Below are 258,505 nucleotides of genomic sequence, written 5' to 3'. Positions count from 1 at the left end.
CACCGCCATGCCAGACAAGACTCGTGTGTGTGTGTGTGTGTGTGTGTGTGTGTGTGTGTGTAACCATGACTTAGTTTCCAATAATTTTCTCCACTCTTTAGTGACCTTTGAGAACTCAGGCTTTTTGTTTTGGTTTGGTTTTGATTTGGTTTGGTTTGAAGGCATTTATTGTAGAAAGGCAGAGAGAGGGAGAGAGTAGAGAAGTAGAGAGCAGCCATGGCCACATGGAGAGAGGGGGGAAGGGAAGGCAGAGTGGGGGTAGCAAAGGAGCATGAGTAAGAGGGAGAGGATAAAAGGAGAACTCAGGCTTTTTTACAGGAACCAAAAGCGTATGAGAGCTGTCTAGGGGTCAACCTGTCCTGCTTCCTTGTTCATGCATCCGTTTTCCTTAAATGCATAGGTGGGTCTTCAGGTTCAGTTTACTATATAATTTGCTTGTCACTCAGCCAAGACCACATTGCCTTAAGTACTGTATGACTGTATCTTTTTTCATCTTCAAAGTCAACTCAACTGTTCCTGAGTCCTGTCTCCAGGATCATCTTGTCCAGTGTAATGAAAGTACAGTCTCTGCTGTCACTGTGACTGTAACTGCTTTGGTCTATAGAGTAGTTTGAGAATTAGCAGGTTTTTAAAGTTTGTTCGTGTAAGACATGAAATGTCTGTCTGTTTGTTTACAGCTTTTACTGCCCCTCCAATATTATTTCAGTTTCCTTGTTAGTGGTCTTGTATATCTTTTGTTAGCTTACATATAGGTAAATTTGGTTTTACTTTGACTTTTTTGTTCATTTTTCCCTTTCTCTCTGAGAATGCTATTATTAGGTGCTTATGTCCAGCAGCTTTTTTGAAAGTCAGTTCTATAGCTTGTCCATAGATTTTTGTTGGAATCTTAACTACAAACAGAATAGTTGTCTATTCCTTCCTTTAGCTGCGTGTACGCCTGTCTGACTTGCCACATTTGGCTTCGACTAGTGTACAGTGCCAGGTCAGAGGCAGTGATGACATTTCAAGAGTCTAATTACCCAGTCCTCAGTGGACCTCGAGAGTGGGTGAGACAGAGACAGAGAAGTTCAAATCCTCAGGTAGAAAAATGAATCAATGTTTACTCTGAGCCGCCATTGCTCCCTCTGTACTAAGTAGACCTCTGGCCACAGGACATTACAGCGTCTGTGGAACCAACACGCAGCTTAGACTGTTTCTGAATTGTAAGCATTTTTGTCCCCCAGGAGATAACTTGCCAGAAGAAACTTGGCACACCTGGGAAAGGGCTCTTTGGACACCGAGCAGGAAGACAATCAAGGGTTGCTATAAACACTACTGTCGGTCATCAGCTCAATGTCAGCGATGCCCAGACTCAGAGCCCCTGGCCTGTGTGGTGTTGGATCTCATAAACTCAACATGTTGACCTTGCTTGTTGGAAAAGTTTAGCTTTTGTCCACTGTAACTTTGCCCTTCCTCTTCAAAGTTCAGTCTACTGTATCTGGAAAGCAATAACCTGCACTAACACCACAAGAGTATTTTCAGACCCTGAGCCATGATATGTTAAGGTATTTGGTGAGTGCCAGCAAGTGAAGAGCTGGAATTGAGGCAGATCAAAGTCCAGAAAAGCGAGTAAGTCACCTTCTGTCACTCATGTATCCAAGGTGTTCATTCTATTCAACCTGAGCTAAAAGCTAAATACATCAACCTAAAGCACATTGAATGAGAGCCTTCTAAACGAGCAAGGAAGGTGCAAACACACCTTCCTCTCTAATCCTTATAGTAAGTCTAGAAAAACTGTCCTGCTTGTGGGACAGAATTGGCAAACATACCCCCCCCCCAAAAAAAAAGAAAAAGAAAAAAATATCCTCCTTGAAAAAACCCCAAGCAATACAAAAAGCTGTCGGATGGAAGCTGCCTTCCCCACCTGCCAGACTGTCCCCTCTCCACCCCACCCCATAGTTAATAAAACCATTATCCTTGAATCAGTTCCTAGAATCATTTATTTCTGACTCAAGCTCTGGCAACATCTTTACCTCTTTCGATCAAATGTCTAACTTCAGACCCTCACATACATTCTAGCACACTAAAGCATGCAAAAATTACTGCCGTCTCAAAAGTCGAGAAGTGATACAGATTTGCCTATTTGTTTTAATCGTAGGGTATCAGAAGCAGCATCCTAAAGTGGCATCAAAGGGCCGCCTTGTATGAAACAGGTTACATAAATCGTCTTTGAAAGCTGACTAAACAGGCTGGCATTTTCCACTTTCCTATAACAGATAAGTAGCTCCAGATGGTGGATTCCTCAGCCTATGCGTCTATCAGATGAGACAGGAAACTGTCTGTATTTAACCATTTGGGGCCTATAAGATGGTAATTTCATGTGCCTTTTCCTGGTACTTTTCTTAAAAGCAAGTCAAACATCACAAATTATTTCAGGTCTTTAAAAAGCAATCAGTAGGCCAGGCGTGGTGGCGCACGCCTTTAATCCCAGCACTCGGGAAGCAGAGGCAGGTGGATTTCTGAGTTCGAGGCCAGCCTGGTTTACAAAGTGAGTTCTAGGACAGCCAGGGCTATACAGAGAAACCCTGTCTTGCAACAACCAAAAAAAAAAAAAAAAAAAAAAAAAAAAAAGGCAATCAGTATCGGGAAAGGTTGGTCACATAATCATAAGTCCTCTGGGTTTGAGAAAAGTAAACATATTTTTCTGGTGGTGATGAAAGCTTTTAATATGTTGACATTAGAAACTAGAAGTAGCTGTGCATGGTGGTGGAGACAGGTGGATTTCTGTGAGTTCCAGGTCAGTCTGGTCTATGAAAGAAGTCCAAGACAGCCGGGACTATTACAGAGAAACCTGTCAAGAGAGGGTGTGGAGAGGGAGGGAGGGAGGGAGGGAGGGAAGGAGGGAGGGAGGGAGGAAGAAAGAGGGAGGAGAAGAAGCTAAAAGTGGTTCATCTTTTAAAGATATATTTACTTTCATTCATATGTATGTATGAGCCTGGTTGAGTTTATGTGCATCATATGAGTAGCATCCACAAAGGTCACAAGAGGATATCATAACCCTTAAAACTGGAGTTACAAATGGTTATGAGCCACTGTGTGCTGAGAACCAAAACTGGGTTGCCTTCAAGAGCAGCAAGAGCTCTTACCCACTAAACCATCTGCAGGCCCTGACGGTGGTAGCTCACTTCTGTCCTTCAATTTTAAAATACTCCGTTTTTCTCACCTATTTTTCCTTCCTACCCCATCTCCATTCTTCCCTCTTTGAGTTTGTTCACATAAGTGCCATCTGTCCTATGGTGGTTCTCATTTGATTCCCTGAGTTGAAATCTACAGTTGGAATTAAGCAGCTATGGAAGAGAAACCCTGGGAAGAAGTGGAGCAGGAAGCGACAGCCACGTGTCGCCAACTAGATAAAAGTTTCATTGGTGGAAACTTGTGATACATCTATGGCTTCACAGTCAAACGTAGTTGGGAAACATTAAATGGAAAGTTCCAGAAGTTTCATGCCAATCTACGTGCACTGTCTGCCCAGTAGTCATTTAATAACTGCCGTGGGTTTTTTGTCTTTTTTTCCTCGTATCTCATGTTCATGTGAAACTTGTTTCACTGTAGAGGCCCCAAAATGGGAAAGTAATGACTAGCAGTTCAGATAAGCCAGCAAGGTAAAGGATGGAAAGAAACAAGATGGCAGTGTCACTGAGCTCCACAGTAAGAGCTTGCTTTTGAAATTGTGAAAAAAAAATGTGCAAACTTTGGTACCAAGCAAATCCGAAAAAGTTGTAGCCATTGTGCCAAGATACCAGAAGCAATACAGGTCTTTCCAGTAGTAACTGAATATTAATCCCAGCACTTGAGAGGCAGGTGGACCTCTGTAAGTTTGAGGCCAGCCTGATCTAACTAGTGAGTTCCAGGACAGCCAGGGCTACATAAAGAAATCTTGGAGAGAGATTAGGGGGTGGGAGGGTGATAAAGAGAGAGATGGAAAGACCAGCCAGATAGATTAGAAAACAGAATCCCTCTTTTCGCTGCCTTCAAATAAATAAATAAATAAATAAATAAATAAAAACCCTTACCAGCGGAGAAAAACACTATCTCAGGGTAAAAGGATAAAAGAAGGTATTCTAAGCCACTGGGACTAGGAAGCAAGCAGGTATAGCTTGTTTGCTTCTAATATCTGACAAAATAAACTTTAAAACTGGTCAGAACAAAATGAGGGCACTTTATACTTATCAAGGTAACAATCCAACAAGAGAAAATTATAATTCTAAACATGTGTGCACCAAATACTGGCTCATTCAATTTCATAAAAGCAAGAACTATTAAATCACAGATTAATCCCAAAATAGTGACTTTGATACCCTCCCTTCATCATTACACAGAGCAGCTGAACCCCCAACCCAAAAAAGAATAAACATTGGAATTGTGGAAAGCCGTGCAGCGAGCAATCGCCATTATAAGATGGCGCTGGCTTCCACTGTGCCTAACTAGTAAACAAGCCTTGTGCACAAGTGCGAGAGTAAACTCACGCCTAGTCACTGCCCATCTCGGGGCGTAGTAATGAGGTGATGGGTGAGCAACAAATCAGGAGCTGACACACCACATCAGGTGCTGAAACGCCACGCTGAGGGTTATATAAGCAGCACCATTTTCCGGGGTCTGGGTCTTCCCTCCTTAAGAAGCAATAAAGCTTGCCGCAGAAGAATCCGAAGAATCCGGTGGTCCGAGTGTGTTCTTGCCAGCGAGAATGATAGCTCGGGACAGGAATTAAAGACACCATAGATCAAATATGGACCTAACATGGATGGTACACTCACCCAAATTCTAAAGAATACACATCACAGCCTCAGCAGCCCTCAGAACCTCTCAATAGAACACATTCAAGGGCATGAGGTAAGTAAGTCTCAGTAAATATATGGAAACCGAAGCATCATCCTGTATTCTATCTGCCCACAGTGGGATAAAGCTGGAAGAAATAACAGCAAGAAACGCAACAGAAGTCAGACAGACTCTCGGAGGTTAAGCAACACCATTACATGATGAAGAAAGAAGACCCGAATTAATATGTGGAAAGGGAGACATAGCAGGCAGGCAGGACATTCCGGGTCACAAAGTCACACTTTCAAATTGTATACTTCACCAAATGGGAAAATCTAAAAGACACGCATGAATTTCTAGAGGCATGTGACCTCCAAAGTTCAACCAGGATGATTAAGTAATTTAGGTATACCTTTTGCAAGCATCGAGATAGAAGTCATTTAAAATCTCCTAACTAAAAAAAAGCCCAGGGACAGATAGAATCAACACAGAATTCCACCTTCAAAGAACTAACATTATTAGTGCTTATCAGATAGGACAGGAACACTTTCTAACTATTTTTCAAAGCCAGTATTACCCTGATACCCAAACCAAATAAATCCTCAGCAAAACGGAGAGGGGAAGGGAGAGGATTACAGACTAATCTCCATGGTGAAAACAGATATAAAAATAACAAAGTACAAACCAAAATGTAAGTCTGAGAATGCAGGGATGGTTCGACATCCCATAAGTCAATAAATGTAGTGCTCACATTAATGGAATCAAGGACAAAAACTATGTTGTCAACCTCAATGCCAAAAAGGTCTTTGACAAAATTCAACATCAAAAATTCCAGAAACATACCTTGACATAATAAAGGCTGTCTATGACAAACATAGCCACCACTGTGTTAATAGAGAAATCTGCAAAGCGTTCCAACTAAGATCAGGAAGAGACAAAGCTGTCCACTCTTCAAATATTCAGCACCCGGAGCCCTAGCCAGCTGCAAGAGGAGGAGATAAAGGGAATTTGATTCAGAAAGAAAGAAGTCAAAGAGTCCCTATTTTCAAAAGATAAGATGTCAACACTTTCCACAAAGTGGCAGATTGACAGGTTCAAATGTAACGTACTCAATCAGTAGACTTTCTATATACAAAGACAAACATACTGAGAAAGAAACCATTCACAAGAGTAAAACAACAGAACTCATAACCTATCCGAGGAAGTGAACTATTTATACAAAGAAAACACTGAAGAAAACAATTAAGAACATGGAGAAACTCCCCCCCACCACCACCATGCTCATGGACTGGCAGAAAATAACAATCCTACCAAAAGCAATCTACAGAGTCTATGCAATTCCCACTAAAATTCCAATGCAGTTTTTCACAGAAATTGGAAAAAAAATCTTAAAATTTACATGGAAGCTTGAAAGATTCCATAGCTAAAAACATTCTGGACAATAAAAATATTGCTGGAGGTATCACTAGTCGTCGTTTCCATGAAACCACAAAACCATGGTAAGTAAAAACTGCATGGCTCTGCTAAAAACATCTACATATCACCAGCAGGCCCCTGTGAGTTCAAAGCCAGCCTGGTCTACACAGGGCAATCCAGGCCAGGAAGAGTTACACAATAAGACCCCATCTCACAAAAAAAAAAAAACTAGAAATAGACCTGGCAAATGATACATCTCCTGGGGATGCTATTATCAGTACTGTGTCCTTCTGCAGAGAGATTGGTGCATCAGTGGTCACTGCTTCTCTGTTCACAGTAGCTAGGATATGGAAGCAGCTAGGTATCTATCAACTGACAAATAGGTAATGAAAATGTGCTACATATACACAGTGGGATTTTATTCAGCTGTGAGAAAAACTGAACTCGTGAACTTTGCAGGTAAAGGATGATGCTAGAAAGAAAGTTGTACTCCTTGGGGTAACCCAGCCTCAGGAGGACAAATGCTATGAGCTGGGTCTCATGTGGATCCTAGCTGTCGGTCCTCAGCAGAGAAGAGCCTTCTGACAGCAGGCACATAGTGTTTAATTCAGAGACTCCAACAGGCCAAAGCGCAGAGACTATAAATGAGATGTCTGTAACGCACACACACATACACACACACACACACACACACACACACACACACACATGGAATTTCCACCTGCATTAGAATGGGGGGTGCTGCTTAAGACTTGGAATGCCACCCTGGTTCAACCAATGTGGGAGCTGTGGCCAGCCTAGCTCTCAGTTCATGTCAAGTGGCCTCCTCGGCTGAATTATCTCCGACACAGCCTGATCATCAAAGCCCAGCTCATCAACCAGTTAGGCTCCGAAACCAACATCCGTGGTAAGCCGCTACAGAAGAAACACAAACAAGTCAGAAGCTATTTTTTGTGCCTGGAACCAGTCTGAGATGCTAATGTGAAAACAGGACCCTTTGCCTTCAGATGTGGAAGAAACGCTTGGACTGGCCGCAGGGCTTTGAAGGTCGAGTCAGTGACCCTCTGCCAGGCGTGGTTCTCTGGGGGCCATGTGTTACGGCTTATGTAACCTAAGTCATGTTCAGCCACACAAGCATGAGGTTTTAATTTCCATTCATGTCCAAAAGACAAATAACTGCACTTGTGTGATCACGTCTGCCTGGAACTTTTTTTTAGTTCAGAACCAGTCCAGAGTGTAGCTGCTGTAATTTGAATTGAAGCCTGAATCCAGCCTGATCTGCAACTTCAAATGAGGTGATAGGGCTGCACCTGGGACGTATACCATCTACACAGTTCCTTGAATGTATACACGGGTCTGTGTGCCCATTTCGGGACTGCACATACACGGGTGTCTTCTCCACTTCTGTACTTTCTTTTTATTTATTTATCTATCTATTTGCCTTTGCCTGCTGAGACGACTTGCTAAGCCTGTGTCTCTTGCTAACCCTGGGGCTCACTGATTGGCTGGACTGGCAGGCATCTAGCTGTCTCTACACCTGCAGCTCTGGGATGATATGGGTGTTGGGGACCTGAACTCAGGTCTTCAAGCTTGCATGACAGGCACTTTTCTGACTGAGCCATTTGCCCCTGTCCTTCCTTGATTGTCCTTAAATTAAAATGGCTTCCTTTGTGGCTGATATTCGATTTACACTGTTAGCTAAGATGGCCCCTGTGTGTCTTTATTTCTTCAGTCTGTTAACAGGAAGGCCACTTCTGTCTCATGTGGTTGGGAGCCTGTGACAGCTCAAGGCTTCTTCCTGCTTCTGAAGCCCCAGAAGGGGAAAAGGCAGTGAAGGAGACCCCAATGATGAGGGTGTTACATAATGTTTTACAGCAGTAGGGAGGCTTTTCCCAGGAACGGCAGCTCACACAAGTTTAGCTATCTGTTCCCGAAGGAGGTGAAGGGGTTTCCAGCTTCATGTAAATCGTGCGAGGTAGATATTCCCGAAAGTATCTAACCCAAAGAGACTCTTCTGTTTCCATTTTCTGAGCATCCTCTATTAGCATCTGTCCCTTTTCCATTCTGTGTACATGTGCGGCTACTTGATACAATTCTCTCCTTGGGGATCCATTCATATCAGTGGTTCTCAGCTTCAGTTTACAATCACCTGAGGGAGCTGTTCAAGTGCCCAGGTACACAGTGGACCACGAACATCAGATGTTGGGAGCCAGGATATTACCCGGGAATCGCTACCTTTTGCAAGTTCACTGTGGGACTCGAAGGCATATCTGGGAGGGGAATCCTCCATTGCTGGCCTCTAAACATTCATTCTATTGCTTCATGTAAGACATGATGTAAGGTTCTCACACTTCAGAAGGCGTTAGAAGCCCTGGATGCTGTTTGCTGCCTTCACACACAGGCTCTGATTTGGTAGTAGGTTTGGGGGTAGAGTCAACAGATTAATTTTCCTAACAAGTTGCTGTTACTGAGAAGGACACTTGGAGAAATGCTGGAGATCAGAAGTGAGCTGACAAGGGGCACACTAGAGTAGTCACCCTGCTGAGTGAATGTTAGTGGGGTACCATGGAGAAAGGCCCCACCCCAATCTACTCAACCAGGGACTTGACTATGGCAACAGATCTGAAGGCTGGGCGGGGGCAAATTGCCCCAGTAGTAATGAAAACCCAAGGGGAGGCTGGGACTGAGAAGCCCTGTGAGCCCCTGCTGAAGTTGTGTGGGTCACCTCATCTCCCTGATGCACCCTTCCAACTTAAAGGAGAGCAAAGCTTCCCTGTTTGCAACAACAGGTGTTCAGAAATCCTCTGGAACGACAGTGACTCCTGTAAGCTTGCCTCTCACAATACCTAAAGACTTTGAAGCAATAGGAGAAGTGTTTCTATTTGATAGCCTTGGGCACAGCCATGCCAACTCACCACTACCACTGGTTCCTCACCAAGCCAGGTGCTGTCACACCATACTAAGAACCAAGGCTCCATGACAGACAGAGGGAAGTTAGCCCTTGTGTAGAGGCTGGTCCTGCGGCACTAGGAGAAAAAGCTGGAAGGAGCCCAGGTCCTCCAGGACTCCCCATACTGCTAAGTGGGGCACGGAAGAGGAGCGTTTCTCGGCCTTTCAGGTGTTTTATTCTTTTTCTTTTTTTTTTTTTTTTAATATTGAAAATTTTAATGTAAAAAAGACTAAGTCAAATTTTTTTTTTTTTTTTGGTTTTTCGAGACAGGGTTTCTCTGTATAGCCCTGGCTGACCTGGAACTCACTCTTAAAGAATAAAGGCGTGCGCCACCACACCCAGCCTAAGTCAAATTTTTAAAGCAAACATGCCATAACAATATGGCGTCATTTCCATAATCAATGCCCATAAAATGGCATCAGTACAAAAAATCTAAGCAAAGACCGTAGAGTAGCAAGTAGAGTGCCAGGGAACGTTGGCTTCAAGAAGCTTTAACAGGTAAGAAAGGAGGAGCATAGGGCATAAGTGTAAGTATGCAATTCAAATGTACAAATTATAAAAATTCTCCATTCTTACATCTGGTTTCTTTTGAGTGGCAAAATTTTAGCCTAATTTTTTTTTTCCCCTCAACAAGCCAATTGGACAAACTCATTTACCCAAATTTACATGTAAGTAATGTAGAAAAACCGGAGACATTATTCAGATGAGTAAATTCTATTCGTTTTCATCATCTCTGTGATCAGGTTGCAAAGGACAAGCTTTTCTCTTTGCTTTTCCTAAGCCACTGGTTCCTGCTTCTTCAGGAGCCTGGTTTTCCTTTTTAGACTCTTTAGGGGACAGCCTGAAGAATTCCCCGATGCCTTTTTGCCACTTGGGAGTTGGGCGCACACAGACTGGGTTCCCCCCTGCATACTTATTTTCAGCTTTTCTCGACGAACTTGAAGAACTGGTGACAAAGGTGGAGGAGCCAAGCACCTTCCTAGGGGCTTGAGAAGCCACCGCTTTTCTGTAGGCTCCTGGGACGTAGTTCACACAGGAAGAGACAACTTTCACCGACACCCCAACTGCAGATGTCTCAATTAGAGAAGAACCCCTTCTTTTTCTAAAGAGGAAGAGAAAAGAAAACCAGGGAAAGGGAGGGGGGGTAAGTGAAGGGAGAGAGAGAGAGAGAGAGAGAGAGAGAGAGAGAGAGGGAGAGAGAGAGGGAGAGAGAGAGAGAGAGAGAGAAAGGCAAGAAAGAAAGGCAAGAAAGAAAGGGGAGGGAGGAGAGAGAAGAAAAGGAAGAAAAATGACAAGGCCATTTTAAAGACAGCTCAATGGGTAAGGAGACAGAGGTCAGAGGTCAGAGAGGACTGCTACAAAAAAAAAAATCAAAACAACAAGGATGACGAAAGTCTCTCCCAGCGACAACGGGAACCGCACACGTGAACTCACAGCTCCTGAGACAGCACACAGAAGACCAGCAACAAGATAGAGCCAATTAAGATCCAAGCGTGGAGAGGGGAGGAGCTCCAAAGCCTCGCCCCTAGTGAGGAGCTATGGGTAACAGGTGGCTACTGGGAGTGAGGAGAGCCAGATTTCTTTAGGTATCCAGTTCCTGGAATGAGGTACCCATGCTTCAGTAGATGTACCTACAGCCATGAGCACTCTGTGGACTCTAAGGAGGGGGTGAGGATAGGCAAGAAGGAGCAGGGAGAATGAATGACAGATGAAACTGGGGAGGGAATAGTTATAGTGAAGATGGAGGAGGAATTGGAGGAGAGGGGAATAGAGTTTGTCATGACCAAAACACATTATATTATTCACATATGAAATTCTCAATAATAAAAAAATCAACTAAAGGGAAAAATTACCATTTACAAATGTTGATGCAGGCAAGCTGGCTCAGGGGGTAAAAACACTTGCTTTGTCTGTCTGACATCCTGAGTTTGATTCCTAGACCCCTGTAAAGGTCAAGAGAAAGACCAACTCCGATAGTGAAATGGGAGGTGAAGACAGCAGACACAAGAGACCCTGCTATCTCAATAAAGTGTAAGGGGAGACCTAACTCCTGTCCTCTTGCTATCACGCCTGTCATGACATGTTTATCTATCCTCGCTCACACACATGCCCACACACAGTAGTAACTTTAATATACTTTAATAAATGCTGGTAAGGAATTATATGATTGCAAAAAAAAATAATAATAATTTGGAGCCAAGCAAGCAGAACGTGCCCACAGTCCCAGCATTTGAGTGGCTGGGGCCAGGCGGCAAGGATCATAAGTTCAAGGCTGGCTTTGGTTATATAGGGAGTTTGAAGCCAGCCAGCCTGGGCAACACAGCCATCCCCTGCCCAAAATCTCTCATGCAATTTCTATCTGTACATCCCAACTTATTAATTTTGCAAAGTATAACTAAGCAGTGTTAGTTATTGGACATAAAATAGGGGAAAGAAATATCTATTCCTTATGATCTGTTATTGATATTATGACTTATCTTTATGCCTATAGACAATCGAAGTGTCTCTCTGTTCACCCAAGAAGCCTTCTTTTGCAACATATTGAGACTATTACAGAGACCTACGGCTGGCCAAAATGCAAAGAACATGGGTCTGTGGAGAGTCCTGCCCCAAATGATTTGTGGAGGAAAAGGTGTGGGGGAAACTGTTTTTAGAGGGTGGGAAAGACCATAAGACACCGGCTAGGGCTGCTGCCCACTAGATAATGTCTTCTAGACAAAGAAGCTGTACCTATGGGATCCCAACAACATGGTCATACAAGCAAAGCCTGAATGATAATAACACCAGGGGGCATGCCAGTGTCGACAGGAAATTTTACCAGGTTCCATCAGGTTCCATCTCTAGATGAAGAACTACAAGTAATCAGTATCTGGAGGAAGGGAGAGTCAGTCTTCGCTAGGGATGAGGCTCCCTGATAGGTTACCCAACCCCTACATACCCATGTGGTTAATACATACATACATACATACATACATACATACAGATATACATATGTATGTGTGTATATATATGCATATATACACACACATATATATAAGCAACACTAAATGGACTCATCAGATTTATATGCATGTATGTGTATTCATATGTATATTTATGCAACAATAATTAAGCCATAAATTTGAGAGAAAGTTGGGGAACATGACAGGAGTTGGAAAGGGGAGAAGGGCTAGACATCGTTTAAGTACTTACACATGATACTACAAAAAAAGGGGGCTTTTTTGATTATAAAAAAAATCATGAGGGTTGGAGAGGAGGCTCAGGGGCTAACACTCACTGTTCTCCCAGAGGATGTTGGTTAACTTTCCAGCACCCACATGGTGACTCATAGCCATCTATAACTCCAGTCCCAGGAGATCATCAGATGCACTATTCTGGTCTCCTTAGGTACTAGGCATTCACATGTGCACAGACATACCTGGAAGAAAAACACTTATAATAAATAAATAAACAAACAGACAAATAGATGATCAATAGAAGATAGATATATGATAGATTGATAGATAGATAGATAGATAGATAGATAGATAGATAGATAGATAGATAGATAGACAGACACTTGGATGCATGTGTGGATAGATAAGAAGATTGGCAATAACTCAGCAAGTACATGTGCTTGCTACCAACCCTGACAGCCTGAGCCCCTCATGGGAGGAGAGGACTGCCTGCCACATGTTGTCTTCTGGCCCCTGCATGTGTACCATGGTGTGCATACCACACATAAATGAATAAAACAGAAATATTTCTGAAGAAGAAAAAAATGGGATCTTTGCAGAATATGAGAGTAGAATTTCCCAAACTAAACAGATACACTAGAATAGACAGCCTAGCCTGGCTGTCTCCTTTGCCCCTGGAGGGGTCTAGGGAGCCCTTCCCCAGGGCCTGTCTGTGGAGATTCAGCTAGAAAAGGAACTTGGAGGGCTGGAGAGATGGCTTAGTGGTTAAGAGCACTGACTACTCTTCCAGAGGTCCTGAGTTCAAATCCTATCAACCACATGGTGGCTCACAACCATCCGTAATGAGTTCTGATGCCTTCTTCTGGTGTGGCTGAAGACAGCTACAGTGTACTTACATATAATAAATAAATCTTTAACAGAGAGAGAGAGAGAGAGAGAGAAAGAGAGAGAGAGAGAGAGAGAGAGAGAGAGAGAAAGGGAACTTGGTGTTTACTTTGGTAAGTCAGACCAGGCCCTGCTGGTTTCTGAGTCATTTGAGAGATCAGGATGCTGCCTCTAAGGGTCAGTGAGGGGTCACAAGAACCCCAGGGCAACAGCCAGCCCCTATGCTCATTTGTTAACAGCTCAGCTTGTTCTTAAGCTGGATTCTCCCAAACGGTTAAAACCAGACTGTTTCCCTCTTCGCTTTTGTTTTGAAGTGCCTTAAAATAATTATGCTTTTCCCACCAAGTATTTACATTCTCTGTTCCAGGCTGAGTGGTCCCTCTCCCACAGCACACTAGGGCAGCGTGCTACCAGGGTATCCAGTAAATAGTTACCAAACAAAGCCAGGCCTGCTAAGAAATGGAGCTCTCCTTTGTACTCGTCCTTCCAGCTAGACAATGAGCTATGTAATCGCTGTTAAAAACTGTGACCCCTGAGCATCCCTGTAGGACTGACATAAAGCAGCCCCTCACCCCACTGCCAAGGACTTCTTTGCAACATCTTAATTATCCATTTGCTGGTTAGAACATCCATCTATATCAGTAGTTCTCCACCTTCCTAATGACGTAACCCTTTAATACAGTTCCCCATGTGGTAGTGACTCTCAACCATAAAATTATTTCACTGCTACTTCATAACTGTAATTTTGCTCCTGTTATTAACTGTAATATAAATGTCTGATAGGCTGGATATCTGGTGTGTGGGGTATCTGATATGTCACCCTTGTGAAAGGGTTATTCAACCCCCGAAGGGGTCTCAACCCACAAGTTGAGAACTGCTATTCTAAAAAGAAGCCTGCATCTTTTATTCTTAGGAAGCATACACTTAGAATGTCTAATAAAAACTAAGATGTGGAGGCTGGGACGATGGCTCTGTGGGTAAAGTGCTTGATGCACAAGTGTGAGGGCCTGAGTTTGAATCACCAACACCCACTCGAGAGAAAAAAAACGCAGTTGATTGATAATGTGAGTCTGAAACTCCAGCGCTGGGAGCAGACAGAAACAAGCGTATGAAGACACGTGAACCTGATCTCTGACCCCTACACTCACACAGGAGGATGCACATACATTCATGTGAACGAGCACATACACACACACACACACACACACATATGCACGTGCATGTGCACACATACACACACACACAATGTGCTGAATTCTGGCCCTATAGCAGATCTGGGGAATTTGAAGTTAGAGCCTTAACAGTCTTGGGGCCAAGAAGCAGCAAGCCAGGGAGTGGGCGTGGCTGAGCTCCTAGTAAGTGCCCAGTGCCTGAGATTGGCATAGTGAAAAAATAGGGAAAGAACAAGAGAGTTTGAAAGATAGGATAAGGTAGAAAGAATTCAGTAGAGAGCCACACAGTTTAAATAGATGTTTATTTAGCAGAACAAAGCAAGCTCTCCGAACAGAAGTTGGAGTGGGCTATGACACAGGGTGGGACACTGTGTTCTTTGTTGTGGGTTTTAAAGGAACTTTGATAAATTTTAATGAGCTGGATATCATATTCATGGGGTAAAGTGACTTTCTCCCCTTTTAAGTCATGGTAGACTAGATTCACTTGTAGAGAATCCCTTCCCATGATCCCCTAGAAAGGGCCACATAGCCTTAGTGTACATATACGGCAAAATACCCAGAGCAGGGACAAGTGATCTACAGCCTCAAGGCTGTTTAACCACTAAGAGTGTCCTGGCTGTCGGGAGATGCAGCCACCAAGACACAGCTGGGCTTTTCTTGATTAACTCAAATCAAACTCCTTGTTGAGACAACTCAGGGTCCCGTGTGGATCTCATGGTTATCAGGTGAGCAACCTGAGACTGTCCTGAAAGCTGAAAGCCAGGTTTTACAGCAGACTGGTGGGTTGCACAAACAGCAGGACCTGGGCTGTCCTCGGGACTGCCTTCCCAGCTCCACAGCTCAGATCCATCCTCTGCTCAAACTCACCGTGGTGAAGGTGACCAGTTTAACTCAGTATAGTCACTGAGGCTGGCCCTGGATCTAATCTTATTCATCTTAGGCACGGTATTTCCATTATTCCTTCCAATGGCGTTCTGAAGGTATTCTTTCCTCTTGTAATTCAAGAATTGTTACTCGGGGCTGGAGAGATGGCTTAACGGTCAAGAGTGCTGACTGTTCTTCTAGAGGTCCTGAGTTCAATTCCAAGCAACCACATGGTGGCTCACAACCATCTGTAATGGGATCTGATGCCCTCTTCTGGAGTGTCTGAAGACAGCTACAGTGTACTTACATATAATAAATAAGTCTTTAAAAAACAAAATGAATTGTTACTCTAAGGCTCAGAGAGGTTTAGGAATTCACCAATAGCCACCCAGCAGACAGGCAGAGCTAGGATTCGAACCCTAGTTTCTCAGATTCAGAGATCAGCGCCTTTCTCAGTTGTTACTTGTGTGCAACCCATGCCCGGTGCCACAAGGCCTGGGCAGGCAGAGCAAGCCAGAGTCATCACTTGAGTTTTAGTGCCCAGAGCTAGTAGCTCAGAAGTTCTTATGATAAATTACATAACACAAGAGACAACCCAGATGCTTCCTGTGCTGGGTACTTGTTAAGGATGCTTTCTCACTGAAAGACTATGTGTGTGCTGTCAACATGTCTGAGTACGTCTGTTTTTCTGTCTCTGCTGGGGTACTGCCTCTCTGTGGGCCTCCAACCATGCTGCATCTGCTCCCTGGCATTTGACAAGTTCACTGCCAACACAAAGCCCAGCGTGCACAGCACAAACATTCCCAGACTGCCTGAGTGTGCTGCCGCCCATGCTAGACAAAGACGTTCCAAGCATTCAGGTCCAGTGCTGTGGCCTCAAGAGTCCAGGGAAGCTGAAAGGAAGAGGGGAGATTTGAAGCTGGTGGTCAGGGCTTAGAACCACAGGAGAACTGTCTGCAGGAAGTAGAAGGGGGTAGTTGAAGCTTGGAAGAGTTTATACTGATGTGCCAGGGCGTGAATGTTAGCATTCTGTCTAAACTCCTCCCCACAGTTACCTGGCAACAGCTAGGTATGCTCCTCCCTACAGTTACCTGGCAACAGCCAGGGTGACCTGACCTACTCTAAAAGGGGCTGCTTGCCCCCTCCTCCCTCTCTTCATCTCTTGCCTCTGACTCTTGCTTCCCTCTTGCTTCTCTCTTGACCTCTTGGGCTCTTTTATTCCCCTTCCCTTCCCCCTCTCTTCCCGCAGCCATGGCTGGCCTCTTCTCTTCTCTTCTCTTCTCTTCTCTTCTCCTCTCTTCTCCTCTCTTCTCCTCTCTTCTCCTCTCTTCTCCTCTCTTCTCCTCTCTTCTCCTCTCTTCTCCTCTCTTCTCCTCTCTTCTCCTCTCTTCTCCTCTCTTCTCCTCTCTTCTCCTCTCTTCTCCTCTCTTCTCCTCTCTTCTCCTCTCTTCTCCTCTCTTCTCCTCTCTTCTCCTCTCTTCTCCTCTCTTCTCCTCTCTTCTCCTCTCTTCTCCTCTCTTCTCCTCTCTTCTCCTCTCTTCTCTCTTCTCCTCTCTTCTCTTCTCTCTCTTCTCTTCTTTCTTTTCTCTTCTTTTTCCTCTCTCTCTCTCTCTCTCTCTCTTTCTCTCTCTCTCTCTCCCTTTCTCCATCTCTACTACCCTCTTAACTCCCCTCCCCGTGTCCTGAAAAAACTATTCTATACAATTCCGTCGTGTGTCTGGTTCCTCAGGGGGAAGGGATGCCTTGGCATGGGCCTGCTGAGACACCCCTTTCCCCCACACCTCTGTAAAACATATCTACATCATATTCTCTCTCTCTTTATCTTTTTATGAATACATCAATAAAGTTGGGTAAAGAATTAGAGCCAAGGGGAGAAGTATGGGGGACTTTTGGTATAGCATTTGAAATTTAAATGAAGAAAATACCTATTTAAAAAAAGAAAGAAAGAAACAAACAAACAAAAAAGAATTAGAGCCAAGTTGCTTAGGACTTCAGTTGCCAGGATGAGGGACCAGAGAGAGGATGCTGAAGACCAAGCTAAAAGTGGCTGTGGACCAACAGAGAGATAATTGGCCTGTCCTGACATGAGATTTGGGCTAGAAGCATCTCAAACAGCTTTCCTCTCCCCTCATAACTGCTGGAAAGAAACTACAGGATCCCTACTGTGTCTATCTGTGTGTAACACTCACTTCCTCAAAGGACCGTTACCCAGCCCCTTAAGCAGTTGAGGCTACAGGTGGCATCGCCCATAATCTAAGCACACATGATCTAAAGGGCTGAAATTTCTTTGCCCTTGTGATCTGGGATCCAGAGGCAACATGATTGCTAGCCCTTGATATGGGCTACTCATCAACTACATGGTCTGGACTACTCCAGACTCTCTGGAACCTGAGAGAGGAGATCCCTGCTTTGGTTTGGGGACCCAGACTTTTCAAAACCCCTGCCATGTATCGATGCCATCAAGATCTCCCCTCATAAATCTGTTACCCACAAGAACAATTTGCTCCAACATTCCTCTTCAGCCGCTAAGCTTGAAAGCTTACAAGCAAGCAACATTTTGCAGGAAGAACCCACATGCCCAGGCAGGACTGCTCCTGTTAATTAGCCTGTCTGTTGGCAGGATGCTCTGGTCCTTACAGATTACACAGTGCCCTGTTTGGAGAAATAGTGGGACAGTCCCACCCCCATAATGCCAGTAGCCCCACGTTCAGCATCCATGTCACCAATGTCACCTCACTGGCCTGTTTCCTCATCTATAGAAAATGCACCATGTAAGACCGTTCCTCCTTCCAGAGGTACCTGTGAGGCCAAATGAGATAACAGACAGCTGCCCAAGGCCTAGTGCAGGAGCCCCACAGCAGAAGGCAGACACTAGCCTGAGACTTCGGCTTCTGTGTCAGCAGGAACTGACACCCACAGAGCTCTCAGCGTGTTTGGGGGGACCTGCCATGAGTAAACATGGCTACTCTGCTCTGACAGACAGCTGAAGGAGAAATCCAGCAAGTCTGAAGTGGGATCCATTCTTGGGGGAATTAAGGCGACGCGTTTCCAACAGAAGGGCGAGAAGCTGTTCCCCCTCTGACGGCAAAGCGTGACACATAGCTCCTTAAGGCTCTGACCTTGCTGTCACAGAACGTTCTTCGGCTACATTCATACCCTGGCACCCTGCATCCGTGCCGCCATGGAGGTTCAGGTGGGGATGTGGGGCACCATTGGATCCCTTCAGTAAGAATTAATAACTAGGAACACTAGAAGAACCCTCTCAAATGACCTGTCCTTCCATCCCCTGTGCCCTGGGCACAGCGAGCAGAAACTTTACCATTTCCACATGTGCCAGACAGCTGTGCATTTTAACATACACTGTGGTATCCAACCCTCACGCCCATCCCGTAAAAGAGGAATGGCTGTCCACATACTTATTCTAATGAGAAAATAGTGTCTTGGTTAGAGAACCTTGCCCAAGCGCGTGCATTTAGCCAGCACTTGGATGGAAAGTGGCATTTGGCATCTGTCCCCTTCACATGCCCCTCCTACAGCCCGTGGCAAGCCCACTCACTGCTATGCTTACGTGGCCTTCCAAGATCAGCATTTTCTTTTCCACAGTATGATTAAAGGGATATGGCTCCATATGGTGATTGGCTGTAATACTTACCTTTAACTATGTAATTGGGAGTCAATTTAAGCACTGCTCTAAATCAGCCTGGAACAGCATCATGTTTAGCGGCCAGTAGAGGAGTTAAATATGAGCAAAAGCTGTGGGTCAGAACATAGAAGGGTACAGCAGCGGTATTTTGTGCTTGTTGCTAAAGTATTATGGGATGGAGAGTCCAACGTTATGCAACACAGCACAACAAACCGCTTCTGCTTTAATTTTTTACAGTTAGGAATGTAAGTCAATGTCATTGGTGCTTTCCACGGTTGTGGATACCTTTGTTTACAATGCTATTTCAGTCACTGAGTATCCCTGTGGCTGATATGCTGCTCAATTAATGAACAGAGGGAGGGAGGGAGCGTCCTGTAGCAAACTCACCTTCTGAAGGGGGGAAGGCAGTGAATAGGAAAGGCTCAGTGTGTGCAAAGTCATTTCTCAGCACTGGGAACCATGGTAACCAAGGGGGATGGGATCACAGAGGTGATGTCCCCTGGCTAGTGCTTCGGGTCAAAGGAGTTCAGAGCATATCTATGCTGTGGTGCAGGTCTGGAGCCATGCCTGCGGTTAACAGGCACGTTTCAGAAAGCCCATGCAGTCAGCCCTTACAAGATTGACCAGGTTGCATGCAAGAGTCTTGGCTGACCAAACTCATGTCTTTGAACCAGTGGATGGTGGGGACGTATCTTTCCAAAACCGCTGTCTTGGACTCTCTTTCCAGTGTGTTCCAGACAGTTACTTAAAAACTGCTTGGGAGAGCTGGGCGGTGGTGGTGCACGCCTTTAATCCCAGCACTTGGGAGGCAGAGGCAGGGGGATTTCTGAGTTCGAGGCCAGCCTGGTCTACAAAGTGAGTTCCAGGACAGCCATGGCTATACAGAGAAACCCTGTCTCGAAAAACAAAACAAAACAAAACAACAACAACAAACAAAAACTGCTTGGGAAGCAGGAATCAGAGGAAAGGTATTGAAGGACGGTGTCACCCCCACATCAGCATCACTAGATCTTCTCCCTTCACCTCTCTAAGGTCTCCACAGGGTCTTCTATGCCTAGCCACTTTAACTCTTACCAGGTCACTGGTTTATACAACTCACACCTTATCTCTAGCTTTTAACTTTAATGTGTCTCTTAATCTCTCAGTAAACTTGGTGTCACCTAATCTTGATGGAGTAACGAATGAGATCTTCATCTCTGCATCGCCAAACCTCTATGGAGGTGGAGTGTGTCTGCAGGTGGTTGATCTCAGTCCTACTGTGAGGACTCCCCTCTCTCTCTACCTCATCCCCAAATGCTAAAGGTGCTGCCAACTGCCCATACAGGGAACAAATGCTATAGACTCCACAAGTAGGAAAAAGAAATTCGATTCTTCTTGGTGTGAAATAGAATGTGCAGCTGAGCTTGGCCCATACAATGAGCTCAGCTGTAGAGGTACCTCATTCTCCTGTCACTTGCGGTGACAGGGTCCTCTAGGTGACTTCACTATGGTCTTAATCAGTTGAGGCCACTAATACAAAATACCAGAGGCTGGTTACTTAAACAACAAAGGGAGTTCTCATGGCCCTAAGAGTTGCAAAGTCCAAGTTCAAGATACCAGCAGAGTCTATTCAGCCAAGGCTTGTAAGCGCCCATCTTCTCTGTGTCTTTACATAACATGGACAGAGAATTCTGGACACTTCTTTATCTAATAAGGACATCAGCTGTGGCCATGGAGAGGCCCCATCATTATAACTTCATCTAAACAAAGGCTCCACCTCCAGTGCCATTTGGGCTTCAGCAATTGAACTTGATGGGCCAGGCACTCAATAGCAACACTAGCTTCCCTCATGCCTAAGCTCTCTGCTAAGGGGAGGAAAGGTGAGAAGTTTGCAGAACTGTTTGGGGATACAACCCTAATGGCAGAATCAGAAGGGGGGTTCGTTTTTTTTTTTTTTTTTTGCTTTGTTTTTGTCAAGACATAATTTCTCTGTGTGTAGCCCTGGCTGTCCTAGAACTCACTCTGTAGACCAGGCTGGCCCTGATCCTGGCGCAGGATCCCTATACGGGGACAGTTTTATAAGGACTGTCCAGGGTCCTTTCAGGCCACAGTTATACATAAGACCAGACCTTTCCATCTCGCATCTGCTCTGCTGGACTCTGAAGTGCTGGCCTCCTCCAAAAAGGAAAATTAAAAACAAATTCTCCAGTGGGCTGCTAGTATTTCAGCCCAGCAAATTTTACTTTCCGTTAAAAGTCACCAGCTGTCATGTGCTCGGCTCTGAGTGGAAATTACTTGCTCTCAAAGAACCTTTTTTCAGCTGATGTCACTTGCGAGTTTTATTTTCTTCTAATGAAAAATGGGTTTGCATTAGTGTATCTGTAGTGTCAAGAAGCCCCTGGACACACGCCTGCCTGCCTGCCTTGATGATCCACCCTGCCCTGAGGGAAACTAATTGCTCTGGCAGTCAGTTTGGAAGACTGACACCGTGGTCAAGATAGGGCAAGGCAGGTCTGAGGGCAGGAGGATAATGGCCTGTCTCCTTTCAGTGAGAGCCCCGCAGAGCTTCTCCCTACCAAGGGAAAAAAACGTTTCTTTCAATAAACAATGCTTTTAAGTGCTGAGGGGGAGGTCTTGGAAAGGGGAGTGAATAGTTTAATGTGATTAACGACCTCCAAGGAGGCAGTTCTTCAGTGCCTCAGACACACGTGTCCACAAAGCCTACTGCTGAAGAGGCTAGATCCCCACCCAAGCTCTGCTCAAAACAGATCTCCTCTGCGGTCCCACTGAGCACGGGCAATCTCCTAGGGCCTCAGGTCTGTGGTGATTAGAATGCTGTCTTCATGACTCTCAGAAACAAAGCAAACCATGTGATAATTGGTCCTTCTCCCGAGAGGCTTAAACACAAGGACAGAGAAGATCAAAGCCAGCTTGAACTAGACTCCCCCACCAAAAATAAAATAAACCAAAGCGAGAGCGGTAAGACAAAATAAACTGCATTAGAACAACAGCAGAAAGACAAAACAAACCTCTAGGCTAAACCACGCTGGCACGGTGGCAGGGACTGGGAGCAGGTTGCTGACCAGAGCCTGGTGCTCCAGAAAGACCAACTGAGTTCCAGAGATGTGACAACAGACACTGACTCCCACACTGAGCCCCCAAGCCTAGAGCCTGCTTGTAAACTTGAAACAGTACTCAGAAAGGCTCTTGCCCCACTGGCCCCTCCATACACACAACCATTGCACACCCATCTCGTAGAGATTTTCATGGAAATGGTGGCCTTCAAACCCAGGCTATACACAAGCATCAGGCCGGCCCAGGCAAAAGCTCCCAGTCCCACCCCCCACTCCTCTCTCCAGCACGCAGCAAGGGCTTAGCCGTGTCCAAGATTTTGTGAATAATGTTTCTGACAGACACTACAGCCTTTTCCTCCTCCTGCGCGTGGAGAGCTCGGGCTGCCCCGAGGGAAGACTTTCCCCAGCCAAGCAGCTGGCTTCAGCTCTGGGAACACTAAATTCTGGCTGCATTTCTAGCCAGGCCTGGTTACTTTAGAATCCCTCCCCTCCCCGTCTTTTCAAGCGGGACCAGCCAAGGTATTCGTCATATTTCTGAGCTACCCTGCTGGTTGATTTATGTAGACACAGGGCAAAGGCCAGGAGTCAGGAGCTGGAGTGATCGGCTCTTCCATCACCCCAGGGGCCACCAAAAGGGTGACCCTCAGGATCAGACCTTCAGTCAGCTCAGCCTCCACAGCCTGGGGAGCAGAGACAAGCTCTCGGTTTCGTCCTGTATGTGAGACATCCATTAAAGAGAGGCTGCGTGTGCCTTTCACTGGGCTCCACCTAAAAAGCTTTTCTTAAAAAAAAAAAAAAAAAAAAAAATTCCAGCCTTCTCCTTACAGGACGCTGGATGCTGCCTTTTTGGCCAAAGAGACAACAAGTAACAGATGATGCTCTCGTGGACACACAAGGAGGCCAAACCCAAATGTTAATCATCTCCAAATATGCACGGCTCCCTCCAGCCTCCCTGACTCTCCTCAGAAGATCCGTGATTGGAGACCTCTCCCAGGGGCTGGGGACTGGCTGCAGATATTCAGGAACTCATCCAAAGGTCTAATTGCACTGACAGGGTAATTGCTGGGCGGTGTGTTTAATATGCCTGCGGGTGATTTTGACTGGCCGAAACTGGCTGTTGCTCTAAGTTCGACTCCGGCTTCAGCACTCCCAAAAGATCGACTGATTCTGTCATCCAAAATGGAAAAGAAAAAAGAAAGAGAGACTCTTTTTAATTCCGCTGCATATGAAAGTATGAGCTCATTGGAATATATTTGGAGTGAGACTTGGCAGTCTGTCTGTGTTTACAATTCCTGGACTCAGGGCTCTGGTGTGTATCAGAAACACTCTTGCCTCCTCACCTTCTCTACGAAGGTGAACCAGTTCCAAGAGTCTAAAGTCGCTTTCTCGGTAGGTAGTACCCAACACTGACTTGGTTAAGCAACTGACTGTGTCCTCAAGACCAATGGCCAACAAGAAGGCTGGAGTCTCTGGGTGTTCTGGTAACTGTGTGAACGCTAAAGGGGCTCCCCACGAGAGTCAGAGGCAGCCACTGGGCTGGAGCCGGCCCCGGAAGCTCCGATTTCACAATGCTCTTTCCTCAGACCCCATCTCTATTCCGTCTGATCCTAAACGGTCTATGGTCCCTGATTTACTATTCCTAATCTGGGATTCTTCCTGAGGCCTTCCAAAACAGTATGGAACCAACGTGGGCTGCCCGGACTCCCTTCTAGGCACCGTCCCGGCTCTATGGCACCCGTTCTCAGAACCACAGAGAAACTTTAAAGCACACTGATGCCTGGTATCCAGGCCTCAGAGATCCTATCTGAACTGAGCTGCGGTCCAGCCAAGTGGCAGAAGCCATACAAAGACTTAGGCTTTATTCCTTTTTTTTTTTTAATTACATTCACACTTTTTAAATGGGGAACACATTCACGAATACATTCACGGACTGTCTCTGAGTGACAGCATTAAGAGGGATTTTAATTCATTTGCAGATTCCCCTTTGTGCCCTCAATCTTCTCCAACAAAGCAAATGGCTATGAAGTAAGTTGTTAGTGAGTTTATGGAGGGATGGGGGTGTGAATTACTGCCCACTTAAAAGATGTTCATTGGGGCACCCAGAGCAGAACTCCACCTTCCTCTCCGGCCTGATCTTTGCCCAGAACCCTCAGTTCTGAAGATGGCAACCAACCCACGGGCCTTCTCCCACCTCCCTAAGTCCATTCATCCCATCTCTCAATCACAGCATTCGGCTTTTTAATACTCCCCACGGTCTCTCTGGCCGCCCCAGCCGGCACCCTCTCTCTGCTCTCCCAGTTTGCCTGCTCTGTTCCGTACTGGTGGAAGTGGCTCCTCCCCATCAAGTTGCCTGGACGCTAAGGCGTGGACAGGACCCCACACCAAGCACTGTGTTCATCTCTACACCCCAAACCTGTTCCTGTCACTCGCCTGCTTTAGAAAACTCCACTGGCATCTTCTCATCCCAGAGCAAGCTCCCAGCAACTGCAGGAATCAATCAAAGCTCTGACTCGGTCCCAGGCAGTCTCTGGCTGCACAGCCCCTCACCCTGCACTTTTTCCCGACAGAGGCCCTCAGGCGTGTCCCAGACTCTCTGCCTCTGGGCCTCAGCCTGGAGTACTCCTGATGTGGAATGCCATCTGCGTTACCTATTTTTCCCAGAATAGCCCCTGCCTTGCCAGAGTTCTCTGGACCCTCCTCCTCCAGTGCCTTCAACACCTGGCCCTCAACATCCGGTCTCCCAGATGCTTTTGCCTGTTGTTAACTCACATGGGTTGTTCTGCCCTGTCTGCCTGTTTGTCTGACCTCTGCTGTTTTACCTGCCAGTCAGGAACCTAAATTCTTGCACCATCCACACTGCCTGCCATTTTCCTGGCATTCAGTGATTGAGTTAAACAGTGAACCAATCATTTAGATTCCGTACATGTGTGCAGCTCTGTATAATACTCCCAAGTAGTTTGTATGTGTATTTGGGGTTGTACTATGTACACACACACACCCCACAATTTCTTTCAGAAGCATACCTGCACCATCTGCTTTCTCTGAGCTGGGAGTCAGGAGAGATGGTAGAGATTGTACAAAGTGGTGGCGCATGCCTTTAATCCTAGCACTTGGGAGGCAGAGGCAGGCGGATTTCTGAGTTCAAGGACAGCCTGGTCTACAAAGTGAGTTCCAGGACAGCCAGGGCTACACAGAGAAACCCTGTCTCGAAAACAAACAAAAACAAACAAAAATAAAAAATAAAAAACAAACAAACAAACAAAAAGTGATCAGGGGACCCTGCTGCCCTGGTCTCTCAGGGAATCCTGCTGCCCGGGTCTGGGGGCATGTGGGGAAAGATCAGCAGGCCGAAACCCTGAGCTCCCTTGGCTCAGCACACCAATTCCCTCAGGCTTGACTTAAGAGTGTGTGCTGGGCTATGGCCCACAAAGAAATGGGATTGTCAGCCCCTTCAAGTCCTATCTTTCTCGATTCTCAAACCAGGAGATATGGAGTAGAAGCCACGCCCTTCGAGGACCTGCTACTCTGGGCCATACAGTCATCTAAATTGTTGTTTCTAAAGAGGTCACAGACAGACTTGTAGGTTTTCAGCCTCTGCAGCCTCCAAAGAGACCAGAAACCCATTAATCCTTTCCACTTTAATTAAGCCTTGGAGGGGAGGGCAGCCAAGGGGGCAGAGTGGAACCAGCTGGAAATGCAAAGCCACTGCCTTCTGACTCCCCAGCCAGCGGATCCTCTTTGTCCTTAAATCTTTCATAAGGCAATGACTAAACCTGTGGCTCTTGTCTCTGCTGATCAAGCATGTCTTCGGTCAAATAGCAGGAAAAGGGATCCCTCCCTGGTTCATCTGTTGACCATTCTCATGTAATCCTTCCACTCAGTCTGACTTAACGATGACCCCCCCCCAGACTCCATACATATATATATATATATGTATATATATATATATATATATATATATATATATATATATATATATATATTTATATGATATATGATACATCCTTATCCCCCCTTTCCAGATCGTGTCGGGGTAGGGCTGTGAATTTTGAGGATTTACTGCCCACCCCACTCAGATTCTTCTACAAGCTCAATTCCTGGCAGACACTGCCATCCAAGAATCAGGAAGTCACAGTGGAGCTAAAATGGCTTTTGACTAGCACCTACAACATTGCCAGTTGCTGTGCCAAGAGCTGACCAGGTAAACAAACATTCAACATGGCTCCCTGACCAGACAGAAGCATTTGCAAGAGTGTGACCAGGGATTCAGAAAATATTGTTTCTAGTTGGAGAGCCAGCTGGCTTCTTAGAGAAGGTGGTGGCTCCAAGCTGAAACTTGAGAGTTAGGTCTGGACAAGACAGACTGCTGATTAGGTGAGGAGAAATGTAATCAAGGCAGGAAAGGTAGCCTAGGTGACAATGGCTTGCATGAAACCACCGATAGTTTACTGGTTTGGGCCCTGTGCTGGATAGTTTTATGTCAACTTGATACAAACTAAAGTCATCTAAAAAGGAGTGACCCTCAATTAAGAAAACACCTCCATAAGATCCAGCTGTAGACAAACCAGTAGGGCATTTTCTTAATTAGTGATCCCTGGGGAAAGCCCAGCCCATTGTAGGTGGTGCCATCCTTGGGCTGGTGGTCCTGGGTTCTATAAGAAAGTAGGCCGAGCAAACCAGTAAGCAGCACCCTTCCATGGCCTCTCCATCAGCTCCTGCCTCCAGGTTGGCACCCTGCTTGAGTTTCTGTTCTCGCTGCTTTTTGATGATGAACTGTTCTACGGAACTCTGAGTGAAGTAACCCTTTTCTTCCCACGTTGCTTTGGTCATGATATTTTATCATAGCAATAATAACCCTTGACTAAGACAGGCCCATAATAAGGAAGGGTCAATGTAATACTTAGCAGCTACAGTGGGGGTGGAGGAAGACAGGCTGCAGAGAGAAAAACCAGGCCAAGGGGATTCAGCCTGTTAGTAGCTGGTCTATGCTATGCTGGGTTTATCCTTCGGATGACAGAATGAAGGAAATGTCCCAGGAATGGCATCTCCTACTTTTGGTAAGGAACAATACTATATCTGTCTCTTGTCCATAGACAGTCCAAGTTAAACTGTGGGTTTTACAGTCAGATGAAAGATTGTTCTTTATAGTCACAGGAAGGCAGGATCATACCCCCCACTCTGAGAGATGTGTTTAAATTTCAGCTCCAGCACTTACAAGCTCTGTCACCAGCTCCATCAATCTCTGACTCTTACTTTCCACATGGAAGATGATTTTAAGGATAATTCCCTCAACTGGGAATGGGGGCACATGCCTGTAATCACCAGCACTCGGAAGGCAGGCAGAGGCGGGAAGATCACCATTCATTTGAAGCCAGACTGGTCTACATATCTAGGGGACTGTGAGCTGTCTCAGCACCCGCTCTGTTCAGCAGAAGTGGGAATAAGCTATGGCCAAGTGTGGTGCGTAAGTTTCTCGAGCCAGAACAAGGCTAATAGGAAGCCCAGAGTGAGCCTCGTAAACCACGGGCTGCTCTCGGCCCTGGCCTAGACCACTAAGGAGTTCCACATGAGCAGGTCTGTCCTGGGAGCCGAGCCTGGCTGTAAGGTGGATTCTTTCTACCTAGTCAACCACAGCAAAGTGGTTCCCAGGAAAGCCTTGGTCAACCAGCAGTGAATACCAGAGGCTCAGGAAACACACAGGCCTGTGGGCTTTCCAGGAACTGAAATCTTGGCCAAGCCCAGAAAACCTAAAACCTGAGAGGTAAGTGAGTCTGCTGATAATGCCAGTCCTAATCCAGAAGGCTAGGCTGCTTCTAGAATCTAGAATCTAGAGTATAGACCAATGTTTCTCAACCTGTGGGTCTCAATCCCTCTAAGAACCAACCAACTGTTTCAAAGGAGTTGCGTAAGACCATAAGAAAACACAGATATTTATATTACAATTCATAACAGTAGCAAAGTTGCAGTTATGAGGTAGCAATGAAAATAATTTTATGGTTGGGGGTCACCACAACGTGAGGAACTGTATTAAAGGGTCACAGTATTAGGAAGGTGGAGAACCACTGACCTAGATGAACAAGGCGGCTGAGTTCATTCATCACAAAACACTTTCCTGCTGGAGTTGGGGACAATGTCCTACAGCACTATTAGCAAGACCGACTGTGTTTTTAAGACATCATCAGTAAGAAAGTTTAACGGGTACTTAGAGTCTAAGGAAACAGGATTTATGGTGTGCTCTATTTGAGTAAGAACCCACATCAGGGAATAGTCTCCATCATCTTTCCCCCATCTCTTTATCTTCATCCAAGAAACTGAGACGGGAGGGGCAGGCCAAAGGCCCTGGGTCAGCATCGGTTTGAGGAAGGAGACAGTCTTGTTAAATCCTCCCAAGCAGCTGGCCTCACTGCTGCCCTAGAAATGACTCCTCCAGTTTCAACTTTTTGTTTAAGGAGCCATTTCTAGTCCTGCTGACAAGGGGGAAAGCAGCTCCATCCAGGGACAACAGCAGGGACAGCTGGTGGCTGAGGCTTCAGTCTGCAGTATTGACACCTAGGGCCTGGTGCACACTGCGGAGTTGTGCACCAACAGACATGACCACGGGCCAGAACTCCTGCCATATGGAGGGGAGGCTTCAGCGCTGGGGAGAAGGAAGTCCTCTTCAGTCCTTGTCAGCAGGCTCCCCTCAGCAGCCAATCGCATGGCCTCCCCACAGAAGTTTCTGCAGCTTTCCCTGACCTCTAGTTTGTGATGTTACCACCACTGACCTCGCGGCACTAAACCCCACCACTCCTCATCATTAAGCCATTTCCACCATCTTGATTTTGGGCTCCTGCTTTGAATCTGCTCCCTCCAACCTCAGCTGCTCTCCTCTTGCCCTGTGCATGCCTCTCAAAATCCCCCATTGTTAAAGCGCTTCCTGTGCCAGCCTGAAGACCTGAGTTCAATCCCCAGCACCGACATAAAGAACCTAACTATGGCGGTACAAGCTTGTAATTCCAATACAGGGAGGCAGAGGCTGGTGATCTCTGGGGTTCACTGGCCAGGCCCCTTAGCCTAATGAGTGAACCTCAAAGTCTGCCTCAAAATTCAAAGTGGGTGAACCCTGTAAAATGACCCTTGAGACTGAACTCTGGCCTCCACGTACATGTATGCACCCCTCCCCCATGAGTGTGTACATGTGTTTGCATGTGTGTGTGTGTGTGTGTGTGTGTGTGTGTGTGTGACTTGCAAGGGTTGTGGGGAAAGATTGTTTTATGTTTTGTTTTTGAGACAGAGCCTCACAATGTAGCCCTGTCTGGCCTGGAGCTTGCTATGTAGATCAGACTGGCATCAAGCATTTACCAATTCCCCTCCTTCTGCCCTAATAAGCATGCTGGGATCACAGGTAAACACAACCTCACTCCCAATTATCAGGTCTACCTGGCAGAATACTTTGACTCTCTACCAACTAACCTTCCTCTAAATATTCATGCACATAGTTAAGAAGATAAAGTTTTACTCCAAAAACTCAGTTATGCCTCTAAGTATGGACAGAGTCTAAACCACCCCGTGGCAGTAACGGTACAAGACATCAGAGATTCATGGTCATCACTGGAGGAATGACAAATGGCACAGCCATTTTGGAACATGGCTCGGATTTCTTGCAAAACTAAATGTACTTGTACAAAGGTCCCATCAGACACACTCCCGAGATTTGCCCAGATGGACTAAAAACTTCTATAGACCCCCAAATCTGACAAAGGACATTTATAGCCATTTGTACAGATTTATGCAAAACTGTCAAAACTTAGAAGCAGCCACCATACCCTTTAGGTAATGAGCAAACACCCACACCATGAGATATTATCCAGCACTGAATAGAAATCAAGACAGGAAATAGACACCAAGCCTTGAAACATGGGGGTCTGAATGGGAGTGACCCCCAGAGGCTCAGGTATTTGGATGCTTGTTTCCCAGTTGGTGGCCCTGTCTGAGAAGGATTAGGAGATGTGGACTTGTTGGAGGAAGTGTATCACTGGGAGTAGCTTTGAAGTTTCAAAAGCCCACACGATTAATTCTCTCTGCCTCATGCTTTCAGATCGAGATGTGATCTCTCATGTCCTGCTCCAGTGCCATGGAGCCCTGCCTGCCTGTTGTCATGGTTCCCAATATTATGGTCATGAACTCCAGCCCCCTGGAACCATAAGCCCTAAATAAATGACTTGTTGTACAGGTCATCGAATCTTATCAGCGCAATAGAAAAGTAGCACAATAGAAAAGTAGCTAAGGTAACATGGAGGACACTTACACGGATAGTCCTAAGAGAAAGACTCCAGCCTGAAAAGACTCCGTGCTTCAGGCTGCAGCTGTGTGTAACATTCAGGGAAAAGCAAAATGATTAGCAAAGTTAAAAAAGATTAGGGGGCTGGTGGATGGAAGGGACCAGTAGGGGACCTTTCTGAGCAGCGTCTTTAGGCACAGAAATCATTTTGTACAATACTATGTGAAGGACACATGTCATCAAACATTTGTCTTAATCTACAGAATGCACTCCAAGAATTCACCTCTGTGTGAACTATGGACTCTGGGGTGCCATTACGGTTGAGAATTGTGAGAGAGGTCATGAGTATATGATATTAGGGGCATTTAGAGCCACTATTCTGCTTAATTTTATTATGAACCTAAAACTGTTCTATTTAATTGCTGGGAAATCTTTATTTGTTCTGTTTGTTCTGTTAAAAGATAGAGTTTCAGTGCATACCTCAAACTAGTCTGGAACCCAGTACATAGACCAAGCTGGCTTTGAACTTGCGGCACGTCTGCCTCTGTGTGCTGGGACTACAGATGTGTGCTACCACCCAGATGCTCCTAAAAGTGTTCTACAATATAATCCATACCAGGCCTGGGGCGCATGACTATAACCTCCCGCTCAGGAGGTTTAGGCACAAGGATCAGAAGTTCATAGCCAGCCTGAGCTACATTGAGAGGTGGAAAAAAAGAGGGAGGGAAGGGAAATCTATTAAAAATGTCACATATTTAGTAAATCAAATTTTCACAAACATTTAACATTTATTGCAAATTAAACACCTCCACGCCTTTAATTAAATTTATAAATAGCTGTTTCTCTTAAAGAGTTGAAACATATTAAACATATAAACAAAAATACCATGATTCATCCCAAGCTGTTTAATACCCTTGTGCCAAAACCGACCATAAAACTCCTAAGGCTGTGTAGATTTCACTTTTTCTTATCCTAAATTCCACACCTTCCCAGGGTGCCAATTTTAACACCTTCCTAGGATTTCAGTGACTTCTACCAAATACTATTTTTTGCTTCTTAGGGATTTTTTAACAACCTTACCAGACCACAAGAAGAAAAAAGAGCCACCCTGGACTGTCAGGGCTGCACAAATCTGGGACTCTGGGCTACTGGTTCTATCTCGGTTGAGATCTGAAGCTAGGCTGCAGAGTCCATGGATCGTCCATCTGGGGAAGCTTCCCGTATGTAAGTAAACGACTTAACACCCCCGTCTTTAAGGGAGGAGTTGGTAGCCCTGACCATCCCCCATGAAATGAGGTTAGGAAAATCTGGTTTGTTACCAGCTCATACCCACTGCTCTGAGTTCAAGATGGACTTGGGGGCTGTTGGCATAATTACAGCGGAGTGTCTCCCTACTGGGGTAGACTCATAATTTACAGAGCTACTGTGAATTCTAATTGACTAAGGGAAGAGGCAGGACATCCATTTGGGTCACTTATAGCCCCCTGGAAATACATGGAGGCCTTTCTTTAGTCAGTCAGCAAACTCCCAATATTCCTTCATCTGTTTTCTCCTGCTTGCAGACAGAAATAAGCATCTATTCATAACGAAAGGTATATTTTAGGAAAAAATGTTTCTATGTTTCTATGAAATGTCCCATGTATCAAAGTCAGAACAAATGAATACACCTCATTATACCCACACTCCTTTTAACCAGTCCTCACTTCTCTATATAGAGTTTAGGTGTTTTAATGAGTCTACCATCTTTCTCTGGCTCAACCTATTCAACTGTTGAAGTTTGTCATGGAGCCTCTTGTTAGCTCCTCTGTCCTGCAAGACTGGCCCTGACATTTTCAAAAGGAAGGAAGGAAGGAAGAAAAGAAGAAAAGAAAGGAAGAAGAGGAAGGAAGAAGAGGAAAGGAAGGAAGGAGGGGAGGGAGGAAAGAAGGAAAGCTTTATATATTTTATTTGTTCCCACTAGTGTATATACATTTGCCTGCATGTCTTTATGTGTGCTGTGTGCATGAAGTCAGAAGATCCCCTGGAACAGGAGTTACAGATGGTTGTGAGCCACTATGCGGGTGCTGGAATAGAACCTGGCTCCTCTGCAAAAGCAACAGGTGCTCTTGCCACTCGGCCATCTCTCTGGTCCCATTCTAGAAAGGGTTTTAACCGCGGTAGTAAGAACACCTTCCAGGTTCATCCTATCCCACCACCACCACCCTAACACATACAATCAGTCATCCTACAAGGAGTCTTTCTGGGAGCTGGGAGATGGTTCAGTATTCAATGCTTGCTTTACATGACCATCTGAGTTCAGACCCCAGCACCCACGTAAAATGTGGCGTGAAAGTGTCGCTCCGGCACCAGGATGAGGAGGTGTAGAAACAGGCAGACCTTGAAGGTTCACTGGCCAGCCGGGCTAACTGAAGCAGCAAGTTCCAGGCTCAATGAGCTGTCTTGTGTGAACAATTAAGATGCAGAGTACTAGAGCGAGACACACCACATCTGCCATGGCCTTCACGCATGCATACATGGGCATACAAGCGTGCACACACAAACACATACATGTGCATTTACTACGCACCCCGTAAAAACCAAAGTTGGACATTCTGAATATATGTGACTATCTGTGAGCACATGGGAAGATGTGGAGATGGATACAACTAGGCTGGTGACAGATTCAAAAGGCTATTTGTCAAGGTCATGGCTTGTACTCTTATCAACAAACACACTGTAGCTTCTATCTGCTTTTCTTATCCATGAACCTTCAGGGACCTTTGGTGCTTTGTCTACACTGACCTATACAATGCCCCTTGTTTCCCATCCTTTGTCGTGTGGGAAAGGATCTCCCCCAGCCTACCTCCCAACCAGAGTATTACCACCTCTCAAAAGGACACGCCCTGCAAAGCTTTGGTTTCTAACTGTTCCCTCCAGCACACACTGAGAGGAAAAAGGGCCCACCTTGTTTTTAGAAAGTCTCCTGGTGCCTTAAGGACGGGCAGCGTGTATGCAGGAAGGTCATGGAAGTCCTTTGTGAGTCTCCTGAACAATAGCTTTGAACTCGGGAAGCAGCGGCAGAATTGGGGAGGAGGACTAGTCCTGGGGAGCACTTGGCGTTGGGATGACTGAGCCTCCTCAGCAGCCTGGTTTCTGTTCTCCCTGGTGTGTAATGGTCCTGGAAATTCTGATGTGCATGGGGCTAGGGAAAGTTTGCATTTGACCTGTTGAGTACGCGGCGTTTCCTTTCAGATGGAAGCATCTAGAGCCTGTTGTACGCATCAGTTAGCGTCTCTAACATGAACCACGGGCAGAGGACGCTTCCCAAGCTGGGCAGGTGGTGTGGGCTGCCTGCTGCCTGCTGCCTGCTGCCAGAGGCGCTTTCCAGAGGCTTCCAAGGCTTGGGCCGCTGGCTTATCCCACTCGGGAAGACTTGGAGATTCTTCTGTTTTCCTAATTCTCATTTCGTCTGAGTCACTGCCAGGTTTCCCTGATGTTTTTACTTAACACCAGAATTCCAACCAAAATTAGGCTGGGCCCAAGTAGGGGCTGACCACTTCTCCCTGCTGCCAGCCCTAGAGAGCAGGGAAAGGTGGTGGATACCTGGAGCCAAGGCTACAGAGGCTCTTGAGAAAGTCCTAGCCATTCCAGAAGATCGTCTCTACCCCTCCCCCCAGCTTTTTCTCTGGTAGACACTAGGGTCTTTAGACTGACAGCAGAGGCCAGCGAAAGAGGAAAGTTCTCAAAGAACGCCTCCTCTCCTGCCTCCCACAGTCCCCTAAGTGTCTGAGGGGGCAGAGTCTGGCCTTACCATCACCGCTCCTAGGAGTGAGCCTCACCTCAGCCAGTGACCAGCGCCATCCTCGAGGGGACCCTGCTGTGGTTCTTCTGGAGCAGCCGCAAAGGTCCGATCTCATCTGGGGTGACGCACTTGTGTCAGACAGCGAGGCTGTCTGTTTTCACTCAGAGTCTGGACACAGCAGCTTGGGTCTTGTTTGTTTACCTAATTTAGTGTTAAGTTATTTTTCTTTCTCCTTTCTTGATTGCAAGAAAGTGCCAAGTGCAATCAGGCTCTTCCACAACACCGTCGTTCCCTGTGCCGAGCCAAAGTCAGCCTGGAAAAAAGATCACTCCCCCAGGCTCAGGCTATGCCAAAGGCCCTCTCTGAGGTCTTATTCCTCGTGGTTCTGTACCATGGACCCCACCCACTGCGTTTGGGCTCCTGACACACTATGTCCCTTCCCATGTGCAGCTTGAGTTATACCATCTCTGTCTGGGTGTATTTCCCATGTCTCTATACTAACTGGGATCCCACCCAAATCTCAAAGCTGAGGTGAGCTGCCATGGTTTCTAGCCCACTGCAAGGGGTACTTCTCATCAATTCTCAAGACAGAAGGAAAATGTGACTCAGACCCTGCCTTCCAACATCTGCTTGCACAAATGGAGCCAGAAGATGTGCATTAAAGAGACAATTGCCTCACCATGAAGAAATGATGGACACCGGATGGGACACAGTTACTTTGATCAGAATTTTACACAATGTGACATGTATGTTGTGGGTTGGTCTGCTGCTGCTTGTATATATATGCTAAATTCTGTACCCCAAAATCTGGTTGCCCCCAAGATGAACAAACTCCCAGCCTTTGTTGTGCAAACCTTATTTTCCAGTTTAAAACTATTAGTTAAATAAAACTGGCAACAGCCAATCACCAGTGGGGGTAGAAGTGGAGTTTGAGTTTCTGGACTCAGAGTCACAAGTAGGGACCATGAGGAGAAGGAGAGAGGAGGGAGGAAGAAGAGGAGAAAGAGGGAGAGGTGGAGGAAGAAGAGGGGGAGAAAGAGGAAGAGACAGAACAGAGGTCTCCATCAGTCATGATGGAGCAGCAACACATGCTCGAGGGAAATGCCTCCCTAGGACACCAGACTGCTGAAGCAGAAATAACCCAAGAAGATTCAAACAGCAAGTATTTTGGGAGTACATTTGGGGAAGTAGCCAGTCTAGGGTTAGAGAATTAGATTAGAGGCAATCCTCCAGTAATTGCACAGACCTAATAAATAAATCATAGTTTGAGTCTCATTCACTTGAAGCTGGACGAGAGTAAGCATAATTTATATTAATTTACACATGGACACGTTTACTTTGATCGGAGATTCACATAATGAATTCACACGAGGAAACTTCACGCTACTCATACAATTTTTATGTACAATTTTATATATGTATGAAAATAAAAAGAGAACTTTGGGAGGGGAAAATAATCCTGAGGATATGAAGGAAATCCTCCAGTGAGAGGCCCTTGGCCCCTTCAGTTCTCCCAAGGACACATGCATGTCACCTCAGTGTCTTTCAAGCCAGGCTGGGCTATGAGTCCAAGTTGACCCCAGTGTGCTAGCTGCTTCCTTGGGTTGCCCAGAAATGAGAATTTTGCTGTGTTGTCTCCCTTGCTAGGTCAAGGTAACGAGTGCCTTGCTTGTTACCTTGAGTAGGCTCCTCATACTTTTTTTGGAAAGGACACAGGCTGGTGTAGCTCCCTGATTGTGTGATGTGTGGGTCCCAGGATGTCAGATACTGGGGGGTTGTTTGTAGCATCTCTAGGAGGATCCATGGCTTCCTGTGGCACTCAGCTCCGGACAGGAGGGATAGGAAGCAGGGCTGGAACAACTTGTCATAAGGAGACAGGAGGCATTGAGTGTCTGGGGAATCCTGCAGGAAGGCCAAGACAGGACAATGGTGTGACTACCTGATGTGCAGAAGCACACCACTGGGCTCACTGAGCTCTGAGGCCTCATGAGGCGCAGTAAGGAGAAGCCTTACCATCCAATGTCCCAGGTCCCTTCTTGAGCTCCAAGGATCCCTGGGCAGTGAACAAATTCTCAGGGAGTGTGTGGTGGTTTGAATACACTTGGCCCAAGGAGTTGCACTATTAGGAGGCATGGTCTTGTTGGCATGGGTGTGGACTTTTTGAAGGAAGTGTGTCACTGTGGGAGTGGACTTTGAAGCTCCACCAGGGCGGAGGAGACAGTCTCTTCCTGGCTTCCTTTGGATAAACATGTAGGACTCTCAGCTCCTCTAACGCCATGTCTACATGCATGCTGCTATGCTTCCTGCCATGATGATAATGGACTGAACCTTTGAGCTTGCAAGCCAGCCCTAATTAAATGTTGTCCTTATAAGAGTTGTCTTGGTCGGGCTGGTGAGATGGCTCAATGGGTAAGAGCACCCGACCGCTCTTCCGAAGGTCCGGAGTTAAAATCCCAGCAACCACATGGTGGCTCACAACCATCTGTAATGAGATTTGACTCCCTCTTCTGGAGTGTCCGAAGACAGCTATAGTGTATTTACATATAATAAAAAAAAAAGAAAGAAAAAAAGAAAAGAAATACTTAAGCCATTGTAAATATATGGGAGTATTTCTATAAAAAAAAAAAAAAAAAAGAGTTGTCTTGGTCATGGGGTCTCTTCAAAGCAATGGAAACCCTAAGACAGAGTGTGTGCATGTTGATCTTCTCCCATGGATTCCAGGCATCTTAGGAGTTTCATGGTGGTAGGTAGAGGCCCACAGAGGAGTGCTGCCCATCCTGTCATTGTGACGTTAACTGATCACACTTCAAACTCACGTGCATAGGAAGCTGGGTCCCCAGGACAAGACTCAAAGCCCCAAGCATGGCACCAAAGCATGACTGAGTCTTTTTTGTTCTTTCTAACAACATTTTTCTGCTGCCACCATCGATAGCTCTTCCTTTTTGCCTAGCCTGTGACTCTGCCTTTCTACCTGCCAATCACCCACACAGATACCTGGGACACATAGGACACAGCCTTCAAGCCTCAGCTTGGGCTTCACCAGCAAGCTTGGCCTTTTCTGTTTTGCTTCAATATGATGTACCCCTCTGCTGGTCCCAGTCGGAGTCCCTCAACCCGGGGGAGAATCAGAGTTCTGGTACTCAGGTGGGCAAGGAGTCGGCGAGTGACAGACACAAACACAAGAGAGTGCTGAATCTGAGTGTAATTTCACAAAGCAAGTATCAGATTTATATTACAGAAGAAAACAAGGAAGTTAGGTGATACATCAGCCAAGATACATTGAAGTCATCCAATGCATAATGACTCTTTAAACAAAACAGAGAAATGCATACATAAAGACTGGCAGGAACCAGGGAGTGGTTACAACTGAGATAAAAGTGGCCCCATCTAAAGTCAGCTATTCTAGGAGCCAGGTGTGAGGATTTCACACCCTAGTGACAATTCTAGTGTATTGTATAACCCTACACTGGGGTCCCTTAGTAAGCACCTAATTATGCTGTTCCTGTTCCACTGGGCCTTGTGAAAACTTGCACCAGGGGAGTTCCACTCTTGCTAACCTTCTCATGAATAATACAATACTCTAGTTTCTTCTTAAACCTTCTTCCTAGACCATTGTAAATTTCTGCATATGGGAGTGACTTGGCTGTTATTCTAAGTATCCATGGGGAACCTCCATTTATCAGAGGAGCCCATCAACTTTCTTCTATTATGTAATGTAGTCTGCCATACATGACTGTAATGAGAATTCTAAGTTTACTTTGTTGAACTTGCCCTGAAATTTCTAACTCTAATCCAGAAAACTGCTATTCCTGATTTCTTTCACTATCTCTCTATCAATACTGGAGGCATTTTGTTTGAATAAGTCAAATCATTCCTTGGGGGCACCTATAATAAAACAATACTGAAAGAAAGCACACAAAGCCCTCCAGCGACTATCTCAAGGACAAATCTGGACCACATCCCTTTTAGGGGACACCAAGGACCTCCAGGAGACAAGTTTCCGTGAAACTTTTTGCCTCAGGACTGTGGCCAAGCTTTTGGACTTGTCATGCAAACTCCACTGGAGTGGGTGTGGCACCCCTCACTGCCTGTGAGGTAACCCACCCTAGCAAGTACCAACAGCAAGTACACCACCTTCAATGCAGCACCCAGTACAGGCTGAGCAGACTGTGTGATGAGTGCTGGTGGGAAGCATGCATAGAGTAAATAAACTATAAAGAGAATACCATATGGCTGAGCTTTATCACTCTGAGGTACATAGCTGAGGAGGCCTGAGATAGCACACGACACCCACGTTTGCTTCAGCTCTAGTCACAGTAGCCAAGTTACAGAATCTGCCAAATGTCCATTATCAAATGAATGGGCAAAGAAAGTGTGATGTATACATACGGTGGAATTACTCAGCCATATGGAAGAATGAAATCATGTCATTCGCTGGAAGATGGGAGCAACTGAAGAGCATCATATTAAGTGAAATAAGCTAGACTTAGAGAGACAAATGTCATGTTTCCTCTCATTTGTGGGTTCTAGACTTTATAGAGACATAAGATCACATATGTAAGATCATATATGTTTATACACACACACACACACACCATGAAAACAAAAGACTATAAAGAAAAAAGATGGGTGTGTGTGTGCAAGGAGTAGAAAGGAGAGGGAAAGGGTGAATATATTTACAGAACCTACCACTCACTGTGCACAATGAATATGTACCAATTCAAACAATGCTTTTCACGTGAAGTAAACTGGGCAGTGGCCCACACATTTGGGAGGCTGGGGATAAAAGGTTCACTGCAAACCTGAGACCACAATGCTATGCAGCACTACAGTGAAATCCTGTCCAAAAGACGGGGCTGGAGCAACGGCTCAGTTGCCCTAGAGGACCAGTGTTCTGTCCTTATAACCCACATGGCAACTGTAACTCCAAGTCCAGTCGATTTGGCGCCCTCTTCTGGTCTCCAAGAGCACTGCATACATACACGGACAAACATTTCTGGCAGAAAACACCCATACACACAAAATAATGAAGTCTTCTTTAAAGCAAAATAAAGATAAAAAGTAAATTAAAGTAAGTTGAAGAGGAGGAGGAGGGACTTCCCCAGGATTCCTCAGCGTCAGAGTCAGCAGATGAGCAAGGCTTCCCGTCTTTGGCGTTTTCTGTGCTGCTACAATAGGGATGAGGACCCAGGCACAGGCCCCACAAAGCTGTCTGCCACTCGCTCTGTCTCAGGCAGGCAGGGCAAAGGCACTCAGCGTGCTTCACTACAGACAGTCCCATCGATGGAATTTAATGGAGTTTATTTAGCAAGACAGAAGTGATTCTGTGAAATGGGATAGCCTCAGAACCCAGGTAGGCTCTGAGGACTCCAGGCAACAGTGTCTTCTGTTAGGAAAACAGGAGGGAAACACAGAGTATGACTATAGGAAAACAGGAGGGAAACACAGAGTATGACTTATCTTGCTACAACTTAGCTAGGCAATCAGTTATCAGTTATGTCCGTTACACTCTCTCCTTTTCACTCCTTGTCCCCTCCATCCCCTTCCTTCACACATGTACCTTTTGTTTTCATGCCATACATACATGCATACATAATACATACATACGTGTACACACACACACACACACACACACACACACACACACACACGTAACATCTTAGCAATCTACAGTGCTTCCTGCAGCCACCCATAGCTTAATCATGGCTAAACTCCACTTGGCTTTCCCTGCTAGGCTTCGTGCCCCAGTAGCTGGTTCATTTCAGTGGCCTCTGGCCATTTAGTTCACAGAAGACACACATGGGGTCTCTACCCGAGCACTCATTTCACAAGTCAGGCACTGGGTTGGCCTGTTTAGTCAAGAGGTGGCAAAATCCCCCTCGGCTTTGTCAAGAGCTTGAGAGAGAGGCTGTTCTCCCTGACATTGGTCATCCATTCCCAGTGGTCCTTTGGAGAGATGGTCCCGGATTCTGAGGGTCTCGGAGCTCCTGTGGCACAGACAGTGATGATAAAGCATGAACTTGTAAGGCGTTAAAATCATAAGGCTAGAATGTTCTGGGCTGCACACCCTTCTAGGACCTGCCCTCTGGGGTTGCTATGCTTTTTTTTCTTCTTCTTGCGGTGATGGGCTCAAACCCAGGGCCTTGGACATGCTAGGCAAGTGTTCCATATCTGGGACACATTCCCAGCTCCTCTGTGTTTCTCGCCATGATTCACGGTGCCCTTTCCCTTGTGGTTCCCCTGGAACATTGTGAACTTGGAGAGAGTCTGCCTGGGTTTCCTTCCAATCCCACCAAAAAGACATTGGAAACAATGACGGTGCCTCTGACGAGCAGCACTGTACTTTGAGGTCCTTGATCATTTCTCATAGTCAGAAAGGAGTCATTAAATGTCCATTTTACAGGAGGGAAAATTAAGGCTGGAAAGACAGACGACTTGTTCTGAGACGCCCGGCTAATATGTGGTGTGACCGCAGACTCCATTCTTCCTCTGCTGGAGCACACCGACTCCCAGCCTGGGCCACATCTGGATGACCTCTGTCACTTCTCAGCCCTTCTCCCTTCTCTCTTGAGATCTCGTGTCCCTCCCCTTGCTGTTGTAACCTACTCTCCAGCCTGGACTGAGGCTGAGCTAGCTATGAGGCTGGCTGCTCCATGACATTAGGCATCCAGAAACAGAAGAGCAGTTGCCACAGGCCGTTGGCTTCTTAGGAAGTTGGTACCTGGAATGAGCCAAGAAAAATGTGATGGTTCATTTCTTCATCTACTGGAGTCTGCAAGGAAACAAGGCAGGAGTTGGCTCGCACCACACAGCCTGCCTAAGACCCCATCTCCTAAGGTTTCTCTGCCCAATATGGGAAGCCTTACTGGGCCGGAGAGGTGGCATGGTGTTTAAGAGCACTTGCCACTCTTGCAGAGGATTCAAATTCACTTCCCAACCATCCATAACTCCAATTCCAGGGCATCCAACACACACATATGGTACATATACATATGTGCAGGCAACACACACACATAAGACATTTACAAAGAGGGGACGTCTACTTCCCAGGAGCATCCTTCCTGATCCAAGTAGACAACCAGGAGAGAGTAACCTCAAGCCATGACATATTTGGCGTGAACTTTCTTGGAATGGGGCAGTAGTGTGTTACTTTTAATTTTATATGGCATGTTTATTGACATGGGTTTTACAATAACATTAAAAGAGCTTAGAGGGAAAAAGGCCAATGTGTAATCCTACCTGTTCCTCTTACACAACCATTTCCATGTCTCTCTGCCCCTTTATAATCTTCAGCTAGAAATACTTTTTTAAACTCAGTTCTAATCATAGTGTTTATAAGTAATTTTGTATTCTGTTTATTTTACTTAGAACTAGATTGTAAACACATTTCCACACTCCTGAGAGTTCATGCTGGTCCCTCCTGACATCTGTAATCTGTTTAATGCTTTGGTTTTGGGTTGTGTGTGTCTGAGTGTCTGTGTCTGTCTGTCTGTCTGTCTCTTTCTCTCTCTTAGCCTGGTGTGTCTGTGTGTGTGTGTGTGTGTGTGTGTGTGTGTGTACATATGCTTGAAGGACACAGTTGTTTTCTAATAACTGAAAATTGAAGTTCCTCTTGTAAATAATTGTGCTATGAACATCTTTGTGCAGATATTGTTCCTTTCCTGGAATTATCTTTTTGAGCAGGTCAGGCTCATAAGCACTGAGATTTAAGCATTGAATGAGACAGCTTCCACAATAGCAGTGGTGGCAGTCAGCCTTGTAGAGTGTCAGAGGCATTGTCTCATGAGACTTGACTGTGAGTAGGTACCACTGTCCCTTGTCACAGATGAATGGACGGAGGCTTAGATAGATGAGACCAGTAGTCTAGCTTGTGGATCTAGGACAAAGAATCTGAATCCAAATTTCCTGGTCCAGAAAACCGTTGGCTACATCCAGCCGCTGACAGCATTTCTTAAACTATGAAGTGCTCTATAAAAAGCCAGGCATTAAAATTATCATTACCTCCACCTCCTAGAGCTTGGCTCGAAGCCCTGTGTAGCAACACCTCAGATCCGCTACACTGCACACTCAGCCTTCATGAAGGGCCTTGTTGAGAACGATTGTGAGAACCCTGGGCGCAAGCAATCTCCGGTTTCTAACAAAACGTGAGTCTGATCAGACTCCACAGGCTGTCCCCCACCCTGTGTGTGCAAAGAGACAGCGAGGCCCTGCAAACTGTTCCAGTGTAGCCCTCCTTGAATAGGACACACCTGGGACAGACGGGAACGTCCAGCTTTTCTGACCTGGCACCTGAAGGCTTTAGGGTGCCTCTTTGGGCATGCTGATGATTATAGCTTTAGTATTACCCTGGAGTTTTGCTTGAGCAAGCATGAATTCCTGGTTTTAAAGTGTTGGGAGAGAGGAGATGATGAGGAGACAGGGGGAGGAATGTGGTGGGTGGGGCACGGGGAGAGAAGGATGCCTTCCTGGAAGGCAAATACTCCCCAAGAAACATTTCAATATATAAAAGGCTGAGAAACATATGGATTGAATTTTCCCAAAGAATACACATGGACTCAAAAATTTAAGGGTGAGGGTGGGGGTTGGGTTCTTGTTTGATGATTGGGTATTTTTTTCCCCCAAAGCACATTGTGGGGAATTTTACTGGCCGCCAAACAGCTTAAGACATCCGGAGATGTTAACCAGCCGTGGAATCAGTCATCCAGGTGACCCAGCTTGCTGTGTGCTGTGGGCTGTCGAGCCTGACTCTGGGACAGAGCACATTCTGTGTCCTCTCTGTCCCAGGACAGCACATGCAGTCACAGAGGATGTTTTCAAGGCCTGGCCCTACTACACACAATGGCACAGTGGCCTCCAGAGGCTGCCTGCCTGAGCTCACCACTGTGAGTTGCAGGCTGTCGATTAAAACGGAGTCCAGCCCAGACATTAACCTCCTTGATTCTTTGGATCACATGACCTCCTCACATGGAGAATGGGATTGGTCACAGCACCGATCTCCTAGGGTTGAGAGAATTAAATGAGTGAGAACTTGTCACATGTCCAGAGCTGCGCCTTGCAGACCTCTGAGTCCATGGCATTAATAGTGCTGGGGAGCCAGCGAGATGGCTCAGCAGATAGGTGCTCGACACGAAAGCCTGGGGACCTTACTTCACTCCCTGGACCCCGCACAGAGGTGAATGGAGAACACCAACTTCACAAGCTATCTCTGACCTCCACGGGCAGCACCCATGCCTGTGCACACACACAGTAATAAAAAATAACTTTAATAGGATTAGAAGCTAGGCATGGAGGTACACGCCTTTAATCCCAGCCCTTGAGAAGCAAAGGCACTCGGATCTCTGTGAGTTCAAGTCCAGTCTACGTAGTCAGTTGCAGGTCAGTCAGGGCTGCACAGAGAAACCCTGTCTCCAAAACCAAAAACGTCATGACTATGTATATGAAGTATATACATCAGGAATTACCTTGAGCGGCCGGGTGGTGGTGGCACAATCCAGCACTCAGGAGGCAGAAGCAGGGAGATCTCTAGTACTCCAAGGCATCCTGGTCTACATAACGAGCTCTTGGCCAGCCAGAGCTACATAGTGAGACCTTGACCAAGTAAACAAACAAGCAAACATGCATGAGATGATAATAAATACATAAGCATGGGATGAAGGCAGACCTGGGGGAACTGCCAATCAGGTTCTGCTCTGGAAGCCATAGCAAGTCACATGACCTGTGAGCTCTTCTCTTTCCCATTTCCCTGTAATAGTCCAAGCTATATTTCCACAAGCATGCCCCTGTGTAACCCAGCAAATTAATGCAAATGTCAAATGGGATAAAAACCACCCCACATACATCAATTTAGTTCCACCCTGATCCTTGCCGCCCATGACAGTTTCTTAACAACTGCTTTTTTTTCTGAACAAGAGCTTCCTTGAACCAGCCACAATCCCATCTGACCAGCTATCAACTGGACTTTTCTATTCCATCCTCAAGTTGGTAACAGTCATATTAGAGCCCTGAGTCCCCTTGAGTGTAAGAGCTCCTGTGTCCTCCAGTCTGATGGCCCTGCTATTACAGGAAAAGAGACTATCACCAAGGTTGGCATCTGTCTTTAGAATCTCTTCTCCCATCAAAACACACACACACACACACACACACACACACACACACACACACACACAGTTTAAAAGAACTTGGCTCAACATCTGCAGGACTCCTGGGATCTCCTCCCTCCCCCAAGCCTCCCAGAAGAGTGGGAGTTTGCGCACGTATTTTATTTTACGTCTATGAGTGCTTCGGCTGTGTGTCTATCTGTGCACTCCGAGATCAGAAGTGTATTGGATCCCCTATAGCTGGAGTTACTGATGATTATACTGCCATGTGGGTTCTGGGAATTGAACCTAAGTTGTCAGGAAAAGCAGCCAGGACTTTCAACCACTGAGCTATCTTTCCAGACCCAGCAAGGTCATTTCTTAAAACTTGAATGTAAGTGTCCTCTCGCTGAAATGTGCTGGTCTCAAGAAGGGTGAAAGAAACTAGCCTTATACACACACACACACACACACATGTATGTATGTATGAATGTATGTATGTATGTATGGATGGATGTACATACATTCTCTCCCACAGGAGCTTTCTTTCCAGAGAGAACCAATACAGAGGTACCTGCTCGACTATTGCTGGTGCTGGCTGAAAAAATACCAAGTGTTTTTAATGCCAAGAGACCCCCCAGAGCCAAAAATGGAAAATAAGTTAGAAATCAATCACAGTGGGAGGAAGCAAGGCCGGGCAGTGGTGAAGGGGTGGTTAGACCTGGGTGAATGGCTGTGTGGCAGGGTGGCTGTAACACAGGGTCTCATGGCCCATAATCCATAGAAAAAGAGAAAGCCTTCAAGGAGTCACTCTGGGTTTGGACAATAAAGGTGTCAGTCACAGCCGTAATATCCTGGTGTGGTGAGATCTCGAGTGAATACTGGAATCATCTGTAAAATAAGGGTGATCCCTTGTGTCCGTCTGGTTGAGAGAGTTAAGCTAGGATGTTTTCAAGGCCTGGCCCTACTGCACACAGCACAATGGCACAGTGGCTTCCAGAGGCTGCCTGCCTGAGCTCACCACTGTGAGTTGCAGGCTGTCGATTAAAACGGAGTCCAGCTCTGACATTAACCTCCTTGATTCTTTGGATCATGACCTCCTCAAGTGGACAATGGGATTGGTCACAGTTCTAAAGCTTACGACAGTGCCTGGCATGTAGCATCGTGCTGTCCCTTGTGGTGACTGATGGTTTTGTGGCCCCTGGGTTCTGGGAAGGAGACAGTCTTGGTAATAATTTAAATAGGATTTCTTGCCAAGCTGACAGTGTAGGAACTTGGATTCAGGCTGGAGGAAAAATAGAAAAATATGACCTTCCTTCCACATGTGAACCTGTGAGTCAAGAGTCTCCTCTGCTAAGCCAGCTGCTATTCCAGGAGCAACAGCATCTTAAAACTGTTAGGAGCAGATGGTCTCCGAGTGGACCCTGATATTTATTAACAGTTGTTTGTTTCCCCCAAGTAATAGATCTACCCTTCCATGTTCATCTTTCATATTAATCTTCCAAACAAAACTGTAGCCTCTGAAAGATGTTTACATGGAACCCCCCCAGCATCTGGGAACGGATGACTTCCTGGCACAGTGTGTGGATGAGAGTGCAGAAGCCAAGGTTGTCTTATTCTGGACTCTTCATATACATCCACGTGGACCACAAGGGGCCTGCAAAGCAGAAAGGGGGAGGCGGGCGTCAGAGCAGCAAGGGAAGGCCATGGCCCCACAGTCCTGCTCTTTATGATGAGGAAGGGGCTACTGATGAAGGAGGGCAGACTTGTTAGAAATGGCCAGGAGGCACACTGTCCCTGGGAGCCTGGATAAGCATCCTGGCCTGGCCTGCTGACCCTTCAACTTTAGCACAGTGAAACCCTGTGTGGGACTTCCGATCTCTAAAACTGTAAGAACAGAAATCTGTGTTGTCTAAAGTATCTCAGCCTATTAGTTATAAGAGCAATACAAAACAGATGACAATAACCTAGTGTTAACACTCACTGGAGGCAACCTGGTTTTACTCTCCTCAAGGGTTCTTTCCCTTCCCCCAGCCTGTACTTGTCCTGCCCCTCTGATGAGTGCCCTTTGCATTAGAACAGTGACACATTGGGTGAGAGTGGCCTGGTGGCTCTGTTCCTTTTAGCCATGTCCCGCTTCTGCACAGGGGTCATCAGCATTGTCCCCTGAGACCTTTCATAGTCTGAGTCTTGCCTACATTTTTCTGGATTTTCCAAAATCTTTCCCAAGGGGCAGGTACATTTGTGTGTGACTGACTGGTTAAAACCTAGAGCTGCCGAGGTCACCACAATGTGGTCTCTCCTAAGACATTGGTGGAAATACATGAAATGGTCTTTTCCAGATTTAAAAAACGAGACAAAGCAAAAACAAATAAACAGACACCTATCAGTAAATCTTGACCTTTGACCTAGGGCAAGGGAAGTATTCGGTAGGTAAAAGCAACGTGACTATGTCATCTGATAACCCAAGTTCAGAGCCCTCACACCCAAGTAAAAGCCAGACACTGTGACAGTGGTGTGTACCTGTTGTCCCAGCACTCATCCTAGGACACGTGAGATGGAGGCCAGTCCCCTGGAAGCTTGAGCTCTGACTCTCCTGGAGTATACAGTGCAAATGATATGGGAGACTGCCCCAAACAGGATGGTGAGCGAGCAAGGACCAACACCCAAGGCTGTCCTTGCTGTGGCATGAATGTGCTGTCACAAGCATGTAGACACTCAAGAATGTGTACACAGAGAGAGAGAGAGAGACAGAGAGACAGACAGAGAGACAGAGACAGAGAGACAGAGATAGAGACAGAGACAGAAGTCTTATTTAACTTAAGATGAAAGATGAGCTAAGAATAGCTAGAAGTTTGAAAAATACAACAGAAACAGAAAGAAAAAGAAGAGACATCATGGTGAAGGCAGACAAATAAGAAAATAGGAAATAATGAAGAATACGAGGGAGAAAATGGAGCCCTCCCGTGGCACACAGCTGGACGGGCAGGGAAAAATGCTGGGTTTCTGAGTTTATGCATCTTGTGAAGGCTTGGAGAGCCAGGCAGGAGCAGTATGTAGAGCAAAGTGTTCCACTTGTTCCTTCCTGGAAGAGCGTGGGCGCAGGCACAGGCACAGGGGCTGAACAAGGAGAAGGGTCAGGAAGAGAGTTCACAGCAGCCTGGTAAAACCATGACAGGGAACGGGGGGAAGAGGAGGTATTCACAATATGGAAGGGTTGGACATTAGGTGACAGTAAGTAGCAGAGGAGAAAGGAACAGAGAGAATGTGTGAGGGAAGACTGATTTTGTTGTTGTTGTTGTTGTTAGAATACACAGTTATGCCATTTTCTTCAATATAAAGAAACCAAGAAAGAGAGAGGACCAGGTGGCCAGAGATGCAGATGAAAGGGGCAACTTATCGAAGGGTTAAATCAGGCTTACAGTTCAAGGACTTACAGTCCATCATGGTAGAGAGGCACGTGGCAACAAGAGGCAAGTGTGGCTGCAGGAGCAGGAAGCTGAGCACTCACATCCTCACTACAAACTTAGAGAGGCTTTAACTTCAAAGCCCTCCCCGACTGCCGCACTGGCTAAAGCTCCCCAAACAGCACCACCAACTGGAGATGCAATGTTCAGAGGAGCACCAAACCTGGCTTGGTGGCCCACTGGGGACGTGGAGATGGAGATCACAGACGCCAGCCTTTCCCCCACAGCTGCATTTCTATTTCTCCCCTCGGTGTACAGAGGCTCCATACAGCCTTGCAACGCCCATCACGGTCTCCTTTCCTTTTTCATTGCTATAGACATTCGTGTAGGTATGGGGCTGTATTTTTCCGCTGGTTTTACCCTGGTTAGATGCTTGTTGACCATTTGTATATCCTCTCTGGAGCCATGTCTATTCAAGACCCAGATTTCAAATACCCAAATCCTCATGGCCTCACTGAACCCATAGGATTCCCATGGGTCTCTAAATGAAGAAGCTGAGGCAAAGCTGTCCCAGCTTCAGTGATGGGGATCAGTCTGCCTGATCCCCAAGTTCATACCCTCCTCCCAAACTTTCAAGTGCACAGGTGCTAACTCCAAAAAAATACCCATGGTGTGGGTACAATAATCTGGCTCCCAAGATGGGAATAAGGAAGAGGTTCCACCTGCATTTGGAGTGACAGACAGATGTACGAGACAATGAAGACCATGCTCTGAACCAGAATGGCCCATTGAGTGACCCTTTTTAGCTAGGCCTGTGTGTACCTCAGTAAAGGACCTATTTGGTGTGTTCAGCAGGTTCCCAGAATAGAGGTCATTCGGGTTTTATGCTCTGTGCTCCCTTGTACGCTAGGAATTCTTCCAACTTGGCCAAACACTGCTCCAGCTGCAGTTTCTAGGACAAACTCAGACAGACCCTGCCTCACCCAGGGTCACACAGATAGACCTGGGAGTCCATGGCCCGAGTAGCCAAACAGCTGCAAGAAACCCAGAGGTGAGGCAATTTTTCTATTAGACTGTCAGTTTCGTCAGAGACTTCTTCCAGAAAATGGCCCAAGGCTCAGTGCGTGCACGTGCACGCACACACACACACACACACACACAAATATGTCCTCGGACACCATTACAGGCTCACCTAGACTCTAAGAGGTGCAAAGAGAGGCTGGGAAGGAGTGGGAGCCAGGGGAAATAGTGCTGATTGTCTGAGGCTGGAGGAGAAATAAGGCACAGAGCTGCCCTCGGGCCTTGGCAGGCAGCCCTCACCTCTGGAAACGAAGCTCAAGTATTCCTTCTTCTCTTCTCCCGGGGCTTCCTGTTTCCTATTTGGTCTCTGGTTTCCAGGCAACAGTGAATACCCCCCAAACTCCTGACATACACGGGTCCTTCTCTCTGAAGCTTGCATCTCTAACGAGTTTCCCATCTGCCAGGTCTCCCAGGGCAGCCCATCCATTCTGCTGTCTCCGAAGGACAAAAGCAATCGAAGAAGCCTTGTGGTTTAGGGCTGTGCATGGTTCTCCTTTTGTAGGTTCCTCCAGTTTAATGACTATTCCTGCAAAGTCACTTTGGTCAGCTTGGGGGCCAGGAGTGGAGAGTTAGGGTTTCTGTTCTGATTTGGAAAAAGCACTGAATCTGGAAGGCGCTCCCAGCTCAGAAGCAAGGTGGAGGCTCACCCTACCGCCAAGCTGCTGGCTGGCAGCTTCTCTCCTAGAAGTGGGGAGAGAGATAGTTTTCTGGTTGTTTCTGGTAGATTTCAGGTGAGTCTGACACTGTCTTAGATGCCTGTGAACTCAGTGGGCCAGGGGGGCAGAGGGTAGTACAATATAAAACTGAAGGGAAGCAGAGATGTTGAACAACTGGCATTGATTTTTATAGTGTTATACAGTTATGCATAATTTCATAGTTTCCGAAGTTAAGAATTACTTAAAAGCATAAAATACAAACAACAGTGCAGCGAGTACTTTCCCTCAGAGACTCTGACTCTGAGGGCAACCTCCTGTATTTCCTTACCCATTCTTAAAACTTTAACTACACATTTTAAAAGGCTATTAATCTTGATCTAATTTTCATTTTAGACACTCTTTATTGACTGTCACCAGAAAAGGCGAAGATTCATCTCTTTTACATATATACTTTTCTGATCCCCAGACACATGCTCACATGTGTATACACACATACACACACACACACTTCCACTGGCCCACTTAACAATCAGCTGTTCGACAGTAGAGAGTGGAGAACGGTTTCAAACCACAGTTGGTGCCAATCTAATGTTTTGTAGCACAAAAGAGCAACAGAGTCTGACATGATTAGTTATGCATTTTAACAGACTACAACGTGTGTGTGTGTGTGTGTGTGTGTGTGAGAGAGAGAGAGAGAGAGAGAGAGAGAGAGAGAGAGAGAGAGAGAGAGAGAAGTGTGCAGTACATCTGTGGGTGTCGGCCTGTAGAGGCCAGAGGTCAATACCAGAAGTCTTCCTCAGTTAACCCCCACCTTATTTGACACAGGATCTCACTCAGAACCAGAGGTTGCTATTTCAGTTAGCCTGGCTATACAGCAAGTCCTAGGAATCCTCCTGTCTCCACCACTGGCTCTGGCAATGGGATTATAGGCGTACACTCTCCTGTCTGACTTGATTTTTCAAGTGCATGCTTAGGACGCCAGCCCAAGTCCCTGCACTTGGACAAGGCCATTATGGACTGAACCAGCTCCCAAACCAAAAATTAAAACATTTTAAAGTTAAAAATAGAAAAAAATTAAATATTCAGCATACACTGTATTAAAATAAGCCATGCCAAAATGCATATAATTACTACATATCAATCAAAAAGTAATGCCAAAAAATAATAACCAATATTTAGTACTTTTATTGTTTCTGGGCAAATACTACTCCATGTTAAATCCAGACTCATTTCCTTTCTTTAGAGTCCCCACCTCTACCCCATACCCGCCTTAGAGACTGCCTTTGTGGGACTAGAGAAATGACTCAGCGGTTAGATCGCGGTTATGATCGCTTGATGCTCTTCAAGAGGAACAGAGTTCAGGTCCCAGCACCTGTGGCAGGCAGCTCATAACTTCTTACAACTTCAGATCCAGGGGATCTGACCTCTCAGGACACCCCCAAACCTAGGGCAGAAGAGAGACACGGCCACATACGTATATGAAAAGTACAAATGAAGCTCAATTTAAAAGAATACCTGCTGTTGTTGTTTTGCTTTATTCTCCGTGTAGTTTATCATTCATCTCTCCCCATGCCACCTCCCCCCCCCCATGATGACTCAAACCACAGCGGGATGCTTTAATTTTTTTCTCCAAACATCGCTCTCTTCAGAGGATGATTTATTTTCTTTAATTGCTTCCATAAGACACCATTCAAAGCAACCGAAGGCATTGTGGAGAAATGAGACCCACAGCCAGGTATTAGCATCAAGAATACAGAAAGCTGGAGTTACAGTAGTTATGAGCTGCCTGGCAAGGGTTAAGTGGGGCTGCAGGACCAGGAAGCTGAGAGCTTACATACTTAGCTATAAACATAAGCAGAGAGGGCAAACTGAAACTTTGCAAGGCTTTAAGCTCAAAGCCCTCCTCCACCGATCCCAGCCCCACCGCTGCACCGGCTAAAGCTCCCCAAACAGCGCCACCAACTGGAGACGAGATGTTCAAATGCAGGACCGTGGAGCTAGCTCATTTCTTATTCAAACCACCGTAGCAAGCTCTCATCTCCTTGCTATGGAACCCGCTATGCTTCCTTTCAGTTCCTTTTTGATCCTAATTCTCTCTGCCTCGGCCTACACTTCATTTTGGTGGAGTTACTGTTTAGTACGGTCCTGTGCAAAAAGGCGAAGGGATCGATCACTCTGAAGGCACTGTTCCTCGTGCCCTGGTTTGTGTGCCGCCTTTGTCCTCATCCCTGCGCTTTGTATGTGACTTCTCCTTACCCAGCTCATCTCTGCGTTCTCGATGCTCTGACAACTCAAGATTAAGTACCTGGCTGTGGGCCTCATTTCTCCGCCATGCCTTTGGACCAGTGATTTATGAACGTGGCACTGAAATGCTTTCTAGTATGCTTAATTGATTATGTGCGCTCATTCTCTGGTCTTTCCCACTGAAACGCCTGCAGGATGACCTTTGACCTTTCTTTTTTTCCATTACTTTGATTTTTGTTTGTTTGTTTTTTGTTTTACTCCTAGGAGATTTCCACAATTGGTATTTACAGTCCCCAGTGGGATAAAACTGTTAGTAGTTTCCAAGACTGGCTTCTTATGCAGTTGTATCCATTTCTTTAAATGGCACCTTTCCCCTTTAAAAACACAAAACAAAACGAAATGCTGTGCCTTAAGCTGGACATGGTAACTCAAAAACAGATGGATATCTGTAAGTTAGAGACCAGCCCTAATCTACATAGTCAGACTCTCCCAAAACACCAAAAGAACAATAGAAAAAAACTAAAAAATTTTAAAAAGAAAGAAAAGAAAAGAAGGGAAAACTGGACTGTGATCTTTCTGGGCATCACTGTAATTATTTTAATGGTTCAGGGGTTTCTTTTGCTTGTTTTGGTTTGGGTTGGGTTGGGGTTTTTGGTGTCTTACATTCCCTTTGTTACCCAGAAAGTCCCTTTCTCTGTTTATTTTTGTTAGTTTTGGTGTCTTTCACACTGAAAGTTGTGTAGTTTGGCTTTAAAAATACAAAAATACAAAAGCTGGGGCAGGAGTGAGGGGACACTTACAACAAAATATAAAAACCTGTCTTCAGAAAAAAATTAAAGTATACAAGCTCCCTTTAAGGAGACAAAAGGTAAATTCATTGTTATAAAATGAAAATTTTCAACTAAAGATTATATTTTGCTGTACATTGTACTTTCTAGATGACATTTAAGATGCTCCACATACCCCAGAAATAATAAAGAAATTAGCTGGCATTAAACCTTGTTTTCACTATAAACATCGCATCACAGTTTTTCTGTTTTTGAATTGGTTACCATTTGTGAAACTGACATCTGTTTACTGAGAGAAGAGCCTGTTGCTGCTCTCGGAGTTTAGCTGGGTCGCTAGGATCCCTGACAATCAGATAATAACCACGGCCACCCAGAGTCAGTGGATCCCAAGTTCCTTGTCTCAAACCCAAGGAGAAGCAGGAACCACAGTTGAGCAGTAGGCATAGTGGACACAGATTTATTAAGGAAAAGTTGGTTTCAAGGTGACACAAACCTAGAGTCACCCAGGAAGAGGGAGGGACTCTCAACTGAAGGATTGCCGCCATCGGATTGACTTGTGGGAAATTTTTTTTTATTGAATATTTTCTTTATTTACATTTCAAATGTTTTTCCCTTTCCAGGTCTCCCCTTTGGAAACCCCCTATCCCATTCCCCCTCCCCCTGCCTCTATGAGAGTGCTTCCCACCTACCCACTCCTGTCCTCCCACCCTGGCATTCCCCTACACCGTGGCATCGAACACCCTCAGGCCCCAAGGGCCTCTCCTTGTGAGGAATTTTCTTAATTGCTATTTGATGTAAGAGGGCTCAGCCTAATGTGCCGAATCCATCCCTAAGCAGCCAGGTCTGGGCTGAATAAGAACACAGGCTGAGCAAGCCATAGGGCTAAGCCAGTAGCAGGTTCTTCCACGGCCTCTGCTTCAGTCCCTGCCTGAGTTTCCACCGTTGCCTCCCTTGAAAATGAACTGCAGCTTGTAAGTCACATAAACCCTTTCTCCCCCAAGCCCCACCCCGAGGTTGCTTTAGGTCAATGCTTTATCATAGCAGAAGAAAAACAAACCATTACAGACAGGAGCCTAGCATGGCTGCCCTATGAGAGGCCCAACAAGCAGCTGAAAGAGTCAGATGCAGATACTAGCACCCAACCAATGGACAGAGGCTGGGGACCTCAGTGGTTGAATTAGGGAAAGGCTGGAAGAAGCTGAGGAGGAGGGCAGTCACATAGGAAGACCAGCAGTCTCAACTAACCCGGACCTCCCCCACCCCACCCCCCCACCACCCCCCCGAGATCTCTCAGACACTGAGCCACCAACCAGGCAGCATACACCAGCTGATATGAGGCCCCAGACACATATACAGCAGAGGACTGCCGGGTCTGGACTCAGTCAGGGAAGATGCACCTAACTCTTGAAAGACTTGAGGTTGAGGGCCCAGGGAGTGGGGAGGTCTGGTGGGATGGGGTGGGGTGGGGTAGGGACATCCTCTTGGAGATGGGGGGGCATAGGAGGAGGAGAGCGGGAGAGGAATGGAATGAGGAACAGTCAGAGGGTGGACTGGGAGGGGGATAATGACTGGATGTAAAAAGAATTAAAGAATAATAATTATTATTATTATAATTAATTAATTAATTAACAACAACAACAACAACAAAAAAAACAACCCAGAATCCCAAGAGTGAAAATGAGAGGGGCTCCACAGATGGAAACCCCATGTTGCCCTGCCATGGGCTTTTATGGGTCTTGTGGCAGGAACTGGGAACTGAAGTCATCTTAATTAGAGCTGGCCATTTTTGAGTACACAGTGAACAGAACCAGTAAGGAGTGCATATGTCTTACCCATGCTCTCTTGACCCAATCAGAGTTACTTCATCCATGAGAGGGGACATATGTGCCATAAGACGAATTTATGATCCACATGGACCTTGCCTTTACTGTCCAACTGGGAGAGGGTATGCCTGAAAAACAGGCACATATATATGATATATATGAGACATCATACATATACATAAAATATAATATATTGCATTTCCCTGTGCACTGTACTTTCATATATGTGTGTGTGTGTGTGTGTGTGTGTGTGTGTGTGTGTGTGTGTGTATGGCTGTAAATATATCTATGGCTGGGGAGATGACTCAGCAGTTTAAAGTACTTGTTGCTCTTGCAGAGGACCCAGATTCAATTCCTAGCACCCAAATGGCAGCTCACAACCATCTATAACTCCAGACCTGGTGGATCTGACATCCTCTCATGGGTTCATTGGGCACCAGGCATATACATGGCACTCAAAAACATGCAGACAAAACACACATATAGATAAGATAATTTTAAACATATTTAAAAACCTAATAGACAGTATAACATTCACTGTAAGCCCAAAGCTATAAATAATATTAAATAAAAAATAATGATTTTTTTCCATAGGAATATGGAATTTAGAACCCAGTACATACTTACATGAATTCTACTTGCTCATGTATGTTGCAGCAGTGTGGTGACTGTTTTAAACTTGAAAAAAATTAGTAAAGTTTGGTTTTCTCGTTTGTTATGTTTTCCTCACGCTCTGGAGGCCCCAGGCTATCTAGGGTGTTGAGTGGGGCTTCTGTAAGCAGGGGACAGGGCATGGGGCCTACTGGGCTCTTATCCAGCATGAGCAGGCCTGATGCCTGCTTATTTTGTTGCCTGAATCTAATTTCAGTAGCAATAGGCCTTTTTTTCTCCGGTTGGCCAGTTTTCCACAGAGAAATCCTACAGAGAATAGCTCTCTTGGATGGTAACAGCCAAGATGAGAGGGAACCAGCGCCACGAAGCTGCCTTTGCTTAGCACAAGTTGTGGCAGGTGCATGCCTGCTCTGGGCGCAGGCGAGCAAGACCGGGCAACCCCTGCAGCTCCCCTGTCCATCATGGAGCACGAGGATGTACCGCGACTGAACCGCCAGATGTTCATGGTGGCCTCCGGCTCCAGAGATGCTTTGCAGTGTGTTGTTCTGCACCCTCGACTGCACCAGGACGAATGTCCTGTCTCTTCCACGGGAATGAGAAGAGGTGGCCCCTGTCCTCCTGGCCACCGCTTGCCCCTCTTCTCTGCTTGTCTTTACTGTCTGCTGAGGAAGCTGGCGCCCACCCCTTCAGTTTCCTCTCTCTCCACGCCATCTTCTTAGCAGCTGTTGATGTCTTCTGCTTGGTCCTTGGGAGTTCTTAAAATTTCTCAGATGGTGTTTGGGGAAGGAGGATACATGTTTAACATAGTCCGCTCAGCCCCAAGGTCTTGTTTCTCCTTTGTGAAGGCTAGCGTTGAGGCTGATGTCAGGCCCTGGACCCTTTTCAAGAGCCTCCCAAAGTGTTCATTTCTCTCCCCCCACCCCACACTCTATTTATTTAGCCAGTGTTTCTTTAGTGCCCAATCGTGTCCTCACAGTCCGTGGAAAACTCTATAAACATACCAGAGTCCGGCAAGATAACACTTCTAATTGGCAAATCCCAGAACTCAAATCCAGGTTTTAAAATCGGGTCTAGAACTCATTCTGTAAGAAAAATTATACTCTGAGGCAAGCCTCTCACCAGCTGGGAATCAAGAATTCCAAACCAAATAGCATTTGCTGTGACGGATACCAACACGGGGATGGTATTTCTTTTATACAGAGAGATTTTCCAATGACCATACTAAGATAGCTGTGAATCTCAACTAAAACCTAAGCCAGGTATGACTTTTGTCCTTTCGCCGCCGTAAAGCTAGGAATTTCGCAAGAAATCCCATTTAATTAAAAGACATGCCTTACCTCTCATGCGGAACCCTTGTGGCTCACAATTTTATCTTACTGGATTTTGATGCTAAGCAAGGGAACTTCGGAGCCACCCTGCAATCTCACCACAAAGGAGGGGGGAAGCAACTGAAGTGCCTTTCAGGAGCAGCGTGAGAGCCACCAAGACGGTACCTATAGCTGATAAGATGCTTCAGCTAGGTCCCACTTGCCCCTGAAGAGACACAGTCATGCTCTCTGCGGTGTCTTATTTCACAGACACTCCTCACCTGAGAAAGGCTGAGAAGATGGACTGCGCTGGGAGGAGGTGGGAACTGCCGGGGCCGGGGCATCATGGGTAATGAAAGCATCTATGTGGCCCTCTGTCCTGAGAGCTCTAGATGACCCTCGGAATCCTCTCGGATTTCCAGTTCCTTGTGATTTGACACTACCAATTCAAACTGCAGTATGCACTCGGGACCAGGATGTCCTCGGGAACAGTATTTTTCCAAGAGTCACTGAAGTGGACCAGCAAAGCCAGAGTCTTTACTGTATGAAATTGATCTGCTCAGTCTCTGATTCGGAATGGGACCTTCACGGGGGCTGCGTCAGGGCTTCTAAATCCCTCTCAGATGCCTCCCTTCTCTGGGAATAAGAAATCAGAGCTCCTGGGAAGTCTAAGAAATTCTGCCATCATACTATTATCAAAATACTTCTAATATTCTTTATAACCTTTGCTCATTAGTATATGTATGTATATGTATATATAAGTTTATATAATATATAATAAGTATTAAGTTTAGGATATTTATATGGAACTACCACCTATTAAGAAACACTCAGACACTGGAAAAGGGCAGTGAACACTAACCGGGAAATATTTAGATATTTCAGATCTCCAGCAAGGGGACCGGTGCTCCACAGAACTACAGTTTGGAGCTATGAATCTTGGAACTTTCTAAAACTACCTTCTTTTCCCTTCTGTGCAGGTGGGTACCTGTGCTGTGGCATGTGTGTGTGGAGGACAAGAGTCAGATCTCTCCTTCTACCATGTAGAGCCCCCAGATTAACTTGGGTCATCAGACTTGGTGGCTGTTGGCCTTTACCAGCTGAGCCATCTTACCAGCCTCTCAGATTTGGTTTTTGCTTTCAGACTTAGTTATTTCTTGGCACTTCACCAATGGACTTTAAAAAAAAAAAAAAAAACAGACAAACAAACACCCTCAAAACCATACAGATGCTAGGCAAAGTCTAGCACTGAGCTATATACTCAGTATGTTTGGTTGGTTGTTTGGTTGGTTGGGTTTTTTGTTGTTGTTGTTGTGTTTGGCTTTTTGTTTGTTTGCCTGTTTGTTTTTGAGACAAGATCTCACTTAGTAGCCCAGGCTGGCCCTAAACTCTCTTTCTCCCTGAAGTTGGCCTGTAAGTTACAGCTGTCTCCACTGTCAAAGCAGCTGGGATTGCAAGCCTGTACTATCAGACCCAGCCCACTCACAGGACTTGGGGACAGCTTAGACTGTAAATATAAGTTAATTACCATTTATTTCACTTCACCAATAGTTCATAGCACCTGAAGAGGTCACAAATACTCATAGCACCACAAGAGCTACAGTGAAAATGATTATACAGTGACCGTCTCTCTTCTGTGTACCTTGGTCATTGTTCCCCAAAGTGTCAACCTTAACCTTCACCTTGGGGTTGTCAGCCTTTTGTTGCTTCTAAGGATGGAATGTCAGCAGAGTCCTTAAACCCCCGGTGTTTCTGTGTTGATGGTCAAGCTTCAGTGCTCACTGGAAAATTAGAAACGCTTTTTCTCATTTTTCCCATTGATCTCTCTTAGGGGTCAAGAGTTGGAAGACATTCCTGCATGGAGATGCTAGTGGTGGGTGTCCTTTGTTTAACAGCTAAGCAAAGACCTTTGGCAAGCAGAGTAGCATCCAGTCTGGTCTTTATAGAGGGCTCCAGACTAACCAGGTCTCATAACAGGACCCTCTCTCAAAACTAAACCCAAGACCGAATAGCATCCAGGATGGAGCAGTCTCCTGCCCTCACAAGCTCACAGCCAATGAGGAGCCCTGAGGTAGCCCCAATGCTACCAGGGAGCTGCCCCCTCTCCCAGCCCTGCTCTGGGTTTTAGATACCGCATTCATCAAGCACCATCTATGTACCACGTCTGTGGGAGGGATTGGCAACACAGAGACACACAAGATGCAACCTCGAAAGGCATCAAAAGAGCAATGAAGGGCGCCGTCTGATGAGGGAGAGGGTAGCCACAACCCCAGTCTCTCTCCCATCTCTTCCTGCTACAATTTCAACCCCACCTCCAGGAATAAACACTGCTCTCCTCTGAAATGTGACCACAGTCTCTAGCCAGCCCTTGTTCGGAGATAATATGTGTCATCTTCCTGCACATGTGCTAGGGTCACTCTGTGGCACCCAAAGAAGCAGAAGGTGAGAGCAGATTAGATAACAGGGCTGTGTTCTGTTCTGCATCTATTTTGTGGCTGTTCAGTCTAGGGGCTGAGTCTAGAGACTGAGACTTGCTCTGTTTTCCCTTTGGAAGGAGAGGAAACTCCCTCCCCAGAGGCCCTAGGAGTTGGGCAGCAAAGAGCAAAGATGGCCGGTCAGCCTGGAAGAGGAAGGGGAGAGGAGAGGAGTGGTGGGTCTTGGGTGAAGGTAGACTTTACACAAAGGTAAGAAAGGGTACTTAAGCCTGAACACCTCACTTGCAAGGAGCCTCCAAAGTTTCCAGAAGGGAGACCCCCAAAACAATTGGTTTTGCACTTACAAAAGCTGTAAGAGTTAATATATTAGCCACTATAAATTCCTGTTCCATTCTGACATCCCTCAGTCACACCTCTTTAAGCTGAATGGAGACTGGAATGGTTGTAGACAGTTTTAGCCTCTGGCTAGAGAGAAACTGAGTTAAGAAGATGTTTATTTATGTGGTGTACAGTCATTTCTGTCAAACTAAAACCATGCCTGGCGGTACCTCCTTGCTTAAGTCAATATATAACAAGCTGCAACCTAATTTGGGTTGTTATCCCAAAGCTAATTTAGGGGTCCACTGAGTCCTGGTGGCAGCTTCAGTCAGTCACAGGTAGCCCCTGGATTGAATATGGCAAAATACTGAGAGGTAATCAAATACGTTTATTACATTACTTCTATTTCTTTTTATTCAATGCTATCTGAATATATTACAGACACAGTACTCTGATCTCCAGGTCTAGCTAAAGATAGAACCAGAAACAAACGCTAGTTAAAAATCTTCAAATTGACCTGGGTAATGGTGGCACGTACCTTTAGTCCCCACACTCCGGAGGCAGAGGCAGGCAGATCTCTGTGAGTTCGAGGCCAGCCTGGTCTACAGAGTGAGTTCCAGGGCAGCCAGGGCTACACAGAGAAACCCTGTCTTTAAACTGGTTGTGGTTTCATCTTGTGGCACTGTCTGGCAGCAGCCTCATCCAGTGTGTAACTGACGTCTGGGACTGTCCGGACTGGCTGCTGCTTACAATGTCAGTGCAGCATGGGTACGACTTTCCACACCAAGCACTGCATGTGGACAGGAAGTATGAGAGAACGAAGCTCAAAACTGTTCTGAGTCAGAAACCAGTTTGGGAGAAGTCTTTTCATCCAGCATGAATGTAAAAGCAGGGTCTGGCCTGCCAAGATCACATGTCTTCGATTTAATGATGCAGTGTACACAGTGAGCACTGCATTGTACATGGGTGAGCACTGTACACAGGTGAGCACTGTATACAGGTGAGCACTGCAGAGCACACGGTGAGCACTGCAGAGCACACGGTGAGCACTGCAGTGTACTTTTTATCCATTAGGGCTGACAGGACATAATGTGCCAAATCTCTCTTGAATTTGTAAGCAAACTCGAAAGCTACAGGTTTAAAAGCAATGTTGCATAAATTTAGATCAATCATTTTGTAAAAAGGCTATGCTAGCTAGTTATTCTTTTATCTTTTAAATAGAAAATGACATTGTTGGTATTGGAAGTGATTACCAAGGCCTTTTCATCCAAAATAAATGGAAAAACATTGCAGATGTGTACCAGCTTAAAAAATGCTAATTTCTGGGGGCAGGTGAGATGGCTCATCGGGTAAGAGCACTGACTGCTCTTCTGAAGGTCCTGAGTTGAAATCCCAGCAACCACATGGTGGCTCACAACCATCCTTAATCGAATCTGAAGCCCTCTTCTGGTGCATCTGAAGACAGCTACAGTGTACTTACTTATAATAATAAATAAATAAAAATCTTTTTAAGAAATGCTAATTTCTGGATTTTTACAATGTTTGTGGTATTTACCTTTAAAAATTCATAAACTGATGTGACATGGTTTTTCATTCTACAAGGTGTTTACTTGGTTTTTTGTTTTTTGGTTTTTTTTTTAAGATTTATTTACTTTGGTTTCACATGTATGAGTATTTTGCCTGTGTGTATATCAGTGCATCATGTGTGTGCAATGATGCCTGAGGAGGCCCTAGCACTGCAATTACTGGCAGTGGCCATGTGGGTGCTAAGAGCCAGACCCAGGTCCTTGGGAAACACAAGTGTCTAACCCACTACTCCAGCCCTCTGTTACTTTTCTTGCAGAGGCCTCTAAACTTCAAACTCTATAAAAATCTAGATCTGTGTCCAGCCCAGGTACTGTCCACCAACAGTCAGTCCTGGCCGTAGGAACTCCATTTGGCCCCTAGCCCACTCCCTCTCAAATTCTCTGCCTAGTCCTTATCTCCAGACCCTGGAAGCCATCTTCATCTAGAGGCTCAGAAGCCAGAAGGCACATGGGCCAGTGACACACTTATTTGATTGATAGGCCTCTAGGTGTTTCCCTTCCAAAAAGATGTGTGTGGCTAGGCACCTGGCTAGCCATTGGATTAGCACCGCTTGCCTTCTGGTATAGGGAAAGCCCAGAGCTAAGGTCTGCCTTAAGCCGGGACACCAGCAACACCCAAGGCTGAGTCCCCTGTAGTCACGGCTCAGTGGATAAAAACACTTCCCACCCACTATCCTGGGAAACCATGGAAAGGTGGAAGGAGGGAAACAACTGTCTTCCCACACGTGTGCACACACAGAGAGACATTAAATGTTAAAAAACGATCAAACAAGTCAGATGGTAGTGGAGCACACCAGAGACAGCACATCTCTGTGCGTTCAAGGCCAGCCTGGTCTACAGCGTGAATTCCAGGACAGCCAGGGCTACACAGAGAAACCCTGTCTCGAACTCCCCACTCCCCTAAAGAACCCAAAATAAAGCAAAACAAAAATCAAACAAACAGGACCAGCAAGAGTCTGTGGTAGACTAGGACCCCATGTATACTAGAGGGGCCTACAGCTGCATATTTCAGTCTTCCTCCCTATTATGACAGACCTCCTGCTTGCTCTGTGGCAGCCCAGGTGAGGGTGGACAGAGCTAGCCCATGCTGCACCTGTACTGCCCCTGTGGCTCAGCTCAGGAAAGCCATGTGATCCACCACACCACAAGCTGAAGACCCTCACCCTCACTATTGGTCCCTCTGACCTAAGGAAGCCACCTGTTCCCAGTCTCAGAGAGCATTTTGCAGTTATTTCAACTCTACAAAAAGACTTTAGAGAAAGCTTTGAGTCCCATTGCAGATCTCCTGGCCAGGCCTAAGAGGACACTGACCCCATGTGGCCATATGTAGAAGTGCAACGGGAGAGGGGGAAAATTTACTGTCTCCTCCGATAGTTTCAAGTCTGAGCAGGACCATGATTTCACGGACCACCTGAGCACATCTAGGAGGTGGGCAGCTGTGTTTGATGGACAGGTAGCTTCAAGATGTGCTCAAAGCACACAATGGATTTTGATAGGCTGAGAGGGAGCTGTGTATGTTTCTCACTCTTTAGGCCACCTTGAGAGGTATGTCCCGAACATAGAGTGTTAGTAATGTGGAATGGACACTTGGACGCACTCCTGGACCGTAGGTGTTGTCTGCGCCTGAGCAGAGGCAGAATGTCAGACAGCACACAAAGGGGGCAGAGAAGCCAGCTGCTGCTCACAAGGGTTTCTGTTAGGCCAAGCACTGAGTTGAGTGTTCTAGAGGTATGCGTTTCCACCCCCAATTCCGTGTTCTTTCCCTGACCACAAGCTGTCTAGAAGGAAGTAGCCTGAGTTCTACAATCAGGACTAGAAGGAGTCTGGAGAGATCTAAGCAGTTGTCTCACTCTGACTCCATTTAATTCTTGGTGCATTTTTGTCAGGCCCCGTCGTTCTGGGCATGTCTTCTCCAACATTGTGATTAAGTTTCTATAAGAAGATGCCATGCCTGGGACAGATAAGGAAAGAAATGTTCAGGAAATTGAAATAGCTATGTCTTAGATCACAGCCACTTGAGATATAAGAAGCCAAGCTAGGGGCTGAAAAATATCACAATAAAAGTACACACTGGACCTTGGCAAGCCATAGCTTCCAAAAATAAAAGCCAAATACCTAACCAGCTTCTGCCTTACTTCCTCAACACACCCTCCACACACAAATGCCCCATTCATCAGAGCCGTCACCTCAGCAAGGGAGATCAGGTTACCCCACACTCACACCGAGCCCCTGCTTCCGCAAGTGAAACTAGGTTACCCCTTTCCAATGACATCCCTGCTTAAAACTTTCTCTGGCATCAAAACAAAGACAAAACAATTTCTCTTACCTGAGGCTTCTTGCTTGTTTGCTCTGTTGTTGGTGGTGGTTTTTTTTTGTTTTGTTTTTTGTTTTTTGGGGTTTTGTTTTGTTTTGTTTTTTTTATTACGGTTAAGACACAATCTCATGTAGCCTGGGCAACCATGAGCTGTCTATCCTGCCTCAGCAGCTCAAATAGTGAAATTACGTTAGAACCTTGGCCTGTATCTTTAGGTCAGATCCCATGACAGGAATCAAGCCGTGCCTCCCTACAGCTCTCTGGGACAGAGTTGTTGTTGTTGTTGTTGTTGTTGTTGTTGTTGTTGTTGTTGTTGTTGTTGTTTTAACAATCTATGCTGCTTCTGACAGCCTTTAGTTTATAATACCTGGCTCTCTCACACTTTGCCACGTATGCTGTGTTGAACTAAATCACGTGATGTGAAACTTCTGCCATTTCTAAAAGGCTGTAAAAGTCAGAGTTCATCTTTGTTTTTTTTTCCTTGGGATTGGTCCAGAGAAGACTCCTCAGGGAGGTTGCTCAGGAACATACTCTAGTCTGCTTCTGAAGAGGCTTTGCCACTCCCCACCCCCACCATCCTTCTCCATGACAACTACCTCTCTCTCTCCCTCCATCCCTTTCTTCCCTCCCATATCTCTCATTTATTCTTGTTGTGCGTGGGGCCCTTGGAGGCCACAGGTGTCAGGTCCACCCAGGGCTGGAGTTACAGGTTAGGCGAGCCACCCAACATGGGTGCTGGGACCCAAACTCAGGTTCTTTGTGAGAGTTTTCTTGCTCTTAACCACTGAGCATCTCTCCCACTTCCTCTGTCTTACACTTTTTTTTTAAGATTTATTTATTTTGTGTATATGAGTACACTGTAGCTGTACAGTTGGTTGTGAGATGGTTGCTGGGAATTGAACTGAGGACCTCTGCTCACTCTGGCCCAAAGATTTGTTTATTGATTATATTTAAGTACACTTGTAGCTGTCCTCAGATACAGCAGAAGAGGGCATCTGATCTCATTACGGATGTTTATGAGCCACCATGTGGTTGCTGGGATTTGAACTCAGGACCTTTAGAACCTCCTCTTTCTTACTCTTAATGAAGCGAGCTTCTCTCCAGGCTTTAAAGGGAAGCCTCCCCTTCCCTCTAAGGCCCTGTCATGTTTAGCTCTCTATATATCATATTATTTCTTTCTAATGCTCCTTCTACCCAAGGCTGGGTCAAGGGCAGTTACATGTCAGCTTCCTTTGGTGACATCTGCTGCTGATCTTATTTCATCTCTATAAAGATGACAATGTGAGGCCCCCAAGCCCAGGTCTGAGACCATCTTAACTTTGCCCCTTGTCTCAGCCACATCATTCTCTGGTTTCTTCTGCTACAGGGATGCTGGAGCAAGCTCCCTGCCTACCTGACGTCGCAGGCCACAATGCGCACATAATTCTCAAGGGTTGTAGATGAAGCACAGGTCGGATGGGCTCTGGGTTCTGAGGTTCTAGCAAGATCCTAAACGATGCCAATTCTGAGAGTCCACGGCCACAGGTGAGCAACCAGATACCATCCTATGTTCTCTTCACACTTAACACCAACCCCATCTTTGCCCACTTTGTCCTGTCTCCCACCTGACTACTAAGGCCTCAGTTTCTGTTTCAGTTTTCCTGCCTCCTTTGGTTAGGCCTTAGCTGCTGGGAAAACTAACAGATATAGAGGACTGTCGTGATACCTGGGATTTGGTTTGTTTGTTTGTTTGTTTGTTTTTGTTTTTTGAGACAGGGTTTCTCTGTGTAGCCCTGGCTGTCCTGGAACTCACTTTGTAGACCAGGCTAGCCTCGAACTCAGAAATCCGTCTGCCTCTGCCTCCCGAGTGCTGGGATTAAAGGCATGAGCCACCACGCCTGGCTACTCCAGCCTTTATAGGCCTGACTTTCATCAAATTGTCCCAGGGAAGAAACCAACAGGCAGAGAAGAGCTAGCACAGAGAAAATCCTAAGCATAATTTTTGATTGAATAAAATTCCCAGTAAGCCATGATCCTGCAGCAGCAGGGGTCTGTGTTGATGTCCATGGGCCATGTTACCCTGGTCTGGGCTACTGCCTGGGGCCATGTTGATGTCTGAAGGCTGTGCAGAGCTGGACGATCCCCACCAGCTGTGGTGCTCAGAGATGGCCCTGTGCCTCTCCTGTTGCTCAGTGGTGAGGATTCAGGAGAGATGGTCCTGCCCCTCACCTGGGCAGCACAATAGAGCTTGCCCTAATGGTATGGGCACTGCCCCTTCCTGGCTACGGCACTTGGATGAACTGGACCAGCCCCTCAACAGGGCAGTGCTGAAGACCTGACCCTGGTGGCAAGGATGCAGGAGAGTTGTCCCTGGTAGTATGGGCACAGAAGAGCTGGCAGGCCAACCAACTTAGCTACCAGCCAGGCCCAGACTTTGAGCTGGTCCACCCCAGCATCTACCCCATCTATGAACTGCTGGAGTGTGTAAAGGGGCTAGTCCTGCTGAGCCAAAGCTGCAGGATCTGCATGACACGGGACAACAGCAGGCTATCTGAGAAGTCCCTGTGAGGATGCAGTATTAATGGTGTAGCAGATGCCAGAGACCTCAAACACACCAATGACTTACTGCAATAAACATTTGCATGTAAACCTCTTTGGGCAGAAGTGTGTACTGTGTGACATACTGTGGCTTCTGCCATGATATTTTATTTGTTTTCTTGTGTGGGGGAGGTTTGCAAGGGTAGACAGTGGATTTGAAGGGACGGGGAGATGAGTGGGATTGGGGTGCATGCTGTGAAATTTACAAATAATCAATAAGAAGTTTTTAAAAAATCCTACTAAGTCATCTTTGTTGGCAGAAAGGCGAATCATTTAATATATGTTAAAATAAAACAAAACATATGACTCCAGAAATCCTCAGCAAAGGCCACCGGGTTCCAGTAAAGACTCTGACTCTGGAGGGAGTAAGGGCCAGTGGTTAAGAGAAAAGCAAATTTAGACACTAGGCCTCTGTTTAAGGAGAAGGGTGAATGGGTGCATGATTTACACGTGTTAAAACACAAGGTCCAGGGGCTGGAGAGATGGCTCAGCAGTTAAGAGCATAGACTGCTCTTCCAGAGGTCCTGAGTTCAATTCCCAGCAACCACATGGTAGCTCACAACCATCTGTAATGAGATCTGACGCCCTCTTCTGGTGTGTCTGACAACGGCTACAGTGTACATACATATAATTCCCTGCCTGGTTCAGGCTCTCAATTCAATATGTAGCTCTCACCTCAAGAGGAATAAGAGATAGTTGATTCTGTAGCTAAATACGCTGTTGTGGTCCAGGAACGTGGATTCACATTGCCCAAATATCATATTTCAACATGGCAATGGTTTCATGGGGGTTTTTATGATTACAGAACAAAAAGATAGTCCCCAGTCACATTATTTTTAAAAATACATTGGTGGGAAGCTTACAGGTGGCTTACAGCAAAGCAGCTGGGTCTGTGCTATAGGTTGTAGACGTTCTTTAATGACATCCTTAGATTCGAAGCTGGTGGAAGCTAATGGTTAAGTCTGTCTGAGCATTCTGAAATGATTTATGTCGCTGTTAAATCCGACAACACTGGACAGAGAGAAGCTATTAAAGGGACAAACAACCCAAGATAACTTGGCTTCAGATCTGAACCATTCCAACTTTCCAAATGCTAACCGGTCAGTCAGCTTTGAGAGACCTTGGACACTTCAGTTCACATGAGCCTCAGCTTTCCTTGCCTGGAGCGCTGTCCCTACGGCTGCCTGGGGAGCTCCCAGTCTGTTTTCCCTGCTGTGCCTCACCCTTCACCTTCCCCAAGACGTTCCTTGCCTCTCTCTCTCCCCCATCCCCAGGGAAGGTACAGGGAACCCTGCATTGTCAAGCTCCTGCCACCTTCCCAAGCCTTCCCAGACATATCCTGGCAACTCCATGAGCATGGCCCTCTGCTCTTCCCTCCCACCACAGCCCGGGGAGCCTGGAGTCTCCTTCCCTCTGCTCTGTCTTCAGTACTGGTTTTCTCTGAGGTCCTACTCCAATGCGGCATCCTCTGAGAAGCCTTCCCTCACCATCCCACCCTCCTTCCATGGGTCCCAGCAGCAACTGTTTGTCTAATAAGCAGCCAGCATCCTTGTTAGAAACCAAGACAGTCAGTGATGGAGGACTCTTCAGGAGCTTCCATTGTCCTGGGGACAGGCTGCTGAGACCACAGAAATGCAGAAGCAGCCATGAGTGACAAGACAGGCACTAGGTGGTGGAGTGGGGGGGGGGTGTCACTGGGGCTGTCACTCTCCTGAGGGCAGGACTGCAGGACCACCATGCCCTTAATGCCCAGTTCATGCAGTGTTGGTCTAGAACCCAGAGTTTCAGGCTGGAGAGATGGCTCAGCGGTTAAGAGCACTGACTGCTCTTCCAGACATCCTGAGTTCAATTCTCAGCAACCATATGGTGGCTCACAACCATCTGTAATGGGATCCGATGCCCTCTTCTGGTGTGTCTGATGACAGTGAAAGTGTGAGTACACTTTCACTGTCATGAATCTTTAAAAATGAATCTTTAAATGAATCTTTAAAAAAAAAAACCACCCAGGGTTTCCCATGTGTTAGACAAATATTCTTTTTTTTGTTTGGTTTGGTTTGGTTTGGTTTGGTTTGGTTTTCCGAGACATGGTTTCTCTGTGTAGCCCTGGCTGTCCTGGAACTCACTCTGTAGACCAGGCTGGCCTCGAACTCAGAAATCCACCTGATCCTGCCTCCCAAGTGCTGGGATCAAAGGCGTGAGCCACCACGCCCGGCAACAAATATTTTTCTAACTAACTGAAGTACATCTTTAGCTCATACTGTGTGTGTGTGTGTGTGTGTGTGTGTGTGCGTGTGTGTTTTGTTTGTTGAGAAAATACTTTTTAATTAATATATTTTACAAATACACTGGAGAATCATGCAATGCTGCCTGCATTGGATAAAATTCTGGGCCACAGGCCTGCAGACTCCTTTATAACTGACCTGAGATAGCAGAACCTTTTATCTCCTCTTTATTGTATACTCTGACCCCTGCGTTATCTTTCAAAATAAAGCAACACCCTATCTTCTCTTCTGTATGACTTTCATTGTCACATGACTCCTGCTGGGTGAACCATTTTTTTCTTAGTTCTTGTTTGCCTTTCTTAACTGTGCCCACACCAGCAGCAGGAAGTGTTCAGCTGGCCCTTGATTCCCTTCACAGAGATGACATACGAATTTTTGGTTCCTGTAATGTCAGCAGAGTTGACCCAGGGAACTCCAGAATGTCACTCCAGGGGACCCACCCCATGTCCTTACTTCAACATCTTGAAGGCCTGGAAAGAGTCAGAAAGGAAGAAACGACAAGAGTCCCTAGTTATGAACTCCATACTTTGTATTCTTAATGGTGTCCTGGGTAGACTTACCAGATCTAGCAAATGAAAACACCACAGAGGATACTCTTATTTTAAAATACTGTCATCTGAAGTAGCCTACTACCAGGCTCCTACTGCCTTGTGAGTCCCAAGAACAAGGACCCAGAGCCTGTGACCTGCTCTCTGTAGGTGCTCAATAAACACAGAAGGGCTGTTAGAGTGTGTACTGGCTAGTTTTGTGTCAACTTGACACAGCTGGAGTTATCACAGAGAAAGGAGCTTCAGTTGAGGAAATGCCTCCATAAGATCCAACTGTAAGGCATTTTCTTAATTAGTGATCAAGGGGGAAAGGCCCCTTGTGGGTGGGACCATCTCTGGGCTGGTAGTCTTGGTTCTATAAGAGAGCAGGCTGAGCAAGCCAGTAAAGAACATCCCTCCATGGCTTCTGCATCAGCTCCTGCTTTCTGACCTGCTTGAGTTCCAGTCCTGACTTCCTTTGGTGATGAACAGCAACATGGAAGTGTAAGCCAAATAAACCCTTTCCTCCCCAACTTGCTTCTTGGTCATGATGTTTGTGCAGAAATAGAAACCCTGACTAAGACAGAGTAGCACTCTGGTACTGCAGTGTGGATGCCACACTTTGTATACACAACACCTACTGAGAGGATCCTGATATCTGTCACAGCTCTATATGTGTGTCACCTCTGACCCCACAGGATAAGAAAATAAGAGCAGAGGCTGGGGAAATGGCTGCATGGGCAAAATGCCAGCATGAGGACCTGAGTTCAGATCCCCCACACCAACCTAAAAAGCTTAGCATGGGGAACAGAGACAGGCAGATATCAGGACTCACTGGTCAGACTAGCCAATCGCTGAACTCCGTGTCCTGTGAGAGACTGTCTCAGAAACTAAGGTAGAGAGATACAGACGCCCAACATTAACCTCTGCCCTCTACACAAACACACAGGAACATGCCCCCCTCATACATAGCAGAAAAAGAAAAAGAGGAACATTTTAGTTGATGAGAGATGGAGTTATGTGGAAACTGGCATGTTCTCAGTCGTACACGCAGGACATAAATTAAAATGTCACTGGAGAGCACTTCCCTCTCTCTAAGAAGATGCCTCCTCCCAGACGCCCTGCCTGCCCCATTCCCACCTGGCAGGCTCTCCTAGCCTCTCCTCTGCTGGCACCGTGTAGCTGGGACCTGGGTGTTTGTTTCATGAGAGAGTGGCATAAAGGTTATAGCGAGACTGGATTTGGTGTCTAGCTCCTGCTGGTCTGGGGTCCTTGAAAGTTGGCATCAGCTCAGACACAAGTGACAAATGTTGGAGCAGCCACAGAGACCCAGGATCAGAGCTCCCATCTGAGCACCTCCCATAGCGGATGCTGGGGTTCACAACCACACCCCATATTGCTCTCCAGAGGGTGAGTAAGCCCTCAGGGCCCAGCCTCTTCCAGGACTGCAGATGGGGCCCTGGAGAGCACGAAGTTCAACCACCCCCAAATCCCATGAATAAACTCAGTCTTCACTCTGCTTCATGAAAGGAACTCTGTCCTGGACCGCCCTGGTCCCTGCAGCCCTCAACCTCAGAGGTTTGTGTTGCTGGAGGACCTTCTTTGAGCTCTGACAAGGACAAGGAAAGGCTCTGTAGGCAGTGTTTGACTTGTGGGTGGTTGTTTTTTTTTTTTTTTTTTTCTTTCATGGCTACAAACCATCGGCTGTTGAAAAATTTGAGTTTACTTGTGAATTGCCTGTCTGTGTTTGTGAGTGGAGGAAGGTAGGACTGAAAGGTTTCAAAACTGTTTTCAGTTTCTGTGTGAGTTTCTCCGGTGCTTAGCGTTTCATTGAGAATCCCATATTTATTTCTGTGCCATTACATCATTGTTTGGCGCATTTTATAACCTGAGGTGGAGAGAGCTGCCCTCCTTCTTGGCACTGGAGTCAGAGGATCACATCACATCACACCCAGCAGAATTTAGGACATGATCCTGAATGAGGTCCACTCAGCTCTGAAGAGGGACACAGAAACACTGTGTGTAACGGCGACGGAAATGAGTTCAAGGCGGAAATTCGCTTGTACATACTATTCCTTTGTACGCTAGAGAAACCTGTAATGGATTTCTTCCACAGATCAAAAACAAAATTAGATGTAAAATGCAACAAAGGGAAAAGAGAGGGCCAGTAAGATGGCTCAGTGGGTGAGGACGCAGACCTGAGGATCTGAGTTCAATCCCCGGATCCTCTCAACGGTGAGGAGAGAACAAAGTCCAGAAAATTGTGCTCTGGCCTCCAGACATGTGTCACGGCAGACATGCCCCCCACATACACATACGCACCTACATACACACACACATGCACACCCGCGTACACACACACCCCTACACAGACACACAGATATATACACACCTACACATATACCTACACTCATGTACACACACACACACTGACATATGACATTCTGAACATGTTGAAAATAACTAGCATTCCATTTCCTTGGTCCGCTGCTGCTTAGCTGGTCCTTTGAATGCGCTATCCTTGACAGCTGTGTGGGACACCAAAGCAAAGCAGATAATTCCAGTTGTTTATGAATTCTTTAGGAGCCCTTGGGAGTGAACTGTGCTGTATTTGTGACAAGCTGTGTCTGTGTTACTTCTGCAGGCTCCTGTAGGAGGACAATTCCATCTCTAGGCAAGTCTACCCATAACCTTTCTAAAATTAGCAACAGTACACAAATGTAATGAACCTAAATGTCCAATGAGAGGGCACACGTTAAATAAATTTCATCATATCCTCAGCATAAACTAGTAGAGACCTTCTAAAATGTGGTGGTAATGTAAAAAAAAAAACATTGTGACAAACTGGGCCTAGTAGTTCACACCTGTAACCCCAGAATTTTAGAGGCTGTGACTAAAGGACCTGAGCTTTCTGTGAGACTGTCTCAAAACACACACACACACACACACACACACACACACAGAGAGAGAGAGAGAGATCACAAAAGAATATATATGATTGATATGTTGTTAAATTAAACATCAAAAGTCGATTTTTAGGGGAGGGAATAGCTCAGTGGTAGAACACTTCCCTGGATTCTATCCCCAGCACTCCAAAGTAAAAATAAAGAGCAGATTTCAAAAGAATCCACACAGGAGTCCTGGGGAAGACAGCAGAACAAACACCTGTGTGTCCTTGGCTCTTCTCCAAGCCTCGTGTAGATAATAAAATGAGCCTTTATGTCTTTGTTTGCTCAGGGTGGCCCCAATCCTCCTGCCTCAGCTTCTCACATGCTGGGATTATAAACACGTGTTAACTATTTCCAACTTCAAAGGCTATTTGTAAAAGTGTATACCTGCAAAAATAGATAAAACTTTTTTTTTTAAAGTCTTTCTAGCACCAGGTATGGTGGCTATACCTGGAGTGACTGTACTTGAGAGGGAGAGTTAGGAAGATCACGAATTCAAAGCTAGCCTGGCCTACACGTGACCCAAGAGACATGTTTATCTCAAACAGAACAAAAAAAATATCAACTGTGGACATACATGGGTGAATGAGCCACACAGAGAGTCCCGGCATGCCGCTGGAGGTAGACCCCAGGTGAGGGTCGTGCACAGGTCCGTGTAGGGCCAGTCAGACGGCACCAAGAAAAAGGCTTGCTTAAAAAGGTGAAATTGGATGGGCATTGGTGGTGGTTCATGCCCTTAATCCCAGGGCTATGGTTGGGGAAGGCAGAGTTCCAAGCAGGTGGTCTGCATAGCAAGTTAAAAAACAAAACAAAACAAAACAAAACATAAAACAAAACAAAACAAACCGAAAATGGCAAAGTTGTTAAAATAATTGATGTTGTGTTTGTAAGAAGTTGCTACAGTCAATTGGCCCAGCTAATCAGATGAAAACAGTAAAAGCAGAGACTCTTTAAAAAACAAAGGGGTTGGCGAGATTGCTCAGTGGTTAAGAGCGCCGACTGCTCTTTTGAAGGTCCTGAGTTCAAATCCCAGCAACCACATGGTGGCTCACAACCATCCGTAACGAAATCTGATGCCCTCTTCTGGAGTATCTGAGGACAGCTACAGTGTACTTACATATAATAAATAAATAAATCTTTAAAAAACAAACAAACAGACAAACAAACAAAACCAACATGAGAGCCAGGCAGTGGTGGGGCACGCCTTTAATCCCAGCACTAGGGAGGCAGAGGCAGGCAGACTTCTGAGTTCGAGGCCAGCCTGGTCTACAGAGTGAGTTCCAGGACAGCCAGGGCTACACAGAGAAACCCTGTCTCGAAAAAAAAAAAAAAATACGAGAAAGAAACAATAACTAACGACTCTCTCTGAAACAAAATGAAAGCCCTGGAAGGTGAGCAGGAAAATACACATTAATTAAGGTTCAATCAGAAATGCCAGCCCTCCCCTGCCACCGGCCCAAGGCTGAGATGAACTCTTGGAAGAGGGCACAGTCCTGGTTCACTGAGCAACAAAGAAGTTGCGGTGGTGCTCAGATTGTTGAGCACACTGAAAATCCCAAAATGTCCTTAAAATCCACCCTCTGGGATGCCAGGGAAGACCATCGACGAAGAGTTGACTCAGCAGAGGACTGAGGAGGCGGGCACTGGAGAAGTGACAGGACAAACCTGCCACTAGAAAACTCAACGTGGGCCCACTGGCTGAGGCAAGCCCTCCAAAACTAAAGGTGGTCCGGGGTGGTGCCTCCCTAGCGCCCTCTACTGCCAAGATTTAACATGGTGCTTCTTAGCATAGCCTCTGGATCCATGGGCAATCTGCAGATTCAACAGTGTGGGACGGAAAGGTCAGTAGAGTTCTATGTATACAGAGCATACGCAGACTTTTTCTCGTCCTTATTCTGTAATCAACACAACTATCTACATATTAATATTTATATACATATTTATGTATTGTATTGCATGACACAAAATACACGTGTAGGTCATTTGCGAATAACCATATCCTTTTGTAAAAGGTATCTGAGCAGATTTTAGTCTCCAAAATCTAGTATGTCAGGGACAGAGGGTCGCACAATTGATGGCCTACAGACACCAAGAGCTGACTCTACTTCTAAGGCCCAACATTATTTTCACAGAGCTGCTAATAAAGAGTAGATTTGGAGCTAAGGGTCTATGAATAAAAATAGGTGGAAGATCTTCTAGGTAAGTAGATGAGGAGATACTACACATAATACCCTTGGCACAGGCCTTGTCGAACAAATGAGTTCAATTGGAGTCACTATAGCGAGTGATTCAGTCAAGGTCTCCCCTCTTTCTGCTTTTTTGGGGAGCTGAATGAGTTCTCAAAGAAGACAACTGTGGTTGATTGTTGGATTTTCTGGAAGACCACAGGAGTTTGCCTGTGATGTATACACATGGCAATTAGTACATGGTGGTCTGAAGGCTATATGCCAGCAGGGAAGAAGGTCGGATGAGACTGTCCATCAGCAGATGATAGTACAGTGATAGTCTGGAGAGAGTTAGCAAGCCTGGGTGAATGGCTGTAGTGATAAATGGAAATGAGCCAACTATGAGCCACTTCCCCTACCCCCAAATCACTCAGGCCCCACTACCACCATCATCAGCCATGGCAGGGAGTAACCCACCAGGCTTGAGAGGAGGCCTTAAAGGGCAATGACCTTCCCTCATGGAGTGCCTTATTAGTTGGGAAACTTGAAACTACGTATGACAGAAGCTCACTCCCAAAAGCCTAGACATCCAGAGTTAGGAGTCCTAGAATTTGTTGTTTAGTGTCTCCTAAGGATCCAGAAGTCAAAACCACGGAGATAATGTGTATGTTACCAGTGTGTGTCTAAATTGGCATCCCCACTTTGTAAAACTGTATCGACTCTCTGATGGCAAACAGAGGCATACCCAGAGACCCAGCAATTCCACTCCAAGGTATGTCCAGGCCCTCTTATAGCAGAAATCGCTCACAGCAGCACTGTTTTTAATAGCAAATTCGGACTCTATCTATGTGCCTGTCAAGAGTCAAAATGGGGCGGGCGTGGTGGCGTACACCTTTAATCCCAGCACTTGGGAGGCAGAGGCAGGTGGATTTCTGAGTTCGAGGCCAGCCTGGTCTACAGAGTGAGTTCCAGGACAGCCAGGGCTACACAGAAAAATCCTGTCTCGAAAAACCACCACCACCAACAACAACAAAGAGTAAAAATGGATAAATTACATCATGTTCTCCAAATAAAACTGTATTCAGCGTTGAGAATGAGTGATCTATAGTGATAGAAAATGTGGGTGAATCTCACAGACATATTAAAAGGAAGATCTCAGATGTAGAGGGTGCTGTGTGTTTAGGAAAGGGCGATGGCCATCAGAACCAACCAGGTTCTGACTGTACCAATAGTTCTCAACCTGTGGGTCTCGACCTCCCAGAGGGTCTCATGTCAGATATTCTGCACACCCGACATTTACATTATGATTCATAACAGTAGAAAAATTACAGTTATGAAGTAACAACAACATAATTTCATGGTTGTGGGTCAGCACAGCATGAGGACGAGGAACTGTATTAATGGGCTGCAGCATTGTAGGAAGGTTGAATTATCGTGGTTGAGAACCACTGGCTCTGTACAAAGCCCTAAAGCAGGAAAAGCTGTCTGCGATGTCAGATGTTAGGACAGAGGCTGCCCTCTGGCACAAGCAGTAAAGAGAAGATGCTAGTTCCACGAGGTTGTTTGATCTGTGACCATTCTGTATGCTTGCAGTTTCCTACGTATTTGCTACATTTCCCAAAACCAGAGTATGGGTGCTAGCTTTCCTCTGTGGCTCCTTGTTCAACGTTTGGTCTCACTTTCAGCTTTCTGCCCTCATGGTTACAAAGTTGCTGCCAAACTATGCACATAACCTATCCCCCCCCCCCCCCCCGCCCGCACTGCATCTAACAGCAGGAGTAGGATGGTTTAAGCTTGTCTTTCTCCTTTCTTATACAAGCTGTCTCTGCCATTCTCCCTGTGTACTTTATCAGTATTGAATAGACCCAGAGTGCCATCCAGCACTGTCAGTGGCCATCTCCACGAAACTCTTCCCATTAACTCCCATTCTCAATTCTCCCCAACTTCTGGTAACTCTGACGTTTGGGTGACTCTAGATTTTCATGTAAGTGTCATGCTTCTCATATTTATATATGTGTGTATATATATTTTAAGAAGGAGTTTGTCTGTGTACCTCTGGCTATTCTAGACCTAGCTCTGTAGACGAGGCTGGCCTCCAACCCACAGAGATCTGCCTGCCTCTGCTTCTGAGTGCTGGGATTAAATGCATGTGCCACCACCACCACCCAGCTATTCTTCTCTTTAGCAAAAAGGAAACCTTTCCTAGCTCTGATGGGGACCTTCCCTCGGGTGCCATGGGTTGGGATAGGTGAAAAGCATATGTTCTAACTAAATCATCTGTCTGGCACGTCCAGCTCCTAGCAGAGGCAACTCCACCAGGAGAAGTGATGACTCCAGTGTGGGAAAAAAATGATTATAACATTTCACAAGAAGAAATAAATTGAAATTCACATACATGTGCAAACTAAACAGCACACTCCTAAATAACCAGTGGGTGGAGACTAAATCTCCAGCAAAAGTGGAAGCTATTTTGTGATGAATTAAAACAAAATCACAAGATACCAAAATGTATAGGATGTAGCTAACATAGTGCACATTGGAGCCGTAAATGCCTATATTTAGAAAAGAATGAGCCAGATCAATATAAGGGAGAGGGATACACGGGTTGCTAGGGGAATCGGGAGGCGGGGTACTTAGCTTTTCAGCAAAGATGACGTTTTAAAGGATGAGTAAGGCTGGAGGAAAGTGGGAAGGGATTCCTAGCAGAATCAACAGCCTTAGAAAAAACACAGAGCCAGGAACTGGCGTGGAGTATGCTATGCTATATGGAGTTCATTTTTCTCACATGTAAACAGAGTACAACAGTGAGGAAAGCTGCAGGGCCAAGTGGGGCCCTTGAAGCTTCGTAGGCTCTGGTGAGAACTTTGGCCTTTGGTCTTCAGGTCATAAAAAGGATTGTAAATGATGTGGGATATGGGGGAGGTTTCCTTTTTGAAAAAGCTTTCTAGATGAAGTTTTCTATGGAGATTATCTGAGTTGCATGGAAGCGAGCTGGAGAGAGGAAGACCAGAGAGGAACAAGCATCATAGACAGGGGGTGTAAGCAGCATACATCCACTTCTCGCATCTGCCCCCTCAGAACCTCTGGAGGTTGAGAGATGCAAAGGGTAGGTGTTGGCAGACATGGGGCATCTCTGCTGGCCTGCCTCCTTGTTTGCAGATGCAGGCAGTCTTGCTAGGTTCTAGCAGAGAGCAGAGACAGACCACCCCTCTCTCATGCCTTCCTTTTAAGGGCTCCTTATTGCCCGAGCTTTTGTCCCCACCGGCAAGAACACACTCAGGACAACCGGAATCTTCTGCGGCAAAGCTTTTATTGCTTACTTATCAGGAGGGAAGACCCCAAACCGGGAAAATGGCGCTGCTTATATAGCCCGCAGCGTGACGTTTCAGCACCTGATGTGGCGTGACAGCTCCTGATTCGTTGCTCGCCCATCACCCCATTACTACTCCGCAGATGGGCAGTGACTAGGCGTGAGTTCACTCTTGCACTTGCACATAAGGCTTGTTTACTAGTTAGGCGCAGTGGAAGCCATTGCCATTTTATAATGGCGATTGCTCACGGCACGCACGCGATTGCTCGCAGCATGGCTCTCCACAGCTCCAATGTTATTCATGAGAGCTGTATAAGCATGACCTAACTGTTTCCCAAAGTAATGCCATGACATTAAGGTCTTACAGAGGATGGAGACCGGGGAGAGCCAGGGTGTGGCTCAGATACCTGAGAGCTGCTGCTGCTTGTGCGTTCTAGGACAGCTCTGAAGACCTACAATCAGGGAGTGCAAAAATTTTGAAATTCACATACATGCTCAGCCCAGCAGCCTGGTAGAGGGCAAGTCCAGTCTTTTCCTTTTCTGTTTATTCAGACTTCCCAAGCAGAGCAGGGAGATCCAGGTGGGAGGAGCCTAGCCACACTACAGAAAGTTACCTTCTCTGCTTGGGCCATTCCTTCAAAGGCTGAAAACATTTCCAAAGACAGACCCAGAAACAGTGCTTAACCAGACATCTGGGCGTTCTATGGTTCATCGAGTGGGCACAAATTGAACTAATGGCATAGTTAAGGAAGAAGAAAGTGGGGTTAACTTAGCAGTGGTGTGACTGGGGCAGGGAGGATCTGGATATAAAGAAATCTGGGCACTACCTTAAAAATGTGCGTGTGAGAGAGAGAGAGAGAGAGAGAGAGAAGAGGGTATACACACCACAGTGTGCATGTGGAGGTCAGAGGTTCTCTCCTTCCACTAAGTGACTCTTCCACTCGGTTACTAGGCTTAGCAACCAATGCCTTTCCTTGCAGAGCTACCTCCCTGGCCCTTGGGTACACTCTTAAGCTGTCCCCTCCCCACTTTTGTTAAGCATCATCATGAAAGAAGATCAGTTTAGTATTATCATTGCTGCCAGGGATTGGCTAATGTCAATGGAAATCCTTGCATACACCACTTACGTGTCCTCTGTCTCAGGGATCTCCCTGCCTCACCTCATCACCTCCCTTTCAACTACAGGATCCCTGACGGGTGCACCATGCTCGTCAGTGAGGTCATACTCCTTTACCTCTAAGCTTATCATCCCACTGGCCAAGCACCTCGGACTCGCTCCTTCTGGGCCACTTTCTTCTTCCACAAATATCTACCTCTAGGAGATGGTCACAACCTCTAGGAATAAGGGTCAGATTTTCACTCATATGTTTTATTTGCTCAATATTTAAATCTCTCTCTCATATCTATCTATCATATCTATCTGTATTAGTCAGGGTTCTCTAGAGTCACAGAACTTATGGATAGTCTCTAGATAGTAAAGGAATTTATTGATGACTTACAGTCGGCAGCTCAATTCCCAACAATTGTTCAGTCGCAGCTGTGAATGGAAGTCCAAGGATCTAGCAGTTACTCAGTCTCACGCAGCAAGCAGGCGAAGGAGCAAGAGCAAGAGCTAGGCTCCCTTCTTCCAATGTCCTTATATTGTCTCCAGCAGAAGGTGTAGCCCAGATTAAAGGTGTGTTCCACCACACCTTTAATCCCAGATGAAAGGCGTAGCCCAGATTAAAGGTGTGTTCCTTAAACTCGGAGATTCAATCTTCTGGAATCCATAGCCACTATGGATCAAGATCTTCAAACCAAGATCCAGATAAGGATCTTCAAGCCTCCAGATAAGGGTCACTGGTGAGCCTTCCAATTCCAGATTGTAGTTCATTCCAAATATTGTCAAGTTGACAACCAGGAATAGCCACTACACTATCTATCTATCTATCTATCTACCTACCTACCTACCTATCTACCTACCTACCTATCTACAGTCATATGCTACACAGTGGCGGTTGAATCTATGACAACCTCTATCTGCAGCTGGTATTCCATACATTATAATGAAGCTGAAAAATTCCTATTACCATCTTTGAGTAAGTCCATTCTCTGATGTTTGCACAGTGATATAATTTCCTGGTGATGAATTTGTCAGATTATATCTCATTGGGAAGCGGTACATGTCTGTTTGTATATGTGTGTGTGTGTGTGTGTCTACACTTAAATTTAGCCAGTGGCTTGAAGAAGAGGACAGTTTCTCTGGTCTGTCCTGTTTCCTGATATGTGTGACAGTCTTACCTTGGTCTACTTCCGCTCTATTGCCTTTGTGTCTGAAAACTCCAGGTGTTCGAAAGGTTGGGCTCACTGGAAGGAGCTGTGGGGATCTGGCCCACCTTAAAGAGGCAGCTGAACTGCACGGGGTGTTGTCTTCCTTCCCATCTTCTTCATCCTTGTCTGCTCTGCAGGCTGTCTTTCTCTAAAGAGAAATGATTGGCTTTTTGTAGAAGGTCTTCCAAAAACCAATCCACTTGCCCTGAAAACAGAACTCAACCACCCATAATTAGCTTGAACTATATATAAAATCATCAGTTCAACTTGTCTTTGTCCTATAATGATGTCAATCTTTACACAGACCAGCGTAGGACATGACCCTGGCTTAGTCGTTAGTAAAACAATGATTGTCAGCTTTGGTTTTGAGGTAGAGTAAACTTGAAAAAAAAATCCTTCTAGGATCCGACCCATGATAATTAAATCCCAATCTTCAAGCCTGGGGGCAGGTGGAAAGATGGGTCAACTGCCTATGCAGCCTGTAAAGAATTGTAGCTCTAAAACATTCCAGAGGGCTCATAAGAGAGGCTCAAAGAACATCTGCTAGACCCTGTTACTGTTCATGGAAGATGCTTTCTGGTTCTGAGGAAGCATGAAGACCCAGAACTTCCATGTAACTGCTGCAATTACGTCATCATGCAGTAAAATGTGAGGCGAGTGGACTGTGCCACCAGACAGAAGAACTGGTAAGGCTGAGCAGGTTCAAAACCTCAGGGAATCTCAGAATTGAGAACTAAAGGTGTTGAACCAGCTCCAGGCTAAGCTCTACCTGTCCTGGAACAGGTAACCACGACACCCCATTGAGAGGGCCATGACAATCAGCCACAGAGGGACAACACCTGAAGTCCTACCCCATGCAAATAGAGCATCTGTAACATCTCAGACAGAACCAATGGGAAGCATCTACCCCTGGGTCCCACCCTACCCCCCAAATGTTTATAAAGTCCCTATCCACATGAAATAAAGTGCACAAGGTATTTCACCAAGCATCATCTGAGAGTGTCTGGATTTTTGTTTGTTTGTTTTGTGTTTTGTTTTTTGAGTTTTGTGTTTTGTTTTTTTGAGCTGCAGCATTCTGGGGAAGAGTTTTCTCTCTTGAAGCATTCATTGCTGGACCTAGGGTCAGTCCAGCAGGCCAAGCTCATGCCCCAGCTACTAGGTACCATTAGCATCCATGCTGCAACTGTAGCAGGAGACCCCAGCTACCTGCCCTGAACAGACTTCCCTCTGGAGAGCTGTAAAACTTTGGCTGTACCGGCTAAACCAAAGCCTCTCAGAACCTTTCATTCTGGCTGGGCCAGAGATCCTTGGATTGCATTCTGTCTCCCCTGAGCAGCTTGTGGACAGTGCTCAGGCACCTCAGCAGCAAGACAGACAGACAGACAGCCCAACGGTAAATTGAGTTCATAAAAACATAAGAGTTCAAGTGGGGTATAATGGTGCAGCCCTTTAACCCAAGCAGGCAGAGGCACGCAGATCTAACTCTTGTGAGTTTGAGGGCAGCCTGGTCTACATGGTGAGTTCCAAGTCAGCCGGGGCTACATAGTGAGACCCTGTTTCAAAAGCAGAAGCAAAGACGAAGACCTTCTCTGTGAGGAGTGGGTGTGGCAGCAGTCCCAAAGGCGCCAGGGACTGCAGCTAAGTCGTATGATTTGCACCTGACTTCCTCATATAAGCCACAAACATCTTGAGAGCTGCGCAGGTGTACCAGGATACTGGTGAATCCATTTTGATGGAGATACGCCCCTGCTGCCCTGATTAGCTGAAGCTGCGTGCCTGGTGAGGTGGCGTGGCCTGTTATGCGTGGATGGGAACTGAGAGTATAAAAGAGTGAGAGGCCCAGGGTTCGGGGGAGATATAAACAAGGGAGATATAAACAAGAAGAAACAGGACTGAATAAACGTGTGCAGAAGGATCCTGTTGCAGCATCGTTCTTCCTGGCCAGTTGGGTGCACGCAAGACTTCTCAGCTTCCTCCACGTAGACAGAGCAGATACTAAATACTCAGAGCATGTGCTGCTATCCTGGCCATATTACCAAGTGGCTGCCTTAGAGAATTGGAGATTGGAATTTGTAGAATTATCTCTGCTCAAACTGCAGAAGAACCATATACGACACTAGAGAGAGCCACAGCAAAATGGAAAATGTTCAAAGATGTGGCCCTGGACATTTACTGAGGAGGGCATACCACAATATAGTATGCAACTTTGGTCATTAAACTGCTGTTGTCACACAGGGCAATTAAGGGAATCACAGCTGTGACAGTTGTGCTCCTCAGTGTCCCCCTAGCCAGAAGACTTTCTGATTCTTTGTCCTTTTTTTTTTTTAATATGCAGACTTTAAAAATAGACCCAGATAGATTTTACAGCGAGAGAAAACGGTCCATACTGTCTTGGGAGTGATGATAATACTTTAAAATTCAGGTATGATAATGTTGACTCAACTCTAGAAATGCACGAAAAGATAGTGAATCATAAGCTTTAAACTAGTGAATTATGGGCTGTATGCTATATCTCAATAAAGCAGCTCTTTAAAAAGTATTACAAGGGTAGAAAAAAATAACAGGAGGATTTCTACCAGTCTCAGAGCACACGGCCTGAATGTCTCAGGAAAGAAGCTATGTGTGTGTAGGCGGTGCATACTGCTGCCCCGGGGCATGAGTGGTTTGCTCAGATAGTATTGGCAGAAGGGTTAGTCGGGCACTCTAAGAGGGCTGGGGTTGACTCTGCAGAGCTGAAAGCAAAATGAAAGAAAGCCGACTGCTCTATTGGGAAGGAAAGGTAGAAGCTACTGTCCATGAGCACTTCCTACAGAGAGCAGACGTTCCAAAGGCAGCTGAGAGCTAGCTCTGTGTGTGTGTGTGTGTGTGTGTGTGTGTGTGTGTGTGTGTGCACTTCATCACTATCTCAACTTACCACTCTCTCCCTGGGCTCTAAGGAGGAGTTTTCTGAGGGCCCTCCTTAGCTTGTTTGATGTAGAAGTCATTTAATCAGTTTCGGGGGCATCCATCATGGTGGGTGTATTAAGTAGGTTCAAAGAAACAGAGCGGGTAGCCTTTGCGTGTGCAGGAGCTGGGAGGAAGTGCTCTCCTAATACCTCGAGTTTGCTAGAGGCCTGGGACTTGACAAATGGACTGAGGCTTGGAAGTTCTGAGGCAGTTCTCAGAAAATGATTAAAAGGGTGTAGGGAGCGAGGGTAGGCACCTGGCCACATGGCACCTGCCATTCTCACACTTCTCTTTCAAGGGGCATGGCTACATACCCATGTTCCATGCTGGCGGTACAACACTGTCTTTGGCATTAAACAACTTTGTACCCGTGAGAACAGTATCCTGCAAAGCCTTAATAAACCATGCCACTAGAGAGGGCCACCCGAAGCCCCGGGCTCCCAGGAGGCACAGCTGGGAAGCCCAGGGAAGACCTCAAATGGTATGGAGAGCTATTCAGCAGTCATTCCCAAGGCTGGGTGAAGGAGGATTCTCACTGGCAGGGAGAGCGAAGCTGGTGAGCCTTGTGGAGGGGAATTTAAGGTTTGCATGAGAGAGGTGTGCTGGGGCTGTAAATGCCAAGCAGGGAGGCTCCTGCCACAGGCTAGCTTCTGGTAGAGTTCCATGCTTGGGCTCATTGCTAATGTTCCCCTGATGAGGGCGGTTCCCACTGCTCTTCGTGGGAGGGGGGACAGCCAGTCTCTTACTCTGGATTCAATTCCATGAGCTGCCGCACATGCTCCTGGAAAAGGTGCTCCATTACATAAAGTCACAGTCTGTGGCTTTAAGAACAGTGAAGTTTGGGGGCAGAGGAGAGAAAGGTCGTGAGAAGATTAGCTTGATACTTAAAACCACAGCACATCCCATGACTTGGGACAGTAATACAACCCTTCCAGTACTCTGACTTCTAGAAGGAACTCATTGAGCCGGCAAGCTTCTGTGGGATGGGGCCCTCTTCATCTCCAAACAGTCGAAGTTTAGTCTGATGCCTGCCACTTGACATGCATTCGACAGTCAAATGAATGAGTGAACGCACCTACCCTGGGTTATCTGCCCAGGATATCGGTTATAACTTCTCATAACACCGCACAACTTTGAGTTCATATTGTTAATCTTCATTCCCATCCAGACTTTGCTCACCCCCATCCTTCCTCCCTCATACCAGTCCACACTCTTCTCAGACTCAGAATCTGTGTTGCATAATTTAGGTGTCCTGTCCTCCTCGCAGGGACGTCCTGTGTCCTAATCACTCATGCTCCTTACTTAAATGACCACATCCCTTACAACACTGAGAATATATTGACTATAAGTGATGTCATGAGCCTGAGGGGCAAAAACTGACATCATGGAGTGTCAGGCCCTGTGTAATATGCACCTGACTGGATTGCCTCCATGGACCAAAAACCCTCTTTCTCTGAGAATCCTTCAACACAGATGGGTGTCATCTCCCCCAAGGCAGGTTTCAGGATGAGCAATGACAGGAGCAGGGTCCTTCTTCAGTGTCAATGGAATGACAGAGAAGACGGAGCACTGTTAGTCACACAGTCTCAAAGAAAGTGTTGGCTTCCTCTTTTGCCTCATGGTTTTCTGGCCCAGAAGAGCTGGCTGCAAGCAGACCCATGTGCCTGTTAAGAAATAAGGCAGACTCTCATCACCATCCAGCCAATTTTCCCAAGAATTGTGCTTTCCATTGTCGGATAATGGCCTCAACCCTTTTCAACTCTATCCAGTAAAAGCTGACACAGGGCTGTCTACGCTGCCCTTTGTACGCCTTGCAGTGATGAGTGCTTCCAGCAGTGATTAAAGCTGCTTTCCCTCACTAAGTCTTCTGGGGTAGGGTGTCAAGTCCAATAGTTTCTCTGGGTGTCCTGATCGAAAGTGCTACACACACACACACACACATTAAACTAACTTCACACAATAATTGTATTTTCTCCACACATTTACTATTTAAATCTCACCACAATCCTGTCAAGTAGGTACTGTGTTTAACTTCCATTTCCCAAGGAGCCTTATACTCAGAGGCACTACATGACATGCCCAGTGGCATACAGTGGGGGGTGGGAGGGAGGGAGAGAGAGAGGGAGAGAGAGAGAGATCGTTTCTTTCCCTCTTGAAAGAAATTCCTGCTTAGTCCCCAAACTCCCCCCCCCCCCGCACAAATCATATCCAATGTAGAACGTACACCATAATATTTTAGGGTCAAACAGACTACATGGAAGCTGTCTATATGGTGAATAAACGTATGCATTATACAGTAGCTACTGTGTGTGGAGTGGACACACGTTAAGGGGAGGAGCAGCTCATTGACTCTTCAGGAGCCTAGTGGGTGAGTGCAGGGCACTGGAAACCAAGTCGCGCTGGATTTGCCCTCTTAGGGCTTACAGTCCATTGCAAGGCACAAACATTAAAAAAAAAAAAGCTATTATAATAAAATAAACAGGATTTTGTTAAGAGCTACTGAAAAGGTACAGTAGGGGAGCTCTGCTCTGGGCCAAAGCTGGAGCGATTTCCAAGGTGGGAAGTCTGGCCTCTTTTGGTCAGGGAAGGGCACTTTGGGGCAGAATCTCCAAGGAGAAGTCAAGGCAGAGCGAAAGAAAGAAGAAATTATCTCTTCAGAATAGGACTTCACCTAGATGACTGCAGGAAAGAAATTGTGAAGGTAAGAGAGAAGCCAGAAGCTAGTTTATGTAAACAGGCTTGGAGAAATCCGCCGACGGTGTCTGCGGAGCCCAGCGCTGCAGGAATGAGGGTGAAAGGGTTAAAGGGGGCGGTCCGGAGCTGCCCGGTAGTCCCGCCTACCCGCAACGGGGGCGGAGCTGCGCCGGGTGCGCACTGGGATTGGCTGCAGGGAGGGCGTTCCGCTAGGACCGTACCAACAGCCAGGCAGCGCGGAGGCGGGGGTGGGTGTGGAGCGGCCGGCTCCGCGGGGAGCGGCGACCGGGGAATGGCCGGGCCGGCGGTGGGCGGGAGCCGCAGTGGTGGCGGCGGCGGCCCGGGGCGGTGAGTGCGGCGTGGGGCTGCCCCTCCCCGGAGGCGGCGGGGGCGGCCGGGGCCGCGCCTCACCGCACCGCGCGGGCGGCTATGGAGCGAGCCTGAGGCCCGCCAGGTGAGTGGCGCGGTTGGAGAGGGCGCGCGACCCCTCGCCCGGGAACGACGGGAAGGAGGGAGGGAGGGAGGGAAAGCGCGGGCGGCGGGGGGCGGGGCACCTCCCTCAGGGGCCGGATGCGGGGCTGCGGGCGATCGGGAGTCCTTGCGGTGACCGGTGCTCGCTGCTAAGGACGGTCCCCAGAGGCTCCTGGCCCTGGTGTCGCCCTTCTGTCACACGAAGCCGGTGTCGGCGGCCCGGCGGGCAGCGCGCTCTAGCTCGGTCCCTACGCCGCCCTCCTGGTGGCCGAGGAGCGCGCTCTCGCTGAGCCCCTACGGGGCCCGCTTGGTGGTCGGGGAGCGCGAGTGACCTGCAGGCCCTGGGCCGGAGAGGGCAGCGGTGTCCTGCGGTCGTGCGCTCAGAGCGCCAAGGGGCACAACTTAGGATGAGACTGTGCAGAGTGGGCTGCGCTGGCGGTTTCATTTCCGGGTGTGATGGCCCGGCGATTAAGAGCGAGCCCAGACGTTGCCTTGAAGATGAATGCGAACGTTGTCAAGCTGTGTCCTTGATTGTGGAGTCTGATAAGACATTCTTTTTAATCTGGAGTCAGTGATCTGTCAGGCTCCTGATAAAAACGAAGAAAAGGGGGGGGGGAACAACAGGGCGTGGATGGTCCTTATACAATTACTTCGTTTAAAGACTTATGTCTCCAGTAGGATGGGTAAGGCGTTTACAATTTGGGAAAAGGATATGTTTAACACTGTCACTTGGATCTAGGGCCAGGTGTGAGGGTCATCTCTACTCAGCCAGGTTCCCTCCGGAGATTTGATAGCTCACGTTGGAAGAAAGAAATAATGCGATCTTTTCACGATTGAGGTCTACGGCTTTATAATACAACCGAGAATCCGGAAAGTCAAGATTGTCAATAATTAACCATGCCTACATTGCTTGGGTTGTAATTTCACATTGAGCTCAATGTGCTTGCCATTCCCTGAATTTATGCAAGCCGGGTGAGCAAGCTGAAAGCACTTGTGCATGTTATCGTCCTGAGAAACAGGTTCAGGCATTAAAGATGCTAAATTATTTGCATAGGCTCTAAATCAATTTAGGGCAAATTTAAAATTATTGTATTAAATTAATAACTTTCTTAAAGTTTGTGAAGATGTTGGGTTTTGTGTCCCAGAACTGTTACCTGAAAACAAGATGCGGGTTCACATTAGAAAATACTTATCACAGGAGAACAGTGTGGGGTGGGGGTGAGGGAGGGGGAGGGGGGATTAGTCGTCCCCTTTAATCCCACCATTCCTGAGGCAGAGGCAGGCATATATCTGCGGTCTAGGATAGGCTACATAGTAAGACCCTTCCTCAAAAGCCAACAAATCGAGGAAAATAAAAGGTACTGTGCGTAAGTCTAGCCTCAGTCATAATAAAGAACATATAAAAATAATGAAGGGAAAAGATAATTTTAAAAAAAAATAAGACTGGCCGGGTGATGACACAGCGCATGCCTTGAACCCCAGCCTTTGGGAGGCAGAGGCAGGCAGATCTCCGCATTCCAGGCCAGCCTGGTCTACTACAGAGTGAGTTCCATGACAGCCAGGGCTGTCTTGAAAACAAACAAAAACCTGGAATTTACAGCTTTCCTTGTGACCATGGGGTTGATTTGCTCTGTTTCCTTAGGACTAGTGAGAAAATAGGTACTTTTCATTTTTAAAGCACAGGCCTTGCTTTTTAAAATATATTTTGAACCAAAGTATACTTTGGAAAAAAGCAAGTCACAGATTTTTATTTTTCATAATTTTTTATGTCATAGACTTATTTTGTGCTGTTGATGATTATTTACTTTAGTCCCTTCTGTCTCTTCTGAATTTCCAGTTCCTAAATGGGAATTTCTGTTTACTTTTAGGATATGAATTGGCTCCCTCTGACCGCCATTTCAGTGCTTGTAAGTGTGAGGTCAGCAACTGCAGCCTACAGATTGATAACTGTCGAACCCCTGGTGAGTGCCAAGACAGTAGAGTCAGCTGTTAGCGCACTCATGGTTGCGGACAGAAGGAGCTGTGGGTGTCAGGTTGATCTGGGATAGAACACGAGATGATTTTTGTGGATAGGGGTAAAGGGCATAGTTACCATGGGGCCCTACAGTTGTAATTCATAGTAGGTGTGCATTAATTGTTGGTCGGTTGAAGTAATAAATGGAAAGTGGTGTGAGGGAAGCATAAATATTGTAGTGCAAATGCTAGATCTTTTTATGCTCGCCCTCCCCCATTTTTCTTTTCTTTTTTTTTGGGGGGGGGGTTCGAGACAGGGTTTCTCTGTGTAGCTCTGGCTGTCCCTGAACTCACTTTGTAGACCAGGCTGGCCTCGAACTCAGACATCTGCCTGCCTCTGCCTCCCAAGGGCTGGGATTAAAGGTGTGTGCCACCACTGCCTGGCTCTCCCCCGTTTTTTCAATCAAAAGGAATTTTAAAAAAAAGAAGGCAAAAACACTGTGTTTCCGATTTCTGTTGGCCATGTGTTACTAAGGTGGGTGTCTGCAAACGGTATTGTTTATCTGATTCAGTTCTGTGATCATATGGTGTTCCAGCCACCTGCAACCTGACGATCTGGTCACAGAGAGCTGCACAGACTTCCTCCTGCCACTTGGACTGGCTAGCTGAGCAGTTAGATAGATAACCAGTGTTTCGCCATTAATAGAAAACCATGGAGTTGTTGGTCATAACCGTCCCAGTAGCCTCAGTGCTCACTGCCCTCCTGTCCCGCCCAGTGGAGATGAGCGAGGAAGGGTCTTTCTCCCATAGCTTCTCCGGCACCTGTGCATCCCGCCCTCTCGTCCTTCTGTGAGCCTCTGTGTGACTGAGTTCAATAACTTGCAGGGCTGAGGCACAGAACAGAAGTCCTTCCTTTGCTACTGAAATTCCCTCTGACTAATGTACAGTAAACATGACAGCGAGAGCTGCTTGGAAGAGAATATAATGCAGAGATCCTCTGCTATGTGGGTTGGTTACAGAAATTAATAAACTAGTCTGTAAATAAAGAAAAGGTCTTCTGATACAGTTTTTCTTGCCAAAACCAACAGAAATGCCTGTCTCTAGACGTAAAGAGTCTCGGGTGTCAGTCAGAGCTGAGTGTCAGGTAGTGCAGAATGAGATAGTGTACTTTGGTATGTCTGAGGTCTGTACTTTGTGGGGAAGTACTGGCTACGTTGGAGGAGACTGTTAATTTGGGAACATTATAAAAGGAGGCCAAGGAATATGAAATTATGAATGCATAAGAAGGACAGACCAAATGCAGAGAAGGAAGTCTGCTAGTCTGTGTTCTCAAATTGACTCTCTGCTGTTTCTGCTTACCGTTGCCTTGTTATCTACTGTTGAGAAGTAATGTATTAAGTGCTAATTTTTATTTAGGTATGCATTTGTGGGAAAAGGCTTACAATACGGTGTGTACTTTGTTTCTTTTTAAACGTGTGGTATAATCCTTGTCTCAAGTTTAGTATTCCTAAACTAGGATCCATTACTGTGAGGAATTAAACAAGGATCAGAGGTGATTGTGCAATGTAGGCTGTGCACCCTTTTTTACTTACTGGATCTGCTTTTAACTGCCTGTCACAGCTGGGAAAGCTGTACAGTTTCTGGCCTTCTGTGGAGTAGCCACCGAGGTCACTGCTTCCTCAGATCAGATTTAAGTTAGTTAAATAGGCTTGTTAGGTTCTATAGACTCTTCTCTCAACATTAGTGACTGACCTTTGTAACCACTGTTGTGGTTGCCCAAAGACCTTTCTAATTCATTTCTTGTTCTTAGTCCTTGTGTGTATACACACCCTGTATGTATATATGTATGTAGGTATGTATGTATGTATTTTATGTTGTGTAGTTCTGGGAGACAAACTAGGACTGAAGAGAAGACTCAGTGAGTAAGGCTCTTGGCATGCAAACGCGAGGACCTGAGTTCAGATCCCAGTACCCAAATAAAAACCAAGAATGCATGGCAGCTTTTTTTTTTAAAAGATTTATTTATTATTATATATAAGTACATTGTAGCTGTCTTCAGACACACCAGAAGAGGGCATCAGATCTCATTATGGATTGTTGTGAGCCACCATGTGATTGCTGGGATTTGAACTCAGGACCTTCGGAAGAGCAGTCAGTGCTTTGCCACCCCAACATGGCAGCTTTTAATCCCAGCACTCCAGAGGCTGTGATGGGATCCCCAGGGCCAGGTGACTAATTAGACTGAATCAGTGAGCTCTAGGCTCAGTGAGGGACTCTGCCTCAGTAAATAAAGTGAGAAGGATTGAGGACGCCACTGAACATCTCACACAACACACACAGGTACACAAACACACACACACATATGTATGCACACCTACACATGTATCTACATGTATAAACACACATATGCATAAAAAGAAATTAACATGGAAGATGTAGTGTGGAACCTTGTTTCAGAAACCATTGTCTGTAGTACCTGAAGATCTGGTTCAGCCTTGTCTGATGTATCATTCATATATCATTCTTGGGCAATGTCTTCTTGGACTTTCTTCATTCTTTCTCCTAATGTCTCCAGATTGTCTTTATTCCCAGTTTTTCCAGGAACCAGGTTAGCAGTAACAGTAGTCTCGAATGGTGTAAGCATGATATGCAGATGGTAGCAATGTAGACAATTTTGAATATGTAAAACTGGTAAACACAGTAAATATTTCTGCTGTTTTTACTATACTATGTTTCTGAATTCGTTATAGGGCTTATTTCTCCATGTTTGTTAAAAAAAAAACGGGGGGTGGCATCTTTAAACCTAAGTATTTGATAGTTCAGAAGAAATGCTTTTAGCCATAAAAGTCTCTCTCCCTTGCTATTCACTTCTGTTAGGGCCTTGGGAAGTCAAAAAAAAAAAAAAAAAAAAAAAAAAAAAGAGTAAAACAGATCTCCTGTCCTCAAGGAACTCACTAGACAGTAGAAGAGAAGGCTATGCCAAAAAAAGTGTGCATGTGCATGCATGCTCGAATGCACGTGTGTTCCTTCATACTCTAAAAAAGGGACCACACTTGGACCCACCTAGCCATAATTTTTCAGCACAGATCTGTTTGAGGTCTGTTATTCCTGAAAGTTAATTCTGTGGTTTGTAAGCTTGACACATTGACATACCTTGGGAACATAGGGGTGGAAACTAGGGGTAGAAACTAAGCCTGGTTGTGTGCTTGAAGCCCCAGGTAGGAGGATCATTTGCGCCCAAGAGTTCTGGGCCAGCTTGGGTAGCAGTACACTGATACTCTGTCTAAACCATCAGTCAATAAAGCATTAAGGTGTTTTTAATTGCAGATGTTTATATCTTTTGAGAACTGTAGTGACTTGCACCTAAAGACAATTCTGATTTAATAAACAATAAAACTAGAGGGAAATATTGGAAATTCCATATTCCCACAGCATATGTGTCACACTGTTCTGTGACACAGCCTTAAATGGTGGTTTATATACTGATAATTGAATAATGAAACACCTTGAACCTTAAAGCACTTTGCACTGAGTGTCTGGGTCACTGAAAAATGCCCGTCTCTTTTTTGTGTACTAGGTCTTGCTTTATAAAGGTCTTGTCTGTTTTTTTAAAGGGAGAAAGTTAGAAGGTTGTCTTGAATTAAGGTTTAAATGGTGATAGTTACAAGGTTTTCTTTCTTTCTTTTTCTTTTTTTTAAAGAGAGAATAGTTTTTGTTGCCATCCTCATCTTCCTCTCACATTTGGGCAGTTCCCTTAATGCTTCATTAAATCCCAGTGGTCATTTTTTGTTGATGCCCTTCACAGGGAACTGTTAAAAGACTTCACATGGAAGTTTCTTATTTTAAAGATAGTGTATGGGTGTTTAAGTGGAAATGAAAATATTAAGGAAAATCTAATAGTCCAACTCGAACTTGTAGGAAATAGATTTTTTTTTAAATACCACTAGCTTTAACTTACTCTCAACACTTAAGTTTTTTTTTTGTTTCGTTTTGTTTTTTGGGGGTTTTGTTTTGTTTTGTTTTGTTTTTTTGGGTGGGGGTGTTGAGACAGGGTTTCTCTGTGTAGCCCTGGCTGTCCTGGAACTCACTCTGTAGACCAGTCTGGCCTCGAACTCAGAGATCCACCTGCCTCTGCCTCCCGAGTGCTGGGATCAAAGGCGTGCGCCACCACGCCCGGCTAACACTTAAGTTTTAAAAGCTTTAATTCTTAATCATAAACAGTTTTTTTTTTTTTTTTTTTTTTTATTTATTATATGTAAGTACACTGTAGCTGTCTTCAGACACTCCAGAAGAGGGCGCCAGATCTTGTTAGGGATGGTTGTGAGCCACCATGTGGTTGCTGGGAATTGAACTCAGGACCTTCAGAAGAACAGTCGGGTGCTCTTATCTGTTGAGCCATCTCACCAGCCCAATCATAAACAGTTTTAAGGACAGAGTCATCATCTTTAAACACAGCTAGTTTTCTGAATGAAAGGCTTGTGAAAGGCATGCTGTATTTCTGATTTTTGTGTGAAATAGAATGTAGGGCCACGTTTCCCATCTGTTTTTTATTTATATTGACTGACCACGGTGAAATTTTTTTCTTGCTACGGGGCAAAGGATGTAAGTCTATAACAGCTAATAAGATTGTGACTTACTGCTGTAACGTTAACGCCAGTTAAAAATCAGAGGGTCAGTACATTAGGAGAAGATATTTTTATCCCCTCTGTATTAAGGGGTTAGGAGTTTTGCTCTTGGCTTTGGCTGAAATACAAAGGTTGGGCATTATAAGCTGAGCATGTGTAGTATGAATATGTGATGTTAGCCTCCATTGCACTGTATCATAAAGTTGTAAAGTATGTAAGCCGATTTTAGTAAACGAGCCATTAGGGTTGGGTATGAAATGACTTTCCCAATGTGCCTAGGCTCAGAAGTGGAACATAGTTACTTGTATAGCTTTTTGATCAAAACACATCAGGTGGAGAAAAAAATAGACCCTATCCTTTGGTGGGAGGAATTGTTGATGACTATCTATGGAAATAGTCCACAAGAAAATCTTAATTAAATTCAGATCTGGGTTATCTGTGTAGCCTCTGCATGTAAAGGCACCTACCACCAAGCCTGATGACCCATGAGTTCAGTCCCCAGAACCCACAAGGAGGTCTTTTGACTTCTATACGTGTTTTAGCTGTGTTTCCCATACGTATACAATAAATACACAAACATAAGAACTTTGCATTAAGATCTTATTTTTTCTGAAACATACCAAGTCTTCAGTTTTGCTGAAACCAACACTTTCAAAGAGATTGATTGGTAAAAAGGGACCTAAGAGTTTATATTCAGGATAGGAGATATTTCGAGAGCATGCATAAATATGAATACACACTAGCTATTTAATAAAGTCTCTATGCCACAAATCCCCTAGTCATCTGCACAACATGTTTGTAACTGAATATATACTTGTTTTGTGGTATTTTACAGTCACAAGGCTTCCATTTATGTGGGAAGAACCTAATTTGGAAATTCTAGCAAAAAAAGTGAAACTTCTATTCACTTTAACTGAAGCTTTCACTTTTCATAGCTGTGAATAAAAGTTGGAATTAGCCTGAATTTGTCAAATCAGAGGCCCAGTCAAAGGGGCTCAGCTACTAATGAGGCTCGGCGCCTCCCTAGAGCTGTGACTTAAAGGACCTCCCCAACCCAGTAAGCATTAAGCCAGATGTTCCACGTTCCTTAGCTGCCTGCATATGTGAATTTTAGCTGCACAGTTTATACACCTCTGTATCTCTATATCTTCTTTGCAGCATCTCTAGATTCTTGAACAGAGGCCTTTATACTAAGATGCCATGTTTCCTTCCTTGTGAATCTATAAAGCTCTTGCTGAAGCACTTTACAGGCAAAGGTTTGCCCTTCCAGACATGTAGCAACAGGAAGGATTGTGGTGTCTGTGTGTGAAAGATGAAAGAAAATGAGCCTGTGTGGCAAGCCCACGTGGGCTGCTGGGGAGTGAAGTCACTGTTCCTAGGAAGACTCCTCGTGAAGGGCCACTTCCCAGAGCGCTGTGCCGTGAGGTTATGCCAGCTTGTCGTGTGGAGCTGAGGCCAATGTCCCACTTGCACTGCCTCTTTTATATTTAACATTTTCTGAGGTACGTTATCACCTTGAGTCTACTTGTTCTTTGAAGTGGGCTCTGTTCCATATAACAAACATGAAAACAAATGACCGTGTGTAACTGAACAGTGCTGCACTGTGTGAGCGTTTACAGCAGGAGGTGAGGACATGAAATGGAACGGACATGCAGTGCGGCTTTGGGAATGCTAGGGAGGTTTTCAGGAGAAGTTTGGAAGATGCCCAGTGACCCTGCTTTTATTTTCTTGCATCTGAAGTGGAAGATCTTAAAAACCAGCTTGCAGAGTATATAATATACTGTTTGTCTCAAATCTAAAAGGGTAATAATACAGCCCAGAAGCCGAGTCTTGGGTACCTTTCTCATATATAAAGGAGCAAGGGAAATCTAAGAAGTCATGATTCTGGCAGGGAATTAGGAACTATGTACAAGGCAATGTTTTTCGTTTTGTTTTGTTTTTTTGTTTGTTTGTTTTTTAATATTTTTTATTAGGTATTTTCCTCACTTACATTTTGTACAAGGCAATTTAAGACAGAATGTAGTTATACACTGGTCAGAAGGAGGGAGGTGTTAACAGGCTGGAGAGGGGCTAGAAATGCCCTTAGAGCTGGGTCCTGAGAGCAGGATTGGGCTTTAACAAGAGGAGATAAGGAGGAAGGGGTGTTTTAAGGGTGTTCAAGGTGAGGAATGGTGGAAGCAAAGGGCAGCTATGCATCCATAGATCTTTGTCAGGAGCCAACATGGGCCGTGGGAGAGCTGCTTCACTCAGAACCACTAAGAGAGTGGTTCCCAGCCTTCCTAACGCTGCGGCCCTTTGATACGGTTCCTCATGCTGTGCTGATCCCCAACCATGAAATTATTTTCATTGTTACTTCATAACTGTAATTTAGCAACTGTTAAGAATTGTAATGTCGCTCCTCCTTAGAATGAGGAACAAAATACCCATGGAAGGAGTTACAGAGACAAAGTTTGGAGCTGAGAAGGAAGGAAGTACCATCCAGAGACTGCCCCACCTGGGGATCTATCCCATAATCATCCACCAAACCCAGACACTATTGCGTATGTCAGCAAGATTTTGCTGACAGGACCCTGGATGCTCACAGTCATCTACTGGATGGAACGCAGGGTCCCTAATGAAGGAGCGAGAGAAAGTACCCAAGGAGCTAAAGGGGTCTTGCGAAGATCATATGCCCCAGTACAGGGGAATACCAGGGCCAGGAAGTGGGAGTGAGTGTGTTGGGCGGGAGGGGGGGAGGGCTATAGGGGGCTTTGGGGATAGCATTTGAAATGTAAATGAAGAAAATATCTAATTTAAAAAAAAAAAAGATTTGTAATGTAGCCAGGCAGTGGTGGCGCATGCCTTTAAACCCAGCACTTGGGAGGTAGAGGCAGGCAGATTTCTGAGTTCGAGGCCAGCCTGGACCACAGAGTGAGTTCCAGGACAGCCAGGGCTACACAGAGAAACCCTGTAAAGAATTGTAATGTAAATATCTGTTTCCCAATGGTCTTTGGTGAAAGGGTCATTTGACCTCCAAGAGGTCAAGATCCATAGGTTGAGGACTGCTGAGTTAGAATAAGCTTTTAATGCCCTGTTAAGGAATTTTTAGAATTCAGGATGATCGAGGAACTAGTTAGACTCCAGTGAAGCCCACAGGTCCAGAAATCTGTTCTTTCCAGGGTCAGGTAGGAGGAATTGAACATTGTAGTGAGCTTGTGACGGGGGCTGTAGAAGTGGAAGAGAGTTGTGAAGAACAGTGCCACATCACTGGCAGGTATGTAGGCACAACCTGTAATCCCATCACTTACCAACTAAGATGGCAGTGGATCAGCTACTAGTGAGGCCCTGTCTAAACAGTTCCTCTCCTCCTTTCAAAAAAAGAAGAACGACTAGTGCCACCCTACAGTCATATACCTGTGTCAACTCATGAGTCACAAACATGAAAGCTCACTTCCCTTTTTTTTCACATCTGCTTTCACTATAATCCTTCAAAGTTGGATAGTGATAATGTAACAATTTAATTCAATTCCCCCCATATAAATTTCTGTTCTACCTGATAGATGAATTGTTTGCAAAATCGATGAGTATGCTCTTCTGAGGCCTTTTCAAAAGGTGACGAGATTTCAAAACTTAACACTTACAAACTGGGTTCCCAATTTGAATCTTTTTGTCAAAGATTTTGGGATTGTTAAACTTCCCTGTTTCATTGGTAATTAGAAAGACAGATATGGCTAGGTGTATAGCTCAGTGGGAGAGCTTTTGGTTAGCATTCATAAAGCTCTGGGTACCATCCCCAGCACAACAAACCAAACAGCTCCAAGCCCATGTCTGCAGTCCCTACAAGTGGGGAGGGGGAACAGAAAGATTGCTTCAGGTTCAAGGCCAGCCAAACCAAAACAAACAAAAGAGGTTTGGAAGTGCTATTTATATATAATATGAGGGAAGAGTCTCTATTCTCCATAAAATATGCACAACCATTAGATATATACTATCAAAGTCTAATTAGCCAGACTTTAGTCCCAAAGTGCATCTTATAGAAAGGAAAAGCCCATTTAGCTGTCTCCTTTAGCCAGACTGCCCAGTGTTAGACTGGGACTGTTTGGGTTGGAGGTGCTGAAGAGGCTGCTACCTCCCTGTTCCCTTTATCACTGCATCCTGGAATGTGTACTGTTGACCAGATGAAGAAAGAGCGGGATCATTGGAGCTAATACTGAACCCACTCTCCTGACACTGCCGGCTGCATAATTACCGGAACTGCTTTTACTGAGTGCCATGCCAAAGCCGATAGCATCACAATTACATTTAGCGTAATGAAACCTATTACTTTGTGTGCTAACTTAAGGAATAACCAAATAAAAACCAATCCCGTTTTCAGTTGCACTCACAGCTCTTGTCCCGGTTTAACAGTGTGGTGAGCAGTGGTGGTGACAGAGCAGGTGTGGGGTGACTAGGACTTGACTTTGCCTCACTGTCTGCTGCCTTCATGAGAAGAACAAGGAGTGATTGGTCCTCAGAATGAATGTCACAGCAGCTGGCCCTGTGGCAAGGCATTGCTCTTGGGTTGTTTCCATTTGTTAAAGAAGCCTCAAATTTAGATGGGAGTGTCTCAGCAAAGTTTGCTGTTTTTTGTGTTAGTCTTATTTCTTAGATGGATGGTTTGGGTTGTTAAGTGAATTATAGAACTAAGCAGCACCCTGTTATCTTCTTGTCATTTATTTTGTTCCATTGCCGTATACAGTACTGTCTGTAGGCATATAGCAGAGTGAGCTTGTGTGCATTTTAAAATGGCCTTGTGGGGGCTGGTGAGATGGCTCAGTGGGTAAGAGCACCCTACTGCTCTTCCGAAGGTCCGGAGTTCAAATCCCAGCAACCACATGGTGGCTCACAACCATCCATAACAAGATCTGACTCCCTCTTCTGGAGTGTCTGAAGACAGCTACAATGTACTTACATATAATAAATAAATAAATCTTAAACATAAAATAAAATAAAATAAAATGGCCTTGTGGAGTTGGGCAGTGTCGCCCATGTCTGTGAGCACAGCACTTGTGCCATATTAGCAGAAAGATCAGGAGTTCAGCCTTGGACCACATGAGATCTAGTCTTAAAAAAATTGCAGTGGAGTGGAAAAGCAGCCTCTCTGCATACAAATAAAACTGAATTGTGTGTTTTGATACCTCTGTCTTGAGAACTGCCCCAGTGTGGTGAGCGCACACTGGAAGCAGCGCACATGGGTCCATGGCGTTAGCATCCTTGCTGTTTGCCTCCCATTCACAGTGTAACAGAGTTAGGTTTTGTGAGCTATCTGCTCACAGTCTGTTAACAGCCAGATGGCTTGGGGAAGTGGTTTTCCTCTACTTAATTCATCCAGATTTGATTATCTATACTTTAGCAGGAAAAACAGTTAATGGAGGTCTGATTAAGGAGAGGACTCGTCCAGGTTCTGCTGGTGTACCTCATCACACACATGTAGCTATAGTCTGACTGATTGCTGGGGATTTGCATTTGAAAGGCAGTTATGCCTCTCTCATGGACCCTTGTTATTCTTGGGAGTTCCTATTGCACAAGGAATAGAAGGAACTGGGAAATGACCAGACATGACAAGGGTTCACCTACGGATCTTGAACAACTTGGAGTTAAGAACTATATTTAGCCAGGTGGTGGTGGCACACGCCTTTAATCCCAGCACTTGGGAGGCAGAGACAGGCGGATTTCTGAGTTTGAGGCCAGCCTGTTCTACAAAGTGAGTTCCAGGACATCCAGGGCTATACAGAGAAACCCTGTCTCAAAAAAAACAAACAAACTATATTTAGCTCAGTATTTTGCTTTTAGTTTTTCCTCCCCTTATTTTTATAATTTTTGGAAATATATATAGCAACCAAGTGACTCCTAGATGAGCCCCTGTCCTAATTAAAATGGGAAAGTGTTTCTTATAATTTTCCATGTACCCAATTCTTCCTGCCTTCCTTCCTTCTTTCCCACACTGTCTTCAGTTAATGGGCCTCCTCAAGCTCGGTATTAGCAATGAATCACTGAAAGGGAAAGTGACATTAGAGGCCTGCAAAATGTAGAGGTAGAAGGCTGGAATTCCTAATCAAATCATCCTTTATACTTTGGCCTACAGGAATTGTGGAGGCACTGCAGTGAAGAAATATGTAATCATGGAATCTCCTTGCTAATCGTCACCACCTGTTCCCTGTGATAAGCCAGCCAGGACGTGGGCTGAGGAGAAGGAAAAGAGGCCACCATGAAGCTGAAGCAGCGAGTTGTGCTGTTAGCAATACTCCTCGTCATTTTTATCTTCACCAAAGTTTTCCTGATAGACAATTTAGATACATCAGCTGCCAACCGAGAGGACCAGAGGGCTTTTCACCGAATGATGACTGGCTTGCGGGTGGAGCTGGTGCCCAAGTTGGACCATACCCTGCAGTCTCCTTGGGAGATTGCAGCCCAGTGGGTGGTGCCCCGGGAAGTGTATCCTGAAGAGACACCAGAGCTGGGAGCAATCATGCATGCCATGGCCACTAAGAAAATCATTAAAGCTGACGTGGGCTATAAAGGGACACAGCTAAAAGCTTTACTGATTCTTGAAGGAGGACAGAAAGTTGTCTTTAAGCCTAAGCGGTGAGTCTTCATCTTAGAAGGTGTATGTGGTTGCTGATTCAGTCAACTTGGGGTTCGTAGAAGAGCATTCTCCTTGCTGTTCTTTTCAGTACAGTGACAGAGCTGGGCTGGGACATCTCAAAAGTCTCTCTAGTTCTGAAGGTTCAATGATTCTTTGAAAGAGGTCTATGGGACCCGGTCTTGATTCCGTTAGGTCTTTAAAAAGCCAGATACGGTGGTTCAGTCAGACCCGTCTTCTGCGCTGGGGAGGGTTTGGCAGGATTGTTATAAGTCAGAGGGCAGCCTGGGCCTTATAATAAGATACAAACAAACAACTGACCTTTTGAACAGAGCTAACGTTGACTTCTCTGGAGCTTTGTTTGTTGGGTTTGTTTTGAAACAGTTTCACCATATAACCCAGGTTGGCCTCAACTTGGTAATCCTCCTGCATCATGTAGGCCTGTTGTGCTTCCATGCCTGGTTATTGATTCTAAATATCTTCAGTGTGGGAAGTATTAGAGGTACAGAATGAACTGAGTAGAAAATAAATAATGTGTTGCCCCCTTCACTGAAAATACAACTAAAACCTGGATATCCAAAGATGATAGAGTTAGCAGACTTCAGATGGGGGCACCCTGTCAATGCTGGAGCATTGCTCCCTTTATCTAGAGCCTTGTTGAGTTTGGTTTCTGTTTTTTGAGCAGTTTCGGGTTCATTTAAGGAAGAATACTAGGTAAGTACCTTTAACTACCTTTGGCTCCAATTTCCCCAAGTTACTAATGTTGTTCAATTATCCAATTGATGAGCCAATAATGGTATGTTAATTTAAGTCCATGGTTTGACTGGGCCTAGTGGTGCATACCTTTAATCCCAGCACTTGGGAGTCAGAGACAGTCAGATCTCTGAGTTTGAAGCCAGTCTTGTGATATATATAAATACACACACACACACACAAAATGTGACACTTACTGATTTTTTTTTTTAGTATAATGTACAAGTGATTTTTTTTCTCAATGTCTTGTATTCATTCTAGAAGTAAATTGATTTTTGTAGGCAACAAATAACTGCAGTGAAGAGATACCATGACCAAGGCAGTGCTTATAAAATTGGGGGCTTGCTTACGGTTTCAGAGGGTTAGTCCATTATCATCACGGCAGAATGCATGGCAGCAGACATGGTGCTGGCGAAGTACCATGCTACATCCTGATCTACAAGCAGGGGCAGAGACCCAGTACTGGCATGGACTTTTGAAACCTCAAAGCCTACCCTCTGTGGCACTCCAACAAGGCCACACCTCTTACTCCTTATCATCCTTTCAAATAGTATTCCTCCCTGAAGACTGAGCACTTAGGTACATGAGCCAGTGGAGGCCATTCTTAGTCAAACCACCACACTAGCTGAAGCAGCAAGCTTCAGGTTTGGAAAGAGACATGTCTCAGAAATAATAAGGTAGAGAGCAATAAAGGAAAGATACCAGCTTCTGGCTTCCATACACACACTCAGGCAAATACATCTATATACATACATGTGTGAGCAAGACCAGGCATGGTGATGTGTGCTTGTGATCTCAGTACTGGGGAGACAGAGCCAGTGGATTCTTGGGTCCCACTGGCCAACCAGTAAGTTATGGAACCATGTCGATGAAGAACACTTTTTAAAGAATTAGATAGTGCTTAAAGAATGACACTGAAGCTATCCTTTAGCCTTCACATGCATGTACACACATATGCACACACACACATCCCATGCAAATTCACACATATATGTACACACAATCATGTACAACACAGAATTCCAGCCTCCTGACCCCACTGTGGTTCCTTCATTTTGATTCTTACTCCTCTTCGCTCTGGAGCCTACCCTCAAAGTCCCTAGGTGCCTCTGGTCCATGTGTTTCACTCTCAGCTGCCTTTAGCTAGTGGGAAGGTCCTCAAGTCTTCAGGGGGTGATGTGCTGTACCCCATCTCATAGTTTCTCATGACTGTGTTGAAATCCTGACGTGCATTCAAGGCCTGTTCCCCAGCTGAATGGCCACCTGCACCTGTGGTAGAGAGAAGAGTGCTTGTTACCATGTCAGCTTCTGCTGCAGTGGTATTTTTAAACTGACAATTGAAAGGCAGCCAGTATAAACCTACAGAACCTAAGGAACTTAACACATGGTACAAGATCGGGCTGAGAAGATGGGGATGCAGGATTGCCTTCTAATCGGACCCCCTGTATCACTTTGCCTTGAGAATATGCTTTAGAATAGGGTTTCACTTTGTATTCTAAGAACATTGACAGTCATTACTTCTTGTGCTTCCATTTCCCACTTGATGATCACTGTTTGAGCATCTGAAATGCTGTGTTCCGTGACATTGCTCATCACTTGAGTCTCAGCTTCAATGTCACAATTTCCTTCTAAAGTCCCATAGGCCCCCTTTGGTTCAGGATGCAGGTGAGCAGCTGTAGGTGAGTTAAATACTTTTTCCTTCCTAATTAATAAGTTTCAAATTGTATCTTTGAAAGGTGCCAGTTTTTTTGTTTTTTTCTTTATGTAATGTGTGTGGCATAAAATCATCTAACATGAAAGAGAACTTAGAAATTACCTCAGTCCAGTCCTAGGGCTTATAGATAAGGGATCGCTGAGATTCAGGAAAAAAGGTTTTGCTCAAGGCTGTCCTTTTACTACCTGTCCAAGATAAATTGGAAAAGCTATCCTTTAGCCTTCCAGTTATTCAAACTGCTGTTTGCAGAAGCACCTTTGCCTTCCCACTAACAAAACAGGTGCCACCAAGAGCTTCCCCAAGAAACTTAAACTCCTCCTATAAGCCTTGCAACATTAATAAACATCTAAAGTCATTTATTAAGCAGCGTGACTCTGGGTGGAATACTATGCTGGAGATACAAAGATGGTTCTTTCTCTCCAGAAACTCACCTTGTGGTTGTTTTTAAACTACACTGAAAGACATTTTCAGAGTAAAGCTAACAACATCTGGGTTTTATTCAAAGATGGTTGCAGAGGTAGAAGCAGTATTCTGGTTTTCATCTCAGCTTATCTCTTCATCTACCAGCTATTGGTGTTAACACCCAGTTCTCCGGGTTGACAGAAAAGGAATGTGTGGAACAGATTGGACTCGCTGACAGATGGATTCTACCTCTTGTGCTGTCACTTCCAATACTGATTAATTCACGTCTGTATCTGCTTCCCTTCCCCTTTGCAGGTACAGCAGAGACTATGTGGTAGAAGGGGAGCCATACGCTGGTTATGACAGACACAATGCAGAGGTGGCGGCCTTCCATTTGGACAGGTGTGTGATCTCATGTTTCTTTGTTCCCCTTTCTTTCAAAGAAAGACTGTGACCTTCCTCCAGAAGTGAGTGATACAGCAGTACCACGCGCATGTTCCTGTTTCTAGCTGATGAGTTGGTGCCATCGGAGTTCTGTAAGCACCTAAGATTTGAGTGCTGCCTAAAAAAGAACATAGTAAAGCCCACCCCCCCACCCCCATGGGGTTTTTTCCATAGTAAAGTTTTAAAGACGTATTTATTCACACACACACACACACACACACACGATACATATATACATATATATGAGTGTTTTGCTTACATGTATCTCTGTGCATCACAAGTGTGTCTAGTGCCCACAGAGGCCAGAAGAGAACATTAGAGTCCCTGGAACTTCGGCTACAGATGTAAGCTGCTGTGGGGATGCTGGGAACCAAACTGCAAGAGCAGCAGGTGCTCCTGACCAGAGCATCTCTCCAGCCCCAACAGGGTTAACCATTTTTAACCCCAGACTTTTACTTCCTATTATGTCACATCGTTCGATGCAGGCCTCATATTGTCATAGTTGAAGGTATTAATTGGCAAATAAAATATCAGAATGAAAACAGAAGTTTGAATTCTAATCTCTATATTGAATTAGCCAATAATTGGGCCTCAGCACTGTTGCTTTGTTTCTGTTGTAAGTAATACTAATTTATTCCCATTACATAAAATATATAGCATGGAATTGAGACTGGATTTTGTACAATGTATATACAGCTTCAAAAATTGGAGTAATTAAAAAAAAAAAAAAAGAAACAACAAAAAATCACCCTAAAATCTAGTACATAACCGGTAGCTGGCTAGGGTAGCGCACCTGTGATCTTAGTCACCATGAAATTTAACATATAACCAGTAGCTGGCTGAGGTGGCACGCTTACGATCTAGTCTGAAGGAGACTGAAGGCTGGGGGCTGGGCAGTCAAGGCTGGTTTGCTACTAAGTGAGATCAGAGCCAGCCTATCCATAGCAAGCCTTTGTCTCAGAGCGCTGGGGCATAGGGGCCCTCTAGGAACAGTGATGCTGTTCTCACAGGGACTTCTTAGCCAAACTGTGGGTCCAAGTTCCTCCACCGAGGCACTCAGTCTGCCATAGTGACAAAAAGACATGGTGGGGGGCTGGGGAGGGAGGGAGGAGACTCAGGGTAGAACATTTGACCTCTGGCAGTGACAACAGAGCAAGAGAAAGAGAAATCAGAAAAGAAAAGGAAACCTTTTCTCTTTTTCTGACTGAGGAAAAGTTTCTCATTTTTACACACACTGTGGTAGAATATAAACAAGGCTAGGGGGCTACAGAGATAGCTTAATGGTTTACAGCACTTACTGTTTTTCCTAAGGACCTAGGTTTGATTCCCAGCACCCATACAACCATCTGCAACCCCAGTTTTAGGGAATCCAACAGACAACCAGGTTGTTTACATACATATAAACAGGCAGGTAAAACATTCATACACATAAAAGAAATGCTTTTCTAAAAAAAATTAAGAAAAGCTGTTACATAGAGAAACTCTGTTTCAAAAAAAAGCAAGCAAGCAGGCACAAACTCCCATAGGTGTAGCTGGTGCACACCTGCAATCCCTGTGCTTAGAGAGCTGAGGAAGAAGGAACGGGAGTTTGAGGATAGCCTAGGCTACTGTCTGAACTGACTAAAATGGAGAAGTACTGAGGTGGTTTAGGAGACTCACAGCAATTATTAAAGGTGCTAATGAGCACTGCACAGGCTTCTTGTCACTAGAAATGGGTAAACATCTTTTGAAACCTTGGCTTACCATTTCCACCTTCTGGAATGACAGAACTTTTTTTAAAGATAATGTTTTATTGTCAGGAATATATTTAATTTATATGTTGCTTAAGGCAACATATAACATATTATTCTTTTTGTTATAAAATATGTTGTTTTGTATCAGAAATCTTACTGTTCATAGCAAAGTTTATAGATACATTTCTTACTAGCATTTTGTAGTAGAGGAAACTTGATAATAACTTAATATTCTACATAGGGAAAGAGTTTAGTGAGTTTATAATACTATGGATGTTTGCAGTTTTTTAAAGGAACTACAGGCAGAGCTTCATAGAGCCAACTCCTCATATAGATGCACGTTAGAGTCGGAGTGCCCCCAGCCTTGTCTGCCTACTGTCTTCCCTTCAGACTCTCTACTTTGTGTTTGTTGGACACCAGCAGATCATGAAGGGAGCCTTTCTCTCACCTCCGGGTCAGTGTCCCCAGCCTAGTAAATCTCAGGTCTAATGTATGTGAGCCGTGAGTCACTAATGTATGTGAGCCGTGTGTCACTAGTTAAGTTTTGTATCTCCCCCCAATTGTTGGCAAAATATAGTTCTCCATAGCATTGCTTTAGTAAACTATTCTCTCTATAGATATGGTTACTATAAAGCCAGCTGTGGTAGTTTATGCCTGTAATTCCAGCAGCACTTGAGAGGCCGAGGCAAGAGAATTGCCATGAGTTCACAGGTAAACTGCGCTAGAGTGAGATTCCCGTTTAGAAAGAAAGAAGACACTGCTGTGGCCTTTAATCCCAGCAATCAGGAGGCAAAGGGAACTGGATCTCTGTGAGTTCAAGGCCAGCCTGATCTACAGAGAGATCAAACAGCCAAGGCTACATAAAGAAAACTTGTCTAGGGGCTGGAGAGATGGCTCAGCGGGTAAGAGCACTGACTGCTCTTGCAGAGGTCCTGAGTTCAATTTCCAGCAACCACATGGTAGCTCACAACCATTTGTAATGAGATTTGATGCCCTCTTCTGGTGTGTCTAAAGACAGTGGCAATGTGCTCATATATATAAAATAAATAAATCTTAAAAAAAAAGCCGGGCGTGGTGGGGCACGCCTTTAATCCCAGCACTCGAGAAGCAGAGGCAGGCAGATTTCTGAATTCGAGGCCAGCCTGGTCTACAAAGTGAGTTCCAGGACAGCCAGGGCTACACAGAGAAACCATGTCTCGAAACAAACAAACAAACAAAAGAAACCTTGTCTAGAAAAGCCAAAGAGGGGAAAAAAGATGATAAACCAAATGTGTGTGTATATTTATATATACTTGTGTTTTTACAAATGTGAGAGAAAATGCTCATGCCAGAATGTCAGTTGCCAGGCTTGAGAATTAAGGATGACCTTAGTTTCTTCATGATTAGTTTTAGAGTTCTGCCCATCTAAATTTGTATTCTTGACCAGGAAATGTCATTCTAAAAGAAAGTAATAGGTGTGGTGGTGTACAGCTTTAATCCCAGGCCTATGGGAGGCATCTCTGAGTCTGAGACCACATGGTCTACTTATCGGTTCTAGGCCAGCCAAGTAAGCCTGTAAGCCAGCACCGGAAGACTCTGCCTTCTAAGCAAAGGCTTGCCCACTCGTGTGTTGTTGAACTGTTGAATAGTGTGCGTCTGGACATCATGAGTTTACCTCTGAGAACCAAGATTTATTCACCTACCTACCTCTGAAACCTTAATATCTTTAACAGGATTAATCATGGTTTTTGAGTCTTAAAATACATCCCCAAAGACTTCTCTCTTCTCTCTTCAACCTTCAAAACTAGGATTCTGGGTTTCCGCCGCGCTCCCTTGGTGGTGGGCAGATATGTTAATCTGCGGACAGAAGTTAAGCCTGTTGCCACGGAGCAGCTGCTGAGCACCTTCCTAACTGTAGGTAAGAGAGTTTGCAGGGGGTTTAACTAGGGCCATGGGCAGTAAGGTAAATACGTGGGGCATCATTGAGCAAGTCAGTTGCATCTCTTTCATACCTAAAGAACTCAAGGGAATGTAAAAGCAAATAGGTACCCTGGTTTCATGATAAGTGTGGAAATGAGGTCTAATGGTGAGAATGGAAAATGAGAATTTCACCCTAATATAGACTTCTTGAAGTAAGAAGTCATTTACCACTAGCAAATGCAGTAACTTTATTTCTGTTTGATCTTCTAGCTAAGCCTCAAATCCAGGATTTGGACTAAATCGATTACTGTCTGCATATCATTGTCCTGGATATTTTTAATACACATGCTCTTTTGGGAACTATCTTATGAGAAGTGAAGAAACCCAGGGGCTAAGGATGTGGTTTAGTCAATAAAGTGGACCTGAGTTTGAATCCCCATACCTGTGTAAAAAAACAGATATGGAAGCAGGCACCTGTATTTCCGGTGCTGAGGAATTAGAGATGGGCAAATTCTTGGAGATCACTATTTCACCCAATGGGGTTGGTGTTATGCCTCAGGCTCAATGAGAGACCCTGTCTCAAAAAGTAAGGTGGGAAGCAATTGAGAAGGGCACTCAGTATTAACTTCTGATTGTCACATCAAAATAAACAAATAAATAATAAAGAACTGAGGAAGCCCAAACTCCTCTCAGTCGTTAGACCATAAGATGACTGTTCTACTGTAGAATTGTTTTTGGGTCACTGCTCTGCCTTCAAGGGTTAGTTGGTAACTCAAGACACCCTGGCCTTGGCTCCCATTATCCTCCTGTGTGCAGGGATCTACTCAGTCTTGCTCTTGTAGGCATGATAAAACAGGAAGAATTTAGAGGTGCTGTGCTCTCAACTTTGCCTCCCGTGGCGACTTTTTCAGTGCTTTATTTCATGGCATAAGTGAGAAACAGACATTGAAAAATGAACTTCAATTCCCTTCTTACTAGAATGAATAGATTCATACTTTAAAATGAGGGAAAGCAATACCTGCCTCAAAAAATATATATACAAAATGGTAATACAATATGGAAAACTCTGATTTCTTTTAGTGACATGGAGACAGGAAATTTTACTGTTAACGGTTTCTGTTGTCATAATTGGTTGAAACACTACATTTCAGATAGAGGTTTAGTGTAAATAGTAATTTTGTTCCTATCCAATTCACCCCTCCTACCCCTGAGTTAACAGTGATCTAGGTTGACGACAGAAGATGAACAGGATGAGATGCAGGAGGAGTGTGTGCCCAGGTAGAAGGTGCCTGTGGGTTTAGCCAGTGAGAGGAAGTAGTCAGGACAGGGTCCCTGAAGGGATCAATATTCTTCGTGGACATTGGGAGCTGTTGAGGGAGTCTGATCATGACTTGATCAGATTTGAATTTAGAAAGCTAATTGTGACTCTGAAGAAGGAATGATGATGGAAGAATCAGAAGATAACAGCCCTTGAAGGCTGGTGAAGTAATTTTGAAAGACAGAGCTGAGAAAGGATGGGGAGAAACCCTGTCTGTCTCAAAACCAAAAAAAAAAAAAGGATGGAAACACCAGGAGAGATTCCCAAACTAACATAAGCCGTGCAGTCAGCATCTTGGCTAGGAGGATAATAAGCAGAAAGGAAAACTTAAGAATGACTCCAAGTTTCTAGATTGGCTAGCCAAGTGAGTACAGAAGCAGTTAACTGAGGGGTGTTTGGGAAAGACTTGAAGTGGTACAAAAAGATAATATATCTGATTTTGGATACTTTGTTTCCGTATCATCTATGAGTTTGTGTTATCCAGTTTTTTGTTCCACCCTAATCCCTTCCAATTTAGCACTAGGTAAGAGAGAAAGAAAAGGGAGTATAGACCTCTTGAGACTACTACTTGCTGATTAGGGATATTGTGTTTCTTGGGGCCAATCCAATCTTTGTCATCAGGATGTCTTCCAACTTCTAGTCTCTTTACTCACAAACAGTTGACAAATCTCAAAATAGCAACCAGGAACAGCAGCATTCATTCCTCTTTGAGTGCTGTACCCCCCCTTCATTCCCCAGGGCTTGGCATTTATTCCCTTTCCAGGGTCTCCAGAATTAAACTATCCATAGCTGGCAAAGACACGTCCCTGCTAGAGCACAAGGCAAATCATAATCACCTGTTGTGAAGCAACCTCTTATGCCACACCTAGGGATTAAAACAAAAACATTCACAGAACAGAACTGGGTTGTTAAAGAAACCAAAACTCTTACCACACGTTTGTGTGAACTAGTCAGTAGCTAAAGGAGAAAAGTCTAGATAGAGGCTTAGGTTTGATAGTTCACTCAAGGAGAGTAAGGAAAACTTCAGAGATAAGATAAACTGTTTCCGGAGTTGAGTATGTCCATGAAGTGGTCAGACACTTAGGAGAAGCACATTTTCCATATTGTTAATAGTAAACAGATGCTGTTGGTTGACCTCTGAGAGTGTTGGACACAGACTAAGCATTGGCATAGCCTTGTTTCCTTCTCACCATCTCACTGGAGGAATGAGCATACTTGGGAGTATCATGCCGTCTCCTGACCTTATATCTTAGGGGCTGGGGATATTGAGCAGTGGTAGAGCTGTCCTGACAGTTAGACAGGATAGAGAAGTCCTGACAGCCACTGGTCCTCCGTCTGTGTTGGAATTCCTAAGAAGTTAGTTTCAGTACCAGAGAAGGATCAACAAGGTAGATGAACTGTTGTAGTGGTAGAGCAATTGCTGCCTATGCACAAGTCTCTGGGTTAAATCTCCAGCCCAACTCCCCCATTTGTATTTTAACTCCAGAAATTTGAGTAAACCAAACTCTTAGCTAATGTATCATACTTCTTTATTTAAGTAAGATTCTTATGTACCAAACCCAAGTGTTTGGGGTTTTACCCCATAAATTGTATAATTGCTTTGTTTTGTTTTGTGTGTTTTAATCTTTGAATCAGTAATTCATCAATTTGTTAACATGCTTCAGTTATCAAAAGAACTGCAGTAACACATTCCAGTTCCTCTATTAATAATTTATTTGTTTTTGTATACATACATGTTTATATTTAACTCTACCATTCTAAATACTGTTACACTATACATACTTTTGCATCTTATTCTTTCTACTTAGCTGACCAATAACTTAATAATTGATTTCCTTTTTGTATGAATGTAAATATATTAGTTCTACCATTTCATGCAATCTACAGCATAGATTCATATTTCTTTTTTTTTTTAATTTTTATTTATTTATTTATTTTTGTTTGTTTGTTTTTTTTGAGACAGGGTTTCTCTGTGTAGCCCTGGCTGTCCTGGAACTCACTTTGTAGACCAGGCTGGCCTCAAACTCAGAAATCCGCCTGCCTCTGCCTTCTGCCTTCCAGGTGCTGGGATTAAAGGCATGCGCCACCACGCCCAGCTCTTTTTTTTTTTTTTAAGATTTATTTATTTATTATGTGTAAGTACACTGTAGCTGTCTTCAGACACACCAGAAGAGGGTACCAGATCTTGTTATGGATGGTTGTGAGCCACCATGTGGTTGCTGGGATTTGAACTCAGGACCTTTGGAAGAGCAGTCGGTGCTCTTACCAGCCATCTCACCAGCCCAGATTCATATTTCTTATTCTCATTCTTTTTACTTAATATATTATAAAAACCTTTGCATATTACACTTAAGAACTAAAGAAGTTGTTTATGTTGTTTGGCTAATATATCATTCATAGTCCTCTAAAGGACTAGAACTGATAGAATGAAACCCTGTAGAGATGGCTTACTAGACAAGCTTACAGGCTGTGCTCTGAGAAGTGCAACAGTGGCTTCTCTCTCACAGTGGAAATGCCAGAGAACCCAGCAGATGTTCAGTCCATGATGGATGCTGGATGTCTCAGCAGTCCCTGGCTGGCACTGGAGTTTTCGAGAAGTCCTGACAGCCACTGGTCCTCCGTCTGTGTTGGAATTCCTAAGAAGTTAGTTTCAGTACCAGTGAAGGATCAACAAGGTAGATGAACTGCCATCAAGAGTTGAGCACAAGAAGGCAAAGAAGAAGTCGTCTTTTGCATCCTTTTCTGTGGGCTGCCTCCATAGGCTGTGGTTCAGATGAAGGGGCGTCTTCCTGCTTCAAGTATCTGATCAAGAGTATCCTTGGAAGCCAGGCAGTGGGGGCGCTCGCCTTTAATCCCAGCACTCGGGAGGCAGAGGCAGGCGGATTTCTGAGTTCGAGGCCAGCCTGGTCTATAGAGTGAGTTCCAGGACAGCCAGGGCTACACAGAGAAACCCTGTCTCAAAAAACCAAAAAACCAACCAAACAAACAAAAAAGAAAGAAAGGAAAAGAAAAGAAAACCCTTGGAGGGGAGCCTAGCACCTTGGGTTTTAGTTGATTTTAGAGTTACTCAAATTGAAGACCAAGATTAGCCATCACACCTACTTTTACAAAGTGTTGTATTTGCCGGGTGTGGTGGTGCACGCCTTTAATCCCAGCACTTGGGAGGCAGAGGCAGGCGGATTTCTGAGTTTGAGGCCAGCCTGGTCTACAAAGTGAGTTCCAGGACAGCCAGGACTACACAGAGAAACCCTGTCTCGAAAAACCAAAAAAAAAAAAAAAAGGGCTGGAGAGATGGCTCAGTGGTTAAGAGCGCCGACTGCGCTTCCAAAGGTCCTGAGTTCAAATCCCAGCAACCACATGGTGGCTCACAACCATCTGTAAGGAAATCTGATGCCCTCTTCTGGAGTGTCTGAAGACAGCTACAGTGTACTTACATATAATAAATAAATAAATAAATAAATAAATAAATAAATAAATAAATAAATAAATAAGCAAACAAACAAACAAACAAACAAATATAGTATACTTACATATAATAAATAAATAATTAATTAATTTAAAAAAAAAAACCACCACCACCACCAGAAAGAACTGGGAACCTGGCTTTCTATGCCACCTAAAACTAGGTAGAGACTAGGAACCAGAGACTGCACCTTCACTAAGACCCATAGGCTTCTCATTTCCTTTTAAAAAACAAAAAACAAACAAAGCAAAGTGTTGTATTTTATGGGTCTATAATAAATTCATATATAGCCAGCCCCTTACTGGACTTACATATTAACTCCAGTATTTTGTATTTACAACTATTGTTGCCCAGAATTACTTTGTACATATGCCACTTCCCACATGAGCAGAAACTGCCAAAAGTTGAAGTGCTAGTAGGTCATGGGCATTTTGTATTTTAGTAGATATGGTCACATTACCTGCCATAGACAGACACCTAACTAATTTACCATACCCATGGGTGCCCCTCCTCTAATATCATTAATAAAATGCATCCTGAAATGTTTGTTTGTTTCATGTGTAGCTTCTGTTCATTTGTTGACGAGCCATTTGTATTTTCTTAACTGACTTTTATACATGCATGGGGTCTTTGAGGAGGCTAGAGGGCAGCGTGGGAACTGTTTGTCAGGCACATCTTGCTTGTTGTGCTGTTTTGAGACAGAGTCTTTCCCCGACTGGGTGGGCTGCCTAACAAGCTCCAGAGATCTGCCTGTCTCCGCCTGCTTGTACTTCCACGGTCCAGCACAGTATGCTCTGCTGTGAGCCTAGTCAGCTACAGCACGCCCACAGACACACAGCTGCTGCCCCCCTTTCTTTCTTTTCTTCTTCTTCTTTTTGTTGTTGCTGTTATTGTGTTGTTTTGTTTTTGAGATAGGGTATTTCTGTGTAGCCTGGCTGTTCTGGAACTGGAACTGTAGACCAGGCTGGCCTCCAACCTAATAGATCCACATGTGTCTGACTCCCAAATGCTAGGTTTAAAGGTGTGTGCCACACTGCACTGCAACCTTAAGATTTTTAAAAAATAACTTCGCTCAGTTGAAGGTAACACATATAGAATGCTTATGATTACAAAAATAAAAAAATAATAAATTAAACTTGATTATATTAGAAATACTAACATTTTAGAGTGAACACAGACTAGGCTATTTTAAAGGTCACAGGACAAAGTAAAGAACTGTGAAAATGATCTAAAATAAGAGGAAAGAGAGAGCCGTTTGTTTGTTTGTTTGGCTGGTTGTTTTTTTGTTTTTTGTTTTGTTTTTGTCTTAAGATGGGACCTCTCTCTATAGCCCTGGCTGACTTGGTAGTATTCCCTATGTAGACCAAGCTAGTTTGAACTCACAGAAGATCCTCTGTTTACCCCAAGTGCTGGGATCAAAAGTGTGCACCACCAGGCTGGAGAGATGGCTCAGTGGTTAAGAGCACTGACTGCCCTCCCAGAGGTCCTGAGTTCAGTTCCCAGCAACCACATGGCACTTGAATACCATCTATGCTGGGATCTGATGCCCTTTTCTGACATGCAGGTATCTATACAGACAGAGCACTTACTCATCTAACCAAAGGGAGGTGCTCTGCCTTGCTGAAAGGACTTAGTATCAAATGTAAAAGGCCTCAGCCTCTCAGGCGTGGGCATGATGTGCACTGTTAGTGGTGGTTTTATAGACAAGTACTCTACAACTGTATTAATGTCTAATTACTTCCATGCTCCTACCCTACCCCACCAAGGATGGGGATTGACTCTAGAGCCTCATACAAAGCTCTACCACTGGGCATCACGTCCCAGGCAGAACTCTATGAACACTCCATTCCTTATCAAACTTTAATCCCCAGTTTTAGCACATTGATCATTTGTGTTTGAGTCGGCTATTATGATAGTAGTTTATAATTCTGCCATTACTTTATAGACTTCTTGGTAGGCATTCTGTTTAGAGGAGAACTCTTGTCGCATGCATTTCTTTATTCATAGCACGATGAACTCATGACTTAAGTGTCTGCAATTTCTTACTATTATTTTTCATGTTGATACTCTTTTTTTTTTTTTTTTTTTTTTTTTTTTTCCTAAGACAGGGTTTCTCTGTGTAGCCCTGGCTGTCCTGGAACTCACTCTGTAGACCAGGCTGGCCTCGAACTCAGAAATCTGCCTGCCTCTACCTCCCAAGTGCTGGGATTAAAGGCGTGCACCACCACGCCAGCGATTCATGTTGATACTCTTAACTCCACAGATATGACCAGTGGGAACTGGGTAAGCCACTCTGTCCCTTTTGGAGTGGTCTTGTGCCCCGAGCACTTCCTTACAGCGGGCAGTGTCACCAGGACCTTTCCTGACTGAGCCCTGGAGGCAGCTCTTGTCCAAAGAGCCCTCTTTTTTTCTTTTCCAATGTAGTATTAAAATGCTCTTTAGAAAATGATACGTGAAGCTCTACCTTGTTGTATTAGCTTCTGTTCCAGCTATTTGGAAGGTTGAAGCAAGAGGAATCTAAGTTCAAAGCCAGCCTTAAAAAGTAAACAGAGGTCTTGACATATAGCACCGTGGAGTATTTGCCTCCCTCGCAAGTATGAGCCCTATTACCACAGGAAGAAAGAGGGGGAAGAACGAGGAACTGTAGGTCCTGAATCTCATTGGTTCTAGGTTCTCTTGAAGGGCATGTGTGTATAAACAGGTACATAAACAAATACACACACAAACACACACGTCTGTGTCTTTATCTCTGGGTGTGTACTGAAACCAGAATCTCTGGTTCTAATTCATGGCAGGATTTTCTTCTGACCGTTTTACTTTCTGTGTTAACTTCCTTTGCCATCAGTGAGAACCCAGTCCATTACCCTCCGTCTGTTCACTTACTGCTCCTGTCTCCGCCAGCGTGACCAACCTAAGTATACGTCTGCACTCTTGCCTCTGGGTGCTTTGACCAAAAACTGAGCTCTGAGAGAGACCAGGAAGACATTGCTTTCCTTTAATTACTGTGAGTTGAGAGCAAGACTGTGATGATAGTTGACTTCTGGGAGAGAGGCTGGCTCAAAGGGAGACACAGGAAGATTTGCTCTCTAGTAGATAGCTTTCCATTCATTGGGGATTGTTTTTTTTACATTTTGTTTTTGTCACCTACGTAGGAAAATACATGTGTGAAATGGACTAACATCAGGTTTCTAATTTTCATGGTGCCTTTTTGTTTAGCTGTTAAATCTTGTTTGAGGGAGAATTTGGATTCTTAATTTTCTTTCTTAAGTATATCTGGCTCATTTCTACCCTGTAGGGAACAATACTTGTTTCTATGGGAAGTGCTACTACTGCCGAGAAACAGAGCCAGCATGTGCTGACGGTGACATGATGGAGGGCTCTGTCACACTTTGGCTTCCAGATGTGTGGCCTCTGCAGAAACATCGACATCCCTGGGGCAGGACCTACCGAGAAGGCAAACTGGCCAGGTAAACGCTCCTGTGAGCCGTGATTTAAGTCTTTCCAGTCTTCGCTCAATAGGAGCCAGCCACCTGACCAAGAGTTAAAAGACTTGTGGATCAAGGGCAGACCTGCTGGGCAGGGCCCTGTTTTCAGCAGTGGTGGTTTGTCAGCCCTCTTTTATCACTAAAGAGAGGAGAGATTAAGCTGGGGCAACAGTGGTGTACGCCTTTAATCCCAGCACTCAGGTGATAGAAGCAGGTGGATCTCTGAGTTTGAGACCAGCCTGGCTTTCTGACTGAGTTCCAGGACAGCTACAGATACACAGAGAAACCCTGTCTTGAAAAAACAAAAAAAGGGGGAGAGATAAATTTTGGTTACATTACTTTGGGCTTCTAGTGGCACAGAGCATCGCTGCAGAAGCCTGTGATGGCAGGGCCTGCTTATCTTGTTGCTGCCAGAAAGCAAAGGCAGAAAGAAAGGACCAGAGACAAGCTGGCTAGTCAGGCACTCCTGGGAATATCCCCTTTATCCTCTTCCAGGCACATTCCCAGTGACTAAACTTTTGTCATACGCTAAAGGTCTAATAGCTTCTGAAAGTCCACAGGCTGAACCAGGGCCTTTAGTGGGCATTTAGACTATAAACCATAGGGGCCTGGGGAGATAGCTCAGGGGTTAAGAGCCCCTGCTGATCTTGCAAAGGACCTGAATTTGATTTTGCAGCTCTCACATTTGGGGCTCACAACTTGTAACTTCAGCTTCAGGAATCCAACAGCCTTTTGGGGCCTCTACCAGCAACTGTATGCATGTAGTACGCCCAGACACACACATATACAGATATGCAGGCATGCCCAGCACACACACACAGATAAAAATAAATATTTTTTGTTGCTTTTAAATATAAGCTATAGCATTTGCTGTTAGTCTCTATAGGCTCATGTCTGCCTAATGCATTTGGCTCCCCCCTCTAAGAGTTCTTAACTGTACCAACATTGCCGAGAAGCCTGCATCTAAAGTCTCTGAGACATAAGGCAAACCTTAAGGCTGTGAGCTCTACAAAAATTAAAAAGATAAACAAACAAACAAAAAAACAAAAAAACCTGAGTTATATGCTTGTAAGATACGATGGCACTGGCGAAGCACTCTCATTCCAAAGACTACAAAAGGCCAGGATGGGACAAAAACAAGAACAGACAGTAACTCCTCCAGCTCAGGCCCGTGAGATAGACACTGGGTAAAGGTGCCTGCCACACAAGCCTCAGCCACAGGACGTCAGTCGCCAGAGCCTATATATAAGGAGGAGAGAGAAGCAGCCCTGCAGACTTGTCCTTGACATCCACACGTGTGCCATGCCACTCACACACTCCCTACATATGTACGTGTATACACAGTAATGATAAGTTATTAAAAATAATGTAGGTGGCTGGAGTGGTATGGTAGCTCTGTGGTTAAGAGCACTGATTGCTCTCCCAGAGTTCCTGGATTTAGTTCCCAGCACCTACAGGGCTGCTCACAACTTCAATTCCAGGGAATCTGACACCCTTACACAGACACACATGCAGGCAAAACACCAATGCACATAAAATAAAATAAATTATTTAAAAAAAAATCTTCTAGCTCCATGTCCAGAATTGAGGGCTCACATTGGTGCAGTGTGAGCTACTGAAAGCTCAGCCAGCCCTATCTCTGTGGGTGAAGCCCACAGAGCTGCCGTCTGGAGATAGTTTTGCTTGTTGCCCATGGCTTTCCTCAGTGGGTGAGTGCTCCCCATTGCCTGTGTCTCGGGCTTGTGGGATGTCAATTGTAGCTTCAGATTTACTCTCAGCGCCATGCAGAACACTCGTGGGCTGCTGGCAGGACCCCTGTCTGTACCGCAGGACCCCTGTCTGTACCACAGGACCCCTGTGGAATCTCAGTGGCAGTGGCCCCTCGGCTTTCCTTACATATGCCTGCTTCATTCGCATCACGTGCATGATGCCCAGGTCTGGCACCATCTAGAGCTTATCCAGGCCCTCTTGGACCACAGTGGCCTCTTGAGTGTGTTGATGGTTGGACACAGAAGTTTAGCCTGGGGTGGGCTGGATCTTTCGGGTTCCTAAGACGCCTCAAGGTATCTTTCCTACCATCCTAGTGTAAAGCACTTGGCCCTAGTCTCTTCAGCAGCGCTACCCCTCTCAGCTTGAGCCTTACGTGTGCTCCTTTCCCGGTTCAACCACGAGTTTTTCAGATCTTTTTGCTCTGCATTTTGCTTCCACTTCTCACAGTGAACATGGCTAAAAGCAGTCAGTACTCCCCATACTGCTGCCTTAAATTACTTCTACCATAGAAGCCAGTCCACAAAGTCTCAGGATATGTACAAAGCATAGAGTGTATGTAACATGATTAGTCTCCTGTCTGTTTCCCAGTGGAGTCCCTGTTCCCATCCCAGACCTGTCAGCATAGCATTTTGCTCTCTAGCCTGCCAGCCTCTGAGCCCCCAGATCCTCCCAGCAATCTGTGCTTCCAGCACACTCTGAATTCCTTAGCTTCTCTAAACTCTTCTCATTTTGCAAACCAAACCCAAAGGCCCTTGAACCTCACTTGAAGGATGGTCACTGTGCTGTGTGAGACCAACTTTCTGCATAGCTTTCTGTCTCTAACAGAATAGCTAATACGTTAAGTGAAGAAAGAGTCTATGGCTCAGAGTTTCTGAAGTTTCAGCCCAGCTTTGCCTTCTCGGTTGCTTTGGGGTTTATGGTAAGACAAAATCAAGGCAACACATGTATGCTGTGGAGGAAAGCAGACAGCAAGAGGAAAGGGCAAGACACTCATATCCACCTACAGTTGCTCCCAACAGCTCATCTTCCTGCCTCAAGGCCCCACCTCCTAACATCGTAGTCTGGCAGCCAAACTTGACACGTGGCCCTTGCTTAGGTGTGGTTGGCACTCAGTGACCCTTACGATGCTCCTTGCCTGCAGGTGGGAATATGATGAGAGCTACTGCGATGCTGTGAAGAAAACATCCCCCTATGACTCAGGCCCGCGTCTCCTGGACATCATTGACACGGCTGTCTTTGATTACTTGATTGGCAATGCTGATCGCCATCACTACGAGAGCTTTCAAGATGATGAAGGCGCGAGCATGCTTATTCTTCTTGATAATGCCAAAAGGTACCGAGCAACAAGCTTTTGTCAGTGTCTGCGTAAAGAGGGGCATTCTCTAGGGCACTGTGCCAGTCAGCTTTCAGACACAAATACTGACATAAATCAACTCACAGCAGTGAAATGCTTATTTCAGCTTGGTTTCAGAAGCGTGTTGGCTTTATTGCTCTTGGGCCTATGTTGAAGCAGAATCATCATGGCTGGGAACACATTGAGAGCAAAGCTACTGGTCCTGTGGCATCTGGGAAGTAGAGAGGCCAGGTCCCAAAATCTCCATCAAGAGTGCACACCAGTGATCTAACTTCTTTCTGCTGGCCCCCTCCTCCTGAAGGCTTCTTCACCTCTCAGTAGAGCTTCAGGCTGGCCTCTAATGCCTTAGCAGATGAGCCTGGGACTGGGTTGGGAAGACCTTGGATCAAACTATCCTGGACTTAACCTCCCAAGCCTCACCTCTTACAGCCTTGCGTTGGAGATTAAATAGCAACAAGATCTGTAAGCAGCACAAGATCTTGTCAGACTGCTGCTTTCACTGCTCCGACCCTGGGGCATAGTGATTTTTCAGTCGTTGAGGAGATGGTAACCAGATTCCCACAGTGACCATTCCTTCCCTAACAGAATACCATTTTTCTATCATCCTGGCCTCTGAAAGGCCCGGCAGTTTTCTAGTTTGAAGCTGCTGGCAGGCTTGCTTGCTGGAATAAGGTTTTGGTGATTCTGGAGGTGACGGCCACCTGCCTCTCAGGAACTCCAGCAGGAAGAGCCGGGATTTCTTTCCAGACCTTTGGAAAGCTTTGCAGGTTTAGGATTTGTGCCTTCCCCTTTGGACTGAGACCTCACTGAGGCCCCACAGTTAGGCTCCAGCGTCTTGCAGCATCTCGGCAGGAAAGGGTTCTTGTTACATGAGTTTCTTTGCTGTTTGGCACTTTAGTTCAGGCTGTTAATGATCCTATGTCTCATTAGTCATGCCTAGCTTATTTTTAATTTAAATGATTTGAGCTGTTGGAGCATGAAATTATCTAGGCTCACAGTTGGTTTTTTATAGATTATGTCTTGCTTTGTTGCTGAGAAGGGAACAAGCACTTGCACCTAATTCCTGTTTTAATTTAATTTTCAGCTTTGGAAACCCCTCGCTGGATGAGAGAAGCATTCTTGCCCCTCTCTATCAGTGTTGCATGTAAGTTATGTACAGCGTGTGTCTGCCTGCATTTCCTCCTTCAGGATCAGTACATTTGCAGCAGTTTTCTTGACCTTAAAACGTCCCCATTGCATTTCCTGCTTCTGTAGCCCAGAGCCCCTGTGAACCCTGACAGGGGTGAGGGAAACACAGATGCAGGCCACCCAAGACTCAGAATTTGTTTTGAATTTTGCATCAGTAAGTCTGTAGTATCTATAATAATATCTATAATAATATGTGTTTGTTTCGCTTATTATCTCTAGCACCTACTAAAAACAGTCTAGCTGGGCTTTAACAAACTCAGCACCTAGGAGACAAAAGCAGATAGATTTCTGTGAGTTTGAGGCCACCCTGGTCTACATAGTGAGTTCTGGGAAGGCCAGGACTACATAGTGAGACAATCTCCACACACACACACACACACACACACACAAAAACGATTTTTTTGGTAATCTGTATTCTCCATTGCTACATTGGGTTTACCTGGGGGTTTCAAGTTGAATGTTTTAGCTTGAAATTATCTAAACCAAAAATACCTTTCTCTAAGCATTTAATACCTGATTTAAATATATTAGAGGATAAAGGAATTGAGAGTAAATCAAGAAAATGAACCAAAATCCAGCCCTAGGAGCTGCTGCTTCAGGCCTCTACTCCTGGGCTGATTTTGAAGTTCACACATCAACAATCAGCGAAACTTATGTCATTTTGCTGCAGAAAGCAGGTCTGAGAACATTCTAGTGCGGGTTAGTCCAGAAACAGGACTCCCGTGACTGTGCCTCCTCCCACTCCTCCGCCACCCTCAAACACCCCCTCCCCCCCAGTTTGTTTGTTTGTTTGTTTTCCAGTGCTGGGACTAACTACTTCCTCAAGTTAGTCCTTGTGCTTCCTAGGCAAGTGCTTTATTGCTGAGCCATACTCTAGCTCCTCCCCTCCCCACACACTTCTGGTGTGTGTGTGTGTGTGTGTGTGTGTGTGTGTGTGTAGGTAAGCAGGTATAGGCTCGAGGACAGTCTTTTTAAGACAAGGTCTTTCATTGCCCTGGAACTCACTAGGTGGGCTACACTGGCTAGCCATTCCGTCCCAGGGATTCCCCTGTCTCCACCTCCATGACTCTGGGATTACAAGTATATACCACTATGCCCAAATTCTTTTTACATGAATTGTGTGGCTCAAACTCAAGCAAGTTGTGCTTGCAGGGTAAAACCTTTACTGACTATCTCTTCAGCCCACCCACATCTATCCATCCTGGTTTTCTCCCCTCCTTTTCTTCTTTCCCTTCCCCTCCTTCCCTAGCTCTTCTCCTGACTTCTTCCTTCCTCACTTCCCCTCCCCTCTCTCAGTCTGTCTCTGTCTCTCACAAGCTCTCACTATATAGCCTAGGCTGACCTCAACATCCCAGTATTCTTGCCTCAGTCTCCCAAGTACTGGGTGTACATGTCTGTGCTGTGGTCCTCAGATTTTTCAGAAGAAAGCAGGGTTCTTCAGAAGGTAGTATGTATTTATGTATTATGTTAGCCCTAATTCTCCTTACTGATACAGGAAACCTGAGAGCTGGTGGGATTCAGGCAGTCAGCACCTGGTGTCATGAGTGGCAGAGGAAAGTGTGACTCTGGATAGCCGCTGGGCCACCTGTAGAGTGTGTCAGAGTGGGCAGATGCCATACTGGTCCCCCGTGTCCACAAAGTAACCAGAGTGCTGCAACCTTGGCACTTGGGAGGAGGTGGCAGGAAGAGGAGGAGTTCTGTGTCATCCTAGGCCACCCGAGACCCTGGCTAGAAAAAAGGACCTCATGGCCTTGCATCTTCTAAGAATATGCCTGGGACAGAGCTTTGGTGACTTCCCTCCTGCACCACTGGCCTACTTACCCTACAGTAGCCCGAGGTGTGAGAGAGCGAGCGCCTTCCTGCTACACTGCTCCTCTCCTGAGAAGGCTTAGGAGGAGGCATTCTTGAAGGAGTTCTGTCCATTTAGAGAAGTATATACTAAAGAGTGAAGTTGGTGCCTAGTCAATCAGGTGACAGCTCTGTCACACTGGAGAAGCTCTGGTGCTCTGGGCGTTCATAGTACAATCAGAGTAAGAAACCTGCTGTCCATCTCTTCTGTGCTGGACACAGTTAATCATCCTTACCCCTTCCCTTACAGGGAAGTAGCTGTAAAACAGGACTTCTCACAAAGTCAGACGCAGCCGGGCGTGGAGGCGCACGCCTTTAATCCCAGCACTTGGGAGGCAGAGGCAGGTGGATTTCTGAGTTCCAGGCCAGCCTGGTCTACAAAGAGAGTTCCAGGACAGCCAGGGCTACACAGAGAAACCCTGTCTTGAAAAACCAAAAAAACCAAACAAACAAACAAAAAAAACAAAAACCAAAAAAAAAACCCACAAAGTCAGACGCTTCTGCCTGCCGGGTGGCATTCTGTCTGGCTAATCCTGCTATACCCACCGAGAGGCACCGAGTTCTCTGAGACAATAATTCTCTTTGGTTGGTCATTTAGTCTGTTTCATTCTGCTATAACAGAAAGTCACAAACTGAGACCTTTCCCTTACATTTATTTATTTTATTATTACTATGTTTGTATACATCGTGAGGTATGGGCTTGTGTACTGCAGTACATGAGTGGAGTCAGAGGACAGCTTAGTCACTTGATTCTCACTGTCCACTTTTACATGGCTCCAAGATCAGCCTCCAGTCACCAGGCTTATGGGACAAGTGCCTTTACCTGTTAAGCCATCTTAGCAAATTCAGGACAGAAATTCATTGGCTCATAGCTCTAGAAGATGAGGGGCTCCAGATCAAAACACTGGCATCCTGAAGAGCTTGCTTACTGTGTACCACATGGCAGGAGACCGAAGAGCATCAGCTCCACTGAATCCTCATTAATCGGTTATGTCCTTAGAGCCTCAGCTCTTAATACTGTTACAGTGGCAGCTGAATTCCTACATCCCTTTTACCAGTGATAAATACCTAGTCCATAGCAAGTGGTTAGTGAAGTAACTAAGGAAAATAGATAATCTCTTTAAAAATTGTAAAGTGAGGGCTGGTGAGATGGCTCAGATGTTAAGAGCACTGACTGCTCTTCTGGGGTCATGAGTTCAAATCCCAGCAACCACATGGTGACTCACAACCATCTGTAATGAGAAACAAATATAAAAAAACCTGGGCTGGTGAGATGGCTCAGTGGGTAAGAGCACCCAACTGCTCTTCTGAAGGTCCTGAGTTCAAATCCCAGCAACCACATGGTGGCTCAAAACCATCTGTAAGATCTGACTCCCTCTTCTGGAGTGTCTGAAGACAGCTACAGTGTACTTACATATAATAATAAATAAATCTTTAAAAAAAAAATAAAAAAAAATTAAAAAAAAATAAAAAAACCTATGGGCTGGAACACTCAGGAGGCCAGAGATGGGATAGGGGGAGCGGGCCAGAGCAAAAGGAAGAAGGGAAGGGGGAAGAAAAACATTAAAAAAAAAAAAATTTAAGTGTGTGTATGTGTGTGGGTGCGTGCCTGCCTCCTTGCCTGCCTGCCTGCCTGCCTGCCTGCCTGCCTGCCTGTCTGTCTGTGGGACTCTGCTCCTGAGTGCAGTGCTTACAGAAGCCAGAAGAAGGCATTCAGAGTGAGTTCTGAGAACTGAACTCAGGTCCTCTCCAAGACCAACAGATGTTCTTCTTTGCCGAGCCATCCCCATCCCCACCCCATCCCATCCCAAGAAAGTAGTCTCTGTGTTTTGGTTGGTTGGTAAGTGTTTGTTGTCCTTCCTTCCTTCCTTCCTTCCTTCCTTCCTTCCTTCCTTCCTTCCTTCCTTCCTTCCTTCCTTCCTTCCTTTTGGTTTGGAGTGTGTGGGGGTGGGGTGGGGGTGGAAGAGTTTTGGGACAAGGTTTCTCTATGTAGTCCAGTCTGACCTGGAACTTGCTCAGTAGTCAAAGGTCCGCCTGCCTCTGCCTCCCAAATGCTGGGATTAAAGGCATGTGCCACCACACCCAACAACAACAAAAAATAGATATTCTTTAAGTAACTGTTCTTCTTTTATTAATGGTAGAATTTTTAAAGTTCAGAAACATTTGAGTAATGAAGTTAGAGTCCCCCTAATACCTAAGGGTAACTGTTAGCACAGTGCACCTCACTCTAATCCTGTAGTCTCAGCACTCTAGTTACACACTGTAGTTTCCCCAGGGCAAGGAATAAAAGAGTCTTTCTAACTTCCTCAAGTCTAACATAATATCATGGGCTTTTCCCTGTGCCACTCAATTTCAAACCTTTTTAATGGCTTCGTGGTATTTCCTGAGAGCTTAGGCATAATTTGAAGTATCTCTCAGTTGTTAGACATTTAGATCGGCTTGGTTTTTCTCTTACTGTTAGGAATATGTATACATTTTCATGTATATAATTACACCCTCCTCCCCCAGTTTATACCATGGCAGTACAGCTTGCTTCTAATATACAAGCAAGTCTGAAATAGAGGCGATTCAAAGAAACAGACAAACAAAAACCTTTCATAGCATGAATTGAATATTAAGATGTTATGTAATTTCTTTTTTAAACTTTTTCTTCCAGCATTCGGGTTTCAACCTGGAATAGACTGAATTATCTAAAGAATGGAGTACTAAAGTCTGCCTTAAAATCTGCCATGGCCCATGACCCCATCTCCCCTGTGCTCTCCGATCCACACTTGGACACTGTGGACCAGCGGCTTCTGAATGTCTTGGCCACCATCAAGCAGTGTACTGACCAGTTTGGGACGGATACTGTGCTGGTGGAAGACAGGATGCCACTCTCCCACTTGTAATTCTCAACGCAAAACAAGTGGAACTGATTTTACAAAGATAGAGAAACAGCACAATCAATTCCAAATGGCATGCGATGGTCTGCAGGTGGCCACAGTGGGTGCTGGTGGCAGAAGACGGTGGCGGCCCTGGGAGTGCTCGGTGTTTTCTGCAGTGCAAGCTACGGACCACAGTTAGGCTGCCTCACCTCTCAGGCGGCCAGCAGCAGCTCTGCTCAGTCTTTATTCCCACACCAAAGGGCGAGCAGGTGTGACATTGGCTAAGGAAGTGTTTCCAGAGTGTGCGTCTCGGGTGACCCTTGCTGTCTTTTCTCTACACCCATGGATTCTCTGAAAATACTTTGCAGTTCCTTGTGTCTTAAAAAAACACAAAAACAAAAACCAGAACTAGTCAGATTGAAACCATACTGTTCCTCCAGAGCGGCGTTAGACAGGATAGCGGTCCGCACCGGGGGCCGTGTTTAAGGGAGATTGGAGGAGGGGAAAGGCGGAAAGGTCTTGGGACTCTAAGCTATTGGGTGGCATGGATTTGACATCTCAGGGAAGAGAAGAGGGAGGGACTCACTCTTTAGAACCAGGAAGATAATTGACTTAGTGAAAGACAGCTTCCCCTCTGTTTAGGTTCTCAGATATGTCCAGAGCAAATTAGTCATCCCCCGGTTGTGTTCATATTAACCACAATCATCTCTAGAGGAAAGAGTATTACAACCCAGGCATGATCCTCTATGGACACTAACTTACCCCATGTCCACCTTTGCCCAAAAACACTGAAACTGTGCTCTCTGCCACCTGCCCCCCACGCTTTTTCTTTTTCTCTCTTTGGCATTGTTCATTTTGAGGTAGACCATAGACTCTAGCCCAGGCTGATCTGGAGCTTACTGTATAGCCCAGGCTTTGAACTGGCCTTAGCCTTCCACATGCTAGGATTATAGGTATGAACCAACATGCCCAGCTCTCTCTTCTCTCGTGAAGTCATACCCTGTGAGTAACTGGCCTGTAATGGCGCTCTTCCTAGGACAGTGGTGACCTTGTCTGTGCCGGTGACTGCACCCTGCAGGTAACAGTGAAAGCTTTTAAGCCTCTGAGCCTCGAGACTGGGGAGATTGAGTTTATACCCCCTAGTCTCTCACATTCAAATCTAGTAGCCTGTAACCACTTTTAAATGGCTTGAAATTAGGAAACTTGTACATTTAATGTACACTTTGCGGTAGATTAAGGAATATACTGCATATTTCTTTTTTTAAACTCGGGATATTGAACTTCAGAAAACAAATATTAGCACAAAACACTAAAATAGTGTTAACAAAAGGAGATATTGAGCCAGGCAGTGGTGACACGCACACCTTTAATCCTGGCATTTGGGAGGTAGAGGCAGTCAGATCTCTGTGAGTTCAAGGCCAGCCTGGTCTACAGAGTAAGTTCTAGGACCAAACCCAAAAAATAAAGCAAAAACAAAAGGAGGTATTAAGTCCAGTTTCCAGGCTACTTGCTGTGTACATCAAGAAAATTCAGTTGAATTCTGAGATTAGCATGGTTATTAGCACTTTATGCTGGGAGCCAGCAGAGTGGTGGACTTCCGTGCTGACTAAGCTGTGGCTCAGCATTCCATTGCACACTGGTGAAGTGAGTAGGGATTGTTCCCAGGCAAGCAGCCGTACTCGTCATGTTTTCTGCGGAAAAGAACAGGCAGGAAAGCTGCTCCGAGCAGTTAGAGAAAAGCCGCCTCACACTGTGTTTCACACTCGGGCAGTAAGTATTGTAACGCCGGCCTCTTTTTGGGTCATTTACTAGATTAGGACTATTACATCCAAGGCACTGGGGGATTCTGGTGGGCTCCAAATTAGCTTTACTGATTGAACATCCACAGAGATGGAGGCATTTAATACAAAACCAGGAACTCCGAATCCATTGCTCTTTCCTCCTTTGCTTTCACTTCTTAAGTATATGTGTTCTGAAGTTGAGATGGGAGAGATTTGAATATAGAATTTTTATTCTCAAACTGTTTAGTCATCTAAGGCTTCATTGTACTTCGGGGAGAGCTATAAGTAACTCACCTTTAAAACAACAGGCTCTGATTTGCTGAAGAGGTTTGGTATTTTTTAAGGTATGTCTCCCTGTTTGCACTCAGGGTTAAAGTGTCAGACTAAATTTTTAGAAGAAAACAGAAATTCAGGTGTGTGTTCATTATAGGTTATTCAGCAAAGTGGACCCTGACAGTTTCTCGGTTTCCCCAGTGCTGAAGACAGCATTGCCATCCAAAGAAACTCACATTTTCTTTAAAGCTATCACACTTTGTCTTCTTATCCCCTGCTTCCTGTTCCTTCAGCCTCCCTTCCCTTTCCTTCCTGGATCTCTGATTATCTTGTGATCATAGCACCTGCTGTCGGCACACTCCCGTGAGTCCTGTGGTCAGGGTTTCAGGATAGGAGGTGGAGGTTTGGGTTAACGTGGGAAAATGTTCTTGCTTTGACACAAGGAAGTACTGAGTGGCTGCACCGAGAAAGGACTTGGCTAGTAAGGTTAGAATGTGCATCGCGCATAGCCGAGCAGCCTGCTAGCAGGTGACACACTCCGTGGGGGAGGCTCTTCTCCCCTTCTTTCTCTAGTCTGGGTGGTGAACGGGCTGACACTGCTGTCACTGGTTCTTAGGACCTAAGGTGGTCCTCATAAACTCCTGGGGGAAGCTGGGAGCAACTTCCTGGGAAGCTAATTTATTTGTCTAAAGGGTGGTGTGGGCATCACCACCCTTGTTTGATCTGCCTTGGATTTCCTCTTGGAGCTTATGTGCAGATAGAGGTTGTACTTGGTAAGATTTCTAATGTGTTCTATGGGTTTCAATTCTGAAAAAAAAATAAAAGATTTTAATATATATTATTGTATAATGTCTTCTGGTTAATCTCCCCCCACCCCCAACCCCATGCTTTCTATGCCATTTCTATTCCTACTGCTGTTTTTTAGGGAGAGAATGTTACATCCTTTATTTCTGCTTAACCTTCCATAGGGACTGCTTCCTGTGGTTGAGAGCCTTAGACTTCCTTACGAGCTTTTGAACGGCCCACATAGATTGTACCTGTTACCTACAAGTCGTCCTAGGACTAGTCATAGGACTAGTCGTCACGGGACTAGTCACAGGACTAGCTGCTAGTGTTTCCTGGATGTTCAGTAGTTTCCTTCTTCCTTGTAGCTTCTTGGAGATGAGGAATTATGAGTCCTAACTAGGACTTGGCAGCGCACTACACTACAGACAAGAAGAAAGGACCAGTTTCCCTGATTAGAATTCTTAGAATACCCAGAATTTACATTTTTGAAATGGAAATCTAGTATCTAACCCCTCAGCCAGACAAGTATCGTTTAGATTTCCTCTCCATGTGCTGCATAAGTGTGCCAGCCTTGTCATTGTATTTGAACAAGGCACATGGAGACCAAATTCTGGCATGCGTTCCAGTTCACCACATACAGATTGTATCAGTTTTCTATTATTGTGATAAAACATCATAACCAAGGCAATTTATTGCAGAGAAAGTTTGTTTGGGTTTACAGTTCAGATTGGATCCATGATGGTGGAGTAGAGGCAGCAGATAGAGAGGCTAGAGCTGAAGTCATGTCTTCATACTTTGTTTTTCTCTCTTTTTTTCTTGAGAGTTTGGCTACTGTTCTCTTGTTGTAAAGAGACATGACCAAGGCAACCCTTATAAAAGAAAGCACTTAACTGGGGCCTTCCTTACAGGTTAGCACACACTCCTCATGGTGGGAAGGAGATAGGTATTGTGGTGGAGCAGTGGCTGAGACCTTTACAGACTGATTCCTAAACTGCAGGTAGGGGTGGGGTGGGCTGGGGTGGGCTGGGGTGGTAGAGCAGCCAGACTGGGCTCAGCCCAGTGATAGGCTTCTTGCAGCAAGGCCGCATCTCCCAGTCCTTCTAATTGTTCTCAGGTAGTTCCACTCCCTGGTGACTAAGCTCTTTAAATATCTGAGTCTATGAAGGCCATTCCCATTCAGGCTGCCACATTCCATTACCTCACCCCAGAGGCTCTGACCCACATCCTAATGCAAAATCCCATTTCTTTCAACATCCAAACTCTCCAGAGTCTTTCACAGTCTCCGTGCTGTTCAAAAGTCCAAAGACTCAAGGCAGTCTCTTAACTGTAACGCACTGTAAAATCAAAATGAAGAAGCAGATCACACACTTCCAACATATAATGGCACAGAATATACATTTCTGTTACAAAAGGGAACAGAGGGGAGCCTATGAAGGAACACTGGACCAAAGCAAGAATGAAATCCAGCAGGGGGCTGGTGAGATGGCTCAGTGGTTAAGAGTGCCGACTGCTCTTCCAAAGGTCCTAAGTTCAAATCCCACAACCACATGGTGGCTCACAACCATCCGTAACAAAAATCTGATGCCCTCTTCTGGAGTGTCTGAAGACAGCTACAGTGTGCTTACATATAATAAATAAATAAATATTTAAAAAAAAAAAAACACACACAAAAAGAAAAAAAAAAAAGAAATCCAGCAGGGAAGACTTCAAATTCTGTTGTTAGACTCTAACAATCGCGTGGTTCACACTCTCAGTAGCTCCCCTTGGCAGGCATCCCAGGGGCTTTGGCATCTCCAACATCTTGGGATCTCCAACCCAGTCCAAGCTTTTCTGTACCAGCTTGTCCAGGTGTCCATGCAGGACTCCCCTGGGTCCTAAAGCCAGAGTAGCATGGCCGAAGCTGTCAAGTTCTGTTTGCTAGCTCAGGATCCTGCCCACTTCGTCTTCATACTTTCAACCACAAGCACAGAGCAGAGCAAACTTGAAATGGCGTGAGACTTTAAACATGTTTGTTGTTTTGGGTTTTGAGACAGGGTTTCTCTGTGTAGTCCTTGCTTTCTTGGAGGAACTCGCTCTGTAGACCAGAGCTGGCCTCGAACTTAGAGATCTACACTTCAAGTTCTGCGTTTACGGACAAGTTCTTAGGCAATGCCTTGGATCTTTAGACTGCTTGACTAGTTGGCGAGCCCTCACGGCTTCCTGTAATTCCCACAGTGGCCTCTAGGTGTCCCCATGGCCCACGCGCTCTTCCTGATGTTTACATCCACTAGTCCCACAAGAATGGGATGTGACGAATTTACAGAAATACTTAGAGACTGATCCAAACCCCGGTGTACAATCCGGTTGTTGTTTCATTGTGGGGCCGACTTCTTGGTGAAACCTTTACCTCAAGATTTTTTTTTTAAAGATTTATTTATTGCTGGGCGTGGTGGCGCACACCTTTAATCCCAGCACTTGGGAGGTAGAGGCAGGTGGATTTCTGAGTTCGAGGCCAGCCTGGTCTACAAAGTGAGTTCCAGGACAGCCAGGGCTATACAGAGAAACCCTGTCTCGAAAAAACAAAAAAACAAAAAAACCAAAAAAAACAAAAACAAGAAACCCAAACAAATAAACAACAACAAAAAGATTTATTTATTTATTTAATGTATGTATACTGTAGCTGTCTTCAGACACACCAGAAGATGGCATCAGATCTCATTACGGATGGTTGTAAGCCACCATGTGGTTGCTGGGATTTGAACTCAGGACCTTCGGAAGAGCAGTCAGTGATCTTAACCGCTGAGCCACCTCACCAGCCCCCACCTCAAGATTTTTTTATTGCTTTGTTTAAACTATACAAGCATAGCCATTTAATTATTTTACAAAGATATAAAATGCATACATCTAGAAAAGAACAGCCTCTTTAACAAATGGTGCTGATAAACTGGATATCCACATAGAAGACTGATTTCTGCTGTCTCTCACCCAACATAGCAATCAGTTCAAAGTGAACTGGTCTACCAAGTGAGTTCTAGGACAGCCAGGGCTACACAGAGAAACCTTGTCTCGAAAACAAAACAGGCAAACAAAAAATCCAAACAATAACAAAAACCCATAGTATGTTAGACTGTCATGCATGCTCAGATATTTATTTTACTTATTTACAAATTTTATTTATTTATTTTATTTATTTATTTACAACTAAGTGTAAAGAAGTGGGTCAGTTTCCTGCCACCTTGGCAAGCACCCGAGAGTTATCAAAGAAACAGTTTATTTGGTTCATAACCTTGAAGGTCAAGTTCACTACTTACAGACCTCTGGGAAAGGTGGGCAGAGTGCATCGTGGCGGGAGCAATTGGTAGAACAAAACTGCTCACCCACAATTCTCTTTCAAGAACATGCCCCCACCCCAGTAACCCAAAGACCTCCACTAGGGCTCACTTCTAATTTCCACCACCTTCCTCCTGATGCCAAGCTGGGAACCAAGCCTGAGTTTTTGGTGTTTTCTAAATATTGACAGGGTCTCACTATGTAACTGTAGCTGGCTTGGCACTCAGTATGTAGACAAGGCTAGCTTTGAACTCAGAGAGCTGTGCCTGCCTCTGCCTCTGCCTCCTGGTGCATCTGATCAGGTTTTAAAACCTAGCTATGCGTGGGCAAGTACTTAGCCTAACATCTGTAATTCTCACATGATACAATTTCCTCTTAACCCGGGGTTTTCCCGAACTCAAATACCATCCTACCCTACTTCTTGCTTCTGCTAGACTGGCATCCATGAAAGCCTGCTGCTGCTCACTGCTCTCTACTGTTTCATTTTCCTCTTTAGAGGACCAGGCCACCCAGCTCTCCACTGCTCACACTCTTCGGACTGCTTCTGCACCCAGCTGACTCCCCTGACAACAAAAAAACGCTCCCTGCTCAGACGGTTTCATCACCCTCCTGTTGGCAGAAAGCTGACCTACGAGGGCAGGGCACCAAAAGGGGTTCTTATGTGGGAGGCGCAGCTGAATGGCTGGCAGTGGCCATTTCGTGGCCACTTGAGGCCACAGGCATGCCCCAGAATAGCCTGCATCCCGAGGGGCAGACAGGGGCTCAGGATTCCTGCAGTCCGGGACACCAGTTTGAGTTTCATTTCGGATGGGTCTCTGGTCTGAATCGAAACTTGGTTCCATTAGGATGGGTTGCTCAGTCAGCCTCTGCGAGGGCGGAGCGGTCACCACGGCGACGCCAATCCTGGGCCGCGCCGGCTGGTGGGTGTCGATGAGTCCTGGGTCCCGGGACTCTTGGAGGCGGAAGCGCTCGCTCCGGTCATGTTTCTTGGCGCTCTCTGGTTGCTGCTGCTCCTGCCGCTGCGCCCCCCGGGAGCGCAGGGCCAGGAGGCCGACGAGCCCACCCCTTGGCCGAGCGTCAAAGGCCTGAAGGAGCAGCTGAGGAAGGCCGGTGCCCTCTCCAAACGGTACTGGGAGCTTTTCAGCTGCACCTTGTGGCCCGATCACTGTGAAGACCAGGAGACCCCCGTGCCGCCTCTGGGTAAGAGCGGTCCCCGCCGCCGACCCCTCGCTCACCTGCCAGTCTCACTCTTAAGCACTGCGTACTGCAGGCCTGCATCAGGGGCCTGGTCACTGCACCCCACCTCCGCACGACTCTAGGTGCAGCCCCTAGGGACAACTAAAGGTCTGGCTGCTCTGCCGCCCCTCACCTGCCCTGATTTCTCTAGACACTCAAGCCTCCCCATTCTTGCTCGCTTTATTGATGATGGTTTAAGGAAAGCCGTTTGTAGACATACTTGGTGATTGTCCCAACCCCAGATACTTTCACTTCTAAGGCTTAGAGAGGAAGCGCTGGGGCGTACGAGGGAACCTGGCTGTGAGTTGGGACCTGAACTCTGGTTTGGGCGCTGTCACACTGAGAAACCTCAGGACTGTCTCTCTTGTCCCTATCTTGCCATCTCATAGCATTTCCTTTCCAGGCTGGAGCCTTCCTCTGTGGGGCCGGCGGTCGCTGGATGTGCTCACTGCATGGCTCTGTCGCTTTCAGGACTGCTGCAGCGGCGGCGGCGATTGCAGGATCTCCAACAACTTGACAGGTTGGAGCTGACGTGATTTTCAGGGTTCAGGTATCTGGGGGAGGGGGTTGGTGAGTATGGAGAAGCGACTGGTGAGAAACCTACCCCTCACGGGTCTGCAATTATTTGAGGACCTCTCTGACAAGACTTTGAACTCCACGATTTCCAGAAAGGACACTCTCCAACAATAGGGACGACAAAACAGCAGCACTGATAGTGCCCTTAGCGGATGTTACATTATACCAACTAGGAAAAGTGCCCAAATACTTGCTATGTGGCTGTTTTCAAAATACTAGTCCTCAGGAGAGCCAGGCAAGTACTTCATCCCTCAGCCCTCCTGGGTTTTTGTTGTTTGTTTTGTTTGTTTGTTTTTTAGAGTATGGAGATACTTAGTGATTTGTTTATAAAAAGATTAAGAAGTTTAAGATATGTTCTATGGGGTTGTGGGGAGGTATGGAAAGGGGGTGCCTCAGTGGGCCCATGCCAAGGCATCCCTTCCCGCTGAAGGGCCAGCAGGGGAAGAAAGGGGAGTTAAGAGGGTAGTAGAGGCAGAGGAAGGAGAGAGAGACAGAGACGGAGAGGCCGGCCTTGAGCACGTGGAGAGAGGGGGAAGGGAAGGGGGAAGCGAAGAGCCCAAGAGAGAAGCAAGCGGGAAGCAAGAGTAAGTAAGGGAGGAGGGGTAAGCAGCCCCTTTTACAAAGGGTCAGGCCTTTGTGGGGAGGAGCATACGAGGCTGTTGCCAGGCAAGTGTAGGTTGGCGTTTAGACAGAATGCTAACACTTAATCAAGAGCAAGAGGCCCTTACCTTACTCCCAACCCCAGTCGTGGTGCTCCCAATTTTTTTTTATCTTTAGTTTATTTATTTATTTATTTATTTATTTATTTATTTAAAGACAGGATTTCTCTGTGTAGCCCTGGCTGTCCTGGAACTCACTCTGTAGACCAGGCTGGCCTTCAACTCTGAAATCCCCCTGCTTCTGCCTCCCAATTGCTGGGATCAAAGGTGTGTGCCACCACTGCCTGGCTAGCTTTAGTTTAAAGGTACAGAGTTTATTGGTATCTATGGGAACCATGAACATCTCATACCCAACTAAGACAGCTGGCAGGAGACACTGTAAGGTGCAGGTTATGCCCTGGTCATCCTCTGTTCTGAAGATGTCCCTATACTCATACCTGAAGGACATCTTTTTTCCTTTTTAAATATTTATTTATTATATGTAAGTACACTGTAGCTGTCTTCAAATACACCAGAAAAGGGTGTCAGATCTCATTATAGATGGTTGTGAGCCACCATGTGGTTGCTGGGATTTGAACTCAGGACCTTCAGAAGATCAGTCAGTGCTCTTAACCGCTGAGCCATCTCTCCAGCCAGGAAGGGCATCTTCTGAGGAAGAACTGTTCATCTCTGTTGGCTCCACTATGTACCAGGCCCTGTGCTAAAAATTCTGCAGCGACTGAGTCAGAATCTCACACAGCCTGCCTCTTTTCAAGAGTGTTAGAATCGGAATAGGAATGGTAAGCAACCTCTCTGAGGGGAGGTGAGATTATGAAGCCAGAAAGCTCATCAATAATTGTGGTTAAAATGTCCCTTAGGGCTGGAGAGATGGCTCAGTAGTTAGGAGCCAGCATTACCCTTACAGAGGGCTTAAGTTCAATTCCCACAATCCCCATTAGCCACCTCACCGCTGGCTACAACTCCACTTCCAGGGGATCGGACTCCCTTTTCTGGCTTCTGCAGGCAGCAGCCCTCAGCTACAGACACCCAGAACTACATACATATATCTATATACATAATTATATAAAAAGAATTTTTAAAATGGTATGTTCTAGGGTTTGGGAGTTAGATCACTTGGCAGGGTGCCTAAGTGATCTAGGGGAAGCAAGAGTCTGAGTTCCAATCCCAGTACCCACATAAAAGTTGGGCATAGCCGGGCGGTGGTGGCGCACGCCTTTAATCCCAACACTTGGGAGGCAGAGACAGGCGGATTTCTGAGTTCGAGGCCAGCCTGGACTACAAAGTGAGTTCCAGGACAGCCAAGACTATACAGAGAAACCCTGTCTCGAAAAAACCAAAAAAAAAAGTTGGGCATAGCTCTGCACACCTGTCACTCACTGCACTGTTGGCAGAGACTGGTGGCTCCCTGAAGCCTGTTAGCCACAGCCAAACTGATGAACAACAGGTCCAGGGACACACCATATCACACACACACACACACACAAAAAAGGCATGATTAAGGAAGACACTTAATGTTGACCCCTTTTGCATGTACACATGAACACCCACATGAACACACACACAACACACACAGTGTTCCTTTCTAGTCAAGTATGGTGTTCTGTAGTCTAGCACTTGGGAAACTTAAAAGATATTGTCTAGGAGCTCAGCCTAGGCTACATAGAAAGACCCAGTCTCAATAAAGAATCGTCCGTCTGTCTCCAGGTTTAACCAGAAAAGGTCTGTGGCATATAACCTGGACCCAGCAGCAGCAGTGAGCGGTTAAGGCTGGTGGATGGTTTTCCTGAGATGCTCCACTGTCTTTTGCATGGTCTTTGATGGATGAGCTCTTAGAAACAAGAGACTTCATTCCAAGATTGCTTCTTGCTATTCATATGCCTTTCCTGTCATTATTAAATTAATATAACAATCCCTGGGCATTAGCCCACCCTATTAAGCAGATTTCCTGCAGATCAACATAAAGATGCACTTTCATGAATTAATGCTACTTAGATGAATTAGTGATTTTATGGAATTCCTGATTTAATCCTAGGGGAAAAGTTTTAAGAAATGGTTTTAGTTGTTTTGCGAGGAAGATGTAATAAAGTTAAAATCAAAAATAGAACATGCCTACTCCTCATAAAGGCTGCATAATAAGAAATGCAACGAGCTTTCATAATTACACTAAAAAGAGAAATAGGCTTGAGACAAATTTGTGTTCACAGAAAACCATTCATTCTAGGTCAGATCCAAGGATGAAGTCACAGGTGTGCACTATAAGACAAGGCCACAGGAAACTGTTGCTTTGAACTTATAATGAGTATACAGAATGAAATACTACTTTGAACTTAATATCAACATCCTTTTGTAACTTCCATTTTGGGTAGCATTTTATCAATGAGGTAATTTTCTAAGAGTTTTTGTCTATAAAAAAGCCAAAGAAAAGAAATAAAGAGGATGGGGTTGGTTTGGGGGGCTCTGCCCTATCCATCCATCCATCCATCCATCCAAATGTCTATGTATGTGTGTAGGTATATGTGTATGTATATAAGCATCCATGAACACTTGTGGAGTTGATTGAGACAGGTGGCTGGATCCGGTCAGAACTTAAGAGTTAAAAAAGCCCAGAGTTTCTCACTGGGCATTCTTGCTAGTCCCGGATAATTAAGGATTGTTCTGTCAGTAGTACTGACCCCATAAATCGCTCACCTGGCCCCGTCTGCTCCCCCAATTCACTTCCTTCTAGATCTGGAAATCCTATAGATGCCAGGAAGGTCATGGCGAGGCAGGACTAGTACTCAGTCCATCTCTTAAGTGTTGCTTTTTGGCCAGATTGAGGGCCAGGTGCCCTTCCATGACCTCCCATGGCAGCTTGCTTTTTCCTCTTTTTTTCCCTTTGGAGGAACATACAAACAAAGAAAGCAGATAATGGACCTTAGAAATGACAATACCAAACTTTCCACCAGCACCCAGCACTGTGTGCACAGCAATTAACAGTTGTATACACAGGGGCACACCCACCTAGCTATTTGATAACAATGAGTGTGAGTGTAGGTCATCCCAACCGAACATCCTCTGCTCTGGGGTTTGCCTTCTTGCTCTGAGGCCACAAGGATCAGACAATAGAAATCCCAGGGTGGGGAGGGGAGGTGGTGCACACAGGCCTCTGTGCCTCTCACTGGCACCTCTTTTCTCCTAGGCTTAGAATCAGACTTGCGTGTACGACTGCACGGCCAGCATCTCGCTAGCAAGCTGGTCCTAAGAGCAGTGAAGGGCTACTTAGAGATGCCCCAAGTAGGCAAGGCCCTGGCTCTGTCATTCCACGGCTGGTCTGGCACAGGCAAGAACTTCTTGGCACGGATACTGATGGACAACCTGTATCGGGACGGCATGAGGAGTGACTGTGTCAAGATGTTTATTTCTACCTTCCACTTTCCACACCCCAAGTATGTGGACACGTACAAGGTGAGGCTGTAGTGCCGGTGTGGGGGTTGGGTGGCCTCACTGGCCAGGCTGGGTTGAGCCCCTGTCTGAGGCTGAGAGGAGATCCTGACTAAAGGAGGTGGACTCCTGAGCAGCCTAGCACAGGATGGGGGCAGGCAGCTGCAGGGACAGAAGCTGGGACAGACAGCCATTCCCTTCCCTTTCACAGAGGCAGCCCAGAGCTCCAGGAGGGAAAAGGTTTCCAGAACACCCTGGAACTGTTTCCATGACAGTTGCAGGTAGCTGTCCAGCAGCCATGGATGAACTGGGTACCTGAAAGTGAGGCTGGAAATGAAGAAGGAGCGGGGCAGGGTGGGAGAGAAGGATGAAGCCAAGACAAAGGTTTCTGATCAAGGCTGGAAATTCAATATTCAGAACTGGGTGTATGTAGGGACAGCTCACAGACCCCCATCCATTCAGCTGGATTGAGCTCCGCAGGAGGTCAACTCCTCTTGGCTCCAGCAGGAAATTGCAAATGCGAGTCCTGCTAGGTTGTAAAACCGGTGGGGGTTTGTTTAGCCTACTTGAGGCTGGAGGAAGGGCACAGTTGCACCCTGGAGGCCAAGCACTACACCAACAGAATCAAACAGTGGGGGTGGGGAGGTGTTGAGTGTGTTAAGAGTAGTGAAATGTGATATGGTGGTGCTGGCCTATAATCCCAGCACTCATTGGCTATGGCAGGGAGATCTTGAGTTCAAGACCAGCCTGGGCCACACAGAGATCCCGTCTTGTCTAAGGAAGCGTGGACTGGAGGGAAGCAGAAACTCTACCATCCCCTCCCCTCCCCAAAGGCCACAGCCTCCTTGCTTGACACAGCTGGCCTTGCCTTCTGTGCCTCTGCTGCTGAGAGACAGACCTCTTTCAGGTAGTTTCAGCCTTGGTAGTTTTATTAGACAGAACACTCATACCTGCCTATGGCTTACAGAGAGAGAGATGACATGGCCACAAACTGCAGGGCAGAGATGGTTGTTTATAAATGGATTCTTTGGTTTGCTTATCGTTTTTCCCCCTCAAGGTATCATTGAATAATGAAAGCAACAATTTGAGGGCTTGGTTTTCTTCTTTGTTTTTTTTTTTTTTTTTTTGGTTTTTTTCAAGACAGGGTTTCTCTGTGTAGTCCTGGCTGTCCTAGAATTCACTTTGTAGACCAGAAATCCTCCTGCCTCTGCCTCCCAAGTGTGCCACCACACCCAGCTTCTTCTTTGGTTTTTCAAGACAGGGTTTTTCCATGTAGCATCGGCTGACCTATAGACCAGGCTGGCCTTGAACTCACACGAAGATTTGCCTGGCTCTGAGGGCTGTTTAAATGATAGTTTAACTCTTCTGACTTAGCCTCCCAAGTCTTGGGATCATGGGCAGGCGCTCTGCTCATTTTTTAAAATATGTGGGTGCCAGAAGTTAAACTGAAGGCCCCCAGCAGGCTAGGCAAGCACTCTACTGCTTAGCCACACTGCCAGCCGTTTTTTTTAAAGCCATGTCATATCATGACATCACGTTGCATGTGAGCCTCCAGTTCTCATAGCAGCCTGTGGCACACCAGCAGGCAGATGGAGCGAACGCTCCCAGGGTGGTGTACTATTTAGAGGGTTTTCTCACTTACACAGGTAGTGAAATTAGCTTGAAAAAGAGCAAACAGCTGTGACCACACCCATGCTGGCTCTCAACTGTAGTACTGGAGAGTGTATAAACCGGGAAGATTAGTCAGCCTTGAGGGCAGAGCTTGCCTGAGTCACCTGGTAATTTTAGTATAGCCTTGGAGGGCAAGGGCTGGGCATACGGTGTCTCAGATAAGCAAGTGTCAGACAGCCAACCACCGAGCTTTCCCAGGAAGAATTCTCTGGTCTTGGCTGCAGCAAAACCACTTGAGGATATTAGCTTCCCTACTAGAAACCGAAATACACACACACACACACACACACACACACACACACACGCGCGCGCACACTCGCGCACACGCGCGCACACACACACAGATGCTAAGGAGGCTGAGAGGCACAGTGAGTGTGGACTTGCCGAGCTGCCCGTGAGAAGCAGCTGTGCCCAGCTCTGAGAGCACCACAAAGCTCATGTTCGGTGGAGACCTCGTTGTCTTCTTGTGGTGGGTGCCCTGCGTGGTAACCCCCAAGTTACACATAGCCTGAGCACCAAGATAGAGCAGGCTGGCTGCCTTGAGATCCGGCCCAATGTAGGTGCTGCTTCTGAGAGGCCAAGGGAATGTGGCTGGCAGCCTTTTATCTCCGGGGCTGTAGAGCCCATGCCCCTGGGGAGGGTGAGGTGGTCCTTAGCTTCAGGATGGGATTTATTTAGTCCTGGAGAAGGCACCTGGCTGGTGCTTGTTCCCTAAGCAGTTGGGCTTCTCTCAAGAACTTTTCAGCACTGGTCTTCATCCCAGGCGGGCATGCAGAGCCCAAGACCAGGGAGCATCACTTGGGGAGCTTGGCAGCCTGGTGGGGCCAAGGCCGGGTTCGGTGATTGTGGTGGGTGGAGCCCAGGCCTGGGTCGTCCACAGCACCAGGGCCTAGGAAACAGGAGACTGCTCTCCTTCGAGGTCTGCAGCTCCCTGTGTTCTGTGCAGGAAGAGTTGCAGAGGCAGATGCAGGAGACGCAGTGGCGCTGCCACCAGAGCACGTTCGTCTTTGACGAAGCGGAGAAGCTGCACCCGGGGCTGCTGGAGCTGCTTGAACCCTACCTGGAACCGAGGAGCCCTGAGGCCCGTGGAGTTGAGGCGCCCCGAGCCATCTTCCTTTTTCTCAGGTGAGGGCTGAGCGGGGGGGGGGGGGGGGGGTCGGGAATGGGGTACTGACTGGAAGCGAAAGACCCCAGCTTGGAAGCAGGCAAGGGACGCTGAGCCCCCCCCCCGCCTCCCGGCCCCCCTCTGATTCTCCCAGGGACTCTGGCAGGAGGTAGAAAAGACTGGCTGCCTGGCTGCACCACCTCGCATCTGAAGCATTGGGAGGGGGGTGGGGCTCGAACTCAGAAATCCACCTGCCTCTCTCTGCCTGCCGAGTGCTGGGATTAAAGGCGTGCACCACCACACCGGACTCCCCAACATCTTTTAATGTTATCCATCATAAGTCCCTCCTTTACTCTGCCCTCCCTACCCTTACCCCAATTTAACACTCTCGTTCTATTATTCCCCATTAGCCCTTTAGACTACTGTGCCCTGTCATCGCCCTCCTTTGGAAATCTTTCCCTGTGGCCCTGTGGTCATTTCCTGAGCTCCATGAGTAATTTCAAACAAAACACACATGTCTGAGAGCTCCAAGCTAACGCTCACAAATGAGAGGAGGCTTGTTGTTTGTCTTACCAAGTCTAGGTTGCCTCAGAATGGTTGTTTCTAGCTCCGCCCACTTACCCGCCGATTTCATTTCACTTTTCTTAATGGGTGAATGATATTCCATTGTGTAACTATGCTTCATCGTCTGTATCCGTTCATCAGAAGCTGGCCATCCAGGCTCTTACTTCTTAGCTATTGTGAGTAGAGCAGCAATAAGTGTGGATGAGCGTACAGTCCTATATGCTCAGGGGTGGTATGGCTGGACCGTGTGGAGGTTTAATTTGTATTTACCTGATGGTTAACAATGTTGAATTTAAGAAAAAAAAATGTTTCTTAGTTATTTTCATTTTGTCCTTTGAGAACTCTTTTGTTTCATATCTTGTTTTTCATTTTCCTGTTTTCTTCATGTTGGTTTGAGTTCTTTGACTATCCCAGACTCCAACCCTCAGATGTGTAGCTGGAAAAGGTTCTCTCCCCCATTTTAGAGGCTGCCTCTTCACTCAAGCAATGGTGTAGTTTCATGAGGTCTCATTTATTAATAGTGGATTTCAATGCTTGTTCTTCTGTATTCATTAAGTCCTTCCATGTGCATGAGTTCAATTGTACTCCCCATTCTGTCAGATTCAGGGCATCAGGTCTTATTTAAGCCTTTGATCCATCTGGAGTTGAGTTTTGTGCAGGGTAAGAGATAAGGAGGAAATCTTATGTAGCTATACCATTTGACCAGCCCCAGGTTTTGAAGATGCTGTCTTTTTTCCGATGTGCATCGTTGGCATCTTGATCAAAAACCTATGGGTGTGTAGGTTAATACATGGTTCTTTGATTCTATCCCACTGGTTAACAAGTCTGTTTTTAACCCTAGTACCATGCTGTTTATTACCATGGCTCTGTAATGTAATTTGAAATCTGGGATGGTGGTATCTGCAGAGGTTTTTTATTGTTTAGGATTGTGTTGGATGTCCTGAGTTTTTGTGTTTCCATATGAAATTTAAGATTCAATTTTCAATTTTTGCGAAGAACTGCAATGGAATTTTAATGGGGACTGTGTTGAATCTGTAGCTTGCTTTTGGTAGAGTGGTCATTTCACAGTGTTAGCATGGGAGGCCTTTTATCCCTGGCATCTTATTCAATTTCTTTTCTTTATTCCTTTTAAAGGTTTCAGTACACAGGTATTTCACTTCCTCAGACTTGTTCCAGGGTATTTCTGGAGGCCATTGTGAATGGGGTCCTTTCCTCAATCTCTATCATGATGTGTTTGAGATTTGTATATAGGAAGGCTACTGATTTTTGAGTATTTTGAATTTTGCTGACAGTATCACCTATAATTTTCCAGTGGACTATTTAGGGTCCTTTCTATATAAAATCACATCCTCTGCCAATAAAGATATTCAGTTTCCTTCTTTCCCATTTGTATACTCTTAGTCTCCTTCACTTGTCTTGCTGCTCTAGCTAAGACTTCACGTATCATGTAAAGCAGTAGGTGAAGAGTGGATATTCTTGTCCTGATCCTGAATGCTTGAGTTCTCCTCTGTTTAGGATAACATTGGTTTCGGGCTTCCTGTGTATTGCATTTATGTTGTATTAATTATTTAATTAATAAATCCCAACTCGGGTCACTACCAGCCCCAAAGGTCTGTGTTCTCGAATGAAAAACATACACAGCCTTCATATCTTAATATTCCTTAAACAGCACAATAGTTGGGCCACTGCCTACCATGCTGTTAATCCCCAGCTATTACTAATTTTATGCTCCATCTTGGTTGCTCTTAACTGCAATTAGTCAGTCTTCAGGACCATGTTTTCTTGGCCCAGAGTCTGGGGCCCCTTCCTTGCTTTTCTGCTCCATGGCAGACTTGCCTCTTCTCTGTCCACACTCTACCCCAGCACTGCAGATCTCCCTCCTCCTCCTGGTCCCAAGCCCAGGAAACCTGAAATCCCGCCTTGGTCTGTCCTCCCCAGTTATTGGCTGTTGGCATCTTTATTTACTAATCAGAATCAACTGGGGGCAGGTTCCCAGAAGCTACACATAGACCCTCTCGTGTAGAGTTTTTTTTTTTTGGGGGGGGGGATGGATAATTACTATTCATAATGCAAACAGCTGCACATTTATTATATTGAAATAATCCTCTGTATCCCTATTCTTCTAGGACTTTTTATCATGAATGGATGTTGAATTTTGTCAAAGGCCCTTTCTTTTTCTGACTTTCTTTTTCTTTTCTTTTTTTTTTTTTGTTTTTGTTTTTTGTTTTGCTTTTCGAGACAGGGTTTCTCTGTATAGCCCTGGCTGTCCTGGAACTCACTTTGTAGAACAGGCTGGCCTCAAACTCAGAAATCCGCCTGCCTCTGCCTCCCAAGTGCTGGGATTAAAGGCGTGGGCCACCACTGCCCGGCCCAAGACCTTTTCTATATCCAATGCAATGATCCACTGTGGGCCATGACTACTGACAGACTGATTGAATTCTGGGATCAGCTTCAATGAGACAGCTCAACTTTATTTGGGTTGAACAAGGACGGTGTAGCTCTTGGGCAGTGGGTAGGGATTTCCAGGGACTGTGTACATTACTGGCTAGGGCTGAGGTACAGGGGATGCCTCCTTTACAGGAAGAGGAATTCTAAGAGCCTGCTGGGCAGGTTCTTATTGACAGAGAGGAAGCCGAACCTGTAATCTGACCATAGACCTCCCCAGAGGTGGGGGAGGTAGAGATCATCTGCAGGTAGGCTGAGAGCAAGGAGAGAGCCATCCAGTCTCAGGAGGAGATTCAAAATCAGTCTTATCCCAGGCCAGCCCTCCTCCCAACCCCCACAGTTGCATGTAGCCACAGTTCATCTGCCTATGTGTTGGATTATGTTTATTGATTTACATATGTTGCCCCATCCCCATATCTCTGGAAAAAAGCTGGGTATTCTTTTTTATGTGTTTTTCAGATAGATTTTCAAATATTGTACTGAGAAACTCCGAATCTATTTTCATCAGGGAGATTGGTCTATTTTTTTTCTCCCTTTTTTTGGGGGGGGGGGATGGGAGGGTTGGAATTTGGCTGATTTTGGTATGAGGATAAAATTGGCTTCATAAAAGGAATTTGAAAATATTTTTTCCTTTTCTATTTTGTGAATTGGCAGATGAGGTCTTTTTGTTAGTTCTTTGAAGGTCTAATAAAATTCTGTACTAATCTATCTGGCCCTGGGATTTTACAGTTGGATGGTTCTTACTTTTTAAAAAAATTATTTTTATTTTTATGTGTGTTTTGCCTGCATGCATTTTTGTTGTTGTTGTTTTTGTTTGTTTTTGTTTTTCGAGACAGGGTTTCTCTGTATAGCCCTGGCTGTCCTGGAACTCACTTTGTAGACCAGACTGGCCTCAAACTCAGAAATCCACCTGCCTCTGCCTCCTGAGTTCTGGGATTAAAGGCGTGCGCCACCACGTCCTGCAGTTCGGAGATTTTTAATTACTGCTCTGTCTCACCAGATGTTATGGGTTTATTGGGATTATTTATCTTGATGTAACTTTGGTAGGATTTATATATCTAGAAACTTGCCCATTTATTTTAGATTTTCCATCCATAGATTTTTGTTGGTGGTGGTGGGGTTTGTTGAGTGGTGGTTGTTGTTCTGAGGTTTTTTTGTTTATGTTTTGTTTTGTTTGAGACAGAGTCTCTTTATATAACCCTGGGTGTCCTGTCCAGAACCTCTCTTTGTAGACCAGGCTGGCCTCAGACTCAAGTGATCCACCTGCCTCTGCCTCGCAAGTGCTGAGATTAAATGTGTGCCTCCACCTGCTGTTCGTCTTCTTGATTTTACTGAGGCTGCCCTCTGGGTTGTTTGTTTGAATTCATGAATTTTTCATGTTCTATTTCATTTTGGCTTTTCTTCAGCGATTATATCTCTTTAAGTTTTGCCTTTGTATCTTAAATTGTTTTCACTATTTGATCCAGGTGTTCATGTTTCAAGGTCTTCATTCTAGATTTTTGATTTATTATTGCTTTTGAAATCATTTTTTAAAAAGATTTATTTACTATTATATCTAAGTACACTGTAGCTGTCTTCAGACACACCAGAAGAGGGCGTCAGATCTCATTACAGGTGGTTGTGAGCCACCATGTGGTTGCTGGGATTTGAACTCAGAACCTCTGGAAGAGCAGTCAGTGCTCTTAACCACTGAGCCATCTCTCCAGTCCTTTGAAATCATTTTTATATATGTCACCTAAGCTGATTTTTCTTAGACATTTACTAGGGAACTACTAATTTTTGTAGAGACTTGTTTCTATTATTCCTGTGTACTTGCCATGGGATCTAGGCATCTGTAGTTACATTGTTGGTAGTAGTTCTGAAATCTTGTGTCTGTTTTGTTGGGTGTTTGCAGCTGTTTCTTGTTTGTTACCCAACTTGATCAGTTGAGGCTTAGGTTTGAATTTTTGGGCAATTCAGCATTGAGGTTCCAGCTGAGTATTAGAAATAGTCCCCACTCAGTCTGAGCTAAGTGACATTTCTAAGACGAGGTGTAGACCTTCTGTTGAGTTAGAAGATTCTCACAGCCAGTCTTCAGGAGTCTTGGAGAGATGTTCAGGGCCTTTCCTTAAGTAACAGGTACTGGTGGTGGCGTTCATGATGCAAATCTAGATCCCTACTGAAGGTGGTGAGGGGGATGCAGTAGATGGTCAACAAGAAGCTTGGTCCACAGGCAGATGGTAGAGGTGGGTGGAGTCGCCACTATGGGTCTAGTGTCCTTTCTTAGAGTGGGGCAGTCCTTGGGTCACCAGGATGGGTGAGGTAAGCAGGACTGGATAGAGTGAGCATCAGCAGGCCACACTCCCTGACGGAGATCTATCTAGTGGAGTAGGGGTTAATGACAAGAGTCTGAGAGCACTGGTTTTTAAGTCAGCTATTTGTTCTAAAATCAAGCAGAAAGCCACCTTACATTCCTCAGGATTCCCACCCTGGAAGGGCAGGCTCTTCTCAGGAAATAGCGAGTGAAGGGCAGGTCTCTCACATTTGCAGTGGGCCGTGGAGGCTGCTGAGCAGGAACAGCCACTCCAAGATCACTGTGCTCTGTATGCCCAGATCCTCAGAAGGACTCTGCGGGCAAGGAACTTAACCAGTCTGAATGCTTCACCGAGGCTCCTTGCAGACTTCATTGTGTGTTGCGGCCGCCAGCAGCTCGCAACGTGAACGGTTCGACTGAGAAGGCCACTCGAGCTGTAAGAGAGGAATCTAGACGGGGCGGAAGAAAAAACGGAACTAAGACAATTTCATTCTGAAAAAAAAAAAAAAAAAGCTCAAATTTTATTGTTGCGACACTAGTTATGAAGGAAGGGGGAGGGGACCCGATTCCCGCCGAATAATCTCTGGTCCAGTAGAAAGGTGCACGTGTGTGGCTCCTCAGGTTCCAGCAGTGGGCGTGGCAGAACGAATGAGCAGGAAGCTCCACCCCGAGCAAGCAGGTTTCAGGCTAGGGGAGGGGAGACTACAATTGTGGACTGTTACAAACCTGTTCTCATTTTCCACAGGCTGGGGCTTGCTCATGAATTGGGTGGGGAGGTGGGGTTCCCAGTGTGCCCCGGGGAAGTAGGAGTGGTTTTTCTCCAGCTGAACTTGGAAGGCAGGTTTGAGTTTAGGGTGGTTCCCCTAGACAAGACGGGACAGATTGAAGCCACGTGGGTTTCTGCATATGGAAGCCAAGGACGGAGCAGGTGAGAGTCTCGAGTGGTTTTAAGAGAAATGGAGGCATCTGTTAACATAACCGAAATGTCAGAATGAAGACTGATCCCAGCTCCCACAGTATTCACCCGTCTGAGTCAGTGGCCTCAGCTGTCCATGACATTCCCACAAGCAGAGACAGCGGAATGGTTCCCCAAGGCACCGACTCTCCTACCTAGTTGCTTTATAACTTGGCAAACTCTCTTAGGTGCTGTATTGCCCAGTGTGACCCAGTGACCCTCCTATCTCACGGCAAGCATTTTGGATACTGACCAGCTGGCAGTAACCCTGCCCTTTCCTCTAGAGACCTGACCTTAGTGGACTGACTCAGGCCACGTAGCTATACATACACAATAGTGCACACGGGTGAAGTTGGAGCTGGGCTGATGCCACCTAACAGCAGCCAAGCTGCCATCCAGGGAATTCACTTACCCAGGGGCTCTTACACAAATGAGGCAGTGGTTTCCAGCAACCTGTTGCAGGCGTGCACAAGGCCTTCCATCAAGGAGAGGCCATGAGCCAGACCACCACAGTCCCTCTCCAGCCACGCAGAACCACAACCACCCCTCCTGAGGGTGCCCCCAAATTAGCCACCTCCAACCCCTGCCCCGAGGTTCTCTGGTCTTCTGGTTATGAGAGAGCAATGTGTTTGAGATCTGAGTCTCTAGACTTGGTTTCTAGAACAAACTTCAGTTTGCCTTCCCTTTGTGGTAAGGATTCTTGCATGTGTGGTGTGTGTGTGTGTGTGTGTGCTAGCTTGTGTGGAAGTTGACACTGGGTATCCTCTCTAGCTTGTTTGCTTTTACCCCCCTCCCCCTTTTTTTTTTTTTTTTTTTTTTTTTTTTTGGTTTTCGAGACAGGGTTTCTCTGTATAGCTCTGGCTGTCCTGGAACTCACTTTGTAGACCAGGCTGGCCTCGAACTCAGAAATCTGCCTGCCTCTGCCTCTCGAGTGCTGGGATTAAAGGCATGCACCACCACGCCCGGCTACTTTTTCCCTTTTTAAATACAGGGGCTCACTGTGTGGCCCCAGCTGGCCTGGAAATTGGTATGTCGAGTATGCTGGCCTGTAACTCAGAGATCCATGTACCTCTGTCTCCTGAGGTAATTAAAGGTGTGTGCCACCGGACTTGGTTGGCTTTACCTTGTTTTTTGAGACGGGGTCTCTCACCGAATTGGACAGACTAGCTGGCCAGCAAGCCCCCAGAGCTGAAGTTCTAAGGTCACACAGCTCTTCATGGGGCTGCAGGAGACCTGAACTCAGGTCTTTATGCACAGGCAGTAAATAGTTTGTCCACTGAGCCCTTCCCAGCCCCGACACTGCCAACTGGATCTGCAGTTTAATCCTGAAATATACCTGAGACCTGCTGTTGAAATGAGGTACTGATGGCTTTTCTGCCAGTTCTCTGTGGCACCTCAGACAAAGTAGGTGAAGCCAGGAGGGCTTGCTTGCCCAACATTGACAAAAGCCATTTTCGAGTGCCAAGATTTTGCAAGAGTAAGCTTTATCTGTAAAGCTGACAGTAGGATGGGAGGCAGCCAGGTCTGGAGCAGGGCAGAGTGGAGGGCTGACTAGCTGTGATGAGTCAGCGGACCCAGCTGAGATGACGACAGTCCAGGTGGAACATGATCCTGGTCCTGGTCCCTCCTGCATCTATTGATGGCATGCCTGCCGTCTCCTCTAGGGTCTCACTCTTCAGGTAATGCTTATGGGAAACTTTTGCTCCCATTAGGTTCTAGAGGATATTTTAGGTCTGTCTAGAGTTCACTATGCAGTTCCCTTGAACTGTACTGATAGTTTTCAGTAGCAAGGACAGGGATAGTACTGTTTAGGGCTTGGTTTCAGAGTAATACTGATTTCTGCCTGTGTCCGTCAGTAGAAGACCCCAGAGTCACAAGGCAGGCCTGGAGCTGCTGTGCTCTCGTCACGCACCCAGAAGAGGGTTGCTAATGTCTGTTTTCTCTGAGCTGTGGTCAGGGTATGAACAAAAGGACTTTGAAGAACTAACTATATGGACGTGAGTTATTCATGAATGACGCATGTGGGGTGCAGTGGGTGTTTGTTGACTAACTGCCTCCACACTGATGAAGCACCCCTAGCTTGTCTGGGCCCAGTTTCTCATTTTACCAGCGAAGAAACTGAGTCTAGCTCTGTTGTTTAGGGAAGAGTTCACCGTTAGTGATGGGAGCTTGTGACAGTGGTCCTTTCAGTATTCAGTCAGCAGGGGCTTGGAGGGTGAGGAGTTCAGCATCTAGCTACCTTGGCCTGCAGGTGCTGGAGTGCAGCCCTGCTGAGCTGAAGACACTGGACAGGTAGTGAAGGCTCCCAGGCTTTGTTGTGTGAGAGGTACAACCTGTAACGTGGTGGGAAGATGACATGGCTGTAGGTGACAGTGCAAGCAGTTCAGAAGAAAGCTGCATAGAGTTGATAAATACGCAGAAACCATGCAGAGTGGGGCCCGTGTCCCATGGGGCAGTCAGGTAGACCTGGGACTGAGAGGGTACTGTACTAGGGTCTGTGACCTTGGGGCTTGATCGATCCACCTCCCTGGCCTGCTGTCCTCCAGAGGCTTGCCGCTGAGTCCAGGTTGTGGAATCAGGGCTACTGTGGCAGACACAGATGGGGCAATCTCTGCTGATGCAGTTATGTATCCAAAGGCCACCTGACAGGCTGTCCAGCAGGTGCAGAGATCAGACGGGTGATGCAAGCAGTTTCTGCAGGGCTGGAAGTGTGGCAGAGCAGCTGGGCTTGGGCAAGGAGTGGGGATGCCCTTGTTCTTACTGGATTCTTCCAGCAGGAGGCTGGAAATCAGTTAATCAGTGGCTATGAGGGACACACTGGTCTTCACTTGTTTGCTGGGGAAGGATGCTGCCCCACCTAGCTAGGGAGGCAGGTTAGGGATTGGGAGGGGCACGTAGTGAGTCTACGTCATCTGCAGGACAGACTGAAATGCAACATTATCAAAAAGATAGGAACGGCCCGGTGTTTAGTGGTGGCACATACATTTAAATCCCAGCACTGGGGAGGCAGAGGCAAGAGATCTCTGAGTTTGAAGCCAGGCTGCTCCAAAGGTCTGAGTGACTCCTCTGAGGTAACAAGGACACTGATCCTTGTGAGGACAGAGGACAGGAGATGCTGGACCCCGTTTAGTTTGCTGCCTGCCTCCCCCTATCCTTCACTTACGACATTCCTCATTCTGTGAGCCTTAAGCAGGGAAAGTGAAGGCACAGCTGTGCAGTCAGACAAGGCTCAGCTGGGTGCCAACTTGAGACAGGGATGAACTGTCCTGGTTGCAGGTCCCCAGCACTTACTCCCGGCCTCCTCGTGGTGTCACTCCTGTCTTAGCAGTGTGCAGCCATCTTCCTGTGCCTAGCCTGAGAGGACACAGGCAGTGCAAAATAAGCTTTTGCTCCACACTTCTGTGAAAGGGAGTGCAGCCCAGAGAGGCACCTCCTGTGTCCACCAACTGCAGGGTCCTGCCAATACTGTTTTCCAAACTAATTCTCTCTACCTCTACTCCATCTCCTACAACCCATTGTAGCCTAACCAAGATTCTTAGGACAGAGTGGGTGGGGCCACAACCCTACATTCTGGCCTTCAGTGGATACATGCCACCTCCCTCAGCCGTAGTCTAGCTTTCATCCTTACCTTCTGAGCCTTGAAGCCTGTGGTCCTGAGGCATCCTTGAGTCTGTCACTGCTCAGTGTGTCCTCCATTAGGGATGAACTGTCCTGGGGGGTTGTGAGTGTGGGAATCGGCTGTTAACAAGCGCTTGTTTCTTTCAGCAACCTCGGAGGCAGTGTCATCAATGAGGTAGTCCTGAGTTTGCTTAAGGCTGGATGGTCCAGGGAGGAAATTACGACGCAGCACTTGGAGGTGCCCCTTCAGGCTGAGATCATGGAGGCTGCAGGTAAGTGGTCAACTCAGATACATACAGCCTTGCCAAGAGCACAGCCAGAGATGATTGGTATCAAATGTGAGGCAGTGAGGGTGTCTGGACAGTAGAGGACATAGGACAGCCTCACCCATCAACTTCTGGTGGCACGAGAGTATGCCTATACTCCTTCCCTGGAAATGCATTCTGAAGAGGGTCACAGGTCCAGCCCCGCCCTAGAAACAGCTGTGGTCTCTGACCATAGGCTAGCAGATCTCCCTGAGACAACAGTGCAGGTGAAGGTGGGGCAGCTCCACCTTTTTGCTACACCAAAGCCAGCCACAGTCCTGGTGGTCATGCCATTATCTGCTACTACAGCCACAATCACTGTGCTTCTCCATGCCTAGAATAGCCACCACCGCACTGTCCTTGGCAACAATGCACACAGTACTCCAAGAGCTTTGTGGGAGACCAGCTCTTGTGCAGGTTTCAATTTGGGGATCTCCAGCAGGGTTCAGTCCCAGGCTAGGTCAGACACTATGTAACTCTGGGTCTTGGTTACAGACAGCAGCTTTGGCTCCAGCGGTCTCCTGAAGAAACACCTTATTGACCACTTTATCCCCTTCCTGCCACTGGAGTACTGCCATGTGAGGCTGTGCGTCCGAGATGCCTTCCTGGGCCAGGATCTCCCATACACAGAAGAGACCCTGGATGAAATCGCCAAGATGATGACATATGTCCCTGAGGAAGAGCGGCTTTTCTCCTCTCAGGGCTGCAAATCCATTTCCCAGAGAATCAACCTCTTCCTGCCTTGAAAGTGACTCCTGTGCACCCTAAACAATCCTCCTCCACAAGAGACAGCCATCTGCCAGGTGCCCTGGCGTCCAGCAATCACTGCTTTCAGCTGGTGTGCAAGAGGCAGTTCCTAACAGAGGCAGTTTCTAAAAACCACTTGGTGCCTTAAAAACCTACATTCTAGACAATCTAGACTGAGGGTCAGGAAGCCAGTGGAACGGAAGGTCCAAGTACCAAAGGATCCTCAGAACACTCCCTACAGTCTCCTGGCACCGTAGCTCTTCCTGGAAGGCAGCTGGAGTTCATATGAGCCTGAGGCTCTAGGATCTTTGGGCTACAGAACAAGGAATATGTGTGGACTAGAGGCGTGTGGTCCAGGTCTGCAGGTCTGGCTGGCTTTCCTTGCTTTCCGGCAACGTGGGGGAGAGGGGCAGCTTCTGCATGTGAGACCAGCAAAGGGCCTTAGGCTAAAGGACAAACTGAAGCTTTCAAAACAGGATGGGTGTGGCCCAGCACTGTAGTAGGCTAATATGGGAGAGAGAGCTAAAGAAACCTGAGCTGCCTCGTTTGAGCAGCCTGCCAGGCTTGACCAAAACTCATGTGTATGGATAGCTAAGGCATGTTCTGTTGTGCAGACTGAAAACTTTTTAAAGAGGCCTCGTCATGTGTAATTAAATCTTGTATTTTTCTAACATCCTTTCTTACTGAGACCTGGTCCTTGCACTGCCCTGGCAGGCTGGCACAGCACGTGCTGGTCTCAGGCTACTTTAGAGCTTCTTACTAAACTCCTCTGACTCAGCCCTCGAACACACGTGTTCTCCGCTCCAGCTCGGACAAGTGGTTCCTGAGGCTGATGTGGCGAGGCAGGTCAGTACCACCTGTCTTTAGAATACCATGGGCCATTCTTTTCTGGTCCCTTCACACTTTTTAAACATACAGGTCTTTGTGTTTTCTCAGAATTTCCCCCTCTTATTCAAAGTCCTGCTCAGCACTCTCACCTTTAGTTCTTGTAAAAATGGACCATTTCTGCAACCCCCACTTACCAGTACATGTGTACTCACTCACCTGCCTTAAGGCTAGGGACCACCTAGCCCAGCCATATTCAAATAACTGAAATAAAGGAGTGTGGTTTGGAAGTGGGATCTCAATTAGCAAAGGCAGTCACAAAGTTCAAAAGCTTAGGAGTTCTGCTGCCACAAACCCCAGGGACAGAAATTTAACAATTAAGGTTTCTTATAAAGCAAGACCACATGGTAATTAATAAGCATAAAATGCCCAATGAGACTTAGATTCTTGTTCAAGCCAGGTGCTTCCATGCTGTCCTTGAATATTCAGGAGGACAGAGCGGGATGGGCACAAAGTGAGAACCAAGTGAACTGTAACAGGAATACTAGTGAATCCCTCCCATCCAAGAGCCAGACACACCGTTCTCCCTCTCGACAGGGGATGCTGGAGCGCTGAGCAGGTCTTACCTGATCTAACAGAACTGAAATCCGAGAATACCCTGTGGTCACGAGTATTATAGGTAGGAAAGCAGAGCAGGGATTATAAGCAGAAACTTACAGTTCCAGAACAACCAGCAGGTCAGTGGTTAGAGTGAAATGGAAAAATCTTAATTTTGTGAGGCAAAGCCCATGAGGAAAACAGCTCTGAGAAACTGCAACACACACACACATCTCAGACAGGCACTGTGCCCAAAGGACTAGAAAAACACTAAACTCCAAATTAGTATAATAACGAGCACTACAGTGGTGAAAAAGCTCCATGACTCAAGCACTCCGAAGACTGAGGCAGGAGGCTGTCTAGTGAATTTGAGACTGGCTAGGGATATACAGCAAGACTGTCCCTGTCTTTTTGAGACAGTGTCTCACACAGCTAAAAATGGTCTTGAACTCAGTACGTAACCCTGAAGTGACTTTGCTTTTTCATCTTTCAAGTGCTATAATTACAGGCATGTGCCAGTACACCTGGCTTTATCTGGTGCTGGGCTCAGATCCTGGGCTTCTTGCTAGGCAAGGACTTTACTGATGCCCAGCCCCAAGACCCTGTTTCTAAGAATGACACTGGACTGGACAATAAAAACAAGGTCAGTGCAAGTGCTGATGGTTCTTCCTTTGTTTTTGTAAAATAAACATGACCGGTACAGCTAAGGAAAAGTGAAGGGGGTGGGTGGGGAAGGAGACTCAAACAAATAGAAAAGGAGATATTACAACTGGTAACACAGAAACAAAGAATTCAAAACCCATTATGATTAGACACCAACTAAATTAAATCATCAAGAAAACAGACAACCTGAATAGATTTTAAATAAGCAAATTATATGATCAGTAAAATTTTAAAAGTCTCACATCAAGGATCTGATAGCTTCATAACTGAAATCGACCTTTTAAAGAGTTAAAATTGTCTGAAAGACTTCCAGAGGAAGTCTCATCTCTGTAAGTACAAGGCCAGCCTGTTCTGCATAGTGAGTACCGGGACAGCCAGGGCTTAGAAACCCTGTAAGTAAGTAAGTAGTTAAAATATGGGTGTGGTGAAACACATTAGTAATCCCAACACCAAGGAGGCCGAGGAAAGGGTTAAGGAGTTTAAGACTGGTTTTATGAGACAAACATCAAGCAGTAAAAACCAATTCTAGTGAAACTGCTCCAAAATTGAAAAAGGAATACTTCCAAACTCATTCCATGATAGCATGATACCTTGATAGCAAAACACTTGATGGCTCAGGGGATCCAACAGTCTTCTGGGTCTGCAGGCACTAGGCACTCAGTGGTACACAGACAGACAGACAAGCAGACGAGACACTCATACACATAAGTTCTTAGAAAGTCTTAGGAGAGAGACAAAAGGATTCATCCTAAAAAATGAAAATGCCAAGCTGTGAGAGAGCACTGCACAGCTTTTCCTGATTAAAAAAGACACCAACAAACTTGTGTTCACCACAGGTGGGGCACCAGTGCCAGATCAAAGAGGCGTCTCCATCCAAATCTATCAGTGAATTTACTGGGGTTATGTACACAACTCTGGCGACTTTCAAGTGCTACCTCACTGAAAAGCCTCTCCTAGCATGGTGCTGTGTTGCTGGAGCTCTGCCCGGAGTGAAATGAACTCTGACAGCTCCTCTTTAGTGCTTAGGTAGCCTAGAGGAAGGGGCTTGTGACTCTTTCTAAGCTATATGAGCTTCTCACCCCCACCCCCAGAGAAAATGGTTCTGCCCAAAGGAAATACCCTACCCCACTGAGAATATGAAAACAACAGATCCTAGGGTAGATACAGAAAAGGAAGGAACTATCGGACACTGCTGGGGAGAGCGTAAGTCAGCACAGCCGTTATGGAAATGGGACAGAGGTTATGCAAAGCATTATACATAGCTTGGCATGGAGGTGTAACCCCAGCACTCAGAAGGCAGAGACTTAGGATCCAAAATTCAAGGCCAGCCTGGACCCTATGATGACATGTTCTAGGATTGTACCTTACAGGTCTTTTCCTAGCATGTGGTCCCTAGCACTATAAAAAGGAAACACATTTAAGGCACTGAAAAAGAGTATCTAGCTAAAACAACTAAATTTGAGTTAAATATATAAAGGTTAAGATCTGAACCTATGAAATTACTATAACAAAACAGTGAACCCTTTAGGATAGCAGAAGGTGAAGAAAGTTAAAAAAGGGAACAAGGAGAGGCCATTGGTGGGCACCGCAGGAGTCAGAATTCTGATTTGCATAGTAAGATATGCACGGTTCCTAAGTGAAGGGTGTTTGCTGCTGTTCCAGGACCTGAACTTGGGTCCCAGCATGAACATCCAACAGCTTACATCTACCTGTAACTTCAGCTCCAAGGATCCAATATACACACACAGGCACACGCGCGCACACACACACACACAGATAATTTAAAAAAAAAAAAAAAAAAGATGTAAACCGGGGGCTGGAGAGATGGCTCAGTGTTTAAGAGCACTGATTGCTCTTCTCAAGGTCCTGAGTTCAAATCCCAGCAACCACATGGTGGCTCACAACCATCCGTACTTACATATAATAAATACATTTAAAAAAAAAGGATAAAAAGATGTAAAGCAGCTATGAGGGTCTGAGGCTGAGCATGGTGGCACACACCTGTAATTCCAGCGTCATGAAGGAGAAGTGGGATGATCAGGGATGGAGGCCAGCATGAGTTACACAGCAAGGACGAGACCAGTCAGACGGTCTTAAAAATAAATAAATAGTAACTAATAATAAAAAATAATAAGGGCTGACGAGATGGCTCAGTGGGTAAGAGCACCCGACTGCTCTTCCAAAGGTCCAGAGTTCAAATCCCAGCAACCACATAGTGGCTCACAACCATCTGAAACAAGAACTGACTCCCTCTTCTGGAGTGTCTGAAGACAGCTACAGTGTACTTACATATAATAAAAAATAATAAATAATAAAATAAAAATAATAAAATAAATAGTGAGACTTTTAAAAATAAAAAAGGATTAGACATGAATATTTAAGGAAGTGGGTACCTTTAACATTTCAACATAATGCAGTGTATACAATGATGTAAACATCACATAATACCCCATAAATATGTATAACTTTATATACTTAATATTTTAATAACAATATATTTTCAACAGGACTGCTCTAAATATGCTATAATGTATAATATTCCAGTGTACACAGAATTTTAGGAAAACTGAAAAATAAACAAATTCCACTACAGGGAGCAAAGAGAAATGCAGTTATGCTGCACTCATGCTCAGCGCAGCACTGTGCATGATGGGAGAAGACAGAAGCAGCCGGAGGTGTCATCAGCCGATGATGGGGTATCAGGAAATGCACACACAATGGGAAAAGCATTGGAGCACAGAAAACAATGGAATCTAGTCTAAACTCGAAAGGAACCAGCCACACGGATACTGTGGATCACCCCACCCACAAGGAATGTCAAGAAGCTGATCACATGGAGGGAGTGGGAGAGTGTACTGATGTCTGCGGTTGGGGCTGGGGGACAGAGAAGGGACAACAGTGAAAATGCTGGCCAGTAGCTACGGTGACAGTTACAGGCAGGTAAGAACTCAGTCACGGCGTTTTACTGCAGTGAGTGGCTGTAGTTCACCATACTGCACAGGGCATTTCAAAAGAGCTCACAGAAGAATCTGAGTATTCTTACCACAGTGAAGCCAGGTCGCGGATATTCTAAATACCCTGATTTGGTCATTGCAATGTGCACATGTACAGAAACACCTCACTATTTATTCTCAACGGATGTGTACAGACATGTCAAAAATGTATTGGGACCTGGAAATGTGGTTCAGTTGTTAAGAGTGCTTGCTTATTATGTATGAAGCCCTGGGTTCAATTGCCAGCACTCACATAATAGTGTCACGGTATACAACAGCAACCCCAGCTTAGGGCTCCTAAGTTCCAGGTCATCTTTTGTGCATGGCAAGTTTGAGGCCACCTTGGGAAGGATAGAAGAGGAAGAGGAGGAGGAGGAGGAGAAGGAGAAGAAGGAGAAGGAGAAGAAGGAGGAAGAAAGAAAGAAGAAGGAAGAAGAAGAAGGAAGAAGAAGGAAGAAGAAGAAGGAAGAAGGAAGGAGAAGGAAGGAGGAGGAGAAGGAGAAGAAGAAGGAGGAAGAAAGAAAGAAGAAAGAAGAAGGAAGAAGAAGGAAGGAGAAGGAAGGAAGGAGGAGGAGGAGAAGAAGAAGAAGAAGAAATAATAATAATTTTGAATAAGAAGAATGTTCTCTTGTAGGGCCTATACTTATTTTAACTCCTGTCTCAAGACACTTTAAGAACATACTTGCAGTTGAGTTCAGAATGGATGTTCAGATAATTAAATATCTGTGTGTAGTCCTTTACATTAGACACACGCTCCTAAGGTACCTACCTGGTGTCTGCCAGCACAGGCTCTAGAAGGTACCATATGTACAGTACTCACTCTAGGATGAGGATTCATACCACAGCTCACACTCCGGAAAGAGTATATCAGAGGATGCTCACTAACCATCCTCCGGACTTTAGAGCCCTCTACTGAATGCCTGCCTGTAAAGGTCTGCTCTGCTTCCCTGTCAATTAGTATCCTGGGAGAAATACTCCAACTCAAGCCCACTTTGCCTATAAATCATTTCAGCTTTTATTTAGAACAAAACACAACTTGCAAACCTTGTGAGACATGGCAGGAAACAGTCCCTGCCAGGGGCATCGTTTATTTACATCAAGTTTTTAACACTGTTAGCAGTTCACAGTCAGACAACAGAGAGAATTAAATTAGAAAAACAATCGAAAATATATTACAATAACAATTAAGAACAAATACTTGACAACAGTGGTAGTGTGACCCATGACTGACGTGTTTAGTAAAATCCCATATGGTCTCACTGGGCACTGTGTCCCCTTAGCAATGCACACAGTGCCCACTCTAGGGAGTCACCCTCTGTGTACCACCTACGCCTGCAGTGTAACCTTTGGTATAAACATTAGAGTTTTAAAGAGTCTGAATTAGCAAGTTTTAGGACAAAGTTCTATCAACCATCACAAAATGTTCAAATTTACTTTTATCAAGCAAACACAAAGTCGGGCAATTCCACTGATAGTCATTACAGAATCAGATTGCAAACGAGAAGAAGTGCAGGGTCTACAAGGAAGGGGTGTGTGTGTGTGCAGGGTGCTCACCAGCCACTGCCTCTGCCCTCAGAGAGAGGTGATAAGGAGCTACAGGGAGGTTTCTGAATCCTCATGTTCCTGAAGGTCATTTCTCAAGGTCTCAGCAAACACTTCTCAGGATGGAGTTCAAGTGGCATAAAGGAAGCTGGCCACCGAGATCAAGCAAGCAGGTTCCCGTGGCCCTGACCATCAGCATTCTTGTCATTCACAACACAGCATGGGTCTTAAAGCAACCAAAGACAACTTGGGAACTAAGGATCCTGGAGCACTACAGCCCCTGCAGTGTCCCCTGACTCAACAAGAGATGTGCCACTTTATATCTGCTGAAAACTGGGAACTCAGGTATGTGACATTTTTATGAAGTCCCACTAGTCCTAAATTATAAGGTCGCTAAAAACAAGATGTTAAAGCGCTATTCAGGAACTCAGAAACAAACCTAAGCAAGCGAGCAAGCTCCACCCACAGAACTCTTTGTATTTCCTTTCACCACCTTGCTAGCATCTGACTGTGCCTCCTCCATGTTCTAAAGGGCTGGGGTCCAAGCTCTCAAAACAGGTGAATAACTCAGGACCCCACACAGCCCTATTCTTCTCAAGATGCTATGGTCCGAGGACAAGTGGGCCTATTTTATCCTTAGATGGCAACTTTGCAGATCCACTCAGTGTGCAGGGTTCTGCTACTGTGTTCTTGTTTGTCCGCACCAGGGAAATAAAGATTATTATTATCTAGGAGGGGTAAACAGTCTCAAATTTATAGGCATACATGGAGCAAAGGAAGTGTGAGTGGAGGCGGAGGCTGGTCCAGAAGGACCTTCTTCCCTCAGCACATCACATAGGATGGAGAAAGCACGGCAGCAATCTGCCAGTGTGCAGAGAGATGAATGGAGAGTCTGAAGCAACGGACTTTGAGCTCTAGTTCAATAGTTATGAACAGCCCAGCAGGCAAGTATTTCTCCCAGTAATACTCAGGAACTCATCTTTGATGGTACAAATCTCTGAAGATGACTTCTGTCAGTTTCTTTCCTTTTCCTTTCCTTTTTTTTCCCCCCCGAGACAGGGTTTCTCTGTGTAGCCCTGGCTGTCCTGGAACTCATTCTGTAGACCAGGCTGGCCTCGAACTCAGAAATCCACCTGCCTCTGCCTCTGCCTCCCAAGTGCTGGGATTAAACGGCTTCTGTCAGTTTCTAATCAAGGCTTCTGTCAGTTTCTTATCAAGATAAACTGCCCAGACTCCATCCAGGGTCCTCCTGAGGCACCTGGGGAGCTAGTCTAAAAGAAGAGTTATCATTACCTAGTCAAGATGGAACACAAACACATGGCAGTGGAGCAGGGTGAGCTGAGCCAGCCTCCGTAGTAACAGGATCACAGGCAACAGCACTGAAGTTGGGTCACTGTGCTGGGCTCATCAGCACAGGTAACAGGAACAACCACCACTCCAAGCACTCCTGAGTCCTAAGCTGGAAAACTGGAACTCTATGCATAAGACTTAGGAGTAGACCAAGTGTTAGGACCATCCCAAGGTCTCGCCTCTCTGCCTCAGAGGTGACGGCAGCATGGGAGCCATAGGCACCCTTAGGCTGCCTCCGGCAGTCTGAGCACAGGTTCCCTAGGAACTGCCTTGCTCTAGGCCTCTGCATGCCTACAAAATCCAAAGAACTAAGCTACCAGGCTTGACCAAGCTAAAGCAGCTGACAAGAAATACAGAAAGTACTGGCCATAGCAGATGCTGAGGGCATAAAGATGTATGTCAGATTCAAATGAAGCAAGTTAATGCATGCAAGGTGATGACACAGATCATTGAGAACAGAAATAAAGATGACTCTGTCAACCCAATACCAACTCCCCTGAAGATACAGCCCAATGAACAGGGCATCACTAGCAAAGGTAGAAAAGGCGGGGCAGGGGAAGAGACTAGAGTGCCGCTCTACGCAGGCCACCTCCACATGATTTTTTGGAATACATGATAATCTAACAGGTGAGTTAAGCTCAGCTACTCTTCTTTTAAAGGAGTCACTGTCATTTATAACTGGGAGAAAATTCTAGAAATTCTCCAAGTACATCAGTCTTCTACCCCCAACTTTCCCCCCACCCCAAGACATTAGTTTTTAAAAGAAAGTGTCAACATAAACAGGAGATGAGTCTGCTCCTACCACACCAAAAGCCGAGCATGTAGCAGAGGACTGCTCAAGAGGAAGGGGGTCTTCATCTTCCAGTCAAGGGCCTGGAAAAGCTGCTGGCTCCACCGGGAGTAATCTATTCCTCCTTTGCATCTCCTGAGGCCGAGGCTGGTCTAGAACCTGAGACTCTCTTGCCTTAGCCTCTTCACTGCTGGATTGCACGCCACCACTTGACTACTTCTTAAAGATGAGAATTAAACCAAAGACTTGGCCCCTAATTTCCTGAAGCTGCTCAGCTCTAAACTGTTAGCAAACAGCGCCGTGTCTTCCCATGCACATTTAGCAGTGTCGGACCTATGTCTGCAACAAACCACAGCAGAGGGTGAGCCTCTAGCTCCAGGTCCAGGTCAGCTCATCCTCTACACACATTCGCAATTCAGCTTTACAGTGAATGCATTTGATTTCTCAAGGTGCTTTCAGATACACTACCTCACATGCATTAAAATGACACTGAACAACACATTGCTTTTTGAACAAAAAAGAGTGTAGGACTAGTTTGTTTTTTTTTTTCCTTCTTGTTTTTAAACAACTCAAGCTGGTATTCTTCAACTACAAAGTGCAGATCTCTATGTGTGCCTGAGGTCTAGAAGAACAGTGCTAAGTTCTCTTCAGAGCGGAGTTCTACTAAAGGCTTGTCCAGCTACACTGCCATTACCAAACATCCAAGCCCTCCCTGGCCAGGCCTGCCAGAGCCTGTGCTTTAGAAGTGTGCAGCACCATGCACACTGATTGTCTAGCTCGGCATCTCACAAGGCAGCAGGCTGTGGAGAGATGCCAAATGTCAGGACTCCTGAATTCTAGCCCCAGCTTTGCCATTAGCTGCTCCAAGATATGAACTAGTGACAACAGTACTCTCCCGTCTCCTCTGCTGTGCACAGTGTTCAGAGAGCGGGGAGTGTTTGAAACCTGGAGAAGATCTTGGGAAGCATGCTAGCTAGTCTCTCATCCCACCAGGGATTCCATCAAAGCGGGGCTAATTCATCAGTTTTCCTTTAAAAATCTCTAGAGGATGTTTGTGTGCTCCCAGGTTAGGAGCTCATACTAGCAATTAACATCCTAGGTGGTCACTGCCCCAGGCACCTGAGCTACAGCCTATAAACATGGCCTCACACTATCGGTAATGCTGTACCCCTAACTTAAAAACCACTGTCTTCATTAACAGAAAATGATTTTACCAGCCAATTGTCTGCTAAGGAGGATTTAAGTAGGAACATTTATAAATGAAACCTTAAAATGAGGCCGGAAACTAGTCTCCAATCCACTATGATGACCTTTTACGAAGGGCATCTTGAAAATGACCAAATCAGTTTCTTACATGCCAGATCACAGCTTGGTATATTATGTTCAATTTAGTCCATCTCACTGCAAAATACAAAAGGCCAATTTTAAGGCCTTTCTTTCTGAACAGCATGATGGAAATCACCTGGAAATGTGAAATATAATTGTACCCAAAGCTTAAACGACAACAACCAAGTTCCCCGTAAAGCAGAATTTGGCTATATTCAATACAAAGCACTGCATCTGAAGGCAGGAGAGCCAACTGAAGTCACGGGACTTGTAATGAGAGTAAGCAAGCTGTCACAGTGCAAAGGTCTGCCCAGGACAAACGGCTTTAGGAGTTGCCAGAGCCTTCTCTCTCGCCATCTGCTTTGTTTTTAGGCTACATAATTAATTACATTTTTCGCTTCTAAAAGCAGTTTTCTCTGATTTAGATTCTAACCTTTTATTTTGTGTCCCCCCCCCCCCCTTTTAAGCTGGTCCCTTGCAGGTAGATGCAAGACAAACGTAAATAATTCTTCCACAGCAAGTTGACAGTGCCTCTGTGGCCCGAGGCCTCAATCCCTGTAAAGGACACCGCTCATGCGTCATGAGGAGAGGACAGTCAGTTCAGCTCATGGATTTAGTGATGCTGTGTGAGCAGGGCAGACGCTTGAGTGAGACATGACTCAGGGCCTCAGAGAAAGAAAAGCAGGCAGCCAAGAGACTCAGCAGTGTTTTGAAGAACACTACTTGCTTGTTTTCAGAACTCTGAAGGGAAAACCAATAACAAACAAACAAAAACGAGACCCAAACCCAAAACAACCACCATCCATTAAGACATCCCACCACGGCAAGGGACATACGCTAAAAGCAGCATTAATAATGCCCTCAAGTTTTCACTTCCTCTGCCCCATCTAACTAAGTTAACTGCTAGAATAAATTCAAGTTTATGCGTGCATCCGATGTGCAGAACAGTGGCCACCAAGGTGGAGGGAATCCTCTTCCGTGACTCCAGGGGCATGAACCTGGAGCCTGGCTGTCAGGCTGCAGCTGAGGGAACATGCTGCCACTGCAGGGCTGGGTCCTTTACCCCAGGCCTCGGCTCACCCTGAGCTTTCACTAAAGCAGCAGTGACAGGCATCCAAATTTCCTTTTTCTAATTGAAAATTTAATTTCTTTCTTGGTTAAGGATGCCAAATGCGACTTAAAATAGTTTCCCCTTAGGGTTCTGGCCCGATTCTGGCAGTTCAAAGTTTCTTATTTGTGATTCAGCAAAGAGAATGAAAAGCGACCCAACAACATTAAGTTAACATTAAGAGCTTCCCAGAGAGCCTCTCAGCGGGAGTGGTATATTAAGTCTGCAAAACCCGCTTGGGAATGTGGGCTAGTGCCTTCAATTAAGAGATCAGAAGACGGGGCAGCGACTTGACGGCGTGGATCAATGAGCCAGGAAGAAAACACTGCTTAGTGCGCAATTCTCATCTTCCTACATTAATATTCCTTTGGAAAAAGAAACATCACCATATTTTGTATTGGCTCTCTTTGAAAAAAAAACCCAGAAACTAGAATTAGACACAACACCAAAACCATAAGTAATGTGCAGCCTGCTACGGTTCTATCCCATGTTACTCTAATAGCTTCCATGACTGTAATCAGGGGAGGGGAGTGGCATTTCTCAAAGGCAAAACCAACTCTCAGGTTAAACCCTGAGGGCTCTGGGCCTAACTGGTGCTCCCTGAAAATAACCCACTCCTTCTATTATGCACACTGAAATAGAGATGAAAGGAGAAAATAAATAAAGAATATTCCCAACACAAACTCCAAGTGCAACAAGGGCTTAGGGATGGTCTGGGAGCAAAGACAAAGAACACGAGATCCTGTGGAGGCGAGCCCTCAGTGGACACGGCTCCCTACAGCCAGCCAGAGGGCTGCAAGGAGGGAAAGGTACAAGCAGCCATGTGGCCAGCCCCTTTCAGAAAGGTACGACATCTGCTTGGTATTCTCATTAAGTGCAGAGTATGTGTAGCTGCTCAAGTGGCCATTGTGTCAGTGATCAGGGGCACCTGTAGTGAGCACTATTTTCAACATCGATGCTGGGTAATGCCCGGTATGCTGCCAGGAATGAAGGAAGAGAGACTGCCCTATGCCCATGGCTTACAGACAGCCACCAACAAGCTACAGGTGGATACTGGCCCACTAGCAAGTAACATTCCAAAAGAGTGGGAGAAGTGACTGCTAGTCAGTACGAGAGCCTGGAGGTGTCTGTCTGACTAAACTTCCGCTGCACTGTGTACTTTCTGCACCAACTGACACAGCCGTGGTAAATAGTGCAAAGCAGATGGAAAGGCCATGTCTCCCAGTGGAGTAGTCTGGTAATCTAATGTGCAGTTCTTGCTACAACAGCAATGACCACGGAAGCAAGGCCAACAGCCACTTCCACTAGTCTCGAATAAAACATCTCCTGCTACATCCCCCACACTGCTTTCTCCCGCTCCCCAGATTTGCAGTAAACTGAAACGTGATAACCCCCAGGACTGGCCAAGTCAAGGCCTGTTTCGCAGTACAGCACAACTGAGAGCAGCCCAACGGTGGGCGGTGGGCGGCACAGGCCACCGCAGAGAGGGCGGGCTATGCCTTCCTATGATGTATACACGAGGCTCCCTAATCTCCCAGTGCACTTTCCAACCCTGCCCGCACTGCCCTGCTCCACCACACTGACTTTTTATCTACTTCTGTGACTTCCTTTCTGCTGTTTTGAGATGACCCTGTAAACGTGAGAACTCAGGGACCTGAGGTACTTCACATAAACACACTCAAGTATCAGTCTTTCACTTTTTGAGAACGAGAACACAGGAAAACGAGTCCCTTTCCCTTTCCCCTCAGAATGTGTGCATTTCCCCACTCAGCCGACGATGGCTACCTCTGCACCACATCGCTAATTTCCTGTACACACGACAATAAGTTATTAAGGACGGGGTTTGTCCCAGGCACACCAGCAGCTGTGGAAGACACCTGCAGCTCCTGTAAGCTAAGTTCCAGTTTGCTCACAGCCTCTCGGAAGGCAAACTTGTTGCGAGTCTGAGGGATGCTGTCCACATACCCTGAGCAGTAGTCGAGCAGCTGGTGCCCAGTGTCCACCAGTTGGCTGTTGGGCACAGGTTCCGTGATTGCACTGGACAGTAGGTCGGCACACTCCAGCAGGGCCTCTTTGCTGATTTTGTCAGCTGAGATTTTCTCAGCTGCCTGTTTGGTTTTCCTCAGGGCCACCTTAGTACCTGCTGTGCCATTGGCCATTTTGGCCGGTGAGATGGAAGATGTGGGCAAAGGCACTTGAGGTGGAGGCATGACTGGCCTCCCAGGTTTCCCACTACTGGGCATTGGGCCTGGAGCTGCCTTTTTTCCTCCCTCCTGGGTCTCTGGAGTGTGCTGTCCTGCAGGTGGGGCAGTCGGCTCTTCCTCGGGGTCTGAGCATGTGGACGGATGCTGCAGTAGTCTCATCACTGGTGGGGGGGGTGGGGCACACTTTGGTTTTACCCGACGGGGTCGGTCCTTGTCTCCAGAGGATGTGACCTGATGCTCAGATAAGAGCTTGAATTTGTTCCCCTGAGAGTCTGTGCCAATGAGCTGCACATCAGCTGGAGTGTGTTTCAGAGTGGGAGAGATAAGGACTGGCACTTTGTGGTTGTGAGTGGTTGGGAGGACAGCTACAGCCTTGGCTGGAGAAGACCAGCCTAGCTGCTCTCCATCCTCGGGGACTCCAGCGACTCCAAGTCGCGTCCCACCATTCCTTTCCTTGCCTTTGGGGGCAGCTGCCACTCCAGCCACCCCTACCCCCGGAGAGTCACTCTCTGTGATGGCTGGATCAGGGGCTCTCAAGGGAAGAGCTGTGGCTCCTCTGGGCAATAGTTTGGCTTTTGGTCTCTCCCTGGCTGGAGCAGCACCTTCCTCAGATTTTTTTGGAAGCATGTCATTAGCCCTGTCCACATTCTCTTCTGGTTGAGAAGAGGTGGACACTGTCCTTTCCAGCTGGAGTTTGGACCTCTGGCAGTTCCTGGGAAGGGTCATTGCCATCCTATCCTGCTCTGGAAGCCCTGAGGACATGGAAGATGTAGAGTTGGACCTTGGAAAAGGCTTCGAAGTGTCATCACTGGCTGTGGGCTTACCTGCTCGCAAGCCCAGTGTCTTTTTGATTAATCGAGGTGTAAAGAAGCCTGTGATACCAGACCACCCGCCCCCAGCAGTGCCACTGCCCCCACCCCCACCACTGTCATCATCAGCACAGAGGTTCCTCTGTGCAAAGCTCCCCCCATAGCACTTGGCTGGCACCAGATTCGGCTCTTGCTGGCTGGGAGCGACAGAGAACCCATCAGCATGCTGTAGAGAAGCAACAGGTGAGAAGTTACCCGTGAGTTCATATTTCTTGTGGGGCTGATTCTCCATTTCTCGAAAGGAGCTGCTGCGCTTCGGGGGCGTGGGGGCGTTCCTCTTTTTCATGAAGGAGCTGAAGAAGCCCCCCTTCCTATCCCTGGTAAAGCATGTCTCTTTGGCATCTTCTAAGAGGCTGCTGGGCGACTTATCTCTTTGCTTTCGAGGCAGAGCTGGGGACCCACTGGAGGCCTGTGTGCTTCTAATGAACCCTGCTGAGAAATGGCCAATCAAAAACAGGAGAGACAAGAGGTGAGCAGTTAGTGTGACTACATTAGAAAGCTCTGTCTGCATTTATTAAATGTCACATGTTGGCACTACTCAGGAAATTGACAAATAAACCATTGATTCAGTGACGAGTGTTCCAACTGTGATGTGTGTATTAGTGGTGACACCTGCTGGCTTGTTCTGTATTCGTCCCTTCTCTAGAATATGTGTATGTCATCACCCATCTGGGCAACTACCTGGGAGCCAGGGACCAAAAATACAGAACTGGTAACAGATTGTATGGGGCTGGATAAGCATGCCCACACTGGCAGTGCAGGCCCAAGGCCCTGGTTCTTTGGGGGGTTCCTTTTCTGCTGACCCCTCCTACCTGGTGCTGAGCTGGAGGCCAGGCTCTCGGCGGCATCAAGGCCCCCATCTAGGTTCTCTTTGTTCTCCCCCTGCTTCCTCAGGGTCCTCGTCTTGGAAGGAAGCAGCGGTAACCGAGGCAGGTATGGAACCACAGAGGAGGAGGAGGCCGTTCTCCCAAGCTCCTCAGCTACCTCTGTAACAAAGACACAGTCTGGCTTTAAAAAGACAATTTTAAGACAGAGACCAAGGCATACAATTAAAAAGGAAAGATGGCGAGCAGAACACTGAGGTTCAAATGCGGCTGGGTGCACAGTCTGCTGTAGTCCCAGCTGCTCTGATAGTTGAGGCTGGGGGATCCCTTCATCTCAGAAATAGGAGACCAGCCTCGGCAAAATGCCACCTTGAAAATAACAAAAATACAATATACAAAGCATAAGAACAATGAAATCAGCATATAGAGTCTTATGTGTATACAGGCACACACATGGAGGTCAGAGGCCGATGCCAGGCGTCCTCCCTGATTGCTCTCCACCTTACCCTTTAAGAAAGGGTCTCTCACCAGCCTAGAGCTCAGTTTCAGCTACACCGGCTGGCCAGCAAGCAGCAGGGAGCTCCTAACTCCATCTCCCACAGGTATGTGCTGTCATGCCTAGCTTTGCACATGGGCACCAGTGATCTGAATTCATGGGGCCTCTGACCAGAATGACGAACACTTCACTAACTGAACTACCTTCCGGCCCCAGTATACTCCAAGAGACAACTTCTTTTGCTCACTCTTATTCCTACAGATTTATACATTGCCACAAGTATTCTGACATGTGAGACTACCAAATTCATTTGTCCTCCTCTCAGTGTTTATGTAGGATGTTTCTAGTTTGAGTCACTACAAATATGTAGCTAGGAAAGCTGATACTTGTTCCGTGACTCACGAACTTCTGTGGACATCTAATTGGTATAAATGGATAGGTCACGGGCTGCACACTGATCTTCAGGCTCTGACCAACTTAACAGCCATAACATGTGGCACCCACGTTACCAGTGTGCAAACGTACTGGTTACACACTTGGCATGCTTTTCAAAATTGGAAGCTGTTATTCTACAGTGCATGTAATTTTACTTTTGCTCATTCTGGTAGGCATGCCTTGGGGAACTCCTGTAATCTGTACTTCCTGCTGGCAAGTGATGTTGCTCATGGCTTCCTGTGCTCACTGGACATTTGGATAACCTCACTAAGTACTGTTCAGGTCCTGAATGAAAGGACTCACTCATGTCTGGAGAGATTTGTATTTTAGGGAAGCAGTTTTCACTAAAAAGGAGAGCAATATAAATTTATTTATTTTATTTTTTTTTTGGTTTTTTGAGACAGGGTTTCAGGTTTGAGACCTGGCTGTCCTGGACTCACTTTGTAGACCAGGCTGGCCTCGAACTCAGAAATCCGCCTGCCTCTGCCTCCCAAGTGCTGGGATTAAAGGCGTGCACTACCACGCCCGGCTCAAATTTATTCTATTTCATTCAAGTGAAAAAAAAATGCCCCCCACCCCCCGCCCTAGCTCACTCACACCACACACACACACACACACACACACACACACACACACACCCTCAACTGACCAACTACAACAGGAAAAACAAAACCCTGACTCTGTTGAGCTGGGGATGTGACTCAGGTGCTGGAGTGCTTATCTAACATTCACGAGGCCTTAGGTTCATGCACAGGTACCAAAAGTAAAGCAAACCAACCAACCAACACCCGGTTATGAAAACAGCACTCAAAACAAACAAACAAACAAGAAAACAGCACTCACTCAGTTGGTCACCCAGGGCTGAAATGAGCTTTGTGGCTTTTACTGAGGCTAAAATATATTTTACTCTTTATTCCGAAACAGAAGTATATCAATTAATTTAATAGTACAAAGTTGTTACCACTTGATGAATTTTAATTACATTTATTTATGTGTATGTTTATGTATATATTTATATATGTGGTGTATATGTGTATGTCTGTGTGTGGGGGGACAACTTGAGAGAAGGATGGATATACTTTTATAGAAATGTCAGTATTGTACTTCCATTTTCTCTCTTTATCTTGTGATAAATTACTAGAAGACGACAAAACTCAACTCCCTTGATTTCTTCTTCTAACATTTTAAAACTTGAAATTAAAAGACCAAGTCTACTTCATTATGAAGGGAAGAAAAAAAATATGTAAAAAACAAAACAAAACAAAACAAAACAAAACAAAAAAAACCCCAAAAACCTCCCAAGCCCTTCAGAACAGTGTCCTCACAGCATCTAATAGGCAGATAAAAGTAAGGATTATGTATCCCTAGCTCTCCAAGAACAGGGTCTCATGCCTTACCACAAAAAGGCAGAGGATTGGCTTTATCAGTCTCATAGCATGGCTCAGGTTTATCAGTCTCATTGGCTCAAGGCAGCCTTGACCCTGAGCTCCTCCTGCCTCAATGAGTGCTGAGATACCTGGTGTGCCTCCATGACCTGCTCATTGTCTGACTTCTGCAGGATCTCCACAACACTATATACAAAAGCAAGCAGCTTCCTGTGTGTCCACACTCTTCCTGCGTATGTGTGCCCATAAACCGATTTCTTAAGTAGGACAGGTTTATTTCTATTGATAACCTAATATATCTAAAGATGTAAGTACTCAGTTATGTTTATATAAATAAAAGCTTGCTAGGTGCTTAAGTTGCTCCTACTGTTTTCAATATTATAAGCATAATCAAACATCACAAGTGTCTACATAAATCTTAGTTACACTGTCTATATTTCTAGAAATGGAATTTTCTGATCCCGCGCACACGCGTGGGTGCTGGTCTTGTTGTAAATGTGGTTTAGTGTTAGAATATATATTTTTAAAAGAGTTATTTTAAATTATTTGTATATATATGTATCTAAGTGTGAGTATATAAACATGATGCAGGTGCCCACAGAGACCAGAGAGGGCACCGGAACCTCTAGACCACAATTTTCAACCTTCCTAAAACTGTGACTCGTTAATATAGTTCCTCATATTGTGGTGATCACCAATCACAAAATTATTTTATTGCTACTTCATAGCTATAATTTTGCTACTATTAGGAATTGGAACTTAAATATCTGGTATTCGACCTCTGTGAAAGGGTTACTTGACCCTCAAGGGGGTCGTGAGCCACAGGCTGAAAGCTGCTGCTCTAGAGCAGTCACAGGTAGCTGTGAGTTGCCAAGAGTGGTGCTGGGAACTGAGCTCTGGTCTGACTCTCTGCAATGCTGAGCCATCAATATCTTCACACTTAATTTTTAATCTTCTTTGTATTGTGCCGGGTGTGGTGGCGCACGCCTTTAATCCCAGCACTCGGGAGGCAGAGGCAGGTGGATTTCTGAGTTTGAGGCCAGCCTGGTCTACAAAGTGAGTTCCAGGACAGCCAGGACTATACAGAGAAACCCTGACTCGAAAAACCAAAAAAAAAAAAAACTACTGAAGTTATTGATTTTCTTTGTAGAGACTGAGTAAATTTTAAATCAAAATGTAATTTCAGTATGAAATATGATTATAGGAAACCCCAGAACTAAAAAAGTATAAAAAAGTAGTAACACAAGAATAAGAGAAGCCAAAAGTCAACTCAGTATCTTTCAGTAGTCAATAACTGTCAGAGCTTCCCATGTTTGAAATTACCATTACCACTCTGCACTCGGCCACAAGTAGTCAACCCCCTGTCCCAACACTCACCTTCAGAGATGCTGGAGTCATGGAACATTGTTTCAAAAGCTTGATGGGTTTCAGCAAAAGAGGGCCTGTCAGCAGGGCTCCACTTCCAGCCTGCAGCAGAAGAGAGTTTACAGACTCTTTGAGAGACTCATCCCCAGTGGCACACCAAGCAACGGGCACACATACCATGGTGTGTGCCTAGCAGAGTTACAGCATGTACAGGAACTATGAGATGAGTGGCTATCTCTCAGCTCCAGCCTTGGGAGCTGTGAGCGCCCTCATAGTGCTAGACCAATCTATCCTTGGTTCCTATTCCTACTGCTACAAAAATGAAGACAGGACCAAAAGAAAATTTAGAAAATAGCAAGTTTTTCCTCTATTAGAAGTGAACTAACCACAGAGTGGAGGTGGTGCACGGCTTTAATCCCAGCACTTGGGAGGCAGAGGCAGGTGGATCTCTGAATCCATCCTGGTCTACAGCATGAGTTCCAGGACAGCCAGGGCTACAAAGAGAAACCCTGTCTCGAAAGAAAAAGAGAGTGGAGTGGAGAGGAGTGGAGTGGAGTGGAGAGGAGAGAAGAGGGGAGGGGAGGGGAGGGGGCGAGGGCGAGGGCGAGGGCGAGGGAGAGGGAGAGGGAGAGGGCGAGGGTGAGGGAGAGGGAGAGGGAGAGGGAGAGGGAGAGGGAGAGGGAGAGGGAGAGGGAGAGGGAGAGGGAGAGGGAGAGGGAGAGGGAGAGGGAGAGGGAGAGGGAGAGGAGAACTATGACGGGGCTGGCAAGCTGGGCCAGTGGGCAGAAGTGCTTACCACCATGCCTGAAAACCCAAGTGGGTTTCGCATGGTGGAATAAGGGAAGTTACTTATCAAATTTTCTCTTGATTTCCACCCCACTAATACTGCATTGTGTATGTGTGTATGCAACGTGAGTAGCATGAGAAACAAATGACTACAGTAGAAAATAGTAATGACCCAGCGCCGCATGAACACAAGCACACTTCCACTTCCCTCCCTCATGTGTGTCTCTAAGCAGCCTGATGGTGCTGTTCATATCCATAAGAGATGACTGTTTGTGTTTTTTATTTGTGTAGTAAAGAGATGGAAGATGCCCACATGTAAGGCATGTAGAAGCCTGAGGAAAAGACAGGACATCTTTCTCTTCTGTTCCACGCTTTATTGCCTTGATCTAGGGTCTCCTCGGAACCAGAAGCTGGCCACGAGCTAAGTGTGCTGGCCGGCCAGTGAGTTCCTGGGATCTCTTGAGATCCTGATTGGGGGGGGGGGGGGGGGGTTGGTTTACAGGCGTGTGCAGCTGAGACAGGCATCTCATGTGGTTACTAGGGATTTGAACTCAGGCAGGTCTTCCAGGCCAGTAGAGGCTACTTAATAATCAGTCTTTAGTAACCATTCATATCTAGCTGAAAGCAGCCATCCTTCAAACATATTATGCAAACTCAACTTTTTATTGTCTTACTGAATACACAAATGTTTTTGAGAAACTGGCAGTATATTTGGGCTACAGACAACTATCCTGAGGATTCCAATAAGACTCAATGGTATATCATGCACTATGCCAACTGGCCTGTCAATGACAAGCTGTGCAACTGTTAACAACACTAGATCCGTCAGACAAAGCTGAGAGCAGAAATGGTGCCCATTTCATTAACCATCCTGTTGCTGGTCCATTTTGAAAGCTCAAACATGCAAAACACTTACATGCTCTCATAAGTTCATACACTTTAGGGGGGCATCCCTCAGGCTGTTCCATTCGATATCCTTTTTCCAGTAGGTCATAGACTTGAGATAGGTCAATACCTGGATATGGTGACATTCCATATGTAGCAATTTCCCACAACAGTACTCCAAACGCTGTGTAAAGGAATTAAAAAATATATTTCTATTTGGCCCCAAGTCCATATTTCTATACTAATTTGGTCTATTGAGTCTTTTTAATTAGTCTCTACTTCTCAGAGCAGCAGAAATTAGATCCAGGACAAGGACAACTCTAAGTGAAATGTTATCTGACCTTATAAGGTGCATTCACTATTAGAGAACTCTAGAAATAGGCAAAGTCTCACATGGAGATGGAGCGGAGCTTTAGAGAGAAGGCTGCTGAGATAGCTCACACAGTCCAGGCTGGCCTACAACCTGTAAAGCCCAGGAAGTCTTCTGCACTTGCACTCCTACTCTCCAGTCTGAGTGCTGAGACCAGAGGTCTGCGCCACCAGGCCAAGCTCCTTAGCTGTTGTTCTCACGGTCCCAGCATACTGTTCAGGCAGGTCTCAAACTCATGGACTCAAAGGACCCGAGCATCCAGCATGCTGGAACTCCAGCCTCCACTACCATACCCCAGCTGGAGTGAGTACAGTTGTTCCCCTGTGCCTCTCCCAACCCCTGAGCTTGACACAGGCTTGTACCTCCAGACAAGCAGCTTTATAGGACAAAGGTAATGATGCAGGACAAGGTAAGACGAGATGATATCCTTGAATGGGGTGCTGTAGGCTTGGAGTATAGAGAAACTGGCAGAGAGCAGCAGGACTTCCCTAAAGGGTCACTAAAGGGTCCCTCAAGAGTGGAGAGATGTGGAGTATGTGGGTCATGCTGCTTCTGCACCGCCATGTGACATAAGAAGTCTGACACAGTCACAGACAACGTGTGCATGAACAGGCAAGAATGTTCCCTACCACTAAACAGCACCTCAACCTGGCCTCAACCCAAAATCCCAAGTCTCCCATCTCAGTCTCCTCAACTTACTTTTATTATTAGTTGAGCATCCTAAAAATTCTGAAGATCTAAGAAAATTATCTGTGGTCCTAGTGCTAAAGAGGCTGAGTCTGAAGAACTGTCTCAAGTTTTACCCTAATCTAGCGAACACCTGGCCAGCCATAGCTAATGTTAAAAAAAAAAAAAAAAAAAAAAAAAAAGAAAGAAAGAAAGATTAAGACCATGTACAAAGAAAGGAAAACAATCCATGTAAGAAATTATGTCAACCTTACCCCAAACGTCAGATTTAATTGAAAAGGTATTGTAGGCCAGACTCTCGGGTGCTGTCCATTTAATAGGAAATTTGGCTCCAGCATGAGCAGTGTAGGTATCTCCAGTCATCAGTCTACTTAAACCAAAGTCGGCCACTTTCACCACATGGTTCTCGCCCACTAGGCAGTTCCGGGCAGCAAGATCTCTATGGGAAAGAGAACCCTGTGTTATTCCCACGGATAGTAAGATGGCTGTGGACTACATGTCTTGGTTCTCTGCTGCAGGCAAAGCTGGTAAGGAAAGGATAACTAACACTGGAATACTTTATGATCACCACCAACATCGTAGAAACTTACTAATTTGTACCATGTACTGAATACCCACCAGGAGGCAGAATAAAGATGCTGGACAAAATGAATTTCTATTTTTAGGAATAATGGGCTAGATTTCACAGGTTAGCAACATAAGCCCTCCTAAAAATTAAAATAATAAAAAACAAAAATATAAACAAACGCCACCGCCCCCACCTTAGGACAAATGTTACTTTAAAAGTTTGGCCACTAGGTGGCATAAAAGGATCTTGGATGTAGTGTTAAGAACAGCAAAGACCTTTTTCCCAAAAGCTCTGACAAGTGTTGGCTTCCCCTTCATGCCAAGCAGGCCGGCCATGTGGCTGGAGGCTACAGTCAGGCTTACTCACCTATGGATGAAGTTCTTCTTCTCCAAGTACTCCATGGCAGAGGAGATCTGGGTGGCCATGTAAAGTAACACGACGGCGGTCACCTCCTCTCGGCTGCACTCCCGGAGATAGTCAAGCAGGTTCCCATACGGCATGTATTCAGTCACAATGTAAAACGGTGGCTCCAGGGTACACACACCTGACCAACGACAATTTGATAATCTTCACCACATGCTATGAAATAAATATAACAAAAACTTACAAACAGGTCAGTTAGGGCGCCTGCTCTCTGAAGCAGCACAGACCTTTTCAGCATCTGCCTGAGAAGCAAAATAGTTTCTTTTATTAACCTGACAAGGGATAAGACCAAAAAAAATTTTTTTAAAGATTTATTTATTTTATGTATATGGGTACACTGTTGCTGTCTTCAGACACACCAGAAGAGGGTACAAGACCCCATTACAGATGGTTGTGAGCCACCATGTGGTGCTGGGAATTGAACTCAGGACCTCTGGAAGTGCAGTTGGTGCTCTTAACGTCTGAGACATCTCTGCAGCCCCATCTCTTGAGTTCCGTATGTGCCCACACCCCTGCAACCGTGTGCAGCCTATGTTAATATAAAGCAGCACCACTTCACTCAGGTAGGCCACCCGCCTCTACCTGTGCTTGTAAAAAATGTTTCATAGTTAAAGACTTCACTAATATACGGCAGATAGCATATTAATTTTTTTCTTTTGGTATAGCTTAGCTTAATTTGAGCATTCAAAGGAAATGGCTGGGAGTGGTGGTGCAACCCTTTAATCCCAGCAATTGTAAGGCAAAGGCAGGTGGACCTCTGAGTTTGAGGCCAGTGTGAGCTGCAGGACAGCCAGGGCTGCACAAAGGAACCCTCTCTTGAAACAAACAGGCCCGATTTTAAAAGGGGAAAATGTTTACTTGTGATCCTTTCTGACCCAAACAGGGAAGAAATTAACCCACTGCAGCGCAGCCATTTATCTCTTGGATAAACTGATCAGCCACAAGCTTAATTCACTTTTTTTCAATAGTCTTTTGCTTAATGTCTCCATTTTATAAAAATATTTCTTGACTTTTTTGAAACTATCTTGAATGCTTCTAACAGCAATGGCCGCTCTTTCTGGAGGACCTACCTGGTCCTCCCTCCATATGGCAGCTCAGAATCACCTGTAACTTTAGTTCCGGGGGATCTGATTCCCTCCTTTGGTCTCCAAGGACACTAGGCACACATGTGGTACATAGATACGCGTGTAGGCAAAACACTCATACACATAAAGTAAGTAAGTAAAAAAAAAAAAAAAAAAAAAATTAAGGGGCCGGAGAGATAGCTCAATGGTTAGGAGCATTGACTGCCCTTCCAGAGGCCCCAGGTTTGATTTCCAGCTCACAGCCATTTAAAACTCCAGGCCCAGGTACTCCAATGTCCTTTTCTGGTTTCAGTGGACACTACAGAAGCATATATTTCCAGATAAAATATGATACATATAAAATAAATGAATAAAGAAAATACTTTTTAAAAAGTAATAAAAAACAAAACAAACAAAAAGCAATCAACTTGGGCTACTGTCTTTAACACCTGATTAAAATGAGAAGAGGGGCGCGCGCGTATGTGTGTGTGTGTGTGTGTGTGTGTGTGTGTGTTTGTTTGGAGGACTAACCCTAACTAAGACTTGATGCTTACTAGCTAAGTGTTCTATTCACCATAGTTGCTTTACATCTATCATTTCTACCACAGTGCTAAATCAAACTAGAACAAAACAAAACAATCGCCCTGATCTGAATAGGAAGCTGGGACAGGAACTCGGACCTATGAAGCCTACGGCAGGGCTCTCACCTAGCAGTTGTACTAAGTTAGGATGCTTGATCTCCTTCATCACTGCAGCTTCCTTCAGGAACTCCTCCACCTCCATGGTGTCTTCCTGTTAAAGGGAAGAGAAGGCAGGGTAAGAAAGACAAAAAAGGAGGTCAAAGCTTTCATTTAAGTCAACTCACAAGCCTACTGAGACATCATGGCTCAGTAGTTAAGAGCACTTGCTGCTCTTGTTCAAGAACCATATGGCTGGCAGCTCACAATCACCTGCAGTTCCAGGACTCTGATGCCCTCTTCTGGCCTCTCTGGGTTCTGCACTCACAGTAGGCAAAACATAGCAGGCAAAACATCCATATGCATACATATAGTATTTAAGTAAAAGATCATTTGAGTATTTTAACATATTACTTTAAGAAATTTTGCTGCAATCTAATATGCTCTATAGAAGAACAACTAAGAATAATGTCCTTAAATTTATCCAGTGTCAGACACTGGAATAAAAGTAAACAAGGAAGCAAAATTCAACAACTTCATCTTACAACTACCACAGCAGAGAGGACGGAGTGTCTGTTTCTGGTAGGTTGGTGTCTGATCAGAGCCCATGGTTCTTCTTAAAGAACAAAGCACATCTGTAGAGCCTTACTGCTTCCTTCACATTCAGAGTATGCTCAGTAAGCAGGGCTGACTGCTACCTATGATAGCTCACACCAATGTCCAGAGTGAGTGGCAACTCTGTGAATTTATAGGAGGACACTTAAAAAAAGAGACAGTAGGGTCAGGGAGAGGACTTCTGTGAGTTTAAAAACAAGATGTGATCTAGCTGGGTGTGGCAGTGACACCGGTAAGCCCAGCATTCAGAGGCTAAGGCAGGAGGATTGTGACTTGAAGGCCAACATAGACTACTTAGAGAGAGACCTTGTCATTTCTACTTCTACTAAAAAGGGCATCTCTAATTGTAAGGAGGAAGGGAAAAACAAAAGCCACAGGGATAGAGATCAGAACAGGGAACTTGTGATGTTGTAGATTACACATGAAGAATTCTGTCCAGCAGGGGTTGTTCTCAACAGAACTTATAATTTGCTTCTAAATTCTCACCAAGCTCCCTGTCAAAAGCCTCCAGAGACAAGCCTTTCCCCACACGTGGGTTGCACTGCAGACAATAATCTGCCCCTGCACTGTCAGCAAAGGCACGAAGTTAATCACCACCATTTGCTCAAGTGTTGGCACCAGTGGGTGGAAAGTGTTCCAGAGTTGAAGAAGGGCACACTGATCTTTCCAAGTGATTCAGTGCACAAAGATGCTTGGAAGCCTGGCTCTCAGCAACCTACCTTCAGTGTTTTCACAGCCACTGTAAGGCTGTACTTCTTCCAGACGCCAACGTAAACCTCTCCGTACTGACCGCCCCCAAGTTTGTGCTTCATGGTGATATCTGTCCGTTCCATTTCCCACTTGTCATGGATAGGAGACACGCCATAGACGGTTGGCTTGTTGCACTTCGGTGCTGGGTAGTGCAGCGTGGTCACTAGCCCATCAGCAACTGTGGAGTGGTGGTGAACAAGCTCTGCCAAGGTGCTAAAGCGGCTCTCAGCTGTCACGTACACCTGGAGAGAAGAGAACACTCAGCAACTGGACCAGAGGGTCATGTTCAAAAGCAAGCATTTCACTGCCGTCTGTCGGGGCATGAAGACAGCAGGAAGGGGATTTGTTTCTTTTTTCAGACTGGGTCTTAACTATGTAGCCCTGGGTATCCTTGAACTCATATAGATCAACCTGCCTCTGCCTTCAGAGAGCTTAAATTAAATGTGTGCACTGCTGTTCCTGGCCTGACTTTTGTTTATTTTTGAGATGAGGGTCTCCATTATGTAGCCCTGGCTGGCCTCGAACTCCTGACCCTTCTGCTTCCACCTCCAATGCACAAGGATTACAGGTTGTATGCTAGTGTTACTAGCGCCCCAGGCAGTTATCATAATTAAGGCAAAGTAAGTGTTAATTTAATGCTTAGGGTAAGAGAAATGGCTTAACCTCATTTTAATTATCCTTACTGTTCTTTCTAAATGAGCCTTGAATGAGAATGCCCAACATAGCTGCAGGGACATCAGGCACACGAGTCCTCAAACTGTTTTTAAGCAACAGGACTATACACTGTGTAGCCAGCACTCCAAAGACTCTGGAGGAGGAAAACCAGGGGTTCCAGGTCAGCTCGGGCTACAGCTAGACACAGTCACAAACAAGAGCTTGCACAGCCCAGACCTGAGAGAAATGATTAAACAGGCAGTCTGGAACTGCCTTCCAGGCTAATAGAGCATAATGTCACAATCCATTCAGAACATAAACTGACAGCCATTAATTTGGATATTGCAAGGTTAATATGGGTAAAATTTTGATTTAATATCACATAATTAATTATAAATTTTATTTATTTTTATAACACCCTTTAAGAATGTCTAGGCCATTAAAAAAGAGACATAATTGGATTTCAGAGTTATTAACAAGATGCTTGCTAATTTGCGATAATTAGTTAAATTATAAAATAAGATAGCAGCCTTTGGCTTTATCGTCTAAGGGAGTATGATTTATTTTTAATTAACTGACTAATTAATTTTCAGAGTTTCTATATATAACCTGGTCTCAAACTTGTGGTCTTCTTGCCTCAGTTTCATGACGGCTAGAATTCTAGGGTATGTGCCATTGTGCCCAGGCTGCTTAAATAAACAAACACTGTTTAAAACAGGCACATGAAAAGTTGTATTTTTATATATTAAATGTACATAATTCATAAGTGGAGAATGTGGTCTTCACAAAATAAACTCCCCCAGTAAACATCACCCACACCCAGGATGGCAAAATCACTAGAACCAAGTCCTTGCCAGCTGTTTACTGCTGCAAAGGTATTGCTGGAAGTGTACACAGTTTTCTAAACTGCACATAAAGGAAATCATAGGGCATGTGTTGTCTAGTGTTGATCTATAATTCACATGCTATATTTTAAGCTATACAATTCAATAGCTTTCAGGACATTTACAAGGCTCGCTAACCACCACTGTCTAACTCCAGCACAGTTACTTAGAGCTGTTAGGGATCACGCCCACACTCCTCTCCACACAATTCTCTGGCAAATACTAATCTATTGGTCAACTTTATGCGTACGAAACTCATCTATAGGAGACGGTAGAAAAATTCTCTGAACAGGGATGAAAAACAGGCATCTTAGACTTGGGGCTATATAGGGTTCCTATAGCAACTACTCAGGTCTGCTTAGAAATACAAAGTAGCTTCAGAAAATTCAGAAATGGATAGACAGCTGGTAGGACGGACTTGTGTCTATAGCATCGTGTTTATTTCTGTTTCTGTAGGAGATTCTATCTTAACAATATATCATAATTTATTAGTCAATTATGCTACTTGGTACTTCGATTGTGAGGCTATCATAAACACTGTTGCTGTGAATTAATGTCCTTGCATGGTCTGACACATCTGTGCGCTCGTTTTTGTTGTGCATGTGTTAGAGAGCAGATGTAAGTGTCCCCCACAGACTCATGCTGAAGAGCTCATGGGCTCAGTCAGTCAGCTGCTGCTGCTTCTGCTCCCTTTCTCTGCTATGGAGGGAGTAGCTCTGCTCTACCACACGCCACATGACCCCACCATGGTGGTCTGCCTGGCCACAGCCTACAGGGAATAGAACCATTGATAGTAGACTGAACTCTTTGAAGCCAGGAGTGAAAATTACCTGTTTCTTCACCGTTTCTCTGTGATATTTGTCACAGAGACAAACAAAAGCAAAACAACTAATAATGGCTGCATTTCTTCTTCTTTTTTTTGGTTTTTCAAGACAGGGTTTCTCTGTGTAGCCCTGGCTGTCCTGGAACTCACTTTGTAGACCAGGCTGGCCTCGAACTCAGAAATCCACCTGCCTCTGCCTCCTGAGTGCTGGGATTAAAAAAGTGCACCACCACACCCAGCCCGCATTTCTTCTTATATTAATTACTCTGATACCACTCACTTGGGCCACAAACAATATACTTATATAATGGTTAAAGGGGGGAGAGAGAGAGAGAGAGAGAGAGAGAGAAGAAAAGAAAAGAGAACTAATAAAATATTTCCTGTGCTGAATCAGCTCTCATACTTTACAAAAACTGTTTCATTTAATCCTTACAATAATCTCACAAAATGACTTAATAACAGACAAGGAGGAGACTGACATCACTTAGTGGTTCAATTCTCTTTTCTTTCTTCATACTTTACAAAAACTGTTTCATTTAATCCTTACAATAATCTCACAAAATGACTTAATAACAGACAAGGAGGAGACTGACATCACTTAGTGGTTCAATTCTCTTTTCTTTCTTTTTTCTCCACAACCCCCCCCCCCCCCCCGTTTCTCTGTGTAGCCCTGGCTGTTCTTGAACTCAGAAATCCACCAGTCTTTGCCTCCCGAGTGCTGCGATTAAAGGCATGTGCCACCACGCCCTGCAGTTCAATTCTCTTGAAGAGAGATTTCTCCAGCACCCATTCCAGTTCTGGGGATTCCAAAGCCCTCTTTTGGCCTGTGTGAGTATTACACCCATATGCACAAACCAGCCCATAGGAACACACAACATATTCTAGATACATCATTAATATAAATCAAAAGTCAATGAGGGCAAAGGGAGGAGGTATGGTGGTGCACACTATAATCATACACTCTGAATTCAGACAGGCAGGACAGTTGCTACAAGCTCATATCTGTATGTATGGTCTATATGGCAAGTTCCAGTACACAGAGAGATCCGATCTAAGTCAGCACCACTACCACCACCACCACCACCACCACCACCACCACCACCACCACCACCCCCACCCCCACCCCCACCACCCAAACTGAGACTTAAGGAAAGTCTCACAGCTAATAAATGATGGTGAGGTACAAAGCACAGCAGTTCTGCCTGCTCTAAGGCCGCATGCCCCTCCCACTTTGTCCACATGCCCCTCCCACTTTGTCCGTCCTACTGAGGGAGGAAAGGGGGCTCAACTTCACGAACCATTCAATAGAACAACTGGTTTAAGTTGGGAACTTATAATTTATGTTTGATTTTGTTTTAAAATGTAATTACTATTATTATTTTATATGTATGGGTGTTTTACCCACATGTTTGTGCACCACACATATACCTGGTGCCCATGGAGGTCAGAAGAGAGCACTGGATCTCCCAGAATTGGGGTTTCCGATGGTTGGGAGTCACCATGTGGTACTGTAAATCAAACCCAGGTCTCTGCGGCCCTAAAGAATCTGTGTAACACATTCACTCTACGCAGACTGGCTGGGCAATTCATCTATTGCCATTAGCACACAGTGATGAGAACAGCAGCCTCCAACACCCTCTCACTCTGTGACCTCTCTAGTGGACCGGAGTCTCCTTCCACAGGCTTGTGGTTGACTTCTAACGTCTTCTCTATGCACTTGGTGTGCGTTTATGCTGATGATTAAAACAGCTAACCTGTGTAAATCTCTTCAATCCTCAACTTCAAATATGACTTACCCTTAATTATCTACAACTTTTTTTTGTTTGTTTGGTTGGTTTTTTGAGACAGGGTTTCTCTGTGTAGCCCTGGCTGTCCTGGAACTCACTTTGTAGACCAGGCTGGCCTAGTACTCAGAAATCCGCCTGCCTCTGCCTCCCCCGAGTGCTGGGATCAAAGGCGTGCGCCACCACACCCGGCTTATCTACAGCTTTTAACTGTTTTTTGAGTTGTTTTGAAATAAGCAAGCTCTAATATGCTAAATAGCCCAAACTCACCAGGTTAGGCAATACTTTATTTTATATCAGATATAAAAATTATTTTCTATTTTTTCCCTTCCTACTGAAGAGCCAGTCCACATGAACAGGTCTTACCTTGCTGTCTGTGGTGGTATTGATCCTGTAGTGATACACACGTCCCTCATACCTGAGAGAGATGGACAGCTGCCCAGGGCTGCTCTCACTCTCTCGAACCAGGAAGCTGCCATTGATTAGGCTGCTGAGGAGATACTCTGCTGCGCTGCGGGATACAGGTCCGTGGTACCAGGAATGTTTCTCCAGGCTATTAACTGGAGTGATGTAGTTGCTTGGCACCCAACCCTGTCCATTCTTGGAGCGAACTTCACTCCACTCGCCATTCTGGTTATAACCAAGGACTCGCAGCTTTTCACCTAGCCATCAAGTCATCACAGAAAGAAAGGCATGTTAGGACTGTCAGACTGCAGCAGTGTAGTGTCAAACTGCAAATCACTGAAAAGTGAACCAAGGACTTGGGTTCTTGCTTACTAACATCCTGACTGATCTCTACTCTGAGCAGCTTAACAAAAGAATGGTTTCTGAAGGATTACATATCACTTAAAAAGTCTTCCAGAAACGATGAATTGTATTAAATTAGAATACAGAATTTACTCAAATAGATAGAAAATGACAGTGACTGAGTGTCTGTGTGTGTCCCCCAAAGAGGGGTTGGGGTCACTGGAACTGGAGTAACAGGCAGTTGTGAGGTACCCAACATGGGTACTGAAAACTGAACTCCAGGCCTCTGAAAAAGCACTAAACGCTAACTACTGAGCCTTCAGCCCAGCCCACCTGCCCACCCTTTTCCTTTTATGTGAGTCTCACTTAGTCTAGACTGGCTCGCCTCAGACTCGTGATCCTAATTCAGTCTCCTGAATGCTGGACTACAGACATGTACTAACACTTGAGCAGTACTTACTCCTCAAAAAAACAACACATTTTACTTTCACTTAAAACAGATACACACACACACACACACACACACACACATACATACATAATTATTCATTGTTAATGAACAGGACATCATGTGAAATACAAAGTTACTTAAATTTTCAGATGATACCAAAGCAACAAAGCCATCAATATAAGCAAACACCTCCCAAGACCCTAGACTCAACCAAGAGTTTTCAGCAAGAAAACTGTTTAGAGGAGCAGTGGGGGCTGGCAAGGACTCTTAAAGCACAAGTGTTTCCAGGACTCGAGGTTTAAAAGTTCCTATTTCTCAGTTTCTTCCTGTTTCCCATAACAATGACTCACTCTTTGCCATTCCTCTAAAATTAGTCTATGGAAACAGAAAATAACTCTTAAGTTGGAACCCAAAATTCCAAACACTTGGTGAATCTTTCTATCAGCTTGAATTTCTTGAGGTTGTATTTATTAAAAGTAGAACTATCTAGTGTGGACTTTGACATACACTCTGCCCCACACCTGCAGCACAGACTAGAGCCAATGTTCATCTAAGGCCACTCTGCAGCACCTGACACTCGTCTTTCCAGGAGGTACAGCTTTTCTATAGAATTCACACCTATTAATGCTAGAGAGCAAAAAGAAGACACAGCAATCTGTAGTGCAGGGCACAGGAGGGCCAGGCCAAGGCTGGTGAGGAACAATTCAGCCTTCCTGTGGTAGCCAACTACATTTCTCCTGTGGCCTACAGAAACATTTATTAGAACGTGGCTTTCTCTGCCCTACATCATTTCACCTGACATACCTAACTATGAAAACACCCAGAGGTCTGTGTAGGAACTCTTCCATGTACATATTATACACTGTATATATATATATATATATATATATATATATATATATATATATATATATATTATAAGACATGAGTGTCTGGTATGGTTGTGTATCTACACAAATGTACAGGTGCACAGTAGCTAACTATGTGTCCAAAAGAACTTGCTAGGAAACTCAAGATATGTGTGTGTGCCTGCACAAGTGTTTATCTACCCTGCTGCTTCCTTAAACACTTGAACAGAACTGCTTACTACAGGCCATCATAATCAGGATAGAACCAAAACCCATACGATTTTGACACTACACCCCACCTCCCCTTATTTTGGTTAGAATTTTCTGCTCTGGAATTCCTGACTGCTATGGAAATGGACAGGGAGACAGACATTGAACCTATCAGTACAGGACAGAGACTCACTTTAGCCCCATTCTGGCCAACAATGTTTCTGCTTCAAGTATTTCAAAATGCTGGAATTGCAGACAAAAGCCACATGTTCAACACAAAACTTTTTTGAAAAAACTTTTATGTGTACAAATGTTTTGGCTATATGCATGCATGTATGTATACCATGTATGTGTGTGGTGCCTTAAGAGGCTACAAGAGTGTATCAGATAGTGCAGGTCACCACTGGGTGCAGGCAATTGAACCAGGGTCCTCTGCAGGGATAGAATAGCAAGTGCTCTTAACCACTGAGGCATCTTTCTGGCCCCCAAACTTTTCTTTATTTCAAGTAAGCTATCTCCAGAAAAGTAACTAAAGTAAGTGTTATTTTCTTTTAAAGGATAATTTTTTTCCTCTTAAAAATATAAAAAAGCAGGCCTGATGTCATACACCTCTAATTCTGACACCTGCCTCATTAATAACAACAACAAAGCTTTAGCATAAGATCTTTTTATTAATAAGAACCTGATATAAAAAGTAGGCATTTCAGGGTTTTTGAGAAACCATTGTCAATTATGATATAAAGGGACTCCTGGTCCCTGAGCAACATACTAAAAGTCGTTATAACTATTAACTAGTAAGACTTTACCAACGTTTTCTTGGTGAAGAAACTATCTTGGAAAACAACGATGAGAAAATGTTATCTAACCAGTAATGTTCTTAGTCACTGCTTTGCAAAGCCACAGAAGCAGGTAAAAAGAAGGATGACCCAAAAGTGCTTGAGCACAAGTCACCTGGTCAGTGTCAGCGGCAGAAGCCAGCACGTGGCGCTTCATGTCTCAGCCTAGGAAACTAGAAAGCACAGTTCAGAGATGTCTCACCTTTAGTGATACTGAGTGTGTTATCACCACTTGCCACAAAGTCATAAAGTGCAACAAAGAGATTAGGGTCACTCTCAGTGGCTCCCAGCAAGTTCTCCTTGGAGCTCCACCTGATCGCTTCATTCAGTGCCTGAGATTCAGCATCACAGCCAAACGGGCGGTGCAAAACTTCTGAAAGACACAAATGAGAAAGGTATCCAGTGAGTGAGTCAAACAGCCAAGAATTCAGAGCTCTGAGTGAGGGCTGCATGTGAACTGTTGGTATACACTTAGGCTCAGAACGTTACAAAGACTAAGCCAAGAGTTAGTTAGGTCATCCTCTACGGACTGTACAGTGAATTCCTCTACGGACTGTACAGTGAATTCAAGGCAAGGCTGAGCTACATACAACTCTATCCCAAAAAACAACACACACACAAAGAGTTGGCATAGGTGCTATTATTTCCTGGGCTTAGGGCAGCAACTGACTTGTTGAAACTGTAATACTGTAGTCAAAGGAAAGACCATAACCAGAGAAGTTAGTTCTGGTTTATATGCATTCACCTAAATCAGACCTAAATGAACAACAAAGATGCAGCTCTCTAAAAATGAGAAAGAAAACTTACAAACAGTAAGCTAGCTTTATAAAGCACATGTGATACACTGTTGTGTAATGACCTGCAGCTCTGTGGAGGTGGGGTGAGTTGAGTCTCAAATGGCTCATACTGGCCTCAGTCTCAAGCTTGCTATGACCTGAGGGTGGCCTTCCCTCCTCATCCTTCTGCCATCTAGGCAGTGCTGGCTTGACAGGAGGGAGTGTCCTTCACCCCTGGCTAATGTGGTAATGAGCTGAAATATGGATGGTAAAGTTAAGAAACCCTTCTAAGCTAGGTGCTTGCTTTATGCCTTCATACAAAACAAAGCAGGGAAAGTAAGTTTCTCAAGAAATAAATGTCTTACATATCAATATCATGTATATACAAATAACAAATACAGACACAGTGCTTGGAGCAAGATTAATCCTGACGCTCTCTGCCTAAACAGAAACACATCTGAATCAGGCATGGCCGCTCGCACCTGTAATGCACCACTCAGGGGACTGAGGCCAGGAGGTTGAGGCCAGCCTAGATTACAGAGTGAGACTTACCTTATGTCAAAAACAGTAAAGAAAGAAAAAGAAATACATTCTAATTTATTACAGTACTGTTAGCATCCAAAATACGGCTTTATATTATGATAGCTTACATTTCTTCATTTCTTTAATTTTTAAAAAAACTCTGATCTCTTTTCCTGAGCAGGGGATTTTTGTAAACTATTAGTGACTTAATCAAAGTTCTAAATACCATCCATGTACTTCTGAGTTTGAATATGCACACCAGCTAAGACCTTGTAAGATCTGTTTCTTTCTTAAGGCTTTTGAAGTTTCTGAATCTAATCTTATACATTTGTTAAAAATTACCCGATTCTCATACCCTAGTTTGGTTATGCAAAACAAACAAACCAACCAAAACCAAAACCAAAAAGAGCCACTGTTCTCTCAGGAGCAATGTTCTTGCTTCAAGGGGCTGTGTTAAATGGCTGCTTGCCGAGGCAAACAATCCATCTGTCTGTGTCATATAACATTTTCTCTTATGTCTCCTTCCTAGTTTATTCAAAATTGATTTTGCCACATTTGAAGGGAAAAGAGCTTGGCATCTGCGATTTCCTTGTGTTTCAAGTCATTCCCTCTTCTCCATCTCTCCTTCAATGCTTTGTTCAATGCCCACAGATCTCACCTGGACTACTGCCTCCAGTCTTGTCTCCCTCAAATCCATCCTCCACACAGCTGGCAAAGTGATCTATTTAAGACAAAAATTGGACATCACTCTTGAGCCCCTTTAAGAGTTATTCATCAGACTCCTGGTCTCCTTGTTTCTGGCTTTCAAGTCCTTTCCTGAGTTAGGCAGTCCTACCTCTCTGCTTTACCTCTCCCCACCCCACACTGTAAGCTTGACTGAGACTGCCTCCCACAGCTGGGCCTTGTCCACGTACTCCATTACACCTGTAGTGGCTTCTGTGTGTGTGTGCGTGTGTGAAGGCAAGAGAACCTCAGTGTGACTCCCCATGAGCTCCCCTCCTTCTGGTTCAAACAGGTGTCTCATCCAGTAGGTTATTCAGGCTGAACCCCCCAGCACTGGAATTCAAAGTATGCCACCATGCCCAGCTTTAAAACCATAGGTTCTGGAGCTCACACTCAGGCCCCCATGCTTGAAGGCAAGCCCTTGACTTAAGAGCCATTTCTCCAGCCCCTTCTCCTCGCTTTTCTCTGATTGGCTGACCGTCACTTTTCAACACTCAGCAGTTCCCCTGTGAATCTGCAGTCTCCACACAGGCCTTTCATTCCCTTTGTTCTCCAAAGAGCACTGCAGCAATGCCTTCTCTCTGCAACTCTTCCCCAACCACAAATGTATTTCTTATGAGTAACAATCACGTGTTTTCCAAAGGTTCCATAATCTGTACTCAAGAGCTATTAGTTGTATGATACTCAACTTATAAAAAAAGTAAGCAATAGGAAACAATGAATTATGTCTTTAATCTCAGCACTGAGGAAGCAGAAGCAGGCAGATTTCTGTGAGCTCCAGGTTCCAGGCTATTCAGAGCTATAAGGAGTACATAGTGAGACCTCCCTCTCCCCCCCAAAAAACAAACAATAACTACAAAGCAAACTACCCATTAACTAATGTTTAGAACTTAGGTTTCTGTGGCATTTAGAAGATGCTAAAACCAACATAAGCCCAACGAAGGCAAAAAAAAATAGCAAATAGCACATCTCTGTTATTTTGTGAAACCCAACAACTTCAAAGGTAAGATCCACAAAGCTAATTTACATAAACATAAAACTGTCTTTCCTGCTGAAGGATAGCAATCACTAATGACACTGTTGGAATTTACCAAGCAAAGCTGCTTTCCATTCCATATCTTACTTCTAATCTGCTCCTCCTCATGCTAGAATCCTCCATCTCACTCAATGGTAACTTTATATTTTCAGGCACTACAGCCACAACCTTTGTGACCATTTATGACTCCATTCTTATTCTCAGACAATACCTATCAGTCCAGAGAGATGGCTCTGGAGAGTGGTAAAGGTGCCTGCTGCCCAGCTTGATAACTCTGGTTCCACCCTCGGATCCCACGTGGTAGAAGAGAGCCTACTCTTGCAAACTGTCCTCTAACCTCACACGTGAACGTATACATGAGGGCATGCGCGCGCGCACACACACACACACACAGTCCTCCAACCACACATGTGAGCATACACATACACAGACATAAATTAATGTAAAACATTTTTTTGGCTTTTTGGGACAGGGTTTCTCTATGTATCCCTGGCTATCCTACAACTTGCTCTGTAGAACAGGCTGGCTTTGAACTCACAGATCCACCTGCCTCTTCTTCCCCAAGTGCGGGGATTAAAGTTGTACACCACCACTGCCTAGTTTATGAGAAATTTTAAAACACCTGAAATCTATCCATTTCTCACTCATCCTTGTCACTTAACACTGCTTCCTTCACTAGGTACTGATCTCTGTGTGTCTATACTTACTCCTTTTAAATTGTAAAAAAAAGGTCATATTTTGTAACTCTATATTTAAAATTCTTCATTGGTCCCAAACTTACAGTAAAAATCAAATCTTTAAAGGGCCTTTCAGGTCCCTTATAGGTTAATTTGCCCAATTCTTTCTTCCTTCCTTTCTTCCTTTCTTCCAGACAGGGTCTCATTCACTCTGTAGAGCCTCCTGGTCTTGAACTCACAGAGGTCCACTTCCCTCTCTCCTTTCCCCACTGCTGGAGCTGAGGTGTGCACCATCACACAGCAGTTTGTTTTGTTGTTTAAGATTTTTAAAACTTAATTTATGTATGGGTGCCCGTGAAGGGAGAGGGCGTCAGGTCCGCTGGAGCTGGGGTTACAGGTGACTGTATCTGCATTTCTGCACTCACGTATGGGTGCCCATGGAGGAAGGAGGGCAGCAGATGCACTGGAGCTAGAGACACAGTGAGGCCACCTGGTACTAGGATCTGAGCTTCAGTCCTTGGCTAGAGTAGGGAGTATTCACAACCAATGAGGCCTCTCTCCAGCCCTGGTCAACCTTCTCCCTTACCCTTGCTTTCCTGCCCACCACTACCCTCCCCACTACTGCTTAAACAGGGCAGGCACACACCCTGACTTTTTTTTTTCCACTTGCCTTTTCTTCTGGCTAAAATAGTTGTCTCAAAGATATTTCACTCACTGTCTCAAACCGCCCCCCCAAATTTTTTTTCACTCAAATGTAAACCTTTGAGGACATTTTCTGATGATCCTATTCAAAAGTGCATATACTCCTACATGCATGTATAGTACCTAAGTCTCTTGGGTGCAATGTTTTGAGGCCAGGAAGTTTCTTATTTGTTCATTGACAAATAAGTACAGACACACAGAACAACAACAGCTGCTGCCCCCCCCCCCCAAGAGCTTATTTACAAGAGGCTTTTTTAAAAAGATAACAAAAACCAAAACCAACCAACCAACCAAAGTCCCCGGCATGTGGCACATGGCTGTAACACGGGCACTCCAGAGGCTAAGGGAGGAGGATGTTAAGTCCCACATCACATAAGCACAACATAGCAAGACCCCATCTCCAAACAAACTACCCAGCACACAACAAAAGGTTTGCTGAAGGATAATGTGTGGCTTGCAAACTCACAGCAGGCACTATTAGAGATGAGCAGCAAGCCCCCTGGGGCCACACATAGCTCGGTTTACACTGCATGTCTCTTTAAATGTGATGAACCAAAGTTCCGCACTGACAACTGTCAATATACAGGGAGATATCTAGACATGGTCCATCTGCTCTAGGGAGGGACTTCAGGTCCAAAAGAGGGCTACCAAAGTCAAGGTGTCAAAACGTACAAAGAACGGAGTCCACAGGACAATCCTGTGTAAAATTTAAAGCTATGGGAAGAGTTGGGTATTCTTGTCCCAGGAGAGTTAGGTAATATATTTACTATATAATCAACACATACACAAAAAACTCTTCTTCAAAATTTAATAAATGTAATAAAAGCCAACCACTGGTACATACCCCTGAGATGAAGTGAAAAACACAAGATAAATGCAGTACCTAAGAGACAAGGCCCAGAACCCAAGCCCAGGAGACTGTCTTTCCGTTCCCTGGCCTGGCCGCCCCTCCTGTCTCTGACTCTTACAGAGCTTCCTTCTTTCCCTCCTTCCTTCCTCCTTCTTCCCACTCCTTTGTTCTTGTACAACAAGTTCCTGTCCAATCTGTCTGCACAGGATATCCACAGAAAACATTGCCGGTCCTACCCTCTAGCACCAAACAAAAGGAAAATATCATCAAGTAAAAATGCCCAAATTCCCGCTGAGGCCAAGACTAAGCACGGAGCTAATGAATGATCTTAGCTGGAAGGCTGCGGAGGGATGAGTAAAAGAAACAAGAAGAGGCAGACTAAGAGCACGGCAAAAGCAAAGGAAGCCCTGGAGCCTCAGTGAGCAGGGTCCATGGTATGTTCGCCACTAGTTAAGACAGGCAAGCCCTATGAGTCAGACGTACCGCGCCCAATTCAGTGTCAGTGTGGGCTAGAACTTCTTAACAATGCAAGTTAACTAAATCTTTTAATTGACCCACTGCAATAGCAGTAGATCGTGAGGATGTGGAAAGAAGGCAGCAGAGGACCCCAAACTCTACTGAACTGTGTAAAAGACTTAAGGAACAGAAATATTTTGAGAACCATAAAGAAGTAATTTGTTATCTTTTCTACTGAATCATTTGTAGGACAAATACACACACACACACTCACACACACAAAACAGCAACATACTTAAAACCTATAATAATAAAACTGAAACACAAATTCAAATTTGGATATTTAATGCTTAGCTTATAAAGCACATTTTCAATATTTAAATTGTTACTTTTTTTTTAATCATTCTCATTATAGATTGTCAGGCAGTAATCATTGCCTCAAAGTGTTTTCATTATTTTATATTACTTAACATTATTCTACTTTGTATATGCTCTAAGAGGCTAGGAATTTTTAATAACTCTTCTAAAAACTATTTTAGTTGGGAATATATTTGGTAATTTTCAATTTAGCTTAAGTTTTTCAATCAAGATGTGCCATTTAACATCATTTTACATATTATCCATGTTCTTCCATTCATTACACATTTATTAAAGGTCTAGTATGTTGGGTGTGCTGGTACACACATTTACTCTCAGTTCTCATGAGGCAAAAACAGGCTAGCTACTCTCTCTGAGTTTGAAGCCAGCCTGGTCTATACAGCAAATTCTAGGCTAGCCAGTCAGACAGTGAGATTCAATCTCAAATAAAACAAGACAGTGCTGTGGCACACACCTTAACTCCTGGTGCTGGCTGGCAGACGCAGACAGATCTCTGAGTTCCAGACCAACGGAGGTTACATTTTGAGACCCTGCCCCCCTCCCCATAAAACTGAAAAGATAAACAAGCACACAAACAAGCCATGTAATCCTCACTGAGCCCAGTGGAGACTACAGGAGCAGATAACCCACATTTCATTACTGTGTTGTCTACCCCCACCCCAGCCTCATCTCAACACACCTGTCACGTGGGCCACAGCGAACTCCGAGACATCCCTGCCCAGGCAGGGAAGCAAGGTGTCCTGGTCTCTACAGTAACTGGTTGATGGCAGCTGAACAGGTCCCAGGACCATGCCTTTGGCCGAGCAGCATGAAAAGTTAAACTGTTCTGAATAGAAGAGCCTTAAAATTCCACTCTGGCCAGCAAGCCATACACGTGGGACATTACTCACACAGTCAGGGGCCAGAAGGAACAAAGTGCAAGTTCAACCCACAGGGGCGGAGTCCTGAGTAAGGGTGGAGCCACTCCAAAACCTCAGGGATCCGGTGGGGGTGATGCAGAGGCTATTTCAGTCTCACAGAAGTAACTGTTCACAATACAATCAGCTAGGGTCGGTAAGCATAGAAACTTCCAATCCCGAGGACAGAAGGGGGCATGACTGCTCAGTGTTTCCCTGGAGAAACCTGTTTACAGTACACCACCAAACACTTTGAACAGTCAGGAAACGCCTAACAAGACTCATCTTTTACATCACTCCAGTTAGTTCAAGAAACCACAAATCTAAAGTCAAAGAAATAGCTACAGCGTGACTCATAAACACAGGCAGAAGCGGAGAGCAACTAACTGCCTCCCCTAACAAATGGCCTGTGCGGCTCAGTACAGGTAATGGCCTGGCACAGTGTTCAACTGTGAGTGCTGAAACTTGGAAAGGCAAAAGCCTAACTGTGAACAAAGTGGGAAGGTACACAAAATTTAAGACCTTAAAATAAGAATGATTTATGAGACAAACTAGTAAAGTAAGTAATAAATAATTTACACAGCCGACGAAAATAATTCAGAGAATATATGGGGCACACATTTGTAACACTCTAGCTTGGCTAAGTGGAGGCAGAAGGATTGCAAATTCAAAGCTAGCCTGTGCTACAGAGCCTGCCTCAAAAAAACCTGAACCACAGTATCATAGTAATAGCACTCATAATTACTTATAATAAGGTATTATAAGTAATAATACTTATAACCATACAGCCGGGAATGCCCACTGTACTGATTATTAAGTACCTACTATGTACCATTTATTTAGGTCAATAAAAGAAACACAGTAAAAATTACAGGAAACCATGACCTAAATACCCACATTAAAATAAAAGCACAAGGGCTGCAGAGATGGACTCTTCCAGAGGTCCTGAATTCAATACCTAGCAACCACATGGTGGCTCACAACCATCTGTAATGAGATCTGATGCCCTCTTCTGGTGAGTCTGAAGACAGTGACAGTGTATTCACATAAATAAAATAATAAATCTTTTAAAAATAAAAACTATTGAAAAAAATAACTTGGTCTCCAATATCATTTACTGTATATTAAAACCAAGAAATTTTAACAATGATTATTAATTCTAAAATGTCAAATCCATTATCAGTATGAATAACTTTTATTAAAAATGACATTTTTCAAGAGACAACTGAAATAGCATTGTCATTGTTTACAAATGTTTTTAAGCAACACTGTGAAGCAAGGAAGTGTTCTATTTAAAAGAAAGGGACAACCTGGGCCAGCAGTTAAACAATCTTAGCGGGTATCCTTGAATGGGGGCAGGGAAGATCCTGAGAGGCAAAAGCGCTGAAGCAGAAAGGGAAGAACCTGGTGTGTGGTCACTGCCGAGGACGCCTGAGGCTGCCAGAGCAAGCACTGAAGGATTTACAGCTTCATTCCAATTACAAAAGGAAATCCGGTGGACTGCCCAGAGCTCCTCAGCTTGGGAAGAGGAGTTTCTCACACAGAGAGGACAGTGAGAAGCTGATGGACTCAGGAGCAGGATCCTGTGAGCTTGGAGTGCAAGCACAGCAGTGGAGACAAATAAAGAGCAGATGGATTGAAGATGTGGCTCACAGATGGAGGCCCCAGGGCTCAAGACTGCTTAGAGAGAGAGCGCGGAAGGAGAAAACAAAGGCTTCAAGCTTGAGGGCGTGGGTAGGTGTCAAGCACACTGGGAAGCAAGTCTGATAAGTAAATTTAGAAGGTACAAAGAAGCACTTTGCTGCATAAATCTGAAGCTCTGAGATAATCTTGGGCTGAAGGCACCAACATTCATATGGTAATTGAAATCAGGACTCAAGCTCAGCTCATAGCTCAGTGGGTAAAAGCACTTGTCACCAAGACAGCTCTATACAGTAAGAGAGCGCCAACTCCCACATGTAGTTCCCTGACCTCCACAGGCACATCAGGGCATGCACACAAGTACACCAATCCCCCCCCCCCCAAAATAAATTAAATAAATAATTTAAGGTGCAATAAATTGGGGCTGGAGAGATGGCTCAGCAGTTAAGAGCACTGATTGTTCTTCCAGAGGTCCTAAGTTCAATTCTCAGCAACCACATTGTGGCTCCCAACCATCTGTAATGGGCCACAATGCCTTCCTTCTTCTGATGTGTCTGAAGACAGCTACACTGTATTCATATACATAAAATAAATAATTCTTTTAAAAAAAAATAAATCAAGACAGGGGCTGGGGCGCTGGCTCGGTTGCTAAGTTACTTGTTATACAAGCAGAAGGACCTGAGGTTTATCTCCAGAACCCTCTGGTGGCACCCAATTTTTTTTCAAGATTTATTTATTTCATGTATGTGGGGACACTGTTGCTGTCTTCAGACATACCAGAAGAGTGCACTGGATCCCCACTACAGATGGTTGTGAGTCACCATGTAGTTGCTGGGAATTGAACTCAGGACCTCTGGAAGAGCAGTCAGTGCTCATAAGTGCTGAGCCATCTCTCCAGCCCTGGTGGCACCCATTTAATCCCAACACTAGAGAGTGAATGCCTGGGCCAGTCCAAGTACTGACTGAGTTCCAGGCAATGAGAGACCCCACCTCAAAAACAAAGAGAGTGGCTATGGCTCCTAAGCAGTGGTACTCAAGGCTATCCTCTGCCTCCACACACATGCACACTCACCTGTAAAGACTTGCAGCCACATGAATACATACACACATATGCGTGCACACACACACTCCTAACCACATATATAAGTGAAATCGTTTAGATAATGAACAAAAGCGTAAGCTCACACTTAATGGAGAATGATGGTTGAACTCACTGAAGAGTCTTTTCTAGTTTGAAACTATGGAGCCCACAGACCCAGTGCCAGGAGACGAGAAGGAGTAAATGCTGCCTTGTTTTATGTGACCTAAAACTTTTTTAAATGAAAAAAATGTAAGGGTTTTTTTTTTTTTTTTAAAGAAAGGAGGAAGGAAGGAAGGAAGGAAGGAAGGAAGGAAGGAAGGAAGGAAGGAAGGAAGGAAAGAAGGGAGGGGATGACGTCATGTTACATGTGGAGAAAACCAACAAACCCCCGCCCAATCTGTATATAGTACTTGTTTATTATGTGAAAGGCTCCAAGTTCAACCCTAGCATAACAAAACAAGCCAACATGAACCCAAATTTCTATATCCATTGAAAATACCTTGCAGGGGCTGGAGAGATGGTTCAGTGGTTAGGAGTGCTGGCTGCTCTTTCAGAGGACCTAGGTTCAATTCCTAGAACCCACATTTGAGGTTAACTAACACCTATAACTCTGGTTCCAGGGGAGTCCAAAGTTCTCTTCTGGACTCCATGGGCACTGCATGCAAGTGGTGCACAGACATACGTACAAGCAAAACATCCTTATACATAAAAAAATTTTAAAAATACTCTTCAGAAATAATAGTAACCTAGACACATCATCAGCAAGAATCCAATGCCAGAAGCCTGGCTCTAGAAGAAATGCTAAAGGAAAATATTTAGACAGAATGGGAAATTTTATGAAATTCTGGAATACCAAAAATGAAAAACTAGAGTCTGGAGAGATGGTTCAGTGGTAAATAAAGCTTGGTTTCCAGTGCCCAAGTTTTTGGCCCATCACTTGTAGCTACAGCACCCAGTGTCCTCTTCTGTCCCTGAGGGCACTACAGTCACGCTCACACTTATATAAATTCACACACATGATGGTTTGAATGAGATCAGCCCCCAGAGGCTCATATATTTGAATTTGAATACTTAGTCACCAGGGAGTGGAAATGTCTGAGAAGGATTAAAAGAGTTGAGAGGTCTGGCCTTGTTGGAGGAGTTATGTTACTGGGGGTGCTTAGTCAGTCTGTCTCAGTCTCCATCTTCCCCTCCCCCAGACTGTTTTTCCAGAGGTCCTGAGTTTAATTCCCAGCAACTACATGGTGGATCACAACCATCTGTAATGGGGTCCGGTGCCCTCTTCTGGTGTGTCTGAAGAGAGCAATGGTGGTGTATTCACATGCATAAAATAAGTAAATAAATAAATCAAGAAAGAAAGAGGGAGGGAGGGAGGAAGGAAGGGAGGAAGAGGGAGGGAGGAAGGGAGGAAGAGAGGGAGAAAGGGAAGGGAGGGAGGGAGGAGGGAAAGAAAACCCAAGATACACACAAATGTATAATGTGGTTAGAATATAAGTTTAGAGCCGGGCGGAGTTGGCGCATGCCTTTAATCCTGGCACTTGGGAGGCAGAGGCAGGCAGATTTCTGAATTTGAGGCCAGCATGGTCTACAGAGTGAGTTCCAGGACAGCCAGGGCTATACAGAGAAACCCTGTCTCAAAAAAAAAAAAAAATTATATTGTGGAGAGCAGTGCCGTGAGCAATCGCCATTATAAGATGGTGCTGGCTTCCACTGCGCCTAACTAGTAAATAAGCCTTATGTGCAAGTGCAAGAGTGAACTCACGCCTAGTCACTGCCCATCTCGGGGCGTAGTAATGGGGTGATGGGCTAGCAACGAATCAGGAGCTGTCACGTCACATCAGGTGCTGAAACGTCACGCTGCGGGCTATATAAGCAGCGCCATTTTCTGGGTTCGGGGTCTTCCTCCTGAGAAGTAAGCAATAAAGCTTTTTGCCGCAAAAGATTCCGGTTGTCCTGAGTGTGTTCTTGCCGGCGGGGACAAAAGCTCGGGATATTATATATGTATGTATGTAAGTTTAGGAAGAGATTGAGTTAGAAGGATGGGAAACCTGAAGATGGAGCTCACTGAGGACTCACCTCAAGGCAAGCAGAGCCATGCACATTCACACAAAACTTCCCCATAGTACTTCCCAGCATCATCCCTAAGAACGGAAAGCTAAACTACCCAAATCTCCAGGACCTGCTCATGAATGCACAAATAAGATTATTAAGTAATAAAGAACCAAACACATGCTATAATAGACAATCTTTGAAAGCATTATGCCAATTTTTAAAAACAGTCAAAATGTAATGCATATTCTATGCTTCCCCGTAGGTAAGCAGTCTTCAACCTGTGGGTCGCAGCTCCTTTGGGGTCCGAATGTCCCTTTCTCGGGGGTTGCCCACCAGAAAACATAGATATTTACATTATGATTCATAACAGTAACAAGATTAGTTATGAAGTAGCATCAAAAATATTTTTATGGTTGGGTGTCACCACAACCTGAGAAACTGTTTTAAAGGGTCCAAGTGTTAAGAAGGACGAGAAGCACTGCCCTAGAGTCTCTTAGCAAACCTGCTTACCAGGGACTAGTTCCTCAAAGTAAAGACTGATATTAAATGTGACAGATCTTCCCCACAACTTCATGCTTATCTCTGACTCCATGAAGTCATTATCATTTGTCTTCCTGGGTTGTAAATAGCTGTAAACTCAGAGCCCCACTATCTGAGTGGCAGGTCTGAAAACAGGACACAAGTCAGTAAGTTTTTTGCCCATTTTTCCAGTAGTCACAGTTTTCAGGTACCATGACAGTCTAATCTTGGGACTTAAATGAAGCCTTGTGTAGATGTTAGCAGTCACTCTGTGTTCCTCTACTGCAGCTTAAGCTCCCACTAATGTGCTTTCTGTTCCTACAGATCGCTTGTTCTAAATGTTTCATCTAAACCTTTCTCAGAGCTGCGACACTTTAATACAGTTCCTCATGTTGCAGTGACCCCCAACCGTAAAATTATTTTTGATGCTACTTCATAACTGTCATTTTGCTACTGTTATGAATCATAACATAAATCCCTGATCTGTGACCCTGTGGGGTCATGACCTACAGGCTGAGAAGCACTGCTCTATATAGACACGAGCAGTTTTCACTCAAGTTTCTTCATTATTTTCCCTTGCTGGACTTGAACCCCCCCCCCCCCCGTCCCCCGTCCCCACAAAGAATTGTTCAGTAGAACTCTCACTGGGAGCAGGGGTGTTGATGTTGCTGTGGTGACAACCAACCAGCTTCCCTTTCTTTGTTTGCATTTATCCAATAATCCCCCCCAGCACTAACCAGACAATTCTGAGGGAGAATGGAAACTCACCCTACTCATATAAAAATGTTGGCTCTACCGTCTCTGGTTCCCCTTCCCACCCAAGAAGTCAGTCAGTCTCCCTCCTCCTCTCCTCCCCCTTTCCCCCTCCCCCGTGTGGTGTGTCTATGTATGGGGTATGTGGAGGGGTGAGGGTGTGTTTGTGTCGATAAATCTTTGCTGAGTGGTCAGACCTTGCTTTTCCTGTCTTTTATTTTGTAAAACAGCAGATAAAAAGGAGTGGTCCTGCAACCCTAGACGGTCTCACCATGCTGTCGTGAGAATTCTGGCTTAAAATCCCAGTTATATTATGTGACTATGTTTTGTTTTAATCTCTTTAATGAGTGGGATATGGGACTGCTTCAATTAGTCCACAGCCTTTAACTATGATTGTCTCCTGCTCTAGGAAGAGCATGATTTTTGCCAGCTGCAGATAGCTTAATTTGGGGGGACTCTGGAGAGGAAATAAATGCCAGGGCCCTAAGAACTGTAAGAGGTGTTCCGAAGAAGGAGGATGCTGCTGGCCCCTCCTGCTGGCCCCAAAGAACTCTACATCCCTAATCAGTTAAAAGGAGTCAAAAGATATCTACCTTCCCTTTTCCCTCTAACCTTTCTTCTCTTCTATCAAGTGCTGGGGGGTTGGAAGGGATTAGGGTGGAATAAGGGTTAAAAGGGAGAGAAATTAAAAAAAAAAAAAAACCAACAACAATAAAGTACATTAAAAAAACCAAAACAACCCACACCTGTAGCATGCCACCATTATTTGTGATCTGGGCCTTGCGGGGTAAAGACTGGAGGGTCACTATGGCTTGCTGACCAGCCGCCTAATCTAAAACAAGGTATACAACACCTGAGGAACAACACCAGAAGCTGACCATGCATGCATGTGTATATGTCACACACACCATGTATGCTCAGTCAATGGAATTTCTTCTTAGCACTATGAATTATATGCTAAAGTGGTAGGCTCAGGATCAGACCAAGATACATGGGAATGTGGCAAGCTATTAACCTTTCAAGCTGAGCAAGGTGGTCCAGGGCCCCAAACTGAGGCTGACTAGGGAAAAGATAAGGACCTACACTTAAGGCTGTCCTTTGACTTCTACACATGCACCCTGTGCACACATAAGGACACACACACCATACACACCATACAGGGATTTTAAAAAGAGAACAAATTGAAATATTTAGAGCATTGCTGAAGAGCTATACATCCAGCTCTTTGTATCTGTGGGTTCTATATCCTCGAACCCAACTGTCGATAAGGTATTTGGGGGTATGAGGCACCAGGGAGGGGTATACATATTCATAAACTCTCCTCCTTTTCAAGAGTTCACAGGCTCTGCACTCTGGAATATTTTAAGAGAACTTACAACAGACTGCTATTTGGCTTTCCACACTTACATAGCAAAATGGAACTCTGACTTAAAGCTAGAAATGAGCAATACCGTCTTTCCCATAGTGAAGAGATGGCAGAAAATGGATTGTAAGCAGGAGTAAAGCAAAAGAGACATCATAGGAGAAGGACAGATCAATATTCCTTATGATTACTAATTTAAAAACCTTTAATAAATTTATAACAAGCCAAATCCAACAGCAGGAAGGCAAAGTTCAAAGAACATAAAATCAATGTGACATATGTTAACATAAATCAAGGAAAACATGATCATCCCAATAGTTATTATTTAGGAAAAATTTAAAACAAGCATTCCCTGATTTACATTTGATTGTAATTGTTTAAGTGATGCTTTAAAGTCATGCCTTAAAGAATAATTTCTAGTTATGTTTAGCAAGAATATATAATAATAGCAGCTCCATTTTGCTAAATACTTGTCACAGGTAAAATAAGAGGCACAAGAAGTTTAGCTGTAAACGGCCCTGTAACTTATGTGAACATAAGTGAGTGGTAGTACTTGGTGACTGAGTGCACAGACTCAAGCTATAATCCCTAAGTCTAAGGAGTCTCTATGACCTTTATCAAGGTGGCATCACTGTTCTTCAATTTCTTTGTCTATAAACAGACAGTACAAGGGTTGGAGCGATGCTACAGTGTTAAGTTTGCACATACATAGGATCTAAATCAGCGTCCCTGAAACCTACAAAAGAAAGAGGTATGGTGGCACTACCTGGATACCAACCCTGGGAAAGTGGACACAGGACGATACCTGGGCTTGCTGGCCAGAGTCTAGCCAGATCCATAAAAATCAAGGTTGAATCAAAGATTATCTCTCACTAAGGAAAGTGGAAAGTGATTGAGGAAGGTACCTGGGTTCAACCTCTGGCCTTTTCAGGTATACACGTTCCTACACAAAAGTACATACACAAATACACACAGACAATACTATAGTCATTACTCATAAAAGTAGCACAAGAACTATCTGAGATACTATATGTAACAAGAATTAAATAAGATATTCTATGTAAAGATCTTAAAATAAGGAATATATATATATATATATATATATATATATATACATATATATATATATACATACACACACACACACACTTTCCTGATAAAGGCAGAGTAGAGGGAAGATAGCCTTCTCTCTAGGCCTTAACAACTACATGTTTACCCTTTCACACATGCTTACCTACAAGACTGCATTGCATGAAAGACAGACTCAATGACTTTATTTGGATAAAAAAATCCACGTGGCAGGGCTGGAGCCAGCACTCGGTTGACAGAACCACAGGATTTGCATTTGGTCCTCGGAATTTGATTTTAAAAGGCTGAGTGAAGCTAGGTCATGGCGGTGCACACCTTTGATCCCAGCACTCAGGAGGCAGAGGCAGGTGAATCTTCAAGGCCAGTCTGGTCTACAGAGCTAGTCCAGTACAGCCACAAAGAAACCCTGTCTTGAAAAAACCACACACACACACACACACACACACATACACACACACAAAGGCCAAATAGGTGGAGCAGGTGCTTGTGCCTCTGAGCTATAACCCCCCAGCTGTGAAAGAAATATGCTCTTCTCATAATAGAAATTTTAATATAATTTAATGCCAACTTTATCTACTACTAGCATTTAGAGGTGGGTGAAGTCGGATTCCTTGATGTAGACAACTGTCTTTTGCATGACAATGTTTAGCAACCATGCCCTCTACCCTCTAAAGGCCAATAGCTCCCCTTTCTCAGATGTGATCATCAAAACTGTCTCCAAACTTTCCCAAACATACTGGGGAAGGCTACTTGCTCCCAGCCGAGAACCACTGACTTAATCTTTGCTGTAATCTACAAGACTGAGGGCTCTGATGACAAGAGGTATAGCTGAGTAGCAAGCACACTCAATTGTTCACACTTTGAACCCACTGCAAAGAAAGAGTCACAAAGCGACTTTTTACTAGGTAGACGGATTCTTACATTCCTTTTTACCCCTCTCTTCAACTACAGATAGCTTTTCCATTTAAGTAGATTTTACAACTTGTAATTTGAAAGCTGAACTAGTGTTGTTAAATACTTTATAAAAATTTTCCACATCAGCAGATGGCTCAACAAAGGATGTCCTGGTTAATCTTGGCCGGCCCCAAACTATCAGAATCTTTTTTAGTTGTTTTGTTGGGTTAATAAAATGAAAGAGAATGATTCCATAGGGTGGTTCCCTGACCTGAGTGCACAGCATAATCACCAGGGGAAGCCGGCAGGAAATGGGCAATACTACATCTCACTCTGGGTTTCTGACTCATGGCACAGGGCAGGACCTGAAGATGTACATTTCTAGTACCACTCCAGAATGGTTCCAAACTTTCAAACCAATGCCTAGATCTTTCTTAAGTAGTGGGGTTATAAAGTCATAAATTGGGACTGTAGACTTGGCTCAGAGGTTAAGGGAATACACTCCTGCAAAGGAGAGAGTTCAGTTCTCAGTACTCAGGCTAAGTGGCTCAGAAGCACTTTTAACTCCAGTTCCAGGTGATCTGACACCTCTGGCCTCTAAAGGCACCTCCACTCAAATGTGTGCACGCACACCCCAACGTACATAAACACCTAACTAAAAATAAATCTTTAAAAAATAGATCACAGACACTTGCCACCATGCAACTGTTACGCCATGCAGTGCAGACAGGGGTCACCCAGAGGGCTACCAGCCGCTGCAGTGGAAGTCACTACAATGTGCAATTGTGTGGTGGACAGATGAGCGAGAAAGAGAAGTGTGATAGTTCTGAGCCTTGTGAAGGTAGATGGAACTGGAGATTCGAGGGAAGACAGAAATAGCCTGCTGGGAGTAGCCAGCCTGCCACCTGAGGCCACGGTAAAGTCTTAGTACATGCTGTTGCTCAGGGCCATGTCTGAGACTATGGCTATGCAGAGGCAGGGGTCAGGGTTGATGGATGTCCCTGGTCTGGAAAGTCACCTGAGACTAAAGTGGAGGTCATGGCTCTGTACAAACTGGCCCATTCCCTCACCGGTTATAGCATTCGAGAGAACTGGCCTCATTGCTCACCTATGGCAGCACTCAAGCGAGCAGGCCCTGTTGGCAGAAGCACAGGTGAGCTGGCTCCAAAGGGAGGGCAGAAGCACAGGGTTGCTGGCCCTGTACCTCGCCTGGGCAACACACTTTACCCTGATGGTAAAGTCCCAAGAGCCAGCCCCAAGGGTGGGAGAGCTGGTCTAGGCCTGTCAGCTGCAGCACTTGGAAAAGTGGGCCCTGCACCTCGACTGGGCAGCACAGTGGAGCAGGCTCTGGAGGGGTGGGTGCTGGCAGAGGGCATGTGTGAGCTGGCAGAGGGCATGAGCACAGGAGAACTGACCCTGCCTGCTGCTGATGGGGGCGTTGGGTGGCCTCGCCAGAGCTGTGCTGGAGAGCTTGCCCTAGTGGTACAGATGAGAAAGCTGGAGTGCTGACCCAGCTCAGCTACAGCCCAGGCCCAGGTCCAGGGTTTTGAGTTAGCCCATGCCAACATCTACATCATCTGTGAACTGTTGGGGTGCCATGAAAGGGAACCAACAGGGTAACAGGGAGGAGTCCTGTGAGGAGCCAATATTGGTGGTATCACAGAAGCCTGAGACCTTCAATGAGACGTCGAACCAGACCAATTACTCGTTGCAATGAACAATCACAAGTGAAGATGTATGGATAGAGGGGTATAGTGTGGGACACACTGTGATACACTGCAGCTTCCGTGACCAGATGGATTCTATGCTTTGCTTTGCTTTGTTTTGTTTTGTTTTGTTTTGCTTTGTTGGTGTGTATGTTTTATTTTTGGATAAATATTTTTGGAGTTTAAGGCATAAAAGAGAACCTTTCCAAAAAAGTTTTGTTTTGTTTTGTTTTGCTTTGTTGGTGTGTATGTTTTATTTTTGGATAAATATTTTTGGAGTTTAAGGCACAAAAGAGAACCTTTCCAAAAAAGTGGTAAGCTATAAAGCTCATAACTCTTCATAAAGTTTTCAATGCTTGCCTCAAGATTTGAAAACTGAATGTCACACACCTTCAGGTTCACAGTGTGTGTTGCCTGCCATTCTATGGGGGTGGCGTACTATATTCATCAGTGCTTCCCAGTCAAACAGATGAGGATAAACTAGAACGTTCACGTTCATGGGACTAAGGAGAGTAAAGAGCAGTACAGTTAAGCTGGAAAGCAACTGGATAGTTCCCCATAGTGTAAAACACCGGAGTCGCCGGGCGTGGTAGCCTTTAATCCCAGCACTCGGGCAGAGGCAGGCGGATTTCTGAGTTTGAGGCCAGCCTGGTCTACAAAGTGAGTTCCAGGACAGCCAGGGCTATACAGAGGAACCCTGTCTTGAAAAACCAAAAAAACAAAACAAAACTGGAGTATCCCCACATTAGAGAAATGAACATTTTCAATTCATACAAAACCTGCATGCAACTTTTTTTAAAGCTCTTTTCCAAACTTCCTCAAACTGGGGCTGCAGAGATGGCATAGGAGTTAACTAAGAGCAACGGCCTGTAACTCGAGCTACAAAGGATCTGATGCCTTTTCTCTTCTGGCCTCCCCAGTCACCTGCATACATACAACATGCAGATACATATATACACATACACAAAATAAAAATCTTTTTAAAAATCACTCCAAACTGGAAAAATATAAATGCCATCTAATGGATCAAAGAGTATAAGCAAAATCTGATGCTTATCTGATAGAGAACAACCAAACAATTAGAGGAATACCACCAACACACTCAAACTGCCTGATTCTCAAAGGCACTATGCTGAGTTTCCCGAAGAAGTGATTCACAAAAGCTTATATAGCATATACTTCATTTATGTGATATCTTTGAAAAGACGAAGACTATAGTGGCAAGAATAAATCAATGATTGCCAGGGGTTAAAGATAGGAAACGTAACTACATAGGATTGTTACTTGATAACTATTCAGTCCAAAGGAGCCGACAATCCTCCAGAGTCTGAACAATGATGTGTTCTGGAGTCAAGAGTGGTTCTATTAGTTGTGGGACATGAATTTGCAAATGTCAAAGTTCATAGAACTTGCAAATATGGCAGCACAGACTTGTAATCCCAGGACTTAGAGAATTAATGCAGGAGAACTGAGAGTTTAAAATCAGCAAAGGCTTTATAGTAAAACATGTCTCAAAAAAACCTAAGGAAGCAAATAATTAAATTCATAGAATTATATAAAAAATTCTACAGCAAAATTTTTAAATGAAAAAAAATAGAAGCATTAAAAATTGTTGATTTTCATGTCAGTTCCATGAAAACTGAAAATACTATAACCAGCACATCACAAATTTTATAATTGTCTACAGGCAAAAAATGTACAGCCCACCCTGGCTTATCTTAACTTATTTTAGATATAAATAACTTTTGTTCATAATTGTAAAGGTTTTTAGTGGAGGCCTTACTGTGGTGTGGTGTGGTGTGGTGGGTGAGAGAGAGAGAGAGAGAGAGAGAGAGAGAGAGAGAGAGAGAATATGAATATATTCCAGTGGAATTCAGCATTCCAAGGTCTTTTCATCTTAGCAGAAGTGCATCATTGCCTATGTAGCAAAGGCAAAGACAATGAGCTATCTAAGGGATGAGAGGAATGCGCCAATCCTCTTTCCCCCACGGAATTCCCAAAGTCAATGCAGCTAGCACCTGGTACAGTGACCTCAATGCAAGCTTGGAGCTGACATTCCTTGGGAGGGATTCACAATAAACCTAGATCATTCCTAAAGATCTAGAATACAACCCTTTGTAACATAAGCAGTCAGCTGTTTCACTAAAACTATGGAAGCATGCAACAACTGTGCATGTGTGCGCTCTCTCTCTCTCTCTCTCTCTCTCTCTCTCACACACACACACACACAAAACCCCACACCATACCACAGCTTCTATACATAAAATGCACATATGTCTATGTGAATACAAAAACCAAGGCAATCCAGTATCTTAGTTTCTTTTCCTGTTGCTGTGATAAAATACCCCGACAAAAGCAACTTAGGGGAGAAGGGGCTTATTCTGGCTTACAGTTCCATGTTATAGTCCATCATATAGGGGAAACCACAGAGGCAGTAGCCTGAGGAGCTGGTCCTTCCTGTCACATCCTTAATTGTGGAACAGAGAATAATGCATAAAAGCATGGTTACTACAACTGACATGCTAGCATCAACTGACATGCTAACTTGGATAGGGGAAATCTCACAAAGCCCACCCCTAGGTGAAGAGCTATAGGCAATCAGTGGATGCTAAGAAAGGGAGAATTTGTTTTCTCCCAACATCCACATCCAGTGGTCAGCAGTAAATACATGTACTTAAGAGCAACACTAAATGGACTCAGTTGGCTGTATGTATGTATGTATGTATGTGCATGTGATATGTGTGTGTATATGTATGTATGTATGAATAAGAACTAAAGAAAAGGTCATGAATTTGAGAGAGAATAGAGGAACATGGAAGGAACTGGAGGAGGCGGTAACAGTGTAAAGTGTTCATTTATACAATCTTCAACAAATTAAAAATGATGAAATCTTCTCACATCAATTACCAATACCAATACAATCCCTCATAGACATTCTCAGAGGCTAACTTTAATGCAGACAATCCCTCAAAGGTATGCCAAAGGCTTGCCTTCTATGTGTCAGGTTGACAATACTAACATCACATATGGGAAGTTCTAAAATGTGTCCCTATCAATAACTTTAATGTATCCATTAGTATCTACTTTTGCCACACACTGTAACAAAAGGTACATGAATAGACTAGAAAGATGAGATTTATGCCCAGGTATATTCCCCACACTTTAATTCACTAACAGGATATGTTTCTAAAAACCACTTAAACAAGTGTGGGTCATGATCTCTTTGATTCCTTTCACGGGGGTCACATATCTATCAGACATACTGCATATCAAATATTTACATTATGATTCATAACAGTAGCAAAATTACAGTTATGAATTAGCAACAAAAACAATTTTATGGTTGAAGGCCACCATAACATGAGAAATTGTACTAAAGGGTCACAGCGCTGAGAAGGTTGAGAACCACTGCTCTAAAGTAAAGGACGAAGGCATTCCAGGTCAGGGATGACTAGTGACAATGTAGCACCATAAGACATTCTGAGTGAAAAAATACATATTATGGCCTCAAGATTTGTTTGAGTGTAGAAAATATGTGTGCATCAAATAAAGTGCTAAGATAACAAAAATAGGAGGGAGGTAAAGAAGATGAGAAAAGCCCTGCAGCCACACCAAGAACTCCAGATTTATCTAGTTGGCAACTAGAAAATGTTAAGGAGCCATGAGAAGGCCAGTATGGTGACACACAGACGAAGGGTAGAAGCAGGAGGACCTTCTGGTTTCTTCAGTCCTCCTCAGCTACATAACTAGCCCAAGTTAACAAGTGGAGAAGAAAGAAAAGGCAAGGAGACAGTCAACAAAGAAGAGTTTCAGGACGCTTTTGTTTTTGTTTTGCTTGTATTATGTTTTGAGTAGCAGGACTGTATGTGTGCATTATCATAGCCAGTTTATATGGTCCTAGGGATTAACCCAGGGCTTTCTGAATGTCAGGCAAGCTATGAAGTACATCTCTAATTCTAAGTTTCTGTTTTAAATAAGTATGTATTTTTAAATGCCTGGATTAGGGAGATGTATTTACATATGTACACTAAGGAAATATAAAACAAAAGGTCACCAGTAGTTAAAAATGGATCAGTTAGGCTCAATATACCAAGTACTCACTCAACTCTCCCAAGTATCAAGAAAGTGTAATGGTTGTATTAGTTAATTGCTTTGCTCTTTTCAAATCATTCTTAGCTTCTCATGCATTTAACCCTGTTAAAGACTGAGAACATGTGTGAAATGGGAAACTGCTCTTAATCTAAGACATAGATACCAAAACCAAGAGTGTGACAAATTTACTATTTGGTAAATACAATTTGTGGTGGTTTGAATAGGAATGGCCCCCAAGACTGGTGTGTTTGAATGCTTTGCCCATAGGGAGTAACACTATTAGAAGGTGTGGCCCTGGAGTAGATGTGACCTTGTTTAAGTGTGTTACTGTGGAGGTGGGCTTTGAGGTTCTATATATGCTTAAGCTAGGCCTAGAGTGGAATTTACTTCTGTTGCCTACACAGCAAGAAATAGAACTCTCAGCTCTGTCTCCATTACCATGTCTGCCTACATGATGTCATGTTTCCTGCTATGACAATAAAGAACTAAGCCTCTGAAACTGTAAGCAAGTCCCAACTAAATGTTTTCCTTATAAGAGTTGTGGTCATGGTGTCTGTTCACTGCGATGAGAACCTAAGTCACAGTTCGAATTAATATTCTCTGGGCCTGATTCAATGACTTCATTAATTTCTCAGCTGAGTTTTTGATGGTCTGCACACTGCTCTTATCTAGTATCAATGGGATATACATATATAGCCACGGCTGGTTTTATTCTTTCATTTATTTACTTTGCTTAGACATGAACAAGTCTGACCATGTAATTTTGCAAGGACTCCCTCACTTGCATTCAAGTTTCGGCTCTCACAAGGCACACGAGGCTCTTTCCAAGGAGGTTCAACCACTTTCTTTTTGGCAAACACCTGATGGCTCACTCCATGCTTTGGACTACTGAACTCTGTAGCTCCTAAATCATCCCCAAATATTTTCTTCTCATCACCTCTTTAGTCCCTAACTCCTGCTGTTTGAGATGTTTCATTCCAGTAAGTTATATCCACAGACACTAGAAAAATACCTCATGTCTTGTTACCTCTGTAAGAAGACAATGAGATAACTGCCAAAGGCAGTACAGCCAACTATGTCCCAGCAGTCCCAGAGACTCGTGGAGGATGTCCCAGCAGTCCCAGAGACTCGTGGAGGATGTCCCAGCAGTCCCAGAGACTCGTGGAGGGTGGGGAGTTTTAAGTCACCAATACTTTGAAATCACTTATAACAAACAGCAATGGAGCAGTAAAAATTTCTTTTTGAAAATACACAATCTTGCTGGGCAATGGTGGTGCATGCCTTTAATTCCAGGACTCAGAAGACAGAGGCAGGCAGATCTCTTTAGTTTTGGAGCCAGCCTGGTCTACAAAGAAGAGTTCCAGGACAGCTAGGATTACACAAAGAAACCTAGTCTGGTGTGTTAACACTAAAAATCAAATTTCTAGCCTGTATTGGTATATATTCTCTACACAGTGAGGAGTTCTCAGGCTTTCTTTCATTCAAGTGTCATCTTGTTCTTTGATCATATTCACCCTGTATTTATACCTTCCTGCCACTTCTACTTTCATGGAGTGTGTTTGTCTGTTCATTTACCTACATGAACTCTAGGCTCTATAAGAGAAACCATGTATTATGAATCTTTCTGAATCTGAGCATTTTGCTTATAACAATCTCTAGTTGTAGAGGAATTTTAATCTGGCAGCATGACTGCTTCAGCAAGGAATCACATCCAAAGACTTTCTAGGTCTATGTGATGTGGCTGGAATGCAGACACACCCTTAGTATACACCTTTAATCCCTAACAATAAAGGTAAAGTTAGTTTGTAGAAGGAAATGGCCATATTTTAAAGTGATATCTAACTGAGGGCCAGACAAAACGACAAAATCAGAGAAAGATTTGACAGGACGAGTCAGATATAGGATACGCCCAGCTCTCACAAGGACAGGAAAGAGATAGTGCTTAAGAGCGTCCCAGAGTGAGTTTGTGCAGTCAATGCAGTTATGTGCACAGAGCAGAGGAGAAGCTGAGAGAAGCCGGTTTGAGTCAGTCAGTTTGGAGAGGAATTTTGAGCCAGAACAGCTGAGCTGAAACAGCCAGCTAGAATTCAGAAAGAACTAGAAAGAATGAGCTTATTCAGCAGTCAGTTTCTGAGACAATAATTACATCTGGCAAGTAAAAGACACTTTTAGATCTTGTTGTAATGTTTTCCTGCAGATCATCCAGGATAGTTGTGTTAATAAGGGTTTTATTGCTGTAAAGAGACACCATGGCCACGGCAATTCTTATAAAGAAAACCTTTAATTGGGGCTGACTTACAATTCAGAGGTCATGGCAGGAAGCATGGTGGCATGCAGGCAGAGAAGGTAGCTGAGATTTTTTTACATCCAGATCAACAGGCAGCAGGAAGAGTGCAACCCTAAAGCCCACCCCCACTGATACACTTCCTCCAACAAGGCTACACCTACTGCAACAAGGTCATACCCCTCCTTAGTGCTACTCCCTATGAACCTATGGGAGCCATCTGTGTTCAAACCACCACAGCAGTATAAAATTCCTATGTATATATGTTCTGTTTTCTTTATGTCTCTTTTTCTTTATGCATTGCTGATAGATGCTTAGGCTGATCACACAGCTTGGCTATTGTAAACAGTGTCTTCAACCAGTCTTTCTTTCTCTTTAATACCTGGCATATCACACCACTAAGCACCAAAACCTTACTAAGCAGTAAGACCTGAGAATTATCAGAAGCATAAGGGGAAAATCAAACATACTTCAAGAATTAATCTGGAACAGTCTTGTTAGGAACATCATCTTAATGCTACCCAACTACACACACACACACACACACACACACACACACACACACACACACACCCCTGTTAACAACAGGTTTATATTAGTCATTGTGACTAAATATTAAATACCTTTCTCTAAAAAAAAAAAAAAAAAATCACAATGCAAACCTACAAGTGTTAAGATGGGAAACTGAGGGCTGGTGAGATGGCTCAGTGGGTAAGAGCACCCGACTGCTCTTCCGAAGGTCAGGAGTTCAAATCCCAGCAACCACATGGTGGCTCACAACCATCCTTAACGAGATCTGACTCCCTCTTCTGGAGTGTCTGAGGACAGCTACAGTGTACTTACATATAATAAACAAATAAATAAACAAATCTTTAAAAAAAAAAAAAAGATGGGAAACTGAATAATCTGTATGAATAATCTGTATCAGCATTAATTTTTTAAACTTAATTTTTGGGAGGAAGTTAGTCTCCTGAGGACTAACGTTCTGCCTGACTGGTGCTCAGTCACCCTGTAACTACTGAGCAACCGTCTGCATCATCACATTGACAGTTCACTGCCTTCCTCCCAATAATGCATCAGATGCCCACCTCCACTCACAGCAAGTCTGCCACCACACCCCCAGTGGTCTGTGCTCCACTCTCCACACGGTGTTAGCTAGACAGCATGGAGAATACAGAGCTGAGAGACACTGAGATCCTGTTCCTAAGGAGATTACTGTCTGAGTTGGGGGCGTTCTGAAAAGTTTACCTTACACTGTTAGAAGTACAGCAAGTACTTAATCCCATTACATTTAAGTACGAGGATATAGAAATACAAGTTGGTAAAACACCCCGTGAAACAGCAAGAAATTCTTTTCCTAGAACCAGAAAACTCTTCTGAGAAATAATAAAATCATTGTTAAAAACCCCAACTCTAACCTCTATTGGTCACAGATACTCCTACTGATCACCATAGTATTTCCCAAGAGCCAGGCACGGTGGCAAACATCTGCAATCCCAGCATCCAAGAGTCTGAGGCATTGAGGACCATGAGTTCAAGTGTCGAGATTTGAACTAGAGGAACCACAAACAGCTTTGGAACTGGTGGAATTCAGCCCACTGGTTAGCACAAGCTAGATGAGCGTGCCTCGGGAAGGCAGAGCCCAGGGCAGGTTATGTGTCCTGAGGACTTCATGCTGTTATGGGCCATGGCTCTGCTTGCTGTCCTCAAGGTCATCACGTCCCTCCTGATCTATGAGTTGTATGAAAACTCTAAGGGGTTTTCTAGCCCCTCGCTGGGCAGTACCATTGGCACTTAAAATAACAGTGACCATCTTCAGACAGAATTTAGAGATGTAGATAGTAACGTTAGGTTAAGGTGTTTTTGTTAGGGGGCTGGTGAGATGGCTCAGTGGTTAAGAGCGTCGACTGCTCTTCCGAAGGTCCCAAGTTCAAATCCCAGCAACCACATAGTGGCTCACAACCATCCGTAATGAAATCTGATGCCCTCTTCTGGAGTGTCTGAAGACAGCTACAGTGTACTTACTTATAATAAATAAATAAATCTTAAAAAAAAAAAACCTATTAAAAAAAAAAGATGTTTTTGTTAATGACTTTGATGGAGAAAATCTTAGGGAACAATGTAAAGTTCAGAAAGGCACACTCAAGAGCTCAGGACAGCAAGGGCTGGTAACATTGAGAAACCCTATCCCGAAAAACCACCACCACCACCACCACCTCTGACCCCGCAAACAAAACAAAACAAAACAAAAAACCTAGCACACTCTTGATCCCTGAGCAAGGTCTAGCACTCGCTAACACACCTCTCTTGCTAAAGTTGGGCTGGTGATCAAGGTGATGATTAATTTCTTATACCCATTTTTGCCCTTGGCTGCCTAATATTATAAAAAATTGTTAATGAGATGTACACCCTGAGGATTTAAGATAGAAATGACTGGTTTTTATATATAAGTTTAGATTTGTGATTCTTCTAAGTTTTTTTTTTTTGATTCTTCTAAGGTTTTAAAAATAAGATTACTTTTTAAAATAAATAAAATAATTGATCCTTTCTTTGTAACCACAAATTGCAATCTGCCAGTAAGAGAAACTGGCTGAGAAAATTACCTTGGATGCTTACACTCTGATAATCTATAATAAATTACCATGAATTCTTAAACCATGAATGTGGGTTTTCACAATCACTCACTAGAAGAAAAATAGAATGTAACCACATTGGAATTTTTATACTGCTTGGAAGATTTTACTAGGATATATAAACTGTTAGGAAAAATTAGTTATTGGAGATTTGCTTCCTTCACCAAATATACGCATACGTATGTATATATGTAAAGTTGTTGGAGCTCTGCTTCATCCACCAAGTGTGATGTATATGTACATATTAGCATATTCCTTTCCTAGGTATACACTTTTTAAAAAATGAAAAATAGGACTAGACAGATACTGGCATGTACCAATGTTCAGAAAGCCATGCTTAATAATAGGCAGAAAGTAGAAAGAATCTAAGTGTCCACCAATGGATTAATAGACAAAATGTGGTGTGTTAAACCTTGACAATACCCTTACACAAACTAAACACTGGACAACAAATGTTACACTTACTCAAAATATCTATCCAAAGCAAATTCATAGTGCTAGAGAGGCAACCAGGGGTCATGAGGAAGAATGAGAAGGTACTCTGCTGGACACAAGACTTTCCACGGTGGTTGGTGAAAAAAATTAAGAAATAGACAACAGTAATGGTCACACACTATGAATTTAATTAATGGCATGGAACTGTGTGGTGGTTTCAAAGAAAATGGCCCTCATAGGACCATTCAGAGAGGCACTGTTAGGAGATATGGGCTCATTAGAGTCGGTGTGGCATTTGGGGCAGGATTTGAGGTCTCAGATGCTCAGGCCACACTCAGTAGGACAGTGTACTCTTGCTGCTTGCAATCCAGATGTAGAACTCCCAGCTCCTCCAGTAACATGTCTGCCTGCATGTTATCATGCTTCCCTCCATGATGATAAACCTTTTGAAACTATAAGCATGCTTCAATTAAATATTTTCTTTGTAGGAGTTGTTGTGGTCATGGTGTCTCTTCACAGGAAAAAAATAAAACAAAACAAAAACCAAACGAACCTCTAAGACAAAACTGTATACATGAAATTTGTGAGATGAAAAACCATTTTATATACATTTTACAATAATTTTCTAAAAATGTAAAAACTGATTAAAAAAAAAGCCAATCACAAGGAGTGCTGGTGCAGGGCTTTAATCCCAGAACCCAGGAGGCAGACTCAGGTGGATTTCCACGCCTTTAAGGACAGCCTGGTCTAGAGAGTGCATTCCAAAGCTACACAGAGAAACCCTGTCTCAAAAAACAAAAAAAAATTAAAAATAAATTAAATAAAAGGCCAGTCTTTTCTTTTTTTAAAAGATTTATTTATTTTATGTATATGGTATACTGTGGCTGTACAGATGGTTATGAGCCATCATGTGGTTGCTGGGAATTGAACTTAGGACCTCTGCTCCCTCTGGCCCCACTCGCTCCGGCCCAAAGATTTATCATATTTAAGTACACTGTAGCTGTCTTTAGACACACCAGAAGAGGGCGTCAGATCTCATTACGAATGATTGTGAGCCACCATGTGGTTGCTGGGATTTGAACTCAGGCCCCTCAGAAGAACCGTCAGTGCTCTTAACCACTGAACCACCTCTCCAACCCAAGGCCAAACTTCTTTTGGCAAATAACTAGAAAAAAGAATTGGCCTAATGGACCAAGGAAAAAAGTAATCAGGTTTTTTGGGTTTTGTTTGTTTGTTTGGCTTTTGTTTTACTTGTTTGTTTGACAGGGTTTCTCTGTGTAGCCCTGGCTGTCTTAGAACTCACTCTATAGACCAAGCTGGCCTCGAACTCAGAGATCCTCCTGCTTCTGCCTCCAGAGTGCTAGGACTAAAGGAGTGCACCACAACATCCGGCTTAATTCTAATTTGTTCATTTGAAATAAACAAATACACTTGAATTTTCAAACTATTATTTGCATGTTAAACTTTCTTCTTTCCCACTCCCCTCCAACTTGGGGCCCATACATGTTCAGCAAGCACTCCACCACCAGGTTAAATCCTTGACTCTGTATAAAAAAGCTCAAGCCAAAAGGGGAAAAACCGCCACTTTTAATACACTTGCAAGTTCCTTGACTACTGTTGTATCTAACTGCTCTCACAATTAGGGAACACATAGGAAGCAGAAAACTGTATGGTAAGATGATTAAGACTATGTACTTTCAAATGGAAGAACATCTTTTAAAAGCTTTCCGTGGGAACAACTTATTGAGTCATTAATTCTAAGGAAAACACACGGCACCTACTGACGTCAGAATACAGAAGAAAAGCGGCACTGATGGGAAGGGGAAACTAGGAAACAACTGCAGTTCACAGTCACATCTAAGCAGGAGGATACCTCAGCCTCAGTGAGTCACCAGTGGGAAGTGTACACAACTCAGCTATACTTATCTAGAAGGTATGGCTTACATAATTCAGTACAATTATTTAGAGTGCATAGATAACTCCTCCACACGAAGGCAGAGTCTGTAATTCTGAGCTTCCTATCTCAAATCCCAATTCTGTAATAAGCATCCGCATTACACTAATTATGACTGTTACAATAACTACTCATTGGAATTATTTATAACTGATTATTTTCTAAGCAATTTTCACCTTGAAAGGACAAGGGTGGGCTAGTTCCAAGGTATAGGCACTGCCTAGGCATGCCAATCCCTCAGGTTAATCTCCACCACAACAGAAAACAAAAAAGAGGATACTCTATAACATCACATTTTATAAATACTAGGAAATTCAAAAACAGAGTTTATTTAAATTTTAAATTTTTGTTTATTTTTTTATTGCAAAGCACCTGTCTGTCAAGATGACCCAGTAAGTAAGGGAAGTTGCCCCTAGGCCTGACAACCTGTGTTCAATATTTACCTTTTTTTTTTTTTTTTTTTTTTTTTTTTGAGTCAAGGTCTCTCACTGAACTCAAAAAAAAAAAAAAAAAAAAAAAAGTAAATAAATACCTGAGTTGAGAACCAACTTCCCAAGCTGTGCTCTGACCTCCACTCTGTGATGTGTAAATGCCACATACATACATTCACAATAAATAAAAATGGTGGGATAGAGTTAGAGGAGACTAAGATGATAATGAGCCATTGTCTTTGGTCTTTAAGAACCTCACATGCTAGGACCAGAAAGATGGTCCAGAAAGTATAGATGGCTGCAGCCAAGCCTGATGCCCTGAGTGTGAGCCCCGAGGCCCACAGCTAACAAGGAGAACTCTAACTCCCACACATATACTGTGCCTTCTCAGTGCCCACATGCATACACACAAATCAACAAAATAAATGTAGGTTAAAACAGTTTAAAAACCTCTTGAGGCTAAAGAGAAAGCTCAATGGCTATGAGTACTTACTGCTCTTTGCAGGAGAGCAAGGTACAGTTCTCAGCACCCTCATGACAGCTACAACCACCTGAAACTCCAGTTCTATCAGATTCAGTACCCTCTTCTGACCTCCATGAGCTCTTGCACATGGTGAACACATACATACTCTGGCACAGGTAGCACGCACTTGAGAGAGAGAGCACACACACACACACACACACACACACACACACATACACAAGAAATAAATATGTCTTAAAAAGATTTCTGAACAACAATATGAATTAACCAGTATCCCCCAGAGCTGTGTCTCTCTCTATCTGCATATGTAGCAGAGGGTGGCCTAGTCGGCCATCAATGGGAGGAGAGGCCCTTGGTCTGATGAAGATCATATGCCCCAGTATAGGGGAATGCCAGGGCCATGAAGCAGGAGTGGGTAGGCTGAGGAGCAGGGTGGGGGGAGGGTATAGGGGGCTTTGGGGATAGCATTTGAAAAGTAAATGAAGAAAATATCTAATAAAAAATGCCTTAAAAAGATTTTTTTAAAACCATACATACTAATAGGAGCAACACAAAAACAAATCAGGCATTATAATATAACCAAATGCTTTTGAGATCACAGAGCAAGAATAACTACTAGCTAAGCTAGGTGTGGTAGTCTATGAATGTAATCCTAGCACTTGGGAAATGGAGACAGAGGATCGGGAATGCAAGCTCAGCATCACCTATATATCAAGTTGCAGGTCAGTCTAGACTAAATGAGATGCTATCACAAGACACAAACCAAAAAATAAAGAAAAAAGAAGTATGTCTACTAATATAGGCAAAAGCAAAAGGTTATTGAAAGAATTCTTAAAGCTTGGTAGAGGGTTCAATTGGTCAAGTGCTTGATGCATCAGCATGAGGAGCGAGAACTTGGAAGTACCATGCTAAAGCCAGGCAGACACAGCAGCCCACTCCTGTAACTCCTGACCAGAGAAGCAAATACAGAAGGAGCCCTGGGACCTTCCAGACAGTCAGGCCAGCTGAATCATAGAGTTCAGTGAGAGACCTTGACTCAAAAAAAAAGGTAAATAAATACTGAGACACACACACACACACACACACACACACACACACAAGCACTCTTGGCTTGAGTCAATGAAAGCTGGTAAGCAAGAAGAAATAGGGAAAAGAAATATATTCCCACTTTAGCACACACCACCTTGGAGGAGCTGCCTGCAAGGCTGGAGAAGGCAGACAGCTCCTATGCTGATGTGTCCCAGCTCCAGCACTGCACAGTGTTAGGGTCTAAGATCTGCAGTAGCTCTCCCATTTGTTCCCACACACTGTAAAGTCTCAGGACCAGCACCAGGTGGGAGACAGGGGCAGAGGAGAGAGGAGCTCCTATTCGCAAAGTGCTTATGGATCACTTCTCGGGGAGGGGAGTAGGGGTGGATTATTTTCAAGGGCTGCAACACCACCATAAAGATAAAACCAGAGCCTAGTAAAACATCTGGTAAGAAGGCAACTTGTATATCACATACATCTTACCATAATTTCAAATAAAATATATTTTAAAAGAAAAATGTAAAATTTAATATAAATAAAATTATCTGAAATTTAAGAATACTATTTTACTACTTCAGCAAAAACTTAAAAATGGTAAATGTTGGTCCACATTATATTTAACAATCTCTCCTTCTTTCAAAGTTACCACAACAACAACAAAAGTGTAAAAACACAATTAAAAAGCATGGTACTTTCTCATTTGGGAATGGGGGAAAAAAAATCATGTATCAAATAGACAACTTAACCTAACCTTATCTTTGTAACTTGTAATGATGCAAGCTGCCACCACAAAGAATGCACATGCATTTGTCAGGCACATTCTAACAGCACAGCTGCCTGCCCAAGCATGCTGCTCAAAGACTACTACATTCCTACTTGGTCTGTCTTCCACCAGCCTAAAGGGGAGATTAAAGAAAACAGTCCTATGTGAGCCTCTGGTATGTGTATACTCACAAGAAGGTCAAGCTAGGTCAACATTAGTAGTCAACCCCCCTCCATCACCCTTAGAACCCTCGAGAAGACTGGCTGCCAAATGGGCTCAGCAGGTAAAGGCACCTGCTGTCAAGTCTGATGACCTGAGTTCAAATCCTGGACCCCACATGCAGGAAGAAACCCAGTTCCCAATTTGTCTTCTAAGCTCTATATATACACATACTACCATTCTCTTCTCTCTCTCTCTCTCTCTCTCTCTCTCTCTCTCTCTCTCACACACACACACACACACACACACACACACACACACACACAGAGCTCAGTGACACAGCAGTACATATCTAGCATGTAGGGCTGTCATGGTCTGAGATTTCCATTTCATCACAGAAGCAGAGAACTCATCTGCTTTAGTAAAGGAGTGCTGACAATCAGATGGATGACATCCGCTCGGCGTCCTGGAAAAATGCCCTAACTTCTCCATACTCCATCCACAAAACATACACACAAAATAATTCTTAAGCCATTTGGACATTTTGAGGCTACTGTGACAACCAAGAAACACTCTGTGGTACTGCAGAGATGGCTCAGCAGTTTAGAGCACTTGTTTTTGCAGAGGACCTGGGACTGGTTTCCAACATTCATCTGGTGATTTACCACCATTTCTAATTCCAGTTCTAAAGGATCTAGCGTCCTCTTCTGACCTCCATGGTCATATAACCACTGGACTTACTTACATGCAGATAAAATACCCATACACATAAAATACACATAAAATAAAAGTAAATAAGTCTGAAAGAAAAACCCAGCAGCTGAGTGTGGCAGCACACACACACTGAGGGACTGAACCCAGGTCTGTACATGCTAGACAAGTGGTGTGTCACTGAGCTGCATCCCTGAGACTGAAAAACAGTCAGGAACGAAATAATTTTCTTCAGGATTTAAAAAAAAAAAATGTTAGTGTGCATTTAAGGCCAGCCTAATCTACATAGGGTTCCAGGAACTGCCAGGAATACAGACTCTTGTTCTCAGAAAACCAAACCAAACAAACAACTCTATGTGGTGCTGGAAAGATGGCAAAGCACTTGGGTGGGTCACAAATTACAACTCCAGATCCTATTTTTCCTTCTGGCCCTTGCAGGCACCTGCACACATGTGCACATAACTACACATAAGCACAAATGCATACACACATGTACACATACATTTTTAAATGTACCTAAAAAATTTTTTTAATGTACTTAATTAGGGTTTTACCGCTGTGAACAAACACCATGACCAATACAAGTCTTATAAAGGACAACATTTAATTGGGGCTCGTTTACAGGTTCAGAGTTCAGTCCAGTATCATCAAGGCAGAGGAACATGTCAGCATCCAGGCAGGCAAGGTGCAGGAGAGGCTGAGAGTTGTGTATCGTCATCTGAAGGCTGCTCGTGGAAGACTGACTTCCAGGAGAAAGGGTGAGGGTGTTAAGCCCACGCCCACAGTGACACACCTAGTCCAAAAAGGCTACACCTCCTAATAGTGCCACTCCCTGGCCTAAGCACATACAAACCATCACATGTACCTGGAATATTTTTTTCTTTCACCTATGTTCTACTCTTTACTGTCCCTTAAGGCAGACCCAACCTCTGTGCTGCCATGGCTTCTTCTGGTTTCCTGGCTTCCATAGGGACTCCAAATTAAATATACCAAACTAAACACTCAGGGGAAGGATCCACACATAAGAGAATATTTGGCATTTATCTTCTTGAGCCTGGGGTTACCTCAGTATAATTTTTTCCAGTTCCATTCAGCCTGCAAATCTCATGATTTAATTTTTCTTTAGAGCTAAATAAAATTCCATTGTCTATATGTACTACATTTTCGTGGATATTTGGCTGCTTCCATCTCCTACTCCTGTGACTAGAGCAGCAATGTCACCTGTACAGTTAATCCAGTCAGGCCTGCGGCATGCTGGGCCAGGGGCTCCTACGGCCCTGACTCCAGAAGCTACTGGCAGTGGCTGCTGGGAGAGAGAGTCACTCTTCCTTAGGGGTAGCCACTGACAGATTGTTCATACTTTAAAATGACCCCACCTTCAGTACATTGTTGCGCAGTACTAGTTGGGATCAGGATACTGAAAAAGAAACATTTAGGGCAAGTTTGAGATAGAAAGGTAAATAGAATCAAAATACATTATAAAATATTATCATAAATTTATTATTATTTCTTCTTTTTTTGGGGTGTTTTGTTTTTGTTTTTGTTTTTTAAAGTCAGGGTTTCTCTGTGTAGCCTTGGCTGTCCTGGAACTCACTTTGTAGACCAGGCTGGCCTCAAACTCAGAAATCCGCCTGCCTCTACCCCCCCAAGTGCTGGGATTAAAGGCGTGGGCCACCAAGCCCGGCTCAGATTTTTATAGTTAATTAATTTACCTTATCTCCCAACAGTAGTTTCCCCTCCCTCCTCTCCTCCCAGCTCTCCCTCCACTTTCTCTTCAGAGAAAGAGAGGCCTCCCATGGATATCAAACAGCCTTGGCATATCAAATTGTAGTAGGACTAGGCACACCTTCTCCTATTGAAGCTAGAAGAGCAGCCCAGGAGGGGAATAAAGGTCCCAAAAGCAGACAACAGCGTCAGAGACAGCCTCTGCTCCCACTGTTAGGAGTCCCACAGGAAGACCAGGCTGTACAACCAAGTATGCTCCTTGGTTGACAGTTCAGTCTCTATGAACCTCTATGGGCCCAGGTTAGTTGATTCTGTAGATTTCCTTGTGGTGTCCTAGACCCCTCTGGCTCCTACAATCCCTCATCCCCCTCTTCCATAGGATTCCCCAAGCTCTACCTAATGTTTGGCTATGGGTCTCTACATCTGTTTCCATCAGTTGCTGAGTAAAGCCTTTCTGATGGCAATTACACTCACTAGGTTCCTGTCTCCAAGTACGGCAGAATATCATTAACAGAGTCAGGGATAGACTCCCTCTCATGGCATGGATCTCAGCTTGCGCAGTCACTGGTTGGCCATTCCCTCAATTTCTGTTCCACATAGGCAGGACAAACTGTAGATTGAGGGTTTTGTGTCTAGGTGGGTGTCCCAATCCCTCCATTGGAAGTATTACCTGGTTATAGGAGACGGCGGCCAGTTCAGTCCCCTCCTCCCAGTTCAGATTTTTAAAGTCAAGACTTCCCCCTTAGTAACCAATATTCTATACAGTGATATGTGAAAAACCAAACAAAACTAAAATTTAAAAACTTGAACATCAATTGGAAATGGCCATAGACATTAAAAGTTTGGGCCTAGGGCTATAGCCCAGCAGTAAACTCTTTGCCTCACATACAATGCTGATGTGTGATGCCATGAAAATGAGAACGCAAACTGCTCTAAAGACAAGCATTAAAACGGTTTTTTTCTTGTTGTTTTCTTGTCTGAGAAAAATGCATTTTACAACAAATAATCAAGAAAGTATAAAACAGAATATGGTCTTAGATGAATCAATCATATTTCACGACTTAGTCAAGACATACAACCAGGATCTTCACTTAGTAGTTGGAGAACTAGTTAGGAAAGTTGATCCACAGGAGACAATGCCTCTTATTCCACCACAGCTACTATCATGGGAATGAACTCTTAAGTCATCCAAACCAGACAGACAAGTAAAAGGCCCAACTTCTCACTCCCCATGTCACTGGGGAAATAAGAATAGAACAAATGTACAATGAGAATGTCAAACGCAATGCTAGCACTCAACACTGTTGCTCTGGTAGCCTGTAGACCTCTCTCTCAGGCCCCCTTCATTTTCAGACAAATCCATACATTGTCTGATCCCACATGCCTCAATTTCTATTTCCAAATCTCTCAGAACTGCACAGAGCTTCCCATTTGTTGTAAACTAGCATAAGTCAGGTGAACTGAGTTAAATTTGGTAACTCAGGGCCAGGCAGTGGTGGCACACACCTTTGACCCCAGCACTTGGGAAGCAGAGGCCAGCCTGGTCTACAGAGTGAGTTCCAGGACAGCCAGGGCTACACAGAGAAACCCTGTCTCAAAACACACCCTCCCTCCCCCCAAAAAAACAAACTAGTAACTCAGTTAACCTTTATTTATTAACAGAATGAAACAGTAAGGAAAATAATATAATCATCTCACACAGAAAACCGTGTGTGTGTGTGTGTGTGTGTGTGTGTGTGTGTGTGTGTGTGTATGAGAGAGAGAGAGAGAGAGAGAGAGAGAGAGAGAGAGATTGATTGATTGGAACAGAGAGAGAGAGAGAGAGAGAGAGAGAGAGAGAGAGAGAGAGGAACACCTAAATTTGAAGTACAGGCCTATGCAACTGTGATGTGGGCCTGTAGTCAGGAGCCTGGGACCGCAGGCTGCTGAGTTCAAGTCAGTCAGGGCAACTCAGCAAGACCCTGCCTCAAAAGAAAAACTTTTTTTTTTTTTTAAAAGGAGTGGAGAGTGAGAAGTAGAATAAGACCCATAAGGTGGCTCAGCTAGGTCCAAGTGCCTGCCACCAAGCCTGATGACCTGAGTTCTATCCTCATACTCCATGGAAAGGAGAGAACCGACTTGCAAAAGTTGTCCTTTGATCTACACACACACACACACACACACACACACACACACACACACACACACACGTATTTTTTAAAAGGCACATAAAAAATAAGACACTTTAATAGGTTAAGGATACAGCTTAGTGGTAGAGCAGCTGCCAAGCATGTGTAGAGACTTGACTTCAATCCCCAGCATGGGGAGGACAATGAATAGGGAAGTCAAAACCCATGAAGTTTGTTTCGAGTGGGAAATACAGAGCCCAACAGGCTACGTTAACTCTGAGGTAGCTGCTGTGATCTGGATGGGACTGAGTGTATATCCCAATGGTTCATGCACTCACTGAAACTCAATCTCTGTTATGAGGTCAGAAATTCACTCTATGATGTTTAGAGGTGAGTACTTCAGAAAGTAGAAACTCACTCTATGATTTTTAGAGGTGAGCACTTCAGAAAGTAGGATTAAATAAGACCTGGGGCTTCTGTGGTTAAGTCCTGGTGGCATGGAAAAAGGAGTGGAAGCCAGGACAGACACACCCCCTAACATTCTTTTCTTAATACATATGTGCCTAAATTATTTTCCTTCAAATCTGCCATATTAAATATGGAACTAAGTTCAAGGCCATCCTCAGCTAAATACTGAGATCAGGATCAACCGGCAAACATGACACACTGGAGGGGAGGGGTAGGGACAGAAAAGAGCAAGAGCACACTCTCGCTCGGCTTCGTATGTTTTTCTTTAAATCATACTTTTCTATAAACTACACTGAACTGTATTTTTCTATGTAACTAGAAAGAAATGTAGACAAAAATAAACTGTTAAAAAACCTTGACTAGCTGTCCGTGTGCTCGGTTTTGGCACCAAGGCCTTACCACATAGGCCACGCTAGCCCTGCACTGAAGATCCTCCTGCTTCTGTCTCCCTTCAGAGTCCCCGTGCTAGGACCACAGGCACACACCACCATATCCACTTCTTAAACACTCTTGAAAGTAACATGAATATTCTTCTAGTTGCCTATCTCCAAGGCACACATAATTTTGAAAAAGAAAAAAAAAAAAAGTAGCCAAATACCAGCTTTTCTGAGTTTCTAAGGAATGGTATAATGTAAAAAATCAGAAACATGTTCTGTACCAAAGAAGAAAACTATAACTTTTCCCCAAGTGATCAAAGAAGTCAGTTTGAGGCAGCACCATTAGAAAAAGTAGCCAATGAATTTTTACACACAAAGCAGGGCCAGCATTGCTGGCTCAATGAATAAGGGAGCTTGCTGCCAAGCCTGATGACCCACGATCCAGCACTGGAATTCACATGGTAGAAAGAAAACAGACTCCCACAGGTTGTCTTCTGACCTCTTCACATACATCATACCAGTAAATAAATGTAAAAAGTAAAATTACTGCAAATCCTTATCAAAGGTGCATATTATTATCAAAATTAATAGCTCAAAGCAGCCTTAAAACTCTACTTTGTTCATGTAAGCAAATGAGGCAGTGCTAATTACACTAGAAGGAGATGATTTTTAAGCTGTAGTGGTAACTGCATCTTCTGCCTAAATACAGGAGTAGCCCCTAGTGGCCTGGTAAGGAACAATTTTTTAACTTAGTAAACCGATAATAAACTCACAAGAAACCCTCCTTTTTACACATAGTAAAAGCAGTATTGTGGTTTTTGTAAATGTCATAATTTTGAGATCAATAAAATTCTTATGAAACAGAAACTTATCCATTTTTTCCTAAAGTATTGTTTCTAATACATTCTCTTCAAAGGTCCTGTTCGTTCATTCGTTCGAGACAGGGTTTCTCTGAGTAGCCTAGGCTGTCCTGGACCTAACTCTGTAGACCAGGCTGGCCTCGAAACTAGTTCTCTGCCTGTGTGTTTACAATCTTGAGTGCTGGGATTAAAGGGACATGCCGCCACCACCAGGCCAAAGGACTTTTATATAAAAATAAATTTTAAAATTAAAACCAATTTACTTAATATTTCCCTAGTAACACAATTTAAACAAAGGAATTTCTTATGAAAGTTAAAATACTTCATTGATCAAAGTCAACAACCTAATTATAAATATTAAACAGGATGCTTCCCAAAAAGCCAGTATTTGACAAAACTATTTGTAGAGGGCTTAGAAATTGTTCACATGTCGTATTATTTCTGCTAATGTAGAATAAAAAAAAATAACTGAAAAAGTTTGATTTTTGCTCAGACAAGGTCTCCTATGTTGCCTCCAGTTTACAATGACCCTCCTCTCTGCCTCTTCAATCCTGGGATTGCAAGCCCACACCAGTCACCATGACCACAGAGGTTAACAATTTTAAGGTACTGTTAATGTCTTTACAGGAAAAAAAAAAAGTACCTACTTGTGATAGGTAGTCTTGACTACATCTGGAATTAACTAAAATCCAAAGCAGCTAGGCATACCTAATGGGTTTTTCTTAATTGGGTTATTTGAGGTAGGAAGACCCACCCTAACTCTGAGGCACACCTTCTCGTGGCAGCCAACATAAAGGACATGGGAGAGAAGCTTTTTCGTTTTGCCTGCTCGCCCTCACTCCCACTGGCCAGTTCATCTGCCCTGAGGCTGTATCAATACCTGCTTCACTGGCATTAGAGCCTACTTCTTCTGGATCCCAGGATACACTGAAGTCCTCATGGACTGAAAGACTACTGAAATACTGAGATTCCCGTGGAAGACAGCCATTGTTTGTCTAGCTAGACCACAGCCTGTAAGCCACTCTCATAAGTCTGCTTGATATAGAGATTCATTCTATCAGTTGTTTCTCTAGAAAACCGTAAGAGAAGCAGTGTGCTGAACACGCAGAGTGCCAAGCTCTCCGCTCAGGAGGGGGACACTGTTGCCTCTCCACATCCACACTCTGCTCCTTCGCTCCGAAGCCCTTCCACCCTCTCCTGCCATCTAACTTCTTAGCTCTTGCTTTCAAATCTTAACTAAAGTCAACAAAACTCCCAAAGTGGAATTCCCATGCTAACGTCACTTGCTCACACTGCCATGCAGCTTCGTTTCTTCTCTTATTTATATGTCACCAGGCTCTTGGAGATGGCTCCATTATCTTCCATGTTATTATGAAGTGAAATGTCTAAGCCATTGGTCTAGAACGTCAGACACATTAGAGTTAGCTCCATCAAATCTATCAAATCATAAAGTGTGCTTCTGGCTCCTATTTTTTTTAAATTAGAATTCTCTTTAAAGAAGCATGTTAGCAGGGTATGGTGGTGTACACCCATCATCCCAGCACTTGAGAAGTAGAACAAAGATCTGAGTTCAAGGTCACCCTCGGCTACTCAGTAAGTTTGAAACCAGACTGGGTTACTTAAGATTTTATCTCCAAAAAGAAAAAAGTGTTTTTCTGGGGTTTTTGGGTTTGTTTGTTTTTTTTTTTTTTTTTTTTTTTTTTTTTTTTTTTTTTTTTTGCAGTACTGATCATCTAACCCGTGGCCTCGCACTCACCAGACAAGCAAGCGCTCTGCCACTGAACTACATCCAACTCTCATCCCTAGCCAAACTCTTTGATACTTCTTTCAAGAAGGGAAGGTTAGCTCCCTCTCTGGGTAGAATTAGACTAGTTCCTAACCCAAATATACTGGGGAAAGCTTCCATCGTGTGAAGACATCCAGAGAAGTTCATGTAACAAGACCTGGCTTTCCACTGCTGGTGACGTGCTGAGACATCTTAGAATAGATGCTGCAGTCCCAGACAGCCTTCAGATGACTGGTCCAGTTAGCAGTGTAACAGCAAAACAGCCAAGCTACGTTGCTCTCACATTTCTGACACACAGAGAATAATACATGTTGGTTGTCTTAAAAGGCAGATACATTTGGGGCAATTGGATATTCAAGAATGAACATAACTAACACATTGCATTTAATGTGCTCAAGGGAAAAAGAAGAATACTGGTGAAGCAAACCAAGACACCAACAACCAGGTCCAACAATCCACCAACAAAAAGGAAACAGCATGATCCAAAAACAGGCAAAGGACTTGGAAATCTCTCCCAAGACAGTTCCACAGTCAGCATCACTAGTCATTAGGGAAAGCCCATCAGAACCATTCTGAGACTCACAGTCATGAGCCACAGCTACTATTTTTTTAAATTATAACCATAATAAAAAATATGTGGAGAAATTAAAATATTTGTGTGCTTACAGCTGAAGGGGTGGTGGTTTAAACAAGAATCAAGTATTTGAATACCTGGTCCCCAGCTCATGGTGCTGGTTTTTTTTGGGGGGTAGGGGTGGGGATATTGTGCAGCTTTGCTGAGAAAGTTATGCCACTGGGGCGGTCTCTGAAGCGTTCACATCCTTACCCTACTTCCAGTTTTTCTTTTCATGCTGGCGGCTGAGAATGTGACTGCTCAGCTCTCTGATCCCTGCCACGGCAGACTCTCATCTCCCTGCCACGGCAGACTCTCATCTCCCTGCCACGGCAGACTCTCATCTCCCTGCCACGGCAGACTCTCATCTCCCTGCCACGGCAGACTCTCCTCTCCCTGGAACTGAGACTTTCTTCCACAAGCCTCCGGTCAGGGCGCTTTAATCACAGCAACGCGACAGAGCAGTAACTGAAACAGTGTGTCACGTTCCTCTCTACTGCGGTAAAACAGTCTGCCCCAAAGCAATCTGGGGAGGAGAGGGTTTATTCTGGCTTAGCGTTCCTTTTAGTTTTCTGTTGCTGTGATACACATCATGACCAGGCAACCTCTAGATGGGAGCATTTTACTTGCTTACATTTCCAGAGGGATAAGAGACTGTCATAGCAGAAGGCATGGTTACAGGAGAACTCATATCTTGAACCACAAACACAGAGAGAACGGGAAGAACTAAACGGTGTCTCTAAACTCTCAAAGCCTTCTAGTGACATTCTTCCTTCAACACGGCTGTACCAATTCTCCAAACAGAACCACCAGGGGAGCAAATGCTCACAACCCTGAATTCACATTCTCCTTCACAGCACCACACACTGGGAATGTAAAAAGGTGTAATCACCATGGAGGGTCTTCAAATACAGAATTACCACGATATAACAATTTCACATCTGGATATAAGCCAAATAAACTGAATGGTACTCGGCGGCATCTGTGGCTGGTCTATCAATGCACTAAGGAGCGCAAGGTCATTCTCAGCTTAGTGAGTGAGTTCAAGTCGGAGCTAGAAGAGGCCCTATCTCAGGAAAAGGATAAAAAGAGTTATCTGTACCCTCAGAAACATAAGAGCATCATTTACTTGAATAATCAAGTGATCCATACAAAGGGGCTGGACAAACAATACAGTATAGCAACAACGAACAATGGCCTAGTCAGCCTTAGATGTAAGACCTGGCAAGGTCAGGAGAACGCTCAGCTGGAAAAGGAGATAGCCACCAAGCTTAACAACTCAAATGCAACCTCTGGGACCTACAGGGTTAAGAAAGAGCTAATTCCTCAGCTGTCTTCTTACCACTACATGTTTGCCATGCCGTGAGTAGGCATCTACATACACACAAAATAAATAAAATGTAGTTAAAAAAAGAAAAATCTGAAAAGTTACCTGGAATAGTCTACCTCATGGAGGCAGAAAGAAAAGCAGTGGTTGCTGGGGTAATAAGGAGTTAATGTGTAGAACAGTCAAGTTTGGATCTGGGAAGAAAAAGGGGTCTGGAGATGCCTCACTAGTGATCCACAGCATTATCTCAGCACTCAGGAGGCAGAGGCAGGTAACTCTGAGCCTGAGGCCAGCCTGGTCTACAGAGTAAATTCCAGGATAGCCAGGGCTACACAGAGAAACCCAGTCATGAAAAACAAAATAAAACAAAAGAGTTCCAGAGAAAAATGATAGTGATTGTCATACAATCAAAATAAAATCAACACCATTGATCTGTACTCTTAAAAGTTGTTAAAAAAATACATTTTATGTGATCTGTACAGTATTTTACCATAACAAAAACAAGAATGACGTTTGTCTTCAGGAAGTCAATTATACCAACAGCTACTTTCTCAATAGCAACAATAGGACCCAGGAGATAGGAAAGCATTCAGCTAAAGACAAAATTAAATATACTTCAAGGCTAGTTAACTAAGTCCACTATAACACTGAGGGTCTCTCACCCCCATCAAAATATAATCTCACTGGATACGGTGGTGCATGCCTGTAATCCCAGCACTCTGGAGACCAAGGAGAGAAAATCACTTGAGCTTGGGAACTGAAGAGCAGTCTGGGCAACATGGCAAGAAGCCTTCTTAAAACATTCGCACAGGACTGGCGATGAAGACCACTGGGGCCTCTTGCACCAGATCGGACTTCAGCTCTCATTATCTGACTTTGAGTCTCACTATGTAGCCCAGGCTGCCCTCAAACTCACAAAGCTCCACCCGCCTCTGCCTAGCAAGCACCAGGATTAAAGGTGTGCACATCTATACCCAGCTTCCTGTAGTCAAGTCTTAGCTGCATATGGTACCTCTAACTTGCCAGGGAGGAGTATTTTTCATCTAGAGTACACCTAGTTTTTTTTTTAATACTTTTTAAAAAAGTGTTTTCTAGGTGATTTTGATACATTCTAATTAAAGGGAAAAAAGACAAAGAAGGAATATAAACAAAATAACAACTGGGAATGTGGGCTGTTCTTACAAGTTTTCTATCCTCTTGAGTCACTGAAATTTGCTAACACACACATATGAACCCATGCCAAGCAGCATTCATGACATCTCTACTGAGCTCAGTGCTCAGTCACTTAGTGGCTCCCAGTTCTCCTTCTACAGCTTTATATTTCTATCACTAGCTCCTGTAACCTCAATACTCAGGAGGCTGAAGCAGAACTGTTTGTGAGTATGAGGCTAGCTTGTCCTATAAGGCTAGCTTGAGGGTTTTTTTTTTTATGTTTGAGAACAGAGTCTCACAATGTAGCTTGGGCTCCTGAACTCACCACATAAACCAGCCTCGCCTGGAACTCAGAGAGATTCACCCACCTCTGTCTCTCAAGCCCAGCTTACATGTGAGTCCTCCTGGACCCTACTGCAAAAAGAAAAAGCAAATACTGGCCCTTTAAAATAAATGTCATACCTACGAATCAAAGGAAGTATTTGTGGGGTTTGTCCCCTCCATTCCTCTCCCGCCCTGAACTAACTTTCCGCTTACTTATTCTACCTATGGGTAGCCATTTGGGGAAGAAAGGACAAGTGGCAACTGTTCTGTGGATGCTCCCTCCTAGCAGCTCCAGTTATAAATGTGCCCCACCCACTGACTCAGAAAGACTGAGAGCTAGTGAGGGAAACTGCTAATTGAAGTGGAAGACCACCATTGTTCAGATAGCCTTCTGCGGCTCGGCACAATATGGAGGACTCCCTTCACTGGCAGGCCTTCTCTGACCTTGTCTGGGGGTTAAAAACCTCACACATCTACCTGCAGATTGTCAGGTAGCCTTGGTTAAGATTACAGGCTCAACTTCCTTTCTTCCGATAACCTATTAAGCTAGTACCTGAGATTCCTAAAATGTTTCTTGCATGCTTAATGAAGCATTTTGGTACCCTAAGCCTTCAGCCTTTGCCCATCCTGGATGTTTCTCCCACCCTCATCCCCCCAAACTATATAAGGCTTGAATCACACCAAGTACAGTTGATCTGCCTCCCTGCAGCTGGTCCAGGCGTGTCTTCCTCACTGTACATCTCACAGGGATTTTAAACACACCATCACCACCACCACCACCACCACCACCACCACCACCACCACCACTACCACCACCACCACCACCACCACCACACACACACATCCGTCTGTTGTCCCTGCTCCCTTTGCCTTCGTGGACAGATCTCAGCCGACACTCCACGAGGGCAGGGAGTCACTAGCTAGCACATACCTGTAATCACACTATGACTTAATAGCAAAGAGATCTAACGTTACAAAGAGGTGGAGAGCTACGACTTATCATAGCAAAAGAGCACAAAGCATAATCATCAGAACCACTGGCACGATGGGAGTTTAGAAGAAAGCAGGCACTCTTCCAAAAGGATGTAGCTCAGCAGTAGGGCACTTGATCAAATGGTGTCTCCAAGGCAAGTTCTCTTATTTCACTGGGAGGCAGGAACAAACACCCTCTTCCTATTCTCTATCAAAATTTCAGACTCCCAGAAAGAATGCAGATGCCCAGAATCAACCACTTTGTACAGTTTAGTAGACTGACTGATTCTTTTCAGACCTGAGAAAGGAGAGAAACTTCCAAAAACTCAAGTTCCCACATAGCCAAGTGCCAACTTGCAAGCAGCTTTTTCTAAGGCTGTTTGTCATATGACTTCTTTTGGGGAAGGGGTCCAACTAAGGTCTCCCTTTTGGAAATAACATGGGGGATTTGTTATGGTTTGAGTGATCCTTATTTTCTGGCCAAAAAGAAATAACAAGCACAGTAGTAGAGTCCTTGCTTAGTGTGCTTGAGGTCTTGAGTTCAGTCCCCAGCACCACCACAAAACACAACGCAAAACTCACCACTATTTATCGACATTTTAACTTCAATTTCCTTTACGGAGATTTTCATAATATCTATTTATGGTCAACTTTTAAAACTTACAAAATATAAATGTACTAGATACAATATGAAATTATAACATTCCCTACCCATAACAAGGCAGGAGATCTTTAATAATTTAAGGTGGTAAAAATTGAATCTTCACTTATTAGGAGAGACATCACTTGATACAACTTAGTATCATCTACATCAAGAAGGTAACGATTACTGACTGTATTTTTTAGAGAATAAAAAGGTATGCCTTATTTCCAGATTTCTACTTTGTGAGGGTTGACAAGGACATTTACAAATTACAGACTAACACTGTGGGAGTGCCAGTCCTGTGTAAATCACCACCTAAGGAGGAGACACAAAGCCCACGCTTCCTTCTTGAGGAAAATTAAATTCATGACATTTTCAAGGAAAAGAAATTAAACTTATGACACTTTTAAGGAATAGAATATTACCTTGCAGTCTTCCTCCACACTGTTTTCAATAGTTGCCGATGCCTTACTTGGACTAAGTATGTTCTATTCAAAGAGTCACAGGAATACCTCACTTGAATAAAAAGATGTGGAAGATGACTTAGCAGTTAAGAGCACTTGATGGCCTGAGTTCAGCTCCTGGCACTTGGGATGGGTGGCTCACAACTGCTTACAAGTCCAACTCCAGGGGATCTGACACATTCTCTAAGGGCACACACACATAGCATATACACAGACATAGACACAGACAGACAGACAGAAAGACACACACACATACACACAAATCTAAAAGGGGAACAGAGCTAAGCTATCAGATCTGAGTACAAAGTTCATAATCCCAGTTTATTGGGAAACTTGGGAAAGTGTAAGAAGGTGGAGCCCCACAAATTCCAGGCCAACCTGAGTTACAGTTACTTTCAGCGCAGCCTAAGCTACTGAGTGAGATGAGAAGGTAGGGACAAAGGCATGCCGTGGTGGCACCTACCTATAATGCCAGCACTTGGGAGATAGAAGCAGGACCATCAGAACTTCAAGGTCATCTTTGGCTAAATAGCAAGTTCAAAGTCAAAGCCAGCCTGGGTTCCATAAGACCCTGTCTCAATAATAATAATAATAATAATAATAATAATAATAATAATAATAATAATAGTAACGATAACAATAGACAACACGTTGGCTTTGGTTATTATATCAAATCAAGTGGCTCTGACTCCCAGGACATCAGTCACTGAGCTGTACCCTGAAATGACTGCTGAAATGGTCACTGCTTGCCTCTGTAACCACTTCTGTTACTGTGCTCTGCTCCTTTATAAACTGCGCTCTGCAGGACAGAGGACACAGCCTTCAAGAAAAATGTGACCTAAGGGAGGACAGAAGTAATAATAAAAAAAAGTTAAAGAAAAGCATTAATATCAGTGTGAGGACTATTCAGAGGGGCTCTAAGATGATTATGGCAGCTCAAGCCTGTAACCCCAATAGCGGTGAGCCTGACACAGAAGACAGGCTCAAGCACAAGGCCAGCCGGACTATAGTATGAGGTCAATGAACACTTCCTCCTTCACTCAAGAACTCTAGTTTAAAACGTTCGCAATTAACAAAGTGATAAAACATTTATCCCGAAATTAAATTTACTCTTTGTTTCACTTTGGTTGTCAATACCAGTGAGTGACAGCAGAGCTTTAATGACTGTCCTCCAAGGACACAGGGCTAAGGGTCTGGTTCCAGTTTTTGTTTACATTCTCTCTGATGTAATGAAAAGTACTTTGCTAGAGAAAGGGTAGCAAATGCCTATGGGGTTTTTCCCTAGTGTGGAGACAAAGCAAGATCCCTCTGCCCTCTTATATTCAGAACTGAGGACCCAACTCAGGGCCTAGAAAGCTCTACCACTGAATAAAACACCTAAACCCCCAAAAATATCTGAATTTTATTTTTGAAAAATCCAAGAAAATGTTTTCATTCTTCTGTTGATTCTATGCCTTTAAAATTCAGTAATTAAAAATAAATACAAATGGCCAGGCAATGGTGGCAATGGTGGCACACACCTTTAGCCCCAGCACTCAAGAGGAAGAGGCAGGTAAATCTCCGAGTTCAAGGTCAGCCTGGTCTATCGAGAGGCTCCTGTTCTAGGACAGCCAGGGCTACCCAGAGAACCCAGTCTCAATTTAGCTGAGCAATTTAAATTCAGCTCATTTAGATCCTGATCATCATATTATGGTACATATTGGAAAAGTCCAATAAAACAGTGAGATCCTGGTACATAATTAAAAAGGCAAATCAACATAACAAGAACAGAAAGACAAGAAATAGACTCAAAAGCACACAGCATGTTGTACAGGTTGTGCATGCTTACTCCAAAACACATGCTCCTAAGTTTGAAATGACTCAATATCCCAAATGCTTCTTTTTTGTTTGTTTGTTTTTGTTTTTGTTTTTGTTTTTCGAGACAGGGTTTTTCTGTATAGCCCTGGCTGTCCTGGAACTCACTCTGTAGACCAGGCTGGCCTGGAACTCAGAAATCCGCCTGCCTCTGCCTCCCGAGTGCTGGGATTAAAGGCACGCACCACCACGCCCAGCTCCCAAATGCTTCTTGAAAAATAAATAAATAAATAAATAAATTTTAAAAAGCAAGTTTCAGACTTTGGATCATTGCAGGTTTCAGAATTTTAAATCAGGGATCCTCAACCTGCAGAATCTGTACAATCTATGCAAGGTCCAAAAGCTCCCAAATCTGAAACACTTGTAACAGCACCAAGTATGTTGCTGGATAAAGACGCTGTATGCACAAAATAAGCATTCAATGGTGGTTGTACTAAAATCCTCACCCTTTCTGTTAGCCACTCCAACTCCATTCAGATAATCCAGAGCTGTAATAGCTCATGTACCTAAAGTGATAGCCCACATCTTTCACTGGAGCGCTGTATACAACCTAATAATAAAATTCACCCATACAATGAGATGACATATATCCTTGGGGGGGGGGGGTACTTAGGAGATGGTTCAGCTGGTAAAGGCAGATTGGGGGTCGGGGGGCCTCAGTGGCTAGCTAGCCTAACCTAACAGGCAAGCCTCAGGTCCCAGTGAGACCTGTTTCCTGAAGAACACCAAGGCTGACCTCAGAGCCTAACACATAAAAGGAGTCAAGCATGGTTCACACAACTGAGAAGCTGAGGTAAGAATAGCATCATGAGTTTGAGGTCAGACTAGGATACAGTGAGAGATCCTATCTCAGAAAAGAAAAGGCAAGAGGGTTATAGCTCAGTGGGGAAAGTGTTTGCTGCCACAAGCCTGGCACCCTGAGCCAGGTTAGCTTACGTTGTCAATTTAACACACCTCAACTGAGAAACTGCCTCCAAGTGATTGGCCTGTGGGCATGTCTAGGAGGCATTTTCTTGATTACTAATTGATGAAACAGGCTCCAGTCCACTGTGGGTGGTACTATCCCCAGGCAGGTGAATCTGCACTGCATAAGAAGGGAGCAGAATGAAATTAGAACCAAGCCAGTTCCAGTTCCTGCCTCAAGTTCTTGTCCTAGCTTTCCCTGATGATGGACAGAAACCTGTAGGCCAAACATCCTTTCCTTCCTCAAGTTGTTTTTAGTTAGTGTTTCATCACAACATAAAGGAAGAAGACAGCCAACTCCACACATTCAGTGGACACACACATCATGCATACACTAATAATAAATTCCTGATGTGGAAGAATCAACCAATATAAATTAAGGGTAGTAGGTAGGAGATAAATCGAAAAACGGTGTATATGTTCCCACTAGTCTAAAGTGGAGGAAGAAGGGGACACAACACAAGTGAGATATCTTGGGAGAAAGACACTTGCCACCAAGCCTGATAACCTGTGTTTGATGTCTGGAATCCACTTGGAAGGAGAGACCCCAACCCTCAAGTGACTGAGGCTGACCTCCACCATGGCACACATTACCCACACATTTACTTACACAACAAGTAAATAAATACAGAAGTTTGACAAATAAAATAGAGAAGGGTAGTGGCTATATATGCACATATAGATACACATGTGTGTGTGTGAATATAATGTGCTACCACATTAACACAGCTGGAAGAAGAGTGCAGAAATACCAAGACCTGCCAGACCTTCTGAATTCAAGTGGTTAAAATCACTAGCCCTTCAATAAATAAATCATTTACAGCTTAAAAGAAATACCAAGCCCTTCAGCAGTAGGAATAAATGCCAAAAGAATATTTTAAGAGTTATAATAAAGAAGAGCCAAGCAACCATTAAACCCTACAGACAAGCCAAAACTGAGAAAGCCAGCTGGAGGGAAAGTACACCAGACAGATGCACCGAGCAAAGACACCAAAACCCTGCAGTGCACAATAGGAAAGGCAAGTACTCAGACTTGACTCTCATAGCACGCCAGCTCCAGGCTTGCACCAGGCTTTGCCTGCCCACTCCAATGATCCCTGCCCTTTACAGAAGTGCCTCGATTCCCAGCACCTTTGCGCTTAGCTCTACTGGCTCTCCATTTCTTTTCTAGCTTAGCTACACAAGAGGAGTGTTTTTAGGATCATTTTAAAATATGCTTTGTCCCTTTTGGGAGGGAAGAAGGGGGGAGACAGGGTCTCCTGTAACCAAGTATGGCCTTGCATTTACTAACCTTAAACTCTTGATCATCCTGCCTCTACCTCCCAAGTGCTGGTACCCAGCTCTTTGTAAGAGAGGAATAACTGATTCCCCCAAGTGAAGTGCCGAGCAAACACATCCAATCAGAAAGTTGGTTTGGGGGTGGGGGGGTTGTACATGCGCTTAGGTATACATTTAGAAACATGAAAATTAAGCCAAGGCACAGAATATATCTAAATATGATACAATATGTTAATACCTCAAAATCATCTCGGCCTTAACACTTGTCAGACTGGGGGGTTTTTTTGTTTGTTTTTGTTTTTGTTTTTTTCCAGACATGGTTTCTCTGTGTAGCCCTGGCTGTCCTGGAACTCACTTTGTAGACCAGGCTGGCCTCAAACTCAAGAAATCCACCTGCCTCTGCCTCCCAAGTGCTAGGATTAAAGGTGTGCGCCACCACTGCCTGGCTTCCCCCCCCCCCAATCTGTTTTTAAAAATGCATTTTGGAGAGCTGGCTCAGCAGTTAAAAAGCACTGACTGCTTTTCCAGAGGTCCTGAGTTCAATTCCCAGCAACCACATGGTGGCTCCCAACTATCTGTAATGGGATCCAATACCCTCTTCTGGTGTGTCTAAGAGAGTGACAGTGTACTAATATATAAAAATAAATAAATAAATCCTTTTTTTATTTATTATTATTTTTAATTAGATATTTTCTTCATTTACATTTCCAATGCTACCCCAAAAGTCCCCCAAACCCCCCCATTCGCCTCCCCCACCCCCACTCCCACTTCTTGGCCCTGGTGTTCCCCTGTACTGAGGCATATAAAGTTTGCAAGACCAAGGGGCCTCTCTTTCCAGTGATGGCCGACGAGGTCATCTTCTGATACATATGCAGCTAGAGACACGAGCTCCGGGGGGGTACTGGTTAGTTCATAATGTTGTTCCACCTATAGGGTTGCAGATCCCTTTAGCTCCTTGGGTTCTTGCTCTAGCTCCTCCATTGGGGGCCCTGTGATCCATCCAATAGCTGACTGTGAGCATCCACTTCTGTGTTTGCTAGGCCCCGGCATAGCCTCACAAGAGACAGCTATATCTGGGTCCTTTCAGCAAAATCTTGCTAGTGTATGCAATGGTGTCAGCGTTTGGAGGCTGATCATGGGATCTGAAGTGCTTCAACCAAAAAAAAAAAAAAAAAACCAAACCAAACAAATAGAAAACAACAGGAAAAGCAGAACTGTATGTAACTCGGGTAGAACACTTGCCTGGTACATGAGAGGCCCTAGATTCAATCCCAGTGCTACACGCCCACAAATAAAATAACTGTAATTTGTCAAAAGTTTTAAGTACTAACAACTATTGCCTTCTGAGTACCTAACATGTACCACGCACTCCGGGAATTTTACACATAACAGTTAATTTCTTACAACAACTTTGTCAGGTAGGTACTCCCAACACTATTATTTTATTGATGAGGGAAAAAATAGGCACACAAGAGAAAAATAACTATATCTTCCTAAGTGTCTTAAGGTTCTAAGTTTGTTTATACCTAAGTCAAGCTAACAAAATCATTAATTTAATAGAGAATTTTAAACTCATCCAGTCTAACACAAAGCCTGTGCTATTAACAGCACGCCTTACAAATGGTACAACCAGATGTAGTGGTGCATGCCTTTGAGACTGGCACTTGGGAGGTGGTGAAGGTATGTCTCTGTGAGTTCGAGACTAGCCTAATGGAGACTAGCAAGCTCCAGACCAGCCAGAACTACACAGTGAGACCTTGTCTAAAACACAAATAGTTTACAGCTTTATGCTGTAATTGCAAGGATCCACCAAGAAACCCCAAAAGCCTCAAGAACATAAGTATAAACTGGACGTAGTTTTGGTGCAGTTTTCTAATCCCAACACTCCAGAGGCACAGGAGATGGATTAGGAGTTCGAGGCCAGTTTGGGGTGTACAGTGAGGTCTAGGAAGATCACTTAATCAATGAAGTGCTTGCCAAGCAAGCATGAAGACCCGAGTTCTGACTCCAGCACCTATATAAAATGTCAGACCAGGCAACACACACTGTAATGAAGCACTAGGAAGACAGAAACAGAAGGACTCCTAGGATTTGCTGTCCTGCAAGTCTAGTCAACTTTTCAGACTTTGTCTCAAAAAATAATGAGTGGAGTTTTGGCCCAATGTTAGAACACTTGTCTAGAAAATACACATATGCATGCACGCACACACACACACACCAAAAACTAGACAAATGCACGCAAAAGCAAACAACAATGAAAAGAACTTTAAAATAAAATTTTAAAAATCTGTTTAAAGTTAGAAAAGCCACTTTGTTAAGCATGTCACTCGCCACCACCCCTTCCTTCACTGGGGACTGAATGTGGGGCTTCACATCTGCTAAGGAGCTCTACCATCAGGTCTCAGTGCCCGTGCTGCTTGGAAACTCACTCTGTAGCCCAGACACATCTTAAACTTTGGCTTCTTCTGCCTAAACCTCCAGAGCTGAGGGGGTTTACAGGTCTCTACCACCTATTTTTATCCCAAATTGTTTAAAAGAAACGTTATCTCCTGATACTAATTATATATGCTTGTTTTATTAAGTTATCTTAAGTCTAAAAGCATGAGACTAAAATCATGTAACACCATTTCTACAAACTAGTATCAAATAAACTAATCCATTCACCTTTAATAAATGATATGCCACACGCCCCCTTCTGTATTATGATAAAGGCTTTAGAACAACAAGCAAAATGTGTACTATCTCCTAGGATGGCAGAGAACTAAAGTATACAAAAAATGTAAAGTCAGGCTGCTTGGGGCTGGGGGTGCAGCTCAGCTGACAGCACCTGCAGCTGCTAGAAGCCACTCCTATACTAAGTCCCCATAGCCAGGTGTGCTTGCACACTGGTGAGCCACTCTCAGTGACACACCGAGTTCTAGGTTGGCCTGGGCTACAGGAAAGTCTGTCTAAAGAGGGGATGTGGGGTGGGGAGTCAAGCCAATGGCCGGAAACAATCTCTAAGTGAAACATCCTTGTGTGTAAAACCAGAGGATGTACACCTCCCAGAGTGTCTCTTACTGCTCTGCCTTTTGTTACAATGATAGAGTAAGAAGAGTGACTTCCGTCCTCCCTCTCCTCCTCCCCGTCTAGTAACAGGCTGTCAGCTCTCAGGCATTGGTCTGCCTGTCTGCAAATCAACTTTATCAAAATCACAAATCATTTTTGTTGTTTTTTTGGTTTTTGTTTTGTTTTGTTTTTTCAAGACAGGGTTTCTCTGTAGTCCTGGCTGTCCTGGAACTCACTCTGTAGACCAGGCTGGCTTCGAACTCAGAAACCCGCCTGCCTCTGCCTCCCAAATGCTGGGATTAAAGGCATGCGCCACCCCTGCCCGGCTCAAAATCACAATTCTTCAGGTTTCTTCCAGTTCTAATCCTTTACACTTCTAAGAACCAAATCACAATTAAAAAACAACAACAACAACAACAACAACAAAAAACAACCAATAACCTTCATACTTGCTCTTAAGAAAAAGAAAAAAACAAACCAGAGGGAAATGTGGAGAAATCCAGAGATTTAAAGCAATGACCCAGATGACAAGCTCTATAACTAGTCACAGAGTTTAAGACAGCATCTTCGGGCTAGGAAGACCGCTCAGCAGGTAAAGGCTGCCCAAGTCTCACGACCTGGTCAATGCCTGGGATAAAAGAGCAGTTGTCCTCTGACCTCTACACATGCATCGTGGTGCATATGCTAACCCCAAAATAAACAAATTAGCATCGGGGGGAGGGTATAAGGGACTTTTGGGATAGCATTTGAATTGTAAATGAAGAAAATATCTAATAAAAAAATTGGAAAAAAAACAAATTAGCATAAAATAATAAATGTTGGCTGACTACTGGTCTCCCAAACTTTAATAGGGCGTGGTAGAACATGCCTTCAATCCCAGAACTCAGGAGGCAAAAGCAGGCCAATCTGTGAGTTTAAGGACAGAGGGGGACAGAGTTTTGCTTACAGAGGGACTCCAGGACAGCTGGGACTACACAGAGAACAGGGGCCGGGCAGGCACAGTTACTACAGATATATGAGGAAAAAAAGTTTGGAGAAACAATTTGAAGTTGCTACAAAAGATGGCAAAGACCTCCCCAACTTGCAGAGCCTCCTGACATGCTCACAGTGGTAGGCTGACAGCAGCCAAAGACATTTTTGGTTAGATATCCAGCAATATCTAGACACATTTCGGATGCTACAATTGGAAGCAGAGTGCTACCGACAATTATTTGGTAGAGAAAAGGAGGCTATACATCCTATATACCGGTTCAGCCTCCATTACAATCCTTCCTTTAGCTCGAAATATTATGGAATTTGAAAGCCTCTTAACAGCTATTGTCATCACAGTGACAGTCCTGGAAACTTAAAAGCTGAGCCCAAGAAATTAACATTATATGGACTGTCCTATTCATCAGAGAAGAAGGTTAAAAAATAGTAAGTGTAATATGAACTGAATTAGAAAGGAGAATAAAATGAGCAAACAGAAGCCAAAACAGGAAACAAAAAAATAAACACTAGCTGAGCTTTTAGCAGCCCTCCACTTCCTGGTTCTGGACGGGCCTTGCTGCATTCCTGTCTTTGAGTTCTCTACCTGGCCAGTGAGCTTTCTATGGACTGCTTAAGCAGATCTCTGTTTCTTATACCTAGAGTCCTGCCATCACCCACCACCCACAACAACCGCGAAAGTAGCTAGAAGCTGCAATTCTCTGAGCATGGAAGAAATGAGTGCAAGCAAATCAGCAAAGAATGTGAGAAAATTTATTAATTAAAAAATTGTGAAGACATCAATGTGAATAAATTTATACTATAAAGTCATGAGAGAAAAGGAAAACAGAGAAATAATCAAAACGTCTTAAACTTGAATAACAACAAACTCCAACTCTGGTATGTGTTCATCCTTAAGACAAACTCTTCCCACCCCTTCCATACCTTTACCATTTAAGACAAAGAATTTTAAAGACTAAAAATGAAAAGCTGGGACAAAAATATAACTCATTGGTAGTACACTTGCCTAGCATGCACAAGGCATTTCCAGAACCAAATAAATCCCACATACTGCCAAAAGGAACAAGGAATAAGCAGGGGATGTTGGCTCACGCCTATAATCCCAGGACAGAGGCAGGAGGATTGTTCCGAGTTCACCACCAGCCTGGGCTACTCAGTGAGACCTTGTCTCAAGAAACAAAATGAAACAAAAACAAAACAAGCAAACAAAACCAAAGCAGCCAAAAAACTAAACAAAACCAAACTACACTAAACTGAGTGTGTGACCTAGTGAGACTTGAGAAGGAAACAACCTACTTGCTCAGAGCTGAAAACACCTTGACAACCACAGTGCATCACTAAGATGACACTTATTTTTGAACACAGTTAATAATGAAAACAAAAAACAAAAAAAAAAACCTTGAAGTAATCAGGTCAAAGAACTTTTAAAAGCATTAAAACTTTTCTAAATAACAAGGCCGATTATGGAACATAATAAAAATTTTAATGAAACAGATGATAAAGATAGACTTTTGTAAAGCTTCACTTGAAGACTTAAAAAGTCAAGCATGGTTGCTCACTCTGAAACCCAAGGTAGGAGGGTTGGCTAGAGTTCAAGGCCACCCTAAACTACATAATGAGTTCCAGGCCAGCTAGGGCTACAAAGTAGGATTGTCTCAGATATATATGGTAAAATATAGTTAAGCTAAAAATAGGCCAATTGAGATGGGAGGAGCATAGTAAGAAAATAAAGGCAGATTTAAAATACATTTTTTAAACCACCAACAATACAAAAAACACTCAAGTTTGTTTCAAAGCACCTCCACTGACTATAAATTATGTAGTATAATGTGACAGATATCATATAATCCCAGACAAATGGCTGAGGTGCCTGTTTAACATATCAAAGCTGGCCTGGCCTCCAGGTTCTCCCAGCATCCCTCAGTCCCTACCCATTACAGGGTTTCTTTCCATCCCAGAAGCGAGGCTACTATCCTCCCCTCAGAGGCTCTGTCCTATATAATACAGATATTTTGATTACTAGCCCTTTTTGAACCTTTGACTTCTGGGCTGCTGCACCTGGTCCCCCTTTCCGCATATGGCCCAGCTCAGAGTAACGTCCACCCTGGACTCTCATCTCTGACTCTTGCTATGCTCTCCCACATACCTATAATAAACTCTCTCCTCCACCATACCTAGGAGCAATCATGTCCTCTCCTTTTTATTTCTTTTTTTCATTCAACTATCTGTACAACGAAGATACATAAATACATACATACATATGAAAATGTCAGGGTGAAAACCATTTATTTGTATGCTAAAACATTAATTTAAAGGAAAAAAAAGTGATTGTCTGTTTTGTGCCCATAGATCCGGGCTGGAGAGATGTTCAGTGGTTAAGAGTAACTTTCAGAAGACTCAGTTCAACACCCAGCACCCACATGATGGCTCACACCTGTCTGCTATACCAGTGCCCTCTTCTGGCCACTGTGGGCACTGCACACATGTGTTAGATACGCATGCAGCAACATACCCATAGACATAAAACTAATTAAATCTTTTTTTAAAAGTTTCAAATAGCCAGGCAGTGGTGATGTACGCCTTTAATCCCAGCACTTGGGAGATAAAGGCAGGTGGATTTCTGAGTTTGAGGCCAGTCTGGTCTACAGAGTGAGTTCCAGGCCAGCCAGGGCTACACAGAGAAACCTATCTCAAAAAAAAAAAAAAAAAAAAGAAAGAAAAGTTTCAAATAAACCTTAAACATTTTTTTTCTTGGAGACAGGGTCTCTCTCTATAGTTGTAGCTGTCCTGGAACTCCCTGTGTAGACCAAGCTGGCCTCTGTCTCCCTTGTATTAGGATTAAAGATGTTGCCACCACACCCAACTATTTACTACTACATAAGCTCTCCTCCAAGGTACATTTGTTTTCTGCATTTAGGTGTCATTGTACAGTAAACGCAACCTTTAAATCAATCAATGAGCTACTATAACAAAAAGCCCCAGGCATCAGCCTTTTTACAGATAAAGAACATGTGGAGGATATAAACAATAGTTGTTAATTTTCACAGAAAATTTTCTTAGCAATTACCTGGAACCACAAAATACTAAGTAGCAATCTTGGGTTTTAACTCAGTAGTATTTTTTCACTTTGTTATGGTTAACATAAAGAAGGTATAGATTATGAAAACATGTGTATACACTCTTCAGTATAATACTTTTGTCCTTGACCACATCAACTGAAAGACTTCTGAGCCAGCCCTCTCCTAGGACAGCACCCGAGAATACAAATGGCCTGAGCCTGCTGAGCTCTGTGTTATGCTGATCAAAACCCAACCCTGGCAGGCAGAGCTCCCTGGAGACTCCAAAGAATCACTACTCAGCACACTTACAAGAAGCAAAATAAGTGAGAGTCCAATGTAGTTATTGTTTCTTTAAGAAATCCAGACTAAGTCTGGGATACTATTAAATTAAGTGTGTATTCATCGATGCTTTTATGTTTGACTGAAAGCAATATTGAAAGAGTTCTAATTTGTATGGTATTCTCAGAGTATGCATGTAACCCCAAAAGGCAGTGGCTGCTAAAAAAGAATTGTTGCACAAAATATCTTACTTTCACACACAAAAGTTTTTAACATTTAAAAATTAAAAAATGTAAAGATTGGTGGCTGTGTCTAGAGAGATGGCTAGGTAGGTGGTCAGGAACAGATGCTGCTCCTAAAGAACACACCTGACTGTGGCTTCCACCATGGCCCCGTAGCACCTGCAGCTCAACTCCAAGGGGTCCAAAGTGTCTGATCTCTATAGACACCTGCATTAATGTTCACATACCTACTCAGGACACTTACACATAATTAAAAATGATAAAATAAAGCTTTTCGCCAGGCATGATGGTACCTTCCTCTAACTCCAGTGCTCAGAGACAGGAGGGGACAAGAGGATCTTCTCAGATGGAGACCAGGCCAAGGCAGAATAACTTCTGAAATGAAGATGTTCACTAACAATTACCTGAGCATCAACAGCTTTGAAAAGCAGTTCTATCTAAATTATACCTAAAAATTCTCTTAAGAGTCATTAGCATGTACAATTAGTAAGTCTAGGCTACACTAATATAGAAAGAGAGGAAATGCTCTGGGCTGGCAAGATAGCTCCACAGCTAAAAGTTCTTACAGCACAGGCCTGATAGATAATCTAGAAATAAAAAGGTTCTTATAAATTACATAATATACTAATAAACTAGGGAGAATGCCTTAGACATCTATTAGGAATTCTAATACAAGATCATTGGAGTACTTCAATTGTATATTCTAATGTCATAAGATGATACCCTTCCTTCACATATTTATACTTATGTTAAGACAAAACAACCTTCCATAACTGGATATTCTGTTATCAAGGAAGAAATAACTAGCTACAGTTTTCTTATTTGCTCTGGTCTTCTTTTTTGATGTGTGTGTCCACATGTGTGCATGCTCTGCATCTATGTGCAGGTGGTGCGTTTACCACATGGGCTCTTATGGAGACCAGAGATTGACATGAAGATGTCTTTCTCAATCTTCTCCCACCTTATTTTCTGAGACAGGGTCTTCACTGTTTCAGTCAATGAGCCCCTAAGGTTCAACTATCCTAGTTATCTCCCTAGCCCTCACCTACAAAACTGTATCAAGTACATTTGCTACTTATCAGCTATGTTGTCATTTTTAAATCTTTTAAACTGATACTATTACAGAAATATATAAAAGGAAGAATATGTATGCGATTTAAAGGAACACTGGAGATGTGAGCTCTCAGCTGTCTCTTCTGTCGAGTAGTTGTGAACCATTTACCCAGTATGGTCTACTCCTAATAAAGGGTCTGAATGGTGAGTATTTTACACTCTTCTACATTCATAGCTTTCAATCCTCCTGCCTCAGCCACCTGAGCGCTGAATTACAGGTACATACTACTGTGCCCAGCCAAATAGATATGTAGACACAGAGACAGAGATAAGAGATTCTTTTTTCTGGCCTACATGGTGAGTTGCCTGCCTGCTAGTGATACAGAGTGAGGACTTATCTAAAAACAACAACAAAAGTTTAATTCTAATGACAATTAGTGACCACTACCAGACATGATTACAATTTAGAGGTGGAGGTATACTACAGCGTTCAAGACCAACCTACAAGTCCCATGTGGTGGTGCACATCTGTAATCTCAGCACTTGGGAAATGGAGGTAGGAAAATTGGGAATTCAAGGCTCTCTTCAGTTTTCAAGTTTCAGACCACTCTGGGCTACAGGAGACTCGGTCTAAAATAAACAATACCAGCCTGAGCTACACAGAAACTGTTTCAATGAACAAAGAATCATAAGCAGTTGCTATATCAGATCACATTATCTTTCTGGAATATCACTTCATTTTGGGGTAGCCACAACTTATTCTGTAAAGACTTAAAAAATGCACTACAGATACAGAAGAGAAAAATTCCAATTATTCAAAATAGTGAGTTTAAGGAAAAAATGTTATTACTCACAACTTCATAATTTGTGGTTAATTTTTAATATAATTTTCAGAAAGTATTGATAAGAAGCAACAATGACTTGAAATCTATTAACTGTTGAAAGATACTAATGGCAGACAAAGCAGCCAGGCACGGTACACACCTCTAAGACTGCCAGAAGCTCAAGGCCAGCCAAGGATACACTGCAATACTGTCTCAACAAACAACAAAGAAGACAGGTAGACACCAACACTAGACCACCAGCACAAACATCAGCTCGCTAACAAACCATCAACTAGAAACTAGCAAGTCACACAGTACCTCATTCCTCCGCACCAAGAAATGGCCTACTGCATTCTTTCTAATTACATTTCTAAAAACATTTCTGGCAAAGCAAATTATTCTAACTGCTTACTCATATTAATGATGAAAAATTGCCATTCTTGGCTAAAGAAAAAAAATCATGAACTCTTGATAAACTTTCTAAAATACATAAAATATGTAACTTACATTAAAATCTGTATGTAGAGCCAGTAAGACAGTTTAACAAGCAAAAGCAGCCAGGCGTGGTGGCACTCTTGGGAGGCAGAGGCAGGTGGATTTCTGAGTTCGAGGCCAGCCTGGTCTACAGAGTGAGTTCCAGGACAGCCAGGGCTACACAGAGAAACCCTGTCTCAAAAAAACAAAACAAAACAAAACAAAAAAAAAAAAAAAACAAGCAAAAGCAATCGCTGTGCAACCCTGATGACATGTGTTCAATCCAGGACCCAGGACAAGAGAGAAAAGTCCCAAAAACTGTTCCCTGCTCTCTATGCACACCTGCACTCAAACACAAGTGCACACACACACTGCCTCCCTACAAAATATATAAATGTGTGTGTGTGTATATTGTGTGTATATATATGTGTGTGTGTGTGTGTATACATGCAGGCGCATACGCGCGCGCACACACGCACACACACACACACACATACACACACAATAATAATAATAAAATTTAAAATATAAATCTACACATAAAGTCAAGGACCTATTACACTTTTAAGATTTATTTTTATTTAGTGTGCATGCATTAGAGGATGCTGGAGGAAGTCAGAAGGCATCAAATGCCCTGGAGTTGGAGTTACAAGCAGTCATGAGCCACCCAGAATGGGTTTCAGGAATCAAACTCAGGTCCTCTGCAAGAGCAGCAAGCTCTCAACTACTCAGACACCTCTCCAGCGCCACACCAGAGCTTTTAGTTATGGACTTATATGCTAATAATTCAATATACTCAAGGCAGTGATTTCTTTTTCCAGTTTTTTGAGACAGCTTTGCTACATGGGCCCTTTTGGTCTGCTACTCACTACACACCCCTAGGCTAACCTGAAATACACAGCAATCCATCTGCCTCAGCTTTCCCAGGCTGGGATTACAGGATGCAGTAGGAAAAGGATAGTGATATATGTGTTATTTTCATAATCTAGACTATTTTTCACAATCATGACAAGTGTGTACTTCCTACGTAGATCAGGCTGGCCTCAAATTCAGAGTGTGTCTAAGCCGCAGGCATCTGTCTTGAAAACAGTATAGGAGGCTACAGGCAGGGCTTTGGACAGGGTAGGCAAGCGCCTGACCACTGAGCCACCTCCCTAGTCCTCTAGTTTGTCTCCTTAGGTACAAGCAAAAATGTCTCCACATTTCCTACCCCCGCCTCTCTGGTAGGCCAGGTTATCCTTTGTGGATCACTTCTGTTAGAATGTGGTAGACTTTGAATTGAATGACTATATTAACTAAATTCCAGAGTCCTCCTTGTGCTGGATGCCTGGGCTCGTGGGAGAGCACCGGTCTAGCTTAGATGAGGCCCTCAAGTTTAATCCCCTGGAGCACCCGTGCGCCCCCCCCCCAAATTAAAAAGGATTTACTGTATTTCTTCCAGTTTTTATTAATTTTTTTACACTAGTCTTGGGCTACCATATTCACATCCTATCCATCAGCTTTTAACTTTCAACTTTGTCAATAAAATCGTTATTATCCCAGTTACCCAGGTTGAAAACCTTCATGGTAATTTTAACACATCCTCATTTTTTATAATTAGAATACTGGTGAAAACAGGTAAGACCAGGTTGGCCCTGAACTCTTTTTTTTTTTTTTTTTTTTTTGGTTTTTCGAGACAGGGTTTCTCTGTGTAGCCCTGGCTGTCCTGGAACTCACTTTGTAGACCAGGCTGGTCTCGAACTCAGAAATTCGCCTGCCTCTGCCTTCCAAGTGCTGGGATGTGCACTACCACGCCCGGTGGCCCTGAACTCTTAAGAGACCCTTCTGTCTCTGTCTCCCAAGTGCTGATATTAAAGTTGCGTACTATTATACTTGCCCCAAACTGAATTCATATGTGCAAGAATGCTGTTAACCAGTCCTGAGAACCTGGGTTCAGTTACCAGCACCCACAGAGCAGCTCACAACCATCAATCTACAGGAAGAGACCTAACGCCCTCCTCCTTGCCTATACGGCATCAGGTATGTATATGTACATGCAGCAAAACACACACACATGTAAAATTACATTTTGCTTTTACAAATTAAAAAAGGAAAAGGGAAACAAAATTTGTCTATTCCTAAGTCCAAATGCAGAACTCGGACACAACTCACCCAGCAGCTACAAGTCTTGGGATCATCTCTTTGCATGCTATCGTCACTTCCTTTGAAACGCCCTTTCCCGTGACTAGTCTACACTTCTTCTCCTTCCCTTTCCCCGAGCTATGTGCAGCGGGACAGTTTATCCTTCACTTCACTCCTGTACATATTATCAATGAAACCAGCTTGCTACCTCTGCTAGCCGGTCCTTCCTACAGATATTACATCTCCATCACCAGCCTCTCAGGTCTTAGGATGGCTTCTGATATTTTTCTCCTTCTCTATTCTGCCCTCCTCTAGAACAATGCTCTTAAAAATGGTCAACAACACACTATGGAAGAACAAAAGAATCCACTTGGCATCAAGGGGAAAAAATATTCATTCATTCTTCTTCTTCTTCTTCTTCTTCTTCTTCTTCTTCTTCGATACTGGGGCTTGAACTCAGGCCTCACATAAGCTGTGTACACTGTCACTAATTTACAAGGCTCTATACTTAATTTTCCTCATGGCACCCTTTCTTATACTCTATTTCTGACCGTTGATTACATTATTTGTTAATTACTATAACCTTGTCTATATTAATAAAGACACACAAATTAAGAGTATGTGCTCAAAATTTGTATTTACTAGAGTTCAGGCACTTGCCCCCAAGCCTGATAAAGAGTTTAATACCTGGGAGAAATGACTCCCCAAGTTGTCTCCTGACCTCTGCATACATGGGTGTGTGCGCACATACACATACACACAAAATAAATATAATTTTAAATAGTTTAGAAACAGCCCTTCTGAAGAATATGACACCGAGTAAGTCCCAGACTATGCGGAGCACATATGTATACACCAATGCAGCTCAAAGAAAAACTCATGTTCAGACCACATGGAAGGAAGCCCTAACCATGCCCACCCATCGACAGCCCCGCCAGCCATCTCAGAATCCTGTGTCCTACTCGGATAGGCAGAACAGGGTGGTTTGGCAAAGCCTTTCATTTCTAGTTTGGAGAAAATACTCTGTTGAAAGTAAAAAGATACGGAAAAGGGTTTCACAGTTCACCATTCTGACACTGCTCACCGCCTGGTTCATAAAGCACATACCGAATATGCCACCACAATCTCTTAAAGATTCAGTACCTATTTCCCAATTCCTCAGGGCACGACTCGTTCCCGTCGTTCACAACCGGTTTATCCTCCCACCTCCTGAACCTGAGCTCATACCTGCCTTCATCCTTCCCTCCCTGGGGATACCATCCACAGTTCCACAGTCGCCCCGTCCTGTCCCAGGATAGCAGGACAGTCAAGCCTGGGTCCCTAAGACCCCGGTTCGTGCTCGCCGCCGCCGCCGCCCCCAGACGCTGCCAGCCAGGCGGGGGGAGGGGTGTGCCTCGCCTCCCGTGACTGGCCCAGATGGCAGCCGATTCCGCCCCCACTCGCGGGCACCCCTCCAGCCCTCGCCCCCCGAAGGCTGCCCATCCGCCTCGCACCTCGCCCCGACCCCACCCCACCCCTCCCCGGCCTCCCTCATGCCCTCCACCGGCTCCGGACACACTCACCGTGCTGGGTGAAGACGTTGAAGCCGGCGTCTGCGGTACGCCCCGCCGGGTCCCGCCTGCGGCCCGAGGGCCTGGCTGCGCTGCTGCCCCGGATCCCGCGCGGCTGCGGCTGCTGGAGCCCCGGAGCCTCCCCGACGCGGCCCACCTGCTGCCCCATCCCGCCGCTCGCGTACTCCCGCGCCCCCGCCGACCCTTGCTCACATTCCTCCTCTGCTCCGGCCTCCGGAGCTCCTGGCGCCGCTCCGGTCTCTCCGGCCCAAGCCCAGGCCCTCTGGGCCGGAGTTGCCGGCGGCTCCCACGCGGACTCCTCGGAGCCGCTGCCGCGCTGCCTCCCAGCGACTCACAGACTCTCCTTCTCCCTCCCCCTCCGGCGGCTCCTCGCCCCAGCCGCCGCCGCCATCTTTAAACCACCGAGCACAGGGCGAGCGTGGGACAGAGCGTCTCCCGCCCCCCTCTCGCCCAAGCACCTCCGCTACTCGGTGGGCGGAGCTCGGCGGAGCCCCGCCCCGCGCCGCGCCCCGCTGGGTGGAAGCCGGGGCCCACAGGGTCAGCGAAGCTTTCGAGGGCCCTCGAGTGCTTTTACTGCTACCTTCACCCACGTTCGGCTCCACACACTGCCCCACTTGGAGGACTGTGGGCGCCCGGCCTTTCCCGTCCCACCTCCACCTGTCAAATCAGAAGAGGCTGAGAAGCCACCACGTGCGCCGCGCAGCTCAGCACCAAACAGCTGAGGCTCCTGATCCCTGGGCTTCGCTGCCATTCAATTGAGGAGCCCTTCACACACACTTAGCATTGGGCCCAGAATGAAGTTTGGAATGGTACAGAATTCACGGGGAGATGGTCAAGTGCGGGGTTAACTTAATTCGGTGAATTATTTCTTGATGTGCACTTTGCCGTCTTATTGGCAAAGCGGTTAGAACTCAATTCTTCATACTACCGTGGATTTCTCTTGAACTCTTCCACCATCGACCTACCCGCATGTGTTTCTGTTTACTTTAAAACGCCTGGTGGGGCGCTGGTGAGATGGCTCAGTGATTAAGAGCGCCGACTGCTCTTCCTAAAGGTCCCGAGTTCAAATCCCAGCAACCACATGGTGGCTCACAACCATCTGTAACAAAATCTGATGCCTTCTTCTGGAGTGTCTGAAGTCAGCTACAGTGTACTAACATATAATAAATAAATGAATCTTTAAAATAAATAAATAAATAAAATGCCTGACAGTAAAGCGACTCTTCTCACAGACATGCTTTCCTCTCAGTGCAGGTTGGGCCCTCCTTTTTGGCAAGGAAAAGATAAATCACTTTGACCTTGTTTCTGAGTCAAAACTTACTCATCTTCACCGTCTGGGGTCTAAATAGAGAAATGGACAGAAGAGAAGCTATTTTTATAGATGTACACCCTATGTGCCATGAGGACTGGAGCCATTGCTTAAACCAAGGAAAACCACCCTGGGGAAGAAAAGAATTAGCAAAATAGATATAATTCCCCATACATGTCTTTTGTAGAATGGTGTAAGATCACAAGTGCATGTGGGTGAGACTCAAACTCAGGACCTTGAGTTCCAGGTGAGTGCTCTACCACTTGCTACTACCGCCCCCCACTCCAGCTGATTTTGATATTCACTATTAAAGAGCCTTAGGAGCTGGGGAAAGATGGGTTAATGACAAAGAAGACTTGCACTGCAAGCCTGACCACCTGAACTTGCTGCCTAGGACCCACACAAGCAGCTACTGGTCATAGAGAAAAGCCAGATGCACCAGCCCAAGCTCTGTGATCCCAGCTGGTCCACAAGAAGGGGGGAGGCAGAGATAAGGGGGTCTCCAGAAACCTGGCTTACATGTGCAGTGGCTAAGGGACCCTGTCTTAAAAGAAGCAAGAACTGACAGTAAAAGTTGTCCTGTGACCGGCACGCACACACATGTGCCCACACTAAGAACACTCTAAGTTATTTCATCGCCACCCAGGGTACAGCCAGAGACAACGGAATTTAGTTCCCATTGAAAAGAAGCACTACACTTTAGCACTGGATGGAATATGAATTTTCATTTATATCAAAGTCTATCTGTATTTAAAATACCCTTTTTTCCCCTGAGTGTCATGTTGTACCACTATTATAATAGATCCAGAGACAGTTGGATCACAAATTCAAGGCTAGACTAAAGTGCATCGTAAGAGCCTGTCTGAGAACAAAAGTGGCCACACACCTCGATGTTATGCTATGGGCTTGTACTCGCACTGCTAAGAAAGCTGAAACAGGGAGACACTTGACTTGAGGCCGAGAATCTGAGTGAGACCAACCTGTGTGGCATAGCAAGACGCTGCCCCAAATACTATTTATTTTCTTTTCATTCACAAAGTGGTTACAGTTACTGAAGAGATTAATTCACAAAACACAAAGATGATCATAGAAGTAGGATTTGTTTTTATTGTTTGTTCTTTTTTATTTACCCGTGGAATTTCAACTTGGTGACAACAGTTTGGTTTCTCTGCTAATTCGTGAATGATGGACAGTAATTGCTGTGTAGAACAGTGCTGTGGTTAAGGGCAGGGACTCTGAAATTAGAAGGCTTAAACTCAAAACTTAGCTCTAGCAGAACAGGGATAGTTATATGCCTGCAACCCCAGAAGCTCTGAAGGCTGGAACCAGAAATCAAGCCATCCCAGGATAGATAGCAAAACCTTTTATAAAAACAAGCATGAAAGTAAAAAGAAAAAAAAAAAGAAAAGAAAAGAGGGAAGGAGAGAGGGCAGGAGGAAAAGCATATTTGTTGTAAAAGAAAAAAACCGTCTGTGGTGGCACAAACATCCAGGCAGATGCAAAGCCTCATGTAAATATATACTATTATTCACACACACACTCAAAATATAAGGCAGAGGAGGAAGATTCAGAAGTTCGAGGCCAACCTTGTCTCAAATAAACAAAAAACAGTAAAGCAAAAGCAACAGAGCAGTGCTTGTAGAGTCCGTTTACATAGATTCTCCAACGACAGTGGATTCTCTAGTTCTGTCTTCTCCTTGTTTACAGAGATTCCCCAATGACAGTGGATCCTCTAGTTCTGTCTTCTCCTTTCTGGTTATGTTTTAATACAGTTTTTTATTACCGAGAATGTCCTATGTATACACATGTATTTTGATCATATCCTCCCACTTCTCAGCCCTTCCTCTGCCCTTGTCCCTGAGTGTGGACAACCAACCTACCAATGGGCACATCCCCAAAGAGAACCACTCTCCCACCCCAGCAGCCACCAACTATTAATAACCTCTCAGCTAGAAGTGGGGCCTCATGAGCGCCTCCTCAATTCATGCTGGAATTTTGGCTTGCTTGATTTGTGTGTGTGTGTATGATTTATTTATTCACTTTACATCCCAATTGCTCCCCTCCTCTACTCCCAGTCCCACCCTTAAAAGTCCCTCTCTCCATTACTCCCTCCCCTTCTCTGAGGAGAAGGGGAAGCCCTCACTCGGGTACCACCCCACCCTGGGACATCTTCTCCCACTAAGGCCCAACCAAGCAGTCCAGTTAGGGAAAGGGGAAGCAACGGCAGGCAACAGAGTCAGAGACAGCCTCTGCTCAAATTGTTAGGGGCCCCACACGAAGCCCAAGCTGCACATCTGCTACAAATGTGTAGGAGGCCTAGGTCCAGCTCCACATCTACTCCACATCTGCTACAAATGTGTAGGAGGCCTAGGTCCAGCTCCTGCATGTCCTTTGCTTGGTGGCTCAGTCTCTGTGAGTGAGCCCCCTGAGGCCCAGGTTACTTGACTCTGTAGGAATCCTTGTGGTGTTCTTGACCCCTCCTGTTCACTCAATTCTATCTCCCACTCTTCCACAAGACTCCCCAAGCTCTGCCTGATGTTTGACTGTGGGGTCTCTGCATCTGTTTCCATCAGCTGCTGGATGAAACCTCTCAGGAGACAGTTATGCCAGGCTCCTCTCTGCAAGCATAGCAGAATATCATTAATAATAGTGTCAGGGTTGGCTCTCTCCCATAGGACGCATCTCAAGTTGGGACTGGCTTGATCTTATGCAGAACTTTTGGAGATACATAAAGCTCCTATGAGTTCCTCAGGCCAATGATCATGTCACATCAGATATGACCAAAGTTAAAAGCAGCCCGAATATGGGTAGAAATATAAATATGTAGAAGGTGATTTGACACATTTAGCAAAGCAATAGTAAGTTCCCACTAGGGCCTGTGAGCTTCTCAACCAAGGGTTTGTGACAAGATCAACTGTGCCAGGCATGACTTCTCTCCCATGGAACAAGCCTCAGATCTAGTTTTTAAAAGATCACATGGATAACCCTTAACAATTATGCCGCTTTTGCACCGGTGAGCATATCTTGCCTGGCAAGTGAGTGCTGGACCTTTCACGGTTGGTGTCTTACGCAGCGCTGGACCATCGATGTCTTACCCAATGGCCTACATAGCACCTTTAAGTACTATGAAAGCTAACCTACAGGGAGGAAATTTTACCAACCAATTCCAGATTGAATTCTGTATGTCCTACAACCACAGTACACAGTGTCTTCAGCAATAGAATTATACTGTCCAGTTCTGGTAGGTAATTAAGAACCATAGCAGGGCTCGGTGAGATGAGCCGTGACATAAAGGCAGTTGCCACCAAGCTTAATAATCTCAGTTTGATCCATGGGACTCACATAGGAAGAGAGACAATGCCCTCAAATTGTCCTCTGGCCTCTACATGTGCCCATGACGTGTTCACACACACACACACACACACACACGCGCACACACACAGAGTAAATAAACAAATAAATACTTTAAAAATTCCGACTCGGGCGGTGGTGGTGCACACCTTTAATCCCAGTACTCGGGAGGCAGAGACAGGAGGATCTCTGAGTTCGAGGCCAGCCTGGTCTACAAAGTGAGTTCCAGGACAGCCAGGACTATACAGAGAAACCCTGTCTCAAAAAAAAACAAAACAAAACAAAACAAACAAATAAATAAATAAATAAATAAATTTTTTTTTTTTAAATTCTGGCTCAAGAAAGCTAGTTAAGAAAAACATAGCAGTAGCCCTTGCCCAGCGTCTGGGGACTTTCAAGGGGGCCTCAAGACCACTAACTTGTAAGGAAGTGTGTCAATGCCTGGTACTGAGATTTTTCATGTCTTACTGGAGAAGGATTGTCCACCCATGTAGGGTACCGTGTTCAAACTCTTACTTTTTTTTTTCTTTTTCCTTTTATGTACATCTTGGGACATGCTTTCACTATGTAGTCTTGACTGTCCTGGGATTTGCTATATAGATCAGACTGGACCCAAACAGAGTCTGGCCTCAGCCTCCTAAGTGCTGGGATGAAAAGCATGCACCCCACACCCAGCTTTACTATATTTGCTAATTGGCTTACAAAGCAGTGGGTTTCTATAAGGGTTTTTCATACATCCTTAGTTTTTTTTTAACCCACCTCCTCTTCCTCTTCTCCCCCAACTCTCTTGCTCTGTCTCTTGCTTTGTCTTTTAATTTCCAGGAGTCCCTTCCCACTTCTTTCATATCCTTTGTTCTACTACACCCTCCCCCATCCAGACCACTTCCTCTCTCCTCTCCCATGGGCTCTTCCTGGCTTCCTGTCTCCTTTCTCAAGTTTTGAGACATGGTTTCTTTCTGTAGTCCAGGCTGACCTCAGACTCACAGAACTCCTCATACCACAGTGCTCATGCTCTGATTACAGTCCTAGGTCACCACTACCCTGTATGAAACTCTGGTTTCCTGGCTCTCTCCATCCTCCTGCCTGCCTAAACGCCCAGATGCTGGGATTTATAGATGGGTGCTGCCATGCCTACCTCCTCTGATCTCTAAGAATCTATTGGGTCCAATGCAAATACTCTGTAAGTGGAGACTTAGGGCACATCCATGATCTCACAGAGTTTTCTATCCTTCTGTTTTCAGAATGAAGGGAGAGCTTTGAGAATTCAGAATGGAAAGCAGAGAACAGACTAGGAAGGGTCTGGTTGGTTATAATACACACACACACACACACACACACACACACATATATATATATATTACATACTATATAAAATCTCACCCTGTTTGTATGCTAATCAGTAAATACATCAGAGTTCCACATTTAAAACAATTCCTAGTACCATCTCTACCTGAACTGAAGGTGGCTGGGAGCATTAGGGAGTAACCAGGTAAAGAAAGTCATAGAGAGTTGGAGGTATGTATAGCCCATTGTCCAGTGTGAGAGTGCTTGACTATTATATATAAGACCTTGGATACACTCGCAGGAGAGATGCAGGGGGGCAAGAGGAAGAGAAGAATGAAAATAAGAAAGATAGAAGAGGGGGCTGGAGAGATGGCTCAGCAGTTAAGAGCACTGATTGCTCTTCCAGAGGTCCTGTGTTCAATTCCCAGCAATCACATGGTGGCTCACAACCATCTATAATGGGATCTGATGCCCTTTTCTGGTGTGTCAGGAGACAGCTACTACAGTGTACTCATATAAATGAAATAAATATTTTTGAAAAAAAAAAGATGGAGGAAAGGGAGGCAGACCTGCTACCACAGAGGCCCAGAGCAGCCTTAGCCGAGAGCCTTGCTGCCTAATGCCATCTCTATCTGCATCAGAAAGCCTCACCACCTTCGCAGATGCAGGGGACAGCTGAGCAATACCTCCCTAACCCTTGCCTCGGGGGTCTACATTCCAAGCTCTGTCATGTTTACAGTTTTCATAGGAGCTCCTACATCCCCCTTCTCTCTACATCTAGATGGACAGACGGACAGTGTTGTTGACCACACCTCCACACCAAGAGGAAGCCAGTGATGAGTGTCTGTGACCCTGGAACACAGATTCAGGTTGCCCCAAATGACATGTCTAACGTGAAGTGGTTTAATGAAGTTTTCATAGTTGCCAAACACAGAAAACAATAGCTCAAGGCATATTTTTTTAAAAGTATATTGACAGAACATAATGTAGGCAGGTTGTAGCAAACTGGGAAAACCTCTGCTATAGCCTTGAGATGCTAGCTGATGACATTCCTCTCTGGAAGGGGAACAGAGCATCACACCACATGAGGGCGAGGAAGGGTTAGGACACACAACTAGTAGTCAGCTAAGTTGGTACATTCCAAAAGGTTTTGCCTGATAGTCACAAAGATATAAGTTGAGCCGGGCTTGGTGGCGCATGCCTTTAAATCCCAGCACTCAGGAGGCAGAGGCAGGCGGATTTCTGAGTTCGAGGGCAGCCTGGTACACAAAGTGAGTTCCAGGATAGCCAGGGCTATACAGAGAAACCCTGTCTCGCACCCTACCCCCCAAAAAAGATATAGGTTGGGGGACTGGAGAGACAGCTCAGCAGTTAAGAGCATTGACCGCTCTTCCAGAGGTCCTGAGTTCAATTCCTAGCACCCACAGAGTGGCTTACAACCTTCTGTAACTGCAGACCCAGGTTACCTAATACCCTCTTCTTACCTCTTTGGTCACCAAACACCCAAGAAATGCACAGTATACACGCACACAAAATATCCATACACATTAAAATTGTTTGTAAAGTCATCTTTTAGCCGGGCGTGGTGGCACACGCCTTTAATCCTAGCACTTGGGAGGCAGAAGCAGGCGGATTTCTGAGTTCGAGGCCAGCCTGGTCTACAGAGTGAGTTCCAGGACAGCCAGGGCTACACAGAGAAACCCTGTCTCGAAAAACCTAAAAAAAAAAAAAAAAAAAAAAAAAAAAAAAGTCATCTTTTGTTAAAAAGAAAATAAAGAAATAAAGATTTAAGGTCAGACACTCAGGTGGGCAATGAATGGCTATTGAGTAATGTTAGCACAAAATAACTTGGCATCTATGACATCCCAACTTTCTATAATTATTTAGTTCTAATCAGCCAACCAGCCTTTCAAAATCTTTAATGTACATGTATCTATTTTCTGGGAGTTTCAACTCACATTGTTATGTGGGACACTGTTACTTTAAGCTCAAGTGATTTCTCTGTTGAATTTTGCTATTACTTAGCCTCTTCCTGCCTTGCCCTGCCCACACCCAGCTCCTTGCCTTTAGCACCAACCAGTTCACTAAACTGAAACTATTTATGGGCCAGCAAGAGGGCTCAGTGTGTAAAAGCATTTGTTGCCAAGCCTTTAGAACTGAATTTGATATCTAGGACTTACATGGTAGAATAAGAGAACCAATCTCAAAAGTTATTCTCTGACTGTCACACATGGCTTGATTGCTCATACACATACACATTCTCTCACACACACACACATTCTTATACACACACAAATAAATATAAAAAGTTTTAAATAAACATCATTTCTCATTGTTTAACCTATACTCTTCCTCCCCCTTTGTTATATAAAGAGGCTAAAATTGTATATACTGTTTCAAAGTTATTTTTCCAAGATACCTTGGGTTATAGTCACCTAAATGACTTTTGGGTCCTATTCCTCCAACCTTTAACTTGCCTACAGTAGGCACACATGCCTAATTCTGGCGTGTCTCCTCTGTACTGATTTTGTAATACTTGTATTCTCCCTAGTATGGTCCTGCATGCTCCTCCCCCTTACAGAACCCAAGAGACTACTCAATTCCTTTCTCCACCATAAGAGAATCTCAGACTTTACCAGGGACCTGAGAGTCTCCTGGGAAATATAACTGCAAGGAATCCTTGCCTATAAAATTAGCTTGCTTTCATCTACATCTTCAAATTATGATTAATTAATTTTTTTCATATCTGTATTCTGTGTTTTGGTCAAATCTGTTCCCTAATATGTTTAATTTTTGATATGCAGCTCAGCTTCATAGAGTTGGAGAGAGTGTTAGACGTCATTTAGGCTAGTCTGGAATGAGGCGATGGTTGTCTAATGTTAGCCCTAAAGATAAAATAAAGCAAACTCACTTGAAGTCTGGGGATGGAACTCAGTTGGTAGAGTGTTTTGCCTGGTGTAGACAAAATCCTGGGTTCGGTCCCTCATATCACATAAACCAAGTGTAGTTATATGCACCTGTAACCCCAGCACCAAAGAAGTAGAGGGAAGGGAATACAGAGTTTAAATAATGAGTTCAAAACCAGCATGGGCTACATGAGATGAGAGGTGAGGAGAGCCCACTTGCAGCTTCTACTTGTTCATTCTACCTCCTTTTTTGCTTTTGTTTCTGTGTAAGTGTGTATCTGTGTGCATTCATGTACATGAGAATAGGTTCCTGGAGAAGCCAGAAGAGAGCTTCAGACCCCCAGAAGATGGAATTATAGGCAGTGTGAGCCACCTCATGTGGCTGCTGGGAAGTGAACACCCATCCCCTGGAAGAGTAGTTTGCTCTCTTAACTGCTGAGCCATCTCTACAGGCTCTGCTTATTCATCTACCTGCCCTGAGAACATTTGTGTAGACAAATGGAAAGGGGGAAAATGCTGTCACTGTAAGTATAACGTTTCTCTGAAGCAGTCTGCGCAAGCAGTACTTTGGATTTGAGCTGCTTCGTCTCTGCATTGTTGTATTAAATCTTTAAAGGCCTATAGACTGCCAAATGCAGTCCTGCTTATAGATCAATACTTTAAAAGTTGTTTTGACAGTAACGAGGGGGAAGCAGAGAAGGGAAGAGATGACGAATTTTATCTGGCTGAGATGGAATAAGTCATTCTCTTTGAAGGTGAAGAGATGGTGTAAGTGACCTCCTGTTGTTCCTTTTAGCCCCAGGAGTCTAGCATTCAATATTTCTTTGATTAAAAAACCTTATAAATTATTAAGAGACTGTTTCAAACAGTTGGCAAAGTGCAACATAGATGTTACCAGTAGCACTGTCTATTCATTTTAAATTAATAAATTAGTACTCACTTTCCTTTCAATGGTAATAATGAAAGAGCTGACTAACCAATCCATTTTACATGTAACCTATCATCAAGTGCAGTGTAATAGGCTCAGGCCTGAACTGGAAATTATGGGAAGTGGGGTTGTTTCAGTAACCTGTTGTTACGTAACAAACTATCCCTGAAAAAAATGGCTTAAAACAATAATTCACTGGGAATGGTACCACACAGATAATTTCAGCACTTGGGAGGTAGATATAGTAGAATTGGGAGTTGTCCTCAACATTCCAGAGAGTTCAAAGCCAGCCTCAAGTACACAAAACCTTAGCTGGGCAGTGGTGGCTCACACCTTTAATTCCAGCACTTGGGAGGTAGAGGCCGGCAGATTTTTGAGTTTGAGGCCAGCCTGGTCTACAGAGTGAGTTCCAAGACAGCTAGGGCTACACAGAGAAACCCTGTCTTGAAAAACCAAAAAAAAACAGAAAAAAAAAAAGTACACAAACCCCTGCTTTTAAACAAACAAACAAACAAACAAACAAACACCACTCACTTAGTGCTTTGTGTTACACATCCGCTAGACAACTCTGGTAGTCTAACCTTGGTCATTTCTGGACAGTTTTACTGAAGGGTCAGCTGAGCAGGAAGGGACATGATGTCCCCATTCATGTCTGACAACCAGTGCTGCTGTCAGTTGGAAACTGTGGGCTCTCCTCTGTAAGGCTTCTTGCTATGCCCTGAAGCATGCCCCTCCCTCTACTCATATATTGAAGTCCTGACTTCCCAGTACCCCGTGCTGGCTTAGAAGTGACAATATAGCCTAGACTGGCCTAGGATTGACACTTACCCTTTGCCACAGTCTTCCTGGTGCTAAGTGCTCTGCCCTGAACAGCTTGCTTCTGGGAATCTGACTGCAGTGACTTGGGAACAAAGAATGACTGACACTGAAGAAATGATAGATAGATAGATAGATAGATAGATAGATAGATAGATAGATACGCATGCAGAGAAGCTGGGACTGGGGAGCTTGGGTTGCTCTGATGGATGACGCCTGGAAACTCAGAATTTATGTTATACAGTATAAGAGGAGCAGCCAGCCAGTCTCAGTAGGAAGTCTCCCCCGTCCCCGTCGGGGATTGGTCTCAGGTTGTGGATATCCGGGAGGAAGAGGAAGCTGCAGCTGCTAGGTGTTTTTATACATAGTAGTCAACTGTACAGAGGAAGGATTTGGCAGCCCCCTCCCCTGCCCCCAGTCTCACTAAGGGAGCTTCTGCCATTTCTGTGGGTCTGAGGCATGGAAGTCCTTGACATGGCTGTGTCCCTGTCAATAGTACACATTCACTCAGGATTGAATTCAGTCCCCATCGCTGGGATGAGAGGCATGTACCCGTTACGTCTTGGTAAATCTAGTAAGTCTGACTGTCACTTGTAAAACTCAAGGTGCTAGACAGCTGACTCTCACATTGGTACCAAGGTGCAGAATTCATAGACGTCTCAGAAACAAACACACATACACTTAACATTTGTCTGGATAGGCAGCCCAGTGGTTGAGAGCACAGGTTACTCTTTCAGAGGACTCAAATTTGGTTCCCAGCACTAATCTGGTATCTCACAATTATCCATAACTCCAGTTTAGGGGATCTAACATTCGTATGACCTCAGGGTATGTATGTATATGAAGCACATATACATACATGCAGGCAAAGCTGTCTTATACATAACGTAAATATAAATACATCTTTTTTTTTTAAGGCTGAAGGAAGCACCATTTTTAGTGTCAGTTGGGCCCAACACACATGAACTCCTTGCCTTCTGTCATGGATGCTTGCTGCCCTCCCTCGGTTGTCTCAGGCTGATGTCTCCACCTCAATTAGCAGTCCCTCACTGTTGCATCCCTGTGAGGCATGTAATTTAAGGACAACTTGTAACAATCTCTTTGACTTTGCTGATGGATTAACCAGTATGCCTGGGTGAGTATATTGCTAGCTTAATGTTTAATGTTGTGGCCACCTGTGTTATGCTAACGATAGCTTCTATCAAAACAGCACACTGTACGTACAACTTGTGGGAAAGAATTAGGCGTCAGAGGGCAAAGGCAGTGACTTCAAGAATGACTCTCATCTCGGCATCTTGGTTAAGGTAGAAGAATCACCACACTTAGATACAAAGTAACTTGAGCTATAGATGGAGACTCTTGTCAAAGATAAATAAATACTGTAAACTTCAAAAGCCCAGAGCTCAGAGGTTATGGGGCCTAGAGGAGAACCCACTATTGTTCCACCTAACAGGATGTTGTCAAACTACCTTCTTAAATGCTGTGTTTATTATCCTTAGGTTAGTGCTGTTCTCAATCTTGGCCAGAGAAGTTTCTGCAGTGGTGAACAGTTAGTGCAGAGTTACAGAACAAAAGGAGATGGTGTGGAAAGGAGAAAGGGAGGAGGGGTTGGCTAGGTATCCCCTGAGAATGAGGGGGATGTTAGAGGTAGATATGATCAGGATACATTGTATACATGTATGAAATTGCCAAAGAATAAGTAAAAGATTAAAACTAGACTGACTCTCAAAAGTTCAGGATGGGAAAGACAAGTATAAAAAAAGATCTCAGGCTGGAGGGATGGCTCAGTGGTTAAGAGCATTGACTGGTCTTCCAGAGGTCCTGAGTTCAATTCCCAGCAACCACATGGTGGATCATAACCATCTGTAATGAGATCTGACTCTCTCTTCTGGAGTGTCTGAGGACAGCTACAGTGTACTTACATATAATAATAATAAAAAAAAAGTTTAAAAAAAAAAAGAAAGGGAAATTTTAGACGGATGTGGCGATGAACACCTTTAATCCCGCCACTGGGGAAGCAGAGGCAGGCAGATCTCTGTGAGTTTAAGGCCAGCCTGTTCTACACAGTGAGTTTCAGGCCAGCCAAGGCCTGACATCTTGTCTGAAAGAAAGAAAGAAAGAAAGAAAGAAAGAAAGAAAGAAAGAAAGAAAGAAAGAAAGAAAGAAAGAGAGAAAGAGAGAGAGAAAGAGAGAAAGGAAGAGAGAGAGAGAAGGAAGGAAAGAAAGAAAGAAAGAAAGAAAGAAAGAAAGAAAGAAAGAAAGAAAGAAAGAAAGAAAGAAAGGGAAGGAAGGAGAGAAGAGAAGAGAAGAGAAGAGAAGAGAAGAGAAGAGAAGAGAAGAGAAGAGAAGAGAAGAAAGAAACTTCGCTGACAGATGGATTGTTCCCTAAAAGTGCAGAGCTGAAAGTGACAAGTCCTACTGACAACCATGTTTTCTGTGGTCTGCCAAGCAGTGCCTCTAATCCCAGGAACACTTGCAAAATGTTCTTCCTTGCTTTTAAAGACACTGAGAGGAAAAAAAAAAGTTTAAATAGGTTTCATGATTTGGTGAGATGAAGAACATGTAAGATAAGATTATATTTTGCCCAAAGACTAGACTTTTTTCTACCTGCATACTCAACAGACAGTATAAATCCAAAGTTAGCTAATTCCATTGTCTGTAAACTACTTTGAGGTTGCAACAGGGTCTCCTGTAGCCCAGGCTGGCCTCAAAACTACCTACATGGCCAAAGATGGCCCTGAGCTCTTCATCCCTCACTCATCCTGGGTGCTAGGATTACAGGGATGCATCAGCACACCCTGCTTCTGTAACTTCTTACCCCAAATGAAAACTTCCTACCCACTAAATGCCTTGCACTGTCCACCTTGTACCTAACCCTTTACATAACACTGTACATAAGACACAGCGTGTGTGACACGGTTTTGCTATACAGCCCCTGGCTAGCCTTGAACTGTAGCCATCCTCCTGCTTTGACCTCTTAAGGGCTGGGATTATAAGTAAATTGCTACCAAACCCAGCTCAACAGCAACAGCAATTTTTTCTTTTTGTGTTTGGCAGAATCTTGAAAGTTGTTTTCTGACAGGATACCAACCCATCCCCCAGGAAATAAATTCATGTAATTTAAAATCCTTTTAAAGTTAAAAAGAGGGCTAGTGATGTACCTTGATGGGAAAGCCCTGGCCCAGCATGCAAGGCCCTAGGTTTCATCCCGAATACCACCAAATATAAACACAGCAGCAACAACAAAACCCTGAAGTCTTGGTTGGAATAAAGTCTTATAATAAAAGGGGCTTGCTGTGACTGTGCCCGAGCCTTCAGGTGTGAAGAGGCCATCATAAGGCTGGTGGATGCTTTCTGGGAGGATACTTGGAGCTGGTCTAGGTAGCTAG

At 44.7% G+C, this 258,505-nt stretch overlaps 3 protein-coding genes, 1 long non-coding RNA gene and 1 pseudogene across 18 annotated transcripts; 2 read left to right on the top strand and 3 right to left on the bottom strand.

Moving 5' to 3' along the window:
* On the bottom strand, positions 9,350-10,253 carry Gm15428 (predicted pseudogene 15428; annotated as a pseudogene).
* Positions 50,458-59,315, bottom strand: Gm39683. 2 transcript variants are annotated; one of them, XR_865660.1, is made up of 3 exons: positions 59,279-59,315; positions 54,078-54,196; positions 50,458-50,657 (listed from the first exon to the last, which is right to left on the bottom strand). It is a non-coding gene; the product is annotated as a predicted gene, 39683 (long non-coding RNA). The 2 variants fall into 2 exon arrangements; XR_865659.1 differs by lacking the exon at positions 59,279-59,315 and adding an exon at positions 54,696-54,845.
* A 25,308-nt stretch (positions 59,316-84,623) lies between these two features.
* Fam20b (family with sequence similarity 20, member B) lies at positions 84,624-125,157 on the top strand. 3 transcript variants are annotated; one of them, XM_006496736.3, is made up of 9 exons: positions 84,624-84,853; positions 86,739-86,831; positions 97,552-98,051; positions 101,234-101,320; positions 104,883-104,992; positions 113,071-113,242; positions 116,172-116,363; positions 117,469-117,528; positions 122,077-125,157. In XM_006496736.3, exons 3-9 carry the CDS (start codon positions 97,675-97,677, stop codon positions 122,306-122,308), a joined length of 1,230 nt encoding a protein of 409 aa, XP_006496799.1. In that variant the 5' UTR covers positions 84,624-84,853; positions 86,739-86,831; positions 97,552-97,674; the 3' UTR covers positions 122,309-125,157. The 3 variants fall into 3 exon arrangements, with proteins under 3 accessions (XP_006496799.1, NP_663388.1, XP_006496800.1); XM_006496737.3 differs by lacking the exon at positions 84,624-84,853 and adding an exon at positions 84,928-85,553; NM_145413.4 differs by lacking the exon at positions 86,739-86,831 and having other exon boundaries at positions 84,809-84,853; positions 122,077-125,148.
* Positions 125,158-129,379: 4,222 nt separating this feature from the next.
* Tor3a (torsin family 3, member A) lies at positions 129,380-150,102 on the top strand. The gene is made up of 6 exons (NM_023141.2): positions 129,380-129,633; positions 130,073-130,189; positions 134,083-134,348; positions 136,942-137,120; positions 147,123-147,247; positions 147,776-150,102. Exons 1-6 carry the CDS (start codon positions 129,414-129,416, stop codon positions 148,024-148,026), a joined length of 1,158 nt encoding a protein of 385 aa, NP_075630.2. The 5' UTR covers positions 129,380-129,413; the 3' UTR covers positions 148,027-150,102.
* Positions 150,103-154,099: 3,997 nt separating this feature from the next.
* Positions 154,100-245,129, bottom strand: Abl2 (v-abl Abelson murine leukemia viral oncogene 2 (arg, Abelson-related gene)). Of its 12 annotated transcripts, none has more exons than NM_001136104.1 (13): positions 244,514-244,932; positions 182,818-182,880; positions 181,064-181,234; positions 178,136-178,431; positions 173,594-173,866; positions 172,290-172,374; positions 170,462-170,639; positions 169,782-169,966; positions 168,502-168,654; positions 166,812-166,901; positions 163,107-163,280; positions 162,490-162,726; positions 154,100-162,177 (listed from the first exon to the last, which is right to left on the bottom strand). In NM_001136104.1, the coding sequence occupies exons 1-13, from the start codon at positions 244,668-244,670 to the stop codon at positions 161,003-161,005; spliced, it is 3,237 nt and encodes a 1,078-aa protein (NP_001129576.1). In that variant the 5' UTR covers positions 244,671-244,932; the 3' UTR covers positions 154,100-161,002. The 12 variants fall into 12 exon arrangements, with proteins under 12 accessions (NP_001129576.1, NP_033725.2, XP_011237040.1 ...); XM_011238738.3 differs by having other exon boundaries at positions 154,151-162,177; positions 162,490-162,723; positions 244,514-245,129; XM_006496620.4 differs by lacking the exon at positions 244,514-244,932 and adding an exon at positions 187,661-189,881 and having other exon boundaries at positions 154,151-162,177; positions 162,490-162,723.
* Between the last annotated feature and the right edge of the window lie 13,376 nt (positions 245,130-258,505).

The sequence above is a fragment of the Mus musculus genome, chromosome 1, assembly GCF_000001635.26.
Source record: "Mus musculus strain C57BL/6J chromosome 1, GRCm38.p6 C57BL/6J".
NCBI lineage: Eukaryota > Metazoa > Chordata > Mammalia > Rodentia > Muridae > Mus > Mus musculus.
Note: the sequence above shows the minus strand (reverse complement) of the source record. Positions and strands in the feature narration are given on the sequence as shown.

Coding starts and splice junctions, on each gene's coding strand:
- Fam20b (XM_006496736.3), top strand. CDS start 97,675: ATGAAGCTGAAGCAGCGAGTTGTGCTGTTAGCAATACTCCTCGTCATT. Junction 98,052..101,233: donor GTTGTCTTTAAGCCTAAGCG/GTGAGTCTTCAT, acceptor TCCCCTTTGCAG/GTACAGCAGAGACTATGTGG. Junction 117,529..122,076: donor CCTCTCTATCAGTGTTGCAT/GTAAGTTATGTA, acceptor TTTTTCTTCCAG/CATTCGGGTTTCAACCTGGA.
- Tor3a (NM_023141.2), top strand. CDS start 129,414: ATGTTTCTTGGCGCTCTCTGGTTGCTGCTGCTCCTGCCGCTGCGCCCC. Junction 129,634..130,072: donor GACCCCCGTGCCGCCTCTGG/GTAAGAGCGGTC, acceptor TTTCCTTTCCAG/GCTGGAGCCTTCCTCTGTGG. Junction 137,121..147,122: donor GCCATCTTCCTTTTTCTCAG/GTGAGGGCTGAG, acceptor TGTTTCTTTCAG/CAACCTCGGAGGCAGTGTCA.
- Abl2 (NM_009595.3), bottom strand. CDS start 244,670: ATGGGGCAGCAGGTGGGCCGCGTCGGGGAGGCTCCGGGGCTCCAGCAG. Junction 182,881..244,513: donor CAACGTCTTCACCCAGCACG/GTGAGTGTGTCC, acceptor TGTCTTAAATAG/ATCACTTTGCCAGCTGTGTG. Junction 168,655..169,781: donor AATTAAATCTGACGTTTGGG/GTAAGGTTGACA, acceptor TCCTTTACACAG/CGTTTGGAGTACTGTTGTGG.